Source organism: Ursus arctos, unplaced genomic scaffold, assembly GCF_023065955.2.
Source record: "Ursus arctos isolate Adak ecotype North America unplaced genomic scaffold, UrsArc2.0 scaffold_12, whole genome shotgun sequence".
Classification (NCBI taxonomy): Eukaryota; Metazoa; Chordata; class Mammalia; order Carnivora; family Ursidae; genus Ursus; species Ursus arctos.
Window position 1 is genome coordinate 2751863 of NW_026622786.1, and position 276589 is coordinate 3028451.

Below are 276589 nucleotides of genomic sequence, written 5' to 3' on the forward strand. Positions count from 1 at the left end.
ATAAAATGGGAATAATACTAGTAACACTCCCAATTGTTGAAGTTAATTTCATGTAAATCGTGCGTGGTCCACAGTAACGGGCTACAATAGCGACAAGCTGTTAGAATAAATGAATTTAACAGCGTTGGGACTGGAGCAAAGAATCTGCACAGCGCACTTCATGGAATCTCTTCATAGTCATAGTGCTTAAGGGGGACCTTAGAGGCCTCTTAATCCTACACATGGAAGAATTTAAGGTCAGAGACGGTAAGTGACTTAAGGTCAAACAGTAAGTGCTGATGCTAGATTTTGAATCCAAGTCTTACACTCTCCTATCACACCATGCTTTCTCTAGCAATAGAGTTTACTTCCAATATACTCTCCCATCACTTCAGAAAGAGGTGCCTGACCCTAGAATCTTAGCTGTCTGCTTCCTACACAAGACCTTGCCTCTCATTCCCATCCTAGCACTCCACTTTCTTTATCTCTTCCCTTCCCACTCCCTGCATTATCGAGGACGGAGGACTAGGTATATTTATTTTGCACAGTAAAAATTGAAACATGGTGGGGCGCCTGGGTGGCACAGCGGTTAAGCGTCTGCCTTCGGCTCAGGGCGTGATCCCGGCGTTGTGGGATCGGGCCCCACATCAGGCTCCTCCGCTATGAGCCTGCTTCTTCCTCTCCCACTCCCCCTGCTTGTGTTCCCTCTCTCACTTGCTGTCTCTATCTCTGTCAAATAAATAAATAAAATCTTAAAAAAAATTGAAACATGGTCACATTTGTGATCAAATATGAGGGGAAATGGACTTTGGGGCAACTGTAAGTTTCTCAGTAATTCCCCTTCGTCCCCTCACCTGGGGGTGGGGATGGTTAGAGATGGTTCTCAAGTTTCCAGTGGTAGTGGAATCAAGGGTTGTGGAGGAAGAACTGTCAGGGAGAGCTGTTTAATCTAGGCTTCCAGAGGCCAGAGGTTCTTTCTGGGGCAGGCAGCAGTTGACTTGAGTCACCGGCACCACTCTGGATCTTGGTTCCATCTCCTGACATCCTGAAATACAAAAAGAAATAGACAAGACTGTGGAAGAGGAAAATTACTTGTGTGTGGGAGGGGTGGTCTGGAGCACTGGAAAAAGGCAGACAGGATTTAAAAATGACACTCAGAAAGTGGGACAACAGGCAGAATTTTCCCCATGGCTTTGCACCAAAAGGGATGGGAAGGTTATATTGCAGGTAACAAAATGATAGATTCTCTATAATCATTGAATTAAGAACGTATCAATCACTGTATTGACTTAAAACTTCAAGGGATACATTTACTGACACATACATTCTTTAATCATTCTACCTTGTCCTCTTTTAGGATAGTAAAGGGTTGGTAGAATAAATAGGCTACACTTACGGCAGTTCCCTGCACTCATCCCTCAAACATGTACTGACTTACTGTGTGCAATGCACTGAACTGAGGGCTCATGGGATGCCCATCAGTCAACGACTACATCATCACCTATCTAACTTGTGTTGCAGTGGAGGGAGGAAGGAATGTCAGGAGTTATTCCATTCTTCTTGTAGGAAACAAGCCAGCCAGCAAACAAGGAATAGCAAGCTAGCTAGGGCCAACTGATTTATCACCGGTTCTTTTACAATATCTGATTTGTAACTACCGTGTCTCAGCCTCAGGGAATTTTAACCCATTACTCTGTCTGGGAAACATGTATCCCTAAAACTGCTCTTACCTTCCATTCAGAGTATCACCAAACACCTACTATGTGCCAAGTGCCTCGCCTTCACTATCTTACTTAATTCAAAGAACAACCCTGACAAGTAATAGCTCTTTTTATGCTCCCTTTAAAACATGGAAAACAATACTCAGAAAAGTCAAGCCTTAGCCCATCTGAATCCAAAGCCTGTGTTATGCCATGCCATGCTGCCTTTCAGCAACCAGAATAGTCCTGATGCATCATGTTTCGTAGCAGAGCTCCTTTTTCTCTGCAGGGTACATCACTTGGAGGGCCAAACAGGCCTTTAATATAGAGTGAAAAGAGGGGTCCAATAAAAAGCCAAGAAAGGAAGTGTCTTACCAGATTTTCTCTAACCAAAGTTAAGGAAAAATAAGTGTTCAGGAAATAATGCCACCAGATTTCAGAGACGTCCAAGGAAAAGGCAATCTTCAGTTAAGGGTATCCTAGACCACTGGTCACATTTTAGGAAATTCTCAGCTTTACTCCGCTTTTAGAATAAACATCACAAGTTAGCTAAAACTTTGGTTGAACAGGTATTATTTTTATATTCCTAAACTATATGTAAGAATGCTCTCCACTGAAGGTAACGTACATTTCCACTTGTCATCAGGATCAACATATACCTCCAAATCTCTTAGCTCTTCACAAAAATTTCCCTGCACCAAAGTAAGAAAGATACCAGAGGTAAAAAAGAGAAATTTAAGAGGATAAAATATATAAAGAAAGGTTTATGTCATTGTCACCAAATGCTTTCGAAGCCCAGAGAACTAGCCAAGTGGCTAAAAGTGCAAGTGTGGGGAGGTTAGGTTTATTTAAAAACAAAAACCAAAACAAAACAAACAAAAAAACCCCACAACTCCTTAGTGATGAAGATGTGGGATGGGGCCAAGCTTTAAGATGCCAAGAAACTTTGCTTTAAGTGTAGCCACATTTGATTAAAAAAAAAAAAAAAAAAAAAGAGGGGTAAGCTTCCTACCAGGGCATAGGGATGAGTTGAAATGTTTTGAAAACAAAGGCTTCGGCTTACCTAGAATCTCTACTATGACTTCCCTTACTCCAAGACAACTAGTCCAAGTCCGTAGAATAGAAACAGAAACAGCCATCTCCATCCTCTCCCCTCCCCCCGCCCTTTAAATGACCCTGATTTGTCAGGTGAGGCCAAACACAGGAGCCAGTGCAGGAATGTGTCAGCTTAGGTTGATGTTGAAGTAAAAAACAAAGGCAAGAGCAAAGTACTGTGAAAGTCCTAGATACATCTCTTGAAGGCAATGTATGACTAAGGCCCACTACACGATAATCAAGATTTCAAATTAATCCCTCACTAAGCTCTACTGCCCATGGCAATGATCTGGTTATCTAGAAGATACAGGATCTGAAGTGTTGTTTCACCTAAGTGTAAAGGATTCCTGGCCAGGGAAGGAAGAAACAAGGAACTGGACGCTGCTCCTTTCTTTCTACCCATTCCAGCTGAAATATGGCAAGGAAGATATAGAAAGTTTCAAGTTCTCTTAGCTCCTCTTTCCCACAAATTATGCAGCAAAGGATTTGAGTAATTCGCATAAAGGGGACAGTACGGGGATGAGGAAGGAAGTAAAGTTGTTGGAACATCTAACTTGCTATGAACCCAGCTGACCCAGGGCAGACTGGTTTAGCCAGCACCCCTGTGAATCAAAAACCTGTAGCCTGTACTTGTTTTCTCTGTTGGCACTGGTCACTAGCCCCTCCACCCACATCTGTATTTTCAACTTTTGACTCTTGGTACAGTGTGAACAAAGGGAAAGGAGAGAAAGCAAAATAAAATGATCGGGCCATAAGGTAACTGCAGTATCAATTCCTAAATAGGTATCAGCCTTCTTACACCCTTTTCTGTGGACTTGCAACCAAGCATAAAATGCTCCCCCGCCGTTAGTCAGAAGCAATTTGATACTTAATTTTACATTGCACTTGCTCCTTTCCTTTAAAGCATGTGTATTTCTCCTTACTTCTAAAGAGGGAGAACAGATTGTTTTAATACTTAAGAGCTGCTAGCTCACTTGCAGGTGAATCTCTTGGAGCTGTCTATGCAGTCTCAATGAGTTATTACTTGGCAATTGTGAACTGCAGCTGACCAGACTTGTCTATACAGTTACTCATAAGCAAGTATGAGAAACGCCCCAATTCCCCAAAACCCATTTGGATGGTGTTCGTGTTACTGTCTACATACATGAGGAGGGTAACTCATCCCTCTTATACAAGATTGGCTTAAATAAAAACAATTTTAGGGGATGAAGTTATGCATTTTCAACATGCGCAGAAAGACCACTGTGTGAGTCTAAAAGCTGTTGCTTCCTTGGAGATGGAGAAAATCAGTTGGCCAAGTCAAGGTTCCAGGAGGGGACAAGGAAAAGGGTGAGCAAGATTCCAGAAGCAGCCAGTACAATTTTAACACCCTACATAGTGGGTGTGTTCCTAGGCTATTTCTGAAGTGTCCGGTGACACATGCGTGTAGCTTCATGTAATGACAGCTATTTAGAGCCTTCTACCCTGCCAGTGACCCAGGCGGGGGCTAGATCCAGTGACTCTCTCTTTACCCCTTAAAGCCAACATTCCATTTATTAAGCTTCACTGGGGTATGAAAAAGGGATGGGGCAAGAGAAGGGGGTTAAGTGTGGCTTATGTATGACAGGCTGCCAACATGCAGCAAGAAGGGTAGATGGGGTAAAGAACTGACCAGAAGGAACCCTACCAACACCGCCCCTGCCAACTCTATGCTTGCTTAAAATTTTTTTGAGGGGCGGGCAGAAAATCTTAAGTAGGCTCCACGCCCAAAGTGGAGCATAACGTCGGGTTTAATCTCACAACCCTGAGATCATGAGACCTGAGCCAAAATCAAGAGTTGGACACTTAACTGAGTCATCCAGGCGGCCGCTCTACGCTTGCTTTAAAAATGCTTCTTCACTTACAATTGTACAACTTTTTGCATACACAAATTATTATCCATACAATATATCTCACTTCATTACCAACCACTCCTTGAGTATCTTCTCTGCACCCCACCCATCATCCCTTTTCAAAACTGAATCACACAAAGGATCAAACAGAAAACCCACAAGGTCATGGAGATCTGAGAGGCTCAGATTGCCTTCAGTGACACTGAATGCTGAAGTCAAAGGGGACACCTGGATCAGATCAGTGTGAGGGGGAAAGTCAACCACACAACAAAGGAAACCATACTTTATTAAACTGGAAAACAAAAACATAATACTGGGGACAAAGATAAAAAAAAAAAAAGGAATGTTTGGAAGAGAGGCAAGTGTAAGTGGTCACAAGGAAGGGACACGACGGGTGGTGTGGTATCTGTGCCTCAGAAATGGGAAGGCGCACACAGTCCCCTCGCTCCCCCTCGCACTTAAACCAAAAGCCAATACAATCAGATCTTCAGAGATCGACCCAGGATTCCTTTCTGCATCCTGTCGTTGGTTTCACCTTCAGCCCTGGACAGTCACGTAGAAGGGTCTCTGCTGGAGAAAATTTACATTTTCCAACCATAGGCCTGTTCCACAAAGCAGCAGTTTCAGCTCCTGGAGAAGTTCCCTCCTAGTTGCGCTCACCACAGAAGTCAGGAGCCCTTGGTCAAAGCCCCAAATCTCAAAGAAAAATGTCAAACCTTCAGAACTAGTTATTTTATTAAATGATATTAATACACATTCAAAAGGATTTCATTGTTGTTGCCTCTAAAGCATGTACTTGTTTGGTTTTCCACACTGAACACGTGAGAATATCATCCAACATATCTAATTTTAATCTTAACAGGCACCCCCGCCCATTCAAAAAAAAGGGGTGGGGAGGAAAAAAAGGGGGAAAAGCAGTAATTTACAGCGGCTTCAAAACAATTAACAGCTGAAGCTTAATTCTGCATGAACCGGTAACTTCAGGACTGATAGTGAATATTTTGCGATTAGGAAGTCAGCAAGTTCACATTATCTAGATAGGTCAGCTGTACCATATATATGACAAACACTGTATTCCCGGGATCGGAAAGGATAAAACTCCCACTCTGATTTTACTTTCCCTGGCATCAAGCCAAATTCTATTTATGCTCACCTTTTAAGGAGGGCAGAGGGGAGCAGGGAGAGGGCTCTCATCTAAGCTGACTGAACAGTAAACTCTTATACAATACTTAAGGACTTGATTTCTGATACTATCACTGAGTTTTAAGTGGTACCAGTGTATTCACGACCCCCCCCCCCCAATTCTCTGTCTGTGATTTTACAGTGAGCACCAAGGACCTTAGTAACAACTTTGCATATTCTGCTTACATATAAATCATGTCCTTGCAAAGACACACTATATTATGCTTTCTTTAAAAAAATTTTTGTTTATTATATTTTTAAACTCAGGTTGAAATACAAAAGTCAGAGCATGGGCACGGAGTTTTAAATCACAGACACAGAAAGGATAAAACCCCTTTGTTTCATGTTATGAATACCAGAGTTGTCTTCTTTTGTTTCACTATATCACATATATACATTGTCGTCTTCATTTACTGCTGTAGACAGATTTCCTTAAAGTTAACAGCTGACAGTCACATACAAATCCTCACTTCCATCCCAAAACAAACTCAATGAGGATTTTGTAGCTTAAAAAGCAAAACACCCTGCAAAAAAACCCAACCCTTAAAAGTCCATCTTTTAAACTGTACAACAAGGTCTTCCTTTCATGTATTAGTCATCATGCTTTTGAGGACAATTACCCTGCCCCAACATTCAGGAAGCCACTTTCCTGACATCCCCACATTTTCTGATAAAATCAAATGGTCCGAGAGCCTTTTCAAGTAAACACTACTTTTAGCTTAAACAAGAGCAGCAGAAAGAATTCACATTCTTTTATTCTAGAATGAAAAACATCCCACTTAATTTCTGCAAAAAAATGTTTCAGTTTTGAATCAGTTAGAACTCTCCCTCCCCCTCCCCCCCACCCCTACCCTTCCTCTTGATCACACTTTTCCCTAAACAAATGTCTCAGGACTCAAGGTAACTATATTGTTTCTTTGCTTTGCTACACTATATACCCCATCCCACACACAAGGTCATGGTATCATGCATTTTTGTGGGGAGAGCTACAGGGCAGAGAGGCTGGAGAGGGTCAAAGACAGAAAGAACAGTTGACTTAAGATGAGAAATGCATGAGGAAGATGAAGGGCTTTCAGCCTCCTAACCACAGAACACATGGCGCGCCCAAATAAATAACATGGAATAAATTACACAAAAACTCCCGAACTACGACGCACAACTGGTTTAAGCTGCTCTTTATCTGAAAAGCAAGTTTATTCTGACACAAAGAATCATCTTCTGTCACTATGATGTCCACTCTCCTCCATCTTTAATATTTCACTAGAGGAATCCAAAACAATCCTCATACTTCCTACAGTTAGTTCTGTGCTCACTTGGAAGAAAATATGAAACTTGCTAGAATTCCCTTTAAAAAAAAAAAACATATTGTTTTACTTATCTAGGTGGAGATTACCAGTGTGTATGCCTTGGGGTAAGACACTAAATAATACAAAATAATAGTAAAGCAATCTTTGCTTTTCAGTGTTCTTAGAAAAAAGTTATAAACACTCAAAGCGTACTGATTGTCTTTTTTCCCAGTACTAGTTGTAGAAATACAAAGAAGCCTTTCAGTTTGGGGAGAAGGAAAGCACACACTTCTCATGTAAAATGACTAAGGGCAGAAACATTCTTTATTTCCTATTGGGAGTGGAAGGTGAGGATAAGGCTTGAGCCTTGAAATGTGACGGGCTGTTAGCTGTAGAATGGGGTAAATTTGGATTTCTCAGGTCCTCTGTGAAGATATGTATAGTGATACCCACTTATCATTAAGACACACCCAAAGACGTGTAAAGCTTTGAAAGATACTACTGAACCTCCTCTTCTGAAATACCAAGAACAGGGGTAAATACAGGACTAGGGCAAGGAGGAAAGAAAGATACAGGCCCATAGTTCCCTTTCCCTAGTAGTTAACCTTTGTTAAAAACCACCAACAAATATCACTTACATTAGGGAGGCACCACGGTAAAAATGTCTACCTTTTACATTAAAAAATTCAGGGATAAAATTTTAGTTTCGCCTTTATACCAGTTGTCAACTGTCATGACTTTCTTTCCAGCCAAAGCAGAAGTGAAAACTGAGGGAGAAAAAGTCAAGAAAGAAAAGCAGGAAGCAAGAGCTTGGTGCAAGACATATCAAACTACCTCCAAGTCTCCCATTCTCATTGATGAGGGAAGGGTAGGTCACATCGCACTGTTAATGGTTCCTTTCTCTAACTCTGTATTGGAGTTACACCTTGTCTTAATCTACAGATTATATCCAGTCCCCTTTCTTTCCTTCCAAGGATAAAGAGGAATAATTTTTACTAGTACAGAAGGAGATCTGTATCTCCTAAAGTTAATGATGGATAGTCCTTAGAAGAGGATTTTATTTTTTTAATTAAGATTTCAGGAGAAAGGTGAAGAACCCAACTTCAATACGTCTTTAAAAACAAAACAAACTTGACAGGTCCACGGTCTCCCACCTATCTTCCCTTGCAACATCTTTTGGCTTGTCAGCAGGGCACAGAGCATACAGGAAAGGGAGCCACGCTGGTCACAGTAGTTACTTAATGGGAGAGAGAAGGGGACAAGAATCCTCCTATTGACTACGTGATAAGCCAAACCCAAAATAACATCCCAACATTGCACATGTCATTCTCTGTACTGATGGAAGTTTTATTTCAAATGTAATAATACTCTTCAATAAATGGGGTAAAATAAAATCTGTTTTCCTCCCCACACCTCAAACCCCCAGCCAAGTGAAGTGGCTTTGGTTGTGTTTCTTTGCCCCCCGCCCCCTTTAAAATACAAGTAGCTTGGGGAAGGTCGGTAAGTGCAGTGGGAGGGAGGACTGGATGGAATAGTGAAATGTAAGCATGTATGACTTTTTAATTTGGAAGGGAGGCCCTTTGTCATTAAAAAAAATAAGTCAAAGGAAGGAAAACAAATAAAAACAACAATAAACCAAACTCCTACTTCCAATGCTCTCTAGACTGTTCAAAATGCTTTTCCCTTGGTTTCCATCAGTACCTGGGAGGGAAGAATGGGCGTTTTGGTGCAAAGAACGGAGGGCCCCTAGCAAAAGGTGGCCTGGGTCTCTTTAGACTGTGGAACGGGTCTCTGCTGAGAAAAGGTTCCCTAGGCCGAAAGTCTGGCCGGGGATTCCGCAAAATCATACCACTCCGGTTGATGGCGTCTCTGTGTGAGGGACCCAAGTGGGGGCCACTGCTGCTGTTGTTGCCTCCCCCACCTCCTCCTCCATGGGCTGGGCCCAGGTGCTCCAGAGAATGGGAGGGTAGGCTGAGGCTCTCTCGTACACGGCTAAGGCCAGGGCCGTTGAGGTCCCGTTGGGTGGGGCCTCCATGGTCCCTGGGTCCTGGGAGCACCCCAAAATGCTCAGCCAGGGTCCCTTGAAGGAGGGAACTATGGTCCTTGGGAAATACTGCCACAGCTCCCGCCACTCCGTGCTCTGCCAGTGGTGGGGCTGGGAAGGGTACAACCCCAGAGTGGTCAACGGGGGGTGGAGGAGGAGGTGGAGTAGAAAAGGGAACACCACTCCCCCCACTGCTGCTATGTTCCCCAGGGGGTGGAGGAGGGGGTGGGGTGGGGAAAGGAACTCCGCTGTGCTCTCCAGGAGGAGGGGGTGGGGCGGCATGGGCCAGGGCCGCCTCCTTTGTGAAGGGGTTCGAAAGATCCACAGAGGGTAGATGAGTGGGTGCATCTCGAGAGAAGATACCACCATGATCCTTAGGAGGGGCAGGTGGGGCAGATGATGGCCCCACTGGCTCTCTCTGGAAAGGTGTCCCATGTTCCAAGGGGGACGGGGGGAGATGATGCTCAAATGTTGAGTTGAAACTGTTGGAACGGAAGCTGCCGACACTTTCCTGAAATTGGGGTGCCCGTTCCTTGTATGGTGCCGCTTTAAAGCCAGTGAGGCCTCCGCTGCCCCCACCCCCAAGGGATGCCAACTCAGAGGCACTTGAGGGGCCATTGTCAAAGGAGCTGCCTGAGGTGCTCAGATCAAACCAACCCACCCTTGAAGCCTCACGCCCGTGTCCTCTATTTCCCTTCCCAGGAACTCGGACGGACTCTACGGTCTGTATTGGCTCCCCTGACATCCTCCTATTGGATGCATTATGATAACCCAAGGTTTCTATAGGGGCCCCCTTCTCTTCGGTGCTATCAGGCAAGTCTAAGCAGGAGGAGGAGACTCGGGTTTCTATGCGGTAGTGCTCTTCTTGCTGCTGCTGGTCAGTGGCTGTCAAGCTGGGCTGGGCGAGGTTTGAGAGACCAACACCATCACTTGAAGTGCCCTTGCTGGGTGCCTGGCCAAAATGCTTATCATCTGAGGGCTTTCGGGAGGCGTTTTTAAGCATATTCTTAAACTCAATCGTCGACGTGGTGGAAATGGTGGGGGCCAGGACTTTCTCCACGCCTGGTGTGGGTGGGTGGCCCGTGGGAGCGGCAAGGGTATTCTGCGGAGAGAAAAGGGAACGATGTGGGACTGGGTGAGGAGGGTCTGGGTACTGCTTCTGTGGCAAACCGAGATGCCCAGTGGTAGACTGAGACAAGCTATTGTGGTTGGAGTCAGGGGTGAAAAATGAATCATTCTTACTCGGTGATGGTGACCGGTCAGACCCCGGTTCATTCCCTCTTATGCTGAAGGCACCAAATAGCCCAGGGGAAGAGGAGAGACGGTCACAATTCTCACTAGAGTCCAGGAGGGCCCTTACAGATGGAGGGAAGGCAGACTTTACCCCAAATTCTTGGGCCCTGTGGCTATAACTGGAGAGGATTGGCTGGTACTCGGCGGTATCAGAAAGCTTGCTTGACTTCAGGATAGACTTGGCTGGCTTCTTCTCTAGGTTCATCATGGCCGAGGGCGGAGGCCCTGAATACTCAAAATCTCGGTAATCCTCATCTTCCTGGAAAGAAGTATCTGGATAGAATTTTTCCTGTGAAGAGTCCATCAGGGAAGATGGTCTCTCCATTCCATCAGAAGGCTGCTTATAGGGTGATTCACTGCCCAGGCCAAAAGGTCGATATGTAGGTACAGAATTGGAGAGTTCCCGGGGGTAGCTTTCCTCTCTCCCAGGGGGTGGTGATCTTGTACTGCTGGGTGTTGAGGAACCAGGGCTAATGATCTTAGAAAGCAGGGACATGGTGTCTACACTGCTGGATGTGGGCTTGTCCATCATCTCATCCTGGGTGGGCGTCCCACTCCTTTCATCCCGCACAGGGGTTCCGTCAATGTTGTCGATTGACGTGCTAGTAGGGCCACGCTGGAAGTCTGAGGGGTGGCTTTCTGCTGGGGCACTGGACCCCAAGCTGCTCAGGATTGGGATGTTTAAGTTTAAGCCACTGAAACCAGGATTACCTTTTAAGAAGTTGTGGATCTTCATTTCCAGGCTTGGAGACGTGGACTCGGACTCCAGCTTTGGCTTGGAGATCTCTGAAGATTGGCACATGGCAACTTCAGTAGGTGGGGCAGCAGGGTTAGTAGTGTGGGTTCCTGTAAACCCAAGAGAGTTGGATGGTAGCTTAAAAGTAGTGCTTGGGAGCCCTGGGCTTTGCCCAATTGAGGCCTTGCTGGCTGATGTTGAAGAGACTTCAGAAGTTGATGAATTAGGAGAATAGCTGAAGCTTTTGGGAATAAAGGACTGCGTATTGGAGGGCAGATTTCTTCCTTTTATGCTAGAGACTGTGGTGTTGGCAGGGGAAGCTGAAGTGCTCTGGGATACAGCTTCACTGGCTGGGACTGGGTTCCCAGTAACACTTTGAAGTAAAGATGACAGGCCTGTAGAAACAGAGATTAGAGGAATTAAAAAGAACAACTGCCTACCTTACAATAAAAACAATGTAGGCTAATCGGATATTCTCATTCATGCCAGTGGGAACCAGATAGACATTAAAATATGAGGCCAAAGGGAACTCAGACCAAACAAGCAATGGCTAAATGTCATAGAAAATATTGGACCTATTTCTCAGTATAAAGAGAGCAAATTACTGAAATGTTTCTAGTACAGTCATCAAACATGTCCAACATGGCATAATAAAAGACAACAGGAAAGGCAAGATTTTAGTGTCAGAATCATTCATAGTTTAAACAAGACAAAGCAGGAAAAGAAAGGAGGCAAAATTATCCTTAAAATAACACTTTGAGCCAGTATTTCTTAACGTTTGATCTGTGGAACTGTTTCTCTAAACGCAAATAGATATTCTGTCCAACCCTTCCTTTCCAGCCTCCACAATTGTTTCTAGTAAGTTAACGTACACTGCTATTCTCAGGAGAGAGAGTGTATGCACATCACTGAAATTTATTTCAACAGGGTCACTTTTTTCAAACGTCTCTTGCTAGGCTTTGGGGAAACAATGCTTTTAGTTATCATTTTTGGTTGTAAAACGTAGCAGTAGGAAACATACAAACACACACCACAAAGAATTACAAAACTAGACCACCTTATAGCTTGGAAAATCCAAGAATTATTCATCTACCCAGGCTGACACTGATGAGATTCAAACCTACTCACTGATAGACAAAACCTCAGAAGCTCTGAGAAAGAATTCTTTGGGGTAAAGGCTGAAGTCCACCAAAGCAAACTGCTCCTGCAGAAAATTTTTTAGAAAAATACTTGACCAAGAGATAAATAGGAAGTTCTATAAATTCAATCATCTTTTAGAAAATTTAACCAATTTCTGGTTATAAATGAAAACTTTTTGTGCATACTTCACCCAAGTTTATAGCTTTTAGTCATACACTAAACCTGTTCTTTCATAATGATATGGGGAAAGAAAACATTATTTCAGAGGATACTTTAATGTTTCTTCAAAATTTCAATTTTAATCCAATATTTACTAAGAGATTTAAGCTCTAAAGAATTCTGAGATCACTCCATCCTTGGAACATTTTTAACTGCCAACTACTTCTATAAAATAAGTGCATGATTTTTGTTACCCACTGTTCACTGAATAATTGAAATATCTTTTATTTCAATTATTCTCCTGAAAAATATACTCGTTTCATTTCCAAAAAGTTCTCTGGCTATGTAACTTACCCACACTAACAGTTTGATTTAATTCTTAGTAGCCACGTTATACCAAAACAAGAAGTCCTCAAGCAGTAGAATGTGATATATGATGTCATATGATTTTTAAAAGATACTTCAGCATATCTTTCAGACATTGTGGGATAAAATCTTGTTAAGATAGACACTACTCAGATTTCTGGTAATAGGTGAGATGGTCTCTTCCCACTAAACCACCAAATATTACTTTTCTTCAATCTTCACAGGTTATACTCTATCGCCCTTTTGCCCACTGAAGTCGTTCTTTTGTACTGAAAACCTGTCACTAATAGTTGTGGGTGACACAATCAGAGATTCTAAGAGATTCCTTCTACAGTCTTTTACAAGTCAAGAATTCGATTTCCCACAAGGAAATGAAAAGTGATGAACTACCCTGTTACTCTACAAAGGTGGTTTTTTGGGGTTTTCAGAAAAACATTGTCAGAACACACTTAGTTCTGCTCAAATTCTGCCTGACAAGAAAGTCCACAAGACACTGGTACAGTAATCTACTGAAAGGAAAAGCTGTAAATATTATTATACCTATCTAAGAGGCCAATAAAAACAAGTGAGTTCAACACTTTTACCGTAACTGTAGGATGGTGACATTAGAGGGCCTAGAAAGGAAAAATCATAACGATGCTGATCCCTCAAGCTAATTATCTCTAAAATTCATACTATTAGATGTGCTGTAGTATATCATGAATCCTTTATTGCTGGTGCCAACATATGGTAGCTGTGGATTACTATTTAATAGCATTTAATTCTGTGTAACAAAACTCTCCTATATCTTATCTAAAGGCAAAGTTCACTATAATCCAGTCCTTGGCTAATCCATTTACAGAATAGTTTAGGAAATAAGAAAATTAATAGATACCTGTTCTGCTCTCTATTCATATAAAGCAGGGCTTCTCAACCTTAGCACACTGACATTCTGGCCTGGACTATTCTTTGTTGTGGCGGCTGTCCTCTGTACTGTAGGATGTTTCACAGCTCTGGCTTCTACCCACTAGATGCAGTAGCACTTGAACCCCCACCCCAGTTGGGACAAACAAAAACGTGTTCATACATTGCCAAATGTCCCCTTGAAGCTCCCGGCTGAGAACCTCTATAGAGAGTTAAACTGCTATATTGAAGATACTGCTCTAGCCTTCGTAATTCATTGCATAATTATACTTAGGTGCTAAATAAAGATTGTGTTGGTATCTGGAGGGTCTGAGAAGAGAGAGCAGGTAAGCTTTATGAAAAAATGTTAGAAGCAGACAGTTTTAGACACCGAACAGATAATTAGCAAAGCTGAATAGATACGTTCAAATAAGGTAGAGATTATAGGTAGGCGAACACAAAAAATATGTGGTATACCTATAAACAGAGGCCTGTATAAAATATTAGGACATAAAAAAAGAAAATCATGTCTCATAAAGATTTTTTTTTAAAGATTTTATTTATTTGAGAGAGACTGACAGAGAGAAAGAGAGGAAGAGAGAGAGAGAGAGAGAGCACGAGCAGGGGGAGCAGCAGGCAGAGGGAGAGGGAGAAGCAGACTCCCCACTGAGCAGGAAGCCTGATGCGGAACTTGATCCCAGGACCCTGGGATCACAACCTGAGCCAAAGGCAGATGCTTAACTGACTGAGCCACCCAGGCACCCTCAGAAGATTTTTTTTTAAAGATATATTTATTTGAGAAAGAAAGAGAGAAAAGGGGAGGGGGCAGAGGGAGAGAGAGTCTTAAGCAGACTTTGTGCTAAGTGCAGAGTTCGATGTGGGGCTTGATCTCACAGCCCTGAGATCACGACCTGAGCTGAAACCAAGAGTTGGACGCTTAACAGATTGCACTACCCAGGCGCCCCATCTCATAAGATTTTTGATAGTAGACTGACCTTTCTTACTGTCTTTAGCTTTGGTTAACACTAAAAATGTAAACCTCAATATATACTGTTAAGAGCTGGAATAAATGCAGCCCCCAGGGGCTGGGGGTCATTGTGTAGGTGAAAGAACACTGGACTCCAGTCAAAAAAACTGGCTTTTAGTCTTATTTCATCACTGAATAGATAAATGCGTGACCTTAAGCAGATCACATCACCTCACTAGCCTTAATCTCACCTGAAAAGGAGGGGATTAGACTAGACGGTATTAAGTCTCTTTCAGCTTTGACATTTCGCAATTCTATCAATACCAGCTTGTAGATGATACATATAAAGATGATAAACTGTACTATACATTCCATGACTTTGGATTCCTCAGAAATGGAATCCAGGATTAAGCCAGAGGCAAACACTCACAATTCAGATCCCTCTGGCATGTGTCGGTTTACCTTGCAGTGCTGGGGCTGACTGCGTCTGGGTTTTAGAAAGAGCAGAGAGAATGCTCTCTGGGGTGATCTCCACCTTCGAGAGGATATTTGCCAGAGGATTGTGAGATGTTGTCGGGGCAGGTGCAGGTGTTTTTAGGCCACTGCTGAGGTTGCTGGGACTTGTAGGAGTTCCTGGAGAAGGTCTTGATGCAGGACTGACCCCTGGTGGCAGAAAGATTAACTCAAGAAAATGCGATTCAAAATGACCATTAAATTCATATTTTTCCACTCAAACAGGAATGCTTCTGTGACAGATCCATAAATAAGGCATTTCATGACTTGTACAAAGAAAAATTGAAAATTAGATTAAAATCTGCTCCTGTCGACTTGGAACACCCCTAAAAAGTAAACAAGTATTAAGTTTTTTTCATATGTATTTGTTAGTTTTAAGAGCCGGTAGAGATTTAGGGACCCTATTTCTTTTTTCTCTACCAAATGAAACCTACACCTCAGAGTCCTAGAGGGGCTCAATAAGTATTAATGGCTGATTATGATCAGAGCCATTACAAACGTATAACTCGGCCACTACATAATTCTATGTGATTAATAAGTTATTTGCTTTTGAAATGGCCTTAAAAATGGAGACTGTATAAGCAACTTCCTTTGCATGTTTACATTTAAATTTTTTTTTAAAGTAGGCTTCATACCCAACATGGGGCTCAAACTCACGACCCCGAGATCAAGCACCCTCCAGGGACTGAGACAGCCAGGCGCCCCTACATCTTTATATTTTAAAACATTGGGTTAATTTTTAATATAGAAAAAAAAGGTATATAAAAAGAAGAGGAAATAATTTTTGAGTGACCAAAAATATGAACAGGCATTTCACAAGGAAAACTAAATGATAAACAAATGAAAAAGTTTTTACCATATCTTAATCAAACAGATGTAAATTAGAACAAATGACTTTTTTTTTTTTTTTTTTTTTTTTGGAGAGAGAGAGTTGGGGGGCAAAAGGGACAGAGGGAGGTGGGGAGAGAGAATTTTAAGCAGGCTCCACGCCCAGCGGGAAGCCCGACATGGGGCTTGATCTCACAACCCTGAGATCATGGCCTGATCCAAAATCAAGAGTCGGATGCTCAACCGACTGAGCCACCCAGGCGCCTGACTTTTTTTTTTTTTTTTTTAAGTAATCTCTACACCCAACATGGGGCTTGAACTCACAACCCTGAGATCAAGAATTGCATGCTGGGATGCCTGGGTGGCTCAGTTGGTTAAGCGTCTGCCTTCAGCTCAGGTCAAGATCCCAGGGTCCTGGGATAATGTCCTGCATCAGAATCCCTGCCCAGTGCGGAACCTGCTTCTTCCTCTGCCTGCCGCTCCCCATTCGTGCTCTCTCTGACAAATAAACAATAAAGTCTTAAAAAAAAGGGGCGCCTGGGTGGCTCAGTCCATTGAGCACCTGCCTTCGGCTTGGGTCATGATCCTGGAGTCCTGGGGTCCTGCATCAGGTTCCCTGCTCAGTGGCGAGTCTGCTTCTCCCTCTCCCTCTGCCCCTGCTCATGTGTTCTCTCTTTCACTCTCTCTCTCCCTCAAATAAATAGTAAAATCTTAAAAAAAAAAAAAAAAAAAAAAGTTGCATGATTGGGGCACCTGGCTGGCTGAGTCAGTGGAGCATGGAACTCTTGACCTCAGGGTTGTGGGTGGGAGGCCCATGTTGGGTGCAGAGACTACATGTTTAAAAAAAAAGAGTTGCATGCTCTACTGACTGGGCCAGCCAGGTGTCCCCAAACAAATGACTTTTTAAGACTGAATTTGACAAGGTATTAAAATTAGAAAACAGTGTTGTAGAGGCTGAGGAACAATGGAGACTTTTATGTGCTTGCCACATACGGTAGTACATTTTTGGTCATCGTTTTAGTTTTAGCATGAAAAGACTAAAAACCTACATGTTGATTTTTTTGGTCTTCATCTTTTAGAAAAGTATATTTAAGTTTTTATAAAGAAATAGTTGGGATTTTCTTCAAAACAATCAAGATTGGGTAAGGCACAGCAGAAATAAGACTGGCCATGTGTTTCTACTGCTGAAGAGGAGTGATGAGTACATGGAGGTGCTCTACTTTTGTAGATTTTCATTAAAATTTCCAAGAAGGTAAAAAAAAAGCCCTTATATACTCAATCATTTAGGAAGGGTTGTGTATAAAGTTTAACATCAAGGTTGTTCATTATTCTTTATAATAGTGACTGGAAACATACCAGATGCCCAGTAATAAAGGCTTAGATAAATAAATTCATATACAATATACTTCAATTATTGAAAGAAAAATTATTATAAATATTTAATCTACCAAATCATTCTCTCTCTCTCAAATACACACACACACACGTAAGGTTAGACACAAGTGGTGTCCTTTGGGGGGGTAGGAGGACTGCAAATATTTATTTTATTCTCTTATTCTCTAATTTTTCTACAATGACCATGTATTGGTTTTATTTTTTGATTTAAAAAACTACCTTTAATTTTAGGGGAAAAAAAGCAACAAAAAAACAGACTGATGGTTCAATTAGAAAGATGAAAATAAACTTTTTATTCTCTTTATGGGGCTTACTTACCAGTATTTTTCATGACTGATGTTAGGCTGCTAAGGATAGAACTGATCTTTGCCAGATCCACATTAGCCAGGTTTGGCAAAGCCAACGCTGGAGAAGGGGACAGGAGAGAAGTATTCACAGGCTTCGGAAGAGGTGGGGTTGCTGTCATGGTAACAGGCACTGGGGTACATGAAGAGGCCTTTGAGATACTTTCTGTTGGCTTTGCAGATATAGAAGTAGATACAGCTGACTTCTCCACAGGTTTTTCCTTCCTGTCCTCCACTGTTTAAAGAAAAGAGGCAATATTACATTACTGCTTTCCCCACACTCTGCTTCCAGTATGAAACATGTCCTAATATTTCCTGATTTGGGGGCATAAAGCACTACGCTTTAGAGAAAAATCATTCACTACATGATTTTTAAGTAAGTCATACTCTTTTATGCTCCTTCTCACCTTTAATACCTGCTTAAAATAAATTTCCCAAATTCATTTTTTATCTTTTCAAAGCTTTTGCATTTTCTTAGCATTTGTGTATTATTATTATTTTTAAAGATTTTATTTATTTATTCAACAGAGATAGAGATAGCCAGCGAGAGAGGGAACACAAGCATGGGGAGTGGGAGAGGAAGAAGCAGGCTCATAGCGGTGGAGCCTGATGTGGGGCTCGATCCCATAATGCCAGGATCACGTCCTGAGCCGAAGGCAGACGCCCAACCGCTGTGCCACCCAGGCGCCCCAGCATTTGTGTATTAAATTCGTACATTTCTGGGATCATGTTACTATTTGGTACATATTTATGTTCTTTTAGTAGTGATATTTATTGTCATAAATTATCCTGTCCTTTCTTTTCCATTTCTGTGAAAGCTTTCTAAGACATTGAAACTCTGTACATACTTTCTTGTATTTTCTTTTGACTTCCTGAAATTGGCCTAACTGGGGGATACAATTATAGGCACTAACTTGAAACTGCAATAAACTCCTTTTAATACTTTAAAGGCTATGCACTATATGGAGAATGTATTAAATTCAACAGAAGTCCAACTGCCTAAGAAGAATAATTATAAAAGCTGGGGGTGTCACAGAAACAATGCACTGATCCAGGTTAATTTTATTTGTTTGTCTGTGTATGTGTATATGTATGTATGTAATCTCTACACCCAGTATGAGGCACAAACTCCCGACCCTGAGATCGAGAGCGACATGCTCTAACCACTGAGCCAGCCAGGTGCCCCCAGGTTAATTTTGAAAGCATAGTTAGCAAACTATGGCTTTGGAATCTTGAAGGTCAAGAGTGACAGAGGATAAGGAATTCCAGTATAAGTGCCCCTCCCTCTAGAACAGTGCTGTTCAACAGAAATGTAACTCAAGCCACACACACAAATTTAAATTTTCTAGCGGCCACATTAAAAAAAAGTAGAAATGGGGGCGCCTGGGTGGCACAGCGGTTGAGCATCTGCCTTCGGCTCAGGGCGTGATCCCAGCATTGAGGGATCGGGCCCCACATCGGGCTCCTCCGCTATGAGCCTGCTTCTTCCTCTCCCACTCCCCCTGCTTGTGTTCCCTCTCTCGCTGGCTGTCTCTATCTCTGTCGAATAAATAAATAAAATCTTAAAAAAAAAAAAAAAAGTAGAAATGGGTAAAATTACATATTTTATCTCAGTATCTCCCAAATATTTTCATTTCAATACATTAGAAATACAAAAACAATTGAGATATTTACACTTGTTTGGGGTACTAAGTTTCTAGAATCCACTGTGTATTTTTTAATTAGAGCAAATCTCAAGTTGGACAAGTCGCATTTCAAACACTCAAGAGTCACATGTAGCTAGTGGCTACCATATTGAATGGACCAGATCTTGAGCAATGATTCTTAGCTTGTGTGGTATACCAAATCCTGAACCAGGATAATGATACCTTGCTGTTCTAATCTTATAAAGATTGAACTATCTTTTAGTACGAGCCTGTGATAGATTGATTGGTAGGAAAGCAAAATAGATAAGGAACAAGTTGCCTATTAATCGCATAAGGACATACCAATGATTTTTGACCCATCATCTTCCACATCTGAAAGTTCCATGTCTTCTACATCACGATTATCTGTCACAGGCTCAGGTGTGGCAGATTTCTCACTCTCCATGGCTGGTGATTGGGATTCCTCACCTCCCATTCCCTGAAAAGGAGACTCAGAACCAGTTGGAGAAGGAGCATCCATGCTTGGGGAAGGGACTGGTGATTCTTCAGGATCAGGAAGGGTTGACTTCAATTGATCCAGCTTTTTCTTTAAATTGTTCACTCGATTAGCGAAGGTTTTATATGCCTAAAAGGGAAAAAGAAGAGTTATTCCTCTGAGAAAAGGACCAAGATGCTACCATTCTGACTTTGACCAGATTCCCTCGTTATTCTTTTTTTTTTTTTTTTAAAGATTTTATTTATTTATTCGACAGAGAGAGACAGCCAGCGAGAGAGGGAACACAAGCAGGGGGAGTGGGAGAGGAAGAAGCAGGCTCACAGCAGAAGAGCCTGACATGGGGCTCGATCCCATAACGCCGGGATCACGCCCTGAGCCGAAGGCAGACGCTTAACCGCTGTGCCACCCAGGCGCCCCCCTCCCTCGTTATTCTTAACTATATCCCTGGTACAAAACAAAACAAAACAAATCATCTGTCAAGCATGGAATAGTTTCCAGTCTCTGCTTTTTGTACTTCCTAAATGAGTATTACCATCCATGCAGTTGCCCAAGTTAGAAACTTAGAGGTTATCTGAACTTAATTCTCCTTCTCTCTCCTCTACTAATCTAAACAACCCAATATTTATTGAGGGCCTAAACGTGCTGGCCAATCTTCTAGGTATTGGAGATATGGCAATGACTCAGAAGACAGACAAAAACCAAATCCATAAATAAAGTACAGCCTAGGAAGTGAAACAGTATGGATTTTTTTAAGAAATAGATTTTTGATTTTAGAATATTTTAGGTATAAAAATCACTGTGAAGATTATACGGAGAGTTCCCAATTATTCCTTTTATTAACCTCTAATCTTAGTATGATACATCTGTCACTATTAATGAACCAATTTTGATAATTATTATTAACTAAAGTCCACATACTTTAGGCAGATTTCCTCAGTTTTTATCTAATGTCCTTCTTCTATTCCAGGATCCTACGTTGGAAACCACAGTACATTTAAGTCATGTCTTCTTAGGCCCCTCTTGTTTGTGAGCTTGTTAGATCTTCCTTGTTTTTGATGACCTTGATGGTACTGGTCAGGTATTTTATAGACTGTCCCTGAAATTTGAGATTTGCCTGATGTTTTCCTCATGATTAGACTGGGGTTATAGGTTTTTGGGAGTAAGACCATAGAGGTAAAGCACTATTGTCATCATGTCATATCAAGGGTACACATAATCAATATGACATGCCATTGTTGATATTAACCTTCATCACTTGGCTTAAGTCCTATTGATCTGATTATCTTAATGCCAATGCCTTAAAACTGTGTGTCTTTTGCTTTTGGTTAAGAGTCTTGGACCAGCAGATTGTGAAATCATTTTGGGTGGTCGAATAAGAAACATTATTTTTAAAAAAGAATGGAACAGGAAAGAATATACTAGAGTTGAGCTTTTACTTCTGGATATACTTGAGTAGCTTGCAGTAGAGCAATGCTCCCACAAGAACAACTAGGAAAGCAAGATATATACACATACATACTGGCACACACACGCACTCATGCACACGTTTCAATGTGCTGTGGAGTGCTGAGGCAACCAAAACTTAAGTGGCAAATCCTACAGCAGGGGGAAACTATGAGGAAAGAAAGCTAAGCTGACATTCTGAAGCTGCCTTTTTTCTCAGGGTTTTGCTGATTTGGGGGAGCCAGGCAAGAATTTGAGAATTCAGGTAAAAGGACAAAGTAGAGGGCCACTACTAAATGTGAAGGAAAAGCAGAGCTTTTTAACAGTCTTGCTGGTCTATAGAGATAAAAATTACGGACACTTGAAAGGCCAAGATTCTGGTGAAAGAGGAAGGACAGAAATGGCTCAACAATATGTTAACTCTTCAAGATATTTCCTGAATTCTGAAGGAGAGGGAATTAAGAAGCCAAGCAGAAAACTTCTGAAAAGAGTAATTTCAACAGTCTCATGTGTTAAGGAGACCAGGATTAGAGTTCAAATAATGCAGTGGAACAGGGGCCCTAGTGATCACCCCACTCAGTGGGAAAACTATGTCCTAGAAGCTGGGAAGAACCAGAAGAAGACAAAGTCATGCCCACACTGCAATTCAGCAGTTCAGTTTCAGATCTGATTACCATGATCAGCTCTCACAACACATGCCTAGCAAGGGAAAGGGTTTATCCTCTCTGGAGGAAGAGAAATCATCCAGAGACTCTATGAACACTTTATTTATTTATTTTTTAAAGATTTTATTTATTTGACAGAGAGACAGCCAGCCAGTGAGAGAGGGAACACAAGGAGGGGGAGTGGGAGAGGGAGAAGCAGGCTCCCAGTGGAGGAGCCTGACGTGGGGCTCAATCCCAGAACGCCGGGATCATGACCTGAGCCGAAGGCAGACGCTTAACAACTGAGCCACCCAGGTGCCCCTCTACGAACACTTTAATACAAAATGTTAGCGCTCAATATAAAATCAGCCAGTATGCCAAGAGAGAGGACCAAATGACCCAAAAGAAAAAGACATTACAAACAGACCTGTAACAAGTGAAGCCAGTATTGGAATTATCTGACAAAAACAAATAGTTATGTTTCACATGTTCAAGGAAATAGAGAAAAATCCCTTCACAGGGATTTTTAAGATTTTATTAGAGAGAGAGAGAGAGAGCGAGCACGTGAGCATAGGGGAGGGTTGGAGGGAGAGGGAGAAGCAGGCTCCCCACTGAGCAGAGAGCCCAATGCAGGGCCTGATCCCAGGACCCTGAGATCATGACCTGAGCCGAGGGCAGACGCCACCCAGGTGTCCCTACACACAGGACTGCCCAAGTAAGTGATTATATTGAAGATAAGGGGGATGCGGTTTTACACTGTTAGAAAAAGCAATTACCAACAGGGAAATGGAGAAAACTAGAATGAATCCTGTAGTGCTGGATTAGGACTGTAGAGAACAACGTGATCCCATGGTTTTCAATAGATACAGACAGATACAGAAATTAATATAGATGTGAATGTGTGTGTACATATAGGTTAAGTATGTATATACATACATCTATTTCCTAGTTCTGTACACCGATGTAGTCTGGTAGCTGTGATATCCCAACATCAATGAGTACACCTAATACTCAGATAATTTCTTTTTTTTCTTTAAATATTTTATTTATTTCTTTGTGAGAGAGAGCATCAGAGACAGCACAAGTGGGGAAGAGGCAGAGGGAGAAGCAGACTCCCCACTAAGCAAAGAGCCCAAGTGGGGCTTGATCCCAGGGCCCTGAGATCATGACCTGAGCTGAAGGCAGACGCTTAACTGACTGAGCCACCCAGGTGCCCCACTCAGATGGTTTCTAAATGGTTTTTCACTAAAAGGAACTCAGGCTCCTTGGAAAATGACTGATTCGAGGGCCAGGCAGGAAAATGCAAGATGGGATGGAACACCTTGTTCCAAAAGTACTAAAATGCTCCAAAAATGATGGGGACTTGTAAAAGAACACAGAAAGCAGACTGAAAGGAGATCCCACTTGGCCAAATCTGGGACAATTTGAACATCACAATAATTACTGGTAGCAATTAATTAAAACATAGAATAAGTAAGACTCTATGAGTCCGTATTGATTTAAATAAATGAATAAATTGAAAGTTTGATGATGAGTAAGTTATTTACATAGTTTCAAAATACCTCCCCACAAAACACTTACTAATTACTCTATTACTTTCCTAGGGTTGTGGTAATAAAGTACCACAACTTGGGAGGGTTAAAACAACAGAAATTTATTATCTCCTAATTCTGGTGGCCACAAGTCAACAGGGCTATCCTTCTTTGCCTTTTCCTTGCTTCTGGTGGTAGCCATCAACCCTTTGTGTTCCTTGGCTTGTAGCCACATAACTAAAATTGCTTTGGTTGTCACATGATATTCTCCCTGTGTGTCTGTATCCAAATTTCCTTCTTCTTATAAGGACATGAGTTATATTGCATTAAGGCTTACCCTAATGACCTCAGCTTAACTTGATTACATCTGCAAAGACCCTATTTCCAGGTAAGGTCACATTCATGTGTGCTAGGAATTGGGACTTTAACATCTTTTTGGGATACACAATTCAATCCATAGCAATTACCAAGTGCAAATTTCTGAATGGACAAGCCTGGAAGATACTACATTAATAAGATACCAAAAGGAATAAAACAGGTAGTGGAAGACAGCAAACTTGTGTGATAACTGAAAAAATGGAAAGAGAAGAACACAATCACTTCTATGATATTCCTACGAAAGATGCACAACCTAAATCTGATCATAAAAAACATCACGTAAATCCAAACTGGGGGACACTGTACAAAATACTTTGACTTATAATCTTCAAACATATTTAGAACATGAAAGTCAAGGAAAAGACCGAGGAATTGTTTTAGATGAAAGGAAAATAAAGAGAAATGCAATAAATGCAACCTGTTACCGTGGAAAGAATCTTCTGCTATAAAAACTGGTCAATCTGAATAAGGTTTAAGTATTAATTAATAATAGTATGTCAATGTATGAATTAATTCCTGATTAAATGGCTATACTTAACGGTTGTGAAGGAGAATATAACAGTCTGGTAGGAAAACACACATGAAAATATTTGGGGGTGATGAGGCATCACCAACTTATTTTCAAATGACTCAGGAAAAAAATGTCTTCATAATGTACTTAAGGTGTTTAAGTTCAAGAACATTTCAAAAATCAAAAACAATGAAAAGTTGAAAGACAGGAAAAAATGAAGAAAAAAGATCAATAGAATTTTACCAGAAAATCAAATTCTTTCTAAAAAGAAATCAGGGAAGGGGAGGAAAAAAAAAATCAAATGGTGATTCTAGAACTGAAAAATAGGGCAACTAAAATTAATTGATGGGCTTAACAACAGCTAAGGTTCAGCAAAAGAGAGAATTAATGAATTAGAAGACTGGTTAATAGAAAACATCTAGAAGGAAGCACTAAGAGAAAAAGGATGGAAAATACAGGAAGGAACATAAAAAGACACTTGGAACTCAGTGATGAGATCTAGTTATACATATTAATAGAGTTCCAGGAGGAGAGAAAAGAGAATGGAATAGAAATAATACGAGAATTTGCCGAAATTTGTGAAAAACATCAAGTAATTTGTTATGGGGCGTGACCCTCCAGAGTCATAGGTCCAAGTCCTAACCTTATACACCTCGGAATGTGACAAATTTTTACAGAGGTAATCAAGTTAAAATGAGGTCGTCAGGGTGGGCCTTGAGCCAAAATGAATGGTATCCTTAGAGAAAGGGGAAATCTGGACACAGACACACACTGAGAAAAGACAATGTGAAGAGATACTGGGAGAAAATGGCCACCCACGAGTCAAACTATGAAGCCAGGAACAGAACCTTCCCTCACGATCTTCAGAAAGAAGCAACCATGCTGGGGTGCCTGGGTGGCTCAGTCAGTTGAGTGTCTGACTTCAGCCAAGTCATGATCTTGGGGTCCTGGGACTGAGCCTCGCAAAGGGCTCCCTGCTCAGCAGGAAATCTGCTCGTCCCTCCCCCTCTTCCTCTGTCCCGCCCCCCACTCGTGCATGTTCTCTCTCTCTCAAATAAATAAACAAACAAACAAACAAACAAACAAACAAACACTTCTGGCCTCTAGAATTATGAGACAGACAACAAATTAATGTTTAAACCACCCAACCTGAGATACCTTGTTACAGCAGCCCCAATAAACTAATACATCGATTCAAAAAGTTCTACAAACCCCAAACCAGATACGAAGAAGACCATGTTAGACACATCGCTGCATAACTACCGTAAACCAAAGACTTCTATAGAAGCACACTGGGCTCAGCAGAAGAATATTTGAACTTGAAGACCGGTAAGTATAAATTAGCCAAAAATGAGTCCAGAAGGAAAAAAGAATGAATAAAACAGCAGAAATCTAATCCCACATGGGATATGTAATTACAATCCTCAGGAGAGAGAGAATGGCAGAGAAGAAATATTTTAAAAGATAATGTCAAGTAGTTTCCAAAATTAATGAAAGATACCAAACCAGAGATCCAAAATACTCAGTGAACCCCCAAGTAGGATAACTACAAAGAATATATCTACGCACAGTTGATTTCTCATTACAAGGGAAGCAAGACAGATTAACATTTTTAGGTAATAAAAGAAAAAAATTTTTTTTCAGATTTTTAAAATTTATTTGACAGAGAGAGAGAGAGAGAGCAGACAAGCAGGAGAAGAGGGGGAGTGGCAGGCAGAGGGAAAGGGAGAAGCAGTCTTCCTGCTACAGGGAGCCTGATGCAGGACTCAATTCCAAGATCCTGGGATCACAACCTGGACAGAAGGCAGACGCTTAACCGATGGAGCCACCCATGTGCCCACTGTCTCCCTGCTTCTAACTCTCCTATTCTCCATCCAGTTCTCCTGATTCTAAAATGCAAATCTGATCACATTAGCAAAATTAAAATCCCACAACTGCTTCCCACTGCTTTCACGGTAAAATTCCAAGACCAATTCTAGCGAACACACACCTTTCAGAACCTTGTTCCTAAGTAACTCTCCAGTTCTATTTATCACCTTCTGCACACATGCCCAGCTATGAGAAACTACTGTCAGGTCCACCAGTTTTGCCATACTCTTATGTTTGCATGCTTTCAACTATGCTCTTCAGAGATTATGGGCTTTTCATTTAGCTAATAATTACTGCAATTTCAGAGTTTAGCTCCTTTGAGAAGTTTTTCTCCATATCTTCCATCCCCACTCCCAAATTAACTAAAGCACTATTCAATCTATTCACATAGCATCCTACAGTTACCTCTATCATAGCATTTATCACACAGAACTGCAATTATGTGTACTCAACAAATGCTTGCTGAATCAATGTCTCCCAGCCATTTGTTGAAGATCCTCTAGAGTAGACTAACTGATTTCCTAAATAAGAGATCATAGGATTCGAAAATTACTAGATGGTCTTTTGGGTCAAAATGGTGAACTGACCACTCCCATTCACTGTCTCTCCGTCCTGGGACTCCTATAAAATGAATAGTTAAAAAACAACAACAAACAAACAAAGGTATAAACAAATAACCAGAAGCATACCTGGGAAAAACATTTATACAAATTTTAGAAGACAGAGGATAGAAGAGTAATAAAGAAGAGATGAGGCAGGGGAGAGAAAAATGAGGTTAGGAGTGTGCAGAAAGGGAGCAACATCTGGGAAAGGAGCCGATCTGACTTGCAGAATCCCTGAGCAGCTTTCATCTAGGGCATGAGGACTACAGAAGGCTGGAGTGAGTAGTGGGGTTGAAATCAGATAATTAAGTAAAAGCGTGACTACCAAACAATAGGACCTCGCTTGCAATCTCCACACTTGGCAGCCAAAGCACTATGACCTGGGCAAAAAATGTGATGTCTATAAAAAATTAAAATAATCTGGCAAGAAGACTCCAGCCTTCTGACATTTAGCCCTCCTGCTGCCCTGAATAATAGCCAGTTCCTCACCTACACAGACTAGTTAAACCCAAGAGTAAATAATCCCTACCTATGTACTGGGAGCTTCTCGATTTTTTCATACCTCATTCTTTAGTATGAATGGACAGAGATATTATCTGATTTTTGATGAAAGCCAGAATCATAAAAGAGAAAGATCGAGATAACTAGAGGGAGAAAAAAACTTCAAGATCTTTCAAAAAGCAGAACAAAAAGATCAAGGTTGAGAAAACATGAGAACACAGAAGAGAAAGAAATTAATCCACAATCGAAGAACACCAAACTTTAGACTGAAAGAGCCCTGCAAGTAACCCATAATGAATGAAAAACAAAACCTCATATGTAGATACATCATTGTAAAAATTCCAGGACACTATGGATAGAATCCCTAAAAGCTCCCAGCAGAAAAAAAAGTCACCTACAAATAATCTTGCAAAGACTTCACATCAGTAACACTAAAGACAATGGCGTAATGCCTTTTAAGCTGTGAGGAAAAATGATTTTCAACCAGCCAAACTACCAAAGCAAATGTGAAAACAGAATAAAGACATTTTGAGATCTAAGGACTCAGAAAATTAACCTCTCATAAGCCCCCCCTTTTTGGAAATTAACTGAGGATGTGCTCCACCAAAACAAGAGAGAAACCAAAAAAAGAAGACACAGAATCTGTAAAATAGAGTGTTCAACTCAGAATATCAGTATAAAGTAGTTCTAGAATGAGATCTAGACACTTAAAACTAGCGCAGGAAATTGAAAGTTTACTAGGGAGGTTTCTGGGGAAAACGTGAATTCAGAATATGCCATGTGATAGAGAATTTAGAAAGTGAAAAAAAGGCTATGAGAAAGCAAACAATGCAAAAAAATTCTAGGAAAAAAACCAAAAACTCTCTAATCTAACCACACCTAGCATAAGACCATACGGTGAACAATGTGAACACAGCTGTACTATAAGCTTTGTTTATTAATTTTCAGCCTTTAGAGCAAGGAAGTAACATTTAATTATGATTACAGAGTAGAATGTAAACATTATCAACCATGACAATGTGGAAAGTAAAGTAGTTTACTGAAGTTGGGGGACTGAAGGGATAAATGAAAACTAATGGTAAATGAGAGAGGGACGTTTATAACCTCATTTTACACAGTGAAGGGTCTAGACTTAATGGTCAAAAATATCAAATATAGTACTACCATGTACAAAGATGATCAATAGATTCAAAATAATTATATAATGCTGTTGGGAGAAGGAGGAAGGCAGTGGAATATAAGTTAAATCCTCATCTGTCATACCCAGAAATTAATAGATATTTCTTAAATAGGTAAATCAAGAAAAAATAATATAGGCATATTATTCAGAAATATGAAGGCAAAAGCCCCCAAATTAGAGCTAACTGTGTTAAAAGGGATCGCTTCTAGGAAGTGGGACTGGTGGGATCTACTCTACCATCTGCTTTTACGACCATACACAGCAATTAAAGCTATAAAAAAATTTTTCAAAAAAAACCCCCAAAAATCAGGGCGCCTGGGCAGCTCAGTCAGTTAAGCATCCTGCTTAAGATTTTCTCTCTCTCTCTCTCTCTCAATCCCCCTCTGCCCCTCCCTCCCACTCTCTTCTCTATAAACAAACAAACAATAAAAAATTAAGTATAAAACAAGGCCACTAGTAACAATTTTAGTAACAGAATGTTTCCATCCAGTTTTCTGGTAAAACAATAAAGTATATATACTTCTGCCCAATTTTTATGTCCTGTTAACAGTAACTAGGCACACTCCCTTTGAAATGCTAAGACATAAGACTTAATGGACATAAAGACATAAAGCTTAATGGTCAGGGTATCTGTGAGCTTTAGTGTCAAAAAGAGCCACGTCTTAATTTAGACTCCTCCACTTGCTGGCTCTATTACCTTTTACAAGGCTACTGACCTTCTTCAAAAGTAATTTCTTCATCCATGCACTAGAGGTAATAATGTTTACCTTCACAGAGTTAGATAACTCATACAAACAGTCACTGATTTATAGTAGTAAGCGATCAATATAAGATAGCTTTAATTATTACTTACATTGGCCACCACTTTTACTTCTTTGTACTGTGCTTCATAGAAAATTCCAGCATTTTCCAGTGCTTCTGTTAGTGAGGGCCCATTTTTCACCTGCTTATCTAATCCATTCACAAATTCCTCGAGCTTGGAACTTGCTTCTTCAAATTCTTTGGAGAACTTCTTTCCACCTGTCTTATCTGAAATAACAGAGAAGTATTGACTTCAGGATAAAAAAGAAAACGTAAAAAATTTAATCTTTTGAAGAAAACCCCTTTTACATAATCTGTAAACCTGCTCTTGCTGCCTTAGTCTCAGTTTCCCCTTAGAGGAACTTCTCCAAATCATAAAACCCACAAAAGTGATTAAAACAATTCGCTGGAATCTGCTAGAGTGCAGCCAAGAGTGTCACCATGAAGGCACCTATAATTACGGCAAAGAAAAGCAAGTTCAACTAAAAGAAATTCTGCTGATGGCTTTTCTTCATGAACTGGATGCTGAGCTGCTAATCAGGAGAAACAGGATGAGGCTCAATTCTGTTCACTTAGATTCACTACAGAATGTGAGAAAACAGAGGTTTGGAAAAGTAAAGACAAAGGGACCTCTGTGTGTATCACATTAAAAATTCTTTCCTATCTGAAGAAGACCCCCGATAAGAGTACAAACCATGAATTGTTTTTTCAACACCGGTGATATTACAAACTGTCACTTACTCTTTTTTTTTTTTTTAATATTTTATTTATTTATTTGACAGAGAGAGACAGCCAGCGAGAGAGGGAACACAAGCAGGGGGAGTGGAAGAGGAAGAAGCAGGCTCCCAGTGGAGAAGCCCGATGTGGGCCTCGATCCCAAAACACCGGGACCACGCCCTGAGCCGAAGGCAGACGCCCAATGACTGCGCCACCCAGGCGCCCCTGTCACTTACTCTTCTAAGTATACACCTTTCCCAGTGACTACTGGAATATGGCTTCAGATATGGGTACAAGTTTTGGCTTTGCTTTGTATCAGCTGTGTAACTTGCTTAGTAAGCTACTCACCTCCTTATGAAGCCTCGTATTTCTCATGTACAAAATGGAGGTTTTTAATATGCTTCTGGGTTGTTGCGAGGATTAAATTAGGTAACAATGGTTAAATTTAAAGTACAGTGTAAGACCAAAACAGGTGCCCAAATGAACAGCTGACAGCCATTTATTCATCACTTCAAAAATATTTATCAAATGCCTATTATGTAGCAGGCATTGCTCTAGGCGCTAGGATACAGCAATAAAATAAGGATAATATCTACCTTCATGAGATTTACATTCTAATAATTTATTAACACACTTATTATTTTTAACTTATAATCTAAGGAAAAGAAAGCAACTACTAGATTTCATGGGGCATTACGGTGACCTTATTAAAGAACATACCCAAACCACATTACCACACATATGAAATACATCTGTCTATATGTAACTCAATATATCAAGAAAGCACTAGAAATGAGGAAAAGGACAGAATTTATTTTAATTACTTTTTTAGATAATTTTATTTTTTTAGATTTTTTTCCTCCTGCTTTATTGAGATACGGTCAACATATAACACTGTGTAAGCTGAAGGTGTGCATTGTGAAAGACGAGAATTTACTTATAAAATTTATATGCATGAAATCAGCACTTGGAAGACCACAAGTGCCACAACTGCTCTCTAGAACCTAAGATTCTCTTTATGGGAGAAGCTAATCTGATGACTTAAAAATGACAGATCTGGGAAGAAAATCTGAGTTATTCTATTTAAAAAGAAGTATTACCTTTCAAACATTTGAGAGTTTCTGTGCTGCACACATCCACCCTCATGGTTGACAGCTGCTTCTCCTTCAGTTCTATCTGATCTTCTGAGCGCTTGTACAGCAACAGCTCTTCAATGAGGGCCTGGGACTGAACACATACCAGAGTCATATTTCATTTATGGAGTCATTCACTTATTCTACCTTCCCCCGTTAACATAAAACATGTCTAAAATCTAATAAAACCATGAGGAGAGAAACCCTTTGCATTTCCTCATAATCACTCTCAATTTTCATGCCAAAACCGTGTTTTTAGTTACATACTTTAAAATACCCTTTCCTTAGTTATTCAAAGCTAACTGAACATACAAGGTTAAGACTAAGACAAAGGTCCACCTATTCTTTAATTTTTAATTAGATAAATATAGTCTTATTAAGTTTAAGCAAATTCTAATTTAGTAGAGCTTCAGAGAAGGATGAACCCCTTGTTGGGGGGGGTTTGATACAGAACCTGGCTGGTAATAGATATTCTGGAAGAAGTTAATTCTTCTATTAGGGGAACATATAAAACTCCAAGTAGTCTGAGCCCAATCTGGATTCTTCCAGAACAGCTTAAACTTGTTTAAAATATAACTGAGGTACAACTGAATAAAAATAAATCTTACTGGACTATACGGGGAACTGTAACAAAAGGGGTGAATAAAGCTTTAGCATGTTAAACGTATTCTATAACTTACTCGAAATTCTGCAACTATCTTAGACTTGAGAGCAGCTTTTGGATTTGTGGATGCTGTTGAATTAAACAGAAGTTCATTAAGAATACAGACACAAAAAGTCAACGAATATTCAGGTCATTTTTCAGCTTTATAGTTAAGGGTGTACACTTTGAACATATGTCAAATATGCACATATAAATAATAATAAAATTCCTACAATAAATATTCCTAGAATATGAAATTTAAACATTCCCAAGTATGGCCAACGTAAAAATATACTATATAGATAGGTCTAACCTACTTACCTCCAACAGACCCTTTAAGTCATTAAGTCCTAGAATTATTGATTTGGAGATACTGAGATACATGGAGTACCTTTTTTCCCAGTCTGAGTTTAAGAGGATCTCAATGCCTCAAATAAAGAGTGTTCAGGAGCAGGACATCCAATTACTCCTGAGCACTGGCTGAAGAAAATTACTTATAAACATCAACTCTATTCCTATGATTTAGCTTTGGATTTCTTTTTCTGCTGACTCAATTCACAGCAAAAACAGGCAGGGAAAGTTCTAAGTACATTACCACTGTGGTTCAACTTTGGCTGAAATGATGACTCTTGCTGTTCCTAAGCATGCAACTTATGATCAAAAGGATGTCAGAGGACTTCCTTAATCATGATGAGTATCATATGCTTGCTGGAGTAAAACCATCCCACGTGTCTTGTTTTACCTCCCAATTCTCACTGTCTTCTACCTTGTTCCCTCCACACCTTCAAGTCTTTCTCAATATTCCTCAGTTTGGCCCACAGCAGTCTATCACATGCAGTATTCCACTCCCTTGATCTCATGCTGGGTAAACATGATAAACATAAAAGGAGCTCCCATTAGAGAATGAGCTTCTGGCCAGGATTGGAGGCCCATGTCTAATCTGGTAGAATGCATCCCCAAATCTGAAGGATTTCATGGCTCCCAAAGAAATGCTTCTTAATGCCTAGTCTCCTCTTCAGCTCTGTTGTTTAATGTCAGCTGCCTCTAACTTCTTATAACTCTCAACCTAAGAGTTAGCCTGAGCACTAGCAAGCGTTTTTTTCTTCTTTCACTCCCCCAACTACTCTTGAATCTTCACTCATTAAAACCCTTTTTCTGCATTTCCTTTGTTTAAAAGTAGGGTTTGTTTTTGTTTTTGTTTTTTTTTAAAGAAGTAACTCCATGATGGCTTGTTTAGTATAAGTCACTGGGTCACTCTCCCAGGCCTGGAAAACACAGGCTTGCCCATGGTTTATGCCAGGTACGATGTCAAATGGTCTACATTTTCTTCTGCTCCAAAAAGAGGAGGTAATTTTATATTAGTTGAGATTTTGTTCCTTACTTTGTGATTTCTTCCACTGCTTATTCGGTTGTTTGTTCAGATTTTCTTTCAGCTGCTTCTGAGTTTTGAAAGTGGTACCTGGAAAACATTTCAGTTTTTGCAATCTGGCATTATGGGAAGCTGTTCTGTCTGTCCACTTCAGTGTCAAAGTTGTAGCATTGAAAAAAGGCAATCCGAGACTGTGTGTTGTTTCTTTCTTTCTTTTTCTTTCATTTTTATAAAAAAACAGAAATATCCACCAATCTAAGAAGCTGTCAAATAAACATGATTTATTTCTATAATCAATAAAATTACTGATTTTGAGAAGAACAGGGCAGGAAGCTTAAAAATACCAGTTAACACATTTGAAAATGAAGAATTTAACAGCTTCTTAGAAGATGTTATTTTTAAAGCAAATTTCTAGTCAAATAATGGTCATGGTATCAGATATCACCACCAACTTTTATTTAATGATTCAATTACATGCATCTAATACATACAAAATAAATAACATTTTAAAAACAGGTACAAAACTTACTGCAAATCTAAACCAAAACAAAGACTAAAGAATGCCAATATATGCTTAATATCAAATAATTCAGTGGAAACTGAAACCCCATTAAAAAATTCTCCAACAGTAAGAGGACAGGGCAGTAACTATTAAACACACAAAAAATTGAACAGTTTAAAACACTCAAAGTAAAACAAATGCAGGAAAATGACCAGATAGTCATCAGCACTTAATATGCTTGACTTTCTCTAGTCAGTACAAACAAAATCCAACCCTCTTCAAACCAATTCTATTTAAATTTTAATTCAAACAGATTCTTTAAGTATTTAATTTTAAATAAATAGGACCCAATCCAGAACTTTGTTTTTCATTATTAGGCAATAGGCAACAGATTTATTAGGCAACAGATCTATAAAATATCTATATTTTATTAGGCAACAGATCTATCAAATATCTATAATTTTAAAGACTCAAGGACTCAATTTTTTCTTTGAGGAGAGAAAATACACTTACTCAAAGCTTCTCTCAATGCCACAATCATTTCTTCTGGGTACACATTTCTATCTTCCCAGATTTTGAAGATTCGTTCTATAGACTTAGAGACAGATGGATCCCTGAGGATAAAGAAAAAGGTGACACAGACATATAAAAATGTTAATTTATATCTTAAACTAGAAATCTGAAAATAAAGTTGTCAACAAAATTATTTTCCAAATGTCTTCTGATGTTCAAGACATTTTTTTCTAGTGTCTAGTAGGACTAAAATCTTAAAATTTTTAAAGATTTTACTTATTTATTTGACAGAAGGCAGGAAAGAGAGTGAGAGAAAGCACAAGTATGGGGAGCAGCAGAGGCAGAGGGAGAAGCGGGCTCCCCGCTGAGCAGGGAGCCTGACCCAGGGCTCAATCCCAGGATTTTAACTTTTCTAAATTGAAGTACAGTTTACACACTTTATTATTATTTTTAACTGAAGTATAGTTAACACATTAAAATTTCTTAGATGTTTCAAAATGTCAATTTATGGCTGGTTTGTTTGAATCGGGATCCAAAGAAGGCCAACACATTGCATTTGGTTATGTCTCTCTCTCTCTTTTTTTAAAAGATTTTATTTATTTATTTGACAGAGAGAGAGAGACAGCCAGTGAGAGAGGGAACACAAGGAGGGGGAGTGGGAGAGGAAGAAGCAGGCTCCCAGCGGAGGAGCCTGATGTGGGGATCCATCCCAGAATGCTGGGATCACGCCCTGAGCCAAAGGCAGACGCTTAACGACTGCGCCACCCAGGCACCCCTGGTTATGTCTCTTAAATCTCTTTTAATCTAGAGCAATTAGATTAAATTGTTCTCAGTATTTTTCCCATGCCCTCATTGATGTTGCAGTCCAGGGGTTGGCTGTCCAGCAGAACATTCCACATTCTCTAGCTTTACTTATTTGCTTCCATTTTAACTTGTTACACTAATGCCTAAATCTCCTCTAGACGAAAATTAGTTGGATTTATACATGTTCAAATTTTGGGGAGCAAATATTGAATAAACAATACTATATACTTCATACTGCATCCCATCAGGACATACATAATCGCTGGATATCTCATCTTTAATAACACTAAGCCTGATCAATGCAATAAGGCAGTATTTTCTCTTGTGAACTGTGCTTATGTACTCACTAGCATTTTAGTGTTTATCTAAGGATTAAGTTATAAGTTTTATATATAAAATATTATTTTGCCAACATTACAAATCTTTTCCCACTTTGCACTTTAAAACATATAATTTTAAAATGTAGCCTTGTTAAAATAAAATTGCTCTTCTCTACTGCCACTTTTTAAGTATAGGAAGCCTACCAGAGACTTAAAATAACTTATTTTCTTTTTATCTCTGTTTTACTGATTAATGTTAAAAAAAAAAAACATTCATTTGCGGGGCGCGTGGGTGGCTCAGTCGTTAAGCATCTGCCTTCGGCTCAGGGCGTGATCCCAGAGTCCTGGGATCAAGCCCCCTATCGGGCTCCTCCACTGGGAGCATCTTCTTCCTCTCCTGCTCCCCTGCTTGTGTTCCCTCTCTTGCTGGCTCTCTGTCAAATAAATAAATAAAATCTTTAAAAAAAAATTCAGTTGCATAATTCATTTAATATCTACTGGGTACAGAATGTAAAATCAAGTGCTAATCTAAACAGACTTCCTATTAATTGTTCCAATATTATACCTTCTCTTTTCCTTACTGATTTACTGCTTCCACTAGCATATATTCAATTATTAGTATTTTTCTAGACTGTGAATTCTTTTTTTTTTTTTTTTAAAGATTTTATTTATTTATTCGACAGAGATAGAGATAGCCAGCGAGAGAGGGAACACAAGCAGGGGGAGTGGGAGAGGAAGAAGCAGGCTCATAGCGGAAGAGCCTGATGTGGGGCTCGATCCCATAACGCCGGGATCACGCCCTGAGCCGAAGGCAAACGCTTAACCGCTGTCCCACCCAGGCGCCCCTAGACTGTGAATTCTGTTCTGTTAATCCATTCTTACATTATACAGCTGACCCTTGAACAATGTAGGGGGTGGTTAGGGGCGTCGACCCCAATCCCCCGCAGCTGACAATCCACGCGTAACTTCTGACTCCCCAAAAACTTAACTACTAAGAGCCTACTGTTGACTTACCAAAACATAAAGAGTTGATTAACATGTATTCTGTATATGTATTATATACTGTATTCTTACAATAAAGTAAGCTAGAAAAAATATAATAATCATAATGAAAATACATTTACAGTACTGTACTAATTGAAAAAAAATCCAGGTATAAGTGGACTCAAGCAGTTCAAACCCATGTTGTTCAAGGGTCAACTGCACTGTATTATCTTCAAAACTATAGCTTATCTTCCCTCATTACAACTGCATTTCAAAACATTTCTTATATTCTCACTTGCTTATTTTTCCAGAGTAAACTTAATGTTAAGTTCCAAAAGAGAGGAAATTTTGGTATTTTTAATTTGAATTATATTAGGCTGACATATGAATTTGGAGAAAGTATTACCTATTAACATTGATGTGTGGTATTAATACATTATTGTTCATTGCAGCAAAACATTAATATTTATGAATTTATATTCAACATTCCCAAATACAATTTCTTCATAAAGGTTTCAACATAATTCCTGTTAAGACTATTCCTAGATATTTCATTTATTTTATTACCAGTATGACTCACCATCCCTCGTACTGCTAATTTCTCACACTAAAACTGATTCAGAAGTTTGTTGATGGTAAATTATCTCAGCTTTTGTTTCTCTGGAAATATCTTTATATGGTTTGAATTTTTTTTTTTTTTAAAGATTTTATTTATTTATTCGACAGAGATAGAGACAGCCAGCGAGAGAGGGAACACAAGCAGGGGGAGTGGGAGAGGAAGAAGCAGGCTTCCAGCGGAGGAGCCTGATGTGGGGCTCGATCCCATAACGCCGGGATCACACCCTGAGCTGAAGGCAGACGCTTAACCGCTGTGCCACCCAGGCACTCCAATGAATTTTTTTTTTTTTTTTTTAAGATTTTATTTGTCAGGAGAGAGAGGGAGAACAAGCAGGGGGAGTGGCAGGCAGAGGGAGAAGCAGGCTCCCCGCTGAGCAAGAAGCCCGACGCAGGACTGGATCCCAGGACCCTGGGGTCATGACCTGAGCCGAAGGCAGACACTTAACTGACTGAGCCACCCAGGTGCCCCTTGAATGGTTCTCAAAAAGTAGTTCTGCTTTGTATGCAAATCTGTATCGACAATATTGACAGCTATTTTCTATAAATGCTATGAAATACTTTTCATAACTGCCGTCTGGCTTCCATAGCTGCTATGGAGAAGTGTGTTGTCAATCTAATCATAGTCTTCTGTATGTGATCTGTCTTTCTGTCTTTTCTCTTTGGCATTGTTTTTTGTTTATTTTTTATTGTGGTAGAATAAAACTTGCCATTTTAACCATTTCTAAAATGTACAACTCAGTGGCATTAATTACATTTACAATGTTATGCAACCACCACCACTATTTCCACAATTTTTCATTATCCTAAACAGAAACTCTGTACCCATTAAATAATTAACTGCCCAGTACTGCCTCCCCCAGCTCCTGACAACTTTTCACCTACTTTCTGTCTCTATGGATATACACATTTACATACAACGTTTACACTGCTGGACAATCTCTACAACTCTCTTCACCTTGCAAAACTCAAACTCTATACCCACTGAACATTATCTCCCCTTTCCCCCCACAATCACCAGTACTTTCTGTCTATAAATTTGATTACTGTAGTTCGTCTAAGTGGAATCATAGAACACTTGTACTTTGTGACTAGCTTATTTCACTTTGCATAATGTGTTCAAGGTTCATCCATGTTGTAGCATATGCCAGAATTCTTTCCTTTTTAAAGTTAAATGATATTCCATTTTATGTATACCACATTTTGTATATCCATTCCTCTGGAAATTGGTACTTGGTTTGCTTCTACCTTTCGGCTCTTGTGAATAATGCCATTTTGAACACTGGTATACAAATACTTGTTTGAGTCCCTGCATTCATTTCTGGGGAGTATATACCCAGAAGTAGAACTGCTAGATCATACAGAAATTCTATGTTTTTGAGGAACCATTCAACTGTTTTCCGTAGCTGTTGCACCATTTTACATTTCTACCAGAAACAGAAGTTTCCCCCCAATCCTGACACTTGTTATTTTCTGGTTTGGTTTGGTTTTGTAATTTCATTACAATGACGAGGTGTGAATTTCTTTTTTAATTATCCTGTTCAGTGTATGTTGTGGTTGCTGTAACTGTAGATTCATGTTTTTCATCACTTTCAGAGAGTTCTCAGCTATTACCTCCTCAGAAGAACTCAAATGTTCTCTCCTCCTGGAAGCTAATTTGGTGTTAATTAGGCCTCTCATTCCAATCATTTTTCCACTTCCGTCTAATTGCTGCATTCTAATTTCTTCAGAACAAATTTCTAGCTTAATCTTTTTTCTTTCTATAATTCCTGTTGGTTCTTTATAATCTGTCCAAATATCTCATCCATTGGTTCATTTCAATCTTTAACATTTCTTACATAGTTGTTTTATATATTCTGTCTGATAATCCTATTATCTAAAGCTCATTGTTGAGGGGGGATCTAAATACGCTAATTCTCCTTCATGGTGGTTTGTTTTCCAAAGTGTTTGGTGATTTTTGGATTGTAAGCATGTATTTGTCTGATCTTAATCTATGGGATTCCTGGTGGTCTAGATAAGAAACGTACTCCTCGAGAGAAAATTTATATCATAAACCAGGGGGTGCTTATGACTCAAAACCACTTTGCCCCTTTTCTCCAGAGTCCCAGTCTAACTGCCAGACCGCATGGGAGCACTGACGTAGGCATACTGGTTAACGTCAGCTCTGATTTTCTAATATGCCCATTGTTGCTGGTGCAGTTTACATTCTGTCAAGAATGTAATTGTTTTATTAAAAAAAAAAAAAGACCTTTTGGGGCGCCTAGGTGGCTCAGTCAGTTAACCATCTAACTTTGTTCAGGTCATGACCTCAGGGTCCTGGGATCAAGCCCTGCGTTGGGCTCCCTGCTGAGAGTGGAGTCTGCTTCTCCTTCTCCCTCTGCCCTAACCCCCTCCTCCTCCCTGCTTGTGCTCTCTCATCACACACTCTCTCAAATAAATAAATACAATCTGGAAAAAAAAAACACAAAAAAACTGGAACTGATGATCGGCCATCTGGCCAGTAGTCAAATCAAAATATCTATAACTGTCTTTCTAACTAGACTACAGAGCTTCTTCAGAGCAGAGATAACTTATTTATTGTTGTTTCTCTGGCAACATAAGGTGCTCACTAAATAGTAACTGAATAACCGTTGGATTTTGTTATTGTCAAACCGAACTATTCACTATGAGGTCCTCAAGTAAAATATGCTAGAAAAACAGCAACTGCTAAGAAAACATATAATTAAGACTAGGGTATAATATAGTAAAAGTAGCCCTAGATGGAGAAACTAGAGGTTTTAGTTCTGTTTTAGTAAGAAGTCTTTTGGGGGCTAGGTTTCTTCATTTGTTTTTGTGTGGTTTTTTTAAAGATTCTATTTTTTAAGTAATCTCTATACTCAACATGGGGCTCAAACTCAACCCCGAGATCAAGAGTCACATGCTCTACCAACTGAGCCAGCCCGGCGCCCCTAGCTTTCTTCATTTGTAAAAATGATTTTACTAGATAATTTGTTAGCTCTAAAATTCTTAGCTAGATTTGTTCCTTATTTATATAAACACAGAACTCTCAAACTTCTACAATTCAACCATCTCTCATATTTAGGAATTCTCTGAAAATAAAACCAAAATAAAATCCAGAATAGCAGTTTTACTCACCGTGTTATTCTAGGTCTCTATTTTAGCCATTACTGATCACAATATCAATTTCTATAAAACGTACAATTATTACCACATGTAACATAAAAAATTAATTATAAACTTTGTTGACTTATAAGTAACAAACAACTGGCTGACCTTGTAGAAGTGTTAAGATATTCAACAGATGCTTCCTTTGCTAGCACCCCCCACCTGCCTTTAAAACAGCAAGGTATTAACAAATTATTTCAAAGAGTAAAGCTAATGAAGAGTACAGGAGGAGGTGCCCAAGTACCACAGTTAAACAAGCTAAACAGCATAATCTTGTTCCTTACTCAGGGGAGTATCTTTTCTTTTCCAAGCTCTTATTTCTGGGATGTCATGTGCTATGTCTTATAGGTAATATTCTTAGTAAACATTTGCTAACTAACTGAATGGAAGACTAAGTAATAGGTCAACTTAAGGAAATAGTCAACATTTAAAAAACCTTGGAGCTCAAAAATTAGATTTTCTCTAAAAACTTGCTATTCTGTGTCTCCTAAGTGATCCCCATTCATACAACTTTTCTATTTTGTCTATAACAAATATCTTCCCTAGTGTGTTACTTGTCTTTATTTTTATGATGTCTTCTATAATGCAGAAGTCTAACTTTTTTTAAGATTATATTTATTTATTTGACAGAGAGAGAGAGTACAAGTAGGCAGAGAGGCAGACAGAGGGAGAAGGAGAAGCAGGCTCTCCACCAAGCAGAGAGCCTGACTTGGGGATTGATCCCAGGACCCTGGGATAATGACTCGAGCTGAAAGCAGACGCTCAACCGACTGAGCTATGTAGGTGCCCCCAGAAGTCTAATTTTGATGTCATTAAATTCTTAAGTACTTTTCTTTGTTTCTCTGTAAGAGCTTTTTTTTTTTTTTTTTTTTTTTTTAAAGAGAGGGAAGGCAGGGGGGCCGCCTGGGTAGCTCAGTCATTGGGCGTCTGCCTTCGGCTCAGGTCATGATCCCAGGGTCGTAGGATCAAGCCCCGCATCGGGCTCCCTGCTCCGCTGGGAGCCTGCTTCTTCCTCTCCCACTCCCCCTGCTTGTGTTCCCTCTCTCGCTGGCTGTCTCTGTCAAATAAATAAAATCTTAAAAAAAAAAAAAAAAAAGAGAGAGGGAAGGCAGGGAGGGGCAGACGGAGAGGGAGAAAAGTAATCTTAAGCTGGCTCCACACTCAGCGTGGAGCCTGACTTGGGGCTTCATCTCACAACTGTGAGACCATGACCTGAGCCGAAATCAAGAGTTGGACGCTCAACCACCTGAGCCACCCAGGTGCCCTCTACAAGAGCTTTTAACCTTCAGAGTCATAAAAACATATTTCTTTCTAACATTTTAAAAGTTTTATTTTATACGCTAAGGTAATTCACTTGGAATATATTTGTGTATATGGTTTAGAAAAACATTTAACAATTAATTGTATTTTTTCTGGATGGAAAGCGTATGTCTCAGACTCACTTACTGAAGAGTTCCTCTTTCCTTCAATGATTTGCAGTGCAACTTCTACCATTTACAAAGGTCATATATATACATATATATGCTTGTGTTCCCTCTCTCGCTGGCTGTCTCTGTCATATATATATATATATATATATATATATATATATATATATATATATATATATATATATATTTCTGGGCTTTCTCTGTTCCTTTAATCTGTCTTTATACTGATATCACATTCTTTTATAATTATAATAGCCAAATAATAAATCTTGATATTTCATAGGTTAAGTCCTACTTGCCATTTATCAAGTCTTATCAACAGTCAACAATGTCTACTCCTAGACATTGGAATTTTATTTTTTTTTATTTTTTTTTTAGATTTTACTTATTTATTCGACAGAGAGAGAGAGAGAGCAGGGGGAGAAGCAGAGGGAGAGAGAGAAGCAGGCTCCTGGCTGAGCAGAGAGCCAGACGTGGGGCTCAATCCCAGGACCCCGGGACCACGACCTGAGCCGAAGGCAGACACTTAACCAACTTAGCCACTCAGGCATCCCCTATGTGAATTTTAGAATCAGTATAACAAGTTTCTTAAAATGTCTTATTGGGATTTTTATTAAAGTGTACTGTATTTACATGCTGATATCATCTTTTTATAACAGTTTGTAATTTTCTCCAGAAAGGTCTTAACATGCTTTTATTCTAGATACTTTACATAGCTTTTGTTGTTACTATTAACAACATCTGTTTTTCTATTTTATATATATATATATATATATTTTAAAGATTTTATTTATTTATTTGACAGAGATAGAGACAGCCAGCGAGAGAGGGAACACAAGCAGGGGGAGTGGGAGAGAAAGAAGCAGGCTCATAGCGGAGGAGCCTGACGTGGGGCTCGATCCCATAACGCCGGGATCACGCCCTGAGCCGAAGGCAGACGCCCAACCGCTGTGCCACCCAGGCGCCCCTTCTATTATATTTTTTGACTAGTTGTTTCTGATGTATTGAAATGCTATTGATTCCGAGATGTTGATTTGTACCCAGGAACCCTGCTAAATTCTTTTTAGTCTGTGAATTCTCTTGGATTTCCTATGAAGATGACTGAAAAGTCTCCATATATCTTTTTACCCTTGTATGATCCTATTGATTACATTCTATAGTTCTTATAAATTCTATAGAAATTACAAATTAGAATTTACAAATTAAGTATAATGCAAATACCATTCATACTGACATTAAAGGGATAAAGGATATTTTGTAGAAATATATTACAATGTGAGCATGATAATGTATATGTTGTTTTAAATTTATCAACTCTATAATATCCTTACTATTCAATTATTTCACCATTTTTCTCCATTTAAACTACTGAAAATATTTTCCATAGTGTATAGTGAAATCATTACTGCCTTCACTGGATACAAACAATTATGTATATATTAAAGCCATCTTTAATCTGTTCTCATTAGCTTCCCATAAAATAGTATCACCTCATGCCAAAATGCAATCACACAACCCCCCCAAAAACAAAGAAAAAAAATGCAATGACAAACACATTAACACAGCCACTGAAAATGAGTTGCAGAACTGTTAATATAAGATAATCATACAGATGATACTAAATAGTATACTAGATAATTGAATTTTAAATTATAAAATAGAATTTAAAATTTTATTTCTCATAAACGAAGATCCTTTAAACTACACCCATGGACCCACCTAGGAAAATCTGGGGCCTGTATAAAGACACGCTGCTTTTCAGCACTCCACAGTATCTCCATCCCATCCAATCATCAGTCATCCATTGTACAGGCATTTACCAATCACCTAGGAAGTGCCTGGCATTATGCTGAGAGCAGAAGCTCAAAGTCAGGGGGGGCAGAAACTGGTGATAAAAAGCACTTCTATCAATTACAAAGTAGTGTGTTAGGTGCCAGTATAGAAGAAGAGACAAGGTATACCTTAATGCAGACTGAAACAAAGATGTCAGGAAGGGAAAATGTCTTGATACAGAATCTCAAAGAAGGGATGGAGGAAGCAGTATCTTACAGAGCTTATCACCTAAGTGGGAATACTACACTGCTCTATGGTTTATTATACAACTTGCACTTTAAGGCTGCCAATTCAATTTTCAAAAGGAACCAACTTCTTCTATTCACTGAAAATTGCAATTTAAAATTCAGGTTTAGTCTAAGTAAGTCTTTTTTGTGCTCAATTTCAATCTTTTAAAGTGGTGGAGGCCCTTGGGTGACTCAGTCAGTCAAGCGTCTGACCTGATTTCAGCTTCAGGTCATGATCTCAGCGTCATGAGATCAAGCCCCGTGTCAGGCTCTGCGCTCAGCACAGAGTCTGCCTGTTCTTCTTCCTCCGCTCCTCCCCCGGCCCCCCGCTTGCATTCTCTCTCTCAAATAAATAAAATCTTAAAAAAAATAAAAAAGGTTACATTTTGAGATTATGAATTGAACATGACAGAAAACCTGCTTAAAACATACATATATAAAATTATTCAACATACAATTAAAAAAGTGAATACCCATGTAATCACAAGAAATAAAATACTGCCAGCTCCCCAGAGGACTCAAGTGGACCCTTTCAAAAGCACTGTCCATGTGAACTACCTAACATGGTGGACTTTTGTGGTAATTGTTTTCTTACTTTTCTTTATGGTTCTAACATGTAGGTCCTATTTAAATTAATAATAGTTTCTTTTTGCCAAACTTGAATTTTATATAAAGGAATCATATCATATATGCATAAGTATTCCTTTGTACTTGCAATCAATATTTTGTGAGATTTATCTATGTTGCTGCATGTAACTGAAATTCATTAATATTCTTTGCTGTCTGGTTATTCCAATATGCCACAACACATTCATTTTACTGCAGAAAAACATCTGGATTGTTTCCAAATTTTTATTACCAAGAACAATGTTGCTATAAAAATTCTCTGCCATTGATTGTGCTGTATCTATGCAAGTTTCTCAGGAGTAAAAGCCTTGGGGTGAAATCCAAAGATCATAGTGTGTACATAACAAACTTTTCAAAAAGAAGGTTGTTTTATACCAAGCAACCCTTAAACCAACAGTATACGAGAGCTTCCACTGTGCCACAGTCCTGCTAATGTTGGTATTGGTGGACTTTAAAATGTATTCCCTATCTGGTAAGTATGCGTGCTGGTTATTAATTTATTGCCTCTCAGCTCTAAACCCACCCTTCTTTGTGGTACAAGAGCCAGACTGCAAACTCTATTTCCCCTATGCTCAGCGTTAGTCTCTGCCAATAGAGGTCCCTAGAGCCACACTGACAGGCTCAAAGAAGCAGTTGGGATTCTTTTGGTGTTCTGTTTTCAAATGGCTCAGCAGCATATAGGCTTCCTGGCAGGGTTTGAGCACAGAGAGTGCTGTTCTTGCCATCAGTGATGAGGGCTCCCCAGCCAGTCTCTGCCGCTACGATGGCAGGTAGCACATTCTTGCAGCAATCCACTCTTTCCTCAGGTCTGAATCTCAGTTGGGAGGACAGGAGGGCTCTCTCTTCGCTTTTCCCTCAAGTCCAGAGGTAGTAGCTGCTTTCAGCACATATTATCCCATTATACCTTAGAGTTCTCTTATTCCTTCTAGTAGTAGTTAACTACATTTTACCTACTTAACAATTCTTTACATTAGATTTTCCTATTTAAATTACGGGTGTGTGGGTTTCCCTCTCCCGACTGGAACTTGACTCACCCCGTATGTAATGATACACATATCTCAGCAGTTCTAAGACTATATCATGTGATATCACAACAAACTGAATGCAGAAGCAGAGAACAGAATTTAACTGTACACTGTAAAATTAGATCTCTACTGCACCACTGTACCAGATATTAAAGAGATCGGCAAAAAAAATGAGTTCTCATTAAAAATTCTTTTAAAAATGTATTTATTTATTTGAGAGAGAGAACACAAGCAGAAGGGGCAGAGGGAGAGGGACAGAATCTCAAGCAGACTCTGTGCTATGTGTGGAGACTGATGCAGGGCATGACCATGAGATCACCCCCTGAGCCAAAACCAACAGTCTGACGCTTAACTGACTGTGCCACCCAGGCGCCCCTCATTAAAATTTTTTTTAAAATTTTGTTGTTGTTGTTTTTTGAGAGGTGGAGGAGGGGCAGAGGGAGAGGAGAGAGAGAATCTTAAGCTCCACGTCCAGCACGGAGCCCGTCTTGGGGCATGATCTCACAACCCCGAGATCATGGCCTGAACTAAAATCGAGAGTCAGACGCTTAACCGAATGAGCCACCCAGGTGCCCCAATTATTTGTTTATTGCTTTAAAGGTGATTAATATTTAAACAGTTTGTTTAAATTCTAATATGGTAAGTGCCAGGTAAAACCTTCTAATTTTTTTTGTCTTTTTTTGTTGTTGTTATTTTGTTATTTGTGTATTCTGGATATGAACCCTTTGTTGACTGCACCGCAGATATTTTCTCCCACTCTGTGGCTTGTCTTTTCACTCTTTATGGTGTCTTTCAATAAACAGAAGGTCTTTGTTTTAAAGTAGTCAAATTTATCGATCTTTTGGGGTAAGGTCATGATATTCTCCTTCAAAAAGATTTACAGTTCTTTTTTTTTAAGTTCCTTTTTTTTTTTTTTAAAGTACACTCCAAGCCCAGTGTGGAGCCCAACACAGGAATTGAACTCATGACCCTGAGAACAAGACCTGAGCCGAGATCAAGAGTTGAATTTTAACTAAGCCACACAGAGGCCTCTGGTTCTTTTGTATTTAACATGCAACTAATTTTTGTGTATGGTATGAATGAGATCTAATTATATAAATACATATATATACACATATATATATATACACATACATATATATACATATATATGAGATCTAATTTTATATACATATATATAAATATATACATATAAATAACCAACTGCCTGAGCAATAATTATAAGAAAAAAGTTCCTTTTCCACTACCCGTAGTTTCATAGACGGATCTAGTATACACATACATTGGTCTGTGTCTAGACTTTGTATTATATTCTACCAGTTTCTTTGGCCATCTTGGGCTAATACCATACTGCTTTATTTATTACAGCTTTATAATAAGGCTTAAAATCTGGTAGAGCCAGTCCTTCCACCTTGTTATTCTTCAACAGTTTCTGGCTTTCTCTTTCTGGCGGAGGGGAAGGAGAACTCTCTGCACTTCCACATAAAATTCAGAGCCAATCTGCAAAAAGGGGGGAGGGTACCTTTACTGAGATCTTAATTAAGACTGCACTGAATTGGGGCACCAGGCTGGCTCAGTCTGTGGAGCATGTGACTCCTGACCTCAGGGCTGTGAGTTTGAGACCCATGCTGGGTACAGACAGAACTTAAAAAGTAAAATCTTAAAAAAAAAAAAAAAAAAACCCAAAAACAAGATTGCACTGGATTTATAAATCAATTTGGGAAGAATCGACATTGTTAAATACTGAGTCTTCCCTATCCACAAATGCCTATTTAGGTTTTCTACAATGTTTCTCAATTATGTTTTATAATCTTCTCCATAGAGGTCTTACACTAATCCTTTTAAAGATTTTTTTTACACACAGTCGATCCTCATTAATCTCAATCCTGGATTCCCTATTTGCAAATTCACCTACTTGCTAAAATTTATTTGTAACCCCAAAAGCAATGTTTTGCTTTTTCAGTCATTCCTAGACACATACAGAATGGTGAAAACTTCAAGTTGGCTGATGGCATGTTCTCAGATGAGGTCAAACAAGGTGACGCTCTGCCATCTTGTTTCAGCTATCATACTAAAAAAACAAGGATCCTTTTGATCGTCTATTTCGTGCCATATTTCTTTGCATTGTTGTGCTTCTGAGTGATGATTTTGCTGTTTAAAATGGCCCTCAAGCATAGCGCTGAAGTTCTTCTGTCTAGAGTTCCTAAGCACAAGAAGGCTGTGATGTGCCTTACACAGAAAACCCATGTATTAAACTTTGTTCAAGCATTATATAGGGCTGTTAGCCATGAATTCAATGTTAATGAATCAAAATATATTAATAAATAATGTTAAATAAGGTATCTGTACACAGAAACCTACATTAAATAAGGTTATGTATTGATCAGTTGACAAAAATGTTGTGACCAGGGAGCTTGCAGGAACTTAACCCTGTATTTGCCCTAGGAGCAATGATTCAGTATTCACTAATTCACTGTTCATGGCAACTTCATGGAACATAACTACTATGAATAATAAGAATCAACTAGATCTCTCCCCCACCTCCCCAGTATAAAGAATTAAAATTTTTTTTTAATGTTCTTACTTTGTTTCTGGTATACAGATAAAATAATTAATTTTATTATTATTGATTTGGGTCTAACAACCATGCTAATCATATCATCTGCAATTAATGACAATTTTGTTTTTTTCTCTCCCAATCCTTTCATTCATACACTTTTGCTTCCTCCCTCTCTCCCTTCTGGCTAGGAACTCCATGACGAAGTTGGACAGAAATGCTGACACTGGGCATTACCCTTGTTTTGTTCCTCATCTACAGCATGTTTGCTATAGGTTTTTCTTTTTGGAAGATACAGGTTACTGGATTGGAGAGATTCCTTTCTATTCCTGGTTTGTTTTATATTGAATGGATTTTTTACTTACTTTTTCTGCACCTTTTAAGATCATCATACAATTTTTCTCTTTTTATTCTTAAGCGTAGTGAATTGGATGAATTTATTCTCCATATTAAGCCATGTGTCCATTCCATGGATAAACCCCACATAGTTAGGATGTACTATACTCTTTATGTTCCACTAGACTCAGGTTGTTCAGGAATAAGATCAGTTTGTCATCTTCTTTCCTCATATTTCCCAGTTAAACTCTGGTATCGAGGTTATGCTAGTGCCATTAAGGTAAGCTGAAGAGCATTCTTTCTCTGTTCTCTCAACAACTGTGAGTAAGACTGGAATTATTTCTTCCTTCAGTATCTGCTGAACTTGCTGGTGAAGCACCTAGGTCAAGGATTTTTTTCTTCTCATTAAACTTTGTTTTAATGGGTCTCAAAATTCTGTGACAGATTTTTGGTCAGGTTGCTTCCACTGGAAAGTACTGATTTTGAAAACTAGTAACTTAAAACTGCCACACAGAAAAGAAATGGTCTACAAAATATTCTCCCTTCATTCTGAAGGTTTTATGATGCGCTGTTACATTAAGCAGCCTTTTTTCGTTTGTCCTGCAGCTTTTATTATCATATAAGCAATAACTTTAATTTAATAGATTTTATTTTTTACAGGCATTAACCAATCTTTTATTTAAAAAAATTTTTTTTTAAGATTTCATCCATTTATTCGACAGGGAGAAAGAGAGAGCACACAAGTAGGCAGAGCAGCAGGCAGAGCGGCAGGCAGAGGGAGAGGGAGACGCAGGATCCCTGCTGAGCAGAGAGCCTGATGTGGGGCTCAGTCCCAGAACCCCAGGATCATGACCTGAGCTGAAAGCAGACACTTAACTGACTGAGCTACCCAGGTACCCCCTGGTCTTTTATTATTAAACTTATAGCCAACTGAGACAAAGAGTTTTGAGACAGTTTTCCTACCCCTGATTAAGAACAGAGTGGCAAAGGGGCGCTGGGGTGGCTCAGGTCATGATCCCAGGATCGGGCCCCTGCACTGGGCTCCCTGCTTAGTGGGGAGTCTGCTTCTCTCTCTCCTTATGCCCCTCCCCCTGTTCGTGCTCTCTCCCTTTTTCAAATAAATAAAATCTTTATTTTTAAAAAAGATTTTATTTATTTATTTGATAGCGAGCACAAGCAGGGGGAGCAGGAGAGGGAGAATGGAGAAGCAGGTTCCCCACTGAGCAAGGAGCCTGACGCAGGGCTCGATCCCAGGACCCTGGGATCATGACCTGAGCCGAAGGCAGACGCTTAACCAACTGAGGCTCCCAGGTGCCCCTAAATAAAATCTTAAAACAAAACAGGGTGGCAGGTATTAGGGATAAAATTCATTTAGCCTCCTGAGCTTTCTAGACAGAGCAGATTGGTGATCCTGCCCCTTCCAACAGCCTTCTTGTCCACTCCTTTGGTGACACCCATAGCAATGGTCTACCTCATACCACAAATAGCAAAACAGTAACAAAAAATATCTCAGAAGAGGATAGTCAGAGAAGCTCTCGACATACTGGGCTTGCCAAAAATAGTATTAACAATTTCAAGAGTTTGGGGTCATCTTCCAGCTTCTTACCAGGATGGTAATTAATCTTGTCCTCCAGCTCAGCAAACTTATAAGCATGTGAGCTGTGTGACAATCCAGCACCGATGCATAACCAGCCCTGATTTGGCCCAGACAGCTCAGGATAACCACTTGAGCCATGATAAACATCTCTGACAGGCACATCCTTGACACTGAAGCCCACACTGTTCCCAGGAAGAGCTTCACTCAAAATTTCACGATGCATTTCAAAAGACTTTACTTCAGCTGTAACACTGATCAGAGCAAAGGTGACCACTATGTTGGGTTTGAGAATACTAGTATCTAGTTGGCCAACTGGGACAGTATCAGTACCACCAATTTTGTAGTCATCTTAAGAGTGGCAGACGCAAGGGCCTGTCAGCTGGACAAGTTCCTTGAGAGAAGGCAATCCACAGCTTCAAGGAGCATGGTTCCACTGGCATGGCCATCCTCCCGGGGGACTTTCTATCCCTTGAACCAAGGTGTATTAGTACGTGGGTCCAGCATGTTGTCACTATTCCAACCAGAAACTGGTACAAATGCTACTGTGTCAGGTGGGAGCCAATTTTCTTAATGTAGGTGCTGACTTTCTTAATGGTTTCCTTATATCTCTTCTGGCTGTGCTGTGGCTTTATAGAATCCATCTTATTAACACCAACAAATAGTCATTTCATACCCAGTGTGTAAGCCAAAAGGGCAAGCTCATGAGTCTGCCGATTCTTGGAGTGACCTTCTTCAAATTCACCAAACACCAACAGTAATAATCAGGACAGCACAGTCAGCCTGAGATGCACCTGTAATCATGTTTTTGATAAAGTCTGTGTCCTGGGGCATCACTGAGGGTCACATAATACTTGCTGCTCTTTAATTTCGACCGGGAGGTATCAATGGTGATACCATGCTCACATTCAGTTTTCAGTTTATCCAAGACCCAGGCATACCTGAAGGAGCCTATTCCCATCTCAGCAGCCACCTTCTCAAATTTTTTGATCCCATCACATTTGTGATCAAACGGCCAGTAGTGGTGGACTTGTTTTCCAATGACAACAATGTGGATATAAATCTTTTCCTTTACCATTCTGTCATGGCTTTAGCAGTGGTTTTCACGACACTTGTGTTCTGGTGGCAAACCCACTGCAAAACCAGGGGAAGTTCTTATGGGAAGATTTCTGAGGACTGGCTGAATTTATTCAATGGTTATAGGATTATAAGGTCCTCAGTTTTTTATCTGAGCCATTTAGTTACTTGTATTTTTGAGGAACTTTACCATTTTGTCTATATCTTCAAATTTATTGGAATAAAGCTGTTGATATTGGTAACACATCTACCTTCTACATTTCTTTTTTTTTTTTAAGATTTTATTTATTTATTTATTTGACAGAGAGACAGCCAGCGAGAGAGGGAACACAAGCAGGGGGAGTGGGAGAGGAAGAAGCAGGCTCTTAGCACAGGAGCCTGATGTGGGGCTCGATCCCATAACACCAGGATCACGCCCTGAGCTGAAGGCAGACGCTTAACGACTGAGCCACCCAGGCGCCCCTACTTTCTACATTTCTAATACAGTTCATTTATGCCTTCTTTTTTCTAGGTCAATCTCATCTAAAGTTTATCAATTTTATTATTTCCTCAAAAACAACAACAACAAGAAAAAAAAAACAACAAAAAATGTTTCCTCTGTTGAACCCTTCTATTGTATGTTTGTTCGGTCTTGTTACGTTTTCCCCCCCAATTTTCTTTTTACCATGGTAAAAATTAACATATAAAATTTATCATTTTAACCATTTTTTAAGTGAAAAGTTCAGTAGGATTAAGTATATCCTTTCATCAGTGTGCCCGGCTGGCTCAGTCGGTTAAGTGTCCTGGGATGGAGCCTGCGTCAGGCCCCCTGCTGAGCAGGGAGCCTGCTTCTCCCTCTCCGGCTCCCCCTGCTTGTGTGCGCGCTTTCTGTCAAATAAATAAATAAAATCTTTAAAAAAAAAAAAGTATATTCATATCATTGTGCAACCATTGGCACCATCCATCTCCAGGCCTCTTTTCATCTTGCAAAACTGAAACTCTATAGCTATTGAACTTCCCATTTCCCCTCCCTCTAGTCCCTGGCAACTCACATTCTGCTTCCTTTACAAATTCGACTATTCTAAGTGCCCCACTTTGTGTTTGCCTTTTTTAAATTTCTTGAGTGGCTGCTCTCATTATATATCTTTTCTTCCTTCCTTCGGCTTATTTTGTTCTTCTTTTGTGAACTTCTTGAGATAGATACTTAGCTCATTAATTTTTGACGTCTCTTGTGTTCCAGGTACTTTTATAAGTGCTTTCCATACATTAGCTTGTGAGGATTACCTCACAACAATCCTAAGATACAAGCTGTACTATTCTTCTCATTTATAGGTGAGAGAACTGGAGCACAGAAAAATTAAATAATTAGTTTAACAGGTGGTTAACAAGGATTTGAACCTAGGCAGCCTGATTCCAAAAACTTGGATTCTTAACTTCTAAGTTTCACTGCTTCTCAAGAAAGGAAAAATATTCCAGGAAGAAAAATTCACAAGCGCTTGTATTAAGACACATCACATGAGTGTTTGGCTAGAGCAATGGCTCATTACTGGAACCTGGGAGAGCTAAGGACAAGGGTGGGAAGTTGACATCTGACTGTGAAGGGCATTAAGTGCCTTCCCAAGGAGCTTAGATAATGCGACTGCACAGTAAAAAAACCCAATGATGGCTACTGGCACGATCTCATTCTTTTTTATTTTTTTAAATGTTCAATCTCCTATCTTAAAGTAGCTTTGTATCATCTACTTTATTATCAGTATCCTTATTTGTAAAATGAGGATAATACTCTTTGCCCCAATTCTATTATATAGTTGGTTTGACAGTCAAAAAAGAAAATAACAAACATGGAAAGGAATTCGTTATATAGTAATATAAAAATACTTTTTAAAGAATGATCAGAGCAGTGATTTGGTAACATTAATTTGTTAATAATAATTGTAGGAGCGATTGTCATTATCAACTTCATCATCACAGCAGCAGCTAACATTTATTAGGTGTTTATTATATGCCACTCACTATTCTAAGCACTCACTCTATATCATAGTATTTACTCATTTAGTAGTTCCCAGACTCTGTAGGGTGGATACTATTATTGGCAGATTTATACAGATTAAAAAAAACCAGGCTTATATCAGATAAGTAGTATAAAATATATAAATATATTTTAATATATTTCATATAAAATATATATTTGATATAAAAATATATCAAATAGAGATAATAATGGGAATTTAAAGACAGAAAAGGAGGAAGGAACAGGAAAACAATAAGTCTCTGGTAAGTGACTAAGAAATGAGGGGCCGGGGCACCTGGGTGGCTCAGTTGTTAAGTATCTGCCTTCGGCTCAGGTCATGATCCCAGGGTCCTGGGATCGAGCCCCGCGTTGGGCTCCCTGCTCAGCGGGAAGCCTGCTTCTCCCTCTCCCACTCCCCCTGCTTGTGTTCCCTCTTCTTGCTGTGTCTCTCTCTGTCAAATAAATAAAATCTTAAAATAAAAAAAAAAAAATGAGGGAGCGCCTGGGTGCCTCAGTAGGTTAAGTGTCTGCCTTTAGCTCAGGTCATGATCCCTGGGTCCTGGGGTCGAGCCCCATGTCAGGCTCTCTGCTCAGTGGGGAGTTAGCTTCTCTCTGGGGTGCCTGGGTGGCTCAGTGGGTTAAGCGTCTGCCTTTGGCTCAGGTCATGATCCCTGGGTCCTGGGATCGAGCCCTGCATTGGGAATCCCTGCTCAGTGGGAAGACTGCTTCTCCTTCTCCCTCTTCCTTTGTGTGCTCTGTCTCTCAAATAAATAAATAAAATCTTAAAAAAAAAAAAAAAAAAAGAAATGAAGGGACAAGAATTTAAAATTACTAAGGGGCCATTATAAGATGAAAAACTAAGTTAAGTTTAGGCAGACTGTATTGTCAAATAGAAATAACAGGAGACTAAGAGTCAGAAACATCTCAATTCTATTCTCACCTCTTTACTAAACTGACATTTTACTTTGGGTAACTTCTTAACTGCTCTGGGCTTCAGTTTTCTCATTTTGTAAAAAGAAATAATAAAATTCAATTTGCTTACCTGCAAAGTTGGTTACTGAGTTTCAAATACCATTTGTATAATAATTTTCAATTTATAACCTATTTTCACACAAGCTGTGGGAGCAGGGCTTTATACAAATGTAAGGTGTATTATTGTTTTAGATGTTCTGAGTATCATCATATAATAATGAGGCAATAATTCACAAAAAGAAGTCAGGTGAAACTTTTAGTCAGGTGAAACCAAGTAACTCCTTAAAGTGATTAAAGGAATAAAAGGCATGCCCTAATGCAGAAGTCTCTAACAGGTTACCTACAGTTCAAATTTAGTCAAGAGATGTGTTTTGTTTGGCTAGCAGTAACCTTTTTTAAAAATGTGATTTAGCTTCACACATTTAAAAACTGGGAGACTTCATATAAAAATCCAGATTTTGACCTAGCTTAAAAAGTGAGGTCTTGGGGCACCTGTATGGCTCAATCAGTTAAACGTCTTCAGCTTCGGTCATGATCTCAGGGTCCTATAGCTCCGCATCGGGCTCCCTGCTCAGTGCGGAGACTGCTTCTCCGTCTCCCTCTCAGCCCCTTCCCCTGCTCGTGCTCTTTCTCTCAAATAAATAAATAAAATCTTTTAAAAAAAAAAAAAAAAGGTGAAAAAGTCCTTGGAAGGTCTGGCAGCACGTGTTAACACTGGACTTCTATTGCTTTATGGCCATAGGCTAGGGCTGAGTAGCTGCTGCTGCTTTTAGATGGGTTTTCTTCACATTCAACCCACCTCACTCAATGTGACCTGCCTGGAACATCTAGTCATTTGCCCCTCCTGAATTAAACGGATTTAAAAAACAGCTATAAATTAAGAGAAAAGAATTCACAGAAGGGTAGAAATTAATCTAAAGTATGTTTGTGAATAGAAATTTAAAAGAGGGTACTAGTGGTTGGGATGGGGATGATTATGGAATACTGAAGTTCATGCCTTACGATCCCCTCATTTATCATATACTGTATAATTAATTTGTTTATAACCAAGAATATATAATTTCACTGATACAGTCTTCTGCTTCTATTAGAGTTTAAAAATCTACAATAACTGATAGGGGAAATCTGGCCTTACTATTCTTTGAAACAACTGTCTTATATGTTTTATCCTTCCACGTTAAACCCTAGTGAGATTTTGACTGGGATTACAATGAATTTATAGATTACATAATGGGAATCCTATTTTTAACAATACCAAATCTTTCTCTTCAAAATGGTAATGTATCTTTTCATTTATCCAAATCTTTACTACCCTTTAGTAAAGTCTAAAAAAGTTTTCTTTATAAAAGCCTTAACATACTTCTTAATACATTTACTCTTGAGTGGGATCTCTTTTATTCTGGGGGGCAGTACTTTTTGTTGCAAAAGGAATCTTTTCTCCTAATTACATTTTTTAATTGGTTATGGCTAGCACTTGAACTTGAATCCAACTATTTAAATGACCTCTCCTATTAGTTGACTTTATGTGAGCCAGCGGTCAGCAAACTATGAACCTCAGGCCAGCTGCCTATTGTTGTAAATGAAGTCTTATTGGAACACAGCCACACCCATTTGTTTACCTGCTATCTATAGCTGCTTTCATGCCAGAATAGCAGAACTGAGTGATGGCAACCGAGAACCTATGGCCTACAGAGCCTAAAATACTTGCTATCTGGCCTTTTACAGAAAAAGGTTGCCCATCCCTGATGTAGGTAATCCCATTATCTGCAAATAATGACAATCCTGTCCCTTCTAAAAGTACTCTTTTTATTTATTTAGAAATGAATGGGATCTCCAGCATAATGGCAAATACGAATGATGTCAGAAGACACCCCTGTATTGGAATGCTTTTATTGTTTCACTGTTAAGTCTTACGTTTACTACAGGTTTCTGAAGACACCCTCATTGAGTTAAGAACATCTCCAGCACTGGGGCACCTCAGTTGCCTGAGCATCTGCCTTTGGCTCACGTCATGACCCCAGGGTCCTGGGATTGAGACCTTAGTCTAGTCAGGCTCCCTGCTCAGCAGGCAGTCTGCTTGTCCCCCTTCCTCTACCTCCCCCCTGCTCATTCTCTCTCTCAAAATAAATGAAATCTTTGGGGGGAAAAAAAAGGCACATTTCCAGCACTTGAATTTTAATTTAAAGGTCTGAACTTGGGGTGCATGGTGGCTCAGTTGGTTAAGTATCTGACTTCAGCTCAGGTAATGGTCTCAGGGTCCTGGGAGGTAGCCCTGTGTCTGGCTTCACACTCAGCAAGGAGTCTCTCTGTTCGTCGTTCTCCCTCTGCCCCTCCCCATCTCAAATAAATAAATAAATAAAATCTTAAAAAAATAATAAAAAAATAAAGGACTGATCTTTATTCTGAGATTATGTCCTTCCACCTTTTTCTGTGAAATTAGTTACAGTAATACAAAGCAGTTGTTTTAAAAAGTATCTTTGCCTAGTAAAATAAAAGCTGACAACCCTATATTAACCCATGATCTAGGTCACAAAATCTAAGTCTAGGAAATGCTAGGTAAGTTATAAAAAGACTACAGTGATATTTACAGTAGAAACTCTAAGTGGAGACCATCCAGCATACTGCTTTTCTTACTCTAAATTACACTGAATTTATATATGTAAAGAAACAACACAGACTAAGGTTAAGTGGCAAAGAACATGGGCTTTTGGGGTCTAGACAGGCTTGGGTGGGAATTCTGTCCCTCCCTGCCTTCTCCCCAACCCTCCCAGCTATGAGAACTTAGGCAAGCTACTGAATCTCTCTAAACCAGTTACCTCCTCCTTAAATGGGGACAACAGGAGTAGCCACGTTAAAAAGTTGCTCTCAGAATTCAGTGACTTAAAACACATAGTATCTGGTCAACTGCAAGTGTTCAATAAACGCCAGGTGTTACCATTATTATTTTATGTACTTCTTTTTTTTCTTTTTAAGATTTTATCTTTAAATAATCTCTACACCCAATGTGGGGCTTGAACTCACAACTCTGAGATCAAGAGTCCCATGTTCTACCGACTGAGCCAACTGGGAGCCCCTATTTTATGTTCTTCTTACATCATGTATAAATCTTCTAGCAAGCACTTTCACGTACTACCAAAATAAACACCTCAAGTTAATAATCAAAAGGAAAGAAAAGGACCATTCAATTTTGAATGGGTTAATACTAACAAATGGATCGACAATGTGCAATGTTCCCATATTTATGTAAGTACATAATATGCTAATCAATATATAATTTGAGGAAATACTTAGCAATTTTGATTGTTCTACACAATCATTTATCCTCCAATTTTGTGTATATGTCTCTTGCACCAAATAAACAACTTGCAAATATGGATGAAACACAAGGAAGACACTATTAAAACAGAGTAAAAATAACATCAAATTAAGTATTCCAGCACTTTGGGAAATGCTGGGTACAATTTCATTAAGGATGGAATAAATCAATACGAAATTCAGAATAAAAATTCCCATTTCTCTTTAATTACACAGATATTATAGAGGGGGCAAGATTTAAAGAAGACTGAAAGAAGAAAGGATATGTATTAAAAAATATATATGAAAACAGAGAAAGGAATAGGAAAGACATTCCAAGCAAGGAGTGTGTATGAGCAGGAGATATATATGGTCAAGGTAGGAGACAAGAGGCAGAAAGGGTAAATAACAAACAAGCTTTCAAAAAGAGAAGAGAATAAATAAAATATTTTTTTAAAAAAGATTTTATTTATTCATTTGACAGAGAAAGAGTGAGCACACAAGCAGGGGGAGCGGGAGGCAGAGGGAGAAGGAGAAACAGACTCCCTGCTGAGCTGGGAGCCCGACGTGGGGCTGGACTCCAGGACCCTGGGATCATGACCTGAGCAGAAGGCAGACACCCAACTGACTGAGCCACCCAGGCGCCCCAATAAATAAAATCTAAAAAAAAAAAAAAAAGAGAGAGAGAGGGGCACCTGGGTGGCTCAGTCGTTAAGTATCTGCCTTCAGCCCAGATCATGATCCCAGTGTCCTGGGATTGGAGTCCTGCATTGGGCTCCCTGCTCAGCAGGGAGCCTGCTTCTCCCTCTCCCACTCCCCCTGCTTGTGTTCCCTCTCTCTCTGTCTCTCTCTCTGACAAATAAATAAAACTTAAAAAAAAAAAAAAGAGAGAGAGAGAGAAAGAATTTTTAAAAGAAAAATATGTGTACTAGTGGGAAAGTTACATGAACAATTTGGGCAAAATATCCTTGGATCTTCAAGCATGTACAACTATTAACAGTTCTTACTAACGGGTAAAAAGGAAAACTAAAGTTCTTAATTTTCGGAGCTCAGACCCCCCAGAGCAGTAAGAATGTACTTACTTCACTAGAGCGGCTGCTTCAGGAAGGACATCAGCAAATGATTCACGGAAAATGATTGCATTTTTCCTTTTGCAGTTCTGTATGACATCATTGGCGAGGTAAAAGAGATTCAAACGGTGGGGATAGGCAGCTAGAGATGACAAAGGACAATAAATAAAACCAAATGAGTCTAATTATACTTTGTTCAACTTACTCCAAATACAGTGTTCTCAAGCTAGGTAACCACTATTACGTGAATGGAGAATAAACAGACAAATGATCTAGTCTCTCACTACCTTGATCTTAAATTCAGTGACCTCCAGGAACCATGCCTCTGCACATTTTAGAATCCCCTTTTCTGGGGGATTTTACAGCCTCCCATTCCCCTTATATTTGTCACTTTTATCAAGATTTCAGTTCTATATTTTTCCTAACTTTATAGTCACTTTAAGTACTCAATTTTTTCTCTTCAATTCCAGTCTTTGATCTATTATTTAAACCACTTTTTTTTTTTTTTTTTTTTTTTTTGGAGAGAGAGAGTGTGTGTGCCTGCAAGCAGAGGGACAGAGAATCCTACGCAGGGTCCATGCCCAGCGCACAGCCCAATTCAGGTCTCAATCTCACAACCCCAAGATCATGACCTGAGCCAATATCAAGAGTCGGACACTTTACCCACTGAGCCACCCAGGTGCCCCTTGAACCACTCTTTCATTAAAACCTTCATTTTCTTTTCCTCCTCTCCCCCCACCCCCCGAGTTAGCCTTTCTATCACATGCATTCAACAAAATCCTAAATCTAGATCGACCTAACTGAATGCCTTTATTGCACCTTTATTTCTGCTCCTGGGTTCTGCTGAAGAAAAATCATACCACCAGGATCGAAACCATATAAATCTAGTCTCCTTCAGCTGGGCCCTCAACATTACAATGCTACAGTCCTTCCACATGCTCTTCATTATCATCAGAAATCATGAGATGGAAATCCTGTTCTCTCAAAAAAATGTAACCATATTTAAACCCAACCAAATCAACTTACCTGAGGAGTTAAACCCGAGTTCTCACTGTCTCCACTTTAACTCCTATTAACGCCATAACTATAGGAGCTACTTTTGTTTTACTGTACTTAAAATATGCAATCTACTATGCTCAAGAGCTTTATATAAATTATACCATCTCATTTATGTTGCCATCACTCCACTCAAACAGCAATTACCAATAAATTCCAACTTATTAAACCTGAGGAAAATTTTTAAAATGTTATTTCTTTGTAGCTTCTGGCACACAGAATGATCTGTTATGGTAATACTTCTTTGGTTTCTGTCATAAGCACTTTCCTGGTTTTCATACCTCTCTGATTCCTTCTCCATATATACATGGGTGGGCACGTGTAGACAGGCAGCTCCACGTGTGACTGTCCTCCTTTAAATGTTGAAGCTCCCCAGGGTTCTCTCCTGAGCATTCTTCTCCATTTACCCATGGCATCATGTTATAAGATTTCAGGTTTTAAGTTTGTTTGTTCCATTCCTGACTCTGTCCCTTATCAGCTTTGGGGTTTTATACACTACTTAACTCTTCTTTATGACACTTTCTTTTTCTTTGTAAAATGACAACCTCACAGGGTTGTTACAAGAATTAAATGAAACAATGTATATAAAGCATTTAGGACAGTGCTTAGCACACAGAAAATGAAATGCTATCAGCATAACCATTCACCTCCATGGCTTTAACTCCCACCACCTATGCACCAATGACTCCCATGTCTATAGATACCAAGCTTGGCTTTCCCTTTATCAGTCAATGCACACATCCATACACAAGTCTCAGAGGCACCTTGAGCTTGATTTTTCAGTATTAATAATCGTCCTCCTCTTCCATCTGTTACTCCTGCTGTATTTAGCCAGAATTTTAGCAATCTTTTTTTTTTTTTAAGATTTATTTGTTTATTTGACAGAGAGAAAGACAGCCAGCGAGAGAGGGAACACAGCCCTGGAGTGGGAGAGGAAGAAGCAGGCTCCCAGCAGAGGAGCCTGATGCGGGGCTTGATCCCAGAGCCAAAGGCAGACACTTAACGACTGAGCCACCCAGGCGCCCCAGCAATCTTTTTTTGACTCTTCCTCCTCCCTACCTGACCCTCACCACATCTGATAAATCTCCAAGTCCAGACAATTTTGTCTCCAATACTATCTGTAAAATTTATCTCCTCTTTTCCTTCTGTTTCTACTATTGCTCTTTGCTGGGTTCGTCACCTTTGACCTGGACTACTATACTGCAGTACCCTCCCACTGATTATCTTGCCTCTAGACTTAAGTCTCTTCAAATTTACTCTCTAAATTGCTAAATTCACTTTTTTTTTTTTAAAGATTTTATTTATTTATTTGACAGGATAGAGACAGTCAGTGAGAGAGGGAACACAAGCAGGGGGAGTGGGAGAGGAAGAAGCAGGCTCACAGAGGAGGAGCCTGATGTGGGGCTCGATCCGACAACGCCGGGATCACGCCCTGAGCCGAAGGCAGACGCTCAACCGCTGTGCCACCCAGGCGCCCCTAAATTCACTTCTAATATGCAAACATTATCCAATTTGTTTCTCATATCGAATCCATCAATGATTTCCAAATGCTTACTAGAAAACTCCTGAACACCTTAGTCTTCATTTATGATCTGGATCTTACCTTCTCTTTCAATCTCATCTCTTCCCTTTCAAAGTTCTATCTTTAATGAAATACTCACAGTTCCCAGAAACTTTGCACATGCACTCTCTGCTTCTCTCTCAGAATTTTCCTTTTCTAAGATATCCCATTCTGAATATCTTGTGTTTCCTACTCATCCATAGAAGTCCAAAATTTTAAACTTAATTCATGTCAGATTTTGCCCTCATCTTATCACTACTTCTTCCCCAAACAAACCACCCCCAAGTATTTTAATGCAACTTCTTCCCAATGCAAACCCTACACTCTACAGTCAAATCACTATAGAAAGTCAGGAGGAAATGAGAAAAATTGGCTGATATAGTCTAAGACGATGCCTAAAGGCAGTGGGATTTGAGAAGACCCATCTCGAATGCTTTTCCAAACCCTCTGCAACCTAGTTCTTGCTTACTTGTTTAGCCTCAACTCAGCCACTCTCCCTTAAAGCTGCAGTTTAGTGAACTATACTTTGTTTTCAAAGCCAAGCCCCACCTCCTTCCTGTGTCTTGCCACCCATTTCAAAAGGCTAATTCTTTTTCTTCCTTCAACTCTCAGCTTACACATCTCATCTTCCATGAAGCTTCCCCTGACTGTAAGACAAGGCCTTTAGCGCATCCTGAAGGTACATGAGTCATACACTTATCACACGGTAGTGTACTTGTATGCAACTTCCACTAGAGTATAAGCTCCCTAAAGGCTGGAATTCTGTCTTGTTTACGGCTATGACCTCAATGACTAACTGAGTATCTGGCAGGTGCTCAAATAATATTAGTTAAATGTCTGATGAAGAAGTTGAATTTTTGTAGACAGGAAGAAAGGGGAAGAGCACTCCAGGAAGAACAAGTCATGAGTACAGGTGCTGAAAACGACTGGGCAATGAGTGTCTTTTGTTTTGCAGAAGGGGAAAATTTAGGCTAGATTTTAAACTTATTTAATAACACTTATAGCATTTTCTATATGCTAGACACTGCTTTAAAGATACAAATATTAACTGATATCCTTACAACAACCCTGTGAGGTGGATACTGTTATCTCCATTTAAGAGATGGAATGATGTGAATTGTCACATCTAGTAGGTTCTGAAACTGGAATTTAAATATAGACAGTTTGGCTTGAAGTCTACATTCTTAATTACTACCTACTTCTACTTGTGTCTGACCAGGAAGGTTTGGCTGGAAGAGCAGTGGGAGAATAGGCAAAGATACAAATTCTGATGGTTATTAAATATTGAGCCAAGAAAGCCTTTATTCTGTGGCTCACAAGAAACCATGAAAAGTTTTTATATAGAAGGGTGTTTTAGAAAAAGCTGCAGATAATTTTGTTAGAAATAATAAAAAGAGCTAATAACACTGTAAGGAAGCAACCAGACAAATCTATAAGGTGAGATATTCTGCAGGGCAACTGGCCCAGTCTCATCAACAAATCAGTGGCATAAAATGTAATGGAGAGATTAAGGGACTCAAGGGACAGAGTAATCTTTTTTTTTTTTTTAAAGATTTTATTTATTTGACAGAAAGAGAGCATGAATGGGGGAAGTGGGAGAGAGGGAGGGAGAAGCAGGCTCCCTGCTGACCAAGGAGCCCGATGCAGGACTCGATCCCAGGACCCTGGGATCATGATCTGAGCTGAAGGCAGACGCTTAACCGACTGAGCCACCCAGGTGTCCCAGGACAAAGTAATCTGATGTAATTACTCTGTGTCCCTAAATTGCACATAGGTTTTGACCAACCACCTATAAATGACATTCCTGAATCAACGAAAGAAATCTGAATATGGTCTGGGATTAGATAAAATGAAAATTTACTGAAATGGAAATAAAAAACCATCAACTGAAAAAAATAGTAATTAGAGAGAGATTTCATGTTAGAAAAAAAAAATTTGTGGGGCGCCTGGGTGGCACAGTGGTTAAGCGTCTGCCTTCAGCTCAGGGAGTGATCCCGGCGATCTGGGATTGAGCCCCACATCAGGCTCTTCTGCTATGAGCCTGCTTCTTCCTCTCCCACTCCCCCTGCTTGTGTTCCCTCTCTCGCTGGCTGTCTCTATCTCTGTCGAATAAATAAATAAAATCTTTAAAAAAAAAATTTGTGAAAGAGATCAGAAAGGATATGGAATTAATAGTATTGATCTCTATTTTCCTTTTGCTTACCTGTATTCTAATTTTCTACAATACATATTTGCTGCTTCCATAATAACAGGCTATAAGGAAATATAAGCATTTTGGCCCCGAAAGTTGAACTAGTTGTCTTGAAGTGATCGGCATTTCAGCCCAGACCTCTCCTTCGAACTGTAGACTCAAATATCCAACTACTTCCCCAACACCTCTTCACGCATGTCTAATACACAGCTCAGACTCAACACGTGACCTTCTGATCTCTTCCTCCAAACTGTCTCCTCCTATAGTCTTCACCTCAGTAAATGGCATTTCTTCTGGTGGCTTTTTTCAGCCAAAAATCTTGAGTCATCCTTGACTACTCTTTCTCTTTCATACTCCACATCCAAATTCACAACGCAGATCTCATTAATGCTACTTTCAAAATACATACAAACTTAGGAAATTACAAATGTAGAAAGGGAGAAGATTAGAATAAACCCTGTTGTGCTGGATTGTAACTGGAAGTCTTGGTGTAAACCTCATAGGTATATATAGAAATATAAGGGGAATGAATGTGTGTATATGTGTAAATACAACTATTTCCTAATCTCCATTGAAAGGCCTAGAAGTAATAGTATGCCAGTATCTAATATCTAGATCCTGGTTTCAAAGAAAAACCAGGGCTTCTTGGAGAAATAGCTGATTCTAGGCCAGGAAAGAAAGTACAAGAGCTTGGAACATCTTGCACCAGAAAGTAAAAAAGTGCTCAAAGAATGATGTCAAAGGCACTACCTTCTAGGGGTTCCCACTGGCCAGATCTATGGAATGGACAAGTGTCAAAATCAGTAATAGTAAATGATTATAAGCACTGAATAAAATAGCAATCCATGAATACATACTGATGTAAATAAATAAACCAACCGGTGAAGGGGGAAGCTCTGCTTTATAATCAATCAAATGCCAACTAATAAATATATAAGGAATAGTGGCATTTAAAAAAATAGTGTTTGGCAACCATCACAATAAGAACTGACTCAAGCAACAATAATCAAAAGATCCCAAAGCTAGCAAGAGAAAGTTTAATGCAGAACCAGAAATTTATAAAGTCTCAAACTACTTCCCCACAAAACACTCACTTAGTTTACAGTAGAGAAACCTTACAGGCAAAACCCATCTAAACCAAGTGATAAAGTTAACATCACTATTATGGGGCATATCGACATTATGTTCCTCCAAATATAATGAGTTAAGAACACAGCATCATTTCTGCAGTATGTTTGTCCAAAACTGCATAACCTGAATCTAACAATAAGGAAAAATCAAATACAAATTTATGGATAGTTTGTAAGGTACTGGTCCATATCCTTCAAAAATGGCAAGGTCATGAAAGATAAAGAAAGACTGTTCAGACTGAAGAAAAATAAGACATGACAACTAACTGCAACACATGACCCTGGACCTTTAAAGACCATTGTGGGATAAATGGCAAAATTCAACCACAGCGCTTGGGTGGCTCAGTCAGTTCAGCATTTGACTCCTGGTTTTGGCTCAGGTCAGATCCTGAGATCAAGTGCTCTATGGGGCTCTGCACTCAGCACAGAATCTGCTTGAGATTCTCTCTCTGCCCTTCTCCTGGCTGATGCATCCTCGCATGCGCACCGTGTGTGCTCGCTCGCTCTCTCATCAACACATACATACATAAAATCTTAGAACATTTATGTGTGTGTGTGTATGTATATATATATAAAAGTCAGGAAGAGAGCTCTCACCAGAAATGGAACCTTGATCTTGAGCTTTCCACATCTCACCTCAGAAATGTGAGAAAATACACTTCTCTTGTTTAAGCCACACAATTTGTGGTATTTTGTTACGACAGCCCAAGGTTGTTAACGCAACTACAGGAGAACAGCTTTTTTATTTTAGGAAATGGACAATGAAGTATTAAATAGGGAGGGCATCATGTCTGCATCATACTCTCAAATAGTTCAGGAAGAAAAAATGTGTGTGCATGGTGAGAGCAATAAGAGAGCAAACAGAGATAAAACGTTAATTACTAGGGAATCTGGGTGAAAGGTACACAGGAGGTCTTTGCAATACATCACAACTTCAAATTTGAAATGATTTAAAACTAGCAAATTAAAAAAGCTGGGACTCTAACTACTACTTACCATTGTGCTGGTCGAAGTCATAATCATCTTTTGCTTGAATTATTGTAGTAGCCTCCTAACTGGTCTCCCTGCTTCTACCTTTGCCTCACTTTCGTCTAACCTCAACTCAGAAGAGTGATCCTTTTAAAATCCTTTTAAAATATAAATATAAAATATAAATCTTATATTTTTATATTTATATAAATCTTATAAATTTTATATTTTATGTAAAATATAAATCTAATCATATTACTCCACTATTTAAATCCCTCCAATAATGGTTTCCCCCTCCTTAAAGATCAAAGTCCTTACAATCGCTTATAAGTCCTAAACAATCTGGCCCCACATCATCTCTGATCCTCTGTCCTGACCACCATTCATTCTATTTCAGCCATTCTAGCCACCTTACTGAAGAAAGACCTACAACACACCTGGCATACTCAGGGTCACACCCGCCTCAGGGTCCCTTAAGCTGCCTGCTCCCCCTGCTTGGAACATTCTTTTCCCATAAAATCTCATGGTTTACTCTCTCATTGCCTTTATTTTTAATTAATTTATTTTTTTGTTATTTATTTATTTGAGAGAGAGAGAGCACAGCACAAGCAAGGGGAGCGGGAGGCAGAGGGAGAAGCAGACTCCACTGAGCAGGGAGCCTGATGTGGGGCTCAATCCCAGGACCCCAGGATTATGACACGAGCCGAAGGCAGATGCTCAACCGACTGAGCCACCCAGGTGCCCTCTCATTGCCTTTAAATCTTTGCCCAACGTCACTTTCTCAGTGACTTCTTGGACTTCTCTGAACAGGAAAAACTGTAACATCAAACACCAACCCGCCTATCACCCCTCCTTTATTTTCCCCCTACCACATAATTTCCCAATATACTATACAATTTAAATTTTTTTTTTTGTCTGTCTCCCCCCATGAGAATATAAGCCTCCTGAAAGCAAGGATTTTTGCCTATTATTGAATTCTCAGGATCTAGGATTATGTCTAACACATAGTAGGCTTTCGGTAACTATCTCCTGAATGAATAAATTAGAAAGATAACAAAATACAAGGAAAAGAAAAGGAATGAAAAACGAGTAGTCTTCTACTCAGTTGGGTTCATAATCCCAGAGGGCAGCTGGCTTACTTGTAACTATGAAGGATAGGCTTCATTTAAGGTACAGTTAGGTATTCCAGGGGTTGTTGCAGAAGATCATTTAGATAGAAAATCAGTGTTCTCACAACAGCAATTCCTCAACAATCTACAAACTAAGAATTCAACCCTCTTTTTATCATTATGAAGAAGGGGAAAGAGACTGACAATAGGAAAAGACGGGCCAGGGCAGCTGGGTGACTCAGCTGGTGAAGCATCTGACTTTGGCTGGGGTCATGATCTCAGAATCCTGGGACCTAGCCCTGTGGCGGGCTCCACCTTAGGTGGGAGTCTGCGTATTCCCATCCCTCTCCCTCTGCCCCTCTCCCTGCTCTTGTGCGCTGTCTAATAAATAAATAAAATCTTTAAAAAAAAGTAAAAGATGGGCCACTGATTTCAAATAAATAGTAATAAGTAAATTATTCAAAATAAACCCGCTAACCTGGTGGCAAAAGGGTTAGATGATTTTTTTTTTTTAAGATTCATTTATTTTAGAGAGAGAGAGCATAAGCAGAGGGACAGAGGGAATCTCAAGCAGACTTTATGCTGAGCACAGAGTCCGATATGGGGCTTGATCCCATCACCCCGAGATCATGACCTGAGCCAAAATCCAGAGTTGGGATGCTTAACCAACTATGCCACCCAGGCACCCCAGAAGGGTTAGATGTTTTTAACTTGAGTTAATATTAATATTTGATGTCTGCCTTGCCTTGTTCCAAAAATGGGTGAAGGCAACAGATATAAAAAAGAAACTGTTTTCCTGAGTGGTCTTTCCATTAGAGAGAATAAGCATTATGGTATAATGGAAAAGGCACAAGCATGAGTCAGAAGACCTGGACTGTAACCCTTGAAAAGGATTAATTTTCATTAGCTTTCGAATGACTTCATTTGTAAAACAAGGATGTTGAAAGGAAAAACAGGGGCACAAGCTCCACACTGGGTTGTAGAGCTTCCTCAAAAAAAGGAAAGAAATAAAAATATTTTTTAAATAAGTCAAGAAATACCGATCTAAAAAAAAACTCAGGGGCACCTGGGTGGTTCAGTCAGTTAAGCATCTGTTTTCGTCTCAGGTCATGATCTCAGGGCCCTGGGATCAACCCGCATCAGGCTCCCTGCTCAGCGGGGAGCCTACTCCTTCTCCCTCTCCCTCTGCCTCCTACCCCTTGCTTGTGCTCACTCTGTCAAATAAATAAAAAAAATCTTTAAAAAACCCCAAAACTTAAAAGTTAAATATTTAAGGGCAAAGACAATTACATTTCAAAACTGGAGACCACAGATAAATACTGACAAAGGACTGGAAGAAATGATGAGATTATCTTTACAAAGATGAAGAAAAACAAAAGAACTGACAAGTTTTATCTCCCTAAATTTGCTGGTGTCCCAAGCATCAAAACACTCAACTGATTTAATTTCTGAATGACTCGTTCTATGGAATTATATACAACCAATTACAGTATTCATCATATATATATTTCTGCTCAAGGTGTTTACAAAAAAATCCAAAAAAAAACCCATGAATATTGTAATTAGTGAACAATTTTAAGGCTAATCTTCTCTCTTAAGTACTGATTTTAGAACCTGCGTCCTGAGTAAAATGATTTCAATGTACACTGAAAGAGCCACACCTAAACTAAAAATTTCAAAGTAGTCTCTTAATATTCACAAGGTATCAACTCAGAAGTTCTGTAAGCAATTTGCCACTCAGGATATTTGTTAAATATCATTATACACAATTATCTAGAAATCTACTAAATCAAACCTTCCCTAATTCTAGACAGAAAACTGTTCAGGGCTACCAGTGATCTGTAAACAGCCAAAAGAAAATTAAAATCTAAATGTACACCAATAGTGGAACTGGTTTATTAAATTCACAAAATTAATGTAATCATTAATCAAATATGAAGACCATACAGAAAACCGTAAAATGGTTTATATACTGAAAGTGAAGAAAACAAAGAAGGTTCATTGACCTTGACTCCTAACTCCCCTTATTTTCTACATCTAACTCCTGTCAATCCTTTCTCTTTTTTACTGTATTTTACTGAATTTCAGATACCATTGTTTATAACATGCACCAAATCACCAAAAAACTTACAAAGTACTGGGGCATCTGAGCGGCTCAGTCGATTAAGGCATCTGCCTTCAGTTCAGGTCATGATCCCTGGGTCCTGGGATTGAGCCCTGCACTGGGAATTCCTGCTCGGCTGGGAGTCTGCTTCTCCTTCCCCCTCTCCCTCTGTGTGCTCTCTCTCTCTCTCAAATAAATAAATAAAATCTTTTAAAAAAAAATAAAAGAAACTTACAAAGTACTAACCATTAACTGAATGAAACCATCGACTGTGAAATACACACTGATTTCAAACTTGTTAAAACGTGAAGAAACAATGTGCATCTTAAAATTTATGGAATACATGATTTGTAATTCATTCTCTCCCTGCCCACTCCTTTTGCCACTGTCTCACTTCTCTCACTTCAGTTTTTCATCATCAGTGTTTCCTTTTTTTTTTTTTTTTAATTTATTTACTCGACAGAGATAGAGACAGCCAGCAAGAGAGGGAACACAAGCAGGGGGAGTGGGTGAGGAAGAAGCAGGCTCATAGCAGAGGAGCCTGATGTGGGGCTCGATCCCATAACACCAGGATCACGCCCTGAGCCGAAGGCAGACGCTTAACCACTGTGCCACCCAGGCGCCCCCATCATCAGTGTTTCCTAATAATGATCCCTGCCTCTAGTTTCACCACCCTTCAATGCATTCTCCAGACTGCTGGGAGTTCATCTCACGGATATGCTTGCCCCCATGTACAAAACCATGTATAAAAATACTCTCTGCAGTACTAATACCAACAAAAGCCTGGAAATATCCTGAAAGTCCATTACAGGAGATTGGCTAAATCCGACTAAATAGCACATAACTATTAAACACAAGGACATTCAATAGCTCATTTAGAACCTTCTCCAAGATATAAAGTAAAAAGCACAACGGTGTAGTATGTCACTAAGGTACACAAAAAGTACAAACAAGCATATATTTTATATTCATAGAGAATACCTCTGAGAAGATAACAACAAACTGTTAATAGTTAATGCCTCGACAGAAAGACATCAAGAGACCAAGAGGGACAGGGGCAGTTACGATAAAGGAATTAATTTTTTACTGTATACTTTTTGGAATTTGATTTGGGGATGTATTTATTTACTTATTTAAAACAATATATTAAAAATTAAAAAGAAAATTCCACTCTGCTGCTACACCTTATGCCCTTCCTTAATACTGCTAAAACACATTGCGCACAGATGTTGACTTGGAGCTGAAAATATCCATTAAAAACGTCTCTGCACCAGACCATGAGCTCCTTGAGCACAGTGGCTCTGTATCTCAATGCCAATCAGCTATTTAGCAGGTATAGAATACCTTCTATTGGATAAACAAATACTAACCAAGGCCTCCCTCTAAAATCACCCCCATCCAGGCCTCACCTTCTCCCATTGCTCCAAACTACCTGCTTCTCTTTTCCTATCAATTAACCTCAAATGTTCTGGGGTCCCGACACCAAAGAATGACCTAAGATGTGAAGGAGAAGGAATTTCTTATTCCCGTCCCTTGTTAACCAAGTCCATCTTCTGTAAGTCTATTATTACAGAGTCTTAAACAATCTGCCCCATGGCTCTTTTATAACATTTACTCTTTCAAAGTTTGACCTAATTTCACCATTATGAAAATGCTGATGGGAAGAGGAAAATCAAATAAATAACCTAATCTGTCCCACCTTAGGTGCTAAGAAAAGTCCTGTCTCAAATTCACATATCAGAATTCTCATTCCTTTCAGAGGATGGTATTGTAGAAAGAAAACAGAAATTGGACCCAGACAGACATTAATTCAAATTCTACCTCAGTAACTAACGGGGTCATGACCTTGACTAAAATTATAGGTCTCTGAGCCTTAATTTCCATATCTTAAAATGAACATAACAGGGGCGCCTGGATGGCTCAGTCAGTTAAACATCTGACTTGGGGATTGAGCCCCACATCCAGCTCCTCGTACTCTTTCTTTCTCTCTCAAATAAATAAAATCTTAAAAAAAAAGAAAAGAACAGTTCAAAAGACTTTTGGAAGGAATAAATAATATATGTGAACTATCTGTTTGTAGCACATACTACTATTACAGAGCAGGTCAAATACTTAACTAAGAGTAGTTGTTTTCTCCCAGTTTTCTTTCTTTCTAAGCTGGTATATGTCAGGTAAGTACAGGAAAAAATGCCATCTAATTAAACTAAATTAAGATATGTATGACAATAGTTTCTTATTTTTAACTCTGGCCTCTGAAAATGGAAAGAAAAAGACTTTATGGTTTTTACCTCCTCCAATCCTAGGACCCCCTTGCTCTGTTCTGGCTCCTAACAACATCTAGGAGGCTCATGAAACATCCAGGCTGCCAAAAAATCAGAGGCCCGGTCACCTGCGAACTCTCATCTTCAAAGAAGTCTTAGAGCTTCAAGTTAATTGTTTTCTTCTCAGCTGACCTCAGAAATGTTTGGTTTGTTTGCAGTAACACTAAGTATAGAGATTTATATGAGTTAATTGCTTATACCTAGTAACTATGCAGAATAATAACTATGCACATATCATTTAACCAGCAAAATGTTTGAAAAAGTTTATTATAACCCAAACACTACTCACACGTGATTCAATGTTGGTTAATCACATAGCTGAGCTGTTTGCTCATGGATTTAAGAAATTGTTGGGGAGGGGAGGGAGCACCTGGGTGGCACAGTTGTTTGAGGATTGGCTCAAGTTGTGATCTCAGGGTCATGGGATTGAGCCCTGCATAGGATTCCACACTAAGCACGGAGTCTTCTTGGGATTCTCTCTCTCTCTGCCCCTCCCTCCCAACATGCACGCTCTCTCTCTCTCTCTCTCTCACAAAATAAGAAATTACATCTTTAAAAAATTGTTCTGCTCAGTCCAAAGAACATTCAACTCTTGATCTCCAGATCATGATTTAAAATAAATAAAATAAAATAAATAAATAAATAAATAAATAAATAAAATAAAATAAATCATTATTTAAAATAAATAAATAAAACTTTTAAAAAAATGTTCATATTATTCCTTCCATCTAAAATGACCTTGGGGGGGGGGGTGTCTGGGTGGCTTGGGTCATGATTTCAGGGTCCTGGGGATCAAGCCCCACATCAGGCTCCCTGATTAGTGGGGAGTCTGCTTCTCCCTCTCCCTCTGCCCCCGACTCATGCTTGCTCTCTCTCTCAAATAAATAAAATCTTAAGGAAAATAAAGGAATACATTGGATAAACAAAATGTGATATATATATATATATATATAATATAATGTGTTGGGACACCTGGGTGGCTCTGTCAGTTAAGTGTCTGCCTTCAACTTAGGTCATGGTCCCAGGGTCCTGGGATCAAGTCCTACATCAGGCTCCTTGCTCAGCACAGAGCCTGCTTCTCCCTCTCCCTCTACCTAATCCTCCCCTTGCTTGTGCTCGCTCACTCTGTCTCCCTGTGTCAAATAAATAAATGAAATATTAAAAAAAAAAAAGCTCAAGAATACCTTTAAAAAAAAGACATTAGGCAAAAAATAAAGACTCCAGTTAATAATTATGTATCAATATTAGTTCATAGTTGTAACAAAGGCACCATACTATTGTAAGATGTTAAAAAGAGCAGAAACTGGGTGCTACAACCTTTGTAACTTTTCTGTAAATCTCAAGATATTCTAAAATAAAAAGTTTATTGGGGTGCCTGGGTGCCTGGGTCAGTTAAGCATTCCTTTTTTTTTTTTAAAGGATTTTATTATTGGGGCGCCTGGGTGGCTCAGTCGTTAAGTGTCTGCCTTCGGCTCAGGTCATGATCCCAGTGTCCTGGGATTGAGTCCTGCATTGGGCTCCCTGCTCAGCGGGAAGCCTGCTTCTCCCTCTCCCACTCCCCCTGCTTGTGTTCTCTCTCTCGCTGCCTCTCTCTCTGTCAAATAAATAAATAAAATCTTAAAAAAAAAAAAAAAGGATTTTAGTATTTGTTAGAGAGAGAGGGAGAACGCGCACAAGCAGGGGGAGCGGCAGGCAGATGAGAAGCAAGCTCCTGACGTGGGACTAGATCCCAGGACCCTTGGATCATGACCTGAGCCAAAGGCAGACACTTAGACAACTGAGCCACCCAGGTGTCCCCTAAGCATCTGACTCTTGATTTCAGCTCTGGTCATGATCTCAGGGTTGAGGGATCGAACCCTACACTGGGCTCTACACTGGGCTCCACAATCAGCATGGAGTCTGCCTGAGATTCTCTCCCTTTCCCTCTGCCCCTCCCCCTGCTTAAATGTGCACGCTCTTTCAAATAAATAAAACCTTTTTAAAAAATAAAATTAGGGGCGCCTGGGTGGCACAGTCATTAAGCGTCTGCCTTGGGCTCAGGGCGTGATCCCGGCGTTCCAGGATCGAGCCCCACATCAGGCTCCTCCACTAGGAGCCTGCTTCTTCCTCTCCCACTCCTCCTGCTTGTGTTCCCTCTCTCGCTGGCTGTCTCTCTCTAATAAATAAATAAATAAATAAATCTTTTAAAAAATTAAATTAAATTAAAAGTTTATTTTATTTTAAAAAACTGTATTTGTTGCAATTTCTGCAGGATTTAGTTGTTTTTTTTAGTGGAAGGATCCTGAAAAATCTAATGTCATATCACCAGAAACAGAAGTCCTTCTATTTCCACTTCTGCCCAATATAATCATGCTCCTTCCCAGAACCATGCTCCACCGAAATTCCTCTGACAAACTTTCTTTCCTTAGTTTCTGAAAAATCACTTTGTTCTGATCCTCTCATCTACTTAGGACACCTTTTCTTCTGTTAACCTCTGAAACTGGTGTTTCCCAAAATTCTTTCCTTGGCCCTATTCTCTTCTCACTGTTCTTTGAAGTGTTCATCCATTAACACTACCAATATATTTACAATTCTCAAGTCTATACCTCTAGTTCAAAGCTCCCTCCCAAATACAATATAGTGGTAATGAACATCTTTCTTAAGTGAGTCCGAGGCAGTTTCAAAGCCCAGCCCTATTTCCAACTGCATGACCCTTTCCAAACACTGCTTTCCTCATATACAACAGGATAACAATAGTACCTACCCATTCAAAGATTGTTGTCAAGATTACATAATACACGTAAAATTCCTAGGACAGCGTCAAGTCCATAACTGTCAATAAACATTAGCTAATATCAGGATTATAAGTACCATCTATAGGGCTAATTATCTACCAAACAACTCTTCTCAAATGCTCTCCAGACTCTCCAACTCCATATGTTCAAGTTCTTATCTCTTTTGTTATCTATCTCTTCCTCCCAAATTCCCTGCCACCCAAGACAGAATCCATAGACTCTATCTTCCAAGCTTTCCTCTTATTCCCAACATGCAACTGGTCATCCAGTTCTATCAAATTCCACATTTTAAATACCTCTTAAATCTTTTCTGCCTTCCCCACTACCACTATACTAATTCAAATCTTGGTCATTTGTTGCATTATTATAATGGCCTCCTTCCATATCTCCCAAATACAATATTTTTAGTAACTATAATCTCAGTTTCAGGTATTACAGCTTACAGTGGTATTTTAAATACCAAAATACAACATTTTGGTCGGCATTATACAAAAGCAGCTCCACTTGTCTTCCTTGGTTATCTTTAGCTCTTCCTCACCTACTTACCCATCTCCACCCATCTCACTTTCACCACAAACTCCTTACCCTATTTATACTACCCAGCTCAAGAAACTCCCCTGACTCAATCCTCTCCAAACCCCACTTACAGGGTGCGTCTACACCTGAGGGCAAGAACCGAAAGGATCTCTCCTTGAGGAAAAAAAGGTTTTAGACCTCCACTAGGGCAATCTTTCCCAAGTTGGCCAAGAAAAAAATCAAAACTTCAGCAATTTTGAGCTACTGAACAGAGGCAGATGGTTCTCAAAGCACTAGTCAGGGGAGTTAAATCTGGCAAATAGATACTTGAGTCCAACCCAACCAGCTTTATTACACAGGGCAATCATAAGTGTGTCTCAGGGAAAAAGACCAAAGTCAAAGGAAGCAGCAAAGCCAGGAGTAGCTAATGATTTACATTAGAAGATTATCTATATTTAATATTGTATAAATTAATATTTTTTAGTTTCAGTGATAATTTTTGAAATATGAACTATATTAAATTCCCTGCTTCACTAATTTGATTTCAATTTTTGAATTGTAAAAGCTTTAATAGGGGTACCTGGGTGGCTCAGTCAGTTAGGTGTCTACCTTCGGCTCAGGTCATGATCCTGCAGCCCCGGAATCAAGCCCTCTGTTTGGTTCCCTGCTCAGCAGGAAGTCTGCTTCTCCCTCTCCCTCTCACCCAACTCATGTTCTCTCGCTCACTGTCTCTCAAGTAAATAAATAAAATCTTTTAAAAAATCAATAAATAAAAATAAAAAATAAAACCTTTAATAAAACTCAGAATTATATTAATACCAGTATCACAAAAAAAACTTTTGGTCCAGTGTTACAATCACTATCTAATTTAGCTTTTGCATATATTTGTACTTTTTTTTCAACATACTTTTTCCCCTTTATGTTGTAAAAATTAAGCCCTTTATTCCTTCTCTTTGTCTTTTCCATCCTAACTTGTTGTCACTCCCAGCTTCTGATTCTTTCACACCTTTGTTTATATTTGGGATGCCTTCTTTCACCTGCTTTAAACCTTTTCTGAACACCTGTTGGGGTGTCTGGGTGGCTTTGTCAGTTAAGCCTCTGACTCCTGGTTTCGGCTCAGGTCATGATCTCAGGATCCTGGGATCCAGCCCCACGTGGGGCTTCATGATCAGCAGAGAGTCTGCTTCTCTGCCTCTTTCTCCCTTTCCCTCTCCCTCTGTCCCTCCCCCTGTTCACACACACTCTCTCTCAAATAAATAAATCTTAAAAAAGAAAAAAAAAAATCACCTGTATCCTCCATGACGCCTTTCTTACTATACACAAATATAAATGGGTTCTGTTCTTTAATTGGAGGTTTCCTTCAAAAACTTCCTTAACAAAGCTTCCCAAAGGGTGTTTCATGGAACACTACTCATGAGATGGTTAGAAAAGAAAGCGATTCCATGGTTAAGTAAGTTTGGAAAATGCTGAATATCTTATCCCCCATGCCTCTCGGAAATTCATGAAGCACTTTATCAACCACACTAAAGTGCAACAGCACGAAACAAGGTGTAACACTAATTTGGTAGTCCCTAAACTTTGACACTGACATCTAGACATCACTTTTCAGGAAATGCTATAGTTTGTACAAAGTACAAAGTCATACTGTTATTTTCGTTCATTGCCATGTTTTATTTTCTCTGTATCTTATCCAAATCTGTTTATACATATGAACTACACATGGCAATCTGAGAAACCTAACAGGACAGAAATGAACTCTTTTTTTTTTTTAAAAGATTTTATTTATTTATTTGACAGAGAGAGACACAGCCAGCGAGAGAGGGAACACAGGCTGGGGGAGTGGAAGAGGAAGAAGCAGGCTCCCAGAAGAGCCTGATGTGGGGCTTGATCCCAGAATGCCGGGATCACGCCCTGAGCTGAAGGCAGACGCTTAAAAACTAAGCCACCCAAGTGCCCCCAGAAATGAACTCTTAACTTAGCTGATATTAGCCACAGTATATATGTAGAAGGATGCCCTATAAATGGATTTGAAAAACTTCATTTTTCTATTATCAGATTTTTTTTATTTTATTTTTTAAAGATTTTATTTATTTATTCGACAGAGATAGAGACAGACAGCGAGAGAGGGAACACAAGCAGGGGAGTGGGAGAGGAAGAAGCAGGCTCATAGCGGAAGAGCCTGATGTGGGGCTCGATCCCATAACGCCGGGATCATGCCCTGAGCCGAAGGCAGACGCTTAACCGCTGTGCCACCCAGGCGCCCCTCTATTATCAGATTTTAAAAGTTTTAGAAAATGAAGTCCATCTTCCAAAATGTTGTCTTGATATGAAATTTTCTTTTTAAAAAAATCTTTAACTTAAATTTTAAAAATTTAAATAAAATATGATTGATATTTGGTCTTTATTACTCCAACTTCAATTTTTAGAAACCCCGTGTTTTCGGGGCGCCTGGGTGGCTCAGTCATTAAGCGTCTGCCTTCGGCTCAGGTCAAGATCCCAGGGTGCTGGGATCAAGTCCCACATCGGGCTCCTTGCTCAGTGGGGAGTCTACTTCTCCCTCTCCCATTCCCCCTGCTTGTGTTCCTTCTCTCGCTGTCTCTCTCTGTCAAATAAAATCTTTAGAAAAAACAAAAAACCCAAGTTTTCAACAGGTTCTTTTTTTATTAAGTAATCTCTGTGCCCAATGTGGGTCTCAAATTCACAACCCTGAAATCGAGAGTCACATGCTCTACCAACTGAGCCAGCCACGTGCCCTACCAACAGGTTATTTATTTTTTTAAGATCCAGCAACACTAAAGATATTGCTGTCCCTTTGAAATCTCTTCCTTGAGGGCGTGTGGGTGGCTCAGTCAGTTAAGCATCTGCTCAGGTCATGATTCCAGGGTCTTGGGATCCGCCCCACATCAGGATCCCTGTTCAGTGGGAGCCTGCTTCTGCCTCTCCCTCTGCCACTCTCCCTGCTTATGCTCTCTCTGTTAAATAAATAAAATCTTAAAAAAAAAAAAAGGGAAGAACAGCTGCTCGAAATAATCAAAATAGGTAAAGTTTCTGAATTACGTATTCTTTGGATACTCAGTAGTATTAATAAGAAAGGACTAAAAAATTCACATTCATTCCTTTGGATTATTAACCTTAAAATTTCACCTACAGTATGTAGGATTAACTGGAAGAAATTAAAGCTTAAGTAAAGCTTGCATGAAACATAGTATAAAAAGTGTTACATAGCATAACTGCATTTAAAAATGACAACAGGGGCGCCTGGGTGGCACAGTCAGTTAATTGTCCAACTCCGTTTCCACTCAGGTCATGATCTCAGGGTTGTGAGATCGAGCCCCACATGGGACTCCCACTCAGCACAGAGTCTGCTTAAGATTCTGTCTCTCTCTGCCCCTCGCCCTCTCCACGCTTGCGCATGCTCTCTCTCTAAAATAAATAAATATGTCTTTAAAAAATAATAAAAATAAAAATGACAATACGGGTGCCTGGGTGGCACAGTCTGTTAAGCTTCAGACTCTTAGTTTCGGCTCAGGTCATGATCTCAGGGCCATGAAATCAAGCCCTGTGTGGGGCTCTGCATTCAATGCAGAGTCTGCTTGAGTTTCTCTCCCTCTCTCTCTCTGTCCCTCCTTCCCCCCCCACCCCCGGCTCTCTCTCTCTTAAATAAATAATAACTCTTTAAAAAAAAATAGAAATGACAATAGTGGGGGGAAGCCTGGCTGGCTCAGTCAGTGGAGTGTGTGACTCTTGATCTTCGGGTTCTAAATCTGAGCCTCATGTTGGTGTAGAGATTACTTAAACATAAGAAGAAAAAAATCTTTAAAAAAATTTAAAAATGACAATAGTAGGAGCTAATTAGATGGTGGCATAGTAGGAGGACCCTAGGCTTGTCTTGTCCCTCAAATACAACTAGATAACTATCAAATATGACAACAGTTCCCATTTGTTGAGCTTCCTAAATGTCAGGCAGTCTGCAAAGTACTTTATATGAATTCTCTTAAAAAAAAAAAAAAAGATGTTACTTGTTTCAAAGAGAGAGCTAGTGATGGTGGGCAAATGGGGGGAGGGTCAAAGGGAGAGAATCTCAAGCGGACTGCACATGGGGCTCAACCCCACCACCCTGAGGTCATGACCTGAGCTAAAATCAAGAGTCTGCCACTTAACCAACTGCCCCTGAATTAACCCAGATGCCCGTGAATTATCTTTTTTAATACCGCCAACAATCATATAAGGTGAGCTATATTATTATTATCCGCCATTTAAAGGCTTTTTTTTTTTTTTTTTTGAGAGGGAGAGAGGGGTGAGAAGGCCAGAGGGAGAGAGAGAATCCCAAGCAGGCTCCGCGTTCAGTGTAGGGCTGGCTCTCACAACCCTGAGATCATAACCTGAGCTGAACACTTAACCAACTGGGTCACCCAGGAACACCCCCCCCCCCCATTTAAAGGCTTTAAGAAGTAACAACTGCAAGGCCTATTTGAGTCCAAAACTCATGTTCTTTGCCAATTAACCACTACATAATGCTCCTATATATAAATCTAACAAAACTGTGTATAAACTGTACAGCAGCAATTCTCCAAAGTCCGGTCTGGGGTCAGATTTAAGGAAGATTCATTAATTAAGGACCTTCTACGTCCCAACCCTCTTCAAGGTGCTGAGGATGTAGTGGTAGCCAAAACCAATTTCCTGCTGTCAAGGACTTACATTCTGGTTGGCGGGCGGGGGGGGGGGGGGGGAGGCAGCGGGGAGGACAACACATGCCTCTCAATAAGTAGTATTGTATACAATAATGAAAAAAACTGTGAACAAAATTTAAAAGGTAACGTAATAAGAGAGTGACTGACGGCGATATGGGGGTAGGCTCTTGGCTAGGGTGAAGGATCAACCTCTAAGGAGAAGACATTTGAGCTAAGACCTGAAAGACAAGAACATCAAGGCAAATTTTTCATATAAAGTGGTAATTTATAAAATCGTAGTGATAATATAAATGGTAGTGTATTTTTATATCCTTATTTGGCAAAATAAAAAGTTGGCAAATTTATGATCTCTCAAGTTAAGATAATGATAATAATTAAATGATTGATAAAGCCTGGAAGTCAACGAGCAATATGCAGTATTCAGGTAAGAGACAATGGATATGTACACTGCAGAAACCTGATTAAGGTCATTCCATATTATAAAGCAGTGGTTCTCAAACCTTTCAGTTTCAGGAACCCTTTATACTCTTAAAAATTATTGAAGACATCAAACTGGTTTTATGTGGTTAAATCTACATTACTACATCAGAAATTAAAACTAAGCATTCTAAAAATCCACTAATTCACTAAAAGCAACAATAAAACCATTACAGTTAATGTTATATACAATTTTTATTAAAAATAACTACATTTTTGGGGTGCCTAGCTGGCTCAGTCACTTAAGCGTCTGACTCTTAGTTTCAGCTCAGGTTATGATCTCTGGGTCATGATCTCATGGGTCATGAGATCGAGCCACGTCAGCATGGAGTCTGCTTCAAGATTCTCTCCTCTGCCCCTCCCCCCACTCACTTGGACACACATGTGCGCAAGGGCCCCTCTCTCTCAAATAAAAATATTTTTTTAGGGGCGCCTGAGTGGCGCAGTCGTTAAGCGTCTGCCTTCGGCTCAGGGCATGATCCCAGGATCCTGGGATCGAGCCCCACATCGGGCTCCTCCAGTAGGAGCCTGCTTCTGCCTCTCCACTCCCCCCGCTTGTGTTTCCTCTCTCGCTGTCTCTGTCAAATAAATAAATAAAGTCTTTTAAAATATATATATATTTCTTTAAAAAACCCTACATTTTGTAAAACAAAATTTAGTGAGGTGAGTAGCATTGTTTTACATTTTTGAAAATCTAATGTCTAGTTTAATAGAAAACAACTAGGATCTCATATCTGCTTCTATATTCGATTTATTGCTATATAAGAATTAATAAGTTGTTTTCAACTTCACAGTTCTGTGAAATCATCAAAATATGCCGGTATATGAACTCACAGAAACAGTAGAATGGTGGGTGCCAGAGGCTAGACAGTGGAGGAAATGGGGAGATGCTGGTCAAAGTGTACAAACTTCCAATTATAAGGTGAGTAAGATTCTGGGGATCTAACGTACAGCATTAATCTATAGTTAACAATACTTGAAAGATGCTAAGAGAGTAAATCTTAGATGTTCTCACAACAACAACAAAAAAGGTGGGGTACCTACGCAGCTCAGTTGGTTAAACAACTGACTGACTGATTCTTGATCTCTGCTCAGGTCTTGATCTTAGGGTACTGAGTTCAAGCCCTAAATTGGGCTCCACACTGGGTATGAGCCTACTTAAATTCTCCCCCTCTCCCACTGCTCCTCTCCACACTCGTCTGCGTGCACGCGCATGCTCTCTCTCTCTAAAATAAATACATAAAATCTTAAAAAAAAATAAAAAATAAAAAAACAACAAAAAGGTAATTATATGAGGTGACAGAAATGTTAACTAACCTTATTGTGGTAATTATTTTGCAATATATACATGTACCAAGTCATCACATTATACACCTCAAACTTACACAATGTTATACGTCAAATATATCTCAATAAAGCTGGAAAAAATGAGCACAAGGCTGTTTGGAAACCATTTACTATATATACCATACTGCCTATGGAACACTAAAATACCAATAAACTTGGGAAGAAGTGGGAAGCAGTCTAGCACAATGGTGGAGTATAGACTCTGGAGCCAAGACTGCTTAGATTTGGGAGCGCCTAGGTGGCACAATCAGTTAAGTGTCCAACTCTTGGTTTCAGCTCAGGTCGTGATCCCAGGGTCATGAGATCGAGCCCCAGGATGGGCTCCGCACTCAACAAGGAACCTGCTTAGGTTTCTCTCTCCCTCTGCTCCTCCCTCCCCCACCCCACCTCATGCTCACTCACACTCTCTCAAAAAAATTTTAAAAATCTTAAAAAAAAAAAAAAAAAAAAAAGATTTGGTGGTGCCTGGGTAGCTCAGTAGGTTAAGCATCCAACTCTTGATTTTGGCTTAGGTCACGATCTCAGGGTTGTGAGATCGAGCCCTGTGTTGCGCTCTGTGCTGGGCATAGAGCCTGCTTAAGATTCTCTCCCTCTGCCCCTACCCACTCATTTAAAAAAAAAAAAAGGATGCCTGGGTGGCTCAGTCAGTTAAGTGTCTGCCTTCAGCTCAGGTCATGATCCCAGGGTCCTGGGATAATGTCCCGTATCAGGCTCCTCGCTCAGCAGGGAGCCTACATCTCCCTCTGCCTGCCCCCCCCCACAAATAAATAAAAGAAATAAAATCTTAAAAAAAAAAAAAGAAAGACTGCTTAGATTTGAATCCTGGCTCTACTGTTTACTACCCCTGTACCTTCAACTTATTTTCCCTGAGACTTCAAGTACTTCACTTTTTATCATTTGTTTTATTTTGTCTGTCACCAGTGTGACAGGTCTTGATCTGTCATTAATACACTTACTCAGTAATAAAAATTATATACAGTACTTACCTCATGAGCTGTTATATTAAATGACATCACATAAGAATTTGGTATATGTTAGCTATTTTTTTTTTAAGATTTTTTATTTGAGAGAGGGAGAGAGCATGAGCAGGGGTGGGGGGAGAGGGAGAGGGAGAAGCAGACTCCCCACTAAGCAGGGAGCTCGACACAGGGTTAGATCCCAGGACCCTGGGATCATGACCTGAGCTGAAGGCAGATGACGCCTAACAGGCTGAGCCACCCAGGTACCCTATTTATTTATTTTTTTAAAGATTTTATTTTGGGGGTGCCTGGGTGGCGCAGTTGTTAAGCGTCTGCCTTCGGCTCAGGGCGTGATCCTGGCATTCCGGGATCGAGCCCCACATCGGGCTCCACTGCTGGAAGCCTGCTTCTTCTTCTCCCACTCCCCCTGCTTGTGTTCCCTCTCTCGCTGGCTGTCTCTCTCTCTGTCAAATAAGTAAATAAAATCTTCGAAAAAAAAAAAGATTTTTTTTTCTTTATTTATTTGAGAGAGAGAGAGCACACGAGCAGGTTGAGGGGCAGAGGGAGAAGCAGACTCCCTGCCAAGCAGGGAGCCTGATGCAGGGCTCTATCCTGGGAGTCTGGGATCATGACCTGAGCTGAAGGCAGACACTCAACCGACTAAGCCACCCAGGCGCCCTTGGTTTCCTTTTCCTATGCAATAAATGTTCTGACAATTTCCTCAAATAATCAATTAACTTCCCTCAATTTATAAAATTTTAAAGTAGTGATAACTCATATCTTGCAGCATTGATGTCAAGATTATAGGTAATATATGTATACCTATGACACCTTCACCCCAACCAAAAAGTGATACCCTCTTCTAAACTGTTACAGCATATAGGGGGCGGCTGGGTAGCTCAGCCCATTAAGTGTCTGCCTCTCTCTCTCTTTCAAATTAAAAAAACAAAAACCTTAAACTGTACAGCATATAAAAACCTCATACAATACTACTTTCCAGAACCAGTTATTTTTGTCCAATTCCTAAGTTACTAAGAGTTAAGTTCCTTATAATTCCAGTACAGAGTTTTACACAGAGTAAGCACTCAATATTTCTAATTTCATTTTCTAAATTCTCTCTCTTTGGACATAGGAACACACTATAAATTTTAATAATTTGAGTAATAGTGACTGCCTCCTGGACACAGAGAGCATCATTTTAAAATAACACACTATGCTACAGTTTTAAAATTATCCTGATGGTAAAGGAAACACAAAAACAGTACAGGATCCAGTCTAGTCTTTTTAAAATAAAAAATGGTGGGTGCCTGGCTGGCTCAGTCAGAGAAGCATGTTACTCTTGATCCTGGAATCATGAGCTTGAGCCCCACGTTGGGTGTAGAGATTACATAAATACATAAACTTCAATAGACAAATAAATAAACAATTCTTTTACAAATGTTAAGCTGTAATTCCTAACATTAAAAGATCTTTTCCGGGGCACCTGAGTGGCTCAGTCGGCTAGGCATCTGCCTTCGGCTAAGGTCATGATCCCAGGGTCCTGGGATTGAGCCCCATGTCAGGCTCCCTGCTCAGTGGGGAGCCTGCTTCTCCCCCCCCTCTGTCTCCCGGCTCGTGGTCTCACTCCCTATCTCAAATAAATAAATAAGATCTTTAAATAAATAAATAAATAAATAATCTTTCCCCCTGTAACAGTACAACTTTTACTAAAGGGTAATAAAGAAACACACTCTCTCTGCTAGTGGGTACCAAAAACCATAGAGTGAAAGTAAGTGAAACTAACCACTAGAGGGTGAAGTGGAAGGAAGAAGAGGAAGAAAAGATAAAGGCCACAAACAAAATAAACCCAGCATACCGATCTCTTCATTTCTTTCATCAAAGAGACTCTATTTCAATGTTTGTAAGAAAAGAATAAAAATTAGTTTTTTTTAACCGTCTTATCTTAGAAAAACTTCACTGTTCCAAAGCACAGATGGAATTGTTGCCTTTTTCCAAAAAGAGTAACTAGGTTCTATTACTTTCTCCACAAGATGTGCATTTCTCCAATGTTCTATAATTAAAATCTGTGGGGGCAGTGGGATCTGAAAACACTACAAAACACCAACTACTTTTTGTTTCCTTGACAAACAGATGAGAAACTCAGTCTAGCTGGTTTGTACAACACTATTAAGTTCTGGAGTAATTTTTACTAGGGTCTCTGAGCTCCTTCTACACCTTAAAAAACCTTTTGTATCCTTACTTCTCAGTTAGTTGAAATTTTAAAACAAATATCAAAACTGAGTGACAAAAACTTAGAAGAAAAGGAGTTTGGATGTTATCTATTATGTATTAGTTTATGAAAAGCAAGAAGCCAGATCACTAAAAATAAAATCAGTTACCCTCTACTCCCTAAAAAATTGTACACATACAGGGGCACCTTGGGTGGCTCATTTGGTTAAGTGTCTTACTTTAGCTCAGGTCAGGATCACGGGGTTCTGGGATCCAGCCACAGGTAGGCACACCCGCTCCCTGCTCAGCAGGGAGTCCGCCTGTCCCTCTCCAACATCCCCTGCCCCTCCCCCGCTCATGCTTGCTCAAGAGCTCGCAATCAATTAATCTCTCTCTCTCTCTCTCTCTCAAATAAAAAATAAATAAAATCCTGGGGTGTCTGGGTAGCTTAACTGGTTAAGCAGCTGCCTTCAGCTCAGGTCATGATCCCGGGGTCCTGGGATCCAGCCCTGCCTGAGGATCCTTGCTCAGCTGGGAGTCTGCTTCTCCCTCTCCCGCTGCCCCTCCCCCTGCTCATGCTCTCTCTTGCTCACTCTCTCAAATAAAGAAATAAAACCTTTAAATAAATAAATAAATAAAATCTTAAAAAAAATTATACACATATATACACTCACCCCTTCTCTGCAGACAAACCTATAATTTTGGTGTGACCTATCTGATCAAATTTTAATCAGTATTTTTCCACTGCCAATGAAATTTTACTTTCCATACCAAAGAACCATTCGAAGTTTGTCAATATTGTTTCACACTTTAAGTTATAGGAATATTTACTTGCTACGTAATTTAACATTTAGCTTACTATGGAATGTATAACAAAATTATGTCATATATAATGCTTCAAATCCACCTAGGGCCATGTTTATACTATCACCCTTCTGCATTTGAGAGACAACACAGCTAAAAGAAGAACCTAATGACTGATTGTAAAGTCTCATAATCCAAGTAAAATAACTTGTTTAGTATATACCATCACAGTAATTATATGTCATAATTAGGTAGTTCATGTTTTAAAACACTGTCAGGAAACATGGAAAATATTATCTACATCTCTATGAATTTAGGCCAATGGCATGAAAAAAAAAATGACCTAAGCATCCACAGGGGAAGGAGAGAACCATTAGGCAATAATTTTATAGTTGGTATTTATGATACTACTGCCTAACTAATCCAGAAATGCCCTTTAGTCTAAACCAAGATAGAAACATTCAAGAGCTCAAAATAGATTTATTACTTCTTTGGGGATCTGAAATAAAGTTTACCTTGACCCTCAAAAAGAACCTAAGCCAAGAACACATTAGACCAAATAAGCAGAAAGAAGTATCTAAAACACTGAACGCCCCAGAGCCTTCGGTCTGGCCCTCTTCTCTATCTACACTTACTACTCTTACTATCCGTACTTCTCCATCTATGCTTAACTCCCACCTAGATCTCTCTCTTCCAGCCCTGTGACTCCAAAGACAATCTACACACGAAACAGACATCCTGTGGGGACTGTTGCACAATTCTGTGAATGTACTAGAACAACTGAACTGCAGTTTAAATGAATGAATTTTCTATTTGTGAATTATATCTCAATAAAGATTTTTTTTAAAAAGATTTTATTTTTTTATTTGACAGAGAGAGCACAGGCAGGGGGAGTGGCAGGCAGAGGGAGAGGGAGAAGCAGGCTCCCTGCAGAGCAGGGGGAGCCTGATGCAGGGCTGGATCCCAGCACCCTGGAATCATGACCCAAGTTGAAGACAGTCACTCAACCAAGGCACTCTCAATAAAGATATATTAAAATATGGACTACACAAACCTAACATTCAAAACTAAACTTCTGATCTTCCTCCCGAAATCTGCTCCACTTATACCCTTCCCCATATTAATATACATCAACTCTTTCTAGTCAGGCAAAAAAACCAGAGTCATTCTTGATTACATCCCTCTCTCTCTTAACCCATGTTTAATCCACCTAGAAATCCAGTTAGTTCTACATGCAAAATAGATCCAGAATTAAATTACTTATCACTTCCACAGGCCACAACCTGGTGCAAACCACCACCATCTTACCCCAGGATTACTACAACAGCCACCTAACTGGTACCCCTGTTTCTACAGCAACCAGAATGACCTTTTTTTAAGGTTTTTATTTATTTATTTGGAGAGAGAGAGAGAGCACAAGCAGGGTGAGCAGCAGGCAGAGGGAGAAGCAGGCTCCCCACTGAGCAAGGAGCCCGATGCAGGACTTGATCCCAGGACCCTAAGATCACGAGCTGAACCGAAGGCAGATGCTTAACCTACTAAGCAACCCGGGCACCCCGCAGAATGACCTTTTAAAAACATAAATCATGGGGTGCCTGCCTGGCTCAGTCCATAGGGCATGTGACCCTTGATCTCAGAGTCATGAGTTCAAGCCCCACACTGGGCCTAGAGCTTACTTTAAAAAAAAAAAAAATCAGCTCAGGTCATTCCTCTGCTCAAATAGCTCCCCATCTCATTCAGAATGAAAGCCAAAGTCCTTACAATACCTATCACAGATTGTGATATGCCCCTCCTACCACCATCACCCACCATAATCTCTAAATTCGTCTGCTAAACCTCATTGTAACTACTCCTTTCCAGTCACAAAAGCTTTCTTGCTCTTCCTTAAACTCCCCAGGCACACACTAACCTCAGGACCTTTGTATTTTTCTGTCCTCTTTGTGTTGGAACATTCTCTCCTCACACTCTCATTATCTATATTGCAATACCTCATCTCCCTGCTCAAATGTCACCTTCCGAGTAAGGCCTTCTCTTACCACCTAATTTAAAACTGCAAACCCCTATACTCTTGTGTTTCCCTTCCCCACTTTATATTTCTCTACAGCACTTCTAATATTTTTACCTTCTAATATATTTAATATTTTACTTATTTTGTTTGTTGTCACCCCTTACTGGAGTATAAACTCTGAGAGGGCAAAAATTTTTCTCCATTTTGTTCATGTGCTGTATCCCCAGCGCTTGGTACATTAGGTATTCAACAAATACTTGTTAAAAGAGCTGAATGTAGGGGCGCCTGGGTGGCACAGCGGTTAAGCATCTGCCTTTGGCTCAGGGCGTGATCCCGGCGTTCTGGGATCGAGCCCCACATCAGGCTCTTCCGCTATGAGCCTGCTTCTTCCTCTCCCACTCCCCCTGCTTGTGTTCCCTCTCTTGCTGGCTGTCTCTATCTCTGTCAAATAAATAAATAAATAAAATCTTTAAAAAAAAAAAAAAAAGAGCTGAATGTAGGGGTGCCTGGGTGGCACAGCGGTTAAGCGCCTGCCTTCGGCTCAGGGCGTGATCCCGGAGTCCTGGGATCCAGCCCCACATCGGGCTCCTCCGCTGGGAGCCTGCTTCTTCCTCTCCCATTCCCCCTGCCTGTGTTCCCTCTCTCAGTGGCTGTCTCTCTCTCTCTGTCAAATAAATAAATAAAATCTTAAAAAAAAAAAAAAAAAAAGAGCTGAATGTAAACTAGGGACTTACAGGCAAAAACCATCTTCATACTCAAAGTTAGAATCTGTATCTAGTCCACCTGTTATCACTCCTTTGCATACATATGATACGTAATCAAAATGCTTTATGCCTATGGCAGTATTGTTATATATTCTACATGTCTAGCCTACATATCTGCGACAAAGATGGATTACAAAGAAAATAAACAATTAATTGCACCAGCTGTTTTTAGGCATTTGTGTTTTTTGTTTTTAGGCTTTTGGATCACATCACAGATACTTAGAACTAATACCCTGGTATAATTAGGTAGGAAACCTAATTTGCTAAGTATCTGGCACTTGAGATACTACTTTTATTGCTGGAGGTCTACATCTGTGGTTGACCTCTGTTGTATTTACTTATTTATTTATTTATTTTAAAGAGTTTATTTATTTGATCAACAGAGAGAGCACAAGCAGGGGGAGTGGCCGGCAGAGGGACAAGCAGGCTCCCTGCTGAGCAAGGAGCCCGATGCAGGGCTTGATCCCAGGACCCTTACCTGAGCTGAAGGCAGACGCTCAACCGACTGAGTCACCCAGGTACCCCTCTTTTTAAAGATTTTATTTATTTATTGAGAGACAGAGAGAGAAAGAGCATGAGTATAAGCAGGGGGAGGGGCAGAGGAAGAGGGAAAAGGAGGAGCAGACTCCCTGCTTAGCAAGAAGCCCCATGCAGGGCTCAACCCCAGGACCCCCAAGATCATGACCTAAGCCTAAAGCAGACACTTAACCAACCTCTATTGTTTTAAAAAACAATAATAAAAAGTTAAAATCTTTGCCAAAAAAAAGTAAACAGTTAAAGGAATAACTACAATTCAGAAGCCAAAGCTGCAGAAATGGTTCCAGACCCTCGGATTTGTGGAATATCAAATATAAGATAGCAGACTGCACTCCCCACTGACCAGTATTGCATCCCAAACTTTCTGTAAAGAAAAGCCTTTCCACAGGGCACCTGGCTGGCTCAGCCAGTACAGCATGAGACTCTTGATCTTGGGGTTGTGAGTTCAACCCCACACTGGGCATAGAGATTACTTTAAAAAAAAAAAAAAAAAAAAAAAAAGGCGGGACACCTGGGTGGCTCAGTTGGTTAAAGGTCTACCTTCAGCTCAGGTCATGATCCCAGAATCCTGGGATTGGGTCCTGGGATTGAGTCCCGCGTCCGGCTCCTTGCTTGGCAAGGAGCCTGCTTCTCCCTCTGCCTGCTGTTCCCCCTGCTTGTGCACGCTCTCTCTCTGACAAGTAAATAAATAAAATCTTAAAAAAGAAAAAAAGAAAACCCTTTTATTATTTAATCCAAATGCACTTCACATTTAGAGATTTTTATCTACTAGTTGGCTTTCATAGCTAACATGTCTTGAAGCAAAACCATAAATGTCTATCAGAACTCAAAATCCACACGAGATAATCAATTTTGCCACAGAAAGCAAAAAACAAAACCACCCACAAAGATTTAAAATTTCAACATGTGGTTAATCTATATAGCCTAATCTTGAATAAATAAGCAAGTAATGAAAGGTTTTCTGCATGGTAGAGAATATTTTATGAATCAGAAAGGCTGTACAGTATAGTGGCTAAGAGTGTACACCCTAAATCCAGAATGTCTGGATTGAATCCTGGCTCCACCACGTAATAGCTCTGTAACCATTAGCAAGTTACTCAATCTTTTAGTGTCTCTGTTTTCTTATCTGTAAAATGCGGATCATAACAATACCTACTTCAAAGAGCTATGAGGACTGAACGAACTATTATGTGTAAAATACTTGGAAAGGTACCTAGCACATAGTAAGCACTTGATAAAAGTTAGCTATAAAATTATCACCATCTTCATGGTCCATCTAAGGATCGCTGAGTACCAAACTGAGAAACCACTGCCATAAATCAAAAACGATAACTGCACTTTGCAAATTCTCTGCAATAAAAAGAGAATTTTTTTGCTAGTCCATGTTTCTATAATAGTTTCTCTTGTAGAAAAAAAAATACCAGAGTTCCTTCTAATGAGGTGGAGGGGGAACAAGTAAGGGGAGGTAGAAGAAAAAAAGATTGGCCATTAAGGTGATAACTACTGAAGTGGGTTAATCAGTAGAAGGTCGGGGGTCGGGGTGTAAATATTTAGTTTGTATCAAAAATAGCTGAAGGGACGTCTTTACAGATTTTCTGCTCTACAAAAGATTCTAATTTCCTATATACCGCTTCTCTTCAAAAACTCACTTAAATTTTCACACCACGTTCTAAAACAGACTAACCCATTCAATGGTTAGAAACAAGACCACATGGGACATCTGGGTGGCTCAGTTGGTTGAACGTCTGCCTTTGGCTCGGGTCATGATCCCAGGGCTCTAGGATCCAGTGCTGCTGCATCAGGCGCCTGGCTCTGTGGGGAGCCTGCTTTTCCCTCAGTCCGCCACTCCCACTGTTTGCGTGCGCGCCCGAGCACTCTCTCTCTGACAAATAAATACAGAGAATCTTTAAAAAAGAAACAAGACAACATGGAAATATCATGAATGCAGTAATTTCCATTTTGTCCTACCAGTTCTTCACAGCACTTGCTAATTCATTACAGTCTGGTCCAATCCATCTGCCTCTAACTGGGAATTTCCAGCACTATACCCCAAAAAGAGCTCTGCTGTAATTATTCTGGATACTCAGGATTTTAAGATTAAAGACAATCTTTATTTGCATCATCACTGTCATCATAAGAAATAATTTGAATGTTTTGTATATGCTAAGACCTATGCTAAAATACATGTTATCTTCTTAAACCTAGAGAGCAATTTTATGAGGTAATTATTACCTCTACTTCCAGATCAGAAATGGGGGCTCACAACTTAAGTGTAGAGTCACCCAAGTATTAAATGATGGAATTAAGGTCTGAATCTAGGACTAATTCTAAAGTCTGCATTTTTCTACTTTTCTACATTGATTACTATTTTACATTAAAAATGGGACAAATGAAGTAAAGAAATGAAAATCTGGTTAACTGAACATCAAGTCCAAAAAGATCCATATCTTACAAACAAACAAAAAACAAAAAGAGCCATATCTTGAACTTGCTGACAACCATACCTATCATTTCTTTCACTAATTATAAACATTTCTTTCTGATAAACAGAAATTAAAACAATTCAAATTCTTGATTAATACACAAAATTATGTTGGCAAATATTTACTGACTGCTTACTTTGTGCCAAACACTGTTCTAGTTGCTTGAGGATACAGCAGCAAAGAAGACCTAGCTCTGTCATCTGGTGGGAGAAGATAAACAATAAGCAAGTAAACAAATAAGCAAGAAAATTTCATATACTGAAAATAATGTGAAGTGACAGAAGGCAACTGAAGTGCCCACCTGGAATAAGGTCAAATAAGGGAAGGCCTTTCTGAAGAGGTAATACAGGAGCTTGAATCTAAATGATAAGGAAACGGAACTGGAAGAAGCCTGAGAGGTAGTAGGCAAAGCAGATGGTGTAGGAACTCGTAGATCATAGTAAAAGAAGTTTAGATCTTAACCTGTTGCAATGGGATATCAATGGAGGATTCTGAAACACAGTAATGACATCTGTTTATGCTATAGAAAGATCACTTTTAAAAATGATGGCAATGAATGTTTCAGGACAAATTAAAAGAAGCCTGAATAAAATCAGTTAGAACCCAACCATGGAGTTATCTTCCAGAAGCCTATTTACTTTCTCTAAATTATTTCCTTTAAAATGAACAAAAGCCTCTCATTACAACATTATGAAATAAAGAGTCAAATGAAAATCTCTTTGGAAGACCTAACACACTTAAACTCACATTGAGGTCTAAACACAAATTACTAAATGAGGGATGCCAGAATTAAAAAAAAGAAGCACAACTGACATCAGGAAAACAGACAAAGGCTGGGAATGCCAGAGACACCGATTTCACAAACTTGCCTAAAGCTGATTTAGAAACCCAACTCAAATAATCCCAACTGCAAAGAAATACGAAATTAAATGAGGCCTAATGCATAAACTATTTTCACTGCGCCCTTCATTACTCTCCTGAAAATTTCTCTCAAAGGCTTTATTTACGTTGATGCAGATGACGTTCATTAAAAGTAAACACAAAAGGACTACGAATAACCCTTAACCCTTTTAGAAAGTTCCATTCCACTAGGAAAAAAAGAATCAAGTTTTTAGAAAGCCAAAAGCATTTAACTATATAAACTACATATAATGCACTTCAAATGAAGTATTATTTTACTAGAGCAATCACTTTTTCACTCAAGATATCAACAAGGGAAATAAGCTCCCGCAAAATATCAATAATAGTGGCAGAAAACTTCTGGCTCCAGTATATCTCATTCCTGCTAACTAGAAAAAAAAAATTCTAATTGTCATTTGAAATCCCACAAGGCAGGGTTGGGGACCAACTTAGTCTTGCAAATGATGTAACCATACAATTAAAGCACCAGAGCTCAAAGGTAGGAAATGTTAAATACTTGTATAATTTTGTACAAACGTTTTAAGACAAGAAAAGAGAGAATGTTCTCAGACTTACATGAGCATTTGCTACCACAATGTTATCATTGGTACACTTGGGTGTACCAAGTACATTAAAGAATAATTTCTTTCTTTTAATCTTGAAAACATTACTACAAAGTTAAACGTGGTCATTGTCATCTGATATGGTGGAGTTAAATCCTAACTCCACCCTTTTTCTGTGTAATCTTAAGCAATTAACATGTTTGGGCCTTCGTTTCCCCACCTGTAAATCAATGATTTGAAATATCGACTTCTTGGCGTTATTTTAAAGTATAATGAGATGGATATATCGTAAACGGAAATAAAGGGTTGGGCACATAGCAGATACTTAATATGTGAGTCTCTGATGATGACCCTTATCATAGTTTATATTGCATGTTCTAATTTTACTTCTTGAAAAGAAAGTAACTTTGATCTATTGGTAAATATAGGTAATCTTGTCTTGGTTCTACAATCTTTTCAGTATGTATTACTCAAAGTGCCACAAAACATCCCTACCAACAATAACTTTATATACACAAATAGTCTGAAGATTGGGGCCTATGATTTTCTAAGTTTTATCCATCTGTTCCCTCAAAAGTAAACACAAATCAAAACACTATAGGGGCAATGGCAGAAGTGGAATAAGAAGAGTAACTGGATGATGGGTCTCACTGGTGGTGACATGCCACAGACAAGAAGCAACAAAAGACCTAAAAGTCAAATAGATATATATGGATTTAGGGTTAGCCCTCTCTTCTCAGCAGGAAGCAACAATGACTTCCCCACACTTCCTGACAGTTTAATATACCTCTTTTCTGTAGTTAAGAAGCGAAATGGAAAAAAAAATTCCCGATGGAGACAAAAAAAAAAAAAAAAGCAGTCACTGGGGAAAGTACTATATATTCAAATAGCCCATTTCCCGATTTCCTGTTTTACCTATGAAGCCAAACTTACTTCTTTAAAAAGGTATTTCGAGTGACTGAAAAGTAGCCCGACAAGTTTTACATTTTAAGGTATTCATGATGATACTGACTGCAGTTATTTTCGGTCAGTATCAAGAAGCCCGTATTTTATTGCAGCAGACACAGGTACAGGGAAACCTCCCAGGTGGTCGCTTCAGCTCTACGTGGAGCTCCTGTTAACTTCGTAACATTCACCCAAGTAAGGCCCTTCTTATAACACATCACGAGTTTTAGCTCAGCGTAAAATAGAGTGGTCCAACATATTCCAACGAAGTGGATTTGCTACTGCTTAAACCATAGCTTGTCTAGCATCAAGAAAACCAGAAATCATTAGCACGTCAAGGCCTATAAGAAATAAACGGACGCGATAATTTCCGCGAAGGTTCAGTAAAGACAACAGCACCTTACAAGGCTCTGAAATAACACCTAAATCTTTAATGATCTGGGCCCAACGGCCCAAGGTCACACACACACATAGGTCTCTAAGTAGCTAATAAAAATCCAAGAAATGACGAGCCTCCTGCAGTTCAGGACAACTGTGGCTAGGAATGGAGTCTGGGTTTGGGAACACTCGCGTCAAAGCTTTAATGTGAACAACGCCAACCGAATGCAGTGGCTCCGTGGGAAAAACCCAGGCGTTTCGGGAAGGATTTCCTTCCATTTCCCCAGTCTTCCCTTCCCTAGTCACCCCCAACACTCACATCTCCGGAGCCACTTCATCCAATGGTAGACGATAGTAGTGTGGTGTTTCTTGTTCTCTATACACCAAGACGACAAGCCTTGAATAGATTCCATGGTGTTAGTTACCGACTGGAATTTTCGATCCAACGAGGACTCCAAAGCCCCTGCCGAAGAGGCCGACGAGGAGGAGGCCTTACTGCTGCCTCCGCCGCCGCCGGCCGCCATCTTCCCGGTTTGCACAAGCGCTGCTGCTCCTCTGGCGGCCGCGGCGGCGGCGGCGGCGGCGGCGGCGGCGGCGGGAGCGGGAGCGGGAGCGGGAGCGGGCACAACAATCACTGCGAGTGCGTGAAAGCCGTAGGTGGGGAGGGAGGCCAGGGGGTGGGGATGGTGCACGCGCTAGGCTCTTCTAGAGGTAGGACGGGAGGACCAGCTGCTGGGCACGCTGGTGGCTCCTACACGCTGTAAGGAAGGGCTGCGGGTATCGAAGGTTTATCAGAATTGTTCAAGGGGTTGTGTTTAAACCAGTCAATAATCACGGAAGAATTGCGCAGAAAACAGATCCTGCGAAGCCTTTCAAAACGCCTGGCCCCGAAACTAATGGTTTTACACTCTTCAGCTCTCGAAGCTAAGGCTCTTCCCCACTCCTATCGCCACGCTCCTGTAAGGGTGGGCGTTAATATCTTAAATTTAATACTACCCGATTGCCCCTTCAGTTGCAGAAATCTTTCTCCTTTAGATCCTCTAGCACAGAAAAGGCCCAAGGCTACCTAGTCAAGATTTTTTTTGCAACGCAATAGCAGCAAAGGGACAGCAACAGTATCGCGCACGCGCTGCTTAGCCCCGCCTCCCCGCTTCCTTCTCAACCTAGAAAGCAGAGAGAGGCGTGATGGCGGGGCAGTCTGACCAATCAAAGGACTAGAACGAGAAGCGCGCGCAGAAGGCCGCAAGCCCCAAGGGCCAAGGAGGCCCTAAGATTATTTGTGCGCTTGCGCAGCAGATCAGCGTGTAGCGGGCTAGGAGGAAAAACCAGAAGGGAGGGTGAGGGAGTTGGTAAAACTAAGGAGAGGTTGGGGGAGGGGCTTCACCGCTCCGCCCCGCCCTTTACTTTCTAGCGAGGTCTCCCTCTTGGGGCTGTCCAGCTCACACAACAGGCCGGGTAATTCCCACCGCTCAGAGGTCACTGTTACTCTCTGACAGCTGCTGCCGCCGCCGCCGCCGCTAACTCCTCGGGGCACCGACGCGCGACAAAGTAGCTGGCAGCCATCTTGCAGCGCCTCAAAAGATGCGCATGCGCCAGCTCTAGCGAGCCATTCACTACGCAGACTCCCAGATCAAACAATATTTTACACTCCCCTTGGACGATACCATTCACAGCCAGTGGGCTGTTCGGATTATAGGAAGAGGAAGTAAATGAAGTGAAACGAAAATTTCCTAGTAAAATTTTCGAAACGATGAAAGAATAAAAGGCAAGATGTGATCTCACTTTTGCCGGTTATAGTAACAGTCTCACAATTACATAATGCATTATAGTTTACAAGAGCCCTAGCTGTTTATTATATTGATTAGCTCAACCTAGATTAACCAGTCCATCGTATCTGCCTGTGTAAAGCCTCTGGGCAGATTTGGAGGCTCCTGTGTTCCACTGAGCACAAGCAATTATTGTATTTTAAGTCTTTTACCTCCCCCCAATGGACTTATCGTTTCTTGAGGCAAGGAATCTGTTTTGTGAAGTTCATCTCTAGTATTCATTCATTCATTCATTCATTCATTCAACAGAAAGTTGTTCAACGTTTTGTGCCAAGTACAGTTCTAGATACCGGGAAGTATAACAGCAAAACAAACAAAAATCTCCTACCTGTGGGGCTTAGTAGCAGGAGACCATAAACAAATATGTGTCATGGAGTAATAAGTTCTATGAAAAAGTATGAAGCAGTGTAAGGAAGAGAGAGGATATTGTGTATGAGATCCTACATGGGAAGGGAAATGGTTTGGTGATCCAGGAAGGGTTCTGGAAGGGAGTGACACTTATCTGAACGCTGAGAATAAGGTAACCAAGCAGGTATGGGGAACGGGAAGAAGAACATGCTGGCAGAAGGAACAGCCAAGTGGGAAGGACATGAAACTATGTCTTCGCATATTCGAGGAAGAAAAAGGAGGCTGGTGTGGCTGAAGAAGAGTAAGAGAGGGTACAAGTAGCAGAACATGAGGTCTGAGGTGAAGGGAGAGAGTTCATGTAAGACCTTGTAGGCCACTGTAAGGATTTTGGCTTTTAACTTTGGGATAGGGAGCCCCTTTAAGCAGAGGAGTTTTAAGTAGAGAAGTTGCATCCCATGTAACTTTTTAACTGGTTGCTATGTTGAAAATAGACCAGTCAAGGAGGCTATTGGAATAATCCAGACAAGGAAATGATGGCTTGTACAAGAGTGGTAGCAAAAAGATAATGAGAAGTGGTGTCAGATCCTGGATATACTTTGAAGGTAGAGTCAAAAGAATTGCTCATGCAGTTAATGTGGGTCTGAGAAAAACAAATGAGTCAAGTATGACACAGGGGTTTGTGACCTGAGCAACTAGAACGGTGTTTCTCCATCTGTTTTTTATTGTTGCCCCTAAAGATCCTTTTTTAAAATCATTCGGGAGCGCCTGGGTTGCTCAGTCGGTTAAGTGTCTGCCTTCAGCTCAGGTCATGATTCCGGGGTCCTGGGACTGAGCTCCACATGGGGCTCCCCGTTTAGCAGGGAGCCTGCTTCTCCCTCTCTCTCCCCCTACTTGTGCTCTCTCGTGCCCGCTCTCTCTCAAATAAATAAAATCTTAAAAAAAAAAAAAAAAAAGAAAAACTAAAGCCAGAAATTGGCCACTGCACTTTAATAAATAAATAAATAAAATAATTCAAAATTGTGGTGTGCCTGGGTGCCTCAGTCGATTGGGTGTCTGCCTTCAGCTCAAGTCATGGTCCCAGGATCCTGGGATTGTGCTCCTTGCTCAGTGGAGAGCCTGCTTCTCCCTCTCCCTCTGCCTACTGTTCCCCCTGCTTGTGCTCTCTCTCTGTCAAATAAATGGATAAAATCTTTAAAAAAAAATAAACCATTCAAAATTGTTTATATTCCCAGCAAAAGTAAAAGAATTTAAAAAATTCAGTTTCGGGGCACCTGGGTGGCACAGCGGTTAAGCATCTGCCTTTGGCTCAGGGCGTGATCCTGGCGTTATGGGATCGAGCCCCACATCAGGCTCCTCCGCTATGAGCCTGCTTCTTCCTCTCCCACTCCCCCTGCTTGTGTTCCCTCTCTCGCTGGCTGTCTCTATCTCTGTCGAATAAATAAATAAAATCTTTAAAAAAAATAAATAAAAATTAAAAACTCAGTTTCTTCAAAAATTTTAGTGAATTTTCAATTTTTATTTGACATGAGAAAATTGCTAGGTAGTCATTCAAATATTGACATTTTTTCCTTCTCAGCATTTGACAGAGTTGTTGATGAACTGCATAACAGAAGTAGAATTAAATAATAAAATACAAACTATTTTTATTTGCTCCTCAAAGCCCAAGTCATATGCAAAAACACTCAGAATCAAACATGATATTCACAAGGTACTACATGACAGCCAAAAAGTCAGGTATAGGCCACTTCCTGTGTTCAGAATTTCAAAATTGAAGGAAACTGCTCTAGTCACAGCCTCAAAGTTTTGTAGCATTGACCTTGCATACATTTTTCATATCTTCCCTAAATCAATGTCATTGTGGCTTATGACATATTCAAAAATAAAGAGATATTAAATAAGGAACAAGATTGTGTTGGGTAGGGGGTGCCTTGGTGGCTCAATTGGTTAAGTGCCTGCCTTCAGCTCAGGTCATGATCTCAGGGTCCTGGGATAGAGCCCTAACACAGTCCCAGGCTCAGTGCAGAGTCTGTTTGTCCCTCTCCCTCTCCCTCTGCCCCCCCCCCATCCTGTGTTCCACGCATAGGCTCTTTCTCTCTCTTTCTAAAGTAAATAAAATCTTTGAAGAAAAAAAATATTGTATTTGGTATATTTGAGTTTTGAGGGTTACAAACCAGCATTAGTATCTAAGACTTCATCAGCTAAGAGCCAAATTTTTCCCTTTTTGGGGGTGACATTGCCCCCATTGAAAATGCATGAAATAGAAGTTTTCTCAGATGGCCCAGGGGAAGACGGAGGAGCAGTCCTGTGAGAAACTAACAGGAGTCATGATTTCAGTTATGGACAGCTTGAATTTGAGATATCAGATATATAAATGGCACTAGAGGAGTTTACGAGAAAGATCTAGGTAGGAAACATCAATTTAAGAATTGTCAGTATTGGGGGGGTGCCTGGGTGGCTCAGTCAGTTAAGCATCTGACTCTTGATTTTGGCTCAGGTCGTGATCTCGGGGTCCCAGGATCAAGCCCCACATTGGGTTCCATGCTCCATGGGGAGTCTGTTTGAGATTCTCTCTCTCTCCCTCTGCCCCTCCTCCTGCTCGCTCCCACTCTCTCTTCTCAAATAAATAAAAATAGATCTTAAAAAAAAAAAAAAAGAATCGTCGGTATTGGAGCTTCCGGGTTGGTGAACTCATGGAGATTTGGAGAGAGGCACCCAGGAAGGGCATGGAAGCTGTGTGTGCTTCCCCATACGTGGCCCTGTGTATCTCCTCATCTGGCTGTTCCTGAATTGTATCTTTCTAAATGGTGACCTAGCATGTTACCCAGAGAACTTTCCAAAGTGGTATCAAAAACCCATCCAATGTCTGAAGAAGAGTGGAGGACACGGTGTCCAACAGAGTCCAGGCTGGGTTCATTACATGATTCATGAGCCAGAACCACGTATTCTTTTCTTTAGATGACCTCTTCCAACAGATCAACAAAAATGAAGTATATCTGGTGATCATCAATTAAATCTTTTTCAAATTTAACATATATGTGTATAAAGTGAATGTAAAACGTTCATCTGTACCTGTGCAAATGTAAAAAATGTACCAATCGTTCATCCGTACCTGAACATGAGCTATATTCTTCACAGTAACAGAGCTCAGTTAAATGCACCAAGTAGGTTACTGTAAGGTGTTGAAGATAAAATTTTTGGGACACGTGGGTGGCTTAGCTGGTTAAGCGGCTGCCTTTGGTTCAGATCACAATCCAAGGTCCTTGGATCGAGTCCTGCATTGGGCTCCTTGCTCAGCGTGGAGCCTGCTTCTCCCTCTGCCTGCCAACCCCCTGTTTGTGCTCACTCTCTCTCTCTCTGATCAAAAAATAAAATAAATTTAAAAATAAGATAAAATTCTTTCTAGTCAGTTTTCTCTTAATATAAGTGCTTGTTTGACCTTGTCTGTTACTTTTGTTAAAGTCTGTATGTTTCATTAAAAAAAAAAGTCAGCACTTAGGGGTGCCTGACTGGCTGGAAGAGCATGCAACTCTTGATCTCAGGGTTGTGAGTTCAAGCTTCCTGTTGGGTATACAGATTACTAAAAAAAATAAATAAACTTTTAAAGAATTGTCAGTATTAGGCATGCCTCGGTGGCTCAGTTGGTTAAACGTCTGCCATCGGCTCAGGTGGTGATCCCAGGGTCCTGGTATTGAGTCCATAATCGGGCTCCTTGCTCAGCAGAGAGCTCACTTCTCCCTGCCTTCCACTCCCCCTGCTTGTGCTCTCTCTGACAAAAAAATAAATAAAATCTTAAAAAAAAAAAAGTAATGAAAACTTTTCAAGAAGGAAGGACCAATCAATTATGTCAGATGTTGCTGTGTAGTTTGTGTGAGGACTGAGATAACCGCTGATTTGGCAACATGGTGACCATTAGTGGTCTTGACAAGGACTGTTTCCTGGAAGTGAGTGATTGGAGAGGGTTCTAGAGAGAATGGGAGAAGTGGAGATATCTTAGACAACTCTTTCAAGAAATAAAATGAGGGGTGCCTGGCTCACTCACTTGGTGAATGTGTGACTCTTGATCTCAGGGTTATGAGTTCAACCCCCACATTGGGTATGGAGTCTACTTAAAATAAACTGAAAAAAAAGGAAGGGAGGTAGAGAAGAAGGAAGGAAGGAAGGGAAGGAAGGGAGAAGGAAGGAAGGAAGGAAGGAAGGAAGGAAGGAAGGAAGGAAGGAAGGAAGGAAGGAAGGAAGGGGAGAAATGGAACTGAAGCTGGAGAGAAATGTGAAATCAAGGAATCAGTTCTTTTTCTAAGATGGGAAATAATTGTAGCTGATGCAGATGAAAATTTGGGGGTTAAATATTGATACAGGATAGAGATGGGACAATTGCTGGATTGATTTCCTTGAATAGATGGGAGAGGATAGGATCGAGCGATAGGTCCACAGTTCCTTTTTTAAAATAGGGAAGTAGGTAATGTAGGCAAGAGATTCAGGTAAATTGGTAGATTTGTTGGTGAGAATGTGCAGAAATTCTCTTCAGCTGCTCCTTTTCTCGTTGAAATAGGTGGGCACTGTAGTTGGTGCTGAGGAAACACCCACTTAAAAGGCACTAATAATCTACTAATTGCCAATTCCAGTGTGTTATTTACAGGCTTTAGCTTCCATTTTTCTGTTAGATAGCGTAATGGCTAAGAGCAAGACCTCTAGAACCAGACTGCTGAAATTCAGGCTATGCCACTTACCAGCAGCAATTTTAGGTAAATGTCTTAACCTCCGTGGTTCTACAATTATTAAATGAGTTAATGAATGCAGTGCTTAGAGTACCTGAGTGCCTGAGTCAGAAAAGGTTTGATGATGATGTCAGCTATTATTACACTTAAACTTTTCTTAAAACTTATTTTCTTTTGCTTCTGTTAAATGTACAATCCTTAATCAGACTGTACTAAATTAATGGCTTTGGGGCACCTGGGTGGCTCAGTTGTTAAGCGTCTGCCTTCGGCTCAGGGTTGATCCCAGGGTCCTAGGATTGAGCCCTGCATCGGGCTCCCCGCTCCGCTGGAAGCCTGCTTCTTCCTCTTCCACTCTCCCTGCTTGTGTTCCCTCTCTCGCTGGCTGTGTCTCTGTCAAATAAATAAATAAAATAATTAATTAATTAATTAATTAATGGCTTTCTCTGCCCATTGCTAGTTTTCTCACCCTATTTGCCAGAGTTCCATTTTTAGCCCTTTTGCCATTTTTCTCCTTATCCTTTCCTAAAGATTAAATTTCATCACCTGCATTTGGACATATTCAAGTTGGATATTCTAGTTATCTTTGTTTCCACCTCTTCCATCTAGTTATCAAATCCTATAGACCTTTACCTAGAAATCTCTTGAATGAATTCCCTTTCCATTCCCTTTGGCCTTTAACCTACTTATGGTTATCATTACCATTCTGATAATATCAGCAGCATCACAATCAGCTTCTCAGTCTCTCTTCAACTTACAGACCATTACCAGATGAACATCTTAGTTCCCCTCCACTCAAAACAAAACAGTGTTCCTGGGGCCCCTGGGTGGCTCAGTCGTTAAGCGGCTGTCTTTTTGGCTCAGGTCATGATCCCAGGGTCCTGGGATCCAGCCCTGATTTGGGCTCCCTGCTCAGTGGGGAGTCTGCATCTCCCTCTCCCTCTGCCTGCTGCTTCACCTACTTGTGCTCAAATAAAAATCTTTAAAAAAAAAAATGTTCTTTTTTACCTATTAATTAAAAGCCCTGGTGTTTAAGACTCTCCACAATGATTTCAATCTAACTTCCCAGTATAATCTCAAATGCCTCCCCTCCATGGTTCCTTGGGCTCCAAACTGTTCTTTTCCTTAAACATATCCTGTCATTTTCTATTTGTAATTAATTCTGTTCTGCCTAAAACATCCTCTTCTGTTATCAAAATTCTATCCATCTTTCAAGAGCTATCTTAAATTGCCTCTTTTGTGCAATAACATTTTCTGCCCTGAGTGAAATTATTTGTATTTTCTTACCTCCAGGAACATTGCATTGAATAACATGTGAAAGCACCTTGAAAATTGTAAAATGCTCAAGTGTTAGTTATTACTGAATTGTCATATTAAAAAATAATTATTGGGTACCTCTATTCCAAAGATATTGACATTTTCAAGATAATTCTGGAAATTCATCAAGCTACGCTACATACAGGGAGGAGAAAATAGTCCAGTTACTTTGTATTCACTTTTAAATTAAGAAAGCTACTTTCTATCTTGATATCTCACTTAATTCTCTATCATAAATTCCAAATGACTTTAAAAATTCTTACCCAGAATTATGGAGGATAAATAACTGACATTAACATATCTGACATAATACACATAATTTCAAAGATTATAAAAGGAATTGCTAAAGTTCACAATGCATTTTAAGTGAGAACAGCAACCCAAGATAGGAACTCCTCTGGGAATAACATTCACTTGAAAGAACACAGCTGTCCCTACCACCTTATTTCGCAAATGAAGCAGCATATGTAGGGGCTAAGAGTTTGGGCTCTAGTCAAACAAACCTGGGTTCAAACTAAGCTCCATTACTTACTAGCCATAACCTTGGGTCAAATTACTTACCCGAAGCCTCGAATTCCTCATCTCTAAAATCTACTTCTCTCTTAAATTTGTTCTGATAAAGGAGGCAATGTTTATGGAACACAATGCTCGACACAGTGTAGGGTCAAGAACATTTAAAGACAACAAAAAACAACGGGAGGCATCGGGAGATGAAAGACTTGCTCAAGGCACGGTCAAGTCTCTCTATACTAACAATGTGTATTATAGTATAAATACTCCTTTTTAGGCCTTATGCAAACAATACATTTTTGAAGTTGTATATAAATTATTTACACACGTTATTGTGACAAACCCTTTAATAAAAGCAAAAGCACTTATTTCTATGATAATGAATGTTTCCCCTGGATTTGCTTAAATCAAGAAATATCAAAAACAAGTTCAATTCTCTGGCTCCCATCTCACAGATACAGAGATGATTACTATCAAGGACCCAGTTCATTGCTGAGGCCTGGTGAGCTTTTCAGATTTCATCCTGCTCCAGGAGTAATTAGTTAACCTCACCTATCTGGGTTATAGTTTACTTATCTCTAAAAAGAGGTTATACTAGTTTTTCCTTAAGGCCTTTAGCAGTCCCTGTCTCCTTCCACCTCTTTTATCCTAAAGCTCTCTCATACTGTTTTAAAATTAGAACTCTAACTAGGACCTGAAACACATAAAACTTAAAAAAATTTTATAATAAAGAATGTTTTAACTTCTGATCAAGTACCCATTTTCCAAGACTTCTTGGTAAACTCCAACTGGAGGAAGTTATGGGAGTTCTAACAGCTCCTGTGTTCAATCCATTCCCAGTATGTCCTCAACAGGCAACATGAAATGAAAGTGTAGGTATGGTAAGAATTTTAGACTTCAATGGATACTTATGCTGACCTAAATACTCCTAAAATCAAACCAGAGACATTACATTCTTAAACAGAACTACATGTAGTCAGATTCTTTGGAAATGAAAAAAGTAACTACACATTGTCTTTTAGAAAAAGATTTTCGTTTTTTTTTTTTAATTAGTAAAGAGAGGAAATAGGCTAAATTCCCGAATCCTATTCCATTTTACAAACGGACCCGTAACATTCTCCTTGGGACTCTCCCTGTGTCCACTTGACCCACAACACACATTCTCATATAAGCACCTGTTTGGGGCAATGACTTCCTATTAAGACCATAGCCAAGACCAGAGGTTATCTGCCTTGTGACTCTACTGAAGGTTAACAGGTAAGACACTCATTTGTTCCATCCTTTTACCCACTTAACACCTCCTGCTTTACTCTGCTCCAGGAAAACAGTATTTATCACTCTTGCTCCAAGATGACGTGAGAAATGTCCATCAGACATGAAAAATACATATCCATCCGTTCATCCATTCATCCATTCATATATACACAGATATCAATGACAAAATTTTCTTTTTCCACAGCAATTGCTAGAAGTTGGGAGAAAAGATCACCTGAAGACCCAAACTCCAATACCTATAAGTGTGTGAAAAATATCATACCAACTTTAAAAATAACTCTTTAATCATATGCACATATGGGGAATAAAGGGCAGCACCAGGCTGACTGGGGAAGGGACTAAGGTGTTTTCCCTTTGTCCCAATGTCAGCTTGGCACAGTTCTGAGATCACACACACAAGTGGGACTGGGTTGGGAAGTAAAATAAGAGGACTGAAGAGACAAAGGCAGGAGGGGAGAGGCAAGGGCTTGCAGTAGTTTCAGTCGGTGGACTCCAACACAGATTCACTCAGCGCAAGGTCCCAGTAGTGTTCAGCCCCATGCTTTTTGAAGTGCTCTCGAGCCATGTTCTCTGTAGGGCACTGTTTGAACTTCATCTCCCCAAAGCTCCGGTCTTTGGCTGTACCCTGGGAAAGAGAAAAAATCTGTAATAAGAACCCTGCAATTTTTTTTAAAGATTTTATTTGTTTTTCTAAGTAATCTCTACACCCAGCGTGGGGCTTCAACCTACAACCCCGAGATCGAGTTGTAGGCGCCACCAACTGAGTCAGCCAGGTGCCCCAAAACACTGCAATTTCTAATTTAAATCAGATATAATACTCTTTCCTAAAACCTAATAACAATTTTGAGGCACCTGGGTGGCTCTGTCAGTTAAGCATCCGACTCTTGATTTCGGCTCAGGTCATGATCTCAGGGTTGTGAGATCAAGCCCCGTGTCAGGCTCTGTGCTCAGCAGGAAGTCTGCTTAAGATTCTCTCCCTCTCCCTCTCCCCCTCCCCATGTGCACATGCACACACACACACACTCTCTCTCAAATGAATAAAATTTTTATTTATTTTAAAAGACTTTATTTGAGAAAGAAGCAGGGCCATTGTGTGTGCACAAGTGAGGTGGAGGGGCAGAGGGAGAGAGAAGCAGACTCTCTGCTGAGCAGGGAGCCCCACGGAGGCTTGATCCCAAGACCATGAGATCATGACCTGAGCCAAAGGTAGACACAACCGACTGAGCCAACCAGGCACCCCTTAAATAAATGAATCTTTAAAACCTAGTAACATTTGTGTAGCAATGTGCCCAGTTGAGCACTGTTTTATGGTAAAATATTCTAACCTCCATTCCCTTCGATATTTGTGTGAGTCTTCATGAATTTATAGGCATAAAGGTTTCAATTTTTTTTTTTAAGATATTTATTTATTTGACAGAGAGCGAGCGAGCACAAGTAGGGGGAGCAGCAGGCAGAGGGAGAGGAAGAAGCAGGCTCCCCGCCGAGCAGGGAGCCTAATGCGGGGCTCGATCCCAGGAGCCTGGGATCATGACCTGAGCCGAAGGCAGATGCTTAACTGACTGAGCCACCCAGGCGCCCCAAAGGTTTTAGTTGTTTTGACTGAATGGAGGATGAGGAATTCTGTGCTCTGATACCTGGGTGAAAGAGCAAGTCAGGAAGGACTATGGAGGGTGAGATGGAATGAACTACTTACCCACCAGGCCTCGAGGACTAGATTTGGGCCTTTAAAGAGAGAACCAAAGGCTGAAAGGACTCTTTCCACTGAGACTCAGTGAGACTCTGTATACAAGCAGGAGGCTTTGGGGCCCACTGGCCAAGAACAATATGAGGGCAAGGGGAAGAGGGGAACAGGAACAGCGAGGGGCGGGGGGTACCCAAAGAGAACTACAATAGAAAAACATACAGTACTGGGTGTAATCACAATCTTGCCAAAGGCACCAGCAGCAATAGCAGTCATAAAGTGCTATCTCCAGAGACTTTCAGGGATAAAATTCCAATAAGAAGCTAGAGTAGAACCTGGCTTGTTCCTGAACCTGAGATACAATTCCTGTGGACTCTCAGAGATAAATGGAGAGAAATTGGAAAAGATGAAGGGGTTGGGATCTTAAATATGCAGGTGGGGTATCATGGTTATTATGGTCTAATTTGTATGCATAAATTGGAGGAGTCTAGGATAAGACAAAAGGATACATGAAGAACATTAACAATTGCCTATAAAGAGTGGTCTTAAAGAATCAGAGAATTAGAAGGGGACCATTTCAGTAAGTGTTCTTCTGTGTTATTAGAATTATTTTAATAAGCATTTACCACTTTTGAAATAATACTTTTGTAATAAAGAACTAGTTACTAAGCATGAGTACATTTAAAAAATAAAAGATATACATGTACTCAACATAAAAGAAAAAATTAAAACATTAAATCAACACAAAGGTAGAAAATATTTACAATGTAAAAAATGTATCTTGGAGTGGGAAAGAAAGGATTCCTGCAATACATCAGGATAAAGATATAATTATTCAAGAAAGAAATTTTTAATGCTTGCTGGAAAAACAGGATGGTATTTTATGCTTCACAAACAATGAACAATCCTTAATTCAATTCTTGGCCTGAATAAGCATATTTATTAATTCATTTTTCAGAATGAATACTGGTTCACTAAGATTTCAGGGGCGAGGGAGCTGTATAACCATAAACAAGCTCCATTTTACAGAGCACTATCATATAGTAATCTACTTCTGCTCAGAAAAAGACTGACAAATAGAAAGGGAAAATAATATCCACATTTTGTAGACAAACCGACAGTAATTGATGTTAAAGTGTCTTGACACCCAGTTGAACAGCTGGTGAGTGGTACTGCCCAGACTCCCAACTTTATATTCTTAAGTCTAGTACTTCTTTCATTATATCCAGACTAAAAAAATCCCACAATGATTCATTCTTCTCTTTCCACATCTCATATGCATGACTGTGAAATAAATGACTTAGTCGAGAATTTGTATTCTTGCCACCAGTTTTGCATACTCTCCCCAGGTGGCATATACTATATACTCATCAATTTGACTAAAATATAAGCAGGAAGAATCTGCTGTCAAACATTTACCAATGAATTCTGAAAAGAAACATGAATTACTTAAGGAATCAGTCATTGCTTAGTTTTACCACTCTACCGCTCCACTAGAATGGTAAAAACCACCAGGAATTAGCTACAGTTCTGCTTCAGTGTTTAACAGAAGATCACCTACCTCCCAGACTAGTACACATTTGTTGGTTTTCTTCACAGCTTCCTCATCAGATTCCTCATCATCTGGAAAAGACAATATAGCTAAATCTTGCTCTAGACATAGAGACCAAGATCTAGGTTCTAAACAAAGAGTACTCAAGTCTACCCCAATTCTTTTAAATATCATCCCCCCTTTGCCATGTATCAGGGTCAAATGTCTTTTGTTATTTTTATTTTCCCCAAATTAGACTGAAAGCTCCAAATAGGCGGAGATATTAATTAATTCAACATTTACTGAGCACCTACCATATATCAAGAGCTGCCTCAGGTACTGGGAATAAGGGGATAAATAAAAGACAAGCAATCAAAAATAAAAACTTGTCCTAAGGGGCGCCAGGGTGGCTCAGTTGGTTAAGTGTCTGCCCTCAGCTCAGGTCATGATCCCAGGGTCCTGGGATTAAGCCCCACATCGGGCTCTCTGCTCAGTGGGAGCCTGCTTCTCCCTCTCCCTGCTGCTCTCCATGCTTGTGCTCTGTGTCAAATAAATAAATAAAATCTTCAAAACAAACAAACAAAACTTGTCCTAAGCACTCTGAGAGCCAAGCTTCAGATGCTAACATAAAGAGTCCCTTATCAAGGAATTTTTAATCTAGTGGAGAAAGAGGGCAGATAAACTAAGTGAAAATATCTTAGAAATCTTGCAAAACAAAAGAAAATATAGGTCAGTTGTAGTAAAAAGTGTACCTTAAGTAAGTAGGGCACGAAAATACTTTAAAATTTAAGAGGGCCAAAGTTAGGTAAAATTAAGAAAGTAAGGCTCTCTATGCATGTTAAATGCCAACCCAGGTCTTTAAAGAAGGGAAGAATGGGGCGCCTGGGTGGCACAGCGGTTGAGCGTCTGCTTTTGGCTCAGGGCGTGATCCCGGCGTTGTGGGATCGAGCCCCACGTCAGGCTCCTCTGCTATGAGCCTGCTTCTTCCCCTCCCACTCCCCCTGCTTGTGTTCCCTCTCTCGCTGGCTGTCTCTGTCTCTGTCAAATAAATAAAATCTTTAAAAAAATAAATAAATAAATAAAATAAAATAAAGAAGGGAAGAATGAATATTGATAGAAAAATGACGACAGGAAGGTATCAAATATATACATGTAATTTTATATTTTACACATATATAAAGTTGGGCAAAAGAATAAAAGTATATATATATTTTTTGCCTTCAACCCTTTAAAAAGCTTTTTTCAAAAAATACTCAGACAATGCACACGTAAGTGCATAGCTTATGTCACCTGTGTAGTTCAGGTGGTGAAGCGTCTGCTTTCGGTTTGGGTCATGATCTCAGGGTCCTGACATCAAGCCCCACATCAGGCTCCCTGCTTAGCAGGGAGCCTGCTTCTTTCTCTGCTCGCCATTCCCCCTGCTTATGCTCTGTTTCCATCAAATAAATAAATAAAATCTTTAAAAAAAAAAAAAGCATTCACAGCTTGCTGAATTTTCACAAACTAAATACACTCTCATAACCAGTGACCAGGCAGACAGGGAAACCAGCTGGTAGAAAGGCCTTAAAGGTCAAGCAGAAAAATAACTAACACACATATCATCACACAATAAATACTAAAGTCCAAATGACTAAAATTTATAAAATTCCTGAACAGGGGCACCGGGGTGGCTCAGTTGGTTAAGCGTCTGCCTTTGGCTCAGGTCATGATCTCAGGGTCCTGGGATCAAGCCCCCCATTGGGCTCCCTGCTCAGTGGGGGTCTACTTCTCCCTCTGCCTCTCACTAGCTCTCTCTTTCAAACAAATAAATAAATAAAATCTTAAAAATATGTAAAAATAAAATTCCTCAACATTATCAAGTGTGAGCAAGTGTCACTGGGAGGGAATAGATGAATGGACAGAGTACCATCCCCACCTCCCACTAAATTCCCTCTAACCCCCATTCACCATCTCCCTTTGTGTTAGATGTCTGTTCATCCCATTTTATCCGATGCAGCATAAGACGCTTAAACTTCTTCTGGGCCTTGGGGCCTGGAAACAGAGAGAAGGAGAATTTTGCCAGAATTGTGGAAGATGATGAAGTAGAAAGAACCTCTGAGATCATTTGTTACTCAGACCTTAATGCGGTAGTTGAAGAATCCCAGGAACCACATCTTAGGTCCTTCTACTCCAATAAACACCGAAACAGAAGCCCAGGATATTATACCCAGGTGTGGCTCTAGAACTCTATTTTCCTCCTTTCTCCCCACCATTCTAATCACTTCAAGGCCGAGGGTTGCGTGGGGACGGTCTCCCTCAGTTTTTTCAGACTCACCCCCTTCCACTACTACCACGTTGACATCCTTGTGCAGTACCACCACCCCTGTCAGGTACAGCTGCCCAGCATTGGCCTCAATCTTGAACTTCTTGGCTGGGTTGCTCAAATTTCGAACTCTGGAGAAGGGAAAGTTTAGTTATGGCTTTTGTTTCAGCATCAGTAGCTGCCTGAATGGAATGGCAAATAAACAGATGGATCCAAAATGGTTTTCTCTCTAAAAATAAAGGCCTTTGAAGTAAGCAAGTACGCTAATGCTTGAAAGATAGAATCAATGAATCTCGCAGTAATTCCACTGTCTTATACTTCAAAGCCTAGTACTGTACACCCTACAACAAACAGCAGGTAATCCAAATTAACTCTAAGAAAGGAGAGGTATTTACCATCATCTAAAAATATGTGTAAGCTAATTGTTTTTGACAGTATAAAGATCAAATTCTTTGTCTCCTAGATGCTTATGACGTAAAATAGAATGCTACGCAAGGAAAATTTCTAGAAGGCTACACAAAAAACTGTTAGTCACACTTAGGGATCAGAGAGTAGGAAGGGGACATTCAGTAAGGGCTTTCTGTAGTATTAGATTAAAAGAATTTTTTAATGAGCTTTCACTACTTTTACAATAATGTACCACTTTCATAATAAAGAGCTAGTTATTAAAAAGGAGCGCATTTTAAAAAATGGAAGGTACACATGCACTCAACATAAAAGAATAAAAATGTTGAATCAACAGTAATACAGAAAATATTTACAATGTAAAAAATGTACTTCGGAGTGGAAATAAAAGGATTACTGCAAAAAGTGAGGATAAGAATATAGTTTCTGAACAAAGAACTTTTAATGCTTCCTGGAGAAATAGGTTATTTTATATTTCACAAAGGATGAATGATCCTTAGTTCATAGGTTGGTCTCAACAGGTATATTCATTCATTCATTCTTCAGAACTAGTACTGGTTCATTGAAAAGCCTCAGAGATAGAAAAGTAAGTCTTTAAACCTGCCTCATTATAAAAGATTTACTAGCTCCTGATTCATGCTGGGGTCATAGAAGAGAGTGGGGACTGGTGTTGGGTATGCTTTACACCACACTGATTCTGCCTCAAGCACTTGGAAAATTTTTGATATTTCTAAGGCAAAGGCTAGCCCAGATTGGACACCTACCTATATACAGATATGTGTACCCCCTGTGAAATGTCTTCTTTAAGCTTTTTAATTTTCTTGACCTTTCTCTGTTCTGCTGTAAGTTTTCGGGCAGCGTTGGCCTCTTCATGCGCTCTGTCGTGACAGGAAGGACATCCACAAGTGAGAAAGGCATTGAAGATCAGAGGCAAAGCTGAGGGAAAGAGAGAGCAACAGAGGACTCTCCCCTCCCTCCAAATATGGATCCCCCCAGAAGAGTCTGGGAAAGGTACTTGCCCTGGGTTTCCACCCAATCCCATGGCACTTACTTCTGTCTTTTTGCCATCTGAGCTCTGACATGGGCTTCTACCTTCGTGGGGTCTTGAACAGCTTCTGTTCCTAATACTCGCATCAAATTTGAAATTCTCACTGCACATGGAGAGAGGATAGAAAACAATTCTCCAGCTGGGATAACCTGTTATCTCTTCTGAATTCATACGGTTTACCTATTTCAAATCTCCGCTCAAAGCTCGTTTCCTCCACAAACCCTACCTTGAAAAGTCCATCCAGTTAACTCAGCAATTGTAGAAGGACACACAATCTAAATAGTTGGTCTATGTTTACCTACACTGCTTGAAAATTTATGAAAGATAAGGAACTTAATTTCTTTGGTATTTTTCACTCTGATCAAAGCATTTAGTGAAAGATCCTACATATAACAATGCTCACTTAAAATATTACTGAATGATAATGGGAACTACAGGAATGAAGGTCCCTTTTAACAGTATTTTCATTTTTCAAATATTAAGTATAAAACAACTTTATGCACACACCGCAGCTACTATCTTCATGAATTTCAAGACCATTATTCTTCCAGGAAGATCACACTGTTATATATTTTTATACTTAAAAATAAGCCTTAAATGACCTCTACAGTGAATATGTTGACCTGTCTTAAGATTATAGAAAATGTAAGAAAAGGAAGGAAAAAAAAATCAATGAATGATTCAGAAATGGAAAGCACCCAAATATAGGGGCATGCGAAAGTTCCTCTAGAATTAGAGATAAACAAATGCACCACGCTTTCTTCCCTGCCTCTAAGATATGTACCTTTGGGTTCTGGAGGAGGCATCAGGCCCAGCCTGACTTTCTCTTGTAGTTCCTTCTGTGCTTCCCTCCTTGTTTGCCTTCGAAGTTTCTTCTGTTCCTTCTTGGTAAGATATACCCCCAGAGTAACTGGTGTGTCATTGTCAACTGCCAGGTAGAGAAATGAAAGTACACAAGCATTAAGCCTATTAGAGGAATGTAGGTGAATATCAATCACATTAACAGAAACTTGAATTGTTACTATTTTTAGGTTGTAATAATGGTAGTATGTTACATTTTTAAAAAGCATTATCTTTCATGAGAGTGTTCTAACTTGTTTTTTCTTGAAGTTGAACCCTTTAACTGAAAAGTGGCAAATACAGAAAACAAAATGAGAGCTGCTCCAGTTGTATTATATGAGGATTTGGGGTAGGTGGGGCCAAGATGATGAAATTTATAATTTTAGAGTTCTAGGGATTGGGGAAAATCCTCCAGACTCCCAGAGCAGGTTTACTCAACTTTTTATTTAATTTTACTTATTATTATTTTTAAAGGTTACTTAAGCAATGTCTACATCCAAAGTGGGGCTCAAACTCATGACCCTGAGATCAAGAGTCACATGCTCTTCTGACTTGAGCCAGGCAGGCGCCCCCTCAACTTTTTATTATTTTTTGATGATTTATTTTATAGAGAAAGTGTGCCACATGGAAGTGGGGAAAGGGAGAGAATCTCAAGCAGACTCCCCACTGAGCGTGGAGCCTGATGTGGGGTTCCCCTTGATCTCATGACTCTGAGATCATAACCTGAGGTGAAACCAAGAGTCAGATGCTCAACTGAGCCACCCAGGTGCCTCTCAATTTTAAAAGCAAACAAAATCCCTTATGTTCTTCTAATGATCCTCCATACTGATGACATCTAAGTAGACTCTGATTAAGTAATAGTCAACGATTATCATACACTGTATTACCTTAAGGTCTCAATCTATTTTTCCAAATTTACTAATTGAGGTATTATCTCCTCTATTCATCCCAAATCTGATGAAAGTGTTAAAATCTTTTATGATCTGCATGCTTTTTTTTTTTTAAGATTTTATTTATTTATTTGACGGAGAGAGAGACAACCAGTGAGAGAACACAAGCAGGGGGAGTGGGAGAGGAAGAAGCAGGCTCCTAGTGGAGGAGCCTGATGTGGGGCTTGATCCCAGGACCCTAGGATCACGCCCTGAGCCCAAGGCAGACGCCCAACGACTGAGCCACCCAGGCGCCCCTGATCTGCATGCTTTTAAGAAGATGTAACAGCTAATATTATCTCTACATGTGAGAAAGTTGTGTGTTCTAAGTGATTTACCCAAGGGATTCGGCTAGTTAAAAACACAGCCATAACTAAAACCTATCTCTTTTGATTAAGCCAACAGGCTTTTGCCACAAAAATGATAGAAAGGGTAAAGACAAAGAAGACTGAAGAATGGCAGGTATTTAGTAATGGTCTACAAGAGGAGTTGGGAGTCAAAGATATGCATGCTTTTTATTTTTTATTTTTTTAAAGTAGGTTCCGTGCCCAGTGTGGAGCCCAACATAGGGCTTAAGCCCACAACCCTGAGATCAAGACCTGAACAGAGATCAAGAGTCAGACGCTTAACTGACTGAGCCACTCAGGCATCCCAAGAATGACTTTAAAACCCACCTTGTTGTATACATCAGTGAAACCATCTCTGGAGTAGGCCTCAATGCCCTAGAGCGGCACTGTCCAATACTGCAGCCAGCAGCCACATACATACACTACCTATCTATCCATCCTCTTTTATTTTTTTTTATTTTTTTATTTTTTTTAAAGATTTTATTTATTTATTCGACAGAGATAGAGACAGCCAGCGAGAGAGGGAACACAAGCAGGGGGAGTGGGAGAGGGAGAAGCAGGCTCATAGCGGAGGAGCCTGATGTGGGGCTCGATCCCAGAACGCCGGGATCACGCCCTGAGCTGAAGGCAGATGCTTAACCGCTGCGCCACCCAGGAGCCCCTATCCATCCTCTTTTAAAGATTTATTTATTTATAAGGAGAGAGAAAGAGCGCGCCTGCACACGAGGAGCAGCAGCAGAGGGAGAGAGAGAATCTTAAGCAGGCTCCACACCCAGCACAGAGCCTGACAGAGCTCGATCCCACGACCCCGAGATCATGACCTGAGCTGAAATCAAGAGTCAGATGTTAACCAACTGGGTCACCCAGGCGCCCCGCATATACTCTATTTAAATTGAAATTAATTAAAATTGAAGATAATTAAAAATGCAGTCTTTCAGTGGTATTAGTGCACCTCAATTTTCAAGTGCTCAATAGTCACAAGTGGATAGTAGGTACCGTATGGTCAGCACGAGTAGAGAACGTTTTCATTATCACATGAAGTTCTATTGGATAATACTTCTTAGAGCCTTAGTTGAGTAATCTATACATTACCTGGGGGGTTGAGTTGGGCTGGATGTTCAACAAGATTTGTGATTCCAAAATAATCTTCTCTCTTGGGATTTTCCTCTGTACTAAAATTGGAGGAAGAAGGAAAACAGGATATGTGAGTAGAAACAATTCCGAGAGAGAGAGAGTCTCAGAAACACAATGAAAAAGTGCACTCACCATAATGTGTTCTAGCACTTTTTAGTGTTTGTATATCTACAACATCTAATCATATTACACAGGATTTTCAAGATGAGAAAACTGGCTCCCACTAAGGTTGGACATACTCTCCCCACTAATCATTCAACCTTTTTCTTACCCTAACATCCCTGATGGATGTCACACTCTCTCACTAGTAACAATAACTCCCTGCGACAGTGGTTGACAAAAGGAAGGGTAAGGGGAAAGGCTGAAACACAGTCTCCCAGAGCCATGTATCAGAATTACAGAACGGATATAATTAAAGCTCTCCGAATGTTTCATAAATGCTTTATTTACCATTCTCTCCCCATCAATTAAGAATCCTTCCTCTATTCTAGGACTGGATCTTTAAGAAATATAAAAACCTATTATAAGTAGCAGAAAAATGTAATTAAGAAAACTATGTATAACAAAAGCAAATATAAAATTTACATCGTTTCTCTTTTAGATTATGTGTGTCTGTTTCTTCCTACGTTAACCCCCAAAACGAAAACATTCTATACAACATATTCTTCATGAATATGTGAGTCTCTGTGCAGTTACTTATTTCCCCAGGATTTTAAATTTTGCTTAATGCATGAGCATCATCTCTCCCAATAAAACTCTAGCCTTATTAAAAGGTATTAACGAACAGACTCACAGGTCAAAGCCATTGGGGATGATGTAAGAGTCCCACCACTCAATTTCAGGGATGTCTCCTTCCTTTAACTCTTTTTTAGGAGCAATGAGGGCCAGCCTAGTTGAAGTATGGATGCCTGTTTTTCGAGCTGCCTGTGAGATCTCTGCCTGCAGCTTCTCCAGTTGAGCCTAAAGACAAGATAAAGCAAGACGTGAAATTGGAGTCACAGCAAACAGGGACATGACAGAACCCCAATTTTAAAGCACTCTCTTGTTGAATTCTTTATGCCTAATGCAAAGAGTTCATAATTTCTGAAAGCTTAAAAGAAAAGAACCTTCTACCTTTTTTATCCCTAGCTGACTTACATACAACTACTCTCATCACCACCCTTCACCCCACAGTGTGTGCCCACAGCAAATATGCAGAAATGGAATTTTATGAAAACACCATTCTTAGAGGATGAAAACAAGAGCAAAACTCACTGAATATACAGTCAATTCAACTCTCCACGTGTGGAGTTAATTTATCTGCAGTAAATAACACCAGGCTAGCTTTCCTCAGTCAAGTGTTCTGAATTGTTTCCTTTCACTGTTTGTATGTGAATTTTCAAACTCAGTTTTATTTCCACATAGGCAGAATGTAATTAAGACAAATCAGCTAAAAATCAAGTATTATAGGAATAAGTGAAGTATTTTAAAAATTAGTCATTGCTTTATTACTTGGGTATCTAATTGCCTAAAACTTAGAGAATTGAATTGATAGTATTTTAGGACTGTATTAAATTTCCTTTGTTCCCTTCCTAACTTCTTTGAAGTTCTAGGTTATATTCTAAACCAGGTACCTTTGTCCGTAATCGTTGGGCAATCTTCTCAAATTTGCCCTTGTCATGGAATTTGAAAGTGCGTCTCTGGCGCTGGGAAGGGGCAATTGAGACTCGGGGGTCAAAAAAGGTATTAGACTCCATGTCTTCTGATGGCTTTTCTTTTAGCTGTTGTTTGAATTGTTCCCTTTTCACAGCACGAATATTGGCCTTCAGAGTAGGCATGCGGTGTGTCAGCTCAATCTCCTTGCCTGTTGCGTCTACAGTGCGACCTTGCTCATCGAGAATCAGTGGTGTAGGTTTAGTTTGATCTTTTAACTCCACCTTCCTGAGAAATAGCCCACAAAGAAATAAATGTCACGTGGGACAATAAATAAAGCAAACAAAAACAAAAGAAAATAAGACAAATCAAACCCAACAAAGGGAACAGGTTACACAATTCTAGGGAACATAAGTCCATCAGTGAATAGCAGTAACACCTTGATTGAAAACATCAAACTGAATATTTGAGTACAGAACACAATCAGATGAAATGTGTTTATATATATATTACATTGATAAGAACTTGCAATCCTATATCACTCCTGAATTTCTGAGTCAGACATAATATGCCAAACCAACTGTAAGTGCTAAATGTAAAGTCTATCATCCTTACGCAGCGTAGAGAGCTCTCAGATCTGGAATCACTCACTATGATTTAATGGATTTGGCTCTGAGTTAGGAACCAGGGGACCCGGTTCTAGTCCTAGCTCCAACAATAGATGAATAATCTTAACCTCAGTTCTACCAATTGTAAAAAGAAGATAAATTCTGCAACACGGAAGCTAAAAGAAGGTAACTGGTATTTATTAAGTATGTAAGAAATATAAAACTAAGAACTGACGTAGGTTCCTTGGAAGAAGAGGGTAACATTCCAAGGTTTTGTTGTTGTTGTTGTTGTTGGTTTAACTTTCAAAGGTACTTATTGCTTCTCCAGCTTCAGAAATAATAAGAGATTCCATGAAACAGATACTCACGGGGGAGCAATGCCCATGGCATGGAGATTGGCCAGGCCCACCATGTTGGCATTGCCAATGAGCCCTGGCTTCAGTGCCAGCTGGGCTTGGATGCGGGCTTGTAGTTCAGCTGCCTTCCTTGCCTTCTCAATGGCATCATTCATGAAAGTGGCAGCCTGGGAGGGCTGAATAGTGTTGCCAATTGGAAGCCGCTCTGGTTGGGAGGAAGAAGGAGTCTTTGGCTGTGAGACAGAGAAAAAGAAGTCAGAATCAGAATTAGACAGGCAGACAGGTCACACACACAGACTGGTAGACTGTGGGGTGGAACATGCAGTCACCTTCCAGACTCTCAAATGAGTGGACGACAAGAAATTCTTACGCTAAAGAGTCTTCTTTTCACAATACCTGAGGTGTGGGGGGGCTGATGAAGCTCAGCTGTTTTTTCCTTTCCTCGATTTGCCGTGTAGCTGCCTCCATCATCTGTTTGATCTGTTCTCGATGGGGAAAAGTTAAAAAACTGTTAACATCTTTTTTTTTTTTTAAAGATTTTATTTATTCATTTGACGGTGGGAGAGTGAGAGAGCACAAGCAGGGGGAGCAGCAGAGGGAGAAGGAGAAGAAGGCTCCCTGCTGAGCAGGGAGCTTGCCGCAGGGCTTGATGCCAGGACCCTGGGATCATGAAGCCGAAGACAGACGCTTAACCGACTGAGCCACCCAGGCGCCTCAATATCTCTTTTTTTATTTGTCCTATATAGGTTCCTAAATGTAAAGGCTTTCAGGTCTAGAGAACTAAAATTTTTTGAATGAACCCATCATATTCTGCCTGTACCACTGGATAGAAAAGTAAAGATAAGCTTACATAGCTCAGCACTGAAACTTTTCAACCCATCATTCTATTGAAGGATTGGCATGTTAGGTAGTAACATAACTTGATAATTAAGACTCAGGTTAAGTGTCCGACTCATGTTTTTTGGCTTAGGTCATGATCTCTGTGGGATGGAGCCCTGCGACGGGCTCCATGCTCAGCAAGGAGTCTGCTTGGGATTCTCCCTCTCCCTATCCCACTGCTTCTCCCCTCTCTCTCTCAAAATAAATAAATAAATCTTAAAAAAAAAAAAAGAAAAATAAAGACGCAGGTTAAGAGAAACCTGAGCTTGAATTTTAACTCTGACGCTTAATGCTTGTGTGACCCTGGACATGGTATTTAATCTCTAAAACTCCAAGTGTCTAAAAAGGGTAAAAATAGTACCTACATTACGAGACTATTATGAGCATTTAAACAAAACTCCTAACAGAATCCACACAAATTAACATACTTTTTAAAAGTATATTTATTTATTTTTTGAAATTTCTATACCCAACATGAGATTCGAACTCAGGACCCTAAGATCAAGAATTGCATGCTCTTCCGACTGAGCCATCCAGGTACCCCAAATTATACTTTTTATGAATGCCTGCTTTGGGTAACTGGAGACAACAAAGCAAAGACCTGTTTCCTAGCCTCTGTAAAACCCTTCTTTGGTCCTCAAGAATACGAAAATAAGCTTTGAGAATACAATCAAGTAACTCTTCTTGAATTTTCCAAAAGAGACCTTGCTGCCAAGGTGCTTCAATATATTTTTTAAAATGTATCTTTAATTTATTTTTAAGGTTTTATTTATTTAAGTAATCTCTACACCCAACGTGGGGCTTGCACTCACGACCCCAAGATCAAGAGTCCCATGCTCTTCTCACTGAGTTCACCAGGAGCCCTTTTAAAATTTACTTTTTTAATATTTTTTTTGAGTAGGTGATATATTTACATAATTCAAAATGCAAAAAAAGGTACAAAAGGGCGTATTAAAATTTCTTCCACCCCTATTCTAAATAAAGCATCAGTATCAGTTTCTTTCCTTGCAGAACTACCATATATAGATATAAATAAGCAAATTCAGGGGCAACGGCGTGGCTCAATCGGTTTAGTGTCCAACTCTTGATTTCACCTCAGGCCATGATCTCAGGGTCATGAGATTGAGCCCCGCGATAGGCTATGCGCTGGGCATGGAGCCTGCTTAAGAGTCTCTCTCTCCGTCTCCCTCTGCCCCTCCCTACCTTATAAAAAAAAGAAAGAAAGAAATTCATCTACCCATCCATACACATATATGTATATATTCTATTTACCTTCCAAGAAATTTTAAATGGTACAAGAAATATTTACTGTTTATATGGTAACAAAATTGTTGTTTTTTTAAAAAGACACTTTATCTGAGAAAGCAAGTGAGAGAGAGAGCATGAGTTGGGGCAGGCGGAGAGGGAGAAGCAGACACCCCACTGAGCAGGGAGCCTGACATGGAGCTCAATCCCAGGACCCCAGGATCATGACCTGAGCCAAAAGCATACGCTTAACTGACTGAGCCACCCATGCGCCCCCAGATAATTCCTATTAAAAAAAAAACAAACACCACCACAAAGTCAGGGCACCTGGGTGGCTCAGTCAGTCAAGCGTCTGACTCTTGGTTTTGGCTCTTGGATTGAGCCCTCTGCTGGGCTCTGTGCTCATCACAGAGTCTGCTTGGGATTCTCTCCCTCTGCCCTCCTCCCCTGCTTGCGTGTGTGCTCTCTCTCTTTAAATAGTAACACCTAAATGAAAAACAAAAACAAAAAAACCCCACAAACCCTCCAAACAACAAAGTCAACTTGAAATTACTTTTAGTGGATTATATGGTCTTGTCTCTGCATTATACCTGGAAATTCTCCTCTGCCATCAAGCCAAGTTCTGATTATTTCAATAATTTTCTCAATGATCCAATGAGGTACGCACTTGCGCAAATGATGTATGTAATACACCTTGTCTGCCACATAATCACTAAATACAATTTTAATAGCCTTCCCCAATGCTAACTACTAACTCAAATTAAGGTCACAACAAATCTGGACCCACGCATCTCTTGCTTCTTCAACTCATAAAATCACTGCTTCCAGTTCCTAATTACTCACCTGGAGCTTAGTTAGCATACCAGGACTCTCTGAGGGAGGCCCAGGGATCACTTCAGGCTCTTCTTCCACCTCCTCAAAACGGGGTATCCGTCGCTTCTTTACTCCTGATGATTCCTTGGAGATCTCAGAGTCATCACCGAACACTTCCTAAGGAAACCCAAGACGAAAGAAGAGTTGTCTCCCTGCCCATGGAAGAAGGGAAGAATCATCCTAGTCCCTGTCAGCATTTTGTGGCTTTTCCCAGAGTCCTCTAGACCCTCCACCAAACAGACCATTTCACCCAACTTCATCATTCTCCTACTCCAGTCAAGCAAATTTCATCTCCATGTCCTTATAAGTGTTCCCATCTCAAGGTCTTTACAAATGCTACTGCCTACATTTATAATGATTTCCCTCAACTTATCCACACCCTTATTCCAAATCCTGCCTGAAACTCACCTCCTCCAGGAAGTTTTCCTCATAAATAATCTCATCCCACTCTGATCAAACTGTTGTTTCATATCCTCTTAGCACTTAAGACCTGGGTTCATACTACATAAAATTACACTGCTGATATTCTGCTTGCCAAGTGTTAAGTCTTTCAATGTTAGTACTTTCTCCCAACTAGAGTCTAAGCTCTTCCAGGACAGGGGTTTTCTCTTTCTTCTTCAGTATTCCCCAATAACACTTGTTCTCATCAAACAATGGGAACTCAAATATGTTGACTAATTTGCAAGGTGAATTTAACAGGACCAAGAGTGGCCAACTGGAAGGGACAATGGGAAAAAGCAAATGTACACACCGGTGGTAGGCTTTGGGTGACATCCCCTCTTCACTAGGAGGGCTCGTGTTTTGCAAGGACATATCCTCGGCCAGGGGCGAGCGCTTCCTGGAACTCCTACAGTTCAAGAAAAAGGACTCTCCCATAATATATTGTGTGGGGTGGGGACTTGAATGGACCAAAATGGGACCCATATCCCAAGGCTATCTAGATACCTCCTTCAAGAAACCATTTTGATTAATCCCACCCAATGTAGTCACTTCGTTCACAGCATGCCTCAGCACTTACACAGCCACATGCCCTGTTACAGCACTAGCTTCACTCCACAGAGCTGTGTATATTGTGGGTCAAGCATTCCCCCTTAAACACAACAAATTTAACATCAGTCTGACTCTACAGTCAACTCTAAAATGTATATGAAACTGCTACTTAGATTTTATAATTTGTGACTGTATTTTGTTGTGCCCCACCTTAAACTGCAAATTGCTTTCAGGCAAGGACTATTTCTCATTCCTCTGAACACCTTACAATGCCTTCAACACAAAAGGCACACGGTTCTCTATTTCTCTTGGTACCAGAGCCTGGCCAGGGACCAAGCAGACATTGCTTATTCACTCTCTGTGCCTCAGGAAAAGCAATAGGATAGCCGAGGTATCAAATGCACTTTGGAAGGTTTGATGGGAGTCACAGAAAAGACTTTTTTTAATGGAAGAGACAGAAAAGAGATAGAGAAATCAGCCACGTGAAGCGCAATATTGAAAGACTGCATAACGAATCAGCAATTACCAAATAAAAAGGGAAGGAGGTAAGACAGTAATGATGGTCCTCTTAAGTACTCCACTCATGGGGCCCGATGACCAACAATATGCTATGCAGCAAACAGTAGGCTCTCAAGACACACAGTAAATAATAATTTTTCTTAGGTATCCCATCTACAGGTCCATTTCAGAGAAACCTCTAAAAAGAGCAACAATGAGGTCTACAGCAGTGGAGTCACATTCTGAATCAATCTATTAGTTATCAAGTAATCCAAATAAAACCTTAGAGCAATCAATTTATAGGTAGTAGCAAGGGGGAGGGCGGAGGAGACATAGGGAAACCTAAGAACCAAAAACTCCTAACTGTACATGAAAAAGGACAAAGCTATCAATTGTTTCCTTGGAGTATTTCAACCCATGAACTTAGGTAGTTCATCACCACAGATGGTGATAATACAAGTTCACCTCCTCTCCTTTAATGTCTAAGTACCTCTCTTGAATATTATGTATTCTAATAGTGGATATCAAAGTGTGAGCCAGGTAAGCTCAGCAACTTTGTTACCATTTAAAACACTCCCAAGCTCATCAGATAGTTAACTGTAACCTACCTTCAGCTCTCTTTTTCTGCTCCTGTCACTGCTAGACTTGGAATGTCTAGAGCTTCGGCCTTCCTCCACAGCCTCAAACAGTTTGTCCACAAATCGGAGAGTAGAATCATCAAGAAAAGGTTTCAGATGATCTGACAGGAAAAAAAAAATGTGGTAGGGTTGAAAAAGTAAGAGTACTTGTCCAATACGAGGCATATAATAGACACCAACACTGAAATTTTATCCCTAGGAGGGAAAGAAATGTTTTCCTAAGTTCTTTGTAGGATTCCCATAAATCCTTTTACATTGAATGACCTTACCTTTTGAGGTCAAAGTACTGTTAGAATTTTTTGCAGTAGGAAGTAGCACAGCCAGAGCAACCTATTCAGGTTGAGTATCAAAGTTTATGATGAACAGGGTGCTTGGGTGGCTCAGTTAGTTAAGCACTTGCCTTTGGCTCAGGTCATGATCCCAGGGTCCTGGGATTGAGTTCCGGGTCAGAAGGCCCCCTGCTCAGCGGGGAGTCTGCTTTTCCCTCTCCCTCTACCCTTCCCCCTTGTTCATGCTCTCTCTTAAATAAAATCTTAAAACAAAGTTTAGGATGAATAATCACCCTAACTCTTCCCAAAGAACAAGCTCTAGGAGACTACCATAAGCAAATTCTACCTTCCTCAACTTTTTCCATGTTTTTTTTTCCCCCAGAAAATCTGATATATTTAGATGTCAATCTGAATGGAATATACTATCTACTTTAGCATATTCCTTAAGTAAATATAACTTAGCTAATTCAATGCATTGGTTAAAGGAAGTTAGTCTGAGATTCGAAATAGGACACAAATGGGGTGCCTGGCCGGCTCATTTGGTAGAGAAAGCATCTCGATCTCAGGGTCATGAGTTCAAGCCCCACGCTGGGTACAGAGGTTACGTTAAAAAAAAAAAAAAAAAAAGTAAGTCATGAGTAGTATAAAAAATAAGAAAAAAAGCAAAATTAGTCACTTCCCCTATTTCCATTATAATGCAAGAGAAAATAAAATGTGGCTTGATCTTTTCAGATACTCCCAACAGAGAATTTGGGGAAATTCAAAGCAGTGTTTGGGATCAGGCTATATGTTAAGTCCAAAGATTCATCGAAGGACATACCAGCTGCCTTCTTCTTGTCCATGCCCTTCCCCACACAGTTCAGTGCTGCTGTGACCACTGTGGGCTCTGAGAAGCCCAGCACCCTCTTCACTGTCTTCTCTATCCATGGTTTCAGCTCATCCAGCTCCCTCTTAGACAGTGCCATTCTTCAGGAAAGGGAGGGTAGCTCAAATGGATTAAGTACTGCACCTAAAAAGAAACCAGGAAAAACCTCTTTTAGAGGGTAGGAAAAGACCATTCCAGGCAATGTTTAGTATATCGGGAATGCCATCTTCACCCTTATTCTCAATCAGGCAAGTGCCTGCACTTCATTTCAAACCAAATACTTTCCCTAAAACCCATATTTCAAAGCAGAAAGAACCACATTCTGTTTGTAACCCTAACTCATTAAGTATCAGTGGATCAGCAAAATCTGTGGAATAAACAAGGAAACCCTGGGAATAATCTAGTCTGAGAAATGAGTTCTACCTTCTTTTTTGATCCTGTCATAACAAGGACTGGAAAACATATAACCTGAAAACAAGACTGAAAAGTCCACCCAGAGACCAGCTTTTCTATTCCTCCTGCTTCCAGGCAGGCATTCCTTAACCCAGCCGAGACGTGTAGGTTTCCCTTCTTTTAAAGGATGAATAAAAAAAAAAAAAAAAGAGGGCTTATCCAGATCAGTCATCCTATATTAAAGCTCATAATCCAGGGTGCCTGGGTAGCTTAGTCGGTCAAGCATCCAGCTCTTGATTTTCGCTCAGGTCATGATCTTGGGGTTATGGGATTGAGCTCCTCGTCAGGCTCCACCCTGGGTTTGGAGCCTGCTTGAGATTCTCTTTTTTCCCTTTCCCACTGGCCTTCCCCCGGCTAAGGAAAAAAAAAGCTCATAATTCTGGGGCGCCTGGCTGGCTCAGTTGGTAGAGCATGCAACACTCAATCTCAGGGTTTTGAGTTCAAGCCCCACATTGTATGTTGTGTGGAGCCTACTTTAAACAACTGAAAAAAAAAAAAAGCTCCTAATCCTTAAGAATGTTGTCCCATTTCTATATAGTCATATTCATCCCTGTGGAAATTCTGTACCCAGATCATTTTCTCTCACGTTCTACAGGATCTGTCAGTTGACTTCATAAGACTAATCCCTTAGCTCAGAAAAGAATACCCTAATTTTGGATGTACTTTCTCTCTCTCCCCTTTCATCTTTACACTTCTACTTTTTAGCTTAGCAGAGAAAACACTATCATAAAAGACCTTCTACAACAAATCTGTTATTTAATGCAAGTTAGTATAATTCTTCAACATTATTCATGTTTATATTTTGCTCTCCTACTTAAATAGAAAAGCTCATGAGCATAGAGAAAATTTTGTTTCTCTGATTTTCTCCATAAGTCCCTAAAGTCAATAAACAGCACTGACCTCAATTTCCAAGCAAACTTCCTCCCAGCAGTGCTATAAATCAGGGTCTCTGGGAGTCAATCTTTCAAGATGTTTTAAGACATCTTTTCTCCTAAAAGATAGTCTGATTAATTTCTACTTTCTGAGCAGGTTTATCTTCTATAAGACCTGTTGCTAAACAATATATTTAATTTTGGTATAACCACAGGAAGCTAACAGATTAAAGTCATGAAAACAGGAGTGAAAGATTTTGTGACTCAGGGTCATGTTGTATGAATAATTCTGTGGCAGCTCTATTCACCTCTCATGAGATAGCAGTACAGCCTATAAATTTGTACATATTAAATGTGCATTACTCAAAAAAAGCATACTCAGGCACCAAAGAGAGGGAAGAAAGAGCTCATGCTGAACATTTGGAACACTGAACTCTATTTACCAGCTTTGGGACAAGTAATTCCTCTGTGCCTCAGTTTACTCATCTTACAAAATGAGGCCAATTCCCATACCTAAATCATTCTTCATCATTCAATAAATACTTATTGCATAATTACTAGGTCTCAAGTAGTGTACTGTGTGCTGAGGATACATACAACAGTGAACATAACAGACAATCCTCGCCTTAACGGGTCTTATATTTCACTAGAACTGAATCATGGGATAGAAAGTGTAAGCAATTTGAAAATCCAAATCAACAAATGAGGTACCACTCTATCAGATGAAAAGTGTGCCCAAGTACCATGTTAACAAATGTATTCAACTTCGACCCAATACTCTAGGACACTAAACAGCCAGTGAGCAAAAAAAAAGTTTCCAACAGTAACTAGCTTTGTCACTAATCAAATGTTCAACAATAACTGCCTGGGGCGGGGCGCGGTGGGGTGGGGGTGGAAGAAGAGGAAGGCAGAAGGATCTCTGAATGAGCAGGTAGCAGAATCCAATTTTCTGAAGAATTTCCTTACTCCGTGCTCTTTGCTGTAACCCGAGTTTCCTCCCTGCAACCCCCATTCTTCTGTTTGCTCTCTCCCTATCTCCGACCGCCTCCCTACCCCACCTCGTTCTCCCCAAACTCATCTTAGAGCTAGTCTCCCCACCCCGTCCCCTTCCCGCCCCCGCCCTTTTCCTCCCTACAATCTCACTCCAACCCATTCTCCCTCAGAACCTTGTACTTCTTTCGGCTTCCTTCCCACTGAGCGTTCCCGCCTCGGTCCTCCCCTTGGGCTGAGCCCTGGCCTTGCCGCTCAGACCGGAGGATACCCTCCCAGGGCCCGGGGCCACTACTCACCTCACAAACTTCAGCCCCTGAGACGGAGCCCGAACGTTACACCGGAACCGGAAACCCTCCGATCGCCCTACGGCCTGCCGTCGCTACCGCCACAGCCGCCGCCACGCCGCGGTCCCCCGACATGTGACGGGGAAGGGCCGGGCCACCGATTCGCGCAGCCGTAGTAAGCACTTTCCCCTCGGCGAAGCGCATGCGTGCCGGAGCCGTAAAGTTTGCGCGTGAAAGTTCCTACTTCTTTAGGTTTCTCCCGCGAAATCTGGTTAACTAGATTACTGCGCAGTTAATGTTGCCTGAAGCAGAAATTGGGCTGCTTGCTGTACTCCTAGTGCGAATAAATGCGCTAAAAGCGGAGCTTCTGCGTTCGGGGTAAACGAGCCTATCTGGTAGAAACTAAATCATCTGAGAATCGTTTGTCGCTAGCATTAGCCACCCCTCTTTAATCTTTCTCCCTTACTTAAGCATGGTGCCAGAGACCACCAAGAAAAATGACGAACACAGGAGGACTCTGAAGATAGCAGCCCCCCATCTGTGCCTAATATTTATTGTTTCATTCGTTCACTGACGTAATACTTGTTGACTGCCTACTACTATGTGCCAGGCATCCTCTGACAATCTATATTGCTTAATGATTAAGACCATGGGCTTTAGGGGCGCCTGGGTGGCTCAGTCCGTAACTGTCTGCCTTCGGCTCAGGGCGTGATCCCAGGGTCCTGGGATGAGCCCCGCATCAGGCTCCCTTCTCCACTGGGAGCCTGCTTCTTCCTCTCCCACTCCCACTGCTTGTGTTCCCTCCCTCTCTCTCTGGCTGGCTGTCAAATAAATAAATAAAATATTAAAAAAAAAAAAAAAAAGACCATGGGCTTTAAAGTCAGACTGCCTAGATTTGTATTCTAGCTCTCTCACTCATTAACTGTGACAAAAGGCAAGTTACTTAAGCCCTTTTTCCTCACCTATAAAAAAAATCCACTTCATAGGGCTGCTCTGAGGACCACAAGAATGAGCGCAATGCACTTAAAACAGTGCCTCTCAGGGTTCAATAAAGCTACATTATAAATAATAATAATAATAATAATAATAAATTATCTAAATGTGTAACAGACATTTCAAATTTATATGATGAAAACTAAGCTCCTGATTCCACCCCTCCCCCCCCCCCAAAGAACAGCTCCCAGTCTTCATCCTCAGTTAATGGCACCTGTATTCTTACAGTTAAGCAGGCCAATAATCTTGGAATCTTCCTGGACTCCTCTGTTCCATTGGCCCTACTTTCAAATATATACAGACCCATTTGCATCTCACCACCTCCACTACTCTCATTTTTATGCTTGGGTTATTTTAGTAGCCTCCTGCTTTCTCTCTTGCGTCCACTCTGCCCCTCCTTAGTCTCATTACCTAAGCGTAATAAGCAAATTATCTAGTACTAGAATGGCAAGTACTATAGAGATCATGTAAACACATCAGAAAGGTCATTATCCTCGTGCTTAAAACCATCCCTTGGCATTCCATATCACTGAGTAAGATGCCCTACAAAATGCCCCACTCCATTACCTCTGTGATCTTATCTACCATCACTCTTCCCCTCACTCATTCAGCTCCAAAATCCTAATCCCTTTTGTTCCTTGAACATGCCAAGGATAATTTCACCTCAAGGCCTCCGAACTTGATGCTTTCTGCCTGGATTGCTCTTAATCCAGATATAGGATTTGCTCCCTCCATCCCCTTCAGATTTTTATTCAAATATGACCTCAGTGAAGCCTTCCCTGATCACCCTATTCAATTCTGAAGATTGTTTGACACTCTGGAGTCCCGATTTTTTTTTTCCTTTTTCCATAGTACTTATCACCTACCACACTAGTACTAGTTTATGTTTATTCCTTATCATTTCACTCCCTCTGGTAGAATATAATCTCCTTAAAGAGAGGAATCATTGTCACTGATATATCCTAAATGTCTACAGAAGCAGCCGGCACAATTAAATAAATAAATATTTGTGTTTCAGCAGCGTAAAGTCTGTTTTTCACCTAAGGAATGGAAATGCCTTAAGGCATTTTGTGTTACATTGTCTTTGTATCTCCAGGACCTAGGATAGTACCAAATAAAGTAAAGGCTCAACAAATGATGAATGAGTAAGACCTCCCCGAACTGGTTCTCTCATTCTATCAGTAAGCCTGTATTTTTCCCTTTCTTCAAAATGAGGCTCTAAACTTTACTGACCCTTTAAACCACTGCTTCTGAAAAGCATGTATGTGGGCAAAGTATAGCATGGAAAAAACACATCCAATATTATGGTACAGTTTCATAGATGATAAATAAACTATTCTGCTATATCAGATTACAAACTACAGAAACTAAAATTCCAGGGTGTCTTCTCAGATGATAGGCTCACCAGAAAAAATGCAGTTATTCTCTAGGGAGGTTATTAGAATGTCCCAGGGAAGTTAAGATCTTTGTTTCTAAAGGCTGGCTTTAAAGAAGTATAAGAAATACATACCAAGACCCACCTTCCCTGATGGTGCAGCATGACGTAAATGAATAAAGCTTGGTTTTGAGTAACAAATTGAAGGAGCTCCAACACGTCACTCAAGTTATTCATGCCTCAGCTTCCCCATTTTACCTATAGCACCTAACACCAATGTCTCTCAGAATATTCACTCAAAGTCTGCTGAATGGGTTAATGATTCCAACTCTGCAGTTTTAAGTTTATTCTGTTTCAGTGCTTTTAACTATCTGGATTCAATTCCCCAGAGGGAAATGTTTTCTAGGAACTGATTTTATTTCTAATGCTTGGAATTGGCTGGGTTTAAATCCTTAGTCTCCCAGTTACTAGCTATGATTCCTTCAGGTAATTAACTTTTCTGAGGTTGTTTCCTCAATTATAAAATAATAACATTCTCTACTTCAAAAGACCATTGCGAGGATTAAATGCAATGTATAAAACACAGTTACTGTGGTCCCGGCATAAAGGACAGCCATGTAGACCAAACAAAACAGAATAGAGAGCACAGAAATAAACCTCACATAATGGCCAGTTGGTTTTTGACAAGGATGCCAGGACCATTCAATAGGGAAAGGACAGTCTGTTCAACAAATGGTGCAGAAAAAACTGGGTATCCACATGCATAGAATAAAGTTGGACCCATTCTGCACATCATATACAAAAATTACACAAAATGGATCAAAGACCTAAACCTAAGGACAAAAACTATAAAATTTGTAGAAGAAAACAAGGGGAAATCTTCATGACATCAAATTTGGCAGTGATTTCTTGGCTATGGTACCAAAAACACATGTAACAACAGCAAAAAATAGATAAATTGGACTTCATCAAAATTAACACTTTTGTGCATCAAAAGACACTATACAGAGAATGAAAAGACAGTCCACAGAATAGGAGAAAATATTTGTGAGTCATATATCTGATCAGTGGTTAATATCCCAGAGTGCATAAAGAACTCCTGTTGTAACTCAACAACTTACAAAACACAACCCAATTCAAAAATGGTTCACGAAGGACTTGAATACACATTTCGTCAAAGATGTATGAATGGCCAATAAACACATGAAAAGATGCTCAGCATCATCAGTCATCAGAGAAAAGCAAATCAAAACCCACAAGGAAAAAAAATGTACAAGGAGATATCACCTCACACGCACTGGAATGACTACTATCACAAAAATCTAAAAACAAAACAGGGGCGCCTGGGTGGCTCAGTCAGTTAAGCGTCTGACTCTTGATCTCAGAGTCGTGAGTTCAAGCTCCACGCTGGGCTCCACGCTGCGTGTGGAGCCTACTAAAAACAAACAAACAACCCCCCTCCCCGAAAATAACAAGTGTTAGTGAGGATATAAAGAAACAGGGTGGGGGGGTTGGGAGAAACTAGAACCCTGTGCACTGGTAGTGGAAATGTAAAGTGGTGTAGCTGCTATGGAACACAGTATGGCGGTTTCTCAAAAAATTAAAAATAGAATTACCATAGGATCCAGCAATTTTCCTTCTGGGTAAACACCCAAAAGAACTGAAAGCAGGGTGTCAAAGAGATATTTGAACACCCATGTTCACACCCATTATTCAAAATAACTAAAAAGTAGAAGCAACGCCAAGTGTCCACTGACATATGAATGGATAAATGGGGCGCCTGGGTGGCTCAGTTAAGCGTCTGCCTTCGGAGTCCTGGGATCCAGCTCCCCGCTCAGCGGGGAGCCTGCTTCTCCCTCTCCTCTCCCACCCCAGCTCATGAGTGTGCTTTCTCCCTTGAGCGCTCTCTCTCTCAAATAAATAAAATCTAAAAAAAAAAAAAAAAAATGAATGGATAAACAAAATGTGGTACATATGTACAACGGATTACTCAGCCATTAAAAGGAATGGACTTCTGATACATGCTACAACATGGATAAACCCTGAAAATATGTTAAGTGAAATAAACCAGACACAAAAGGATAAATATTGTATGATTCCACATATAGGAGGATCTAGAATAGACAAATAGAAAGTAGAATAGAGGCTACCAAGGGCTGTGGAGAGGAGGGGTGGGGAATTATTACTTAATGATGACTGACTTTGTTTCAAGTGGTGAAAAAGTTTTGGAAATAGATAGTTGTGATAGTCACACAACATTGTGCAAGTACTTAATGCCACTAAATTGTACACTTAAAAATGGTTTAAACAGTAAACTTCACGTTATGTATATATTGTTTCAATAAAGAAATAGTACAGTGCCAGACACACAGTAAGACTCAATTGATCATTGCTACTGTCACATGTTCCTTCAAGAAATATTTATTGAGGGGTGCCTAGCCGGCTTAGTCAGTAGAGTATGTGACTCTTGATCTAGGGGTTAACTTTTGAGCCCCACGCTGGGTGTAGAGAGGCCTTAAAAAAATCTTTAAAAAAAATTTATCGAGCATTTATTTTTTTAAAGATTTCTTTATTTTAGGGGGGGAGGGCAGCAGGAGAGAATTTCAAGCAGACGCCCCACCAAACGTGGAGCTCAATCCCAAGACCTGATGATCATGACCCGAGGCTGAAATCAAGAGTCAGATGCTCAACCAACTGAGCCATTCAGGTGCCCCATTTATTGAGCATTTAAATGCTGGGCACTGGGAATACAGTGGTTCAAAAAAAAAACCAAACAAACAACAACAAAGACCTCCAGGTAACTGAAAATCTAATGGAGGGAGAAAGGCAAATAAGTAATACATTACAACAAATTACAGAAATAAACTACTACTGGGTCACCTGGGTGGCTCAGTCAGTTAAGCGGCTGCCTTCGGCTGAGGTCATGGTCCCAGGGTCCTGGAATCAAGTCCCGCATCAGGCTCCCTGCTCCTGGGGAGTCTGCTTCTCCCTCTACCCTTCCCCCTTGCTCGAGATCTCTCTCTCACTCTGTCTCTCTCAAATAAATAAATAAAATCTTAAAAAAAAAAAAATGGGAACCAATTACCTACTTAAGCAGGGAAGTGAAATGATCAAGGTTGCATTCTAGAACAATCATTTCCACCTTAGGAAGTGTGGAGGGATTGAAGGCCAGGCAACACTGATGCAAAATGGTTAAATGACTGTTGTAATCCAGAGTTGTAATCCAGAAGGGAGCTGGGACTCAGGTTGTAGGCAGTTAGTCCTCAAGACAGGAATTAAGTGGATGCTAGTGATGGTTGAGTGTGGAGGAGGACTCAATGATCAGGCTTCTGTCTGGCACAACTGAGGGATTATTGCTAAGATTTAAGTTCTGTGTGCCAGAAACCATGCTGAGCATTTGACATGCATGATCTCATTTAATCCTCACCACAAACCCCTAAATACAATTATTCTCATTTTATAAGGAAACTAGATTTTATGTTAATTTGCCAAGATCATGATTAAATCCAGATATAAGTAAAAAACTACATGTGTAAGATAACTGGCACATAGTGGAAGTCCCAATATTTTCATCTCCCTTCAAACACCTACATTTAACATATCACTCCATTATTACTTTATTTTGTTAGTATTCAGTGAGTTACTACTCCTTAATGTTTTCAGTTAACATAGAGGCAAACTCTCATTTCATACTTTATGTACTTCTGAAAACTTTAAAGTACAATGTCAAAGTTTCACAACAGAGTCCCAATTTAAAAGGGATACCTGTTTCAGGAGCACTAAACATTATAAGATCCTTAAATTATGATTGGAATGGACCTGTCAGAGGAAACCCAGTGGACATCTAAGAAATGTCACAGGTGCCTAAGATCAGGATAGGAAGTACCGCATCTATCATTCTACAACTGGGTCAAACACTAAACCACCCCTCTCTTGAACCCAAGGCAGGGATAGAAGGACTGGACATTCCTATTCATTATATAACCATGAGGTACCTTCTAGCTTCTCAGAGGAGGGAGTGGAGGTCTTTTTCCCTGCCATGACAGCACAAACTGACTGGACTTCAGGCAGCCAGCCAATTACCGTACCCTTTATACAAGAGGCCTCTCAACTAGCTATCTCCTAAAACCCATCACTGTTCACTAATCTGGGGCACATGAGCAATGGTCAGGAAAATGACTAGAGCAAGCAGGGGATAATTTCAGAGATGAAGGAAATTCCAGATCTTAAGCCACTCCTTGATATTTCGGAGGGAGCCTAGGAGCAACTGTAATCTCAGAGGAATACTGCCAAGGAACAGGCGTGGCTCTACCATCGCAAACATCCCTTACCATTTTGGCAAAGGCCAGGCCCTTACTCTTCAGCAGCAGAAACCGGCAGGAGGTGAAACAATACCATGGCTCAAAGTCACTCAAAAGTGATACATTAAAGACAAAATTCAGAGATTGAAAAGGGATTCAGAAGTATCAATGTCTAACTTGAAAATGAGGTTGTACAAAGGAACAAAATTGAACACTGTCTGGATATAGAATTTCTCCAACCACAATGTAAGTTTCTGGAGGGCAAGGACCAGATCTTCTATTTCTAAGCTACTTCTATGCCGTGCCCTATAATATGCTTTATTCACCATGGGCTTTACTGATGAGGGTAAGAAAGATGATCAAGCCCTGAAAAGCAAGGAACCGCGATTCCAGCATCTCTTCATGCACGCCTGCCTATCAATAAGTATAACTGTGAGAAACGATATTGAAAAGACTGAAATTAAGACCAGAGAAATCGGATTTCACGCAGCTACTCCACAAGGGGGCAGTGTTTGGACACTAGTAAACAGGAGAGACAGGGTGCTTGGCAGTCCGCTGTTATGTCTTTTTTTAAAAGATCTTATTTATTTATTTGACAGAGACAGCCAGCCAGCGAGAAAGCGAACACAAGCAGGGGGAGTGGGAGAGGAAGAAGCAGGCTCCCAACGGAGGAGTCTGATGTGGAGCTCGATCCCAGGACTCCAGAATCAAGCCCTGAGCCGAAGGCAGACGCTTAACAACTGAACCACCCAGGCGCCCCTGCTGTCAAGTCCTTTTTAAACACCATACTGAGGGCTGGAGCCTTGGTGAGGAGAGAGGGGCTAGTCACTCCACCTACCCACTGTGTTCTCCTACAGGGGATGGCACCAACTCTCCTTCTACTAGCAGTGTGGCTGTCAGGGGAGCAAGGCCAAAAGAAACAGCAGGAGAGGAAGCAGAGGCTAGTCTTCCCACAGAGATCACATACCCAAGAATGCCTGTTGAGCAGAGTAGGGGTGACAGTGGGGACCTCTGCCTGGAAACCACTTTGACTAGGATGGGGCAGGGGTTCTCAAACTTTAGCAGGCACCAGAATCACCTGCAGGCCTTGTTAAAATAGATTACTGGGCTCTAACTCCAACTTCCAATTCAGAAAGTCTAAAGTAGGTCCCAGAATTTGCATTCCAACCAATTAACTGGGTGATGTTGATACTGCTGATCTCAGGACCACACTTTGAGAATCACTGTTATAAATATTTCTAGCCCTTATATCTCTTAATACTCACCCATTCCTTCTTTTTCTACCCTCCACCTATTGATTTCTTCTCCACTATCCCTTCATTAGCCTTCTTTAGGAAAACTAAAGGAAAGACAGAAAACAGGAGTGAATGTTAGATTTGTCTTAAGGATGCCTCTGGATAAGGATTCCAGCACTCTAGTCTGGTTGATGGGTGTTTCAGTAGCAAAATTCATTCCAAATACAGATGCCTCTTCTTTGATCTAACAGTTGGTGCGAAGGGACAGTTCAGTAAAGAGTAACAGATGCTTTTCCAATAATGTCTTGCTTTGGGTTTCATAAGAATTGAGTAGGAAGTGGTAGATATGGGGCGCCTGGGTGGCTCAGTCGGTTAAGTGTCTGCCTTCGGCTCAGGTCATGATCCAGGGTCCTGGGATCAATCCCCGTATCGGACCCCCTGCTCAGTGTGGAGCCTGCTTCTCCCTCTCCCTCTACACCGCACGCCCCCCACCACGTTCTCTCGCTCACTCTTGCTTGCTCATGCTCTATCTCAAATAAATAAAATCTTTTAAAAAATGGTAGATATATTCCACTACATTTTAGAAAAGTTCCTCACCTCTCCTAGATTACTTAAAAACATTTTATTATAGCTAAATATACATAAAATTTGCCATTTTCACCATTTAAGTGCACAGTTCAGTGGCATCAAGTACATTCATATTGCTGTGCAAGTATCATCACCATCTGTCTCTAGAACTTTTTCAGCTTCCCCAACTGAGATTCTGTACCCATTAAACACTAATTCCCCATTCCCCAGTTCCAACCAGCCCTTGGCAACCACCACTCTACTTCTTGACTACTTTTTGACTTAGTTTCTCTTTCACATAATAAAAGAGAGGGTCCACTGTTAACTATGGGATTGTTTCTATACATATGCAGGCCTTCTTGCATATACGTGATTGAATTTATTATAAGAGAGGTAAGAGAAAATGGGACTGGAGAAAGAAAAGAGACAGCTGGATAGGGATTTTCATATTGGGCCTACTATCCACAGGCCTCAGCAGCCCTGCCATGGATCCGGCCGATTCTTTCGCATTAAGAAGTTGATCTTTCGAGCCATTTCCATGTTGTAGATCCGCCGACAGGTTTCATAGCTTTCCCGCTGTCGTCGGCGACAAGGCTTTTCATAGTACCGCCGTCGCTTAATGTCCTCGATGAGCCCATCCATGGTGAGGATTCTGTATAAAGGGAGGCAATAAAGTTAGAAACCTGGGCTCATTATTATTCTTTTCCAATTCCAGAGATGGCCAGAAGTCAACTGACCAAATGACTGGTGTCTATAAAAATTATAAAGGGAAATGGTGGTTGCATAGCATTAATTGCCTACCTATAGAGGCCCCAAACAGGAATTTGTGGGAAATAACAAAGCAATTAATTACACAGTCCTTGCTCTTGGGGGGTTTATAGTCAGGGTCATATTTTCAACCTTTATTCTCCCACAGCACACCTGAGGGATGTGACACAGTCCTTAAGAACAGTGGCTCTATGGCAGTGATTCTCAACCAAGCGATCATTTCAGAATCTTCGGACGGGGTCATTCATTTGTAGTAGGAAAAACAAATCACTAGGGGTGACTCCTACTTAGTCCTTAGTGGCAAATGCTCCCCCATCCCTATAGTTTAACTGATACAGCTGAAGTCTGTAGGCTTGAGAGATCCCTGGGCCTACTTAATACAAGGAAAGAAGAGGCCTTTATCAAACCAATGATACAAATGGGAGTATCAGTAGCCTCACCCAACAGTTCCCCAGGTACCACATGCTCCAACCACACTACTTTGCTGACTATTTCCTGAACACACTCTGATACCAAGTCTTTATTCACCCTGCTTCCTCAATCTAGAATGCCACCTCCACCTCCAGTTGCCAACCTTCTGAGTAAAATTTTCCTCATCTTTTTGATGCCAAACCTAGATGCCACGTCTCCAAAAAGGTTTCTCATCTTCTTAGAGAAAATCATTTCTATTATTGTATACCTACTTAGTAATTATTTCATTCCTCCACTCTGTTAGTTATTTATACAAATGTCTCCCTCATTAGACTGAAAATCTGTGAAGGAAGAAACCACGTTTTATTAATCTTTAAGCGTCTATAAAATTGAGCTCGCTCTGTTTTTTCCTGCCTACCCAATTCCTTTCAATGCAGTTCCTCTTGCTGGATATTTTTTTTCTTTTCAAATTTTTATTGAAATACTAGTTAGTTAACAATTAGTATAATATTGGTTTCAGGAGTAGAATTTAATGATTCATCACTTACATATAACACCCAGTGCTCATCACAAGTGCCCTCCTTAACATCCATCACTCACTTAGCCCATTCCTTGCCCACTTCCTTCCATCAACCCTGTTTGTTCTCTATACAATGAGTCTCATGGTTTGCTTCCCTCTCTCTCTTTTTTTCTCCCTTCCTATATGGTCATCTGTTTTGTTTCTTAAATTCCACATATGAGTCGGGGTGCCTGGGTGGCGCAGTCGTTAAGCGTCTGCCTTCGGCTCAGGGAGTGATCCCAGAGTCCTGGGATTGAGCCCCACATCAGGGTCCTCCGCTGAGAGCCTGCTTCTTCCTCTCCCACTCCCCCTGCCTGTGTTCCCTCTCTCGCTGGCTCTCTCTCTCTCTCTCAAATAAATAAATAAAATCTTTAAAAAAAAAACTTAAAAAAAAATTTCACAAGTGAAATCATATGGTATCTGTCTTTCTCTGACTGACTTATTTCACTTAGCATAATATGTTCTAGCTCCACCCACATCATTGCAAATGGCAAGATCTCATTCTTTTTGAGAAACACCCCCCCCCCCCAATCTTTATCCATTCACCAGTCCATGGACATCTGGGCTCTTTCCATAGTTTGACTATTGTTGATAATGCTGCTATAAACATTGGGGTGCATGTACCCCTCTGAACCTGTATTTCTGTATCCTTCGGTTAAATACCTGGTAGTGCAATTGCTGGGTCATGGGGTACTCTTGTTGGATTTATAACACATCTAACTCAAACTTACCTCTTTGTTCTTCCACAAAGACATTGGAGCTTATTCTATCAACTACTCAATCCGTAGGCTCCTGAGAACTCTGGCTCCAATCTGTAATTTGTTGCTTCCTCTTAATCACATCACCAGTTGGTCCTAAGGAGGTCTAGAGGCATCTGCTGCTGTTTCCCTCCATTTCTGGCATTGTTTACATGGCCCCTTTTCTGCTCACTCTTTCTTTCATTACAGGTAAAAAGTAAGTCACAAACACAGTTGGAGATAAGGAGGTTAAGTGGAAGAAGGGGGATAGAGGAAAAAGAAAATCAAAATAAGAGAAACCACCAGCTACTTCTGCTCAGTGAGAAGCCCTATTTGTTGCTGCTATGTTATACCACAAAGCCCGAGATAACAACTACAGACTGAACGTGAACTTGAAAAGATGTGAGCTTTGGGTAAATTACAAATGTGCATAGACTGTGAATACAAATGTGAATAGACTGTGAATACAAATGTGAATCACTGTCCTATGGGATCCCCTCCCAGGTTCCTGCTATTTAATATCAAGAATGCTTTATAGGCTACTAGAAAATCATATTTGTATAAATCAGTTTGTCTAGGTGTTAGTGGTAGGAAGACAGGAGGCAAGGGAATTGCTGCAAATTCCCAGAAGCAGGAGAAGCAGATAATTCGGGATCTACTGGAACACAGTCATGCCCAGAAGTCATGTGGATCCAACACCAGAATCTTACGATAGAGAAGTAAGGCACCAAAGACTAAAAGACTCCGCATCCTAGCCCACCTTTGCTACCCTTATTCCTTAATTTACTCTTAAATGTTGGTATCCCTCCAGATTCCTTTTTTTTTTTTTAAGATTTTATTTATTCATTTGACACAGAGAGAGAGACAGCGAGAGAGGGAACACAAGCAGGGGGAGTGGGAGAAGGAGAAGCAGGCTTCCTGCTAAGCAGGGAGCCCCACACAGGGCTTGATCCCAGGACCCTGGGACCATGACCTGAGCCGAAGGCAGATGCTTAACGACTGAGCCACCCAGGAGCCCCGGTATTCCTCCAGATTCTGACTAAAAACCTCCTTCTTTCTGGTTCTACATGACTTCCTTAACTTTTACCAGTGAGCCTCAACACTAATGCACAATGAAATCATCCCCTAAAAGGTTTTAAAAAAGTACTGCTTCCTGGGGTGGCGCCTGGATGGCTCAGTTAGTTGAGCAGCCAACTCTTGGTTTCGGCTTGGGTCATGATCTCGGGGTCCTGGGATCAAGCCCTGCACAAGGGCTCCATGCTCAGCGGGAGTCTGCTTGGAGATTCTTTCCTTTGCCCCTCCCCCCACTTTGCGCAGAACTCACGCGTTCTGCACGCACACGCTCGCTCTCCCAAATAAGTGAATGTTAAAAAAAAAAAAAAAAGTACTGATTCCTGGGCCCCATTCCTCAAAGATTCTGATTTAATTGCTCTAGCATAGAATTACGGAATTATTCTAGCACTAGAAATGTTTGAAAAGACTCCCAGGTAATTCTAATACAGAGCCCCACCTGAGAACTGACACAGACACTGCTGACTCCTGAATCTTTACCTCTAGTCCCAACCTTACTTTAGAGCTAGACTGTTATTTCCAATTGCCTCAAAACCTACAAAGACCATGATCTATGATCAGTGATTATGACTCACTGAAAACTCAGATGATGGTTCGCATTTCTGAGTAATAAAGTTCTGTACATTTAAAAAACAAACACACAAAAAACCCTACAAAGACCAAAGTTATTGTCTCCTCCTAAAATCTATTTTTCCACCTCTATACTATTAATGACATCACCAATTACTCAAGCTAAAAATATCAGCATGTTCCTGGACTAGGCCTTCCCTTTTATTTCCTACATCCACACTTAACATATCCCATAAATTCTATAACCCGAGAATTCTATAACTTTACATCTCTTCCTTCTCTCCTTTCCTATGGCCACAGCTCTAACTATGGTCCTTATCATCTTGTACTTGGATTACAGAAATAAACATTTAACTGATCATTTAATCAATAAATGTTTATGGAATCCCAACTTGGTACCAGACGTTGTGTTAAATGCTGAGGACAGAAAACAAACTTAGACATGCTTCCCTACCCTTGTAGTCTAGTAAAAAAGATAATTATACCAGAATTACAATAGAGTGTGATCACTCCTTCCTTCGGTTCCCAAAGCACAGTGGTCCTCAAACTTCAGCCTGCAGCCGTCTCCCAAAAATCCCATTAAAACACAGATTGCTGGAGTGCCTAAGTGGCTCAGTCGGTTAAGCACCCGACTCTTGATTTTGGCTCAGGTCTCAGGGTCCTGGGACGGGGCCCTGAGTCAGGCTCTGCACTCAGCACAGAGTCTGCTTGAGGTCCTCTCCCCTCCCGCTCCCCCTGCTCGCATTGTCTCAAATAAATAAATAAATAAATAAAATCTCCCTTATTGGGGTGTGTGCTTTCTAAGGTTAGAAATTATTTTGTGTTCATTTTTTTAAATGAATTCATTTTTATATTTAACATAAGGCTTGGCAAACAGTATCTGTAAATATAGGATAAAAATGGATCTTCTCGGCGACCAACAAATGTCCACAGCTCAGTGGATGAAGTGACTTTATAATAGACACAGTTTTTGGGAAAAATAACTCAGAAAGCCTCATTAATGTTACCTTTCCTATGATGGCACATTAGAGTTTAGACAGCATTTTCACATTCATGATCCTAATACAATCCTATAAAATTAAAGAAGCAGGCAATGTCATCTTTTTACAGAGTAGGAACCAGGAGTCCAGAGCGGATAACCTGCCCAAGATCACAAAATGGAGCTAGAAGTAGAATCCAGATAAAAAGATGGGAGCCAAAAAGATATGGCACACTGTGGGAAAGGAATGATCCAAAGATCTAAGCCTTTATTTGTCTAGATCTTGTTTACTGCTGTCTAATAAAGGCCATGTTTTGGACTAGTCTAGTACATTAGATAACAGAAAAGTCTCGGAAAGAAAAAGATTGGATACATAATATAAAAAGGACATGGAAACTGGGTCTGAGAGAGACTATTAAAAAAACAGGGACACTGGATATGACTTCACTAGGAAGAGGATCCTACTGGAATGACAAAGACTGTTTGTTTATTTATTTTTGACAAAGACAGCTTAAAAGTGCGATGAAAGAAAACTGCAAAAGGAAGAGGGAGTTTAGACATATACTCAGTTAGGTATCCTACTGGAATTTTAGAGTTTGAAACAGAAATGATCACCTTACCAGGTGCCTGGGTGGCTCAGTCGGTTAAGCGTCTACCTTTGGCTCAGGTCATGATCTCAGGGTCCTGGGATCGAGTCCCACCTCAGGGCTCCCTGCTCAGAGGGGATCCTGCTTCTCCCTGTCCCTCTGCCCCCCTGCTCATGCTCTCTCTCTCACTCTCTATGTCAAATAAATAAATAAAATCTTAAAAAAAAAAAAAAGTTATCACCTTACCAAGTAAATGCCTGTGTGGTCAGGCAAAAAAAAAGCAAAACAGAGGTGCCTGGGTGGCTCAGTTGCTTAAGCATCTGCCTTCGGCTCACGTCATGATCTCAGGGTCCTGGGATCGAGCCCCTCATCGGGGTCCCTGCTCAGTGGGAAGCCTGCTTCTCCCTCTCCCACTCCCCCTGCTTGTGTTCCCTCTCTCACTGTGTGTCTCTCTGTCAAATAAATAAATAAATAAAATCTTTATTTAAAAAAAAAGCAAAATAAGAGAAAAGTAACAGAAGGATCTAAGAGTAGAGGAAGGGAAAGAATGAAAAGATCACGGTCCCCAACATAATGATGGGGTTGCTAAATGATGGGGTCCCTGGATGGTTCTAACTACTCTAGCTCATCCTTACCCCGTTCTTTCCAGTTATCCTAAAAAAGCAGATTACCTTCAAAAGCTCCAAAGTCCCTATAGTAGAGGCATCTACTCAACTCACTTCTAATAAAAAAGGATGCAGAAAGAGCTTTGTAGAACCAATGAAGTAAATACAGAGGTGTTACTAATGATGCTTCTGCTTCCAAAGGTAGTTCAAGGACTAGCAGACCAAGAGCTTCAGAGTAAACAGATCAGCTTGGAGTTGGGGCGCTTGGCAACCTAACACTGAAGGAGAAATTAGTGGCCAATTTTACTTAAATTCATCAGATTATGTAAAAGGAGCTGAGCTGCCTGGGCTGGGGCAGGTTGGAAGTGGCAAATTCACATGTCAGCGTAGCCAGTCTACATCAGGATAACATATATGCACAAGGACTCGCTGGGCCCAGAAGCTCCCCTACCGGGAATAAAAGAAGTCAACGGGGCCCACTTTCAGTGTGCTTGCCTTTCCTTGCTTGGGGGCCAGCCAGTCATACAGGGCTTCCTAACAACCCCCACTCTCCATCTCCTCATCCCAGGGCAGGAATGAGGGCCCTTGGTTATATAACAAGCATTTTGTGGTGGTCTCATTGGCTGTTTCCTTTTTAAGACTGTCTTTGTGCTCCAAACACGCCAAAGCTTTAACCACCTCCCTCTTATCTCATTTGCTCTCCTGCCTACTGTTGTAATTAGACCACAGGACATGCAACTAATTTTTAAAATACCGACCATCAGAAAGCTGGGAGAGACAAGGGGAAGCCCAGGATGTAATACAGAATACAGAAAAGGTGTAATACATAAAAGGTGGCCAGAGAGGACATTAAGAAAAAGCAGAGAAAAATAAGAAAAGTGCATCAGAAAATGTGTTTGACAGACAGGAAGACTACGATACTCCAGAACTAGCTGGCTCACATTTTCATGCTTAAAAGTCCTTGCCTAGAAAATTATTCTAAGAGCAAGATATTTGTCCATTTTCTCCCCCTTAAGCTAAATAAAATTTATAGCATATATATCTAATACTCCAATATTAAAAGGAAGAGAAATGTAGCTTCTTAAAAACTGAACGCAAACTGACAAAGTTAGTATCCTCCTGAAAGACTATAAAAATCACTACTGTAACACTTGCTCCAACCTGGCACCTTCCAACAATGTGCACTTCTTCTTTTTTCCTTTCAAAGATTTTATTTATTTATTTCAGAGGAGAGGGGGAGAGAGAGAGAGAAGCAGCCAGGGGGAGGGGCAGAGGGAGAGGGAGAAGCAGGCTCCCCGGTGAGCAGGGAGCCTGATGCAGGGCTCAATCGCAGGATTGTGAGATCATGACCTGAGTCAAAGGCAGATGCTTATTAACCAACTGAGCCACCAAGCACTCCAACAACATGCACGTCTTGCACTGCTTTCCTAGATAATCCCAGCCACAAAGAATGAATTTTCTAAATTCATAAGGAAGCCGAAGAGATAATTGCACGTCAGTCCCTGAGTCTCTGGGACTTGAACCTTTTTGTACATTTTTCTTTCCAACTATTCCTCTTCCTTTGATCACATTCCTTCCTTTTTAAGTAATATATAGTTTTTCCCCAAAAGCTATTCCTAAATTGGTGTTTTAATCCCTGAAATGAAGAAAAAGTAATGCCACGTTTCTTTTTTCTGTACGATTTATTTATTTATTTTGGGGGTGGGGAGAGAGAGCGAGAGACACCAGAAGTGGAGGGAGAGGGTGAGGGAGAGAGAATCCTCAAGCCGACTCTCCGTTAAGCAAGGAGCCTGACATGGGGCTCGATCCCAGGACCCCGAGATCATGACATGAACCAAAATCAAGAGTCTGCCACTTAACCAAACAAGCCACCCAGGCCACCCAGGCTCCCAGCAATGCCACATTTCTTAATTAGGACACTTGACAGTGTGCCAAGGGTATAATCTAGAGATAAAAGTCTCTGGATAAATTTGATGCATTTGCCCAGCGCACCAATTTTAACTTGAATAGGGGTGGAGGTAGTAGCCCTAGAACAGATGCAATGGCAATGAATTAAAAAAAAAAAAATCTCCTAAAATCTTAATTAAAAAAAGAGAGACTTCAAAAAGATTCCATGTTTGCTTATAGTAACAGAACTCCTATAGTTCCTTCACTCTCCTTTGCTGTTAAGGATACTTTAGTGGAAAGGTTGACAAACACTAAAGTAAGAGATTGAAGAAGATAAAGAAACATTTACATTTATTAAATAGACATTAACTGAGAGCTTTCTATGCGCCAGACGCTTGGCAAATGCAAGGGATATACAAATGAAAATGCACAGCTCTCTGCTCTTAAGGTTATTACAATCCTGGGTCAACATTAAAATGTCCTGGGACATTTTAAAAAAATTTTTTTCCAAGATTTTATTTATTTATTTGTCAAGAGAGAGAGAGAAAGACAGAGAGAGACAGAGAGCACAAGCAGGGGGAGCAGCAGGCAGAGGAAGGAGAAGCAGGCTCCCCGCTGAGCAACGAGCCGGAGGTGGGACTCAATCTCAGGACCTGGGGTCATGAGCCAAAGGCAGACGCTTAACCGACTGAGCCACCCAGGCGTCCACATGGGACATTTTTAAAAATGCTGGTCACACACCACTGCCCAGACTTAGTCTCAGGCTGGGCCCTGGCATCAAGAGTTTTTTTTTTTTAAAGGTTCCCCAGGTGATTCTAAATTGGTAGCCAGGGCTGAAAACCACATGGTGTCACACTGACCAGTCTCCTGCCGTTTCTGACTAAAATTAGCACTTATACCTAGGAAAGAAGTATGCATAAACTGCCCTTCACCTACAAAAAGAGAATCTTAAAAGAAGTATGGGGCTGCTGTTTAACAAAAAGAAGAACGAACGAAAAAGAGAAAGAAAAAGAAAAAGAGAGAGGGATGTAAAAACAGATTCCTAAGAACAAGAACTGATATAGTACCAGGCCAGGCCAGATGGCAGAAAGAATCCAAACGTGCCTCACCTTCTGCCATTTATTTATTCTTCCCTCACCTGCCACCCACTTGCATCTGGAATCAGGAAGGATTTTTAGAAAAAATGAAAAAAAGAAAAAAAAAACAGGAAAAGAAAAACTCTAATGTTGATTAAAATAAAAATATATTGGATTTTGGAAGATGCAGATATATAGAGGTTTGGTTCTAAGTTAATTAGTACGATCCCAGGCAAAAACACCAGAAAAGTCTTCTCTCAGAAGGTAGAAGGCCTAATGCTTTCTTCAGGTCTGACATCAACGGAAAGAGAATCAACTCCTTCAGGCAGGAATTAGAAATAATTTGTTTATCAGGTTTTAAATTTTTGTAACTGGAAATGGAAATGAAGGAGCAGAGCAGGGGCACCTGGTGGCTCAACTGGTTAAGCATTTGCCTTCAGCTCAGTCATGGTCCCAGGGTCCGGGGATTGAGTCCCACATCGGGCTCCCTGCTCAGCGGGAAGCCTGCTTCTCCCTCTGCCTGCCGCTCCCCCTGCTTGTATGTGCGTGCGTAAGCTCTCTCTCTCTCTCTGTCAAATAAATAAATAAAATCTTAAAAGCAAGCAAGCAAGCAAGCGAGCAGAGCATACAGAGGGAATAAATGCTATTATTTCAAAATGAGATTAGCAATAGGCTAAATAGAAGAGCCTTGGTTGGAAAGTATCACTATCCATAAGAAAAGCCATTCCAGTATCAGCAGAAAATTGGATCATCCTGACAAAATAAAGCTTAATTTTCTCATTTTTTCATCTCCAGGCCACCTTGAGCATAATCTAATAATCAAGGAAGACAGAGAAAAAAAACGCTAAACTCTTAATCATTCAAATAAAAAAAATAAACAAATCACCCGCAAGCAAAACCAAAAGGGTAAAACTTCCTTACACTAACTTCCAACTTACGATCATAGCTACCACACAATGCCTACCATGTGCCAAGCACTGTTCTAAGCAATTTAACCGTATTAACTAATTTAATCCTCACATCAACTCCAAGAGGTAGGTACTATTAGTTCCACTTTACAGATGAAGAAACTGAGGCAGAGAGAGACATTAAGTAGCTTACCATAGATCATGCAGCAAATAAATTGCAGAGCTGAGATCTATCTGAACCAGGCAGTTGGCTTCAGGGTCTGTGCTCTTTTTTTTTTTAGATTTATTTACTTTAGGGGCACCTGGGCGGCTCAGTCAGTTGGGTGTCTGCCTTTGGCTCAGGTGATGATCCCGGGGTCCTGGAATCGAGCCCCGCATCAGGCTCCCTCCTCAGCGGGAAGCCTGCTTCTCCCTCTCCCACTCCCCCTGCTCAGCCCTCTCCCTCCACCTGCTGCTCCCCCTGCTTGTGCTCTCTCTCCCTCTCTATCAAATAAATCAGTAAAATCTTTGAAAAAAATAGATTTATTTGAGAGAGAAAGAGAGAGTGCATGCAAGCAGGGGTTGGGGGGGTAGGGGAGAGGGAGAGAGAAAATCTCCAGTAGACTCCCCGTTGAGTGCAGAGCCTGACTCAGGGCTCGATTCCATGACCCCAAGATCATGACCTGAGCTGCAATCAAGAGATGGTCATTTGCGGGGCACCTGGGTGGCTCAGCCGCTAAAGAGTCTGCCTTCAGCTCAGGTCATGATCCCGGGGTTCTGGGATTGAGCCCCGCATCGGGCTTCCTGCTCCGTGGGAAGCCTACTTCTCCCTCTCACACTCCCCTTGCTTGTGTTCCCTCTCTTGCTGTCTCTGTCAAATAAATAAACAAAATCTTAAGAAAAAAGAAAAAGAGAGAGATGGTCATTCAACCAACTGAGCCAAACACTCAGAGAGAGGGTCTGTGGTCTTATATTCAAGCCATGACTTTGGTCAAAAGTATTAAAGTTGGGGCGCCTGGGTGGCACAGCGGTTAATCGTCTGCCTTCGGCTCAGGGCGTGATCCCGGCATTACGGGATCGAGCCCCACATCAGGCTCTTCCGCTATGAGCCTGCTTCTTCCTCTCCCACTCCCCCTGCTTGTGTTCCCTCTCTCGCTGGCTGTCTCTCTCTGTCGAATAAATAAATAAAATCTTTAAAAAAAAAAAAAAAAAAAAAAGTATTAAAGTTGTAGCTACTTTCTTGATACAAATATAAGAAATGGTTCAATAAATAATCCTGCACAACAAATTGTTTTTTCATTACTTGACAAAGTAGCTCATTTCTTAAAAATCAAATTTTTGCTTGTTTGTTATTTCCAATTTTAGAACAGGGGAGTTTAGGGGAGCTAAAGCTAAGCCTCTGGAAATTTGTTTCACCATCAAGTAACAGCTGGTCTTTGACATGCCTCAGTAATACAAACATCTCAATCACCCTGGCTAAGAGACCCACCTAAATCCACCAAAATCAATCACACAAAGACTTACAGGGAAAGATCAGAAAAAGGGTGGAGGAATCTGCAAGACTTCCTTTTCCCAAATTCAGTACTTCATCTCACTAGCTAATTTGCTACTGAGTCTATAAAGACATTCATTTTGTGCTTATAGGGGCAAAGAAAGGTCATTAGACATTTTGACCCTCTCACAGACATGCCACTAGGTCTGAAACAGGAAAGAGCTGGGAATGAGCAGCGATAGAAAAAAATGATATATGGTATCTTACCACACAGTACCTAACTGATTATCTTTAGGGAACAGCTTCTGCGCAAGGATATGACTGGTATGCACAGACATAGAATGAGATAATGGGGCTGACCTAAGACCAGATCCTTTTAAAAGACACACATCTTGGGGCGCCGGGGTGGCTCAGTTGGTTAAGCACCTGCCTTCGGCTTGGGTCATGATCCCAGGGTTCTGGGATCGAGCCCCACATTGGGCTCCCTGCTCAGCAGAAAGCCTGCTTCTTGCTCTCCCTCTGCTCTCCTGCTCCTGCTCTCTCACTCTCTATCTCAAATAAATAAATAAAAAATAAATAAAAGACACACAATCCATCTTGAGCCTGCAATTGCTTCTCAATTACGCAGCTTCTTTTTTTTTTGAAGATTTTATTTATTTATTTGACAGAGACAGCCAGCGAGAGAGGGAACACAGCAGGGGAGTGGCAGAGGAAGAAGCAGGCTCCCAGCGGAGGAGCCCGATGTGGGACTTGATCCCGGAACGCCGGGATCACGCCCTGAGCTGAAGGCAGACGCTTAATGACTGCGCCACCCAGGCGCCCCTAATTACACAGCTTCTGACAGCATCTTTGCCCTCATTTACTATGGTCTTCTGCCACCCAACACTCCACACTTAAAACTCTTCGCTAAGAACTAGTTTCTCTTTCATTTACCCTCTCTGTCCCCAAGGACCCCACTAATAAACCCAATCAAATAAAGATTATTAACTGGAAAATGACTGCCATAGTTGTCTACATTTCCAGAGGAACTAGTAAACAATCTAGTGACATAAAGCAAAGAACACTGCAAAGGAAAGGTGTGTTTTATGCTCTCCACTATTCAATAATTGTGTGATCCAAGAAACGTAATTTACATGTCCTAAGCTTCCCTCACTTGTGTAATAAAGCTACCATCTTATTGGCCTTAAGCCAGGCTCATATATTCTCTTAAGATCTCTTTCATACAATTCTTTGATAATTCAACTCAACAAGCATTCGTTTCTTTCACACTGGGGAAAGAAAATGATGAAGCAAGCCTGAAAGTCAAAATCATTACAACCAGTGGTAAGGGCAGACTAAGGAACTATTGGCCTAAGAAGGTATGAAGGTAGGGTATTCTTTATTATAGCCCTTCTACAACTCTTAGTCTAGCATTCAAAACCTTTCAAAACAGCTCTTCTACTCCCAGTTCATTTCCACCTTTATGTTTTTGCTTATGCTGTAACCTTCCTCTAAACCTGATACACTTTTCCATCTCTTGCTTGCTTCTCCAAGATCCCAAAACTGAATTCATCTTTCCATTAGCCTTGCCCTACACCCATCCCTCCCTCGACCTTCTATTTATGATGTACTACGTTCCTGCTTCCCAGAAACTTTATATTTTCATTTTCCCTTTGGGTTCCTTAAGTCTTGGGGGAGACAATTCAGGCTCTGTATAAACAAACCTCATACAGTTAGGTTTTGAGGAAAACTTCATTTTTAAGATAATAAACTAAGGGGCTGAAAAGTTTCAAGTGACTGTGAATACCTGGGCTGGCGGGGGTTTGAGAACAATCTACGACAGGGGAAGGGAGAGAATAACCACCCAAGCACTTCCCAAGAGAGCTTGTCCAGGCACAATTCTCGTTACCTGTTCAGGGTCCGGTATGCACCTTCCACGTTCCCTTCCTGTACCATCACAGTTCTGGCAATGAACTTCAGATGTTTTGCCATTACCTTGGAATTTAAATCTTCACTCTGCAGGATCTAAAGGATAATGGATAAAGGGAAAGTACAGAGACCAGGTAAGAAAGAGAAACACAGCAGAATGCACACCCTACCGCGTGGCTTACTCAGAGTCTGGAAAAGCAACGTCCCCAGGAACAAGGGACACAGGGGCACGCAGAAGTCTTCATAACCTGGAAAGCATAAGCTAATCATAATCAAGACTGCCTAGTTCTCTTTTCTAATACAACCCTAGCATAGGGAAGAAAAGAGATGGTAGCAGGGCGTCATCACGGAGATGTACGTGGCGGGCACGGGAGGATCCGGACGCGCCACAGGCTACTCCAGTTACCGCTCACCGCCCCAGGAGAGGCTGGGGTGGGCGTTGGGTACGAAGTCTTTCTCGGTCTTTCTCGCGCAAGCTTCTCTTCCCGCCACAGCCACCTTGCTTTTCCCCATCCCCAAATCCTCACCCTACGCCCTCAGGAACCAGCCGCCGCAAAGGAGCTCGCGGCCGGAAGCGGAAAGACGTCATCTTCTGCGCCGCGTGAGGAAATCCAGGCTGGAACTAGAAAAACCGCTTGGAAACCATGGCAGCTTTCTTTCTGGCTGGAGTTGTTGGCTTCTCCACGCCCCCCACTCCCACGGCCCCCGCCAGACTCCCCACGCCTCCAGCCCGGACTCTACACCTGACAAAGCAAGATATTCGTTGCCTTAAATTCGCCCGAAACAGGTTCCTCGTTTTCTCATCCTTCGGTCTTTGGGAAGGTCAGCGCGATTCCGTACCCCCTAATCCTATCAAATCTGTAATAAATATTTAAGCTCCCCCCCTTTTTTTTTCTGGAAGGAAAATGAGAGAAATAGGCAAAGCTTCCTGAACACGCTTCCTGTTTTCTCAAAGGACAGAGATTCTTTGAGATCTGCTCTCCGGAAAAAACAGCTTCACGCCCCTCATCTGCTTAAAAACTAAAGAAACGAAATGAACAGACCATGAGTTTCCTGTAACATCATCTGTCCGGCATTTCACTAAATAAAGTGAAACTACTAAACAAGGAATTGGGAAATGACTGCAGGTTTTAGAATTGAAGGTGTTTTTTTGTTTTGTTTTGTTTTGTTTTTAAGATTTCGTTCTTAAGCAATCTCCACACACTCAAACCCACCACCCTAGATCAGGAGTCCCGTGCTCCACGGACTGAGCCGGCCAGGGGCCTTGAACTGAAGACTCTTTAATGTCGACTTCTATCCCTTTGCCTCCCAGTAAGACCTAGTAGAAATATCTCCTTCATTTCTTCTTCACTGTGGAAACAGCTTTTCTTTTATTCGTATGTTACTTCCACATATCCATCTGTGGTTATTCACATAAAATCAGATCTAGTGGCCACTGGAAAACAGTAGAGGAAGGCTCAAAAGAAGAAAGGTACACAAGTACACAAGGTCCCGCATAGGGCACTTTGCTGAGCGGGGAGCCCGCTTGTTCCTCTGCCTGCTGCTCCCCCAAGCTTGTGGTCACTCTCTCTCTGACAAATAAATAAAACCCTTAAAAAAAAAAAAAAAAAAAGGAAAAGAAAAAAGAAAGGTACACAAACAGGTACATGTGTTATAAGGTAAGCCAGGTTCAAAGTACCAAAATAGAGCTAGACTGGGACATCACTATGCTTATTAACAAACTTTTATTGAACACCTACTCTTTGTTAGGTGTGTGTGTGTGTGTGTGTGTGTGTGTGTGTGTGTGTTAAGATTTTACTTATTTGAGAGGGAGAGAGAGAGAGCGGGAGAATGCACAAGCGACGGGAGGGGCAGAGGGAGAAGACGACTCCCAGTTGAGCAGGGAGCCCAACGTTGGGCTGGATCCCAGGACCCTGGGATCATGACCTGAGCGGAAGGCAGACCCTTAACCAACTAAGCCACCCAGACGTCCCTATTAGGTGTTTCTTTTTCTTTTCTTTTTTTTTTTTCTTATTAGGTGTTTCTGATACCATTCCAGTGCCTTGGACCACCAGAAGACAGTACAGTAGACATAAAAGTTAAATAGTAAAACAAGTTAGCATATGATAAATGCAAAATAAATTACATAGGCAAAAGAATAATATGATGGAAAAGCACTGGATTGAAGTCAAGAGATCTGATTTCTGTCCAAATTCTGATATTCATATGTCCTATGTCACTTAAACCAGTAGTCTGAAGTCTACTGTCTGTAGGTGGAATCCAGTTCCACTCCTGTTTTTGTAAATAAAACTTTATTGGAACACAGTTGTGCTCATTTGTTTATATATTAGATATGGCTGCTCTGGGCAACAATGACAGAGTTAGGTAGTTGTCCTCAATTACACAAAATTTGTCATGGGAAAAAAATTGTCATGGGAATCAAATGGGATAAAATATAAAATTCTTTTTGAAATAAAGGAAGAGGGAAATTAACAGTTTTGAGAGCTTGTTATATACCAAACCTTGTATGGGCACTTTATGTGCATAATCTCATTTGATGGAGTAAATGGCCAAAGACAGCTTATATATCATGTTAGTGGACAGAATAATTAAGAGAAGGACTTGAGTGAGTCTCTTAAAGACGGATAGGGTTTAATTGACAGAAGCAAGAAAAGCTGGGCGAAGTGAACATCACGAACAAGAGTTTAGAGTTAAAAAGTCTTACAGTGTTCATCAAGGGCAAATAAAAAAGTGAACAGAGGGATCAAGTAGGGGAACAGAAGGAGAAACAACTTGACTAAAGGCTTTGAACTTCTCAAAGCACTGAGGAGCCACTGAAGGATTTAAATAGGAAATGACATGCAAAACACTGTTTTAGGAAAAGTGAACTGGTATCAGTGACAAGGGATTAGAGGTAGGAGAGACTATTGTTGTAATTAAAGTTTAGGCCAAAGAAGAGTAGGAAGGAATGGTAGGAATTCTTCCTTAAATAGGAAGAAATGGATTTTAAGAGACATTCCAAATACAGAATAAAAAGGATTTGGTGGGACACCTGGGTGGCTCAGTAGGTTGAGTGTCTAACTTGGGTTCAGGTCATGAGCCCAGGGTCCTGGGATCGAGTTCCGCATCAGCCTCCTTGCTCAGCTGTGAGCCTGCTTCTCCCTCTGCCTGCCACTCCCCCTGCATGTGCTCTCTCTCTGGCAAATAAATAAAATCTTTCATATATATATTATATATATATGTATATATATCCCTTATAAATATATATAAAAACATACATTTTATATATATTATATAAAAATATATATTTTATATATTATATATATCGTATGTATATATTGTTATATATATATTATATATATATAAAGGATTTGGTGACTGAACGGCACCAACTTTTAAGTTTAGTTATCTAGAAAAATGATGGTAGCACAGATAGTGTTGACAAAAGAAAAAGAGTATAAAAAGGAAGAACAGGACATCTTTAAAGGAAAGATAGTATTTTCATTGGTGACCACTGGAAAAAGCACTAGACTGGAAACCCAGAGTTCTTTATCCACATTGCGTTGTCTTGCGCAAGCCACCTAAACTTTCTCATCTAAAAAATTAGGAGTGTGAATGATACCTCTTGACTCTAAAATGCTGAAATTTTCAACAATATTTAGGTGTTAATAACATGTAAATAGAATTGTTCAGCAGAGATGTAGACTTTCAGTATGTCTTCTAGGGGAGAGAGTGGGGCTAGAGATGGGGATTCAGAAATCTTCAAAGTTGAGGCAATAAAGCCATGAAAGATGAAATCTTTAAATGAAAGAATGTAGTCAGAGAAAAGGATCAAGGACTGAGCTTAAGGGAACACCCACACTCTAGAGCAGGCGGAAGTGGGGCCATTAAGAGATATAGAAGCTGCTGCCAGGTAGGTAAGAGGAGAATTAGAATAGTGTGTTGTCATGGGATCCAAGGGAGGAGAGTTTCAGTAGGCAGCATCAAGGGTGTCAAATGCTACAGAGAGCATGAAGCACATAGCCTTTGTGCTTGGATCTAGCTACTGATTTGGTGGAAGCTACATTAGAGTACCTGATCCTGGGGGCTCCTAGGTGGCTCAGTCCATTAAGCAAGTGCCTTCAGGTTTGGGTCACGATCTCGGGGTCCTGGGATCAAGCCCCCTGCATTGGGCTCCCTACTCAGTGGGGAGTCTTCATCTGCCTCTGCCCCTCCCCCCTTCTTGTGCGTGCAACGCTCTCTCAAATAGATACATAAAATCTTTTTTTTTAATTTTTAAAAAAGACTTTATTTATTCATTTAAGAGACAGAGAGAGAGAGAACATGAGCCAGGTTGGGGGGGGGAAGGAGGGCAGAGGGAGAAGCAGACTCCTGGCTGAGCAGGGAGCCCGATGTGAAGCTCAGTCCCAGGACCCCGAGATCATGTCCTGAGCATAAGGCAGACGATTAACCAACTGAGTCACCCAGGCGCCCCCGATTAAAAAAAAACAAACAAACCTGATTCTGTGCGATAATTAGTGACTCTGGAAGGTGCACTACAGTGATAGTAGCTAAGCTGCAGGAGGTTAAGAATTGAGTAGTAGAAAGGAGTCAGAAAGATGAGACTGTCAAAAATATGAGGAAAAGATGAGGAAGAGGACAATCAGACTCAAGAGAGGTTTTCCAGAAGGGGGAGACCTGATCCCACTTGTGTGAGAAATAAATATTATTTGTAGGGGAAATAAATAAATAAATAATCCAAGAACAACATGAAGTTACAAGATAAAGAGGGGATAAGTGATACAGCAAAAGTTCCAGAGGGGAAAGGTAATCAAGAGCACAAGTGGAGAGGTTTACCTTAGAAAGGAGGTCGTGCTGGGCGCCTGGGTGGCTCAGTTGGTTAAGCATCTGCCTTAGACTCAGGTCATGATCTCGGGGGTCCTGGGATCAAGCCCCGTGTGGGTCTCCTTGCTCAGCAGGGAGTCTGCTTCTCCCTCTCCCTCTGTCTGACCCTCTCTCTGCTCATACTCTCTCTCAAATAAATAAAATAAAATGAAATAAAATAGAAGAGAAAGGAGATCATACTCTCAGAAATCAAGAGACAATTATTCCCTGAGAACAGGGACTTGAGAAATAGGGGAAAGATGTATAACTAGTTGTGAGAAACATGCTAAGTAGCCAATAAACAATAACTAAAGTGACCTAGTAGTCTGATACACTGCCAAGGCTTAAGATGGGAGAAGACCTGGTTTTGGTGGGAACTGGGACAAATGAGTCCGAGTGATATACAGAGAGGGGCAGACGTAGATAAATTCACAGACTTTCATGTTTGCCTCCTGATAACGCTGGGTAGCTTTCCTTAGTCTGGCATACATTTAGCTGCAGCCTTTTTTTTTCTTTTTTGAGATTTATTTATTTATTTTAGTGCTGGAAGGGCAGAGGGAGAGGGAGAGAGAGAATCTCAAGTAGGCTCCATGGCCAGCATGGGGTTTGATCTCACAACCCTGAGATCATGACCTGAGCCAAAATCAGGAATCGGACGCGTAAGCTTAACCAACTGAGCCACCCTGGCAGCCCTCCTGCAGCTTTTTGAATAAAGATGGGGTCTAGTGTCTGAGGAGACTCCCCATTTTGACAGTTCTAGGGCACCCCTTCCTCTTCAAAGCTGGCAAGCACAGTGGCTGTTCTGGCTCTTGTGTCCCTCCTCTGGCCGCGGATTACACATGCACTTACCCACAAGCATCAGCAGCTCCCACCAAAGCAAAGCGGATCCCAGAGCAGAAGAACCTGCTAGTCTGGGCCAGCTGGAAGATTATAAAAGGGAAAGGTACTAGTCTCCGAGACTAAGTGAAAACACAAGCCCAGTTCTGAACCCTGTTACCGTCCCACGGGTGGTCCCTGGGAAGCCAGCAGCAGAGTCTCATTTGTTCTCCACAGGATTTCTATCACCCCATCCAGACTTCTAACTTGGTGGAGCTCACCGTCACAAACATTCCTACCCCCTTTCTTCTTCTCTGCTGCTCAGAGGATCAATAGTGGTATTTGAAACCGAAAGTTTCAACTTCCTTCAATCAGCAAACTGTTTAGGTATAAAATTTCTTTAATCAAAAAGGACTTCTCTTCCCTCAATACAAATACACACATTAAAAGTAAAAAATATATATGAGAGAAACATATATTTACACAAATTAGAAACCGCAGTCTCAAGTCCTGGATTAGGGGTTGAGAGAATGGACCTCAGGAGCAACTGGAGGATGGCTTCTCATCTGCTCTAGATGTCCCACAGTCATCTCTCTGGTCATGGTGGGTAGACCAGGACCGGACAGGGTACAGATCCAGTCTGATGGCAGGGTTACTGGCAAACTGTGGCAATGAGGTCCCTTTCCAGAGAGTTTCTTAGGGTCACCAGGGATGACAGCAGATGCTGTAGTAGGTGGAACCGGAGTGGTTGGGACAGAGTGGGTGAAGGGCTGCACTCCATGCTGAACAAAAAGGATGACGCCAATGCTGGCTCCAGTGCCTAAAGGACCATGGCCAAAGGAAATGGTACCTGGGGAGCTGAGGGGAGGGTTGCAAATTGGAGTGGTGTGGATCCAAGCGAGGTGCATAGCTGGCCATTCAGTGAGGTGCCAAGGCTGCTTTGGTTTCAACAGTAGACGTCCTCGCTGTGTCTGGTCCATCTTTTCCATGGGAGGTGCAGGAGAAGAAGCAGCTAAGTAACCGTGGTGGCTTGGAAAATGCTAGAAGGGGGAGATAAGAAGAAAAAAAAACATGTGAGAGAGCTTTCAGATTGACTCCACTTGGTTGCTTGAAACTTTTCTTTTCTTGGGGACTCTGTTTGCAATGCAAACATACCTAGCTTTATGCAACAGCTCATTTTCTGCCAGGCCGTGATTAAAAGTTTTAGTCACCTAATTATACTTTCATTTACTTAACAAATACTCGACGGCTTTTTATGTACCACACACTATATCAGGCACTGGACATCCAGACAGGCACAATAAAACAAACAGTCCTATACGTTCTCACTATTTATAAAATAATTCATTTTAGAACTTCTTTTATAAAAGTCTATTTTTAGTTGGAATCATCATTTCCCAATTTCTGTACTTTAAATTTTAAATTCCCTTTGTTGAGTTTCTTAAGAAATGTAAATTAATATGCAGGCAAGATCCTCCTGCTTATTTTTAAATGAGTTATTCCCACAGCAATAATAACTGTGGTTCATTGACTACAAGAAGGACTGTCCATTATCTATAGGAAATTTTACCCTCCCTGTCATTCAAGTACCCCATAAATACCCTATTATTTGAAGGCAGAAAAAAATAGGTCACTTCCACACTAGGTCTAAGAATCTATCCAGCACTCCTTCTATGGGTGCCCCATGGGTGCCCTCCTCCCCTCCCAGTGATATACTTGTTATGACCAGTCCTTGAAGCCCATACTTCCAGAGGGTTTGGTACAAGGATACTTGGGTCAGAGTAAAAAGAGGGAGAAGGAAGGAGTTTTAGGGCAACAGAGGAGAAAGGATTTATACAGAAAAGCTAAGGACTCTTCCTGCATGACTCATCTGGCCAGGTAAAAAGCCTTCTGTATCTATGTGGAAAGCAGATAAGCTCCAACATGAGGAACAGGGTTAAACTTCATGGAGTTCTTTGTAGTGATCACAACAAAACAGAACAAAAACCATACAGGAATCAAGACAATGAAGGAAGGTGAGGCATTCCCTCCCCTGAAAAGAAACCCGTTTTCCAGAGAAAACAGAAGAAATACCCCATTTTTGCAGGTACACTTCGTTTCCTTATTTCCCCATCTCCCCGCAGTTTTATAAGTTCTTACCTTGGTCAGCTGGTATCTGCTACTACCCAGTGATGACTTCTGGGCAGTTATATGAGGAAACCAAGTCTTTAACATCCCTTCCACCTGCAGCAAGGTTCCTAGGTAACGTTCCCTGTTAAAAAGACATTCCTTTAAAATGCCATTAAGTGTGAAAAAGCAACAAGACAGGATTGTAGATATCTCCTTTTTTATGAAGTACTGAGGAAAGAACCAGGGGAACTTACCCCATCTGTGGCTTCTGCAAAACACCGACAATACGCTGGATTCTATCCATTGCCACGCTCTGTTGGAAACTGCTCAATCCTGGGGTCAGGGAGAGAGAAAGACATCAAGGATTGAGATTCAAGAATTTAGTCAGCTAAAGGAAGGACAGAGCAGGGTTAAAATAAATTCACTCAAAGAAATTAAATCACAGAAGCAGAAAAGTAATAATGTAGACAGTGAAGATTTATGAGAAATACACATTTAAAACATTAAGAGGAAGAGATGAACCTAGCCCAGATAATTGCAACTAATCAGATAATTACCTCTCTCAAATCGACCCATCTTCAGCCCATTCAGTAGGTCTGTGAGAGGGCGGATGAATCCTTGAAGCTCTTTACACTGTAGGAAAGCAGGACAAAGTCTATGAGAGGACTGAGAATTGCGCATACAGTACTGTTCTTCCCCACCTCCAAATCTGGGAACCAACACTGCCTTCATAAGGTCCTTACTAACCAGCTGGGTGCTAAGCCATTCCAGTATTGTCTCCTTTCCCCTGCTTTTCCTTACCTTCTGAGCAAAAAGCAGGTCTCCTTCTGTGATACAACCCTGGATGTTTAGGTTGGTTTGTAATTCACCATCTCTTGATCTTTTGACCCCAGATCCTGCCATAGGAGAGGCCAAGCCCCGCTGTTTCAAGTGAGATGCTGTACATTGGTTGCTGGAAACCTTGTGCCGTTGCCTGCAGCGGATAGGACCAGGGCTGGGCCGAGAACCTCCCCTCTGCCCAACAGGGTCTGACCTGGGGCCATGGGCCCCCTTGTCCTCCCCTTCACTATCAGAGGGGAAGCCAACGTCACTGTTCCCTGGGGACGTGGAAAAAGAGGAAGAGAGAGAGTAGGAAGAACAGGAAGAAACGCTAGCTGGAGAATCCATAGGTTCAGAAGCAGGGGCTGGAAAGCAACTCCGGGAGTACCCAAAGATCGGAACCTGCAACTGAAGAGCAAAGCGAGGGAGTTTGTAACCATAATCTGGAAATTAGGAAATGGACTGGGAGACTGGGGGTACTGTATGGGACGATAATACCTCTTCTCTCCTCCCCAGTATTACAATAGAAAAACTCATTTCCTCCGCCTGCCCACCCTCCGTTAAGAACCTGGACTGCCTCTCTGGCTGCCACAGAACAGCTTCTCAGTCTGACAGAGACTCTGTTCTTTCCTCCCCTCTGTTCAGAGTAAATTACATGACTTGACACCTTCCCCCGACAGTTGTTCACCAGGTCTGTTCCCAGCCTGACCCCGCAGCGAGGGCTATTGGCGAACCCTAAAACTCCGGTAACCCACCCAGTGATCCTGTAGGGACCATTCCCCACAGGGACCTTACGCCTCTTCCCAATCTTTCTGATCCGGATCCCTGAGCCGGGACCCTCTACGGTCGCGCCTGCCACGTGATACTATCCTTCCCAATACCACGATCTGCTTTCGGTCCCTAACCTACTCTCTCCGGGTCTGATCCTCTCGCGCGAATCGCTTCCTTATCCTGCAAGCCTCCTCACCTGTATCGGTCGGCTCAGCCCAGGCTGTCTCCTGCTCCTTCTCCAACTCTGCGGGTCTTGGCTGCCCACCTCCGCCTCTCTCCCACTGGGTCCCGCCCCTTCCCCCCCCCAGACACGTGCGGCTGGGCACGTGCCTTCCCCCCTGCATACACAGACCTCTCACTCTCATTGGTTGTCTAGCCGGTGGCACGTGACTCTTGTTACTGAAGCTCACATCCCATTTGCTACAGCCTACAGGGGCTCGGCCAATAGAGACCCAGGTAGGTGACGATTGGCTGGAAGGAAGCATTCCGTGCCCCGCCCCTACATGCGGCTTGCGAACCGGACCCGGTGATGAGAAAAGGAGGAGGATGGAAAAAGAGGGGAAAAGGGCGGAGCCCGTGGCCTTAAATAGAATGATGGTGGGCAGGAGACGTGCGGTTGGAGTGTGCAGACTGGTTGTGAGATCTGAGGCGTGCGTGTTGAGATGTGGGACTCAGGGCTCCTCCTCGGTAGCAGACCCCCCCACGCGGCCCCCCCTTCTGTTTGAGCGCCTCCTCTCACGAGGGCAGCACGTGGAAGCCATCAGCGACTTGAGTCCGCAACGTGTGTGAGAGAATGTATGTATGCCACTGTGTATCCTCTCCCCCTCAGGGGCCCGGGGCCCTCGTGACTCTCGGGTCTCTGCTTCACTCTCTCCGCCTCCTCCTTCTACAAGTTGGGTGCCTCCTGCCCTGCTGGGTGAGGAGGGTGGGGACTGCCGCCGAGAACACCGCGTCCTCTCGCGCACTCCCACTGGGGCGGCTCCTCCGGCCCTTTCCTTACATAACCCGCCACGCACGTTACCAGCTCAGATGCCAGCCAGCCACGACTCTAGAGGTCAAAGCCGAACTCGGTTGTTCCTGACTTTTCTATCTGGGCTCCTCGGGCCCTGCGCCCTGAATTCTGTGATTCCTAGCGCAGGGACCGGAGTATGGGTAGGTCCCTGATTTCCTAGATTATACCTTTTGTCCAGCTTCATTTCTTTTATTTGTTCCTTAGAGAAGATTCGAAAGTCTTGGAAGGAGGGAAGGTGGCAAGTCCGGAGTTGACTTGAGTCCGGAATTTACTATTCAATGACCCTTGCAGTACTGAAAGGGGATAGGGGCTCAGGGACCGTGGGCTGATTGAGGCTGTGACACCGAAGAGACCGCAAGGGGGCAGCCCAGTTCTGATTAGGGTCTCGAGGACAGAGAGAGAGAATTAAAGTTTGTCCCTGCCTGCCCTAATTACGCGCTGGAAAAGGCACATTGTTGGGGGTTGGGGGTGTAAGTGGAGGAGGGTGTGAATTTTTAAGATCTATTCTAAGTAGTTTTTAATATTTTACATATGCTTAACAATGTGCTTATTTTATAAAAAGAAAAAAGTGTTCTACATAAACCTCAACTCTCTTTTCCCAAACACACGGTCTCAACACCATGTGTAATAAAATATTAGAATTAGTCGAAATTAACTGTCTGTTGGTGCTCTTATTCTTCACAACATTTCAGGTTTATTCACAGTCCTAAGTATTCCCTGTAATTCTACTGCCACCTAACTCCCTTCCTAATCTACCCTTCCTATCCCCGTATCCTGGTGCTCTCTTTAGTGTTGTGAGATTAGAACAGACCCTCATGAAGGAGTAGACAGTAACCAGATTATTTCATTTATTTATCTTCCAATTTCCTCTTCCCAAATCCCCATCCAAAGAGTTGTAGCAGCCTTCTTTCTCCTAAAAAAGCAAAGAAAGGGAAAAACACCAGGCTCAGGAGGCTCAGAAAGCCCCTCCCTGCCCCCCACCTCTATGAACACTCCCCAGATTTCATTCTCTGGACTAGACTTCCCCCATCTCCTGGTGGATGTGTCCCCTTCCCTCCTCACTCCTTCCTCTCCTAGAATCCCAATTTTAAATTCCTTTCTTATAATACAGGCTTCTGTTCCCTCCTTCTTGCCTCTACTATCTCTCCTCTACTTTAGGGAACCAACCACCACCCCTTCCACCTCTGAACTTTGCCTCTTGACTCTGCCAGGTTGTAGGGCACCTCCCACTATGCCCTCTGGCAACTGCCATATCTTAAACCACCTCCTGGCTGGAACCAGTTTTGATTCCTCAAGGCAGACTGGAAATCTGGAGAGGTTTCTTCTCTGTTTTACCTGCTTCTGTTGTAGGAGGTCCTGAAGTCCTCCCAGTTCAGAAAAAGTAATGACTCTTGTTCGAAAAGTCTTTGCCTCAAATCTCCTAAACCTCTTTAAAATTAGATAAGATTTTTCTAAATGGGACCCCTTGTCCCTTAAGCCGCTGAGAATTGACCAGGCTGGAAACACTAGCCAGAAATATTGGTAAAAAAGATTACTTCACTGACTCCCCCAAGGCCAGTGGCTGCACTCTCACCTTCTACATGAAATACATCCCCCCCTGAACGAGGGCCCAGGACAGGAGGAGGGGAACAGGACTCTGCAGACTGGATACAGCATCATTCAGATCTGGACTCTGCTAAAATACAGACATCCCCCCACGGTAGGCCAGTGTCATCCTTCCTACCATCCCTCCTCCCCCTCTGGAAGGATAGCCATCTCTTTATACCAACCTTGGTCTTTCTTCTGAGCTTAGAGAAGATCCAGCTCTCCTCCCCATAACTATGAGGAGTCCTTTCCTCTGTGCCTTTCAGCCTCCTGAGCATACCAGGGAGGGTCAACTCAATTCAACAATGTGTATTCTTTATCTGTTATGTGCAGGACACTATGCTTAGTCACTGTGCTAGGTGCTACAATGGGGATGTAAGTGTGATTAAGACCTCACTCCTTTCTTCAGAGAGTTTACAATCTAAATGGAGTCTACTATATACTTAAATACCTTAAAATATTTCCCTGTCCTTGACATCAATCACCAGATTTCATTCCTACTGACTCCTCCCATCTGTGTTCAACTATATTCAGGCTACACTGGTCCTGTTGCCCTTTCTGGCTCCTGCTTCTCTTTTTTCATTACCAGATTTCTCAAATGATTGGTCTGTACGCTCCCTTCCCTTCTTCACAATGTACTCCTTCTCTAACTCCACAAAAACCTAACTTTTGCTCAACCACTCAATTAAAACTTCTTTCTTTAGAGCTAGCAATGACCTTCTTTTCTTTGGCCTCTCGGTCGCTTTTTATTGATTATATTAAACTTTATCTTCTAGGGGCACCTGGGTGGCTCAAACAGTTGAGCACCCAACTCTTGGGTTTAGCTCAGGTCATGATCTCGAGGTTGTGGGATCGAGCCCCACGTCAGGCTCTATGCTCAGTGCTGAGTCTGCTTCAGATTCTCTTTCCCTCTCCTTCACTCTCTCTCTCAAATAAATAAATAAAATTAAAAAAAATAAACTTTATTTTCTAGATTCTATAATACAGACTTGACTATCTGCCTACCTCTTCAATCAATTCTCCATTTTGTTGGTTGATTCCTCTTCCTCCTACTAACTACAGGCACAGTCATTGGCCTTTGGTCTTCTGTGTACCGGCTATATTGAGCTTGTCTACTTTCGTAACTGTGACTTTGCACTTTGTAGCTCTGACCTAGTTCAGCTACCTTTAGGACACCATCAGAGGGTTGTCACCATAAATTCAGCTTGGCCAATACCTAATTTATAACTTCAATCCTAAACCACCGCTCTGACCTTCCGCAGTTCCCATTTTGGTCGGCCATTTTCCCAGACATCCATATTCAGAACTTGTAAGCTATTTCAACTCTCTCCTCATTTATTGCTCATTGCATTTTCTTCATTTATTTTTCTCCTCTCCATTCAAAATGCTACTTCCCTAGTCCAAGCCTTTAATGGATTGTTTCCAGAATGATGTAAATCTCATGCATCTCTCCCCACTCCACTGCATCCTGCATACAACAAATAGTTCTTCTAAAATACCACTTTCAGCGCTCCTGGTTCGCTCAGTCATTGCCGACGATCCCAGGACCAAAGGCAAATGCTTAACTGACTGAGCCACCCAGGCATCCCATAATTGTTTTCATACTTTCATAACTTACTGCCACTCAAAAGCTCACCTATCCTTCAAATATCTTAAACACAGTCACCTTTTAAAAGTCTTCCAGGCAACTCCAGTGTATACTGATCTCTGTCCTTCCATTGACTAAAACACTTGGCTATGTCATATGCTCTCAAATTTATATGTAATTGGACATTGTTACGAACATTTTCATTTTGTTCTAAATGTTTTGTAAGTGCGAACTTGAGTTTTATAAATATTTTGAGGGCAATAACAACATCGTAGATTTCCTTTTCATCATCAGCAGCATCCTTCACAGTTTTAGTCATAGGTTACATACACATTTAAGTACTATTGAACTGAAATTTAACTGCACCAAATCTTCCCAGTTTTCTGAATGCAAGGTTAGTATTAAATCTCAGTGGAGGGACTCCTGAGTGGCTCAGTCAGTTAAGAAGCCGGCTCTTGGTTTCTGCTCAGGTCATGATCTCAGGGTCCTGGGATCGAGCCCCGTGTCCACTCCACACTCAGTGCGGAATCTGCTTGAGGATTCTCTCTTTCCCCAATCCCTCTGCCCCTCCCCTGGCTCTCTCTCTCAAATAAATTAAAAAATCTTAAAAAAAAAAAACCAACTAAAAAAAATCTCAGTGAGAGATATGATGGCCAAGCTGAGCTGGACACCTGTATTGCTATATTAGTTATTTGGTTTCTTCCTCCACCAAAGCCTGCTATTTCAGCCCTCCCTCTGTTCTATGTCACCAGCCCTGGGATCTGTCCTTGCCCTGCCCCCTTCACTACCCCCCCCGCCCCGCCCCCCATCCCCAATACACTTACTGGTTCCACTGTCATTGGTTTCAATGTTCCAGGCTTCTGACTGTCTGTACCTTCTGTTTCATGACTAGTGGTAGTCTCTGCTTCTTCTCTTACCTCCTTATCCAACCTGTTCTGCCCTCAGGAGGATCAAGAAACACAAAGTTATCATTGCTTCCACCCAACATCCTCAGAGATTCTCTATTTCGACTCCTTCTCTCCTGTCCCCCCCTCAAAACTTAAGCTCAGGAATCCTCTCTACTTTATGTTTGCAGGGATTATGTACCCCTCCCATTCACCACTTTCCCTGACTCAAGGACTGCCCCTCCCTCTCAATATCTTAGCAAGCCTACTGAGTTCTGGCTTTATTCTCTTCCCCAACTGTGGTTAACACTTCTGCTTTGGGCCTACTTCCAAGTTCCATTTCACCTAACTCATTTGCATTTCAACGTTGCCCAGTTTCTTTTTAACTATTACCTATCCTGACCCTCTTAGATGTAGAGGTCACTCACCAGTCTGTCCTCAGATTCAAACATGGAGTAATCAACAGTGAAATTTGCACCAAAGTCATCTGGGGAGGAGAAACAAATCAGTAGTGACAAACGAAAAAGGTAGCAGTAGGTCTAGAAATGGAAAGAGGAAAAAATTGCTCAGAATACTTCAACTTGCACAAGTTGTAAAATTTACTGGTGTAATCTAATGAACTTTTATGTTAAAAATGTTTGTGAATGTATCTGCATTTATATTTTCAACCTGGTATCTAAAATAATTTACAAATGGGAAAATCTTCAAATTGTTTCAACCAGTTTCCAAAGAATTGAAAATCACTAGCTTGAGAAATAACATTATGAGCCTTGTTAGGTCTTTGCTCATAGCCGAATTTCTCTCTGATCTGGTTGTTCGAATTGCAAAGAGAAAGGCAAAGTCTCAGAACTAAGTATCCCCCAAACCTCTGTCCATCCCGCTATGGGTCAGAGCCTTATACATACTCACCATAATTGGGGGTGACTGTGTAATAATAGACAACCTGATAATAATCATCCTCTTCCAGGCCTTCTTCATCCTCATATTCTTGTCCTATGGGGACAAGGACAGAAGTCAGGGGGGATCTGGAACTCCTTAGCAAGAGAAGGACACCTGAAGCTGACCTCAGCTCTGTCGATTTCTTTTCTCTCTGCCTCCGCTCTGAGGGTCTTACTATCTCACTGCCTGTGTACCTCTAAACCCTTCTCAGTCTTTGGGGCTCCATATCTGTGGTGAGGCCTGTTACTCCATGCCCTTTCAATTCAGGAACTCCTAGAGAGAAAACCAGTCCCTTCACATTCTGTAAACCCAAAATGAGAGCTAAAGCTAAAATCGGTAGGAAACAGAGATGCCAGAAATGGAAAACTCCGAATCGCCTCTCCAGTATTCTGCAGACCGTACTGGATTTGTGAGAGAACTTCTCTTCTCAGTGTGTCTCACACGTAACACAAACACACATCCTTAGGCTTTTGGACTTGGGTTTTAGTTCCGGATTCACTGCTAACTAGCAGAATAATCCTGAAGAAGCCACTTAACATCCGCTCTCTTAAAATGAGTCAGCTGGACTAAATGACCCATCTGCATTAGTTTTTCTTCCTTCCCAGGACTAAAAATATGTGCTTTGACATGATTAGATCAAGGACTCCAGGCCTCCTACTAAACACTTCCCTAAGCTCCTTGAATGCTCTCCCGAACCCCAGGCAATGACACACGAATCTGGAGGAAAAGGAAACAATGAGAGTACCTGGCAGACTGAGAACAAAAGAGGGAAGGAGCCAAGTTACTTTGGGGACTCTCTCCCTGAGGGAAGCCAGTTCTCCTCTACCCTAAAGGCCACCCCCCATTTCTGTTTCCTTACTAATATAACAGTTTTTCTCTGGCCCTCTGCAAAAGAAGATACCCTGGCTTCGCTCACTAGTTTCAGACCGCCCCATCTTCCAAGAGCCCACCTCTCTTCCCCACCCTCTCTGTAGTCCCTCTCCATCTTGTTCGACTCTGTGGTGATGGAAAGCTGAGGTGACTCTTGTTAGCACCTCCATGTGTCTGGGGCTCCGTCCGCATCAGCTGTCTCTTCTTTGACAGGACTCTGCTTTCTTCTCCTTCTCCTGGCTCGACTTTCCTGATCCCTCCCCCTCTGCCCTAACACCGGACTCTGGCACAGACGAGTGTTATCACTCCCCATCAAATTGCGCCTCTCACCCTCTCCTCATTTTTCTTTTCTCCCATCCCACTTATGATAGAAGACCTGGCCCAAAAGCTCAGGGAGAGAAGTGAACTTACCCAGGATAAGTGGCACGGCAAGGATGGCTACGAAGAGGACATCCATTCTGGATTCTGCACTATGGCTGTGAAAGTAAAAGAGGAAATTACAGCATTTCTCACCAAACTTACCCCGCCTTCTGCCCTCCTCCAACGCTGCTCCAACTCTTCTCCCAGGGGGTAGAATTCCCCACCCACTTGCTGACGGACTAGACCATCAGTTGTGACTGGTCAGCCAGAGCTGCCCAGATTAAGAGAGGCAAAGTGGGTTTTGATGCGAACGGGTTCACTGAGCTCCCCCAACCTGGATTAGATCCATTCAGGATTCCCGCTGCCACTACCAAAACAAGCAAACAAGCAAAAAGCCAAACCAAAACAAAAAAACCCCAGCGTACCTAGGAGCTTCCTGTCTCCCCTCCTCTCCTTCTTCCCTCCTTAGTCCTCACAACAAACTCACCCTCCCTCTCACTGTCCCTAACTTACCATCACCAAGTAGAGATGAGGCTTATTCACAATCTCTCTTCACAGTCAAAATGTTCTGAGGAAGTGATGAGCATTTTTTCTAGACCGAAAAAATTCCTTCCCTCTCCTCTGCCTATCTTGGACTATGAAGTACAGGAGTAATATCAACATCATTGTCTGATACTCAAAGCACTTACTGCACTACTTCTGATAAAAATCTCTCAGCCAAGGCTAGTTATTTCCTCTCTAGTAAGTACTGGCCTCACTTCATTTCTTTCTCTACTTTCTGGATACAGGATGGAAGAAGGGAGGAAACAGCCTCTTTTCCCCGTGTAGATGCCACCCCCTTCTCCCACTTTCAGTCACTTGGTATGCTCCCTTCATTCCAGCCCACAGGGAAAAAGTTCATCTCACTCTTCTCTCTGCTTTTATATTTCCCATTTTCATTTGATTCAACTCAGAAGCATTTGGTAACGTTTATGCTAGGCCTAGTCTGATAGGCAATTCCGGGTCCACCAGCAAGGGAATAAGAATAGTTACGTTTTTTAAGAGGAAGTTAACAGATCTCTATTCAACGTCTACTAAGAGCCAGGCGCTATGAGTCTCCGTGGAACCACCTGTGGACAAGACAGGTTTGGCACCTGCTCTCATCAGTCAGAAGATGGTGTGGTAATAGTTCAAAGGAGAGATGAGAAAAGTTGTCTTACTCCTGTCTCTTCCCCTGACCTGGCCTGCTAGGCTCAGAAGCAAGACGCACTGGAGTTCTGAGCACTGGCCAGTATGTTTCCACCCTCTCAGCCTTTTAGGGGGAGGATTTGCTTGGTGATGGTGATTTTTTTCGTGTAAATCTATACAATCTATTCCTTCAGCTCCTCTTAAGAATTTCCTGGAAAAAATGTAAAATGCTTATGTGGATGTACCCATACGCGTTAAGTCATAAATCACTTCCAGGAAGGAAAGGAAACCTGGTTCTCTTTGGACAATTTCTACGGTTTTTTGGAACTTTGATCAGTCTCATAAAACAATTTTCCAGATTTCCTCACTTTCCCAACCTGGTACTCTTTTACCTAAATATCCTCCCAAAAGACTGACCCTAGCCCTATCCAAATGAGGTTCCAATACCCTCTTCTCCTACTTTAATTTTCTCTCACTCTAATACACACAACCACTGTGCCTTCCCCCAGCCTGAGGAAAAGACACCAGTGAGGTTCATTTTCAGAAAATAAATGGAGGAAGTATGACCTAAAAGGAACTGTGTGACTAAAAGACTGGTGTGTGTGTGTGTGTGTGTGTGTGTGTGTGATTTTCCTTCAACCCCATAGCTCGAATTGTTTTTTTACAAACAGTCTCAACTTCAAATCTTAACACCAAATCCTATGTAACCTCCTTCCTAACATTGCTCTCCAGGCTCCTATTCTTCTCTCCGATTCTCTGGTCATGACAGATGAAGGCTTCATTAGCGATATACTCACTGAATTGCATGTTTCCTATACTAGCCTGTTGAAAGAATCTTACTTTTAAGTCTAACCTTCATCGCTTAGGCAGTAGCTCTAGCCCATTTCCTCTCATTCAAGTAAGAACAATACCCGTCCCTATCTCCCTGCACCCTCTATCCTGTGCTTTCTTTGTATTTATCCTTTAGGTTCCAACAGGATCTTCCCCCACTCTGCAGCTCTTCAAGAAGACGTAGAATTGCTATCACCCTTCCCCCACAAAATAACGAAAGGAAGCCGCAGCCAAGGCCCAACCGGACCCAGGAACGCGGGCCAGTCCCGACCCACTCCCTTCTTTGCCTGGCTCGAGCCACTCCCAGAACCCAGGTCGAAGGCTCAGTAGGCAAAGGGACTACAACTCCCAGCAGGTAGTACTGCCCTGTCCCCGCAGCTCCGCCCCCGCCTATTCTCCATTGGCCTTCGGGGGGTGGGGATTGGATGGGAGGTGGCCATGGGGCTGCGGCCGGGGTTTGTTCCCTCCTCGGCTTCCGTAGAGGAAGTCGCGCGGACCAGTATCTGGGGTTTCGGTGTTCCCCCCTCCCCTTCCCCGGGGTCCGGGGGTGACATTGCACCGCGCCCCTCACGGGGTCGCGTCGCCACCCCAAGCGGACTCCCCAGCTGGCGTCCTCCCCCCATCCACCCCTCTTGGCCGGGCTTTCCACCCCGCCCCCAGCTGCCCAGCCATGGGGGCCGCCGTGTTTTTCGGATGCACTTTCGTCGCTTTCGGCCCGGCCTTTGCGCTTTTCTTGATCACTGTGGCTGGGGACCCTCTTCGCGTCATCATCCTGGTCGCGGGGTGAGTAGGGGGTCGACAAGACGCGGGAGGGCGCCAGAGAGAGAGATCCGGAAGGGGCTGGGCGAGCTTGGGAGCCTGAGTTGGGGGAGACAAGTCGGAGGTGAAGATTGGAAAGGGTCGAGCCAAGGGTTTAGATGATTTGCCCTTTCCCGCAGTTGGTTTCCGCCTTCCAGGGATCGCACAGATTCCTCCTATACTCCTCCCGGCGACGTCAGAGGAGGCCGAAGGCCAAGACTCGTGAGGGGGGTGTGCTGACCTCCGCCGGCCTAAGGCAGGATCCAGGAATGGATACCTCTCCCTGCTGTGCGCGTACATTCCGACTCACCTCGCTCTGAAGACTCATTAATCAGATTTCTGTCCCTTCCCCTGCGTCCAGGTCCCTACATGACTCCCTTGGTGGAGACAGCGATCCTGTCTCCTCCCAGTCTCCCTGACCATCCGGAAGTCTAACTTCCACTTTCCATGCTGCAGCCTTGATTGGTTCCCCTTTGATTTCTCTGGCTCTCCCTACCCTGACCTGTCTGATTGCCCTTGTCTTTCCTCAGGGCATTTTTCTGGCTGGTCTCCTTGCTCTTGGCCTCTGTGGTCTGGTTCATCTTGGTCCATGTGACCGACCGGTCAGATGCCCGGCTCCAGTATGGCCTCCTGATTTTTGGTGCTGCGGTCTCCGTCCTTCTACAGGAGGTGTTCCGCTTTGCCTACTACAAGCTGCTTAAGTAAGAAGATGGGATGGTTCCGAGGGGAGAAGGGCAGAGGATTGCACTATGAGAAGTGGGGGAGCCCCTGGGTGGTGGGTTTGGAAGAGGAGGCACTAAGGGAGAACGTTAGAGGGAAAGGAGCATTTCTGCCCTCCCTCATATTTCCCCTACCCCACCCCACCCTGCCCCATCCCAGGAAGGCAGATGAGGGGTTAGCATCGCTGAGTGAGGACGGAAGATCACCCATCTCCATCCGCCAGATGGCCTATGGTGAGCCAAGGGAGAGGGACTGGAGGAGGGAGTTGGACACCCCCCCTCTACCAGGGAAGCCAAAAACATCCACGTGCTCTAAGTGGCTGCTGCTTTTCCTCCATACCTGACTTCCAAGGAGAGGTGGTCCGGAGGGAGAGTAGGTGTGGGGGAATTGCGACTGGGAATGGGGCGGGATCACTGGTACTCAAGCTGTAGAGATCTCTGACATTGATGAGACCCTCCTTCCCCCCAGTTTCTGGTCTTTCCTTCGGTATCATCAGTGGTGTCTTCTCTGTTATCAATATTTTGGCTGATGCGCTTGGGCCAGGTGTGGTTGGCATCCATGGAGACTCACCCTATTACTTCCTGACTTCAGGTAAGTGTCTGCTTTCTCCCTTGCCTTCATGCCCCATCCATCCCTGGCCCTGATCTGATTTATTAGCCTTCGCTAGGAGACCTCTTTGGCTCAACATCTCAGGAGGCTGGGAGAAGATGAGGGATGTATCTCATCCCCATCTCCCTCCCTGCAGCCTTTCTGACAGCAGCCATTATCCTGCTCCATACCTTTTGGGGAGTTGTGTTCTTTGATGCCTGTGAGAGGAGACGGTACTGGGCTTTGGGCCTGGTGGTTGGGAGTCACCTACTGACCTCGGGACTGGTGAGTCGGGGACAGGGGCCCGAGTTAGAGAGAAAAAAATTTAATGGTGAGTGGGATGGAGGGGAGATATATTCTCACTTCTTAACATTTTAAAACATACCTAAGGAGGAGGCAGCAAGGTAAGTGTTTAGAAGTCTCCTCCCTCAGCGTCAGTTGTATAACCTGCTCTGGGGTTGCTCTGGGAGGAGTTTGAATGGATTAGTCGAACTGTAATACAGAATGCCTGAGGTGAGCAGGACGGGCAGAAACCTATGAGGGACTGAAAATCAAAGTCCTCTTAACCACAAGATGTTGGTGCCCTGAAGGGAAGGACTGGGGGATTTGAGTGAGCCAACTGGGGGGCTGAGGGAGAGGTTTGGGTCAAAGGCACGAAGAGAATGTGGGCATTAGGCAGAGAGAGAAGCTAACTTCTTTTCTACTCTTACCCCATCCCTAGACATTTCTGAATCCCTGGTACGAGGCCAGCCTGCTGCCCATCTATGCAGTCACTGTTTCCATGGGGCTTTGGGCCTTCATCACAGCTGGAGGTTCCCTCCGAAGTATTCAGCGCAGCCTCTCGTGTAAGGACTGACTACCTGGACTGATCGCCTGACAGATCCCACCTGCCTGCCCACTGCCCATGACTGAGCCCAGCCCTAGCCCGGGTCCATTGCCCACCATTCTCTGCCTCCTCGTCGGTCTGTCCCACCACCTTCAGGGTTTTGCTTTGTCCACTCGTGACCTTTAGTCTCTAGGCTTCACCAGGAGCAGCCTGGGTTCAGCCAGTCAGTGACTGGTGGGTTTGAATCTGTACTTATCCCCACTATCTGGGGACCCCCCTTGTTGTCCAGGACTCCCCATGTGTCAGTGCTCTGCTCTCACCCTGCGCAAGACTCACCCCCCTTCCCCTCTGCAGGCCGACGGCAGGAGGACAGTCGGGTGATGGTGTATTCTGCCCTGCGCATCCCACCCGAGGACTGAGGGAACGTGGGGGGGAACCCCTAGGCCTGGGGTGCCCTCCTGATCTCCTCGCCCTGTATTTCTCCATCTCCAGTTCTGGACAGTGCAGGTTGCCAAGAAAAGGGACCTAGCTTAGCGGTTGCTGTGGAGATGAAATGAATGGAGGCTCAAGGGTAGACGAGCTCTCAGTTTCCCAGTACCTCCTCCCCAGACTGGGCATCTTGGTCTTTTTCTCAGGTCTGAGGGGAACCATTTTTGGTGTGATAAAGACCCCAAACTGCCTTTTTCTTTTTTCTTTCTTTCTTTCTCCCTTCCTTTCTCCCTTCCTTCCTTCCTTCCTTCCTTCCTTCCTTCCTTTCTCTTTCTTTCTTTCTTTCTTTCTTTCTTTCTTTCTTTCTTTCTTTCTTTCTTTCTTCCTTTCTTTCTTCTTTTTTTTTTGAGTTGGGGAGGGAAGAGGTGTGTTGGAATTCTTCTGACCTCCTTGAACTATATTTTCCCTCCTCAAATTGCTCCTCATGGCGGGGCTTATATCTATCCACCTTTCCCCTTTGTCCCAGGCCTTGGGGAAAAGGAAGGAAGTGCATGTTTGGGAAACTGGTATTACTGGAACTAATGTTTTAACCTCCTTGACCACCAGCATCCCTCCCCTCCCCAAGGTGAAGTGGAGGGTGCTGCGGTGAGCTGGCCCACTCCAGAGCTGCATTGCCTCTGGAGAAGCCAGACTACCATGACGTCACAGGGAAGGAGGGCAGATTTTTTTCTAGTTTTTAATTGGGGTGTGGGGGGTGGGTAGGGAGGTTTTCTATAAACTGTATCATTTTCTGCTGAGGATGGCATGTCCCATCCTTTTAATCAAGGTGATTGTGATTTTGACTAATAAAAAGGACTTTATAATTGTGGGGGAACTTGGCTTTTAAGGGAGGGGATAACATGTTAATTGAGATTTCTGTCCTCCCACATCTCTTATCCAACCTTCTTCCATATCTGGCAACCTCTGATCCCTTTCAGCATAACTTTGGTATGAGGGCAGAAATCTGGGCTGGTGGTCTCACATGTCAGGAACTTTGGGTTAAGTATTTTTCAGAGGCGGATCTCCCCTTGCAGGACTGGGGTAAAAAGAGTTATTCACCCATGCTTCTTTCCCCCTGTCCTTTGCCCACCTCTGCCACCCGAGGGATTAAGGAACTCCCCCACTCTCAAGAGCCCCGACTCTTGGAAGGAAGACCAGAGGTAGGATTAGAAACTTTAATTTCCAGATATATTGAGCCAAAAAATATAACCCCAACAGCAGCAACTCTTTTTCCCAAGGGGAGGTCCTGCACTATATCTAGGGAAAGGGACATAAAGGTAAGGGGGTGGAGGACTTTGGGGGTACATCCCCAACTTCCCCTACAACTAAACACAGTTTGCCATCTGCATTGTCAACATAGTGTTGTCCTGATCTATATGTTTTGAGAGGTTGAAGGCTCTGCTCTTACTCCAGAACAAAAGCCTGTCCGTGCCTCTCTGTAGGGGCTGTCTGGTGGAAGGAGGGCTGTCTGCCCACTACTCCTACAGTACTTTCTGGCCAGTCCTTGCACCTCATTTTAGAAGCTCCCTGATTGGCATGAGGGGAAAGCATCCATGATGTTGGTGAGGGAGTCTATGCCTCTGTGGCTCGTGCTGAGGTGAAGACCACACTTTTCCGGTTTCCTAGCCTCTTCTTCCTGGAAGGGGAAATGGTTCGTGGAAATGACTAGGGTCCTAGGTGAAACAGATTAAAGATGGAATAGAGGGCTTTTCAGTAGAAAAGAAAGGACCGAAGGAATGGAAAGTAGGACCTCACCGAATCTTCCTGGCGATGAAATAAACAGCCAGTAGAAGGCAAAGACAGCCAACCAAGATTCCCACTCCCAGACTCAGCATTTCACCTGGGAGAGAGAAATACAGAAGGTGTCATCCTAGGATTAATATAGATACTGAGACTTCCCTCACGCCCTGGGGAGACCCCCTTCCCTCCCCCCACACCTGGTTCAGGCTGTCTTACCTGTAGTATACAAGGATTCTGCTGTAGGGGAAGAAGACATGGGTCAGTGGGATGTGAGCTCCCCATGCCAGCTGGGAGCAGCAAACTATGCCTCTATGCTGGGGGAGATCATCACCTGGCACCCGGGGGGGGGGGGCGTATTCCCAGTCCAAGCAAGTCCTAGAAGCCCCTTCCCCTCCTAGCCTTCCTTTTCTTCCCAGGGGCTCCCTAGCTCCTGCCACTGAGTCCCCCAATTTCTCATCTCCTTTTCCAAGCCTTGGGCAGTCACCTTGGATGAAAGAAGCAAAGACTGTTCGCTGATTGAGAGGCTGGGGGGCTCGGTAGTTCCGTACCAGGAGCTTAGAGGGCTCCTCTTCTGTGGAGAACAATGTCTCCTGAAGCTCTTCCAGCTGAGGAGTAGAAGAGTGGGACGGGGGAGAAGAGTCACTCACTTTGTGGAGTGGGAAAGAGTCTGAGGTTATGTCTCTGCTGCCTCACCTCCCCACCACTCACCTGTCCCACTGAAATCTGAGCCCTTCGATTGAAGACGGTCCAGAGCACACTCTGGTAGCAGGGGGGTGTGGTGAGGGAGCCATTGTAGCGGAAGAACTGGTCCAGCTGTGGGGGGAGCAGCTCTCCCACACTGAAGGGAGGCACTGAAGTCTTCTGATCTGGAGGAGAACAGACTAGGACTCCTTTCCCTCACTGTAGCCCAGCTTACCTAGATAGGGCTCCCAGAAGCGGAAACCCCTGGCCCCTAAGTCATTGTCATCCTAGGCTTCATAGGCCTTTTGGGGGAAGTTCCCCCAAAGTCTAATCTCACAGGCTCACCTTTATGCCTAATTTCATGCAAGTGACTCAGAATGTGTTCATAAACTGGATTCTTGGTCTCACCCACCTGGAAAGGGAGAGAGTTTGGAATGAGCCCATGTTTGGAGTAAGACGTTCACACATGGAATAAATGGTCAGAGTAGGTTGCTGACTAGCCTAGGGAAGGAGAGCAGCAACAGACATGGGCAGAATAGGACTGAGGGGTGCAGAGAGTGGAGAGAGACCTGGGAGGGACTGGGGGGCCACTGACCTCAATGAGGATGCCCAAGACAGCCAGGCCCTGAGGCTTCGGAGCAGCCTCACTCAAGCTGTCATAGGAATCAGAATCATAATGTACAATGTGTAGCTGAGGGAGAGGAGAGGGAATTAAATCATTTAATGTTTCTTCACTACCCCTTCCCAAAGGCTTTGACCCTAGCCACCACCACCACCTCCAGCGTGCCCTAACCCTGTCCCCCAAAGGCTTTGACCCTAGCCACCACCACCATCTCCCGTGTGCCCTAAACCTGTCCCCCAAAGGCTTTGACCCTAGCCACCACCACCACCTCCAGCGTGCCCTAACCCTGTCCCACAAAGGTTGGCCTTATCTTCCAAGTATGACTTTTCGCAGTTTCTAGATCCTTCCTTTCCCTGGCACCGACCGCGCCTGTCATTATGTCCCAGGCCAAGCTTTGCCCCCTGGTACCTCCGCAGCTGTGGCCTCACTGTTGATCTGGTGCTCTGATCCCCCAAGGGATCCCGTCTCACCCCAATGCAGGTGGAGCTGGGCAGCTACGTATTTCCGGGGAAGTCCCTCCAGATACATGGTAGGGGGCAGAGAGAGTTGCACTGTGAGGAAAAGAGAGCAAGCTAGGGTTGGTGGAGGAGTGTGGACACATTCCCACCGCTCCGATGCCACTGGTTCTTGGGAGACTCGGCCAGCCTTTTCTGCCTCCTTCCCCCGTAGCACCCAGTCCTTCCCACCACTGCTTTTCTATCATATCTCTCCCCTTCTCAGTGAGGATCGAATTGATGCTGTGATGCTAAATCCACCCTGATCGTAGACATTCACTCCCCACCTTTGGCTGTAAGGAGCCTCATCCCCATTCTCACCTCTACGAATTTGTAGATGAAGCCTTCTGAGAATTTAGAAGTTAGGCAAATGCTTCTTTCCCCTGACTCCTAATTGGAATTGGAGTTTACACCTCTTTGGAGCCTGAGCTTTTTACCTGTGTGGCCATTGTTGTGCAGGTCCAAAGGCTCAGTGCTAGGCTGGTCATATCCGTGGGGCTGCAGAGCGGGCAACTCAGGGTCAAAAGTCACACTGTCTGTCTGGATATTGATGGGGGATTGGGCATTGCTTCCACACTCAGGGTAAGAGGCTGGCCAGTGGTCTTGACCATGTGGGCCTGGTGGGGATTACCACGGAATTTGTCCTGCCCTCCAATCCCCAGCCACCCTTGAGGAACTCCCCCCCCCACCTTGGCAAAGACCCCAGTCCTGCGGGGCCAGGTGAGGCAGGGGTCCCTACTGGACTTGATGCAGCAGGACCCTTCACCTTCCCTGAGGCAGTGATGACACCCCAGCTTTCCTGATAGATGTAAGTAGTGGCTTTTACTCACCTGTAGTTCGGGGACAAGAAAGCTGAATGTAAGGAAAAGGGGATGGATAGAAAACCTGCATGCCTGGAGAGGGGGGACTAGAGCAGAAGCAGCTTGAAAGCTGGGAAATAAAATGATTCTAGAAAGAGCACGTCTCCTTGGGGGCCCCCCTGTGAAGCGGCCTGGGGAATCCATTCCCTCTGCATTTTTTACTCTCACACAGGACCTTGCACTGACTCTGGGATTTGCTTATTAGTCAGCAGTTCAGGGGAATTGAATCCACCTCCACCAGGGTCACCACCTATCCTGCCAGCCTCTTCCTCACCCCTGACCTCAGGCTCTGTCCCAATTCCAGATGCAAGTAGGATCTATGAGGTCAGAAAAAGAGCCAGGAAGCGGATGGGCAGCGAAGCTCAGTGTTCCTTTCCCTACCTGGTTTCCTCTCCACGCCAGCACCCTCATTCCACACAGACTGACTGAGGACGTCTCTAGCCTTTCTGTTGAATCGGGGGGTGTGTGTGCTTGGGGGGCGGTGGTTGACAGAACAGGGCCAGGAGTCTTATATGTAAAAGGTAGGGCCTGGGGGCCTGCGGGAGGGAGGAGCTAGGGTCGGAAGCTACAGGGAGATCCCCGCACACTCGACAGAAGTCCTCCCGGCAGGTGAAGAGGTCCCAGTGTGAAAGGGGTAGCGGAAGGCCTTGGGCTCTGCGCTCACCCTCGTGTGTCCAGTGCTGACCTGCAAGGCGGAGAGAGCGCAGCTGCAGCCGGCGCAGCGGGGCGGCGTCCGCGGCCCTCGGCCTCCCGCCGACACTCGGGGCCGCCCCACCTCCCGGGAGGCCGACACTCGGGGCCGCCCCACCTCCCGCCGTTCCTTCTCCACCCTCCTCCCCGAGCCCTTCGCGAAGGAAGCCTTGAAACCCGACACCTCGGCGGAAAGGTCGGGGGGCCGATGTCAAATCGCCCGCGGGGCGGCGCGGGTGCGTGCTGAGGAGGGGGAGGGGCGAGGAGCCCGAGCCCGGAGCCTAAAATTAACCCGGGCCGACGGCGCCGCGGGCCCCGCCCCCACGGCTCCCCCGCCGGGGCCGCGCCGGTGCGACGCTCGCGAGCCCGGGGCGAGGTGTGCGTGTGGAGGGGAGGGCCTGGAACCGGGCAGGCGGGAACAGTGGTGGGGGGCGATGGCGCTACCGAGGGAGAAGGGCCATCCCTCATAGGCTTTGGAGCATCGTGTCGGGCGCGTGAGGCGAGGCCCTTGGCGGTGAATTAACACTGAAGTTCCCCCTCGGGTCCTCGTAGCGCTGAAGGGAACTTTCCCCATGACCAGCAGCCTCTCCTCTCTAGGTCCCCAGATGGCTAGGGAAGGTGGGAGTCGGGGCAGGGTCCCCGCCACGTTGAGGGTGGTGGGTGGGCACAGGCACCAGGCTGGCAGAGACGGGCTGAAAGTGAAGCATTGTGTGTGGGAAAGAGAGCTGCCAGCTGGGTCACATGCCAGGCTCTCGTGCAGTCCTCTCGCAGGCTGGAAGGCTGGCGGTCTGCGGGGCCGGTCTCACCCAGGGCCACAGGGCTTCAGCGGGAAAAGGAAGGCCTTCCGGCACGTTTTCTCTGTATTATTCCAGTTCTAGTTCAAATTCAAGCTCTGGGGGAAACAATTCTAAATTCCTTCGCCTCTCTCTCTTATTCCCTCAAATTCCTCAGACTTCTGAGATATCCTTGATCTCATCCTTGCGCTCTTGTTCGGACCCATCCCTTGGTTCAGACAACTCTGAAAAGCAGCCCAAGGGGAAGGGCTGGAGGCAGCCTCTCACCAGTGCCATGGGACAACTTGAATTCCCTGGTTCCGTTTGGGGCGGGCTGACAGCCTTACCTTCCCCTCCCACCAAACCCCCAACGGGCTGGTTCTCCACCTCGTCCTCTTTTTTCCCTGTTTTTTTTTTTTTTTTCTTTTCCCTTAGATGCACTTTCCAGCTCTTCATTTGGCTGCCCCCCTCACCCATCCTCCCTGCATTCCGCCTCTGCTCTTCCCCTCTCCCTGCTCTTCCAAGGGATCTTTATCACACACCTACTGTCTACAGGATACTGTGCTAAACATAGGAAACACAAAAATGAGGGGTAGGGGTCCTCGGGACACTCTTGGGAGCACCGAAGCCTATTCTCCAGAGTCCTCCTCATCTCCTGGGAGCTTCTGAAAGTCCTTTGTAAGCTGTAAAGGGCCCAACAGTGTTGACTATTATTGCTACTGCTTTTAGGAAGAAACTGGGAAACCAGTCGCCCCATAGAATTAAGAGTGGACATTGGCCATGAGATTTGTAGTTGGGGATAAGAATCTAAGTCAGGGGGTGCGGGGGGTATCCCACCCACCCACATCAGTCCTCTCTATTTTTTTACTCCATGCCTCCTTGGCTCCCTACTTGAGGGAGTTCGGAAATAAAGAAGGCCCGGGAGGGTTGCCTGCGACTAGGGCAGTGCAGGAAAGAGTGCGGAGAGGCTCTATAGCCTGCCAGGAGATTCCCGCAGTGTGTGTACACATCCTGCTCCCCAGCTAGCTCCCCAGCCCTCCCCCCAGTCCCACAAACAGCAAGGCTGGACAGGCAAAGCGGGAAGAAGGGACGTGCTCCTCTCGCCACTCCTCTCTCTTCCCCCACATCCCTGAGTCTATTATTCAAGCTCCTAGGCTTCCTTTTATACCCCCCCCCCTTAAGCAAACCGGGCAGCATGTGGACATCAGCACAGACAGACACACAGGCATCCAAATGTACCTACCCGCTTCTGCAGCCAGGATCCAGATGACCTCCAGCAGCAGAGGGAAGAACAACATGGTATCCCTGGAAGAAGCAGGTCCTGGGACTTTGGGGACTTGAGGACTAGGGTTGGCGGAGAAAGAGTGGGGTGGGGGGAAGAGGGAAAGAGAGAGAGAGAAGGAGAGGGAGGAAGGAGGGGGGAGGGACAGAAAGAGAGAGGAGTTTCTTGGAGCTGAGCTGATTGTATTTATCTCTTTTTCTCTTGCTGTCTCTGTGTCTCTTCGGGCTTCCAGGGGATTTGGTTTTCAGTAGGGTACCTAATGTTTTGGGTCCCTAGGACAAATCTCTCGCTGTCCCACTCTTTTTTAATCTACCTCTATGGTCTTCACTCCACTTGCTGGCCAGCAACCTCACAATTGCCTCCCGCTTTTAAGGTGGCTCTGGACGAGTGTACGTGCTGGGGAGGGGGGGTGCTGCCTGGGTTGCTGGTGAACAGCTCCTTAAATAGCCTATTAGGCATGCAGAGCTGGAGCATGCCGCAGGTTCGCGGGAGCCCTGGCCCTGGCTCAGGAGCCCAGCTGGGGTGAGCTCTTCCTTCTTCTGCTCTTTGCATGGGCACTGTCCAGGTGGGTGTCCCCTGGAGTGGGCCTGGGGCACGGACGGAAGGCTTGGGGATCCAATCCAGCCCCCTCAGGGGGACACTGTGTTCTCATTCCCCGTCTGGCTTCTCCGAGGAGCAACTCCCCGGGGTGGCATGGAGCAGAGGGTGGGAGGACCTTTTCCCTGTCCCCTGCAGAATTTGAACTGCCCCGGAACAGGAAGAGTCCAGAGTTTGGAGACAGCAGTTGGGGACTCAGGGTGCAGGTGGAGGGTAGAAAGTCAAGCGCTAAAACCTAGCTTGTGGAAAATAAAGAAGAGAAGTGAGTCAAGAGAACTTGCTTGGAGCGATCTCTTCCTGCGCCTGTCACTACCCCCTTCCCACGGTGAGGCCTGGGTCCACGTGCCTGTGTGGCCGGGGTGGGGTGGTGGTTTTGTTTGCTGTATAAAGCCCATTTGTGTGCCCAGCGGGGGAGGGGCTGCAGCAGCACCATGGAGAGACAGCGGCTCCAACTGCCAGACCCAGCCACCTCCCTCCCCAGGGAGCCCAGATCTAGGGCGGCTTTTGTCATTGAAGAGGACACTGACCCCTGGCAGGGAGGCCAGGGCAGGAGGAGAGATGGGGAGACCTCCGAAACAATCATTACCACCGTAAAAAAAAAAAAAAAAAAAAAAAAAAAGGCGGACTCTAGAGAAAAGGAGGGGAGGGAGCAGAGAGAGAGACCATGTGATCTAGTTGGAAGTGGGGCCCAGGGTCTTCCCTCCAGCTCAACAAAGGGCTGAGGCCGGACACGTGGGACTGAGTGAAATCTGCCACCGGGGAGCTGGATGAGTAGAGCATAGCGGCTGCTGGGTCTCAGGAATGTGGGCTGGTGCCTGTTTGCCCACGGGACTGGAAATCCCGATCGGAATGTACATCCTAAATCCCTCGGTAGAGAATGTGAAACACACAGATAGTTTCAAGCCGGACACTGAGACCTCTTTCTCCTCCGTGTCCTTCACCAGGGTCACCAGCCCTGAGGATGCACCCATCCGAGCTCCCTCTGCGCTCATCCCTCCTGCCAAGGAGCAAGAAATAGCCAAAACAAAGGGAGCAGAAGCTAAATAAGGAGCAGGATAAAGGCCGAAGGAACAGAGTGATGCATGTGCTCGGTCATCAGTGCCTGCTGAGGCAGGAGCAGCCCTGCCTTTCCGGCCCCTGTGACTGATCTGCGAAGCAAAACCGTTTGGCAGATGTCATTTCCTTCTTCATTTTCTCATCACCCTCAGAATTATTTTTCCCTTACAGGCGCATTTTATGTTTTGAGATTCCCCCAGAGCCCCACCCCTCTCATCTAAGAGGAATAAAAGGCAGGAAGTGTCAACTAGACATCCTGGGAATCAGGAGAGTTAACCCAGAGAAACAGAGAGAAGAAGAAAAGCAGAGACATCTGTTGCATGGGAGGAAAGAACGGGCCTGGACAGAATGACCTCTGCCAGGTCAGAGTTCCCTTCCGGCAGCCCGGGCTGTAATTCACCTTCCCCGTGCAGGGAGCTTGTCTCGCCAGGCGCCACCTCCTGGTTGTCTCATGAATTTTTTTTTTTTTTTTTACATTTTTAAAATTTTAATTTAAAATGTGTGTGTGATTGCTGCAGGGAAGTGTTTCGCTGCTGGTGGGATTTGGGATTTTGCCTACAGAAATAAACATTGTTTCACAAAAATGTCTTAGCCCCAAATCAGCACTTTCCCACTTCTGAGCGAGCAGCCTCTCCAGGCGCTCGTGCTTCCCAAGCGGACAAAGGTCTTCGGTTCTGGGAGGGAGGGAAAGGAGGCAAGCACCCTCCTCCAGGCCCTTGCCTTTATTTTGAACTTTGGCTCTACGATGGATGTATCTATTGTCACCAAGTTAATTTGGAGTAGGTGTCAGGAGGACCCTCACATGTTAAAACAAAACAAAATGCCATCCCACCCCCCAATCTCTTCACCTTAGTAGCTACTCAAACTCTGGCACCTTTGTTTTAATTCCTACTTCTCTCTCCAGCACAATCCTTACCCCGGAGTTGGCCAAACCCAAGGCATTCCACTGCCTTCTGGCGCCATCTCCTGTCCTTTCAAATGCAGTGAAATGTGCACAGGCCAGAGAATCAAGTGTCCAAGTGTGGTGGCTTTTGGTTTGCTTTTTCTTAAAAGGTCCTTTTTATTTTATTATTGTATTTTTTTACTTAAGTAATCTCTACAGCCCACGTGCGACTTGAACTTACAGCCCCAAGATCAAGAGTTGCATGCTCTTCAAACTGAGCCAGCCAGGCATCCCATTAAGAGGTCCTTTTATTTTATTTTTTTTTAAGATTTTATTTATTTATTCGACAGAGAGAGAGACAGCCAGCGAGAGAGGGAACACAAGCAGGGGAGTGGGAGAGGAAGAAGCAGGCTCCCAGCGGAGAAGCTTGATGTGGAGCTGGATTCCAGAACGCCGGGATCACGCCCTGAGCCGAAGGCAGACTCTTAAGGATTGCACCACCCAGGCACCCCAGAGGTCCTTTTAAAAAGGATATTTAGGGGCGCCTCTGCCTGCTGCTCCCCCTGCTTGTGCATACTCTCTGTCAAATAAATAAATAAAGTCTTTTTTAAAAAAAGAATATTTAAACTCAACAAATGTCCTAAGTAGTCTAAAACACCTTACAGGAGCCCACTAAGTACTCTGAGTTGGTGTGGTGGGGTATACAAGAGTTCAGTGTGGGAGGGAGGCAGATCAAAAAGAAAGGAGGAGCGCCTGGGTGGCTCAGCCAGTTAAGCATCTGCCTTCAGCTCGGGTCATGATCTCAGGGTCCTGGGATTGAGCCCCCCCCCCCCCTTAGGCTCCCTGCTCAGTGGGGAGTCTGCTTCTCCCTCTCCCTCTGCTCTCTCTCAAATACATAAATTAAAAAACAAAGCGAAACAAACCAAAACCAAAACAAAACGAAAGGAGAATGGCCAACATAGGAACTTACTCAAGCAATACAGTTGGTAACTAATTACTGAGAAAAGAGAATCAATGAGGAGACAGTTAGATGGAATTCGATTTCCTGAAAGAGCAAGAAACTTTGTGCCATGAAATAATGCAGACCCAGGGGGCGCCTGGGTAGCGCAGTCGTTAAGCGTCTGCCTTCGGCTCAGGGCGCAATCCCGGTATTCCGGGATCAAGTCCCACGTCGGGCTCCTCTGCTGGGAGCTTGCTTCTTCCTCTCCCACTCCCCTGCTGTGTTCCCTCTCTCGCTGGCTGTCTCTCTGTCAAATAAATAAATAAAATCTTAAAAAAAAAAAAAAGAAATAATGTAGACCCAGAGATATTCTAATTTGATAGATAATCACATTTATTATCAAACCCTTGTCTCCTAACACATGAGTACCGAAGCCCCTTAAGCAAACATAAGAGCTTCAAGAATTGAAGTCAAAGTCAAAGTAAAAAAAAAAAAAAAAAAAAAAAATTAAAGTCCAGGTAATTTGGGGGAGAGGTGATCAGAATTCTGGATCATTTTCTCAGCTTTCCTGTTCACATTGCACAACAAATGCACGGTGAGACTATTATAGACAGAAGACAAATAAGTTTGTGATCTGGAATCTTTCAACTTTAATTAAAAAGGGGTAATTGTGGGGCACCTAGGTGGTTCAGTGGGTTAAGCGTCTGCCCTTGGCTCAGGTCATGGTCCCAGGGTCCTGGGATTGTCAGGCATCGGGCTCCCTGCTCACCAGGGAGCCTGCCTCTCCCTCTCCTTCTACTCCTGCCCCCCTGCCACCCCCGCCCCCGCCCCCGTTCGTTCGTGCTGTCGCGCGCTCTTTCTCAAATAAAATCTTTTTTAAAAAAGGAGTAATTTTGTGTCCTGCACTGATTCCATGCCCAGATCACTGCCTGGTACATACATATTTGCTTGACTGAACGACTAAATCTAGTCACTGGAACATTTATTTACTTTCTTTCTGTCTTTGGTATTTTGCAGAATTTTAGACCAAAAGGGTTCTCAGGCATCATTCCAACTCCCTTGTTATGCCGTAAAGACAGAGTTTTGAGGGGCTTGGGATTCTCTCATGGTTAGACACATAGCAGTTAAGCTGAACCAGAGCAAGGGCACGGACACCATTGGACTTCCTGCTACACCATTGGTTCTCGAACATCAGAGTACATCAGAATCATCTGGAAAGCTTGTTAAATTACAGATTTCTGGGCCTCCCTCCCATAGTTTCTGATTCTGTAGGTCTGGATTATGTCCAGAGAACTGCATTTATAGTAGGTCCTCAGGTGATACTGATGGTCTGAGGGGACCACACTTGAGAATCAATGCCCTATACCAACTGGAGTAGAGGAGGTATTAGGGAGTTTGCCATTCATGGTAGGGCTTCCAGCCATCTGGAATTGTTATTTGCAGTCATCTTTATAGAGATGAGCCACAATACCTTCACTAGTATACAAATGAGGACTTCTGGATACTAGTCACCATGCCATGCCCTAGAAACAAAAAATTAACAAGAGGTAATCCCTGCCCTCAAGAATTGCACAATCTCTTAAGGGCTCCAGATCCCATACCCCATTAGTAGGCTGCAACACTGAGGAGTTCTGAATGGTAGCGCAAAATGTTACGGGAATCAAAGAGGATAGGTAACTAGCAGTGAGATTTTCTTTACCTGATAGCAACAATTTTTCCACAGAATGGGAGCAGGTCCTAGAATTCTACGTAACAACAAAAAATTCCAGTCCGAGGCAGGCAGACTCTTGCTTCACTGTCTGGAGATCTGACACCAAAGGATAGGTTATGTCAAAGCAGGATTCTCTTTATCCCATTTTATAAATTGCTTCCTCTGCAAGAAGGAAGGAGAAGGGATAGCAGGGAGCCCTAGAATTGCAGTTATTTGTTCCATCTGCTCTGATCACTGCCTCTTTCTGCCTGTCTGCTTCCTTTTCTCTTTATTCTCTACCATTCGTCTAACTCAAAAGAACATTGTATATCAGCCCAAGCAAAAGACATTAACACTTCTACCACTTCCCTTCCATGGTGAGAAGATTCTCGTTAAAGATATTTTTTGTTTTTGAAGGAACTGTTATGTCTGAATCACTATAGGAATAAGAATCAGTGGATAATATAGCATAATCTTGTTATAATGAGTTGCTTATTACTGGTTTAAACCACCCCCCAGATAAGAAGTCTGTTCTCAGATCAGATTGTGACAAACGATTTGGATTTTATTTATTTATTTGTCAGAGAGAGAGAGAGAGAGCGCACAAGCAGGGGGAGCGGCAGGCAGAGGCAGAGGGAGAAGCAGGCTCCCCTCTGTAGCTATACATTTTTTAAAAGGATGTGAGTCTTAAAAGGTAAAGTGACTTGGCTGAAGTCATGGGACAAAGAATCAGGTTCCGACTGGTGCCTCACTCAAAACGTGTTAAAATACTTTAAAAAACAAAACCAAAAACATTTAAGGAAAACAGAAGGGTTTTTTTTTTTAAGCTTCAAGTCATTTCTAAGGAATATCTGCAAAAGCGAAATGCAGCTATTAATGGGCTCGTAGATCTTGCATTCTTTCTACTATTCTACTATTCAATGCACTTATTATTTCAGGTATTACATATATTTTAATTAAGTAGTACTCTCACAGGCTGGTTATAAATCCATTCACATTGGGAAAAAGTGACTTTTTTTGCTCCTTTAAAAAAAAATAAAAAGGAGGGATGCCTGGGTAGCTCAGTCGGTTAAGCCTCCGACTTGATCTCAGCTCAGATCTTGATCTCAGGTCATGAGTTCAAGCCCTACTTCGTGGGCTTTTTTTTTTTTTTTAATTTTTAAAAGATTTTATTTATTTATTTGACAGAGAGAGAGAGAGAGAGAACAAGCAGGGGGAGTGGCAGGCAGAGGGAGAGGGAGAAGCAGGCTCCCCGCTGAGCAAGGACCCCGATGCAGGGATGAGGGGCTCAATCCCAGAACCCTGGGATCATGACCTGAGCCAAAGGCAGACTCTTAACCTTCTGAGCCACCCAGGTGTCCCTCAAGCCCCACTTTGGACTCCACTCTGGGCATGCAGGCTACTTAAAAACAAACAAACAAACAAACAAACAAACAAAGGAAATAATTACTTGGGGTTGGCTTTAGAATGGAAGAGAACATCAGATCTTAACAATGGCTTGTCACTTTTCCTTTTAATTATTATTATTATTTTATTATTTTTTAATTATACAAATAATACCTGATGAATTCAGGGAAAATAGAAGATTCAGAAAAGGAAGAAAATTAAATCACTTAAAATTCCTTCAATTAGAAATAGTCATGTTAATATCCTGGTATTTTACAAACGTTTTTCTATGAAGTTACATCTAAATGCATATACATTTTGTGGCACCGTTAAGCGTCTGCCTTGGGTTCAGGTCATGATCCTGGGATCCTGGGATCAAGCCCCGCATCTGGGTCCCTGCTCAGTGGGAGTCTGCTTCTTCCTCTCCCTCTCTCCTCTGCTTGCGTGCATGCTCTCTCTCTCAAATGAATAAATAAGATCTTTAAAAAAAATAAACGCATACATTTTGTGTGTATAAAAGTATTGTACTTTTTACAAAAATGGAACCATACTATACACATATTTGGCCCATAACCTTTTTTTCTAACATTATTTTGTGAACGTTCTTCAATGTCAATAAATATGTATTCCTGTTTTTCTTTCTTTTGCTTTAATAGATGACTTGTTACTTTTTTTAATTACAAAAGGAATGAGACCTACATATTAAATTATTGAACATATGTAAAACCCTGTATATATTCATACTCACTAGAACTACAAAGCATTATCACTATCAGAAATTCTTTAATTATAAATTACATTCACTTCTTCCCCTAATCTTACATTTATCAATATTCGAACTAAGCAAAACATAGTAACCCCGCATTTGTTTCTGGAGTTACTCTAAGCACCAGATACATTTGAATTTTCTGGTAGTGAAATATTTATACTCATAATGAACCCAGTCAGACAAAGGAGTTCGCTATGAACCCACTCTTCCCTTCTCTGTCATCAGTTAAAACTTCATAGTATTGTATAGAAATAACCTGGTATATGTAACCAATTCTCTGCCTTGGGATTGTTAGAGTTTTGGGTTTTTTTTCCCAGTTTTTATCTATAACAGTATTTCAATGAGAATATTCTTGTTCATACATATTTACACATTATCCAATAGTTTCCTAGAATTGCAAGAGGGTCTATGCTTTTTCTTTTAATTTTTTATTATGAAAAAGTTCAAACTCAACCCTTTTTAAAAAAGATTTATTTATTTGAGCGAGAGAGCGCATGGTGGGGGTAGGCAGAGGGATAGGGAGTGAGAGTCTTAAGCAGACTCCACGCTGAGCATGGAGCCTGATGCAGGGCTCGATCTTCTGACGCTAGGATCAGTACCTGAGCAGAAACCAAGAATCGGCTGCTTAACCAACTGTGCCACCCAGGTGCCCCCAATCCTTTTTTAAAAGTCACGTTTATGGAGGTATAACTTACATACAGTAAAATTCATCCTTGCTAGTGTATAGTTCTATGTGTTGACAAATGTATACAGTCACGTAACCACCGTCCTAATCAAGATACAGAACAGTTCATCACCCCCGCTGCACCATAATTCTCTTGTGCCCTTTGTAGTCAGCTTCTCTTCCCACACTCATCCTTTGATAACTACTGATCTGTTTTCTGACCCTATAATTTTGCCTTTCCCAGAATGTCTTATATATTAAATTATACAGTATATAGTCTTTTGAGTCTGGCTTCTTTCACTTAGCATTCATTCATGTTGTTGCATATCAGAAATTTGTTGCATTTTATTGCTGAGTTTTTCCACTCTATGGACGTACCACAGTTTGCTTATCCATTTACCAGTTGAAGAACATGTGGGTTGTTTCTAGTTTTTAGTAATCTAGAATCAAACCAGTATAAACATTTGAGTATGAGTTTTTGAAGGAACCTATTTCTTTATTGTTCTTGGGCGGGAGAAGTAGTGGGAGTGAACACCCCGTGCTGGGTTGTATGTTAAGCATATGTTTAACTTTGTAAGAAACAGCCAAATTGTCTGTCCTAGTGGTTGCACCGTTTTTCACTCCCACCAGCAATGTGTGAGAGCTCCAGTTGCTCCAGCATTTGCCGTTGTCAGTTATATATTCGCACACATTCATATACATATACGTAGATTTATATACATAAAGCAAAACAAAACAACAAAAAAGTAGCCATCCTAATACATTCTTTTTAATTTGGGGTGTGCGCCTTTTCGGTTTTTTTTTTTTTTTTTTTTGCTATATTTATTGTAATATTGTTCTCCATAAAGGTTGTACTCTTCCAAGGGTATATACATGAGTTGTCACTCCTTCCTTCTTTCTCTGGAGAGATAGACAAAGGACCCTACAATTGGTGTTCCACGACTAGGCAAAAATTTAGTATTTTTCTCTCCCTCATGACCTTTTAGCTATTTCACAGAAATTAAATTCACTTGTATCATGGTTAAATTTTTGTACAATGAATCCCATCTTCTTGTGGGTTTTCAGTATAAAGTGAGAGATATGTTCAATTGGAGGGAATTTTGGTTTAAAGGTGAGTAAAGTCTACATTGGTGAGTGTAGCAAGCTCTTCAAAGACACATTGAAACAACGAAGAAGAAACAAAAAAGGCACAAAAATGAAACAACAAATAAAAAGACACATCTTGAAAGTAAACCCACCATTTTGTAAGAAATAATAACACCAACATAATTTATACTAATGCAAAATACTGCTTGTCAAAGCAGCTCAAATAACCAAGCAGGAGAAAACCTGAATTAAATGGACCTCATTGCACCAGTCACCCAGTTTCTATCAAATTTCAATACATTTCAGTAGGATTGCCATTAAACTCTTGGATTACTAAGACTTCGTTCTTGGTATTTTGTGACAGCTGTTGACGTGATTGAACTAAAGTTAAACGGAAACCCAAACACAGCCTTGGCAAAAATCCAGACTGTATTAGGAAATAAAACATACTTACTCAAACACATGGCAGAAGCATGTACCAAAATCCCGCAACAGGCATTGTGCATTGAATAAGCTTTCTGTCTTGTAACCGTGAGTTTGGATTTGGCATGCTAAACTTCTCTATAACAAAATATATGTATATTCTTATATTTTACTACAGAATAAGAAAAGCAAATGTTGGCTTAAACACAGCTTAAACACTCAGGATATTTTCTTGTCTTTGTAGAAGGTCCACAAGTCAGTTCTTAGCTACCTCATGTTATTATTATAATTATTGTTATTGTTATTATTTTTATTTTTAGAGAGGGAAGGGCGGGGGAGGGACAGAGGGGGAGGGGGAGATAGGGAATCTTAAGCAGGCTCCATGCCCGGCTCAGAGCCCAGTGCAGGGCTCAATCTCACAACCGTGAGTTCATGACCTGAGCTGAAATCAAGAGTCTCACACTTAACTGACTGAGGCACCCAGGTGCCGCTACCTGATATTAATTTTTTAAATTTAATATTTAATTTTATCAAAGCGGTACAGGTACATAGTTTAAAAAGCCAAATAGAGGGGCGCTTGGGTAGCGCAGTTGTTAAAGCGTCTGCCTTCGGCTCAGGGCGTGATCCCGGCGTTATGGGATCGAGCCCCACATCAGGCTCCTCCGCTATGAGCCTGCTTCTTCCTCTCCCACTCCCCCTGCTGTGTTCCCTCTCTCGCTGGCTGTCTCTCTGTCACATAAATAAATAAAAAATCTTTTAAAAAAATAAAAAAATAAAAAGCCAAATAGGGGCGCCTGGGTGGCACAGTGGTTAAGCGTCTGCCTTCGGCTCAGGGCGTGATCCCGGCGTTCTGGGATCGAGCCCCACATCAGGCTCCTCCGCTATGAGCCTGCTTCTTCCTCTCCCACTCCCCCTGCTTGTGTTCCCTCTCTCGCTGGCTGTCTCTGTCTCTGTTGAATAAATAAATAAAATCTTAAAAAAAAAAGCCAAATAGATTGATAAAAGTCATGACACTCTATCCATATCCAACTTGTACTTTCTCAATCACTGCAACTTTTTAATGGTTTCTTGCAGTCTAGAACTTCAAATTTTCTTTCTTTTTAGAAAAAAATTTTTTTTTATTTATTTGAGAGAGAAAGACAGATAGCACAAGCAGAGAGGAGAGGGAGAAACAGGCTCCTCGCTGAGTGGGGAGCCTGATATGGGGCTCGATCCCAGGACCCTGGGATCATGACCAGAGCTGAAGGCAGATGCTTAACTAATTGAGCCGCCCAGGTGGCCCTAGAACTCCAAAATTTCAAAAACATGTCTATACTGCTATTTCTTGATTTTTCAGCTTTAGATGTTAGCTTTTAAAATTTTTTTTAATTTTTATTTTTCAAAAAAGATTTTTACTTATTTATTTGAGTGAGAGAGTGTGTGAGCACAAGCAGGGGGAGCTGCAGGCAGAGGGAGAGGGAGAAGCAGGTTCCCCGCTGAGCAGGGAGACTTGTGCGGGTTTGATCCCAGGATCCTAGGATCATGACCTGCGTTGAAGGCAGACGCTTAACCGCCTGAGCCACCCAGGTGTCCCTATCTTCTTTGTCTTCTTTTTTTTTTTTTTTTAAGTGGACTCCATGGCTAGCATGGAGCCCAATGTGGGGCCTGAACTCACTACCCTGAAATCAAGACCTGAACTGAGATGAAGAGTCCACACTTAACCGCCTGAGCCACCCAGGCGCCCCAGATATTATTACCTTTTAAGTTCCACCTACAAAAATGAGGATTTACCTCATCATGTGTTACTCCCCAACACATATTTCTACCCTATCCTCCTGATATAGTTATTATATTTTTTATTGAAGTATAATTAACAGTGTTATGCTAGTTTCAGGTGTACAACACCGTGATTCAACAATTCTGTACATTGCTCAGTACTCATCGAGCTAAGTGTATAATTAATCCCCTTTGCCTGTCTCACCCACCCCTCCACCCACGTCCCCTCTGGAAACCATCAGTTTATTCTCTGTATTTAAAACTTTGTTTTTGGGGCACCTGGGTGGCTCAGTCGGTTAAGCAACTGCCTTCTGCTCAGGTCAGGATGCCAGGACCCTGGGATCTAGCCCCGCGTTGTCATTGTCAGGCTCCCCGCTCAGCAGGGAGTCTGCTTCTCCCTCTCTCTTTGCCGCTCCCCCTGCTTGAACTCTCTCTCTGTCAAATAAATAAGTAAAATCTTAAAAACAACAACAACAACAACAACCCACAAACCTCTCTTTTTTTTGGTGGGCTCTTCGCCTCTGCATAGTATGCTCACCTCCCTTTTTGTCTCCACTGCCAACCTGACACCAGTGAAAAAGCTTGTGGCGAAGCGGGGTGGGGGGGGGGGGAAGAAGCAAGTTCTGAAGCTTACCCTTGACTGAGCCCACCCTGTAGAGAATGGAATCATGGATGCTGCCCCTTCTGAGCGGTTTCTTCAAGAGAGATTCAAAGTGAATAGAAAAGCTGGGGATCTCGGTGGAGAAGTTGTAACCATTGAAAGGAGCAAGAGCAAGATTACTGTACCTTTTGAGGTGTCTTTTTCCAAAAGATGTTTGAAATATCTCACCGAAAAATATTTGAAGAACAATCTACGTGATTGGTTGTGTGTAGCTGCTAACAGCAGTTGTGAATTGTTACTTCCAGATTTACCAGGATGAGGAAGATGGATTACAACTCATTTATCTGGAATATTTTATATGAGTTCTTGAATAAAACTTGGGCCCCCCCCCAAAAAAGTCTGTTTTTTGGTCTCTTCTTCATTTGCTCATTTCTTTTGTTTCTTAAAGTCCACATATAAGGGGCGCCTGGGTAGCGCAGTTGTTAGGCATCTGCCTTCGGCTCAGGGCGTGATCCCAGGGTCCTGGGATCGAGCCCCGCATCAGGCTCCTCTGCTGGGAGCCTGCTTCTTCCTCTCCCACTCCCCCTGCTTGTGTTCTCTCTCCCGCTGGCTGTCTCTCTCTGTCAAATAAATAAATAAAATCTTTTTAAAAAAATTCCACATATGAATGAAATCATATGGTATTTGTCCTTTCCTGTGTGACATTTCATTTAGCATTAGACCCTCCAGGTCCATCTGTGTTGCTGCGTATGACAAGAACTCATTCTTTTTTTATGGGTAAAGACTATTCCATTGTGTTACATACCACATATACCACAACTTCTTTATCCATGGATGGACACTTGGGTTGCTTTCATATCTTGGCTATTGTAAATAATGCTGCAATAAACATAGGGGTGCATATATCTTTTTGAATTAGTGTTTCTGTTTTCATTGGGTAGATACCCAATAGTGGAATTACTGGATAATATGGTAATTCAATTTTTAATTTTTTGAGAAACCTCCATACTCTTTTCCACAGTGGCCGCATCAATTTGCATTCCTACCAACAGTTCATGAGGATTCCTTTTTCTCCACATCCTCCCCAACACTTGTTATTTCTTGTCTTTTTGATTCTAGCCATTCTGACAGGTGTGAGAGATCTCATCGTGGTTTTGATTTGCATTTCCCTGGTGATTAGTTATTGAATCATAATTTTAGCTAAATCAGCATTTAGAAAATCATCAATATTTACTCACAGCTGAGCCAAACAGTGTATATGTCTTCTCTTGTGCAACTTTTAATTTCCCCTGAATTGATAATGGCCTCCCTCTGCCCCCCCACCCTTTGCTTTAGTTTTATAGATGCTTATTCATCTCTGAACTCACTGTTGAAAATACAACTCCTCTCTCTATTCCTCGTGGAACTCTCTATCCTTCAGTTCTGAAGTTAGATTGACTTCTCTCTGGAAGCTTTTAGTATATTTCCTTTACCCTAGATGTTCTATAATTTCATGATAATGTATCGTTGTGTAGGTCTTTTTTATTTCTTGGAAGAGCGCTCAGTGGGCTCATTTGCCTAAAAGTTTGTGCGCTTCAGCTGTGGGATGTTTTCTCATATTTTTTCTTTGATAATTTTGTTTTATATGTTCTCTTCTTCGAAACTCTTATTAACTGTATGTTGAAACTTCTGGACTGGTCTCTAATATTCCTAACTTTTTTCTTCTATTTTCTATCTTTTTACTTCTTATTTATTTATTTATTTATTTAATCTCTGCACCCAATGCGGGGCTCGAACTCATCACCCCAAGATCAAGAGTTGCATGCTCTACCAACTGAGCCAGCCAAGCTCCTCCATCTTTTTGCTTACTATTCTACTTTCAGGGAGATTTGCTCAACTTTATCTGTCACCCCTATCAAATTATTAATTTCTGCATTCATACTTTTAATTTTCATAAGCTCTTTCTTCCATGAATGTTCTTTTTTTAAAGGTTTTATTTATTTATTTGAGCGAGAGAGCGCATGAGTTGGGGAGAGGGGGAGACAAGCAGAGGGAGAGGGAGGTGTGGACTCCCCACTGAGCAGGGAGCCCGACGTGGGGTCAGTCCCAGGACCCGGAGACCATGACCTGAACTGAAGGCAGATGCCTAACCTACTGAGCCACCCCGGTACCCCATGAATGTTCTTTTTATAGCACTGTTTTCTTTTATTTACACAAACACATTATCTTCTATAATGTTAACTTAGGCTTTCTTTTAAAAATTGTCTTCTGCTTCTTTTTCTTCTTTTTTTTTCAGTTTGTTTATTTTTGGTCTCTGCTTTTATGTGAAAGACCTTTCTAAAATATTTGGTGATCCTTCCCTATCCATTTGCATTTAGGAGTGAGGCACTCAAGTGGTGTGTGTTACCATGCGTGGAAGCCTGTTGACCCTTAGACTATGCAGTGAGGGGTGGGACAGGTATCCGGCCATTTCTTACTGTTCTGTCAATATCTCTGGAGTTGTCTCTTAGGCTGCTCAGTTTCTTCAGACAGGAAATCTCTAACTTTTTACCTGAAGGTACATCCAATTGTATGATGAATGGAGAGAAAGGGTTTGGTTTGTTGGGGAGAGTTCTCACTGTTCGAAATACAGATTTTTGCTTTTCCTGCCAATTTTCATTACATTATCTTGGTCTTAGTTATGGCAGGTGTCTCTGAGTTTAGAATACCTTCTTTTGACCTCTGTCGGTCAGAGATGGGAATGAATTCAGTTGCTTTTAACATGAACTTCAACCAAATCTGTTTTAGCCCTCCCCTCACCCTCATCTTCAGGGATTCTTAGTGCCTCCAAATTCAGAAGTTTTGTGTGGTTCTAACGTAAATCAGTTTGTCTCTCAATCCCCTTCAGGCAGTTAGGTTTCAACTTTCTCCTCTCTTCTAAGATGATTACTTCTAGTCTACTGGGATCTCTGAAGGGAATCCCAATCATGGCATTCTTTCTTGATGCAGGGTCCTGAACAAGTTGAGAAATAAAGCAACAGGCAAATATGGAGGTAAACATATCATCTTTATTACTGTTGGAGGCCAACTGGAGGTACACTTTAGTATGGGAGTTAAAGGGCCTGCTAACTGTGCTCAGAACCAGCCAGGCTGGACTGAGGCAGACTTCCGTGTGTAGGAGCAAAGCAGAATTTTGTGTTCTGACAAACAGGCTCCCTCTGCCAAGAGCAAGGAGGACGGAGCAGGGTGGAACACTCTACTTGGGGTGGGTGAACAAAGGTCCGAGAGAGGCCCAGTTACACCACCTGAGCTCTTTTCACAAGAAGTAAGACATCAGGAGTAAGGAAGCATTTCTTTTTTTTTTTTTTTTTAAGATTTTATTTATTTATTTAACAGAGATAGCCAGCGAGAGAGGGAACACAAGCAGAGGGAGTGGGGGAGAAAGAAGCAGGCTCATAGCGGAAGAGCCTGATGTGGGGCTCGATCCCACAACGCCGGGATCACGCCCTGAGCTGAAGGCAGGCACCTAACCGCTGTGCCACCCAGGCGCCCCAGGAAGCATTTCTGAACTACATGATACATCACTTTACAGATGCTAATATTTTGTTGTGCTCTCTCATCGTCTGTCTTCTCTTTGCTCACTCTCTTTGTTCTTTCCGGTTTAGGTTTTAAATTTTTTTTTATTGAGATATAATTTATACATCACATAGTTTTAGGTGCCCAACATAATGGCTGGATACTAGTATATATTGTGAAATACTCACCATTTATCTAGTTAACATCCGTCACCACACGGTTACAAATTTGGGTTTAGGTCTTATTCTTTCAAAGTTATTTTAGTAAGGTTTGGGAAGAAATGGAAGTAAATATGTATATTAAATTCTCTGCCTCTTTTTTTTTTTTTTAAGATTTTACTTATTTATCGGAGAGAGAGAGAGAGTGAGAGAGGGCACAAGCAGGGTGGAGGGGCACAGGGAGAAGCAGACTCCCTGCTGAGCGGGGAGCCCAATGCAGAACTCATCCCAAGACCCTGCGATCATGACCTGAGCCAAAGGCAGATGCCAACCGACTGCGCCACCCAGGTGCCCCAAATTCTCTGCCTCTTAAAGAGAAGTTTCAAGTTAGTTTTCTGAAAGTAATTTTGTTGCCAAGGTTACAAATTTCTTTTAAGACAACTATTTATTACTTGTGCTACTGGGGGAATGCAGTGATGCAATAATTCTTAGATTGCAAAATCTCTAAATCATTTGTATTTGCTACAGCAATATGGATTTATTTCTGCAAGACTTACTCTTCCAATTTTATTTGACTTTGGTTAATGTTAAAACTAGGTCACATGATGTTAACATATAAAGAGGTGACTCAAACTGGAAAATCTCAACCACGAATTTTAAATTTTTGCAAATATTCCACCACATTTGGTTTTTACACAGCAATAATAAAAGATATACTGTAATAATACGTATGCTTCCTACTTCCGCATTTACTAACAATCCCCAAAGTGAAAAGGATATCAAATTAGAGAAAGAATGGAATTGGAAAAATGGAATTGGAGTGTTCTGAGCCACCGTCTCATTCAATTCTGGAAAATGTAGGGTAGTTCAATTATTTTATGGTATTCATGGTATCGATCAAAATCTTTTCTCAAAAAATCTGATAAATATCTTCAACTAAGGTTAAATAGAATAATCAAGTTTACTTATTAATTATACTGCAGTTTTTGTATCTCAACAGGGGTCATAATATCAAATATCTATTCATGGCATATTGGGCATCAGTAGAGAGTAAGAATGATATTTCAGGGAGCAGAACATTCTGTGCATCCATGAATTAAACAGGATTACAATGGTCCCCTTTGGAAAAAGATTTTAACTTTAATCACAGGAACTGGATTTGAGATTCATCTTTACGAATTACTAATCTTAGGACCTTGGGTATACCTTGTTTAGCTATTGCTCGTTTAGTTAACCATTGTAACAAGTCACCTCAAAAACTGAATAGTTTAAAATAACAGTCGTCGGGGCGCCTGGGTGGCTCAGTCCTTAAGCGTCTGCCTTCGGCTCAGGGCGTGATCTCGGCGTTCTGGGATCGAGCCCCACATCAGGCTCCTCTGCTGGGAGCCTGCTTCTTCCTCTCCCACTCCCCCTGCTCGTGTTCCCTCTCTCGCTGGCTGTCTCTATCTCTGTCAAATTAAAAAAAAATCTTTAAAAAAAAATAACAGTCATGCTTTATTTACTCAAGATTCCAGGGCAAATAAGTGATGTCTGGGTGGCTCAGTCGGTTAAGCGTCTGCCTTCGGCTCAGGTCATGATCCCAGGGTCCTGGGATCGAGCCCCGCATTGGGCTCCTTGCTCAATGGGGATCCTGCTTCTCCTTCTTCCTGCTTCTCCTTCTGCCTGCTGCTCCCCCTGCTTGTGCTCTCTATCTCTGACAAATAAGTAAATAAATAAAATCTTAAAAAAAGAAAAGAAAAGAAAAGAAGATTCCAGGGGGAATAAGTCCTTCATTCCTGAACAAAAATCTGGGTGCTATATCATGGTGGTCACCACAGGATCTATGGCTTTTGGTAGAGAGACTCAGCTTTTTTGTCATGACTTGGCATGAAGAAGTTGGGGGAATAAATACTCCAATCTCACAGTCCTCCAGACTTCCGATCTCCTGCCAGTGCCCTCTCCTATGGACCAAACCCAGGAAGTCATAGGACTCTGTGAGTTTTGTGTCACAGAGCAGGGTGGAGAAGGGTGAAGAGTGGATCTGGAGGACAACAGAAGATATTCAGCAGCAGAAGATGAGTTTAGCTTTTGAACATTAAAGGCACATTGAGGGGCACCTGGGTGGCTCAGTCATTAAGCATCTGCCTTCGGCTCAGGTCAAGATTCCTGTGTTCTGGGATTGAGCCATGCATCGGCCTCCCTGCTCGGTGGGAAGCCTGCTTCTCCCTCTTGCACCCACTCCCCCTGCTTGTGTTCCCTCTCTCGCTTCCTCTCTGTCAAATAAACAAATAAAATCTTAAAAAATATATAAAGGCACATTGAGTTAAATAATATCCTGGTGCATGCTTCTTATTGGTGGATTAGAGTGTTCTGAGCCACCCTTTCATTCATTCCTTTCCTTGCTCCTTTGCTTTCATCCACCTCCTGATAACTTAACCTCACTTTTCGTTCTACCATTTAAAATAAACGTTGCCTCATTCATTACCTCAGCTTAAAACATGTTCTAGTTCATGAGTTTGGCTTTTCTCCTGGCTCTATTTTATTTTTACATCCTTCGTTTAGCTCCATACACCCATCTACTAGCCTGGTAATGTTCTTCATCCAACCTCTTCCCAGGCACCTGTCTTTCCAAGCGCCAGCCCTCTGGAGAATCTTTCTTCCCCAGCCTCTTATCCTGGCTTCTTGATTAAGACTAGAAAGAGGTAGGTTTCAAGGTATTGAGGTAAGGCACGTGAGAGATGACGTGAGGGTGGGGACCATTGGTATGGGGGGAAGGCTCACTTTGGTGGACCCCTGTCTATGCTTACTACAGTGTACTTTGTGAAGCTATTATCCAAGGGTAAAATGAATTCCTGGCCTCTCCTTACATTCATTATTTCCAACATACTCTCCCATTCTGTCTAATGTATTCTGATACAAAAATCCTACCATTTAACCTCAATAATTATCTCTTCCTTGAAACTCTTTGGCTTCCATACAGTTTTCCCCCTCGAATTCACGTCATTCTTTTCTACCTGTTCCTCAGTTTCTTTGACTACTTTGGTAGACAATCCCTCTCTCCTCTTTCCCCTCGATCATGTTTTTCTCCCCTTTGTCTGATAGCCTTCTTATTAAATATATTCTCTGTAGGCATCTTATGATTTTTTTTTTCTCATAGCCCTAACTATCACTCATATGTGTATGACTCCTAAATCTGAATCTCCTTCCCTGAACTCTCTTTGGGATTTCATGCCAGAGTTCCAGTGGCTGGTGGGATGAGACCACAGGACTTCTTCCCAAGCTGGTACTAAAATGTGCTTTCAAGTTTCTTTTTAGCTCTTTCATCCCCCCCACCCCCCTTTTTAAAAAAGCTCTTCCTCAATCTGTTTTGGTTGTTTTCATATCATCCTGGCTTCCTTTAGCCTGTGTTAAAACAAACTTAACTAACACCGAATTGCCCCACAGAGATGTCATTTTATACCAAAAGCTCTCCCTCTCCCTCTGTTTTCATCGTCACAAAATCTTCTTTTCAAGAATTCAAAGGAAACACTTATTCAGGAGAAGACAATCACTATTTTGTTTTCCTTTGAAGTATTTAACATGCTAACTACCAAATATTTACATTTTAAATCAAGCCTAATTGAGGAGTTGTGTGTCTCTGTGTGGGAGGAGGAGGGGTGGTGGCAAAGTGGTGAGGAGTCTGTTTGAAACCCTACGGTCTCTAACCAGAGAAACTGAAAACAAAGCAAACAAGCACTCCGCTCTGAGAGGGGTTGGGCTAATTCACCCACTTTCTTCCCTAAATCATTTGGAATTTCTTCGGGTATTTATCCTGAGAATGGTGTAAGGGAATGAAAAGGACAAATTTAAGCAAGAACTAAGAAGTTAGACTCTCAAAACAAAATTTAAAAAGATCATTCTTATCCCTCTCTTTTATATCTCACATTCATGGATTTTAAAAGCACATTTAACCTACAGATATCCATGGAAACCAACCAAAGGGAAATTAGAAAGGAGAGGCGTTGCAGTACCATTTCTATGCGAAATGATGTCTGATTTTCACTAGCCCAGCACTGTTTTTCCTCCAAGGTCTTGGTGTTTATTACAGCAACAATTACCTCAGTAACAATTCCTCCAGGATAGTTTTGTTTAAAGGTGCCTAACTTATATACGTCACCCAATTGTTTTCAAAAACGTTCAGTCCTTCATGTTGGAAGTTAAAATACTATCTTTATCCGGCGTCTGGTTCTGCATCTGAAGCCTATCCTCAGCCGGGCAGTGCCACGAAAGCTCAGTGCACCTTGGCCGCAAGGTGCTTTGAAACAGCCAAGAGCCGGTGCGTGTTATCAGTCCTGCCACCTGGGCACATAAGAAGGATGCTTTCTCCCTCCCTTTCACACTAAGAACACAACAGAAAAACCAAATCCAGCAGGTATCAAACCCGTCCGTACGTCTAGGGAAAGCGCGCCAACCACACAAAGAAAAGGAGGGGGGCTACTGGGATTCAAAATCGTTTCCCCAGGACGAACACCCTCCCGGACCTATCGGAGTTAACTGCGCGCTTGCTCGTAGCCAATAGACATAGCGCTTCTGGTTCAGGTCCACCCTGAAAACTGATGGACATTTATGCGATCCAATGAAACAGTGTGATGCTGAAGAATTAACCAATACATTCGGGAGGTGGGTGGAGTGTAGGCCAGGGGGTTGGCGGTGCCGTGTCATGGAGGCTCAGTCTCAGAGCAGCCATTGAAGGGGAAGGAACTGCGGTGTGTGTGTGTGTGTGTGCGTGCGTGTGTGCGTGTGTGTGTGTGTGCGCGCTCGCGCGTGTGTGCGCGCGCGTGTGTGTGCGTGCGTGTGTGTGTGCGTGCGTGTGAGTGCGCGCGAGTGTGTGGACAAGGAGGTGGGGGCAGCCGAGTTAGAGTTCCAACTCCTTGGACTCCATTTGCTATTCTCTTCTTTCTCCCCCACACCTATCTGGAGGTGGTGGGCGATTATATTTGCTTTTCTTTTCATTCATTTCCAAATCTTTTAAAAATTAAGGGTTGGGGGTAGTGGGAAAGGCAGGAAAGGGTAAGGGAAGGGAGTAGTAGCAGAAGAGCAGGAGGAGGACATGGAGATGAAGAAGAGGATTAACCTGGAGTTAAGGAACAGAGCCCCGGAGGAGGTGAGATGACTCAGCCCCCTCCCCTTCCCCACCAGACCTGTATTCAGAGGATCGGGTTTGTGGGGGTCCGGGTGGGTGTGTGGGGAGGGATAATGAACCCCCACCTGGGGTTAGGGTTGAGGGGATACTTAATTTTAAGTGTTAAATCATTAAAATCTTCTACTTAAAATGGCGAAGGGTTTAAGTTTCTAGGGGCGTTTTTGTGTGTGCCTGGGGCTTAGCCTCTTTAGGCTCTCTTCGAGTCGGGAGCCCAGGCCTAGTGGGGGCGGGAAGCGGCGTGCTGGGGACCGCTCCGCCACTTGGTTCCCTCCTCCTCCCGGGGGCCGGCTGCGTGGGCGCGACCCCCCAGTCCCACTTGCCCCTGCCGCAGCCATCGTCGCCTGAGAAGTTAGTCCAACTTTTCTGCAATGCTGCCAACTTTTTTTCTTTTTTGGGGGGGTGCCCCCGGCCTCGAGGCCCCTGGTGTCTGACGTCGCGCCGGGCGCGGGCTGGGGTCCCCGGCAGAGTCTGAGGACCGCCCGCTGCCGGCGGCGCCCACTCCCCCGGGAAGCGGCGCGCGCTGACCGCCGCCGGGCGGAATCTGGGTCAGCGGTCGGTTCCCCCGCCGCGGGTAAGTTTTGGGAGTCGTCGCGGAGACCGGAGGTGGGGAGGGGACGCGAGGCGTAATCCTCTTCGTCCCCCCGCGGTGTAACGATATTCGGCGTGTCGTGTCGTGTCGTAGTGGCCGCAACTCCGAATTTGATCCCTGGAGAAGGTTTCATAAAACTCAACAACTGGGTCGTAGTAGTTTTGTGCTTTAAAGATGGATTCGGCGAAACTAAATGATGCGCTCTTGCTGCTGTCGCCTTAGTTAAAGAGACGGGTTTGGGAGGGGCCACGTGAGGCTGGTCGCGGTCAACTTTTCGGGGGTCGGACGGGAGGCGTTTCCGCCTCCTTTTCGAGGGCGCCTCCTCGACTTCCCCCAGCCCTCCCCGCCCGGGGCGGAGGCGCTGGGAACGCGGGCCGGGAGGCGACCCTTCTTTCTCTTGAGGAGTCCCCGCCCCGAGTGGGGTTTCCCGTGGGTCGGAGCGGCTGGTCGCGAGAGCGCGGCCGGTGGCCCGCGAGGAACCTCGCACTTCAGACCGCAGAGGAAAGCGTCAAGTCTTGTTAATTGCGGCCTCTGAAATAAGCACTAGAAGTGGAATATAAGCGATGTAGTTGTTTCAACAGGGGTGGGGGTCGTGCCTGTGCGTATCAGGGCAGAAGATGAGTAGGGTCTGTTTGGTGGGCTGTGGCGGCGTGCAGAGTGGGAACCCAAGGTCTTTATGTACTTTTTTTTTTTAGTCTCTTTCCCTGAAATTAGCAAAGGGCAGGGAGAAGGAAACAGTCGCTACTATCATCCCAGAGAGAGCTGGGAGTTTTCTATAGTTCGGGGGCTTCAGGAAAACAAACAAAATCAAAAACTGCCTCTCAGGAGCACCCATTTAGAATGCTTTTGAGTGTCTTGGGTTGGAAAAGTAGATTTGGTCCCCCTTACCCTGTTTTGTTTACCTACCCTACCCGTAGTAATTTCCTTTCCAATGTTGGCGGGGGGGGGGGGGGGGGGGTGCCAGACGTTGCCTTTTTGCAGCCTCTCCTTCCTCCCCTATGGTGTAATAACGGTCTCGTATATTTGTATCGCTCTTTACAGTTTACAGAAACACTTTTTGTGTTTGTTATTTACCTTTCTCCTTCGGACAGACTTGTAAGGTGAATTGTATTGTTCTAGAATCCAAATTAACAAAAGAAGACCCAGGGCAGTGAATTTACTTACTTAAGTGAAAGAACTGGTTTTCTGACACCAAATCTGGTGGACCTCTCTCCTCGGCTCAGCTGGACTAGGAGTCAGACGATTTAGAGTGGAAGCACAGCTCTGTCATACCAACTGTGTGACCCTAGCCAAGTCATTCTTACCCTTTGGGCGTTGGCTTCCTTACCTCTAAACAGGAGATCATATGCTTACTCTGGTCTCTAAAATAATTATGTCACAGTCATATTCAAATAGAGAAGGTGGCATTCCTTGTTTAGTTTCTAGCCCTCAAAATTCCTCAAACATATTTTTGCATTGGGAGTAGAGATCCAGGGTCTCCTGTCTCCCCCTTAGATTAAGTCCTTTTCAGTCCATACCAGCAAGTTTTGTTCTCCAACTCTGACCTAATAGGAGGATGCAGCCTACCCCCCTTCACTTCTCTCCACCATGGGGAGAAGTCCACAAAAATGCTACCAGGGTGTTACAGAGAAATAACATTTTGTCAAGGATGTACTGTTCTGGGTGACATTGTTTGGCCCTGCTATTAAGAACAAATAACCTCCGAAAGCCAGCTTTCTCAGAATGAACTTTCCAACATTTCTTCATGAAGGGTAACAAGGAATTTTTGAGTTACAGTGGCATTTATCATCTGAAGATAAGAGGGTTTAAACTTGTAACGTGAGTAAAATAGTTTCCTTTCTTTTCTCTGCTGTTTTAGGGCAGCTCACTTGAATCCTGTCCCAGTAGTCTGGGCATCCCCTCACTGCACAAATATATGCCCTGATGTTGAGAATCCTTCTCATCAGGGGCAGAAGCAAGTTTCACATGAGACCTTTTTCAAAGTTTTGTTTTTTATGCATCAGTGATTTGAGCGGTCATTGAACTTCTTGGTCTAAGTTTAAATTTAAAATGTTAACTTATAATGATGACTATAGATTCTATTTCAGTTTTTGGTGGGGGAGGAGAGAATGAAGTGGATCTGTGTAAGGGGATTGATGGTTTTAATATTCACATTTCCAGTGTGTCTTGACCCAGGTCTTTCGCTAAACAGACTGCAAAGTAAAGAATCATTCATTTTCTGTCTTACAGGTGACAGAGTTAGTCCTTGATAATTGCCTTTGTGTCAATGGGGAAATTGAAGGCCTGAATGATACTTTTAAAAAACTAGAGTTTCTGAGTATGGCTAATGTCGAACTAAGTTCACTGGCCCGGTTGCCCAGCTTAAATAAACTTCGAAAGGTAAGTTGGTAGTAAGTGTGAAATCATCATAATTTTGAAGCCAAGGGCTAATATGTCTAAGTTTTGGCCAAATGAAACAACCATTCTGCCTTTTAATTAGAAGGTTCTAAATTTCTAGAGATAAGAAAATGGCTTATGTAGGATTTTAGAATCAGCTCTAAAACAGCTTTTAGAAATTTAAACTTAGTAATGAAATTGCTTTATGACATGAATTTGGATTTAATATCTACCACATGTTTTTCTCTGAAACATAAAATCTGTTTGTAACACATCTGGAACCAAATTTGGCTTAGAAGCTTATTATAAGGGGTTCTAATATTATTGGTGATCAGAGGTGGGAATTTGGAAATTAATAGTTTGTGGCAGTCTCTTGAAGCCAGAGAGAATGACAATTGTTTTCCTTCTTCAAATTGATATATTTTAAAAATCTGGGGGTGCCTGGCTGGCTCAGTCAATGAGCATGCAACTCTTGATCTCGGGATTGTGGGTTCGAGCCCCACATGGGGTGCAGAGTTTATTTAAATAAATAAAAAAACTTAAAAAAAATCTGATTTGCTCTAAGCCTTCACCATTGTTTGTTTCTCCTCCATGTTGAATATATAGTTGGAACTTAGTGACAATATAATTTCTGGAGGTTTGGAAGTCCTGGCAGAGAAATGTCCAAATCTTACCTACCTCAATCTGAGTGGAAACAAAATCAAAGATCTCAGTACAGTAGAAGCTCTGGTGAGTGGAAAGTCTCTGGACTTGCTCCTTTTTCGTTGATTTTCTGAGATTTGCTTGTGTTTTATCTTATTGATTTATATTTCACTCTTTGAAACTTCTGAGTTTCTTACATGTTTTAATCCAGATGGTTACTGCTTTCTCTTCTCTTAGAATAAAACATTCAGATGAATTTTTAAATCTGAGAAATTTATTTTATTAACTTCAGGAGTTGAATATCTGGTTTTAAGCTTCTCAGTATTTTCTTAAATTCTGTTCTTCTTCCTTCCTTCTTGATTTTTTTTTTTTTTTTTTTAGTTAGTTTATTATTTGCTTCTTTATTTCCTGGTATGAGATGAAGTAAAACTCAGAAAATTGTTGCTCCAATTTTAAAAAAGTTTGGGAGGACGTTGAAATGGTTGATAATAAGCTTGACTGGATTTCAGCTAACCACATTATTGTTGTTGCCTATTTATGCACATATTTGGTCACAAAATATATTGAGTGGCTACTAATAGTGAGGCCCTAAGCCAGGTACTGGAGATTCAGTGGTGAACAACACAAAGTTCCTCCTCTTGTGGAGTTTACATACAGGGCTTCATTAAGAGAATTGATTTGGGGGGGGTGGCACCTGGGTGACTCAGTTGGTTGAGCTTCTGCCTTCAGCTCAGGTTATGATCCTGAGGTCCTGGGTTCGAGCCCCACATTGTGCTCCCTGCTCGGTGGGGATCCTGCTTCCCTGCTTTTTCCCTCTCCCTCTTCTCCCCCGCATCGTGCTCACTTGCTTGCTTGCTCACTCTTTCTATCAAATAAACAAAATCTTAAAAAAAAAAGAGAGTTATTGATACAATAACCCTTCATTATAAAATTTGAAAAATCCAAAAATCATTCTTTTGATTTCAAATACATGTTTTCTGGTTCATGAATTAAAAAGAAATAACATAGTATTTAAAATCTTGAAATGTAAGTTTTAACTTTTTCCTTTTCCAGCAAAATCTTAAAAATTTGAAAAGTCTTGATCTGTTTAACTGTGAGATCACAAACCTGGAAGATTACAGAGAAAGTATTTTTGAACTGCTGCAGCAAATCACATACTTAGATGGATTTGATCAGGAGGATAACGAAGCACCAGACTCTGAAGAGGAGGAGGAGGGTAATTGTTCTTAATGCTTATAAATATAGGCCCAGTCTACCTGTGCAATTTAGATGGGGCCTGGATGTTTAGGTGTTGGAAAAAAAAGATGTTAGTAAGACAAGAAAAATTACAAAACCCACAGCCCTAATCCTGTATTTCTTCTTTCAGATTTCTGATAGCTTTGGGGAATTTAATGATTATTGTACTATCAAGTTCTGTGAAATTTTCTGTACGTGTAAATTTGTTTAACCACCACCTAGTAAAAGTGGAAACTTTTAAAATAGTACCTTTTTTTAAAAAAAAAAAGGAATCATTCCTTGTAGTGTTACCCATAATAGTCAAGAAATAGAAACAATCCAAATGGCCTGTCAACTGATGGATAAACAAAATGTGATATATCCATACAACGAAATATTATTCAGTCATAAGAATGAATGAAGTACTGATACATGTTGTAGCATTGAAAACATTCTATGTAGTGAAAGAAGCCAGACACAAAAGGCCTCATTTTGTGTGACTCCATTTGTATGAAAGGTCCAGAATAGGCAAATTCATAGAAACAGAAAGCAGAGTAGTGGTTGCCAGGGCTGGGTGAGAGGAGAATGGGGAGTGACTGTTAATGACCATGGGTTTTTTTCACGGGCGGGGGGGGAGGGGGTGTGATGGAAATGTTCTAGAATTAGGTGGTGAAATTACATTATTGGATAAATGGGCGACTAACAGTTCAGATGATGGAATGGCTGTTGTTAGTAATGGGACACTGTTACTCTTGGTTGAAAATTTTTTTTACCGTAAAAAGAAATCTGATGGATAAACAATGTTAGAAAATGATAGAATGATAGAGAAGCGGGTTTTGAAGTATCTACAAGGTAAAACAAACTTTAGTGCGTATAATGTTTCAATGAAAATCTATGCGTTGGAAATATTCAGTATTTTAGAAACCATATTTTGGAGCACCTGAGTGGCTCAGTTGGTTAAGCGTCTGCCTTTGGCTCAGGTCATGATCCCGGACCCGGGACTGAGTCCCACATCGGGCTCCCTGCTCAGCAGGGAGTCTTCTTCTCCCTCTGCCCTTCCTTCTGCTTGTGCTCTCTCTTGCTTGCTCTCTCTCTCTCAAATAAATAAAATCTTAAAAAAAAAGAAATAGAAACCATATTTCTTGGAGTCCCTGGGTAGCTCAGTTGGTTAAACATCTGCCCCAGGTCATGATCCCAGGGCCCTCGGATCGAGCCCCACATTGTCGGGCTCCCTGCTCAGTCAGGAGTCTGCTTCTCCCTCTTCCTCTGCCCGTACCTCCAGCTTGTTCTCTCTCTCTCTCTCAAATAAATAAGTAAAATCATAAAAAAATAGAAACCATATTTCTCAGATAGTAAATATGGATGTTGTAAAAGGGAAATCTTTTTTTTTTTAAGATTTATTTATTTATTTTAGAGAGAGAGAGAGAGCGAGCACTGATGCACGAGCAGGGAGAGGGGCAGAGGGAGAGAGTCAAGCTGACTTCCCACTGAGTGTGAAGTCTGACTCATGACCCTGAGATCATGACCTGACTTGAAATCAAGAGTTGGATGCTTAACGGACTGAGCCCCCCAGGCGCCCCTTTAAAGGGAAATCTTAAGAAAATCACCCTGAGATACTTTCCACCTACCCATTGGCTTAAGAGTTTGAAGTGACTGGGACAAGGGCAGATAGGATCAACATACTTGCAAGAAACATTTGCTCAGCCATTTGCTCATCTTCAAATATTTTTAAAGATGGAGATGAAGATGATGAAGAGGAAGAGGAAGATGAAGCTGGTCCACCTGAAGAATATGAAGAGGAGGAGGAGGAAGAAGAGGATGACGATGAGGATGAGGATGAAGCAGGCTCAGAATTAGGAGAGGGAGAAGAGGAAGTGGGCCTCTCGTACTTAATGAAAGAAGAAATCCAGGTGAATAGGCAGTTTTTATGTGCGCTGAAAATTAATTATTTAGGCATAGGGCCAAGTACTGTAAATAGTGAGTTGTGTAGAAATCTGAAAGGTGTTCCTAACTCGGGGGTCTGAGTGTATCTGTCTGCCTGTCATTTTTCCCACTGTCCCCCAGATCGTACTGTATTCAGATGATCATAAACATCTATTGATTTTACTGCCCAGATACCTTTCACATCCATTCTGCGTGGAGCTGCAGGGCACTGTGGTGGAAACATTTTACAAAAGTTTCTGAGCCTCAGCTTCTGAATTTATAAAACTAAGATTGTATCAACCTCTTAGGCTTCTTTTAAGGATTTAACAAGGTAATGTATGTAAAGTATCTAGTCCCTGGCACATTGTAGGCACTCAGGAAAACTTTCCTTTTCCTGATTATTTCTTGCTTATGGTTTTGTAGTAGCTTTCCAAACGGTCCCTCTGAATACAGTGTCACCATTTAGGTGTTTCCTCCGTAGTAGCCTGAATGCAAATGTAATCCTATCACTAGCCTGCTGGAAACACTTTAATGTTTCCCTGTTGCCACCCAGGCATACAAGGCCCATCATTATCTAGCCCCTGCTTCCTTCTCTAGCCTCTTCTCCCTCGATACCAAATGAAATTGTCACACCGAGCTGTTTCTTGCCTTTCTGTCTGTAGACACATTGTTTACTTTTATCTGAAATGACTTTGTACCCATGCTGTCTGATGAACTTTATTTCCCTTTTTACTGAGGTAAACATAGTGTAGTTGAAGCCTGGAAAGTGCACTGATTTTCTGTACACGTCCATGGCATTTTACTTATGTGTATACTTGTGTGATTGACACTCAGATTATGCTTTGTGAACTCCTGAAAAACTCAGTTCTGGAGTTGTCTCATTATTGAAGCTTTCTCTAACTTTTTATAGATAATCACTCCTTCCTCCATTACCTTTGAATCTCGGTTAGTCTTCTGTTGCCTGTAGACACTTGCCTAAAAAATTATTTATTTGGCCACTTTCTATTAGGTGGCGAACTCCTTAAGGGGAGGGTCTCAGTATCTCGTACATTGACAGGGACATAGTAAGCTCACAGGAAGTGTCAGTTGACTAACAAATGATCTTTACCCCTGGGAATTACTGTTTCCTCCTAATGTTTTTAAATTACTGAGTTTTATTTTCATAATTCAAGTTTTTATTATTAAAAATAATATCTCTTAGACTAGAAATTATTAGTATTCTTATGTGTTCTCAGTGACTTTTACATTGGTTAGATAGATAGTATCACTGATCAATGATAATTTTTTTCTGAGACCATTTTAAATACGAAACTAATGTGGAAAAAAATAGAACTTAAACTTGTTTGGGGCCTTCGTGACTTGGCAGCTGTACAATAATAGAGAATAGCACTTTAAGCATTCATAGAGAGAATCAGCCTGTTCAGTTTACATCAGCATTCAGCTTGAATGTTTTTCCCCTAAGTTTTATTTATTTGTTATTTTTTAATTTTTAAAAGAGTTTATCTATTTGTTTGTCAGAGAGAGAGAGAGTGCACACACAAGCAGGGGGAGCAGCAGGCAGAGGGAACAGACTCCCCACTGAGCAAGGAGCCCGATGCAGGACTTGATCCCAGGACCCTGAGATCATGACCTGAACTGAAGGCAGACGCTTAACCCACTGAGCCACCCAGGCATCCCTCCCCTAAGTTTTAAGTTACTTAGTAAAATAATGGACTTATGTTATTTTGTATTTGGCTTTTTTCTTTGCAGTAATTCATTTAAGTTTAAATAGTATTAAGTAGTTTAAAAATGACTTTCGACCAACTGCAGATGTTTGTGTTTATCATTCCATTGAATATTGGGGAACATTAACTAAAAGTGATATAGTCAGAGCGCCTGGGTGGCTCAGTCGGTTAAGCGTCTGCCTTCGGCTCAAGTCATGATCCCAGGGTCCTAGGATCGAGTGCCACGTGGGGCTTCCTGCTGGGTGGGGAGTCTGCTTCTCTCTCTGTCCCTCCCCCCTGCCCATGCTCTCTCTCTCTCTCTCTCTCTCGCAAAAGTGAATAAATAAAATCTTTAAAAAAAAAAAAGATTCTCTAAAAAAAAGAAATAAATAAGGGGCGCCTGGGTAGCTTAGGCGGTTAGGCATCAGCCTTCAGCTCAGGTCATGATCCCAGGGTCCTGGATTGAGCCCCGCATCGAGCTCTCTGCTTGGTGGAAAGCCTGCTTCTCCCTCTCTCTCTTCCTGCTGCCCCACCTGCTTGTGCTCTCTCTGTCTCTCAAATAAATAAATAAAATCTTTAAAAATAAATAAATAAAATAAAAGTGACATAGTTAAGTATAGAGCAAAAATCTCTGAGATGATACCCACAATAAGTCAGTGTAATACCCAGCTAGCATGTACCAGAAGTTTTCAGACATGATCAAATGGTTTGGATCTTTACAATGTTTTTAATATTTTAAATTAGTTATGTTTTAAATTTATTTTTAGAAGGTGAGAGTCAGAAGCTTCCGAGACTGTTGAGATTTAAAAAGAAAGTAGAAGGAGATAGAAATGGGATTTGAGTAGCTGTTTTTGGTTTGAGTATTATTTTTATTTCAGTTACTCTTCAGAGGTAGGAAATTAATATGTATAAAGAAGGGTTTTATGTTTGTGTAGTTTAAAAATGGGTATGGGGGCTTTAGAAGAATTGGGAATTGTGATCCCCGTACTATACAGAGTACAGTGAGGAAACGTTCTTTCCCATTAGTTAGGAAAAGACCACAGTTTCTACTGAACAAGCCTCTGGTGAAAGCTGAGTTTTTATTGAGGGTATTATCTAATAGATGATATGAAAGACTAAAGGCTTAGCCCATAGCTGTACTTGCCGTGAGCCAGGCTGAAGGTGCAGGCTGGTGGAGTCACCGTGTCGCACACCTGAAACTAGGGTAACGTTGTGTGTCAGCTATACTTCAATTTTAAAAAAGGCTTAAAAACATGAATCAATCAGTCTAACCATATTTTGTTTAAAACAAATCCGGAGAAGAGACTTGGGCTTTTCTAAATTATCAAAGGATAAATGTGATTAGTATCTCAAATGTTTTTTAAAAAATCACAAATATTTAAACATCCTTATTTATCATTCTCCACAGATCTGAGATATTTAAAATGTGTCCCTTGTCTGTCTTTCTGTCTCTCTTTTTTCTTTCTTTCCTTTCCCTTCCACTCCCTTCCTCTTCCCTGTCCCCTCTCTCCTCTTACCTTCACTTCCTTTCTTTTCTTCTTTAGTTTAAAGCCTTAGGTTTTCCTGATTTCTGTTGTGGTTCCTTTTTATACTATTGGCTACCCCATTTATTCCTTCTCCTCCTTGTATCTTGTTGGTGTCCTGGTATAGAATGCTTTTCCATGTTTGAATTGATTGTATAAGATTGATTTCTGATATCAGCGTCGTGCAGTTGAGTTTCTTGGGATTCCAGCTATGTGCTGGGAAATCAGGTTCTGTTTAGTATTTCTAGACACAGATGGGGCTGTGGATACTGTGAAAAAGATGGGCTGTCCAAGTTTCCCCCTAACTACCCAGCAGTTCTTGACATTTGCCAATTAAAAGTATTTTTAAGGAACAGCAAACTTTTGTGGGGTTGGAGGGGAGACCCTAGATTGGTTCCATTTTTTTTTTCAAACATACGGTAGAGTTCAACTATTTGGAACATGGCAGTAAGTGTAAAAAGCCTCTGATTAACCAAAATGTAGCAACAAAAGACATTTTCTTTGTCGGAGAGTGTTCAAGCTGTTATTCTAAACCTATTTTCTCTTTTATATTCAGTTCTCTAATAAGCTTGCCAGTCTATTTTCTGAATCCATAGCAGATTAAAATTGAAGTAGTAAAATTGAAAAGAGAAGGCATGAAAACTAGGAAGAGATACAATTCAAAGTACAGGCTAGAGTCATTTTTAAAAGGAGAAAACCATTCTCCATATTTTGATAGGCTCTGAGGGAATCGGCAAATAGTAATTAGTGTTATGGTCATGATCAAATGATTGTGACTGATTCAAGAGAAAGGTTTGTTAGGTTTAGCATAAAATGATAGAAGTGCACTTTAGAGATTTATATTCCAGTTGGTTAAAGTAAAAAAAAAAAAAAAAGTTATGATGTTTCAAGGCTATGTTTACATCTGTGTTATCCAGAACAGCTCCTTCCACAAAAGTTGTAGATCAAGTTTTGTGATTTTATTGACATTGCTATTTTAATGTGTAGATTTTTAGATGTAGAAGGAATTTATGGATCTTTCTAGATGGATACTTTCCTTTTATTGATTGGAAAACTGAGGTCCAGAGAGATTAAGTGACTTATTCAATGCATATAACTATGTTGGGGCTAGGATTCAGGTAATTTCTATCTCATTCTATAAAATAGAAAACCTTTCTTTGAAATTGTCGAGTTACTCTGTCCATTATAGTAGCCGCTGGGCACATTTGGTTATTTAAGTTAAAATTAAATAAAATGAAAAATTCAGTTCCTCATTTGTACTGGTCACATTTTATTTTATTATTTTAAGATTTTATTTTTAAGTAATCTTTACACCCACTGTGGAGCTCGAACTCACAACCTTGAGATCAAGAGTCGCGTGCTCTGCCAGCTCAGCCGGCCAGGTGCCCTTGTACTGGTCACATTTTAAATGCTCAGTAGCCACATGTGGACAGCACAGATACAGAACATCCCCATTATTGCAGAAAGTTCTTTTAAATAGCGCTGGTCTAAAACATAACTTATTTTTATAAACTAGATTTAGTTGAGTTCTTAAAAAAGACCTATATAAGTTAGACAGAGGTTGTCAGAATACAGAATAACCATAGTTTTTTGCTCTTGTTGAAATGTATTACTACCAAATGGTGAAAAGTGTGTCATGGCTTTTTTTCCTCAAACTGAATATTTGGTTTTCAAGGATGAAGAAGATGATGATGACTATGTTGAAGAAGGGGAAGAGGAGGAAGAAGAGGGTGAGTTACATTAGCCATAAAAAAAATCCTAACATTAAAATTATAGTTATTATTTACATGCTTTAAAGAATGTCTTTATAATTATTACTGGCCTCTGATTTGATTTTGGTAACTGAGTGCATTGAGAGGTGTACAGTTGTTTTTTTTTTTGAGAGAGAAGGAGAGAGAGAGAGCTCGAGTGGTAGTGGGGGTTGGCAGAAGGAGAGGGAGAGAGACTCTTAAGCAGGCTCCAGGCTTAGTGTGGAGCCCGTTGCGGGGCTCGATCTCAGGACCCTGAGATCATTGAGCCAAAGGCAGATGTCTGGCTGAGCTACTGCGCCCTGTGAAACCCTTTTATTTTTTATTTTATTTTATTTTATTTTATTTTATTTTATTTTTTTAATTTTTTTTTAAAGATTTTATTTATTTATTCGACAGAGATAGAGACAGCCAGCGAGAGAGGGAACACAAGCAGGGGGAGTGGGAGAGGAAGAAGCAGGCTCATAGCGGAGGAGCCTGATGTGGGGCTCGATCCCATAACGCCGGGATCACGCCCTGAGCCGAAGGCAGACGCTTAACCGCTCTGCCACCCAGGCGCCCCTGTGAAACCCTTTTAAAGAGAAATTTTCTGGGACACCTGGCTGGCTCAGTCGGGTAAGTGTCTGCCTTCGGCTCAGGTCATGATCCCAGGGTCCTGGGATCGAGCCCCTGCATCGGACGCTGTGCTCAGTAGGGAGCCTGCTTCTCCCTCTCCCTCTGCCTGCTGCTCTGCCTACTTGTGCTCTTTCTCTCTCTCACTCCCTCTCTCTCTAATAAATAAATAATCTTTAAAAAAAGCAAAAAGAGTGATTTTCCCGGCGCATTCAATAATTTCATTAAAAAAACCACCCAGCCTATAACATTTTTTTCAAAACTGGTATGAAGAGATGAGATAACCTTGAGCTTAATTTATTATATTCTTAGGTCTTTTATTTTGAAGAGGGTGAATGAAGCCTTATCTCTAAGAGAAGAGCAGTTGAACTCCCAGATAATGTTGTTTTCAGATTTGCTCCCTATTATGCCTTTCAAAATAAATTTAAAAATTTACTAATGATTCTTTTAATGACAGACCCTTAGTTCTTGAGCCGTACTTCATGATTTGGCCACAAGGGTGCACAGCAAGCTGTCATTATTTACGGATTTCTAAGTCTATTAAAATTGTCTGTTCAGTACACTGAAATTGAAAGAAATTCAGAGAAGAAACTTAACGTATAATTTTTTATGCCATTAAGTTTTCAATAAGATAGATTCAAAACTGTAATTTAACAAATATTCATTTGTTAAAATTGAGTATTTTACAATTTTTCTTTCACTCTTCCTTCAGAAGAGGAAGGTCTTCGAGGAGAAAAAAGGAAACGAGATGCTGAAGATGATGGAGATGAAGAAGATGACTAGATCATTCTAAGTCCACAGATTCCCTAATGTTCCTGGGCGTGCAATAGAGTGATCACATCTTTGTTTCTTCGTGTACCATAGCGATCCCTACAGAAGATAACCTGTAACTTTTTATAGGAAAAGTGTGGTTTTACTATTTTTGCCTTATCATTCCAAATAAGATTTACTAGTCTGTTAATGATCATATTGTACGTAGAGAAAAAATTTTCCTTGACCCCATTGTGAAATTCCCTAGCAATTTATTTAGAATCTTCATTTTTCTCGTTCAAGCTCACTGTATTAGTTATTTTTAGCCCATAATTAAAACATGATCACTTTTACACAGGTGGTAGTTTGGTGCATTTCATTCATAAGGTTATAAAGTTATTTATAAGTTAACTGAAATCACAGTCGGCTGGAATATGAAATGAAAATAGTCTCTTGACTGAAAAGTTGGTTATATTTTTAGAGGTGACCCAGAGATCTTTAGTTTAAAGGCAATGACCTTTTTGTTTGTTTGTTTGTTTCTGTTTTTGTTTTTGGCTAAGGGTATTTGGGTGCTTCTTTGTCACATGAGTAACTTAGAAAGTAGGAGCAGAATAGCAAAGGTTCTATTCAACAATATAGTTCATGGCTTTTGTGGAGGCTTTTGAAACCTTTTAAGCCAGGTGACTAATAAGATTTTATTTTTGAAGGAAAAATGCTTACACAAAGTTCAGAGACATGCAGGTGAGCCCTTTGTTTTTCTAGCTGAAAATCGCAACATGCCAGCAGTTTTTTTTTTTTTAAGTGCGCATTCTTTATTTTCCTCCTTTATGATCACTTTCATTTCTTGTTTCACTCTCCTCCATCTCCAAAAAAAGTTGGGAAACTTCTGGCTACCCAGGAAAACCTCTATGTAGTCTTTTATGCCTCAGCCATCTTTTCAGACTGTCTCAGTTTTAAACAAGCTAAGTGAAAGAAATGGAGTATGTTGTGAGATAAGAATATTATTATCAATACAGTTTTATGCAACAGACTCTGCTTACTGTAACTCTTCCTTGGTTAACAAGATGTACAGACTGTATCAATAGGGCGAAGAAAGAAAAGCAGAGGATGCTTTCAGAAGCAGCATTGATGTTCCGCAAAAGTCAGAACACTTGCCTGTTGATAATTAATGAGACATTCAAGTCACATTTTTGGGGAAGTTAGCATCCCAAATGATTTAGATACCACACTGAAAAGTATTTCTAATTTTTCTGAGTAGAACCTTTAATTATTCTTCCTATAGTTTTAAGGTACTACCAGATACAGCATTTAATTGGAATATACTGGGCAGTTGGAAAAATATTTGAAACTAAATATTAAAATTAAGATTTGTTTTCAAGTGGAAATCCATTAAAAGTAGAAAAATATTTGGGATGGGTGTATTTCTTTGTATGGCTACTAAATATAATAATACGAGTAGACAAGTACGCCTCCCTTTTTGTAGCAGCGGAGGCTCCGTGTTCAAGGCAATTGGTTTTTAAATCTTGGCAAAATTTTCTTCTGCTTTGCTTTGAATATCTGTAAACTTTTTTAAAGGTAGCATCAGGAAATTAATTGAAGTTATACTTCTATACTGGGACACATTTAAATTACTGAGCAAAGAACTACTTTTTTAGTTTCAGATGTATGACTTGGGGTTTTGAAATAAAAATTACAAAGTTATTTGTGGGTAAACTAAAAAAGTTGCACAAGTGACTGAAATAAAACTCTTGGAATAAGTTCAGTGGGGGGATTGGAATGTCCAAAAGGCTAACACTTTACTCCTTTTTTAGCAGTTGAAATGCCCTGTTTTAGTCCCTAAGAATTCTCATTGCATAGTATATGCCAGACTATAAAATACTTATTTTTAAAATGAAATCTATATATTGACTTTCTTATCAATCATCTTATTGTGCAATCAAAATTAGAGTTCTTTGGTTTGAAAACAACATTTAGAGCCTCCAAATAACTTTTTAAGACTTTATTTAGCTTTGTGGGTGGTATTTTCATGCAAATAAGTAAGGGTGGGTTTTATATTTTGTAGAAGTTTTTGGTCCTATTTCAATGCTCTTTGTATGGCAGTATGTATATAGTGTGTTAAATTTCCTCAAACTCTCCTTTAAAAACTTTGAAGTTAATACTTTTGTGCAACTGTGTTTTGAATAAAGCCATGACAGTGTTAAAAAAATGCAGCACTCCTGATTATTCTTTTATTGTTTCTGACTGTTCCCTGTTTTTTTCCTGTGACTGCTGTAACTTAAAAGTTTTTGAAATTGAATTGCTTCAAATAAATGGAAGATTTGTTGTTAATTATTAGTTTCAGTGTATGACATTCACTTTTTGAACACCACCACTGGGGGCTTTGAAGTTCTTTTTATTTTTTTTTTATTTTTATTTTTGAAGAAAACTATGGTAATATTTTATTTCATAAAAATATCAAAATAAGGCAAAATAATATAATGTTATTTTTGCCTTATTTTGAAGTTCCTTTTAAAAACAAACAGCTTGGAAGTTCTCAAACACTTGGATGTCATAGGAGGCATTACAATGTAATAATTTAACTCATCATCTGCCTTATTTTCTTTTGTCAAAGAAGCAGAAAAAATTCTGGATTTCCTTAATTTTCCTTTCAGAGTTGCAGACTGAGCCAGTGCTTTTTAATTTTTTAAAATTTAAATTTAATTAACATATAATGTATTATTAGTTTCAGAAGCAGAGTTCAGCGATTCTTCAGTTGTATATAATACCCAGTGCTCGTTACATCACGTGCCCTCAATGTCCATCGCCCAGTTACCTCATCCTTCCCCAGCAACCTTCAGTTTGTTTCCTGTGATTAAGAGTCTCTTATGGTTTGTCTCCCTCTCTGGTTTCATCTTATTTTTTCCTCTCTTCCCTTATGATCCTCTAATCGTCTTTCTCTGATGACTTATTTCACTTAGGGTAATACCGTCTGGTTGAATCCCCGTTGTTGCAAATGAGCCAGGACTTCTTGTATTTTGGTTTGAAGTAGTAACCGTGTTACCTACAGTTGAAGTAACTTTTACCTATAGTTAACTAAAGTGATTATAAATCTGTTGTACACCGATAGGTTTTTTTTTTTTTAAGATTTTATTTATTTGACAGAGCACAAACACGTGGAATGGGAGAGGGAGAAGCAGGGTCCCCGCTGAGCAGGGAGCTGCCGCAGGGCTCCGTCCCAGGACCCTGGGATCATGACCAGAGCTGAAGGCAGATGCCTAACCAACCGAGCCGCCCAGGCGCCCCTGTACACCAATAGTTTTAAAGAATGAATCCAAAGTCTTCATTTATACCGTATAGTGTTTATCTCCAGAATCCTTAGATTAATATAACAAACAATTCTTGCATGTTCACCTTGACTGAAACCCGAACCAATATTTTTTCTGCTTTTTTTTTTTTTTTTCCAGTGAGAAGTGATTTTTAACATGTGTCATGTGTTCCGGCGCCTGGGTGGCTCAGTTGTTAAACGTCTGCCTTGGACTCAGGTCATGATCCTGGGGTTCTGGGATCGAGCCCCTTGTCGGGCTCCCTGCTCAGTGGGGAGTCTGCTTCTCCCTCTCCCTCTGCTGTTCCCCCTGCTTGTGTGCTCGTTCTCTATCTCTGTCAAATAAAAAAAAAAAATCTTTAACATGTTTCATTTGCAGACAACTCTGGAATGTATCTTACAAAGTCAAGGCACAAATATGTTAAGTAATGTTTTCGTGATTGCTTACAGTTTAATATTGAAAAGGTATTTTAATTACAGAACTCTACTCCTTGAGAGATGGAAAATATTGAAGTATATCTCAACTATAGAAATTGTATATTAAAATCAGTATTTTTGTGTGTATGTGTTTTACATCTTTAAAAAATTCAAAGCTTTTTTCCCCGTGGTTGAAGAATATGGTAGAACACTCAAAGTTTTTGGTGGTGGTAGATAATGAAGAATTCTGTGAGAGACTGTGATTCAAAATACTTAAGTGTGTTTATTCCTTCTGTATTTTAAAGAGAGGCTTTGGAACATGTGACATTCTCCCAGTTGCTGAAAATTTCCCCTCTGTTCCTAGTACTGGATGCAATGATAGTCTGCAGCTGTTGCTTAATAATAGCATTCTACTACTGCATTCCTTTTTCATGTACTAATCAGCCCAAGATGTGAAAACCTGGCTTGGGTAATTGGCCCGAGGCAGCTACTTGTGTTAGTCTGTTTATCAGCCCTAACTTGAAGAACAGGTTATACCGCAAAATGGAAATTACAAAATGGGTTGATCTCCAGGGGCATCTTTAAAAATACTATATGTACTGGTAAAATAGTTTTATTTCACACAGATCTACAGATTTTTTGGGTGATAACTGAAGCAGGGTTACCCCATAACAGCAATTCTGACTAAGAATCAGAAGCAACTATGACTTATTCAAATTTATGAATATTTACACATAACTGAAATTTTTGCTTAAGGCATCAATTTGAACCTGGTTACTTATAAAATGGACACATCTGCATTACTGGTCAATCCTGACACAGGCCATCAATAGGCACACAACACTGGCAGAAAACAAAAACAAAAACAAAACACCATTCCAGCTGTTAAGAAGTAACTGACAACACTTCCCTATTTTCTGTGATTCTCCGATTAAATATTCAGATGGCACCATCTTGCAGATGAAGGCCATGATCTGCCTCCACTTTAGTTGGATAAACTCATTCCACAGCCCCAGAATTAGCTCACGGGGGCTACTGGGCTTCTCTGCGGGGAGGCATTTTCTCCCGGCCTTCTCTTGGCACAGAGAAACCAGCCACAGTGTGCTCAGGGGAGCTCAGTATCACTTGTCTGGACAGCGGTGACTGAGGAAGGCGGCTTGGTAGAAGCTGTAAGTGTAATGGAAGGAACTGCAGTTGAAGCAACTCTCCTTAAGAACCACTGACAGCAGCACCAGGGAAAACCAGCATCTGCAAGGGAAGCAGCAATTACAATCACTCTACATCTCTGGCAGAGAAGTCAGTGCAAGTCCAGCACTTTTAGCTACGCACTCCCCCCCCCCCATTCCATGTAGGAGAATATTCTGAGTTAAGAACGAATTCATTTCTGCTGTGTTAAGGATTTGTTATTTGTGGGAAATGAGTGAAATTTTCTGACTAGGATTCCAAGTCGAGGGGGTCTTATTTTTACCAAGCTCTCTATAATAGGATATATGGAGGGCCATATCCTTTTTTTTTTAATTGTTTTGACATATTTGCCATTTTATCCTTTTACACTGTTGATTCCCCACTGCCAAGGTTCCTGGGCTGTAGCTGTAGCAGTCTGCAACCTGAAGGATTAGAACGTTAGAACTCAGCCTCAATCCATTTTGCTTCTACCCCACTCCCTTCTCACGTCAAGGACTTCAGCCTTAAGATTGAGTTTCTCTAAGGCCTTGTTTTCTTTCACACTCCTCTGGGGCTTACCAACCACATCGTTTAGGTAACCTTATCCCAGCATCACTCCTTGAGATTCTTGATAGAAGGCCTGAATAAACAGAGTGCGAGATTTTACTTAAATGTTTTTTAAAATTTGAGGGAGAGAGAGAAAGCACAAGCAGGGGGAAGAGCAAAGAGAGGGAGAAGCAGGCTCACCATTGAGCTGGGGGCCTCCGGTATAGGGCTCCATCCCAGGACCCTGAGATCCTGACCCTAAGGCAGACACTGAACCCTCTGAGCCACCCGGGCGCCCTAAATGCTTAAACTGAGATAAAGCGCTCTTCGGGGGGTACGCTGGTTATCTACCGTAGTCCTGTGGAACACCTGTCTCTTTAAGTTTTTACCTTAATTTCCCCAATCCTCAACCCCTGCGATATAAACCAGTTTTTCTTTTTTTAGAGTACTATTTTTACAACAAGACGCCCTCCAGGGATTCTGGAGTCTCCAGCAGTAGAAATCGGACTTGAACATCTTAGGGAGAGGGCAAGAGGCCTTGAAATTAGAGAGCTGACACTCTAATTATGGAGAAAAAGAAATAAAAAGCGCCAATCACTCCAGACTGTGCCCCTAATTCGATCTGCGGGACGCACGCCAAAAAGTTCCGCAAAATCGTATCCTTAGGTCCAAGAGGGGACTCCGGAAGCCAGGAGATTAAAAAGAGGTCAGGCCTCTGGTCGAACCGGGACTACCCTAACTGCTCCACAAGGGCGCTTTCCGAAATGCCTTGGATTGGGCCAGAAACGCCGCAATCCCGGTCACGTGCTCTCGCCCGCCCGCCCCTCCCTCCCCCTAGATAAGCGAGGGCCGGCGCGCGCCCGCAACTTTCAGTCAGCGAACTGCGCACGCGCGGGGCGTGGCAGTGTCGCGCCTGGAGCTCGGGCGCCAACGGTCGGCGGAAAAGCGCTCTTGGTCCTTCTTCCGCTTCCTTCTTCTTCCCGGGTCCGCCCGGCCGGCGCGGACGGAAGTTCGCTGGTCGGGTCCGTAGGACCGTCTTTTTCATTCATTCTTTTACGTTTTCCGATCCTCGCTTAACGATTTTCAGGGGCTTCTGTTTTCTTCCTAATTTAATTGGAAATTTGAATTATTCTTGGGCTCACATTCATGAATATCATCCAAATTAGCAAGTATAAGCGTTGATGTGTTCTGTACGTTTTCAAGATTTCTGAGGTGGAAATGCAACTGGAGCTCAGGACACTTTGCTGCTGCTTCTTTGTGCACGCTTAAGTTTGCACTCGAGTGACCTTGTTCCGTGAGCTTTGCTTCTTGTCTCTAGGAGCTAGCCAGCCATTTTGTGGTTTAACTCTTTTCATTTTCCCCATTTAAAGCCAAAATTGCTGGATCTGAGTCTTAAAAGTTCAGTCAAGTTGGTACCTAAGGGCGAATCAATTCTGGAAAATATTACTCATAGACAAAGCACTGGAAAATGACACTTAGACCACATGTAAAATGATAAAGAGGTTTAACATAGGATGAGGTTTTCGTTTGTTTGTTTTCTTTCTCCTAAAAGGAAAGACTCGTACCAGTGGGGAAGTTTTGTAAAGAGCAACAGCTTAGGATTCGAGTTTTTCTCTTCTTTTAGGGCAACTAAACAGTTTGTTAGTGTCTCAAACTATTAAAAAACTCATCAAATTATAGTTTTTACTGGGATTAGTAAATCACATTTCAGATAATATTTGTGTGTACACAATTTTTATAAAAGTATCAAAGGACACTGGGGCACCTGGCTGACTCAGTCCATAAAGCATGTGACTCTTGCTCTTGGGGTGGTGAATTTGAGCCCCACGTTCGTTGTAGAAAGTACTTAAAAATAGGATCTTGCAAAAAAAAATTATAGTTGCTAATTCAATAGAAACATAAATGCATCCTTTAATTTTTAAAAAATTAGTTTTAAGTAATCTCTTCACTCAAGGTGGGGCTTGAACTCACAGCTAAGATCAAGAGTCACGTGCTCTACCAACTGAGCCAGTCAGATGCCCCTATAAAGGTTTAACTCTAGTAAATCTAATGTCAACAGTTTCTCAGGTTTTTCAGTGGCTTTTATAAAACAGTCACAAAAACTGGGTTAAATGAAGATCAACTACTTCATTGAAAATAAGAGATGGGAACATACCTGGATTTTAAGAAGCCAAGATTTTCTGTTGGGTAACAGCATTTCTCAGAAAAGGATTTTCCGTTTGATGGGGTAAATATTTAGCAGGAAGGCTCCCCCCTCCTATATTGAGAGATTGTTGTTTTCAGCATTGTTTTGATGCTGTCACAATATTCAAAAGTAGTTATTAGCAGGGAAATTTGGTAGTGAATTTTTTTTTTATAACTGGTAGAACATTGAGAAACTACTTGCATTAAGAGGCCAAAGCATCACAATGATCTCATAATAAATCTTTCCTTTTTGTCTCATCTATTTTCCCTTCCACCATCATTCTATATCAGCCACGAGGTTGCTGTTGGAATTCAGGGACAATAAGAGGTCGTATAATGTAGGCCATTGCATAATGATGAAATATCAATTCTGTGGTCTGTCTCTAATGCTCTGTCCTTAATAGTAAAATACACTGTGCTGGGATAGTTGTAAAGCTATCACTCCATGTTATATATTCATTATTTTTAGTTCACATGATTGTGATTTACTTTCAGGTTTTTATGTGTTCAGTCTTCACAAGTCAGCCACAATTACCTGGTGAAGAAAAAAAAACAACCAATGGAGAAGTTATGTACATAAGCTTTTTAAGGTACGGAGGTCTATAGCTATGATAAAAGCATAATATGTGGAAGAATGTTCGTTTAACAAACTTCTTGAATTTTTTTAAATTTTATTTTTTTAAAGATTTTATTTGGAGAGAAAGAGAGCACAAGCATGGCAAGCAGCAGGCAGAGGGAGAAGCAGGCTCCTCGCTGAGCAAGGAGTCCAATGTGGGGCTCCATCCCAGGACCCTGGGATCATGACCTGAGCTGAAGGCAGACGCTCAAGCCACCGAGCCACCCAGGTGCCCCAATAAACTTTTGTTTTGAAAGACTTTATTTTTAGGTAGTCTCTACAACCAGCATGGGGCTTGAACTCACAACCCTGAGATCAAGAGTTGCATGCTCTACCCAGTGAGCCAGCCAGGTGCCTCTTAAAAAACCTTTTAATACCTTTGTTTTAGGCACTGAAGTGCAAGGAAAACAAAGGTGGTAATATACAACGCTATCCCTTGAAGAATACAGTCTAAACACAAGATTATGAGCCAAGAGAAAAATGATAGAAGGTAGGCAAATAGCGGAGCAGACAGCTTGTGCCCAGGAAGCTCAGAGGGTGCCAGAACCTTGATTTGCTCACTTCAGGGAAGATCTGATTTTGTCAATGCAGATATGAGGGATAGACTTGTGCCGTGTATGAAAGCTCAAAGAGACTGCTGTCTAAACCTGGTGTCAGTTTATTGGTTTTAGGGAGATTGTACGTTTATATTGACTGCAGTATTCTTGTTCAATGTTCCAGATCAGTGGTCATCTATAAAAATATAATACTATCCACAAATGTGAGCCACAGAAGTAATTTTAAATTTTCTTGTATCCATATTAAAAAAGTAAAAAGAAACAGGTAACAGTAATTTTAATAATATATTTCATTTAACCCAATATAGCCAACATGTTATAATTTCAACATATAATCAATATATGATTATTACTGAGATATTTCACATCACTTTTTTCATAATAAGTCTTTGAGATCTTGGGTGGCTCTTAAAGCACATCTCAGTTAGGATTAGCCACATTTCAAGTACTCCTGTGGCTACGTGGAGGTCTAGGATATTTTCTTCCCAGAAAAAGGTAACTGGGAGGCCAAGTTATAATCAGAGCACGGAATTAGAACAGAAGGTGCTAGATGGTCTTGAGGGATATTTTGTTGGTCTGGCAGGCATGCTGACCCTACCCCAGTCCACATTAGAGCATACCTTTCTCATGGTGTTAGTATTTGTTGTATTTGGCATGTCTTCCCTCAGGAGCCCAAGACTAATATGGCCAAATTCTTCCCCCGATTTTATGTAAACTGCTTTCTTCTGTTAACATACTTTGTATTCAAACAGGTTTTAAAATTTTTTTTACCTCTTTCATCAAAAAAAATTTTTTTTAAAGATGTATTTATTTATTTGAGAGAGAGAGAGAGAGAGAGAGAGCGGGGGGAGGGGCAACGGGAGAGAATCCTTAAGCAGAATCCCCACTGAGCTTGGGCTGGGCTGGCATGACTCATGAGATCACGACCCAAGCTGAAACTAAGGGTCGGACACCCAAACTACTGGGCTACCCAGATGCCCCATACCTCTTTTATATTTGATCATGTTTGAACACAGACTAGTTAATTTTTGATTTGTATATCTCTTCACCTAAGCAGTACTTTCTTTCATGGGGTTAATACCACAACTGGCTAACTTTATCCATGATGTGTTTTTAAAAAAATAAATACTTTTTTATTATAAATGTATTTTAAGAATGTAAAGTACATGGGGTGCCTGGGTGGCTTAGCCGGTTAAGCATCTGCCCTTGGCTCAGGTCATGATCTCAGGGTCCTGGAATCAGCTCCATTGTAGGGCTCCCTGCTTTGCGGGGAGTTTGCTTCTCCCTCTCCCTCTACCCCTCCCCACGCTCATGCTCTCTCTCGCAAATCTTAAAAAAAAAAAAAAAAAAAGTAAATTACATCATATTACTAAAAATTTGGAGAATAGAGGAAAGCAAAAACCACCACAGTACAATAATTGCTTATTATATTGCATATTTTTAGAGTTGGAATCATAGGCTATAAATTAATATTCTGTTTATTTTTTCCCTTAATATAATAATACATAAAAACTTTTCCCCATTATATTAGAATTTCCAATGAAATGTTTTCAAAACAAATGGAATTTCAAATAAAATAAAATTTTAATCTGTGGATATGGCATAATTTAGCCAATATTTTTTGTCTAATTGTTTATTTCTCTCTCTCTCTCTCTCTTTTTTTTGTGTGTGTGTATAAGTAAACCTCTAGTGAACAGCTTAACACTATGATTGCATAGTTTAGGATAGTTCCTTAGAATAAAATCCAAGAAGTGGAATGTCTAGGTCGAAGGGCATTAATATTTTTATGATTCTTTTTTAAAAAAGATTTTATTTATTTATTTCAGACAGAAGAGAGACCCCAAGCAGTGGGGAGGGGCAGAGGGAGAGGGAGAAGACGACGCCCCACTGAGCAGGGAGCCTGATGCAGGGTTTGATCCTAGGACCCTGGGATCACAACCCGAGCCGAAGGTAGACGCCTAAACAACTGAGCCACCCAGGCACCCCTATTTTTATGATTCTTAATTGCCAAATTATTTTCCAAAAGGACATTTAATTAGCTATCATTAATGTTGAGAATAAAAGTTTTACTTCACTTATCCTCATAATGGTTATTATCTGTCTTAAAACATTTACTTATTTAATAGGCTTATACATTAATTTATTCATTAAACATTTATTGAGTAATTATTATGCTCCAGGCAATGTCCTAAGCTCTCATAGCACAGCAGTGACTAAAAGACAAAAATTCCTGTCCTCCTAGATCCTCTTGGATGAAACAATCAACTAGATAAATAAAATACGTGCTAAGGGATAAGAATAAGGCATGAAGGAGTGTCGCTGGGGTAAGCATTTTAATTAGAGTGGCTAGGAAAGATCTCATTGAGTAAGTGACAAAATTTAAAAATATATTTTAAATTTAAATCACAAGCCTACAGAAAACTTGCAAGTATAGAAGGAAAGGCTTTTTTTCCCCTGAAACAGTTGAGAATTTCCCATGTGATGTCCCACCTCCCCAAATAGTTTAGTGTGTTTTTACTACAAAGATATTTCTCCTACATAACCAAAATATAAGCACCAAAATAAGACTATTAACACAGAGATGTTAAAACTGTCTTATCTTCATACCCCGGTCAGATTTTTGCCAATTTTTTCAATAATGCCCTTTATAGAAAAAGGATCCTGTTCCGCATCAAGTTGTTGCTTTTATTTTACTTAAAAAAATTTTCCCATCACATGTTTCACCTTTCCTTGGAAGATTTTACTCATTTATTTGATAGAGAGAGTGCAAGCAGGGGGAGCAGCAGAGGGAGAGGGAAAAGCGGGCTCCCTATGGAGCAGGGAGCCTGAGGTGGGACTCGATCCCAGGACCCTGGGATCACAGCCTGAGCCAAAGACAGACACCCAACTGACTGAGCCACCCAGGCGACCCAAGCTGCTGGTCTTACTTACCACGTCCCTTTAGTATCCTTTAGGCTGAAACAGTTTCTCAGTGTTTCTTCAACTCTTGTGACCTTGATACCTTTGAAAATTCCAGGCCAGTTATTTTGTAGAATATCCCCTAATTTAGGTTTGTCTATGTTTCCTCAGGATTAGGCTCAGGGTTGTTCATTTTTGGCGGGACTATGACAGAAACAATGCTGTGTTCTTATTACGTCTTAGCAGGCTGCTCATCCTTTCTGTTTGTTCCATGACTGATAATGTTTGCTTTGATCACTTGGTTTAGATGGTATCTTTTAAGCTTGCCCACTGTAAAGTTCTTCTTCTCTTTGTAATTAAGTGTCTTGTGGAAAGAAACTTGATCACATTCCTCATCAAACTTCCAGTTTGTTTATATGTATATGAGCTCAGTTTCCTATTTTAGTCAGTGAATGAGTGTCATTATATTGGTGTTTAAAGTTTTCTTAGATTTTCCCATTGGAACCCCTTCAAGCTTAGCTTCTGTGTCCTTTTGACATGTCCCCATCATTCTTTGAGCACTTCCTTGTTTTCTGGCACACCAGTATGTTCCAGGCTTATCTTGTACTTTCCTGGCCCAGCCCTGGAATCGGCCATTTCTCCGAGGAGCCCTTGAGAATGCTATTTTGAGGTCACACTCTGGGTGCTAGGTGTGCTCATTGCTATTGGGGTTGAATGGAGTTGCTTCTCCCAGTCCCTTTTAATGGATAGAGAATATATGTATGTAATATATATTATATAAATACATATATATGTAAATATATACACACAATATACACATAATTATATCTGTATTTATGTCTATATATCTATATTGAAAACCATGAATTCACTCCAATTTCAGTCTAACACCTCAGGGTTCATTCTAGTTTTACCCCCTTCCCATCTCTGTGCCTCTATAATCTGACAGTGAGAAATTAGCTCCCTTTATCCTCAATTATTTACTTATTTGATCAAACCCGCTGTATATTATCAGTCTCTTCCTCTGCTGCCACACCATTCCCTGCCTCAATGCCTTTCGGACCTCATGCAGCACGTCCCCGGCTCGCTCAGGTCTGACGTGCCAGGCCTGCTGGGCCACCCCTCTGCAAGGGGGCCCTCCTTATCCTTCTTGCCTCTGACACCCCACTGTGCGCTCGTCTACCTGGTTCTGCCCCATCCTAATGTCTGTAGGACTGAATTGTTTAAGAAAGGAAGAGAAAGTGAGGAGGAAAAGTAAAGGAAAATTTTTAGTAAAGACCCTGAGGAAATGAGGAAACTAACTATTTGATACCTTGGTAAGCCCATTCCGGATAAGGAATAGCAAGTGTAAAGGCCGTGTAGTAGGAGCACGGCTGGGGTGGTGGAGGGATGTCAAGGCCATGTGGCTAGAACAGTGTCGGCAAAATAGCCAAATCATGGAAGGAGCCGAGATGCCCTTCAACAGATGACTGGATTAAGAAGTTGTGGTCCATATATACAATGGAATGTTACTCAGCCATCAGAAAGAACGAGTTCTCAACATTTGCTGCAACACAGACGGCACTGGAGGAGATAATGCTAAGTGAAATAAGTCAAGCAGAGAAAGACAATTGTCATATGATTTCTCTCATCTATGGAACATATGAACTAGGAAGATCGGTAGGGGAAGAAAGGGATAAAGAAAGGGGGGGTAATCAGAAGGGGGAATGAAGCATGAGAGACTATGGACTCTGAGAAACAAACTGAGGGCTTCAGAGGGGAGGGGGGTGGGGGAATGGGATAGGCCGGTGATGGGTAGTAAGGAGGGCACGTATTGCATGGTGCACTGGGTGTTATACGCGACTAATGAATCATCGAACTTTACATCAGAAACCGGGGATGTGCTGTATGGTGACTAACATAATAAAAGAAAAACATTAAAAAAAAAAAGAACAGTGTCAGCAAGAAGGATGGCAATGGTGGGTAAGGGCTTGGAGATAAGGGGTGAAGCAGGGTGAGAAGGGGACAGATCATGTGGGGCTTGTAAGATCTTTGGATTCTACTCTCAGTGGGAATGGGCAACTACTGGAGAGCTGAGCAAAGAGATGAGGGCATCTGCCTTAGGTTTTAACAGGTTTACTCTGGCTGTTCTCCTGACAACAGAGGAGGAGGGGAGGTCAGAAGCCAGGGCACAGTAAGGGGGCTGTCGCGGTAATCCAAGCGAAAGATGTGGGTGGCCTGGATCCTGGTGGTGATGGGAGAAGTGAATTGAGTGGTGGGTGTGTTCTGGAGGTGGAGCCGAAAGGAACTGCGGACTGATGAGATGTGCCAGATGAGGGAAAAAGCGGAGTCAGCGTAGGACCGCCATTTTTGGCCTGGGCAACGGCAAGAATGGGATTGTCGTTCCCTGAGAAGGGGAAGGCTTTGGGGGGAGAGAGGTAGTGTCAGTAGTTCAGACTGACGTACATTTTCATGAAGTTTGAGTCACTTGTTAAAAATCCACATGGAAATGGCAAGTGGGCAGCTGAATATTCCAGTCCGAGCTAGGGATGTAAATTTTGGGACTCATTGATAAATAGATGCTATTTAAAGCCATGAGACTGGATGAGATCATTAGGGAATGAGTAGAGATAGAAAAAAGAGAAGTCAAAGTACTGGATTCCTAGAGCACTTCAACGTACAGACGTTGGGGAGATGAAGAGCAAAAGAGGCTAAAAAGGAGCTGTCGGAAAGGTAGGAGGAGAAGTTGGTAAAAAAGTTACCCTGTTGTTGCTTTCATTTGCATTTCTTTGATTACTGGTTGCAAGTTCCTTTGTAGATTGCTTATAACCTTTATCAAGTGGGCTTCTACTGTTTGATTTAAAAAAAAATCAATTGTATTACTGTGTTTATGTAACAGGGACCTTAATATTTCTTCTATTCTTCGTCTTTTTATTTTGGTTATGTGACTGTTCAAAATGTTTATGTAGTAAATCAATTAGGGTTTTTATTTGTGATTCATCTTCATCTCATGAAGCCTAGAAATTTGTCTTATTCTCCAGAGAGTTGATGGTCACAGAATTCTACTTTATTCTAGCTTTTCATTGTCTTGATTTATTTTTATTGACTTGTGGACCACCTGGAATTAGTTTTTGTGCATAATGTGAGGTCAGAGTTTACACCCAAATTTCCTCAAGCAAGAGGGCTCAGGCCAACACCAGCAAGCATTATCTGGTTCAAGCAGGAATTCAGAAATAGAATGGTCAGCAGGATGCGTGCAGCCATGTGCTCACCGTCCAGGAGAGTGGTGGGCTTGCTTGAATGTACCAGGTGCACTGTGGTCAAACATGGGAGCGGCCTTGAGAGTAGAGCTGAATTTGGGTGTCAAACAGCCTGATCTTGGATGCCAGCTCTTTAGAGAGCTGCTGGGGATGCCGGCTGTCCAGCGCTCGGATACTCTGGACACTTTGTGGGAAGGTGAGATCAGGCACCTCCAGATACCAGCCAGCTAGCTCATTGTCAGGTAACTTGGAAGAGCCCCCGGATCATTCTTTGGACAATCTTTGTTGTCTCTCGACACCCTCAGATTGTTAGTTATTCCAACACTAGTTATTATTGAATAATCTATCCCTTTGCCAGTGATTTGTGATATATTTTTAAGCATATATTAAATTCTTACATATTATATTTTACATATGTCTAATTATTTGAAAATATTAGCATCATTTACATCAGGATATTCACGTCATTAAGTTAAATTTTAAACACGTATTAATCTAATCTGTAAACCGTACTATCTTTTAATAGAGGAATAAGTGTTAAAGGAAAGCATTATTATATGTAGTTACTATTCCTATTTCTGAGATGTCTTAAGTTCTGTCTCTAATATCAGTAGAGTTTTCTCTCTCTAGCTTGACTGCTTCAACAGTAGATAATTTTCAAATAAAGACAATGCTTAAAATAATGGTTTTCTATTTGATTAAAGCAGAAATTTGCAAGTAGGTTTATTTTCATTTGAATACATTTCATTTGAATACACACTCTTGAAGATGAGGTATTTATCTGTTATTCCTTTATAATTGTAAGTGGCTACTAATGGTATGGTTTACCTTTTTTAGCTACCTAAAAGATGCCCCCCTAACCTGAAAATAAAATTATCCATTGGAAAAAAAACTACTAAGATTAATACTGACTACTAAAAATGAGTCTTACTTACAACATATTGAAAGAATAATTCAATAAACGAGAAATGCTTACCTCAGAAATTTGAAGATGGTTCGAAAATAAATCTAATCTTAAAACTTTGAATATGAAAAATACAAGATGCTGAAAAGTTATCTGATAAGGATGAACATTCTGTTTTAAGTACTGATTAGGAATGAAATAGAAGGACAACAACAGGATAAAATCTTTTTCAAAATAACAATACTATTCTTAATGGCAAAATAATTGCGAATATTTCCATTAAAACGAGGAGCAAAATTAAGGAATTCCGGCTGTTGCCTGTGCCAATAAATGAAGACCAACCAAACAAGAAAAACAAAGACAATTTATTCTGAATTTGCTGTAACAAGGGAGTCAGCTACCATCACTGGAGTTTTGTCAGTTACTCAAAGGCAGGTAGAAGAATGGGAAAGCTTTAGAGCAGAGAAAAGGGAAGGCTTCCCATGTGCCCCGCCCAACTGGAGACGATTGGCATGGGGAAGCTTGTAGACAAGCTAACTAGCAATGGGACATCCTATGCGATTGGTTAGTGGTGCATATTTTGCTTTCCATTGTTGGTCCCACATTGGAAGTTGGGACCAAAATTAGGAAGGCTGTCAGTTATTAATGAAGTCATGGCTGTTTGGGGCAGATCGTTACAGAAGTTATTGTTTAGCTTCTCGGGTTGTCACTATGGATAGCAACCTGGCTTCCCGTAAGTCTGACTTGTAACAGGCTGGCTTCCTGGGTCATTTATTGCAGAGAAGAGGTTGGTTTCCTGGGCAGGCAGTTGCAGCTTGTGGGCCAAAGTTCTCTTTCTATATGGTCTGGCCATTGTCCATTTGTATATTTAGTCTCTCAACCACTGTAATTTAAAATTGTTTTGAAATTTCTGACTAATGCAGTAAGATAGTAAACAAGTGATTTAAATTTGGGGAGGGGTGCGGAAAGTAGATGATGGAATTTTTATGTTAAACTAAACGTTTGAATTAATAAAATTGTTCAAGAAAAAGCACTCTACTGTTCTGGCAGTAATTAGGTAGGAAATGTAATGAAAAAAGCTTTCAATCACCATATCAACAAACAGAATTTAGGGGTGCCTGGCTGGCTCAGAAGGATAAGCGTCTGCCTTGGGCTCGGGTTGTGATCCTGGGGTCCTGGGATCGAGTCCGCACTGCACTGGGCTCCCTGCTCAGCAGGGAGTCTGCTTCTCCCTCTGCCTGCCACTCTCCCTGCTTGTGCTCTCTCTCTCTGTGACAAATAAAGAAATAAAATCTCTTAAAAAAACAACAAAAAAACGAAAACAAAAATTTATACTTATGCTCTTAATGAAGAGTATGTTTGATCTGTATAATCCAAACTATCAAACTATTACCAGAGAGAAAAAACACTGGAAACACCCTTGAATGGAAACACCCTTAATTTTTCACTACTGAATAAAAGGAGAGGCATGCTAAATTTTGGATGGAAAGCCTAAACATTGTAAATATTTCAGGCCATCTTAAATCAACTTGAAAATGTAATACATTTTTCATTTAAATTCTCAATGGAATTTTTGGAGAGGCAATTGAAAATTTTTCCTAAAGTTGATCTAAAAGAATAAACAAAGAACAAGACATATTTATTCATTCGATACGTGTTTCTTGATTTCTGTGTTCCAAACTCTAGGGCTACATTAGTAAGCAGGGTATTAACATTTTAAAGTAATCTGATGTGAATAAAATGTGTTTTCTTCTTTTCTAATGGATTGTTATCATTAACAAATTTAATTTTATGAAGTTGTAGACCTGATATAAAAATTTTTTTTAAAGATTTTATTTATTTATTTGACAGAGATAGAGACAGCCAGTGAGAGAGGGAACACAGGCAGGGGGAGTGGGAGAGGAAGAAGCAGGCTCATAGCGGAGGAGCCTGATGTGGGGCTCGATCCCAGAACGCCGGGATCACGCCCTGAGCCGAAGGCAGACGCCCAACCGCTGTGCCACCCAGGCGCCCCAGACCTGATATAAAAATTTTTGTTATAAAATTTGTTTAAGCAAATGAAAGTGGAAGTGTTACATCCCTTTCTTACTGAATTCCTGTTACAGCACCACAAAAGGGAAAACTCCTGGAGGGCAGGAATTTGCCTTTTCTGCCTTTTGTAGCAGTGCTGTGTTTATAATCCTTGTTCAGATTTTTATAATTCCCTCAGTTATTAGTAGTCCATTACAGGAATGCAAGAAGGGAAAAATTTCAAGTATAGGTTAAAAATGGCTAGAGTTTACTTTTCTTCAAGTATTTTCCCTTAAACTCACACTGTACTTGTTGTTTAGACATAAAACATTAGGTTGTCTAGAGACATTTTATCATATCAAAGAAGGAGAAAAAATAATCCCTAAATTACTATACATGTTTAATCAACATATTGCCAATTCAGGTTAAATTGCTTAGTACAAGGAATACCTTGATGCCCACGTTTATGCCAGCTGAAAATAAAGAAAACGTTCTGTATTGAATTAATAAACCCCGTGGACACTAAGAAGCAATGAACTCATGTTCTAACTGAAAGGCCAGTTGATACTGAAACAGGACAAGAGGAGATGAAGCAAGAGAATTTCTGATGCTCGCTTTCTTAAACTGCGAAGTGCTAAGCTAAACTAATTTCTTTCACTTCAAATCAGGGAAGAACACATTTTGGCCAATTTAGGAAACAGCATCTGGATTAAATATTCTTGTTTTTCGTAAGTACTTTGGAAAAGATGTGTACAGAATTTTCTTCATAAAGTTTCGAGGAACAAAATCATAAGCAATATGAACAGTATGTTTGGAATTGTATCTTTCCAGATTTGTCAGTGGGCTGGCAAAGGAGGGAAAGTTGTTTTCTTCTGGGAGTATATGCGATTCCTGTAGTTATTTGAAGGTAGATTTTAATGATAGCTCCTTACAGAGTGTCTGCATCATACTTCTAGACGAGAAGGAATAGTGTACGCATGTTTGCCCTCAGGACTGTTGGGAGTTGCTTCAGAACGAGGCAGAGCGGGCACTGTGTAGGGAGCCTTCACAGTGGCTGCTTTCACTGGTAAAATCCCAGGGAAATGAGGTGAGAATACGTTGTCAGCCCCTTCCCTCTATCTAGGGGCGCTAGTGGAGAATCCTCTCCTTGTCTTTTCCAGCCCTCATCGCTGAGCTCGTGGCTCTTTCAGCCGCTGTATCACTCTGACCTCTGCTTCTGTGATCACATCTCCTCTGACTTTCCTGTCTCTCTCTTTCATTTATAAGGACCCTTGTGATTGTGTTAGGCCCAGCCAGATAATTCAGACGAATCTCTCCATCTCAAAATCCTTACTTAATCACACCTGCAAAATCCCATTTACCACGTAAGGTAATATATTCACAGGTTCTGGGGATTAGAACATGGACTTCTGGGGGCGGGGTGGGGTGGTTATTCTGACTACCACAGTCCCTTTAAATCAAAACCTAAGGAAATACTTCCTTCATGGAGAATTTTAAAGTGATGTGAAATTAGCAATGAATACATAAACTAATTTCTAGAATAATTTGCTTTAAAAAAAAGATTTTCTTTATTTATTTGAGAGAGAGCGAGCACGCATGAGATGGGGGGAGGGGCAGAGGGAGAGGGATAAACAGACACCCCCCCCTGAGCAGGGAGCCCAGGATCAGGACCTGAGCTGAAGGCAGACGCTTAACCGCTTAACCAACTGAGCCACCCAGGTGCCTCTTCAATAATTTGCTTTTAAAAAAAGCTTATGAATGCTTTAAAATAATTGTATATTATAGAATAACCGAGACTTTTTGTATAACTGAAAAAAGTTATGCCAATAACTCTCAAATAATATTACTGGGTAACATATATCTCTCTTCTCTCTCTGATCAAAGTGATATCTTTCTAGATTTTGTGTTTTCCTTTGGTCCAAGTCATTTAACTTTTCTGTGTTAACATTTTAAATATATATTCTAAATATTTAACTGTCCTTTAAAGGCTAAAACCTAGGGGCGCCTGGGTGGCTCAGTTGTTAAGTGTCTGCCTTTGGCTCAGGGCGCGATCCCGGCGTTCTGGGGCGTTCTGGGATCGAGCCCCACATCAGGCTCCTCTGCTGGGAGCCTGCTTCTTCCTCTCCCCCCCGCCCCCCGCTTGTGTTCCTTCTCTTGCTGGCTGTCTCTCTCTCCGTCAAATAAATAAAATCTTTAATTAATAAATAAATGAAAGCTAAAACCTGTTTGTGCCTTGCTTTATTACATGATTAGAAGACTTTCTAATTGAATTTCATTAGAGAGAATAGGATGAAGCCAATATATACAGAGTCAGGAAAGCAGAAGCATCTCAGAGGAGGTCAGGGAGTGATCACAAACTGCTCTGTGTAGCTAAAATAAATTTCCACCCCAAGATTCTAATAAGAGCTTGACAATTGTAGAGCTGTAATATTTCCAATTTACACTAAAGAATAAATAAAACAGATTGGAATACATTAATAAAAAGTGATCTATTCTTAGTCATATAATAAAAGTTGCTTATTGATTCTTATTTATTTTTTTCTTTAGTAAAACCAATTAAGTCAGTGAAATTTGATGAGGGGAGGAAGGTGCTCTCAGTGCCAGTCCAAGCCTGGGTAGCTTATTTGGTTAAGTGTCAGACTCTCGATTTTGACTCAGGTCATGATCTCAGAGTCCTGGGATCAAGCCCCCAGGAGAACCCCAGCCCGCCTCCTGTGGGGCTCTCTCCTCCATGGGTGGTCTCCTTGTTTGCTTCTCCCTCTGCCCCTCCCCCTGCTCTGCTGGTTGCTCTCTCCCTTAAATAAATAAATCTAAAAAAAAAAAAAAATCTAGTCCTCAGTTATTTGTAGGTTTTAAAATTCACAGAATCAGGATTTATAAGCATGTGCTTACATGAGGAATTCACAGCAGATCTGAATAAACCCTCTTAATGGAAACTTTCTAAAATCCAGGTTTGAAACTTCTTTTGATATTTTATAAGAATTTTCATATTATGTTTATAACTATTATGTTTCATATTATGTTGGAACACAGTACAGACACATACCGCACCCCCTCTTTTTCCCCGCCATCTTCCCTATATTCAGCCAGAAGTGCAAGCTTTGTTTTCTAAGCCCTTTGAAAGGAAGCGAACAGATCTGAGATGTAAAACTGGAATTCAAAGTTAAAGGTGTGAAGAATTTCCCACCAGCCAGAACTTTGGCGGGGCGGAGAGGGAGACCTGAAAACCTTACTTCTCTATTTTTTTGTTTAATGCAGAAATGAAATTCTCCTTTATCTCACTTAGAGTAATTCGTCTACAGAAGAAGACGACTTTCCCTGCTTTTAACTTTCAGGACTAATGTGAACACTTTGGACAACCTTTAGCATGATACAGTGGTTTTCCACCGGACGTGATTTTGCTCCCCAGGCGCAGGGAGCGAAGTCCGGAGACATTTCCGGTCGGCCCCCTGGGGTGGGGCGTGCTACTGCCTCTAGCGGGTAGAGGCCGGGCGCGCTGCTCGGCGGCCCCCAGTGCCCGGGCGAAGACTTACTGGCCCACCACATCAAGAGCGTGAAGTTGAAAAATCTTGGGTTATCAGGATGTTATTTAAAATTTGACCGACTTTCTGTGGTCATGACGTCCGTTTGTGTTTCAGAATTTTGTTGTGAAAGTGTGAGCGCTAGGGGGCAGTAGCTGCCCAACAGTTGCCGCGGATGCTACTGGCCTGCGGTGGGGGAGGGGAGGGTCTTGGAAGGAAAAAAAAGAGCTTGTGATTTAGGTAACTTGAAGATAAGTGACTGTAAAAGATCCTTAAAAAGCATTTAAGTAATTCTAGATCAAAAGACAGTTTTAACGATGACTGTGTCTGAAGTCAGTAAAAGCACAGCAAGAAAGGGGTTTTTTCTTCTTCTTTTTATAATGATACCTTGTGAACTGTTGGCAGAGAAAGGGGAAAATTCACGCTAGGTTTTCACACACCGAAACGCTAACGTCATTGCCACTTACACTTCTGTTTGCTCTCTTGAAGCAGGTGATGGGAAGTCGCTCTTCCTAGGGCATATGGGTTACTGTCGTGCTGTTGTCTGTGTCTGGAGCAGGGGAACTTCGGCAACGTGTTTGCACCCATTAGACAACTCAGTCTGACTCAACTCTGTGATTCTGTGAATCAGATAAATAACACCCAGGTTGTTGCTGCAAGTTATTTATGTTGGCTATCTGTACAAGAATGTAATACAATTGTCAATTTTTTCCTAAGGGTAGGTCCAGTTTTTAAGAATGAAACAACGGAGGTGGGTGGGGGATGGGGTAACTGGGGGATGGGCATTAAGGAGGGCCCGTGATGTGATGAGCGCTGGGTGTTACATGCGACTGATGAATTATTGAACTCTACATCTGAAACTAATGATGTACTATATGTTGGCTAATTAAATTTAAATAAAACCCCCCCAAACGAAACAATATTTTTTCTTTTTATTATGAGACATCCAAGCTTAAGCCTGAGTTTTTAGGGATTTTTAACAAAAATTGCACCCCGTTCCCCAAAACAGGTTAAACCATTTAGTAAACTCATGTTAAACTCACATTTTTATTTATTATTAAACATTCAAGAATATAAAGAATGGACATGTCTTCTCCAGTTGTATCCTTCTCTCCCTGCCTCCTGCCCTGCCCTCAGGCCCAGGGAAATGAGTTCGATGTTTGACATTGTCCTGTGTTTCTTCGTACTTTTATTACATGTGTTAAAAATGCACAGTGATATATAATTTTTGCATATTTAAAAACTCTATAAGCATGGCATGTAAACGTTCTGTAATTTGTGTTTTTCCTTCCACGTTATGTCCATGTTTATACAAATAGCTCCAGTTATACCAACATTTATTTATTATCTTTACGATTATAGATATTTAGGTTGTTTCCAGATTTGCTAATACAAATAATGATGTTATGTATGTTTTCATATATAGTTGTTTTTGTGTACATGGTCATTTTTTTGCTATTTTATCAATTAAATCTGATTTTTAAAAATGCAAAACCCTATAACTTGTTGCTTCAGACTGCATGTTTTCTGAAAGTCTTAAGCAAATATGAAGAGAATTCTCTGACTCTTATGCTTTCATTTGGTTTAAGTAATGAGCTTAAACGCATCTTTGTTGTTGCTTCTGGGGCTAGGAAGAGGGTCGTAATTGGTGTAGCGGTACAGGATACCCCTTAGGTTTATCTTTCTTTTGAGAGGGTGCTAGGAATTGAGAAAAGACTAGGAAAATAATGGGCTCACGTAATTTTGGGGGGGGAAGATTTTATTTATTTATTTGAGAGAGAGAGTGTGTGAGCACAAGCAGGGGGAGCAGCAGGCGGAGGGAGAGGGAGAAGCAGGCTCCCCGCTGAGCAGGACGCCAGATGTGGGGCTCCATCCATCCCAGGACTGGATCATGACTCGGGCCAAAGGCAGACGTTTAACTGACTGAGCCACCCAGGCGCCCTGGGCTCGTGTAATTTTTGAACTTAGAGATCTCTTTTAAATATCCAAGGATGAGTCATATTAAAAAAACGTAAGTAGTTCAGACTGACTTTGTTGGTCGGGACTGGCTTTATTGCCTTCTACTAGAATGTAAACTCCATGAAGGCAGTAATTTTTGTCTGTATTTGTTTGTACTTGTAAAAATGCCTAGCATGTAGCAGAGGTTCAAGGAATACTTGGTCATTGAAAGAATATATAGAACACGAGTATATCGAACACAATCCAGCTGGATGAAAACTTGAAGTTCGTTGAACCACTTGGATATTTATAATACCTCACTTAATACTAAGCGACACTATATTTGGGATTAACAAGATATTCTTGTTTTTCACGTAGGTATTTTACATGGTAAAGACACAGTTGTGACCTTGCTCTCCACGGTGAATAATGTTAATGAAAATAGCTGACCCCAGTGAGTAAGCACCAGGCACAGTGCATTACACGTATATGCTCTTTTAATCCATGTAAGAACGCTACGAGGTAGGCATTATTATCATCTCCATTTTTACCCATGAAGAAACTGTCAAACAGAGAGCTTAAATAATTGTCGGAAAACCAGTAAGTGGCAGAGCAGAGATTTGAAACCAAACAGTTTGGAAGAATTTTGTTGTTTAAACCTGGCGGTAGGATCTTTGAAGTCCTGGAGTCCAATCATTTTAAGTCAAACTTTATAATAGAAATATAACAAGAGAGGCCCCTGGCTGGCTCAGTCAGTTAAGCATCTGACTCTTGATTTCTGCTGGGGTCTTGGTCTCAGGGTTGTGGGATCCAACCCCGTGTTGGGGCTCTGTGCTCAGCGGGGAGTCTGCTGAAGTTTCTCTCTCTCTCCCTCTCCACCCCCACTCTTGTGCTCTCTCAAATAAATAATTCTTTTTTTTTTTAAGATTTTATTTATTTATTTGACAGAGAGAGACAGCCAGCGAGAGAGGGAACACAGGCAGGGGGAGTGGGAGAGGGAGAAGCAGGCTCCCAGCGGAGGAGCCCGATGTGGGGCTCGATCCCAGAACGCCAGGATCACGCCCTGAGCCAAAGGCAGACGCTTAACAACTAAGCTACCCAGACGCCCCTAAAATAAATAAATAATTCTTTAAAAAATATATAACATGAGCCACTTTTTTTTTTTATTTTTTTTACTCTAATAATGATTTTTTATTATATTATGTTAGTCACCATACAGTACATCCCCGGTTTCCGATGTAAGGCTCGATGATTCATTAGTTGTGTATAACACCCAGTGCACCATGCAATATGTGCCCTCCTTACTACCCATCACTGGTCTATCCCATTCCCCCACCCCCCTCCCCTCTGTAGCCCTCAGTTTGTTTCTCATAGTCCATAGTCTCTCATGTTTCATTCCCCCTTCTGATTACCCCCCCTTTCTTTATCCCTTTCTTCCCCTACTGATCATTCTAGTTCTTATGTTCCATAGATGAGAGAAATCATATGATAGTTGTCTTTCTCTGCTTGACTTATTTCACTAAGCATTATCTCCTCCAGTGCCGTCCATGTTGTAGCAAATGTTGAGAACTCATTCTTTCTGATTGCTGAGTAATATTCCATTGTATATATGGACCACAACTTCTTAATCCAGTCATCTGTTGCAGGGCATCTCGAGAGCCACTTTTTTAAATTAAAAATTTTCGCGGTGCCTGGGTGGCTCAGTCAGTTAAGCATCTGCCTTCAGCGGAGGTCATGGTCCCAGGGTCCTGGGATCAAGCCCCACGTTGGGCTCCCTGCTCAGCGGGAAGCCTGCTTCTCCCTCTGCCTCTGCCTGCCGCTCCCCCTGCTTGGGCTCTCTCTCTGTTGAATAAATAAATAAAATCTTAAAAAAATAAATTAAAAATCTTCTAGTAGAACATTTAAAAAGGTTAAAAAAATCTGTGAAATTAATGTTTTTTTGGAATTAAAATCTTTATTACCAGTAACCTCTGAGAACACAGGAATATAACCACATACAAAAAGATTCCCCCAAGCAGTTCGTTATTATTCTATGATGATACTGAATGTAAGATGTTTTGAAGGTGTAATAGAGAAATACGGCATAAGTTTTCCTGTAAATGTATCAGTGAATATATATAAATATGACCTGCTATTCAAATATAAAATGAATCCTCTCCCAACTCATAATCCAGAAAGATGCCATTTCGCTTGACTTGTACTGTATGCCACGGACCACATACATTAGTGGACTGCTGGGGCGTCTGGGTGGCTGTCAGTTAAGCACCTGCCTTCGGCTCAGGTCATGATCCCAGGGTTCTGGGATCAAGTCCTGCATTGGGCTCCTTGTAGGGGTGGGATGGGAGCCTGTTTCTCCCTCTACCTGCTGCTCCCTCTGCTTGTGTTCTCTCTCTCTGACAAATAAATAAATAAAATCTTTAAAAAAGTGTTAGTGGACTGCTGATACTGCCTGCAGCCATTGTTTGGGAATGGTGATATAAGAGCATTTCTGGGGGAAGATTCCTTACAGACACCTAAGGACCATGGTGCAATTAATTTTATTTATTTATTTTTAATTTTTAAAAAAGGGTTCTATTTATTTGACACAGAGAGAGAGAGAGAGAGAGAGTGAGAGAGGGAACACAAGCAGGGGGAGTGGGAAAGGGAGAAGCAGGCTCCCTGTGGAGCAGGGAGCTGGATGCGGGGCTGGATCCCAGGACCCTGGGATGCTTAGGACTGAGCCACCCAGGCGCCCCTAATTTTAGTAATATATCTTATTAAACCTAATATATCAAAATATTATTTAAAAATGTAATCAGTATAAAAATTAAGATATTTTATGTAATTTTTTTGTACCAAGTCTTTACAATGCAATGTGTATTCTATACTTACAGCATGTTTGAACCTGCAGGAGGCCCATTTCCAGAGCTCAACGGCACATGCAGCTGGTAGCTGCTGTGACTGAACAGCAATGCTGAAAATTCTAGAAGGGGGAATCCAAACCTTGAAAGCACATAAATTGTCCAAGGTCATACAATTAGTCGGGTGTTTCACAGGTATAGGTAAAAACCTTATGATTTTTGGAAGTGGTGGGTGATGGCAAATGAGGGTTTCTAAAACTCTGAAAGACTGGGACCAGAAAAGACCCTCAGAAATACAGAGGTAATACAAAGTTCCCTAGAACCACCGCTTAGGTCTCAAATGGATTGATTTTAATGGCCAAAAAGTTATTTGTTCCCATTCTGAATTGAGGTTCATTTTGTCATTGGCCATTTATTTATCTGCCAAATACGGCAAGAGTCGTAATACACTGTATGCCATACAGTGTACCTTTGTCACATACCCCAGGGCAATGAAAGATCCTGGTGTCAGTTACGTCTGATTATTTCACTGGCCGCTCTATCTAGTGACCTAGCTCTTTCCCAATGAGAGAAACAGTCATGCAGAGTTCTGGTTATTATGCAGGAGGGTGGGGAGTGCGGAGGTAGGTCTACTACCGAAAACCCATATGATCTTGGTTCTCAATAAACTTGAGGTCTAGTGGGAAAGAAATATTAGTATAGAGATTTAGTATAAACTTTAAACTATAATCCTAAAATGCTAAACTCCCAAAGCACTAAATTCATAGTTCCAGAAATGCAGAAGGAGGGAGAGAGTTCATTATGGATCCTGACTTACAATGAAATATCTAATTTTTTCGAAAACAACTTCTTATTAATTGTAGCAGTCACACTGGCATTTGCACATTATAGAGATGGTAGTTTTTTTAAAAAAAATATTTTATTTATTTATTTGAGAGAGAGCACAGAAGTGGAGGGGGGCAGAGAGAGAGGGAGGAACGGACTCCCAGTTGGTCAGGGAGCTCGACGTGGGGCTCGATCCCAGGACTCTGAAATCATGACCTGAGCTGAAGGCAGATGCTTAACCGACTGAGCCACCCAAGCGTCCCAAGACAGTAGGTTTTAAATTTAATCGATATTTTTTCTCATTGTGAAAAGCATCCTTTGAAAATTAAAGCATGAGAAAAAAGAAGAAAAAAAATTAATCCATAATCTTAAGGACAACAATTTCTGTATATTTCCTTCCAAATCTTTTAAATGTATTTAAAAAATATTTGGGATCATGAAATACAATTGTTTATTTTGCTTTTTTCTTAAAATTATAAGAATTTTTAAAAAAGATTTTTTATTTTTGGGGTGCCTGTGTGGCTCAGTCGATTAAGCATCTGCCTTCTGCTCAGGTCATGATCCCAGGGTCCCGGGGTGGAGCCCCATGTTGGGGGGGTGGTCCCTGCTCAGCAGGGAGCCTGCTTCTCCCGCTCCCTCTGCTGCTCCCTCTTGCTTGTGCTCTCTCTCTGTCAGATAAATTAATAAATAAAATCTTTAAAAAATATTTTTTATTTTTAAATTATCTACTTTTTTAAGTTTTATTTATATTAGAGAGAAAGAAAGAGTGTGTGAATGAGCAAGGGGAGGGGCAGGAGGAGAGGGAGAGGTAACGAAGCAGACTCCCCCACCGAGGCACCCTGAAAGATTTTTTATTTTTAAGCAATTTCTACACCCAGTGTGGGACTTGAACTTACAACCCCTAGATCAAGAGTCTCATGCTCTACTGTCTGAGTCAGCCTAGCACTCCCCAAATTATGAGCATTTCAAAAAAATGTTCACAAATAGAATTTAAAATGCCTACATGCCAATAGTGTGATGTGTCATAATTTCTTCAGCCATCCCCTATGTTCAGACATTTATTCCACTTTTCCATACAGGTATACTTTGGAGATACTGTGGGTTTGATTCCCGATCTCTGCAATAAAGTGAGTCAAATGAATTTTTTGGTTTCCCAGTGCATATAAAATTATGTTTACAATATTCTGTAGTCTAATCAGTATGCAACAGCATTATCTCTAAAGAAATGTATGTACCAGAGTGCCTGGGTGACTCAGTTGGTTAAGCATCTGACTTTGGCTCAGGTCATGATCTCGGGGTCCTGGGATAGAGCCCCACCACTGTCTGGTTCCGTTCTCAGTAGGGAGTCTGCTCCTCCCTGTCTCTCTGCCCCTCCCCCCTGCTCCTGCACAATCTCTCTCTCAAATAAATAAATAAATAAATAAATAAATAAATAAATAAATAGAATCTTTTTAAAAATGCATATACCTTAATTAAAAAATACTTTATTGGGGCGCCTGGGTGGCTCAGTCGTTGAGCTTCTGCCTTCGGCTCAGGTCATGATCCCAGGGTCCTGGGATCGAGCCGCGCATTGGGCTCTCTGCTCTGCTGGGAGCCTGCTTCTCCCTCTCCCACTCCCCCTGCTTGTGTTCCCTCTCTCGCTGCCTCTCTCTCTGACAAATAAATAAATAAAATCTTAAAAAAAATACTTTATTGCTCACAAATGCTAACCATCATCTGAGCTTTCAGTAAGTCATTACCTCTTTTGCTGGTGGAAGGTCTTGGGGCGACGCTGACAGCTGCTGACTGCTCAGGGTGGTGTTGCTCGAGGCTGGGGCAGCTGAGGCAATTTTTTAAAATAAGACAACAGCGGTGCCCGCCTGGCTGACTCAGTTGGAAGAGCGTGCAACTCTTGATCTCGAGGTTTTAAGTTCAAGCCCCACGTTGGGTGTAGAGATTACTTAAAAAAAAAAATCTTAAAAAAAAAAAAGAGACAACAACAAAGTCCGCCGCATCGATTGACTTTTCCTTCCACAAATGATTTCTCTAGTGTGTGATTCTGTTTGATAGCATTTTACCCACAGTAGAACTTCTCTCAAAGCTGGAGTCAATCTTCTGAAATCCTGCGGCTGCTTTATCAACTACATTTACGTAATATTCCAAGTCCTTTGTTGTCATGTCAGCAATCTTCACAGCACCTTCGCCAGGAGTAGAGTCCATCTCAAGAAACCACTTTATTTGCTCGTCCTAAGAAGCAGCTTCTCATCCCTTCAAGTCTGGTCATGAGATTGTAGCAATTCGGTCACCTCTCAGGCTCCACTTCTCATTCTCTTGCTGTTTCCGCCACCCTGCAATTACTTCCTCCACTGAACTCTTGAACCCCACAAGGTCATCCATGAGCGCTGGAATCAACTTCTTCCAAACTCTGTTAATGTTAATATTTTGGCCTCTTCCCATGAATCATGAATAATCTTATGGCATCTAGAACGGTGAATCCTTTCCAGATGGTTTTCAATTTATTTTGTCCAGCTCCATTAGAGGAATCAGTACGGTAGCAATATCCTTATGAAATGTATTTCTTAAATAATAAGATTTGAAAGGGGAAATGACTCCTTGATCCGTGAGCTGTAGAATGGATGCTGTGTTGGCAGGCATGAAAACAGCATTAATCTCATTGTACATCTCCATCAGAGCTCTTGGGTGACCAGAAGCATTGTCAATGAGCAATGGTATTTTGAAAGGAATTTTTTTTCTAAGCGGTAGGTCTCAAAGGTGGGCCTTGTTTTGTTTCTAGAGCCCAGGCAGAGTAGATTTAGCATAATTCTGAAAGGTCTAGGATTTTCGGAATGGTAAATCAGCATTAGCTTCACCAGCTGTATTAGCCTCTAACGAGGGCGTCAGCCTGTCCTTTGACGATTTGAAGGAAGCCAGGCACTGACTTCGGCTTTCTAGCTATGAAAGCTCTAGGCGACATCTTCCAACACGAGGCCGTCTCATCTGCACTGAAAACTCGTTATTTAGTGTAGCTACCGTCACTGATGATCTTGGCTAGACCGTCTGGGTGACTTTGCAGCTTTGACATCAGGACTTGCCACTTCGTCTTACACTTTTATGTTATGGAAACCGCTTCTTTCCTTCAATCTCATGAACCAGCCTCTGCTAGCTTCAAACTCTTCTTCTGCGCGTCCTCGCCTCTCTCAGCCTTCACAGGAACGAACAGAGAGGCTTCGCTCTGGATCAGGCTTTGGTTTAAGGGAGTGGCGCGGCTGGTTTGATCCATCCAGACAACTGCAGCTTTCGCCATTACCAGCAAATGGGCAGTTTTGCTTTTTTATCATTTGTGTGTTCACTGGAGTAGCACTTTTAATTTCCTTCAAGAACTTTTCCTTTGCATTCACAGTTTGGCTAATTGAATCTAGAGACTTAGCTTTTGGCCTATCTTGGCTTTTGACATGCCTTCCTTACTAGGTTCAGTCATTTCTAGCTTTTGATTTAAAATTGAGAGACACGTGACTCTTCCTTTCCTTTAAACAATTAGGGGCCATTGTAGGGCTGCTAACTGGTCTAATTTTAATATTGTTGTGTCTCAGGGAGTGGGGAGGGCCAAGGAGAGGGAGAGGCAGGGGCAGCGGAGCACTGAGAGCACCTGCAGCATTGATGATTACGTTTGCCATCTTACCTGGGCGTGGTCCACGGCACTAACACAGCGACAGCAGTAACATCACAGAGCACCGCAAGAAAAACCATAACGAGAAAGTTTGAAATATTGTGAGAATTACCAAAATGTGACACAGAGACACAAAGTGAGCAGATGCTGTTGGAAAAACGGTGCCGATGGACTCGTTCAATGCACAGTTGCCACAAACGCACAATTGTAAAGCATTCAGTTCCTGTGGAGCTTGATAAAGTGAGGTGCGGCAAAACAAGGTGTGCCCGAGTTTGATGCTTCAGTGACCATCGTCGTGAACAGACTCTGTTTCGTATTCAGGATTACTTTCTTTTTTCTTTATCTTTTTTGGGGGGGGCTCTATACTCTATTTTTATTTATAAGAATCTTTATTTTTATTTTTTATTTCAAGTTTTTATTTAAATTCTAGTTTATTAATATATATGTAAAATTGGTTTCAGGTGTAGAAGTTAGTGATTCATCACTTACGCATGACACCCAGTGCTCATCAAACGTGCCCTCTTTAGGGGCGCCTGGGTGGCTCAGTCGTTAAGCGTCTGCCTTCGGCTCAGGGCCTGATCCCAGGGTCCTGGGATTGAGTCCCGCATTGGGTTCCCTGCCCCGCTGGGAGCCTGCTTCTTCCTCTCCCACTCCCCCTGCTTGTCCCCTGTCTCGCTGGTTGTGTCTCTTGGTGAAATAAATAAATAAAATCTTTAAAAAAAAAGTGCCCTCTTTAATATCCATCACCCCCTTAGACCATCCCCCACCCACCTCTCTCCATCAACCCTCCGTCTGTTCTCTAAAGTTAAGAGTTTCTTGTGGTTTGTTTCTCTCTCTCTTTTCCCCCCTCCATGTTCATCTGTTTCTTAAATTCCACATGAGTGACATCATATGATATTTTTCTTTCTCTGACTGACTTACTTATTTCACTTGGCATATTAATACACTCTAGCTCCAGTCACATCATTGCAAATGGCAAGATTTCATTTTTGATGGCTGAGTAATATTCTATTTTGTGTGTGTGTGTGTGTACCACATCTTTTTTAAAAAACGATTTTTATTTATTTATTAAAGATTTTATTTATTTACTTGAGAGAGCCGGAGAGAGCAGAAGCAGGGGGAAAGGAACAGGGAGAAGCAGACTCCCGGCTGAGCAGGGAGCCCGACTTGGGGCTCCACCTCACGACCCTGGAATCATGACCTGAGCTGAAGGCAGATGCTCAACTGACTGAGCCATCCCCGTTTATTTATTTATTTTAGAGATAGTGCAAGAGAGAGCGAGTGGGGTGGGGAGGGAGCGGAAGAGCAGAGGGGACGTGGGGCTCGATCCCACTACCCTCAGATTATGACCTGAGCTGAAATCCAGAGTCCGAAGCTCAGCCAGCTGAGTCACCCAGGTGCCCCTATTACCACATTTTCTTTATCCATTCATCAGTCGATGAACATTTAGGCTCTTTCCATAGTTTGGCTATTGTTGATAATGCTGCTATAAACATTGGGGTGCATGTGGCCCTTTGAATCGGTATTTTTGTATCCTTTGGGTAAATGCCTAGTAGTGCGATTGCTGGGTGGTAGGGTGGTTCTATTTGTAACTTTGGAGGAGCCTCCACACTGTTTTCCAGAGCAAGATTATTTTCTTTAGGTCCAATTCCAGCAAATGGAACTGCCATTCTGGAGAATATAAACCTTTTTAAAGTTCATGATATATTTTGACAAATTGCATGCTAGAAGGGTTGTCCTATTTGCACCTCATCGCGAGTGAAAGGGCGCATTCATGGCAGTCACCAGCCCTGAAGTAGTCTCTCTGTTTTTGCTAAATTGAGAGACAAAAAATGTTATTTTATTGTTTTAATTGTTATTCAATTCTTTTTTTTTTAAAGATTTTATTTCTTTATTTGATGGAGAAAGAGACAGCCAGCGAGAGAGGGAACACGAGCAGGGGGAGTGGGAGAGGGAGAAGCAGGCTCCTAGCGGAGGAGCCTGATGTGGGGCTCGATCCCAGAACGCCGGGATCACGCCCTGAGCCGAAGGCAGACGCTTAACCGCTGTGCCACCCAGGCGCCCCTGTTATTCAATTCTTTGGTTGCTATTATTCAGTATGAACATTTCCTCGTATTTATGGCTATTTTCTATATTATACTTTGCCATTTTCTCAGGTTTTTCTTATCAGTTCATTTGAGTTCTTGATGTATTAAGACCATTGTTAGTTTTTTAAATGAATAGTGTTGATAGTTCCTTTAAAATAATATTCCTTTCAACACCAATTTTCAACATTAGAGTTTTTGTTTTTTTAAATATTATTTGAAGGAAACATTTAGTTTCTGTTCTTTGAGGTGCTCTTTTGAAATGCCTTCTTATACTGTCAATGGATGTGGGCTCCATTCATTTCTGCAAAAATGTAGAAAAAATGCTTTTGGAAAAAAATGCCTCTGGGAATCTTTACTTTGGATAATCTGCACCAACTTTTCTCCCGCGGTAGTGCCAGTAGAGTGGGTTGCAGGTGAAGATTTTTAAAAAATTAATTTATCGGCATGAAAAAGTGCTCAACATCATGAGCCATCAGGAAAATACAAATCGAAACCACATTGAGATACCGCCTTACACCAGTTAGCATGGCAAAAATTGACAAGGCAGGAAACAACAGATGTTGGCGAGGCTGTAGAGAAAGGGGATCCCTCTTACACGGTTGGTGGGAATGCAAGCTGGTACGGCCACTCTGGAAAACAGTATGGAGGCTCCTCAAAAAGTTAAAAATAGAGCTACCCTATGACCCAGCAATTGCACCACTGGGTATTTACCCCAAAGGTACAGACGTAGTGAAGAGAAGGACCATATGCACCCCAATGTTCATAGCAGCATTGTCCACAATAGCTAAATCGTGGAAGGAGCCGAGATGCCCTTCAACGGACAAATGGATAAAGAAGATGTGGTCCGTATACACAAAGGAATATTACTCAGCCATCAGAAAGGATGATTACCCACCATCTGCATGGATATGGATGGAACCGGAGAGGATCATGCTAAGTGAAATAAGTCAAGCAGAGAAAGACAATTATCCTATGGTTTCCCTCATATGTGGAACATAAGCAATAGCACGGAGGACCACAGGGGAAGGGAGGGAAATCTGAAGGGGGGGAAATCAGAGAGGGAGACGAACTATGAGAGACTATGGACCACGGGAAACAAACAGGGTTTCAGAGGGGAGGGGGGTGGGGGGGAGTAACAGGGTGATGGGTGTTGAGGAGGGCACGTGGTGTGACGAACACTGGGTGTTATACATAACTAACGAATCATTGAACACTACATCAAAAACTAACACTATACAGTGGCTGACTGAACATAATAAAAAACTAAAAAAAATAATTTATTGAGATGCAATTCACATATGAAATGATTTTTACATTCAAATTTTGGAAAGCTGTATTGTTTGATTAGGAAAGGATGGATGGGCTATGCGCCTTTTATTTTTTTTTAAATATCCCAAAACCCGAAGAGTGCCTATTGTTGATTCCCAGTGCTCAGGACTGACTTTTTTTTTTTTTTTTTTAATTAGTGCTGGTTTCTATGGGTTGCAAACTTTTGTCCAACAGCTGAAAGCAGAGACTTCTGGGTACTTTTTTATTTCTTCTTTCTTCACAGTTTTAAAAGAGCCCCTTGCCTCCACTGCTCGTCATTATGTGTACTGAAGTACAGAATAGAAAATGCGAAACAAGACAGCCGTACAGGAGGCTTTTCTTTTTAAAGAAGTTGATAGACAAATGGCACAAGGTTCACTGTTCTCGCCAGCTGAGAGCTGAGCTTCCAGAAAGCGCTACTTTAGGGGAACAAGTGAAGTAGTGTGGAGGGTCTGAAAGGCTTCATTGACACAACAGCCGGGAGCCTCTTGTACCACATTGTCTGGTGTGCGCTGCCCTTCGGAAACCAGCTCCTGAGGCTTCCGCACTTGCAACATCCCTCAAGGCTTCAAAAATTAGTTTGTTGGTTTTTTTTTTTCTTTTGTTTTTTGTTTTGTTTTGCCATTGTACTTGGTTTTCTAAGTGAAATTCCTGAAAAGGTGTTTGTTTTAGTTTATCTTTGCCCTTTGGGTGTTAGTCAACAATTCACACAATCTTGTGGCTTCCCTGGTGAGCACAGTGGGGTCTGGGTGGTAAGGCCACGACCCCGACAAGTCAGTGGTGTAGCATCCGTGTTTGTTTTCCGAGCTAGGGCTGCAAGCCGAGACGAATCCTGCAGTGGGGACGGAAGGCTTGTCTGACGCTGATGATTTAAGCCATTACTGATAGTTTGTTTCTCAGGTTTCTTGAAGGTTGATGTGGAGAGATTTAAGTTTATTGTAAGAAATAACTTTCCAGGGGAACAAGATATTAAAAGTCACTGGGTTTGTATCAGTGAGGTGGAGAGCTCTTCAAGGAAGACCCAGTCATCTGAAGCATGTTGGTCTGGTGTAAAAGGGTGGGGGCCAGGCAACCTCTTCATCAATGGCTTTCATTCAAGTCTTAAATAGAGTTCTCATTCTGTGTCTTGAGAAAGGATGTGGCCTGTGCTCCTGAACTTTGAGGAGCTCAGACTCAGAGCCCCGTAGCCTGGAAGATCCTTAGAGATCAGCACTCCACCCTTATTCTGCAGGGAGCACGGAGGCCCAGAAGGGTGATTTGCTCAAGATCACACAGAGAGTCAGGGGCAGACTCTTGACTTTCTGGAAGCTAAATCTTTTTACTCCCAGCTTGGTATTTTTCCACTCAGCTGTTGTTGAAAGTGCTTTATAGCTGTTAGAGAACAATGCAAGACGATATATAATTAAGCGTAAATCGAATAATCGGTTGCCATAGAATATAGGGAGAGCGCGTTGCTCACTGGAGTTATCTGGACGTATATGACGGATTTTGAGGATTGGTATGGTGTGGACATTACAAAAGAACCAGAAAAATCTGGTCTCTGTTCTGTGTGGTTGGGGGACACGCATGAAGAAATTTACATCCTTCGGTCCAAGGCCGAAGCCTTTAAAGGTGCCCACGTGCCCACAAAATTCCCCGGGTGAAGATCACAGTGAAAGCAGGGCTGGGTTGGGAGGTCGGGGGTGGGAGAGGAAGCGCAGTCCAAGTGACTCATGGATTTCTGAGTAAGCTTGGAAAGGCCATCAGACCTTGGGGGATGAACTTAGATTGCTGGAACTTTGGGTCTGTGGCAGGAGAGCCCTTGTAGAAGTCGGGATGTAAAGTGCTTGAGTTGTCCCCTTGTCCAATAACTTCTGCCTGGCTGCTAGGAGTTACTTCTTGGCCTTAATATTTGATTTCTTCTCGCTCTCCATGCCATTTGGGTTGCCTTTCCCTTTTTAGAGGATTGCCAAAGGCAGAAGTAACGATCAGAACCATCTGCCACTTAAACAAGAGGAGATTTATCACTTTTAATAGAAAGGATGCTTGTTCCAACAGGAGAAGGGTAATCATCAGAGAGAAAAGCCTGTGGAAACACGTACTTTGGTCATTGCTCTGCACTCAAGTTGGTGGGTGGAGGTGGGGTCCCCAAAGAGCAAGCAGCAGATACAGAGAGTTCGAGGCCAGAGAGAGCACACTGCTGGTTCAGGGGACAGGAGGTTCAGTGCCTCACAGCGTGGCTGGAGTTTAGAGCGGGGGACAGGCTCTGAGGCATCTAGTAAGGGGGGCGGCGAGGGGGAGGCTGAGGCTGACTGAAGAATCCAGATCCAGAGGGTCCTGTAAGCCACGTTGAAGAAAGTAGATCTTAGAAAACAAATAAAGATAAATAAAACAAAAAAGTAAAAAAAATAAAAAAAGAAAAAGAAAAAAGAAAAAAAAATGAAAGTAGATTTTACCTCAAGGGCAATGGGGAATATTAGTATCATTTAAATTTTAGAACGTTGGGATTGCAGTGTGGGATGGTTTATGGAAAAGGCAGGAAGAAAAACAGTGCAATCAGTGAGACTAACTACTAAACTGTCCCAGCAGTTGAGGAAGGGGAGTTGATGGCCTGAACCTGCAGGGGCAGAACCGTGAGCAGCGATTTTTGGCTCTCAGGGCAAACATCCGAAAACTGACCTTCGAACAACTCTGCAATTCAAGATTCACCTTGCAAATGGGTGCGGCTGGTAACGTGCCGTTCAATAGCTTTCAATTAAACTCAACATTCTGGGTATTTAGTGCTATTTTAAAAGTGCTATTCTTTTAAAATAATTATGTAAAAAAACCCAAAACTACCTCCTCTAGATTTTTGTCTCCAGGAACAAAGCACAATCAACCCCTGGCAGTTAGTCTGGGACAGAGGTGGGTGAGGGAGGGAGGTAATGAGATTTAGGAGATATTTAAGAAGTAGGATGGATAAGAACAGCTTTTGAGGGAAAAATGTTTTGAGTTCATTTTTTTTAGTTGTCTTTTAATTGAAGGATTAATATACGCTGTGGTAAAATTCAAACAATACTGAAGATATACAATGAAAATATGTCTCCTTAACCAAAGTCAACCAGTGTTAATAGTCCTTATGTACTCTGCTAGAAATCTTTTGTGCCAATGTAAACTTATATAGGTAGGTGTTGCTGGGTGAACTAAGGAGATCCTGGGCCCTGGTGCCTTGATCCAGCCAGACCAGAAGGAGTCGCTAAGGTTCTTGGTCTTGTCATGAGAATGAATTCGAGAACACGAGAAGAAAAGTTTGTTAAAGTGAAAAGTGCACTCTGGAAATATGCGAGCTGTGAGCACGAGAGAGAGAGCTGTGTGCCCTGGGGGTTGGGTTTCTATCTTTTATTGATAGTTGTTAACTAGGGGGTTGAATATTTACTACTGGGGGAGGAAGGCAGGGCTTCCCAGGTTTTTTTCTTAATTTGGTCAGGGGGTTCCTGTCATGGCACCTGCCATCTTGGCTGGTCTGATTTGATCCGGCTTCTTGTGGAGTGCTGCCGGGACGGCCTCTGACCTCCCCAGTAGCTGGCCACGACTTCCTCATTGCTGACCTCCAGGTCTCCTGTCAGAACCTCACAGCCCGCCTGCTCTCACACAGGCAAACCTCAGCGATATTGTGGGTTCGGTTACAGATCACTGCAATGAAGTGAGTCAAATGAATTTTTTGGTTTCCCAGGGCAGCTAAAAGTTACGTTCACACTATACTGTAGTCTATTAAATGTGCAATAACATTGCGTCTCAAAAATTGTACATGCTTTAATTAAAAAATACTTCATCGCTAAAAAATGCTATCGTGAGCTTTCAGCAAGTTGTAATCACTGATCACAGATCACTGTAATAAATATAATAATAATGAAAAAGTTTAAAATATTGTGAGGATTACCAAAATAATAGAGATGGAGGCATGAAGCGAGCAAGTGCTGTTGGAAAAATGGTGCCAATAGACTTGCTCGGTGCAGGGTTGCCGCAAACCTTCGATTTGTAAAAAAAAGTCAATACTTGCAAAGCACGATAAAAGAGGTCTGCCTGTTATTTTTAATATTTTTGCAAAAAATTAATTTGTATTAAAATAAATACTAAAATATTTAATATCTCTTTTTCTAAAAATAAGAACATACTGATTGCTTAATTGTCCATTGAATTCATGTGTTATCATTATTTATATTGGTCTCCAAACTGATGGACTTCAGGGCTGTTTCCAATTTTTCTTTTCTTTTCTTTTTTTTTAAGATTTTATTTATTTATTTGACAGAGAGAGACAGGCAGCGAAAGAGGGAACACAAGCAGGGGGAGTGGGAGAGGAAGAAGCAGGCTCCCAGCTGAGCAGGGAGCCCGATGCAGGGCTCGATCTCACGGGACCTGGGATCACGGCTGGGATCACGGCCTGAGCCAAAGGCAGACGCTTAATGACTGCGCCACCCAGGCGCCCCATGTTTCCAATTTTTCATATTTGGATTAGATTTTAAATAAGAGCAGACACATGAATTAATGAAGGAAGAATTCTAGGTGGTGGAAAGAGGTTTACACATGAACAGGGACCCCTCGCATTTTTGTGACTGAGGACAATTCGTTCTTGACTTGCCTAAGCTTGAAGGTGACATATTTATGAGGGCGGAGGTGGGGGAGCAGCGGGTGTTTATGCAGACCTTCCAGTCTATGTGTAGGGTCGGAACTTGACTTAAGAGCCAGGCATTTCTTTCCTTTTTCTTTCTTTCTTTTCTTTTTTTTTAAGATTTTATTTATTTATTTTTCAGAGAGAGTGAGCCAGCGAGAGAGGGAACACAAGCAGGGGGAGTGGGAGAGGAAGAAGCAGGCTCATAGCGGAAAAGCCTGATGTGGGGCTCGATCCCATAACGCCGGGATCACGCCCTGAGCTGAAGGCAGATGCTTAACCGCTGTGCCACCAGGCGCCCCAAGAGCCAGGCATTTCTAACAGGCAGTACCCACTTCGTCAACATTACAGATCGTTCAGGGGAGGAGGTGTGAACACTGACCGCGTTCCCCTCCCGTAGACATGCCTTCTGGCCCCTCCAGAGCTGTCACCCCGTGGCATCTAGAGCTGCTTGCTAGTGTAGTTGTTTCTCTGGGCACCCTCACCAGAGTGAGAAACATGAAGGATTTGTAAAAGACAGAAAATAGGTTTGATGGCTTGCACAGAAAGTTACGTCAGGGAAGAATGAGAAATGGGCCATTTGTGTAAGGCCACGTCCTTTCATCTAAGCCCATTTGTCTTCTCCCACTGCTGTTGGAAGAGTTCATTCCAGATGTCCCCATTTATCAGTTGCATGATTCTGGGAGAATCTCCAGCTTCAGTTCCCCTATCAGTAAAATGGGCATAATAATTCCTGGTTGGCACAAGTACTGGGAAGGTTGAATAAGCTGATGGACATGAAAGGGCCTATTTTACTTGTTTCAAGGCCTTCACAGAATGGAATTTGTATAAGGCAATATATGATCCAATCCAAGACAGTGAAACATAATCTATTCTTTTTTGGGACGTGCCCCTCATACCCTCAGCCTGTGTGCTTTATTTAAACGATTCCTGAAAGTTCCTCACCTTTAGGAAAATATTACCAAATTTATATCACTCCGTTGCTGGCAAAGGGACCCTAGCAACAGTGATCTCATATAAGCCTCCCAGCAAACCATGCAGGGTAAGTAAGCCATGTTTTATTCCCGGGGAGCGGGGGGTAGAACAGGCTCAGAGAGATTGATATGAAGAAACCGAGACTCAGAGAAGACACAGAAATAATAAACAGCAGAGAGCAGGAATAGGTGCCTTCTAGACTCCTTACAGGACTGATGAGGTAAGAAGTAACGGCCCTGCTGCTCTCAGTCTGCCTAGGCTTGCAGTTCTTGCGTCTGTTTTCCCAATTTTCCCCAGTCATATGTTACATCCTAGTAAAATGCATGTCACTTTTAAAACAATTTTTTAAAAAAAGATTCTATTTATTTGTCAGAGAGAGAGAGCATGAGCAGGGGGGAGGGGGAGAGGGAGAAGGAGAAGCAGGCTCCCCGCTGAGCAAGGAGGCCAATGTGGGGCTGGATCCCAGGACCCCAGGATCATGACCTGAGCCAAAGGCAGATGCTTAACCGACTGAGCCACCTAGGCGCCCTTAAAACACTTTTTCATTGAAAAAATAAATACCGTTGGTAAGATATTTTGCAGTTTGCAAAAGACCTTAAAATCCATGGGCTCATTTCGTTCTTTTTTTTTTTCTTTAAGATTTTATTTATTCATAAGAGAGAGAGGCAGAGGAAGAAGCAGGCTCTCTGCTGAGCAAGGAGCCTGATGCAGGACTCGATCCCAGGACCCTGGGATCATGACCTGAGCCAAAGGCAGACGCTTACCTGACTGAGCGACCAGGCGCCCTGGACTCATTTTATTCTTATGATAACCCTACGAGGTAAGCCGAGCAAATAGGAGTAATTCCACTTTGCAGATGAGGAAATAGATTTAGGAATTGAGACCTGCCCCAAGTTGAACACCCAGTAAGGAGCAGAGCCAGAATGGGAGCCTGGCTTCTTGGTCAACAAGCTCAATGCCCTTTTTATACTTTCATTGTTGTTATTAGGCTTTTATGATGCTCTTCTTGTGCATTTGTCATTATCTTTTTCTAAAATTCAAAGTAGATGACTTGTGAGGACGTTCGTTACAAAACAGTTATTGGGGCGCCGGGGTTGCTCAGTTGGTTAAGCATCTGACTCTTGGTTTCGGCTCAGGGTTGTGAGATCAAGCCCCACGTCGGGCTCTGTGTTGGTTGGTCATGGAGCCTGCTTAAGAATCTCTCTCTCTCTCTCTCTGCCCCTTCCCCTCACTCTTTCTCTCTCACCCCCCTCCCAAAGCTACCCCCCCCTGCATTTATTGAGTATCTTTGTAAGCTGATCAGCATCTAGTTGGGAGAAAAGTAAATAAACAGTTACAATCAAAGATAAACATACTTTGCAATTTGGAGATTTAATAAATGGTTTTTAATGACAGCATGGTGATAACTTTTACTCTAAAGGTAATAATCACAGTTGACTTTTGTGAAAAGTGGGAGAAGGAAGCCACGTACACACATACCCGTGCGTGTAATGCACCCCATCAGTGAAAATCATCTGAAGTTCACATTCCAGTAAGTAACTGGCATTTTCTTGGCATAGTAATCTGCGGGACATTACCGACTGCTGTGCCGTAGTGCACCAGCGAGAATGTCAGGTAGACTGCGGCGTTCCGTTACTTTGATGTCACTGCCCAGCATTGTTTTGGTCTTTTCCTTGCTAACAGACACCACAGCATCATGTGAAAAAAGAGAATTTGTAATGATTTCCTCTGTAAACAGCGTATTTCTTGCTTGATAATGAAGACTTTGCTTACAGAAGTCCTCTTGCTATTTGGGGGCCACAACTGGTTGCTGGTCTGCTCGTCCTTCTTAGTTCTCCAGGGCAAATGAGACCTCCAGCAGATTCTGAGAGAGGAAGGATGGGGCAACCACTTAGAGATCAAAGATTAGACAGGACGGTGTCTTTCGAGCGCTAGATTTGGAATTAAAAAAAAAAAGGAGAAGAAGAGCAAAACTCCTCGATATAGTGAAGAATTAACTTTACCCAAACTAAAGGGAAGAGTTGAAGCAGAGGTATGGTTTTGCCCTCTGCTCCCGGGAGATGATCTCAAGGCACCTAGAATGTCCTGCTTCATAAGGTGTCTTTGCTGTGGGGGTGGGGTTGGCCACCGGACAGTGTATTTGTTACGGCTTTGGAACATGCAGCTCTCAGAGGAGCCGAAGCCTGTGCGTCAGCAGTGTGGGCGGTGTGGGACTGAGCCCCAGTAAAAACCCTGGACACCAAAGACTTGGATAAGTGTCCCTGGTTGGCAACACTCAAGGATTGTCACACACTGTAACCAGGAGGAGGTGAAGCCGTCCAGGACTTCATGGAAGGTGACGAGAAGCTTTGTGTTTGGGCCCCTCCCACATTTCACCCCATCTGTCTCTCTTTTTTTTTTAAATTTTATTTATTTATTCGACAGACATAGAGACAGCCAGCGAGAGAGGGAACACAAGCAGGGGGAGTGGGAGAGGGAGAAGCAGGCTCCCAGCGGAGGAGCCTGATGTGGGGCTCGATCCCAGAACGCCGGGATCACGCCCTGAGCCAAAGGCAGACGCTTAACCGCTGTGCCACCCAGGCACCCCCCATCTGTCTCTTCTTTAAGCTGGTTCTGATTTGTATCCCTTTGTTATAATAAAATTTTACCTGTGGGGCGCCTGGGTGCCTCAGTCAGTTAAGCATCTGCCTTCAGCTCAGGTCGTGATTCCAGTGTCCTGGGATCGAGCCCTGTGTTGGGCTTCACACTAAGTGGGGTTCCACTGCTTCTTCCTCTCCTTCTCCCTCTGACCCTCCCCCCACTCATACTGTCTCTCAAATAAATAAATAAAATCTGAAAAAAAAAACCCAAACCTTTAAATGTAAGTATAGTGCTTTCCTGAGTTCTGTGAGTAGTTCTAGCAAATTATCTTGAGGAGGTAGTAGGACCCCTGGACTTGTGACTGGTGACTGAAGTGAGGGCAGCCTTGTGAGGACGGTGCCCTTAACCTGTGAACTTTGGTCTACCTGTGGTTACTGGGGGTTACTGGGGTTGGACATCATTGCATTTCCCAAAACCTGATTTTAGATTTAGATTTTGGCACTTTCTAGCTTGGTTACTTTTGTCAGCTTCAGGGTTTTTTGTTTTTTTAGATTTTTGTTTGTTTGTTTGTTTTATTTATTTGCCAGAAAGAGAGAGAGAGCACGCAAGTAGGGGGAGCAGCAGAGGGAGACGCTGAGCCGGGATCCCGATGCAGGACTCGATCCTAGGACCCTGGGATCATGATTTCAGCCGAAGGCAGATTCTTAACCAACTGAGCCACCCAGGCGTCCTCAGAGTTTGGTTTTGTTTTGTTTTTCCCCTAATTTGGGGGTCATCCCTCTTCTATTTTCCTCATAGGGTTAATTCTTGATGTGTGTAAAACACATGCTATTTACAAACTGTGATGGGCCGTCAAGATGTCTTACTACTACCCGCACGGAAGTCAGCGGTGGGGATGAATGCAGTAGAGATGTGGGTGGGACAGGCAAGACTTTATTCAGTCATTCATTACACAAATAATTATTGTGTTTATGTATTGTACGCAGAGTGCGAGGGAGACAACGGTGAATGAGTCAAGGCCCTGCCCCTGTGAGGCCCCTATTCTACTCAGGGAGGGACAGAATGAAAAGGCGAAAGTGGCAGATGATTAGGCTGTGGTCATTGTCAGAAGGAGTTGAAGGAAGCAGATAGCGATGCGGCAGGGAGCGAGTCCGTCGGAAGGGGTGCTTCCACTGGAAGAGATGAGGGTGACCAGTAAAGAGCTCTCAGAAGAGCTGACATCTGGCTAAAGATTGTAAGGAAGAGAACTAGGGTGTTTTTTGGGCAGAAGTCTGGCAAGGGCGAAGCGCCTGAAGGAGGTTGGTGTGTTGGAAGAATAGAAAGTGGGTCTGTGAGGCTGGGTCGGGATAACATCAGGTGGGAGATGGGCATGGGTCAGATGAGGAAGGGCCTTATTTTCCAGGAAAAGGAGTTTGGATTTTTATTGGATTTTTATTTTAAGAGTGACATGAAGCTTAGATGATTTTCAATAGGCAAGTTGCAAGAATTGCTTTAAGAAGACATTCAAGCTGCTGAATGGGGAAGAGCTGAAGCAGAGAGAGACCATCAGGAGACCGTGTTACTCAGGTGAGGGCCCGGCAGAGGAAGGAGAGAAATGGTCGGATGCTAGATATGCTTTTAAGGTAGAGCCACGTGCCTTGCAGGTGATTCACGGTGGCGCTGGCGAGGGCAAGAGAAGGAAGGTACGTTGGTTGGGTCCTCTGGGCAGCAGGCGCTGAGGAGTGGGGAGTGTAAGAGGTAACAGAGGTGGGGCATGTCTCTGAAAGGACAGGGGAGAGGAAGCAGGATTGGTCAGGGAGAGCAGGGCCTCAGTCTGAAATGCAGATAAAATCTTGGGGAACTCCAGGGCAAAGGTGTCTTGTGAGAGGAGTTGCCGTTGGGCAGAAATGTCCTGACCCTAGGGACCCCTCACGCTGCTCTCAGTCCTTGGTGGGGGGCTGCCTGGGAGGAGTGCGCCCGGCTTGAGAGCTGAGACAGATTCTGAAGTGTCTACCAGCTAGAGGCTGCCAGCTGAGTGCACTTCTTGCAGCGATCAGCAAGCTGTGTCCCGAAGACAGTTCCAAGCGGGGCACCCCCATGGCTACCACAGTCCCTCCCATGTGCCACGTGGATCCGTTCCCGCAGGGAGGGGGTGGCGGGTAGCCCTTCCGGGGTCCTAGTGAGTGCTCTTCCGAAAGGGACTCAGAAAAGGAGGGTCTGTGGATTAACCACAGGCTCTGGCTCTGGCTGGTCTTGGGGCTGCAACCAATAACTTACTCCCTGCTCCGTTACCCACTCCAAATTCCACTCTCCCTCTCTGCCAGAGGCTCTTCCACTCTCATCTCTGCTGGTCTTGATGGCTTGCCTGGTGGAGTAACCCGAACCCTTATTCTTGAGGCGGTCTGAGCCCCCGATAACCTCACCCTTCACAGGCTGTGCTGGGCTCGCCTTTCACATCACAGCGAGGCAACGGAGCCAGGAGGAGCCCGTGGGGATCACCCGAGTTCCATACGTACTCCTTCCCCACGTGTTCAGTAGCATTCTGTCCCTTTTGCTGGGCAGGCTTCACATCCCTGTCTCAGTCCCCACTCGAAGCCACCACCTTGCACGTCACCCCGGATAGGGGCCAGAGCAGTATTCCTAGGTATCGAACGTATTGTCTCCAGAACAAAGAGATCCACGAGGTGTTGTGTTTCCTTTGTGGATGTAATATGCAGCAGTCTGTCTTTATAGCAGATGTCCTAGCGTGCCTCTGACCCCTGGATCCCCCAAACTACTGCTGGGGGAGGTCCCTAGAATCTTCATAGAGTTTATACCGCACCCTCTTGAGTGAGTGTGTCTTACCAAGGCTTCCCGGGGCTAGCCACATCTTGCCCATTCTCTCCCGTCAGCTCAAGGTCATTGATGCGGCGGATGGATGCGGTACTCTCTGGGATGTCCACACGGTCTAGATCTTTTCTGAATATATCATGACAGAGATGGAGAGAGTTGTGGTAGCCGGGGGAAAAGCTAAATGAACGTTGCTCGGTCTATGGGAATGCTGCTTCTCATCCTCTTTCTGATTGGGACAGAGAAGAGTGTATATGTTACAACGATGGCCACAGGTCATGTACTTGAAGCCAGATTTATGTGCCGTAGCAAGAAGACCGCAGCCAGTGAGGCGGCCGCAGTCAGGGCTTGTTCTCCAGGATCCATCTGTTTTCTGTAGGAACCAGACTGGCGAATCACACAGAGGTATGTTAGAGACCACTATCCCTCGAGATCCTTAAGGGTGGTGCTGATTTCTGTCTTCCCTCCAAAATGGGATATATATATATATATATATATATATATAAATTTATTTTTTCCCCTTTCAATTCATTTAATTTCAACAATCTGTCAAAAAGGAGCCAATATGGGGCGCCTGGGTGGCACAGCGGTTAAGCGTCTGCCTTCGGCTCAGGGCGTGATCCCGTCGTTATGGGATCGAGCCCCACATCAGGCTCCTCCGCTATGAGCCTGCTTCTTCCTCTCCCACTCCCCCTGCTTGTGTTCCCTCTCTCGCTGGCTGTCTCTATCTCTGTCGAATAAACAAATAAATCTTAAAAAAAAAAAGCCAATAAACAAATATCGAATTACATTTTGTTGGGTTTTTCAAGCCTCCATCGGTGGACTATAGAAACATCTTGTGTGTCTCTCACCCTGACCCCCCTCTGCTTTTCCATATTCCACAGGCCACCCGTAGCTACAAAGCCAGGGGGCAAAGCCGGCACGGTCTACTTGGAGCCAGTAGACAGGAGGGCTCGAGGCCTGATGAAACACTTATGGACAAAACATAGTTCACCGTGGGGTTGAAGTCTGTCAACATAAAGAAGGAAACAACAACGACCAAGACCAGGAATAGGTGTTGTTACAGAAGATGGAAAGTGTTGTAGCTTCATTGTCAGAACTTCATTCTTCTTCCACGAGTTTCTTTCATCTTTTTCCTTTTGAGACATCTTTCTGTTATCAGCTTCAGAAAGTTTCAGAGTCACTTCCTTGGGAACAGCATCCTCCCTCTTCTGTGCTACTAGGGATGGTGGACACGATGAAGGTGTCCCCGAGGAGGAGGACTTGGGTGAGAGGTTGCAGCTGAAATCCTGCAGGATCAGCTCCTCCTCGGAACGCTGCTTGGAGCTGCCTTTGGGAGCCATGGTGGAGCCCACATGGTAAGTCGAAGTGTAGTTGACACGATGTTACATGAGCTGCAGTACACAACGTAGTGATTGGACAACCTGCATGTACGCTGTCCTCACCACAAGTGCAGCTGCCATCTGTCACCACACAACACTATTACAATACCATTGACTGTGTTCTCTATGCCATACCTTTCACCCCCATGACTTATTCCATAATTAGAAGCCTATGCCACCCCCTCCCACACCCCTTCACCCTTTTTGCCCATCCCTCCAAGTCTCCTTCTCTCTAGCAACCACTAGTTTGTTCTGGGATATTGTTTTTTATTTACCATCTTGCCTTAGGGGTGTGAGAGTGGGGAGAGAGGGAGATTTCAGAAGCTTCCCCACTGTGATAGGTGTTACCACATAAACCAATTACCCAACAGCCAAAATCAGTTCCAGTTACTCTTTCAGGAACTGGGGCAATGACCACCAGGTGGGGCCATGGACCCGTGGAGCATCTTAAGACCGACTTCAGCCAGGACTCCATTTTGATGGGCCAGGAGTCCATCAGTCTAATTCACCAAGTAGTCCATGTCCACAATGACATTTCAGGTGTCTGAATACCAGTATCATTTTAGACCCTAGGTCATGCTGGATACTCCCCCTCCCCTAGTTCACCGTTGCCCAAGTAAATGGCTGTTAAGTCCCTTTGGGAGAAGGACTGGTGGAATTATTACAATATCTACTTGCTGTACGGTCCTTCCTCCTGGGGACTCATCCACTTTTTCATTCAATAGATTTCAGGTCTGAAAACAATTTCAGGTGTAGGAACTGGGCAAGGGATCATGACATTTTTTTAAGTGTCTTTAAAAAGTTTTATATTTAACTGTGGTTAGAAGACCTATAATAAAATTTATCATCTTATCCATTTTTAAGTGTGCAGTTCAGTAGTGTTAAGCATATCCACAATGTTGTGCAGCCCAGCTCTAGAACATTCTCATCTTGCAACATGGAAACTCTGTACCCGTTAAACAACAACTCTCCATTTCCCCCTTCCCCCAGCCCCTGGAAACCACCATTCTACTTTCTGTTTCTATGAATCTGACTACTTTAGAGACCTCATATAAGTGGAATGATACAGCATTTGTTTTTTTGTGTCTGGCCTAGTTCACTTAGCATAATGTCCTCAAGGTTCCTGCGCTGGGCTCCACCCTGGGCATGGAGCCTACTTAAAAATAAAATAAAATAAAATAAAATAATAAAATAAAATAAAATAAAATATCCTCAAGGTTCATTCATATTGTAGTATATGACAGATTTCCTTCCTTTTAAAGGCTGGTTACTATTTCATTTTCTGTATATATGGTGCATTTCGTTTATCCATTCATCCTTTGATGGACACGAGTTACTTCCATCTCTGGCCCATTATGAATAATGCTGCTATAGACACGGGTGAGCAGATATCTCTTCAAGATCTTGCTTTCAATTTTTGGGGGTATATACTAGGAGTGGGATTGCTGGATCATGTGATAATTCTGTTTTTATTATTGTTTTCCACAGCGGATGCTCCATTTTACATTCTTACCAACAGTGCACAAGATTTTCAACTTCTCCAGTTTCTTCTGGCTGGAAACTGTTCTTGTCTCTTTATTATTTCTCCCTCAACTTTTGCTTGCAAACTGATTCCTTCTTTAGTTCCTTCCTCTTTCAATAACCTTATCATTTACAGCTAAGAAAAACACATTGGTATTGTTAGCATTCTGCTTGGAGTCACAGCAGTTTCCTCCCGGCTCATCCAGCCTGTACAGTCTTCTCGCTGCCTGCCCTTTTCGCCTCTGTCTGCTTCCTGGGCCCAGTGTGTTTTAGGGTTTAGGCCGTATCCCACTTCCACGTACCAATTTCTGTTTCAGTATCTACTGCTGAATTGCAAATCACCCCCAAACTAAATGGCTTAAGACGACAACGATTTATTCATTTCTCACAATTCTGTGGGTTGACCGGACAGTTGGTCTTCGGGTCTTGCTGGGTGAGCTGCGTTTAGCCAGTGTTTGTGTGGAGGCTGGATGCTGGGATGATTCTATGGTTTCAGGACCTCTTTCCCCATATGCTCTCACATCCTCAAGAATGCACGTCCAAGCTTCTCACATGCAGTGGGGGAACTGCAAGACCTTTCAGGGTCTAAGCTCTGGAACTTACACAATGGCACGTTCTGTTGGCGAAAGCAAGCTACAAGGCAAACCCAGATTCAAAGGGCCGTTGGGGAAATAGCAATGTCTCTCGAACAGAGGAGCAGTAAACTGACATTGCAGAAGAGCATGGAGGGAGGCTGATTCAGCAAGGACCCTTATTTAAGGCTTTTCCACATTTACTTAACTTGAAGTCGCCTGTTAGTCACTGCAGTAGAGATGTCAAATGGGCATGTGCCTGTAAGTTCTTTGATCTCCGAGGCAGGTCGGGGCCTGGAAAGTGAATTTGGGAGCCATCTACGCATAGTCATGATGCTTCTGGGAATTGTCCTGCCTACCCGGTTCCCGGTTGCTGTGTGCGTGTGGACTGTGGATGAAGCAGGGTGCGAGCGGAGTGCAGCCCGCTCAGCCAGAGCTGGGGGGAGGCTGGGGGAAGTGACCTTCTGTTCCTGAGGGGGCTCCAAGTCCCTCTCCCCGCTCGGGCAGAGAGCACTTCGCTAGCCTTCTCCTTCCCTTCCCACCTCAATAGAGCCGCAAGCGCTAGAGATGATGTTAGGACAGCTGGCCCGCCCGCAGAGGACGGAGGACGGGGCAGCATTCTACTGCCTTGTGTTGCCACCTACAGAAAGGAGCCCAGGAAACCGAGGACCACATCACCCTACTCATCTTCTCTCTGTTGTGTTGCAGTCCTGCTGGGTGGGAAAGCTGCACGAGCAACCAGACCCTCCCACCACTGACTGTTCTTCCCAGCCTTCATCTAGAAGACAGTAATTGGGCGTCGTAACGCTTTGTTAACCCAAACTCCATCACCTTTATTTGACGCTCTTCTGTGTTTCCTGGGAAGAAGAGGCTCTTTGCTCTCATTGTTTTAATATCTGGAAGAAGGAAAAGCAAGAGTGAGGCTGGATCTAGCATTTCTGAAAGAAGGAGGTGATTTCAGAGGTATTCCAAACCAGCCGGAAAGATGGGGGAGACCACCCCAACTTGTCCAACGCAGGAAGCAAAGAGGAAGGGGGATTAAGAGTTGGAGACTGGGGTGCAGATCAAGATTCTAGTGCTACCCACTCTTCTAGGGGTTGCTCTTCTCCACATTGTCCTTAAGAAAAAGAACACTGCCTTATGTGTCTCGTTTCTATTGCTGCACCAACGTCTACCCTCCTGATAACTCAGGAGGAGCTGGGAATCTGTATTCTTTCCAACCTTAACGCAGTTTTCCGCACATTTGTTAACTCTCCAAGAGCCTATTTTTAAACTGGTTCTGCTAATTTTTGCATTCTCCCCCTGCCTGCTTCCAAGGTCGGGGTTGGGTTGGGGCTGGGGCGAGGCATGTACAAGAGCTTCTGGCTCCATCTCTCATTTCCGGAGCTGAGCTGGGTTGTGTTAATTGACCTCAAGGGTCTCAGCTGTGCTAAGTTGGGTGTTTGTTAGATCTCGTTAGGCTTGTAATTAGTGCAGAAAATCTAGGTCAGAGGCAACTGGTTGGAGTGATGGTCTCAGGGGGCGTGAATAAAGGCGGGGAATAGCAAACAGGTTCCTGGGTCCGTGGGTGGGGTGAGCCGGGGACAGGGATCGGTGAGACTGGTGTCATACACTCAGACGGGTAGACACTGGGTCACGTGCAGAAAGGCGCTCAAACTCTTAGGTGCGTGAGTGTGCTGGTGCGTGTGCGTGCGTGTGTGTGCGTGCGTGTGTGTGTGGCGTTGGCTCCCACATTTACTCGGGTTTCTTTCCAACCTCTCCTTATATGGTGTGGCTCCGGAGCGGGCTGGGGATTGGCTGCTGTGGCGGGAGACTGGGAGCTTGGAAGAAAGGAGGAAGAGAAAGCCCCGAGCCGCGGACGGGAGCGGGGAGGGGAGGGGGCCGGAGCCCCGCTCCGAGGGCTGAGGAACGGGGCCGGGGCCGCTGGCCTGTGAGGTGTAGAACAGGGAGAGATTTGGGGGGGACTTTTCTGGGGCGAGTAAGGTAGACCACAGCGCTGACACAGGGGCTGGGAGCGAGGCTCAGCGCTCCGGGCTCAGCAGGCAGGCTTTCGGAAGGCGGGAGCAGGAGTTAGAGCAACTGGGGGGGGGGGGTCTCCCCTTTTCTTCTCACCCTGAACAGCCTACAGCTCTGCGAAATAGCCTGCACAGGAACCCCTCAGCTCTTCGGGTCTACACCGCAGACATTCTCCTCCCGTTCCCCAAACCCTACTTCACAAGCGAGAACGGGCAAAGTGGAGGAAAAGGCCGCCGACATAGGCAATGGCGGTTAGTTCACCTGTCTGCACGCCTCACCCCTTCCAGCTCTGCGTCCCGGGCTGCCTCACCTCCCCCGCCTAGGGCCTGCCGAAAGAGTCTCCCTTTTCCAGTTCCTTTGTGTAAGAAAGGAACAGGGCACAACCGATGGGAGAGGGACGGCAAGGAAGGAAAACACACTCCCTGAAGCAGGCCGGCGGGCAGCCGGGTAGCAAGCCAGTCGCTCCAGCTCCCCGTTTACCCCGAACCCAGCAACTGGAGGCAGTGGAGGCAACAGGGCAGGCGAAGACCTTGGGCTGATGGAATGCGGGGAGAGAGGTCTGGGCGAGGGGGAGCCGGGCTCCCCGAGCTGCGGCCTCCCGTCTGCCCACCTTCAGGGGCCCCGTGGGCTCGTCTCCAGCGCCGGAGTCGGGACATCTGGCGCTGCCCCTCTGCCTACCGTCCCCGGCGCTGCGCCTCCTTGAAGAAGGGGCGTGGGCACTGTGTGGCGTGGGGACTCGCTCCGCTCCCGCCCTAGAACGAAGTGGCAGTGACCAAGCCCGGGCCCTCGGTCTCCTAGCCCTCGCTGTCCCCAGCTCACCGTGTCATTTCCCTGAGCACAGCAGGCACGGCGGGTGCGTGGCCGGCGGGTGCGTGGCCGTGTGGCCCTTTGCTGAGTGTCGGCAGTTGGTTACCGGCCGGCCGGGAGGCAGGCATTTCCCTGTGTCCTCTTTGCCTGCCCAACAAGAACTCTCCATGTCGCAGATGAGAAAACCGACAGAAAGCGGCTGCCTTGCGTGGGGCCTCGTAATGAAAAAGTCAGAATCTGAACTCAGATCTGTCTGGTTCCAAAGCTGGGCTCATTTCACTCCCCTGTGGCCTGGTTCTGGTGCCTGGGCCTCCGTCCCCCTGGGGGGCCCCCAACTTTCTTTTCTGCTCCCTCACCTGTCATTCTGCTCCCAGGGCCTCCCTGTGTCCTCTAGCTCTGCTGGCAGCCACAGGGAGGTGGCACGTTGGGGTAGACATGTCCTTCTCGCTCTTGGCTTTTTCTTATGTGGGAGCAACCAGGAAGAAAAAGAAGAGGGAAAGTGCTGGCAAAATAAAATTAATACGAAGATGGGGACTTCTACAAGGAAATATTTTAACCTTGATTTTCATGATTTGACAACGGGTGGGTCTAGTGAACACGATGAGTTTGGGAGAGGGAGGCCTACGTGGAGGATGGCAAGCCTGCAGACCCAGATTTCCTCACCCGCTACCTCAGGAGACCCTGGGCAGGAGTTTAGGTGGCCCTCTGGTGTCCGTCCTTTCCCTCACTCAAGCAGGGTACTTATTCCTCGGGGAAGAGACTTGTTTAGAGAACAGCTAGAGCGAGGGAAAATCTTCAGCAGCTCATGGCGCAAGGACCTGTCCTCCGCAGGGACTGTTGAACTTGGAGACACCCCCATCGTGCTTACTTGGGATGTGGAAGCAACATCAGAGCAGAAGAATGGGAACTGAAGGGCCTGCGCGTCACCCTTTTCCTTTTCTCCCTCCTACCACGTCTTCCTGAATGTCAACATCCAAGAGGCAGTCTGTCCCCACGTTCCCCGTCTCCCCTCTCCCCTCCAAGAGAAGCGCTAGGTCTTGGCTCTTGGAGGCGAGATCTAGGAAAGAGGGTCAGGGGGCTAGCAAGGGGTGCCCATACTTCCAAGTGGTTTCTAAGCCCTTCAGTTGACTCATGCGGCTTTCTGTCCGCTTCTTGTCAAAACCCACTCAGCTCTTGCCTTCACGACTCTTCTCTGGACCCTGTCCCTGTTGCTAACCTGATCTTAGGAACTTCAGAGGAAGGGAGCAAACGAAACAGCGTGAGAGCTACCGTTGCCAAGCACGCAAGCGAGCCTGGCCAGGAGGCTGGCGGCGCGAGCATAACGAGGTTTCGCTGAAGTCGGGGCGGGATGAGTGTTGGGAGAGAGGTCTGAGGAAGGAGAGGGAGAGGCCACAGGAAACCTCGCTTGGCCAAAAGAGGAACCCGGGCACACGTCTGGTTTTCCCCTCAATCCTGCCCAGCTTGCATTGCAAATCAGTTTCGTTCTTAGTGCGTTCTTCTGTGGGGTCAGCCGCCCCTAGTTCCCCTGCACTGGGCCCCCCACGAAGGACCACACCGTTCCAACTGTCCAGCACTGGGTCTCTGAGTCGGTGTTGGGCCATGAAGGGGAGGAACACGGCAAACAAGGTATCCAGGCAGCTCAGTCTCATTAGAGGACGTGAGCAAGAAGCTGGTGTGTCTGGTGGGAGCCCCCAAACCCTACTCGGGGCCGGGACAGATGTCGCTGCTGTGAGCACAGACAGTTGGCTTCCGCAGCCCCGGGGCTAGAGCCGCACAGCTGAAATTTCACCCTCAGACTGCAAACCCGGAATGGGACGGAAGAGGAAAAGCCTGCCCCCCAAACTTAGCTGAGCCATGTCCTCGGAGCAGCAGTACGTCCCTGCCGCGTCAGAGGGGTACCCCCCACCCCCATCTGGGTGAAAGCTTCTTAACACTGCTGTCGGGGTCACCGCTTCGGATCTGAGGCAGCTGGTGTCAGAAACAGGCCCGGATGAGGAAGGAAAGGGGGGTGGGGGTAAGGCCGGCCAGCACAAGAGCAACAAGGTTGTGCGTTGGTTTTTTTCCCTTTTTTTGAGGTAAATAAAAAAGCTTTATCCCGCAACGCTTGGAGCCAAGAGTCCGCGTCCCCCACCCGCCCGGTGCGGCCGCCCGGCCTTCACATCAGGCTCTTCCGGTACTGACTGTGCTGAGCGGCCGGCCTGGGGCGGGAGCCGGGCGTCTGCGGGTCCATCTGTCTGTACAGGTCCCTCAGCTCCCGGACTTCCTGCAGCACCCGCTTCGCCTGGCTCCAGGTCGACGACGCCTCTCCCAGCAGCCGCTCCGTCTCCAGCAGCAGCTGCTCCGACTCCGAGTCGGGCGGGGAGCGAGGGGGCTCCTTGGCCTTTCGCTTCCCGTCTCCCAGTCCCTGAACCTCCGCCAGCAGCTCCTGAGTCTTCTCCAGTTTCCTCGCCACCAGGTCCTGGAGCCGGGACAGCTGCCCCGGGTGCGGCGGAACGAGGGCCGCGGGGTGCTCGGCCCGCGCCTGCACGGTGCGGCCCGGGGCGGCGTCCCGCTGGGACAGGATCTCCTCCAAGGAGGCGCAGCGGCCCTTCTCCGGGGGGGTCAACCTCTTAGGCGCCTGGGGCGTGTAGGTGGCCCCTCTGTCTGGCTTCTCCCACGACCGGGGCAGGCCGCCGGCTCGGTCTGAGGAGGGCTGCGTGCGGTCCGAGTCCGCCCTCCGCCGGCCGCCGGCCAGCTGCGCCACGGACTTGTCCAGGTCCACCCGGAAGCTCTCGGCGCACGACGTCGGCTCCTCAGGGGCAGGCTCCTCCTCCTGGATCAGGTCCAGGGTCAGCATCCCGTCCGAGGTAGAGGTGGAGGCCTAGAGGGGGAGAGCGCGGGCAGGAACCGCCATCGGTAGGCCGCTCGGGAGTGACCAACGGGCCGCTTCCGCCTCAGCACGGCTCCCCAAGGGAGAAGCCTCCGCCCTGACTGCGCCCTTTGACCTCCGCCCTGACTGCGCCCTTTGACCTCCGGCCTGACTGCGCCCTTTGACCTTCGTACCGTGTCTCACTCCTTCGATAGCGATCGGAACTTTGCTCTTATCTTTCTGTGAGTCAAAGTGACTTCGCCTGCTTGTTTTCCACACTCTCCGTTTTACTAAACCTCCTGAAGAGTGCCTGCGTTGCTCGCCTTGTGGACTCGAAGCATCAGACTGGGGTCGACACCACACAGCACAGTCCCTGTCCTTCTCCATCTGGGTCCTCTGAGCCCCACGCCGCAACTGCCTCTGCCCGCCAGAGCTCAGAACCCCTCGCCTTAAAGTAAAACTTGTTCTATTTCCAGAATATTGTAATAATACAAAAGAATTCCGGTACTATTCAGCACCTCATGCATATTGACATCTATGTTGTTTCAGTCATTCCTTCCTCACAGCAGCCCTTCAAGGCAGGCACGATGGCTGCCCCCCTTTCCCGCTGAAGACGCGCGGCTTCAGGGAATCGCTTCAGGGAAAAGCTAGGTTCCAACCTGGTTCTGTCCGATTCCAAATCCTGTCTTCTTTCTAGTCTACCCGACTGCCTCCCTCCCTAGAGACTGAGAGCTCGGACAGTGAGAGGAACCACACCGTGTGTGATACAGGGGTCACGGTGATCCTTTCTCCTGGAAGCGACTTTAGGGCCTGAAGCTGCTCACCTCAGGCTGGCCGCCATTGCGCAGAAACTTCTACTCCATGGTATAGCACTCACCTCTTCTATTTTCACTTTCCTTGTGGGTAGATCTCATTTTCCACAAGGAATGATACATTTATTGAGGGCAAGGACTTTTGAACTCATAGTAGGTGCTTAATACATATTTCTGATTTGGAGGAATCGGGCAGGGGTACAGGGTGAAGGGATTTCCCTAGCCTTTGACCTTGGTACCACAAATGCCTCTTGTGGGCTGGACAGTCTTGTCTGAGACAGACCGACATGGAGTTGGCCCTTCAACAAATTTTATTTTCTTACAATCTTACGTACCACAGCCATCAGGTGTCCCCGAGTTGGGGGGCGGCGGGAGTGCTGGATTTTTGCCCTGTCTCGAGTGGGGTGGGCGAGATAGCTGTCCTCCTCAACGGTGACCTGAAGAGATGCACTGTGAGTCTTGGGTGCTCTTCAGAGACTGTCCCAACCCAGCAGCCTCTGAGGCCTGAACATGCCTGGACTGAGAAATAAACCCACCCCATTAACTGCTTCTGAGAAAATCCAAGGGCAAGGCCTTTACTGCACGTGTGGGGTCTCCAAGGTTGGCCCCATCCATCACAAAGCATGGAAAGAGGAGTTGGCAGAAAGACTCAGAAGGTGGGAGAATGGGGTTTTCAAAGGGAGCTAAAGAAGTGTAGCTCATGGGGGATAGCAAGTTAAGTGTGTCCACCCCATAATCTCCCCCTTTAAGTGAGTCACGGTTACTGCCTCTGCCCTGGTGTTCCTCCCCTCCAAATGAACCCCCCTGACCTCATCCAAGATGCGGTTCTTGGCTCGGGTGATAGCAGAGTTGAGGGCATTGATCCACGATTCCTTCTCTTCTGGACTCACTGCCAGGAAGATCAGGTTGGGAGCCTGTGAGGGGAAGACACTTGGTTCAGCCAGGGTTTTAGGGTTCGTGCCTCACTAGGACAGTGAAAAAATAAGGAATTATCATCTCATTCTCTTAGACCCAGCTCCTAGAAGGAGAGAGATTCTGCTTCTGGAGTCATGCATAACCTAAGGACACCAGCCTCTATTCCTAGAAGATGCCACAGCTCAGAGGTTGTTTCAGAAATGGCCAAAGAAGAGCTAGGAAGGGTAATGGATACTAATACGTCATTGGAGATAATTACAGGAGGTTTGATAAATGATAAAGGACAGGTACTAAAATAAAGATCTTTAAGTATTTGAGTAAACAGAATGTGACAGGAACTTTCCTAAGTCCCCTCAGACAAGAAAAATTAGCTTCAGAACTTCACCTATCAGGGTACAAGGAAAGTGATTTTCTTCCTAGAGATGTAAGACGTATGTGTGCGGGTGTGCCTGTGCGTGTGTGTGAGAGCGAGCGAGAGATGATCTCTGTGGTTGGACAGTTTTAAGGCTGGCTTGCCTGGAGGGAAGGAGATGGCCACAATATTCTCAGGTTAAAGAACAGAAGCTGGCAGGAGAGCAAGTCCAGGACTTCTGAGCCAGAGTGGAGAGAGAGAACCTGAAGGGCGAAGGTGTTCTCCTCTGCCCCCCACATGCAAGCCGCCGCTGTTCCAAGGGCCGAGGAGGCAGGACAGACATACCGTGTTGCCGGGCTGTTTGGAGTGGGCAAGAGTAAACTTGCTGTGATTTTTCTTGCTCCTGCTCTTGGATTTCCGGAGCTCTTCACACTTCTCATAGTCACTCAGGTCAAACACCTCTTGAATATTTTTCTCATCTTTTACCTAGGGGAGGGTTAGAGGGGAGGTGCTGAGGATAAAATGACTTCATGCCTTCCCCAGGCTGTTATTTTAGACGGGTCTTGGGAAGCAGGAGAAGCCTAAGGAGAGGGGAGGGAGGACAGGCCAGGAGAGCTGTCTGACCCAAGGCCCACACAGGCCTGACAGCAGGCACAGCCCTGGGGCAGCCCTCAAGCCCTGACTCTTAGGTGGGTTTCCCTGTAAACCCCTTATCCCCACTCTCTTCAGCTGAGCTCCTGGTTCAGGGCCCCAGGATGTCTCTCTTCACTCTGACCCCGGTCATGTCCTTCAAAAGACCAGGCTTACGTGGCTAATAGGTTAATCCTATCATCCAGAGGGAGGAGGTAATAGCAGGGTCAACATCAGCGGGCGACTGGAGGCAAAGGCTACCTCTGGTCTCCCCCATCTTATGAAAAGTTTACACTGTCGCTCTAAAAAAATATATTTTATTAATTTTTTTAAAGATTTTATTTATGTGACAGAGAGACAGCCAGCGAGAGAGGGAACACAGCAGGGAAGTGAGAGAGGAAGAAGCAGGCTCCCAGCAGAGGAGCCTGATGTGGGGCTCGATCCCGCAACGCCGGGATCACGCCCTGAGCCGAAGGCAGACGCTTTAAAGACTGCGCTACCCAGGCGCCCCGTATTTTATTAATTTTTTAAGTGATCTCTACACCCAACATGGGGCTTGAAGTCAGAACCCCAAGATCAAGAGCCACACGCTCCACTGACGGGCCAGCCAGGCTTTCTTACCGAGCCAACTCCCTCCTCATATACTATTCTAAAGAGCGCCATCGAGCCCCCTCGTTTCAGGAGCTTCGGCACCAGAGAAACAGCAGTCCCCTGCGCTCAGTTTGTTCAGACAAGCTGAAAATACACCTGCAGTTCATACCCTCCTTCTGCCCTCCAAGGTACTGAGACAACCCGGCCCGGCCCGTGCAGGCTTCGAGAGCCACCGAAGTCATCCACTTCTCTCTAAACACAGATGCGCTTCCGCTGTCCCCAGAGGACGGCATTTCAGACTTGTATTCTGCTATTTCTTTCCCCGGTTCCAGTTTGAGAGTCTCAGCACCTTCCTGCCGGGAAGTTCTACTTTGGGTCTAAACTGAGCCCTTCTTGCTCCTGGTGTCTCTCTTGCACCCTGGTTCCACCCTTCGAAGCTTTAGCCTGCATTTGGCTCTTCACTCTCTTGCCAAATGTCTCATCAGAGACCACAATTCTCTCTACATCCTCTGACCCCAACCAGCCTTGGTGGAGTGCCACCAAGCACGTTCCAGTAATATTTCTGCCTCGCCATTGTTTCTCCTCTCTGCTCAGGTGTTCCCCACAGGCCTGGGACTCTGAAGCTATGGCTCATGGATTGTTCTGGCTTGCAAGAGGAGAGAGACTTAGTCACCGGCTCAGAGGAGCAGCCTGCCATGAGGAAGCCCTTTCGCCCTCTGCCGTTTTGAGCCTGGGCTTGGAAGACCCTGGGAATGAGCTGCTTGTGTTTTCCTGGGATGAGAGATGTCTCATTAAAACGAAACAAACAGATAAAAGTAGTCTCCTATCTCCCTTGGAAGCAGCCACCCTCCCTGACTGGAATTCTCTCTCAAGTGCTGAGCTGGGAACTGCGCACATGCAGGTGACTTCATCTGTTCTCCTGGTTCTCAGCAGCCTTGAGGTGGGGGACTGAATCTGTCTTCCGCTCCCCGGCTCAGCTCTGGTCTTGCATCTGCCTGTCCTTCGGACTTGCTGCTGGGGCCAGGGGACTGACACAGAGGAGGAGGGCTCATCACACAGCCTCGTTGGGGGCAATGGCTGCTCATACATCTGCCCGTTCCTGCGGGCCTGGCGCGCCTCCTCGCCGGCTTTGGGCTCTAAGTGACCAGAGGCCCCGGGGGGATTGTGTATGGAAGTGGAGAAGACGTCGGCAAGGGGTATCTAAGAACAATTCCCAGAAACGTGGGGCAGGGAGGGAGGATGATGCATCAGTCCTCCTGCCCTTCTCCTCAGACTTGAGACAATCAGCAGCCACCAGAGCGCTTAGAGAGGAAAGTGCTGGGTGTGTGTATGGAGCCAGGGGACAGAGTCACTTGTTCTGTTTTCCTTACAGGAAGGGAAGGGAAGGGAGAAGGGAAGGGAAGGGAGGGGGTATTCTGCCTTGGACACGGCTGACAAGGAGCTCCAGGAAGGAGACAGTGGCAGAGGTTAGGCCTTGATAGGGCAGTGGTAGGAGGAGGGGCAAGACAAACAGCAGGACGAGTATATTCCAGTTCCCACGGAAGACGGGCAACTCCGAGACCCTTGCCTTTCCTCCACCAAATGCCCAAAGGCTCATTTACTCATCTTCCAAAGCTAACCCTTTCCCCTGGGCCCACAGAAAGGGGCTGTCCCTTGCCAAAAAAGATGCCCTGAACCCAATTTCCTCTACCAGGAGATCTCCCTAAGATCTAGCTTCTGTTCCTATGCATCAACCCCATGATCTTAAGGTGCGCTTTGACTGAGGAAAACGATTAATAACAACAAACAGAAGGATTTCTTTGGTGGAGGTGGTGGTGGGAGACCCTGCCTTTATGAGGAGAAGTAACAAAAAAGACCGTTGAAAATTCGAGGGGAGAGGGTTAGGAATATTCTTATGTTAACACATAAATTACAAACATTATACTTTGCGTTAAAAAAAAAATCTTGACTCTATTAGCTCTGGAGCTTGTGGGAAGTGGGCAGAATAGAGCCTAGAGTCTACTGTCAGCTTCACCCTTAGTCCAGGCCCGCCGTAGCCCGGAAACGGGCTCCAAAGAAGAGGAGTAACGGGAGGCTTGTTCCCACTTCTCCTGCACCCTTCTCAGCAGGGGGCCGCGGGCCCCATGACCGGTCAGATGCTCTTGACTCACAGGACACCAGCCTCGGAGGCTGAGGTCATTCCATCCTTCCCCCTGTTTCTGTACTCCTTCCTCCACAAACAAGGAGCAAGCACGCTCATCTGTTCCAAGACTCTGTCCTTTGGACAAATAACAAACAAGAAAAGATGTCTTGTTCCTTCTACCCTTTCACTGTTCTCATGGTTCCCTTTTGACGTGTGGGAAGTTCTCCCTGATTGCTCACCAGAGTTTCCTGCCATTATGAAGTTTGGGGAAGACAGGAGATACACTTTGACAACACTTGTTTATTACTAGTATTTTTTAAACTGGAAAGCCAGCAAATTGTGGAAAAACCTTCTATAGGATCCGGGATTGGGTGGAGGTGGCCCTTAAAAATAAATCCTGCTTTCAAAGTCTTATTATCTCACCACCCTCCATCACCAAGTTCCCAGCTTAGCGTAAACAGTCAGGTCAAAACACCCAGAAGAGGGATGGCTTGGGCCTGGGCACAGCTTAGCTCTTCCCTACTTGCCTAGGGACACGATCTGTTCAGATGAATACTTTCTCTAGGACTGCGCATGTGTCTGTTTCGATACCATAAAAGGATTTATTTACCTAAATATAGTCTACCGCCGAAAGCAGAAGAGGTTAGAACTCAGGGTGGACTTCCCAGTTAGGCCTGGGGGAGGGAACACAGGATTGGGGGAGGAAGGGCCACCCAACCAGGGGAGTACAGGACAGTCTCCTAGCCTAATGCGGACGCAGTCTCAGAAGTAGGGACTGGAACGACTTCCAACTCATGGAGGGCAATGTCAGTTTCTCAGGTGTTAACTTATCTCAAGAAATAGAGATAAAAGGGAGAAAAATGAGGATTCAATGATCTGGGCTCAGGTTCTGAATGTGGACTGTGGTTTTCATTTTAACTACCCAGGGACGGACAGGGCTTTGTGACTCCATTTGTCTCTTTTCTGATACAAATGGGGGAAGTTATGAAGAAGGTGGAGAATGAGTTTCTTACTGCCTTTTTTTTTTTTTTTTTTTAATTGCGTGCGAAGCATACTGGTTAGGAACGTTGGCTTCAACAGAAATAACTGCCACTCATAGACACTCTGCCTGAGGTCATATGAGACTGACCCAGGGTTGTGTACGTGGTTTCTGGGATTGGGGCAGCTGCCCGTGTGATACGACCTGCATGTGCCCCCCGCTAGAGACAGGAGAGAGGAGGTTAGCGGGCTTGGGGTACGGGGGCGGGAAGGGATGAAGAAGAAGCTGAACAGAGTTTTTCAGCAGCTGTAGCAAGGGAAAAAAAAAGTCCTACCTTCAGCTAGCTGCCAGGATAGGGTAGGGGGCAGCAGGGGACACTTAGAACTTTTGGGACACCTTGGGAGGGGGGTTATGGTCGTTGTCAGAAAGGTGTTTATCATGAAGTAAGATGCACGCTCAACTTCGAATTCTAACTCGGGTCTTCTGGAGAAAGGGTGACCCTTCTCTGCAGATCCGATAGGGGTAGAGACCAACCGAAGTGCTGAACTTGCTTTGGAACAAAATGGGGGGTGAGGGAAGGGGGTCGGTAAGTCCCCCGTGGAGGGACAAAACGGGGAGTAAGAGGAAACAGGGACAGAGGCGGCAAAGGGCACCTACCTCCTTCTCAGAGACGTACAGCTGGTCCCCCTTCAGCACCACATAACGGTTTTTCCAAATCTCCCTGAAAATCCCTTTCCCGCAGAATTTCCGGACCCAGCCGACCTTCTCGGGCGGCGCGGACGGGTGACTGCCATCCTGAAGCCCCTGCCCCAGAGCAAGAGCAGAACCTTCCGGTTAGGGGGCTGCCGCGTTCCCCGCGGCTCCTTCCGGCCCTCGCGACCCCCCTCGGCTCCCCTCTCCGCCTTTCCCGTGACCGCCCCCCCGGAGGCCGGACTCAGGGCGCCCAGCGTTCGCGCCCCACTTCTCGGAAGGCTCTCACCGCGGGCAGCTCTGTGCCCCGCCGCTGCCCTCCCGCTGCCCCCACATCCACAACTCCGAGTGCGGGAGGCAGGGGCTGGCCGGCCTGGGCGCAGGGGGGCCTCCGGCTGGCCGCCAGGGCCCCCGCCCCCTCCCGCAGCCTCGGTCCCCGCCGCGCCGGGCTTCGCGGTGCTTTATTTTATTTCTCATTGTCTCGGGGCCGCTGCAGCGCGCACGCAGGCGGCGGCCGGCCGCCCGGGGAGGGGGCGCCGGGGGCGCGCGGAAAGTGAGCCAAGTCCAAGCCCCCGACCCAGGTCCGCGCACAAAGCCCCCGGCGGCGCCGGGGCCGCGGGGCCGGGGTCCTCGGAGCGGCCGGCGGCGGGCGCGGGCGCACTCACCCTCTTGGTGGAATTGTTCTTCTTCATCATTCCGGGTGGGCGCGGGCGCGGGGGAAGGGGCCGGCTGGCGGAGCTGCCCCCGGCGCCGCCGCCGCTCCTCCCTCCCTCTCCCGGACTCTCCCCTTCTTTGTAGCTCCGGTTACACTAAAGGCCGGCCTCCCTCGCACTCGCACACACACGCACGCCCGCTCCCCGCCCCTCGGCGCCCTCCATCCCGGCGCCCACGCGGCCCGGGCCCCGCGCGCCCCCGCCGCCAGCTCCCCGGCCCGGCGCGCTGTGGGCGGCCCGGCCCGCGCCCCGCGGTTCCATCCGCCGGCCCGCTGACGTTGCGAGTTCAGAATAAAGGGCGAATCGCGGAGCCGGAGATGGTGCGCTCCCCCACCCCCCTCCTTTGTTTCTGACTCGCTGAGGGTGAAGAAGACAGACCCAAACCCAGCCGGAGAGCGGCTCCCAGGGGGGCGCCGGACCCACGCTCGCACCTGCGGCCGGAGCCAGGGGCGGAGCCCGACACACCGACAGGCCGGACCTGCCTAGACAGACCGCGGAGGCGGCTGCAGCGGATAATGGAGAGAGATTTAGGAAGACCGAGATAACCTAGATCGAGATCGGCTCCCTCCCAAACGCAAAACAAAAACAAGAGCGGGAGGTGGGAGGGCGCCCGCCTCACGGGAACCGGCCTCTGGAATTCACACCGCCTAGGTGGTAGAGGTAGTGGCCTGGGGTAGGTCAGGTGTTGGGGAAAAGTTTTATGCTCCCGGTGGAGGGGGTACGGACGTGTAGGGGCGCGCGGGGGGGGGGGGGTGGAGTTAATACTAACACACATTGCTGTCGGTTTACAAAGCCTCAGGCCTTCTTTGAGCCTCCTAAGCGTGAAGTGGATATACGTATGATCATTGCACATAGAGAAAGTGAGACTCAGGATGGCCGAGGGATATGCAGACACACGGTAAGTACTGGCAGGAGTAGATTTCTGTCTCCAAAGGCATTGTCCAGAGCACCGTGTGGCTTTAAATATAAGCTCCAGGTGAGGCTTAAACTTCCAGTTACCTGGGTGTCTCTTCCTGTTGCACTGACCTGGAAACGTTGCATCCGAGTCCTGTGGAGGGAAGGGCCAGAGGATGCCCTGACTGGGGGAACCTCTGCTGATGCCTCCTACACCAGATGTGCCTCAGAGCTTACACGCCAACATCTCAGTAACGTCATTTTTTTACAACACATATTTAAGGGGAGGAGGGGAGTCAGGAAACCCAGGTTTGGGTACTAGTTTCATCATCACTACTTTGTGGCCTTTGGTCAAGTCACTGAATTTTTTTTTTAATTTTAATTTTAAATTTTATTTATTAGAGAGAGAGAGAGACAGGAGCAGAGGGAGAGGGACAAGCAGACTCGACGCTGAGCGCAGAGCCCCACGCGGGGCTCGTCTCACAGTCCTGAGATCGTGGCCTGAGCTGAAACTCAGAGACCATGCTTAACCCACTGAGCCACCCAGGTGCCCCAAGTCACTGAATTCTGGTAGGACTCTGTTCCTCAACATATTAAAGGGTGAAGGATGAACTAACAGTTCCATCAACAAGGAAAGTTAGTGGAATATAGGCGATGACCTGCGAAAGTCCTATGAAGATCTGCAAGGATTGCCCTCTAGGACTAATTACTGAACAATTACAAGCTAACAAACACGGTGCTTGGCATATGGTAGACATGCAATAACCACAAAATGAATACAAATCCTGGCACACAAGAGCAGGGAAAAGCAAGAACTCCTTTTTCTGGAGATGTCTTGAGATAAAAGAAAGTATTGACCGATTTTGTGGTTTCAGGAATGCGGTGGTCTTGGCTTTTTCTGGCATCTGTCAAACGAAGGAGGGGCTTTTCTCTTTTCCCAGACACCCCGTTTCCTCCTAATTCAACAATATTCCTCTTAACCTCTTTTCATTTACCATAGTAATTAATTCCTCTATTTTAGACTGATATAGAAATTTATCCTTTCAAAATGTTCTTATATATCATTTCTTTAAGTCTTTAGTGCCACCTTGTGTGGTATATAAAATAAATATTATTCCCACTTGGAAAATGAGTAAACTGTGTGGCAGATCAATCGACTGGGCCAAGTTTACACAGCAAGTTACTGGCTAAATGGATTAGAATCCAGGTGTTCTGACTCCAGTTTACTGTTTAGGCTTCGTACACACACACACACACACACACACACACACACACACCCTTTCTCACCATCTCTATTTCTCACTCTCTGTTTAAAAAGTGCTTTAAGAAGAATGGGAAAATCCAGGGTATCTTCATAAATGAGGAAGCAAAATGTCCCAGTGTCCTACATGGTGAGGAAAAAGTAGCAGGCATGATCTTTTGAGGGCTTGCTGGCCAGGCAGACGAGAGCGGTTTGGATTTGGATTTATAGTTTAAATAGATTCTGGCTTATGGGAGACAAGTGATTCGTGATTTGCCCCAACTTCCTCCTTGCCCCTCCTTTTTTTTTTTTTTTTTTTAAAGATTTTATTTATCTATTTGACAGAGAGAGAGAGACAGCGAGAGAGGGAACACAAGCAGGGGGAGTGGGAGAGGGAGAAGCAGGCTTCCCACTGAGCGGGGAGCCTGACGTGGGGATTGATCCCAGGACGCTGGGATCATGACCTGAGCTGAAGGCAGATGCTTAACGACTAAGCCACCCAGGCGCCCCTTTGCCCCTCCTTTTATTTTTTTTATTTTTTATTTTTTTAAAGATTTTATTTATTAGACAGAGATAGAGACAGCCAGCGAGAGAGGGAACACAAGCAGGGGGAGTGGGAGAGGAAGAAGCAGGCTCATAGCGGAGGAGCCTGATGTGGGGCTCGATCCCACAATGCGGGGATCACGCCCTGAGCCGAAGGCAGACGCTCAACTGCTGTGCCACCCAGGCGCCCCTGCCCCTCCTTTTAAAAGTCAACAAATGTTTGAGTGTCTGCTGTACGCAAGGTAGTGGGGTCCTTGTGCTGGAGCTTTGTGGAACATCAGGCAGAGGGACTGCTAAAAAATCAAAACCCTCCAAAGTCATTTTCAGATTCCAGAACAGATGCATGTGGGCTGGAGAACCTTTCCTGCCTATTTGCTCCTGAAGATGTTACATAAATCTCTGGGTTTTTCTCGCACTAACCTGCACTGCTGTACTGTCTCTTCTTACTGTCCTGCCCCTACCTTCCCTCTCTTTGCCTCCCGTGGTCCTGTTCCTCACACCTCTTTCCTGGGCCACACTCCTCCCAGCCTGTCCTTCAGCTCACTTCTCTCTCACCAGGTGAACCTCAGGGCCCCTGAATTGGGATCTTTGACTAGACCATTTCTTAAGTGAGAAATCTCAGAGTGAGAATTGATGGGTTCTTTTACACATTGTCATAGCACCGTCTCCTCAGTGAGCTTGCCACCGCCACACACACAAACCAAAAAATGACTCAAGCCAATTTCTCTTTGGTGGAGGGAAGACACTGGGAGGACTTGTGATGGGGTTACCTCCCTAACAGCATCACCGTGGATAAGACACAACTGCCAGCAACTTTATTCTTCGGTTGACTGTTTTATAAGCCACTCCACTTAAGGGAGGAAGAAAGCAGCTATCGGCGATAAGGACTGTGAGTTGCTGCCTGCAAGTTTACTGGGCAAAAACTGTTGTCCAAAGAGTTGGTTAGCTAAAAACAGTGCCTCGGCTTTGTAGAGTAAATGGGACATTTGACTAGTGCATTTCACTCTACGGAAGAGAAGTCATTAAAAGCACATGAGACGTCAAAGAAAATGCTGTTTTTAAAGGGTAAAGGTAAAGGGCCACTAATAATGCAATCAGCTCTGTAAATCTTGAATAAAAATGTAAGTCTTTGAGGCATCTGGGTGGCTCAGTTGGTTAAGCATTGGACTCGTGACGTCGGCTCAGGTGATGATCTCAGGGTCCTGAAATCGAGCCCCAAGTTGGGCTCTGCGCTGGGCATAGAACCTGCTTGGGATTCTCTCCCTCTCCCTCTGCTGCTCTCCCGCAACTCACACATGCGCGTGCAAGGGTTCTCTCTCTCTAAAAAAAAAATATTTAAAAAAATTATAAAAAAAATGTAAGTCTTCGATCCTTAATAAAGAAATGCCAATTTCTGGCATCAAACCTCCTGAGGGTAAGGCTCACTTTTTAGACTTCTTGGTATTGTTAGTTGAGTGGGCACAAGGGAAGCAGGCAAATAATAGGAATTGTGTAAGAAAAGTCTGTTCCTTTTTTTTTTTTTTTTAAGATTTATTTTAGAGAGAGCGAGTGAGAGAGGGCGTGTGTGTGGGGAGGGGCAGAGGGTGAGGGAGAGGCAGAGAATCTCAAGCAGACTCCCCTGAGCGGGGAGCCCAAGGCAGGGCTCCATGCCTCGACCCTGAGATCATGACCTGAGCTGAAATCAGGAGTTGGTTGCTTAACCGACTGAGCCACCCAGGCGCTCCAAAAAGTCTCTGTTCTGATTCTTCTTCTTCCAAAGAGTTACCTTGCCAAGAGGAAGGGAAGCACAGGTAATCCTGCTTGGGGGAGGTTTCTGTTTATTTGAAAAAACTCTGTAACTCATAAAAGCTGCAATTAAAATAATGTCCCCCCAGTGAAGGCAGTCTCACTTTTTTATTATAAAAAAAGGGAAAAAATTTGAAAATGTACCTAAAGTGACCCACAAAAAAAAAAAAAAAAAAAAAAAAAGGAAAGGAATTTAGATCTTAGCTCTTGGCTATAATATGGGCACAGCCTCAGGGCTTCACATGAGTGTGAGGTAAAGAAACAATGGAGAAAAGAAGGGGGAATGGGAAAATGGAGATGGACAGAATGACCTTTATTTTTCCCCTTATTTCTTGAGCTGCTGCTTAGTGCAGTGGGAGGGTTGACAGGAATCTGATCTTTCTGTATAGTGATTTTGTATACCCAGGTTGGAGACAGGAATCAATCTTATTGCCTCTTATTAGTGTTTGCAGTGTTCTCAGTGCTTTATATGTATTATCTAATCCTTACAATCCTATGAGGAAGGTGCTTTATTACTCTCATTTTTAAAAAAGATTTATTTTAGAGAGAGACAGAGTGGGCAAGTGGGGAGAGGACAAAGGGAGAGGGAGAGAGAGAGAGAGAGAGAGGGAAGCAGACTCCCCAC

General features: G+C 42.6%; 9 protein-coding genes, 3 long non-coding RNA genes and 1 pseudogene across 37 annotated transcripts; 4 read left to right on the forward strand and 9 right to left on the reverse strand.

Moving 5' to 3' along the window:
- Positions 1 to 5362: 5362 nt before the first annotated feature.
- Positions 5363 to 94587, reverse strand: RPRD2 (regulation of nuclear pre-mRNA domain containing 2). Of its 4 annotated transcripts, XM_044379674.3 has the most exons (12): positions 93295 to 94587; positions 58193 to 58322; positions 34261 to 34361; positions 33258 to 33335; positions 31914 to 31966; positions 31201 to 31327; positions 29436 to 29611; positions 19769 to 20051; positions 17755 to 18015; positions 15163 to 15363; positions 10400 to 11581; positions 5363 to 10259 (listed from the first exon to the last, which is right to left on the reverse strand). In XM_044379674.3, exons 1-12 carry the CDS (start codon positions 93497 to 93499, stop codon positions 10171 to 10173), a joined length of 2886 nt encoding a protein of 961 aa, XP_044235609.1. In that variant the 5' UTR covers positions 93500 to 94587; the 3' UTR covers positions 5363 to 10170. The 4 variants fall into 4 exon arrangements, with proteins under 4 accessions (XP_044235609.1, XP_026342385.1, XP_026342386.1 ...); XM_026486600.4 differs by having other exon boundaries at positions 5363 to 11581; XM_026486603.4 differs by lacking the exon at positions 33258 to 33335 and having other exon boundaries at positions 6053 to 10259.
- Positions 94588 to 103229: 8642 nt separating this feature from the next.
- PRPF3 (pre-mRNA processing factor 3) lies at positions 103230 to 125447 on the reverse strand. Of its 5 annotated transcripts, XM_057310304.1 has the most exons (17): positions 124648 to 125447; positions 123387 to 123477; positions 121989 to 122177; positions 120870 to 121000; positions 118744 to 118890; positions 116173 to 116256; positions 115789 to 116009; positions 114794 to 115100; positions 113974 to 114140; positions 113139 to 113218; positions 110715 to 110858; positions 109934 to 110033; positions 109647 to 109760; positions 108490 to 108608; positions 108123 to 108206; positions 106206 to 106267; positions 103230 to 103588 (listed from the first exon to the last, which is right to left on the reverse strand). In XM_057310304.1, the coding sequence occupies exons 3-17, from the start codon at positions 122131 to 122133 to the stop codon at positions 103442 to 103444; spliced, it is 2052 nt and encodes a 683-aa protein (XP_057166287.1). In that variant the 5' UTR covers positions 122134 to 122177; positions 123387 to 123477; positions 124648 to 125447; the 3' UTR covers positions 103230 to 103441. The 5 variants fall into 5 exon arrangements, with proteins under 5 accessions (XP_057166287.1, XP_026342489.1, XP_026342491.1 ...); XM_026486704.4 differs by lacking the exon at positions 123387 to 123477 and having other exon boundaries at positions 124648 to 125044; XM_026486706.4 differs by lacking the exon at positions 123387 to 123477 and having other exon boundaries at positions 124525 to 124654.
- Positions 125448 to 133465: 8018 nt separating this feature from the next.
- Positions 133466 to 147278, reverse strand: MRPS21 (mitochondrial ribosomal protein S21). The gene is made up of 3 exons (XM_026486731.4): positions 147171 to 147278; positions 146624 to 146739; positions 133466 to 133758 (listed from the first exon to the last, which is right to left on the reverse strand). The coding sequence occupies exons 2-3, from the start codon at positions 146704 to 146706 to the stop codon at positions 133578 to 133580; spliced, it is 264 nt and encodes an 87-aa protein (XP_026342516.1). The 5' UTR covers positions 146707 to 146739; positions 147171 to 147278; the 3' UTR covers positions 133466 to 133577.
- Positions 147279 to 152683: 5405 nt separating this feature from the next.
- Positions 152684 to 156290, reverse strand: CIART (circadian associated repressor of transcription). 2 transcript variants are annotated; one of them, XM_026486587.4, is made up of 6 exons: positions 156197 to 156290; positions 155212 to 155637; positions 154968 to 155043; positions 154665 to 154743; positions 154441 to 154552; positions 152684 to 153341 (listed from the first exon to the last, which is right to left on the reverse strand). In XM_026486587.4, exons 2-6 carry the CDS (start codon positions 155575 to 155577, stop codon positions 152817 to 152819), a joined length of 1158 nt encoding a protein of 385 aa, XP_026342372.2. In that variant the 5' UTR covers positions 155578 to 155637; positions 156197 to 156290; the 3' UTR covers positions 152684 to 152816. The 2 variants fall into 2 exon arrangements, with proteins under 2 accessions (XP_026342372.2, XP_026342374.1); XM_026486589.4 differs by having other exon boundaries at positions 155212 to 155383; positions 156197 to 156285.
- A 1556-nt stretch (positions 156291 to 157846) lies between these two features.
- Positions 157847 to 165397, reverse strand: CUNH1orf54 (chromosome unknown C1orf54 homolog). Of its 5 annotated transcripts, none has more exons than XM_026486682.4 (7): positions 163751 to 165397; positions 163289 to 163353; positions 161978 to 162061; positions 161497 to 161555; positions 161009 to 161119; positions 158586 to 158684; positions 157847 to 157925 (listed from the first exon to the last, which is right to left on the reverse strand). In XM_026486682.4, the coding sequence occupies exons 2-6, from the start codon at positions 163332 to 163334 to the stop codon at positions 158589 to 158591; spliced, it is 396 nt and encodes a 131-aa protein (XP_026342467.1). In that variant the 5' UTR covers positions 163335 to 163353; positions 163751 to 165397; the 3' UTR covers positions 157847 to 157925; positions 158586 to 158588. The 5 variants fall into 5 exon arrangements, with proteins under 5 accessions (XP_026342467.1, XP_026342466.1, XP_026342469.1 ...); XM_026486681.4 differs by having other exon boundaries at positions 158586 to 158687; XM_026486684.4 differs by lacking the exon at positions 158586 to 158684.
- A 508-nt stretch (positions 165398 to 165905) lies between these two features.
- On the forward strand, positions 165906 to 169459 carry APH1A (aph-1 homolog A, gamma-secretase subunit). The gene is made up of 7 exons (XM_026486680.4): positions 165906 to 166018; positions 166564 to 166734; positions 166913 to 166986; positions 167222 to 167344; positions 167499 to 167626; positions 168063 to 168186; positions 168522 to 169459. The coding sequence occupies exons 1-7, from the start codon at positions 165906 to 165908 to the stop codon at positions 168584 to 168586; spliced, it is 798 nt and encodes a 265-aa protein (XP_026342465.1). The 3' UTR covers positions 168587 to 169459.
- Positions 169460 to 169796: 337 nt separating this feature from the next.
- CA14 (carbonic anhydrase 14) lies at positions 169797 to 176187 on the reverse strand. Of its 7 annotated transcripts, none has more exons than XM_026486688.4 (12): positions 176091 to 176182; positions 175739 to 175839; positions 173697 to 173717; positions 172610 to 172789; positions 172087 to 172229; positions 171652 to 171747; positions 171402 to 171468; positions 171084 to 171241; positions 170860 to 170980; positions 170592 to 170612; positions 170391 to 170475; positions 169797 to 170271 (listed from the first exon to the last, which is right to left on the reverse strand). In XM_026486688.4, exons 2-12 carry the CDS (start codon positions 175791 to 175793, stop codon positions 170208 to 170210), a joined length of 1011 nt encoding a protein of 336 aa, XP_026342473.1. In that variant the 5' UTR covers positions 175794 to 175839; positions 176091 to 176182; the 3' UTR covers positions 169797 to 170207. The 7 variants fall into 7 exon arrangements, with proteins under 7 accessions (XP_026342473.1, XP_048076340.1, XP_044235553.1 ...); XM_048220383.2 differs by having other exon boundaries at positions 170592 to 170609; positions 171084 to 171256; XM_044379618.3 differs by having other exon boundaries at positions 171084 to 171256.
- LOC113246184 (uncharacterized) lies at positions 173623 to 178932 on the forward strand. 5 transcript variants are annotated; one of them, XR_008958725.1, is made up of 4 exons: positions 173966 to 175813; positions 176010 to 176342; positions 176513 to 176699; positions 177319 to 178932. It is a non-coding gene; the product is annotated as an uncharacterized LOC113246184 (long non-coding RNA). The 5 variants fall into 5 exon arrangements; XR_007190340.2 differs by lacking the exons at positions 173966 to 175813; positions 176010 to 176342 and adding an exon at positions 173623 to 173958; XR_008958726.1 differs by lacking the exons at positions 173966 to 175813; positions 176010 to 176342 and adding an exon at positions 173623 to 173918.
- Positions 178933 to 195928: 16996 nt separating this feature from the next.
- ANP32E (acidic nuclear phosphoprotein 32 family member E) lies at positions 195929 to 211889 on the forward strand. 3 transcript variants are annotated; one of them, XM_026486715.4, is made up of 7 exons: positions 195929 to 196441; positions 199299 to 199448; positions 200052 to 200174; positions 201141 to 201303; positions 203037 to 203212; positions 208127 to 208181; positions 209524 to 211889. In XM_026486715.4, the coding sequence occupies exons 1-7, from the start codon at positions 196388 to 196390 to the stop codon at positions 209592 to 209594; spliced, it is 792 nt and encodes a 263-aa protein (XP_026342500.1). In that variant the 5' UTR covers positions 195929 to 196387; the 3' UTR covers positions 209595 to 211889. The 3 variants fall into 3 exon arrangements, with proteins under 3 accessions (XP_026342500.1, XP_048076219.2, XP_048076220.2); XM_048220262.2 differs by lacking the exon at positions 195929 to 196441 and adding an exon at positions 196957 to 197051; XM_048220263.2 differs by lacking the exon at positions 195929 to 196441 and adding an exon at positions 197088 to 197195.
- Positions 211890 to 213381: 1492 nt separating this feature from the next.
- LOC130543407 (uncharacterized) lies at positions 213382 to 215735 on the reverse strand. Its single transcript, XR_008958727.1, has 3 exons — positions 215191 to 215735; positions 215023 to 215083; positions 213382 to 214527 (listed from the first exon to the last, which is right to left on the reverse strand). It is a non-coding gene; the product is annotated as an uncharacterized LOC130543407 (long non-coding RNA).
- Positions 215736 to 215905: 170 nt separating this feature from the next.
- LOC113246108 (uncharacterized) lies at positions 215906 to 220444 on the forward strand. Its single transcript, XR_003312885.3, has 4 exons — positions 215906 to 216011; positions 217669 to 217763; positions 217859 to 218018; positions 220173 to 220444. It is a non-coding gene; the product is annotated as an uncharacterized LOC113246108 (long non-coding RNA).
- Positions 220445 to 255478: 35034 nt separating this feature from the next.
- LOC113246201 (translocon-associated protein subunit gamma-like) lies at positions 255479 to 256105 on the reverse strand (annotated as a pseudogene).
- A 1708-nt stretch (positions 256106 to 257813) lies between these two features.
- On the reverse strand, positions 257814 to 271675 carry PLEKHO1 (pleckstrin homology domain containing O1). Of its 2 annotated transcripts, none has more exons than XM_026486713.4 (7): positions 271455 to 271675; positions 270757 to 270903; positions 266123 to 266263; positions 265320 to 265424; positions 264846 to 264947; positions 261207 to 263710; positions 257814 to 258923 (listed from the first exon to the last, which is right to left on the reverse strand). In XM_026486713.4, exons 1-6 carry the CDS (start codon positions 271482 to 271484, stop codon positions 263006 to 263008), a joined length of 1230 nt encoding a protein of 409 aa, XP_026342498.1. In that variant the 5' UTR covers positions 271485 to 271675; the 3' UTR covers positions 257814 to 258923; positions 261207 to 263005. The 2 variants fall into 2 exon arrangements, with proteins under 2 accessions (XP_026342498.1, XP_057166290.1); XM_057310307.1 differs by having other exon boundaries at positions 260863 to 263710.
- Between the last annotated feature and the right edge of the window lie 4914 nt (positions 271676 to 276589).

Excerpts from the sequence above, each read along its gene's own strand:
- MRPS21 (XM_026486731.4), bottom strand. The coding sequence starts at position 146,706 with ATGGCAAAACATCTGAAGTTCATTGCCAGAACTGTGATGGTACAGGAA. Across the intron at positions 133,759-146,623 it reads GCATACCGGACCCTGAACAG|AATCCTCACCATGGATGGGC; the intron begins GTAACGAGAATT and ends CCCTTTATACAG.
- CUNH1orf54 (XM_026486681.4), bottom strand. The coding sequence starts at position 163,334 with ATGGATGTCCTCTTCGTAGCCATCCTTGCCGTGCCACTTATCCTGG. Across the intron at positions 162,062-163,288 it reads TGCCGTGCCACTTATCCTGG|GACAAGAATATGAGGATGAA; the intron begins GTAAGTTCACTT and ends TTGTCCCCATAG. Across the intron at positions 158,688-161,008 it reads AACCAATGACAGTGGAACCA|CAGAGTCCAGATCTGAATGA; the intron begins GTAAGTGTATTG and ends TCTGTATTTTAG.
- CIART (XM_026486587.4), bottom strand. The coding sequence starts at position 155,577 with ATGGATTCTCCAGCTAGCGTTTCTTCCTGTTCTTCCTACTCTCTCTCT. Across the intron at positions 154,744-154,967 it reads GATGGGTCGATTTGAGAGAG|GATTGAGCAGTTTCCAACAG; the intron begins GTAATTATCTGA and ends CCCTGACCCCAG. Across the intron at positions 154,553-154,664 it reads TTGCAGAAGCCACAGATGGG|GGAACGTTACCTAGGAACCT; the intron begins GTAAGTTCCCCT and ends TCTTTTTAACAG.
- RPRD2 (XM_026486600.4), bottom strand. The coding sequence starts at position 93,499 with ATGGCGGCCGGCGGCGGCGGAGGCAGCAGTAAGGCCTCCTCCTCGTCG. Across the intron at positions 31,967-33,257 it reads GCAGTGGAAGAAATCACAAA|CATCCACAAATCCAAAAGCT; the intron begins GTAAGGAACAAA and ends TTAATTCAACAG. Across the intron at positions 15,364-17,754 it reads ATCAGTCATGAAAAATACTG|GGGTCAGTCCTGCATCAAGA; the intron begins GTAAGTAAGCCC and ends TTCTGCCACCAG.
- CA14 (XM_044379618.3), bottom strand. The coding sequence starts at position 175,793 with ATGTTGTTCTTCCCTCTGCTGCTGGAGGTCATCTGGATCCTGGCTGCA. Across the intron at positions 171,469-171,651 it reads TCTTGGGCATCCTCATTGAG|GTGGGTGAGACCAAGAATCC; the intron begins GTCAGTGGCCCC and ends CTCCCTTTCCAG. Across the intron at positions 170,613-170,859 it reads CTTTGCTTCTTTCATCCAAG|CAGAATCCTTGTATACTACA; the intron begins GTGACTGCCCAA and ends CTTCCCCTACAG.
- APH1A (XM_026486680.4), top strand. The coding sequence starts at position 165,906 with ATGGGGGCCGCCGTGTTTTTCGGATGCACTTTCGTCGCTTTCGGCCCG. Across the intron at positions 166,019-166,563 it reads GTCATCATCCTGGTCGCGGG|GGCATTTTTCTGGCTGGTCT; the intron begins GTGAGTAGGGGG and ends GTCTTTCCTCAG. Across the intron at positions 166,735-166,912 it reads GCCTACTACAAGCTGCTTAA|GAAGGCAGATGAGGGGTTAG; the intron begins GTAAGAAGATGG and ends GCCCCATCCCAG.
- PLEKHO1 (XM_026486713.4), bottom strand. The coding sequence starts at position 271,484 with ATGATGAAGAAGAACAATTCCACCAAGAGG. Across the intron at positions 270,904-271,454 it reads AGAACAATTCCACCAAGAGG|GGGCTTCAGGATGGCAGTCA; the intron begins GTGAGTGCGCCC and ends GCTCTGGGGCAG. Across the intron at positions 264,948-265,319 it reads AGAACCGCATCTTGGATGAG|GTCACCGTTGAGGAGGACAG; the intron begins GTCAGGGGGGTT and ends GCATCTCTTCAG.
- ANP32E (XM_026486715.4), top strand. The coding sequence starts at position 196,388 with ATGGAGATGAAGAAGAGGATTAACCTGGAGTTAAGGAACAGAGCCCCG. Across the intron at positions 200,175-201,140 it reads TCAGTACAGTAGAAGCTCTG|CAAAATCTTAAAAATTTGAA; the intron begins GTGAGTGGAAAG and ends TTCCTTTTCCAG. Across the intron at positions 203,213-208,126 it reads TAATGAAAGAAGAAATCCAG|GATGAAGAAGATGATGATGA; the intron begins GTGAATAGGCAG and ends TTGGTTTTCAAG.
- PRPF3 (XM_057310304.1), bottom strand. The coding sequence starts at position 122,133 with ATGGCACTGTCTAAGAGGGAGCTGGATGAGCTGAAACCATGGATAGAG. Across the intron at positions 116,257-118,743 it reads GTATGCTAACTAAGCTCCAG|ATCAAACAGATGATGGAGGC; the intron begins GTGAGTAATTAG and ends CATCGAGAACAG. Across the intron at positions 114,141-114,793 it reads CCCAACGATTACGGACAAAG|GCTCAACTGGAGAAGCTGCA; the intron begins GTACCTGGTTTA and ends TCTTGTCTTTAG.